The 239,664-nt window shown below is 41.0% G+C and overlaps 5 protein-coding genes and 2 long non-coding RNA genes across 8 annotated transcripts; 2 read left to right on the forward strand and 5 right to left on the reverse strand.

Annotated features, from left to right (window-relative positions):
* Positions 1–3,793: 3,793 nt before the first annotated feature.
* On the reverse strand, positions 3,794–32,845 carry LOC141765876 (uncharacterized). Its single transcript, XR_012593551.1, has 3 exons — positions 32,389–32,845; positions 20,980–21,035; positions 3,794–5,839 (listed from the first exon to the last, which is right to left on the reverse strand). It is a non-coding gene; the product is annotated as an uncharacterized LOC141765876 (long non-coding RNA).
* Positions 32,846–57,577: 24,732 nt separating this feature from the next.
* det1 (DET1 partner of COP1 E3 ubiquitin ligase) lies at positions 57,578–69,345 on the forward strand. Of its 2 annotated transcripts, none has more exons than XM_074632123.1 (9): positions 57,578–57,733; positions 59,254–59,610; positions 60,987–61,253; positions 61,368–61,580; positions 63,551–63,774; positions 65,040–65,169; positions 66,147–66,337; positions 67,299–67,490; positions 68,515–69,345. In XM_074632123.1, exons 2-9 carry the CDS (start codon positions 59,362–59,364, stop codon positions 68,702–68,704), a joined length of 1,656 nt encoding a protein of 551 aa, XP_074488224.1. In that variant the 5' UTR covers positions 57,578–57,733; positions 59,254–59,361; the 3' UTR covers positions 68,705–69,345. The 2 variants fall into 2 exon arrangements, with proteins under 2 accessions (XP_074488224.1, XP_074488225.1); XM_074632124.1 differs by lacking the exon at positions 57,578–57,733 and adding an exon at positions 57,800–57,900.
* Positions 69,346–82,408: 13,063 nt separating this feature from the next.
* Positions 82,409–92,416, forward strand: map1lc3b (microtubule-associated protein 1 light chain 3 beta). Its single transcript, XM_074632125.1, has 4 exons — positions 82,409–82,673; positions 87,559–87,614; positions 89,836–89,942; positions 90,610–92,416. The coding sequence occupies exons 1-4, from the start codon at positions 82,634–82,636 to the stop codon at positions 90,785–90,787; spliced, it is 381 nt and encodes a 126-aa protein (XP_074488226.1). The 5' UTR covers positions 82,409–82,633; the 3' UTR covers positions 90,788–92,416.
* A 2,829-nt stretch (positions 92,417–95,245) lies between these two features.
* Positions 95,246–134,533, reverse strand: zcchc14 (zinc finger, CCHC domain containing 14). The gene is made up of 14 exons (XM_074632127.1): positions 132,459–134,533; positions 128,865–129,092; positions 121,217–121,451; positions 114,731–114,801; positions 114,494–114,565; positions 114,087–114,154; positions 113,274–113,452; positions 107,634–107,670; positions 107,052–107,559; positions 106,777–106,886; positions 103,840–103,934; positions 103,448–103,600; positions 101,326–102,534; positions 95,246–99,396 (listed from the first exon to the last, which is right to left on the reverse strand). The coding sequence occupies exons 1-14, from the start codon at positions 132,951–132,953 to the stop codon at positions 99,341–99,343; spliced, it is 3,516 nt and encodes a 1,171-aa protein (XP_074488228.1). The 5' UTR covers positions 132,954–134,533; the 3' UTR covers positions 95,246–99,340.
* On the reverse strand, positions 128,510–128,857 carry LOC141765865 (uncharacterized). The gene is made up of 2 exons (XR_012593550.1): positions 128,664–128,857; positions 128,510–128,555 (listed from the first exon to the last, which is right to left on the reverse strand). It is a non-coding gene; the product is annotated as an uncharacterized LOC141765865 (long non-coding RNA).
* Positions 134,534–137,211: 2,678 nt separating the features above from the next.
* On the reverse strand, positions 137,212–199,637 carry jph3b (junctophilin 3b). The gene is made up of 6 exons (XM_074632130.1): positions 197,787–199,637; positions 178,361–178,847; positions 175,467–175,832; positions 159,180–159,304; positions 157,269–158,239; positions 137,212–142,451 (listed from the first exon to the last, which is right to left on the reverse strand). Exons 1-6 carry the CDS (start codon positions 198,166–198,168, stop codon positions 142,371–142,373), a joined length of 2,412 nt encoding a protein of 803 aa, XP_074488231.1. The 5' UTR covers positions 198,169–199,637; the 3' UTR covers positions 137,212–142,370.
* Positions 199,638–207,705: 8,068 nt separating this feature from the next.
* Positions 207,706–220,426, reverse strand: klhdc4 (kelch domain containing 4). The gene is made up of 13 exons (XM_074632128.1): positions 220,173–220,426; positions 218,874–218,965; positions 217,560–217,638; positions 216,438–216,536; positions 215,860–215,996; positions 215,415–215,507; positions 214,054–214,216; positions 213,064–213,142; positions 212,730–212,938; positions 211,580–211,811; positions 211,291–211,473; positions 210,935–211,087; positions 207,706–209,813 (listed from the first exon to the last, which is right to left on the reverse strand). The coding sequence occupies exons 1-13, from the start codon at positions 220,269–220,271 to the stop codon at positions 209,641–209,643; spliced, it is 1,791 nt and encodes a 596-aa protein (XP_074488229.1). The 5' UTR covers positions 220,272–220,426; the 3' UTR covers positions 207,706–209,640.
* Positions 220,427–239,664: the final 19,238 nt, after the last annotated feature.

The raw sequence follows: 239,664 nt of genomic DNA on the forward strand, positions 1-239,664 counted from the left end.
GGTAAATGGTTAACAGTACTTACCTTAACAAGAACGTGATGTCCAACTAAAAAAAAAAAAGGACTTTAATTTGAGGGTTCCACCTGCAAGGCCATGCACAAGTATTTTAGGGGTCAGGGGTCACGATTAAATTGGAAAGAGTGGTTGCACATTTTTGAGATTAACACAGTTTCTTTAAAGTTGTATTAGGGCTGTCAATCGATTAAAATATTTAACTTACGGCTGTCAAAGTTAACGCGATAATAACGGGTTAACACAAATTCATTTTAATGCCACTAATTTCTTTAACGCATTAACGCAATCGATCTTTCTGAGGTTGTAGCGGGCTCAGTTTTAAAGCTAGTGTGAAGATGCTGGTATCATGTGAAACTAGAAAACCTAATGAATCCATTGGCACCAACCATGTCATACTAGCTTGTCGTGAAGGAGGCTAAATAATGCTCCAAACCATTTTCAAAAGAGTCCCTTGACCTCTGACCTCAAGATATGTGAATGAAAATGGGTTCTATGTGTACCCATGAGTCTCCCCTTTACAGACATGCCCACTTTATGATAATCACATGAGGTAATAACTATGGACAGTCATGCAATTAATTGTGAATAAATATGTTAATCAATTGACAGCCCTAATTTAACTTAAACTCCATTTCTCTCATCATACAAGTACATACATGAAATTTGACCTCTGCATTTAACCCATCATAAGCATTGTAGGAGATCGAACCACCAACCTTGGGGTTAAAGGACGACCCGCTCTTTCTGTTCAAAATGTACCTTAAAGGGAGTCAAGCATTTAATACTCGTATCAGCTTTATGCAAATGTATGTATATATTTATTATTGGAAATCAATTAACAACACAAAACAATGACAAATATTGTCCAGAAACCCTCACAGGTACTGCATTTAGCATAGAAAAATATGCTCAAATCATAACATGGCAAACTCAAGCCCAACAGGCAACAACAGCTGTCAGTGTGTCAGTGTGCTGACTTGACTATGACTTGCCCCAAACTGCATGTGATTATCATAAAGTGGGCATGTCTGTAAAGGGGACACTTGTGGGTACTCATAGAACCCATTTTCATTCACATATCTTGAGGTCAGAGGTTAAGGGACCCCTTTGAAAATGGCCATGCCAGTTTTTCATATGTAGGTTTTTTTAGTTTCATATGATACCAGTATCTTCACTCCAGCTTTAAAACTGAGCCCGCCACAACCTAAAAATTACCAGTTTCGTTAATGCGTTAAAGAAAATTAGTGGCGTTAAAACTAATTTGTGTTAACGCGTTATTATCACGTTTACTTTGACAGCCCTAGTTGTAATCCTTAAGCTTTTCATCATATCAAACCCAGAATACTTTTGGCTGGCATTTATTCTGATATAGCCATTAAATGTATTTGGGTTCAGTCTGGGTTCTGTTTGCGAGCATATTAAGTTTCCAGCAGCAAGTGGAGATCCAGGGGAGCTGATTATAATCGTAAGCCGCAGCCATATGGACGCTGGAGGTCAAAAACACAGACACATACAAAGGGGAAGAGCTGAGGGTGGAGGAGAGGAGGGACGTGCGGGCGTGACTCACTGAGGTAGACTGTGACTTGTTGTCAAGAATGTGAATGTACAACAACAAAATCACTAGTCTTCCACAACGCGTTCACGCTGTTCTGACGGGCTCCAGAGTCAACGCGCTGCCTCCTGATTATCTGACAACAGCAGCCCTGTAAGTCAGAGGAGTTGTGACATCAATTATTGAGGATTCTCCTGATTAATAAAAGGTTTTGTCTGCTCTCTAGTGTGGGAATCAACAGGAAAGTGAGGAGTTGAAACTGCCTGTGAAAAGGTTTCATTTTCATTTTAGGTCATTTACACAACCCATCCCTCATGCAATTAGTCAGACACATGAACTAACAACAAACCCAACATGTTAACGCTCCATCATCTAACAGCACAATACATGAAAACCAACCAAAGATAAACATAAACCTTCAACAAATAACCCACAATGGAAAAACAACAAAAAGACAAACACACAAACACACGACACAATCCAAACCAGACTAAATCTATATCCATTAATGCCAAACACTGTATATTTGATCCAGTTCATAAACCAACAGTCTGCAATCCATATAAAACAGAGTCTGAGGAATTTTTTTCTATATGTTACTTTTCTCCTCCTGCCCCATACTTTATTAATAATATTGTCAAATGAAATGCAATAACTAGGGCTGTCAAAGATAACGTGATAATATCGCGGTAACGCAAATTTGTTTTAACACCACTAATTTCTTTAAGGCATTAACGGAACTTGCAATTCTTTGGTTTTCACGAAGGAGGTTAAATAATGCTTTTTTCAAAGGGGTCCCTTGACCTCTGACCTCAAGATATGTGAATGAAAATGGGTTCTATGGTTACGCACGAGCCTCCCCTTTACAGACATGCCCACTTTATGATAATTACATGCAGTTTAGGGCAAGTCAACTAGAGATTGATTAACTATGGACAATCATGCGATTAATTGCGATTAAATATTTTAATCGATTGACAGCCCTAATAAATATCAACCAAACATAAACATAACCCTTCCACAAATAACACACAATGGAAAAACAACAAATATACCAACACACAAACACAAGACACAAATCTACATTTACATCCATTAGTGCCAACACTTTATATTTGATCTAGTTCATAAATTGCTTTATAAATAATCAAAGTCAAATTAAATGTAATATCCTCATTAAACATCAAGGATCACATATCTAAAGAGAGGAAGTTATTAATACTTACTTAATGTACAGTTTAAATGTTTTTTAATCGTTTTTTTATTGCCAATGTGTGAACAGGTTGTAACCTAACCTAAAAAATGAGACCTTCAGCGACTTTATGGGTTTCCTCTATCAGCCTGTAGACTGCTTTTTGGTAAACTAACATTACTACCAAGGATGTGAAACATACAGTGATATTGTGGTTTTAGCTGGCTAATGTTGCTAACGTTAATCAACATGATGCCTGTCAATTACGTTCAGTCTCGTGTGTGTCGCCTCACTGTTTTGACCGATTCTCGCTCGCCTCTACGTAGCGCAAGCGCGAGCAACAGGACGCTGACTGTCGTTGACTTATCAGCCACAGGTGTCACTGGTGTAACAAGCAATTTCTGATTCTTACATAGAGCCCCTTTAAGGCTAATCATAGAACACAGTGTCACAACACACTCCATGCTGTATAATGACCGACCTAAACGTGTTTGTGAATCACTTTGGGCTTCATGACCTTATACATTCATCACACATGATGTAAACATTAAGGGACATTCGGGCACTTTGGGTTCCCATGTTGGTGCAAACAGATGTGTGAGGTAGCAACAAGTCTCATCGTGGTTATTTCGATGTGGATCCCTCTCTGCTTTAAGCTGGGCTGGAGCGTGGAGAGAGATCTCAGACACACACACACACACACACACACACACACACACACACACACCCAAAGCTGAGCAGAAAGTTGTGACAGAGCGGCTGCTTTAATAAGAGTAAAAGGACACTCGTTTAATCTCCTGGTATTGGCTCTCTAAAGCACTGCCAATAAAGTTGGATCTCTGCAGGATAAAGAAGAGGAGAGCTGAGGAGAGGACAGTGAAAAAGGTAAAGGAAGGTTAGGGAAAGGAGAGTTAAGGAAAAGAAGGGATAAGAATGGAAAGGAAAGGAAAAAGGAGTATAAAGGAAAGGAGAAAGGGCTAGGAACGAATAGGGAAAGGAAAGGAAAAAGGAGTAGGAAGGAAAGAAAAAAAAGGGCTAGGAATGAGGAGGTAAAGGAAAGGAAAAGGAGGAAAGAAGTGGAAAGACAGAAGAGGAGAGAAAAGGAAAACAAAGAAAAAGAAGAAGGGTTGAAAGGCAGAGAAAACCAAAACAAAAGGGGAAGGAAATAAGAGGAGAGGAGAGGAAGCAAAAGGGAAAAATGGGGTAAGGAAAGGACAGAAGAGGAGAGGAGAGAAAAGAAAAGAAAATGTAGAGGAAAAGAAATGAAAGAAAAAGATAAGAGGAAAAGAGAAAAAGGAAAGCAAAGTGCAAATGAGTGGGAATAAAGCAGCGGGGTAACTGTTTTCATGTTCCGGAGTTGTCTGTTATTCAAGTCAAACAGCACAACAGTATTTGTGGCTGCAGGTTGTGTTGTGAATGACAAATATCCTGTAAATGAATGATAATGGCTTGTTTAGCTGTAGCCCGCCTACAGCGCCTCTGCTCCATCCTATTTCCTGTTAATATCGCTGGCTTCAGCCTCGCTGACCTCTCCGCCGTTCTTCTATTTCTATTAATCTTTAATGGCGGGTAAACGGCCCCACGCCACACACTGACCGACGCGGCTTTCCCGTTTCATTATTGTCCCGGAGGAGAGACGGGAACAACAAAAATCACTTATTTGTCTGAAATGTATTGAGGATGTGGATTTTCTATGATGCTTATGATGTTTCTCCATCACCTGTTCTGTCTGCGCCGAGCTGTTTCAAGCCTCAATGAATTCTTCTTCTTTAATTACGGCCAAGATGGACAAGACGTGTGACTTCTTGTGTAACGGCGACCATCTTCCCCGGTCTGATGGTTTTACTGTGACAGAGAAGGTGCCGAGCTTTTGCTACTTAATAGTCCACATTGTTTTTAAACTTGGTATTTTTGTGCTCAGTTGCAGATAAAGATCAGGATACACTAATATTATAAGTATTATACTATTTGTAGAATAAGATTCTAGTGGTGGCTGCGTAAGATTGTTTCTGATTTGTGTGATCCAAACATTTCCAATAACCCCAGAGCGTTGTTGAGTTGAAAAGTCAAAATTAATTGAAAAAAGATAGATATAATCATTTCCAAAATTCACAATATGTTTTTATCTTACGAAATATTCTGTTTCAGTCCATATTTGTTGGCATTTAGCCTTTCAAAAACAACATTTTCACTGCGGTCAAAAACCTATTTGCTTTCCCGCTTGCACCATAAATTACATTTATTTAACCACAATATAAAATTTAAAAAAAATCTATTTTGGCTCTAACATTATTATAGTAAATTAATCAAGTTTTTACAAAAAAACGTCATATGTATCTGCATTCGCATGACGAATCCGTCAAGACGCCATCACTTTATTTATGTTGACAAAACTAACAAGATATGTTGAAAAACGTCGATTTAATGAAAAAGACTAACTCATTTAATACACTGAATCATCTCATTCAAATTGAAGATTTTATTCGAGGATTTGTTTTTTAAGGGTGATGTGTCAGAAAATATGGGACAGGGGCTCAGATTTTCTTAAATACAGGGGGGGGGCTTCAAGGAAAATAGGTTGGAAATCACTGGCTTACAGTGTACACACACACATACACACACACACACACACACACACACACACACACACACACACACACACTGGCACCCTGCTTGCTGATCTCAACAAAGGTCTGCGACACTCTGACATTTGGAAGTAGATGAAATGACCGGCAGGGTCGGGGGAGTGCTGCGCTCCGTGTTTTAATGCTTGGGGACAAGAGCTCTTAAGACCTGAAAAGAACACACACACACACACGCACACACACACACACGCACACACACACACACACACACACACACACACACACACACACACACACACACACACACACACACACACACACACACATCTCTTTGGGACCTCAATACCTGCTTCAATACCTTTCTATTCATATCCCTGCTCTCTGGGTGCTCTGCTCTGTGTAGCCTTTCAGGTCCTCGTTGGGGTTGAGGCGTTACAGGACCAAATCAAACCTCCGTCTGAAGACCATTAAGGAGCTGGACCCGGGGCCGTTGAGCTGTTAAATGCAGAATTCATATATCACTACCGCTGGAAAAAAAACGTCATATCTCAAAGAAGCACCTTTATTTTACACATTCTTATTTTACCCATGACAGGGATGATTGATGTCTGAAATCACAGAACAGGGTAAATGGATTTCACTGGTTTGCATATTAAAATATACTGTAGAGGATTGTGGGAGGTTTAGTATGACAAAAAAAAAAACACCCTAGCTGGTGTTTCACAAGCTTAAAAGCATGTGATTACTGTAAAATCACAGTTTTTCCCCAAGAAACAATACTGTTTCCTCAACACCAAAAAAGTGGTAAATCCTTTAGTTCTTTCTTTAACTGATTTTCGCATCCTGGGTGCTAACTAGCTGAGGCTTTGGTGTTTCCGCACCTCCACGGATCATTTATCAGCCGAAGAGCGGGTGTAGTACTGCTTTGCATTATGGGGTTTCTGCAAATAATGAACCTCCTCAGCTATATGAAGAAGTATCTAGTGCAAATTTAAACCATTACAAAAAAGCAGGAGTCTGGTTTGGGAGGGATGACACAAGACAGACCTGGGATTAGGATTCAGGATAGAAAGCTAATGTATAATATGGAGATCTATTTTGGGGGTGGGAGTCACCATTAGGGGGGAGGGGAGGTATTTATTATTATCATTATTAGTAATCAATTTATTATTTTATTTGATTTTTTAATTCATTTTTTTCAATTATTGTTTTGCTTTGAACTATGTATTTTTTTGTTCATAATTTCCAATGCATATCTTTAATACCAATAAAATCTGATCACAAAAAAGGATTCAGGGTAGAAATGACATGACAACTTTAGGTTTATAAATAAGTAATAAAAAGTGCTATTATAAGAAAAGACAAAAAAAAAAGATGAATTGGAAAAAAAAGTGAGAATACAAAAAAAAAAAAAAAATTATAAAACTAGAATTTTAATAATAAATAATTTTCTATTATCTAAAGTGCTGTTTCAGGCAACTTTATTTTCTTCCAGATAACAGATAAAAAAGAAAAAATATAAAATTGCAGTTTTTGTATGGGTAACCATCAGGTGAGTTACAAAAAGTACAAAAGTAAAAAAAAAAAATCTATAGATCTGGGTTTAAAACTGAAGCTAACTTTCTCTAAAAACATTGAATTTAGTCAAAGAATGAAGATGTGGCTCAGTGAAGCATTGAGTTGGACCAAGAAAAAAGGACGTGCAAGAAACTCTGTTCCCTTACAAACTTACAGTATGTATAGTGATCTCATGACTAATGTTACACACGTAACTAAATACTGATTGGGTTGAAATATCCAGCAAAAATATATATGTGTAAAAACTTTTATGGTGGTGTTTTCCCATACAAGAATCTAGATAAATCTGAATCCCAGGTATGTATTAAAAAACATATTTAGTCAAAACTTAAGAGAAAATAAACAAGATATTATGTGTCTCGTATCAGTTGGCAGCAGGTTGGGCGGCAGTAAAGTGGAGTTGCTTTGTTAAAACAAAAGGGTACCCCATTGATAATTGTGATGAAGATGAAACTATTGAACATTTACTTTTCAATTGCCAGAGATCTAGAGATGTATGGAACAAATAAGATTAATGTGAACTATAATGCAGTGATGCATGTTTTTTATTGGATGATTATATGTACGGTTGTATCAAAAATTTGGAAGACAAGGTGTGCAGTGGTCCTTCACCAAGTCACCATCTCTAGTGATGTGATGTTCAAACTGATTATAGCTGAACTGAACAGACAAAGAACACTAGACATCAGACAATGACATGCACACCTTGGCACTTGATCAAATTGTAGTATTTTGTATTTTGTGGGCACTGTCTTGTCATGAATTGATCCAACTAACACACCCTGATATATCTTATTTTGACTCAATCCCACATACGCCATCCTGCAGTAAATACTCACTAGAGCACCAAACATGTATTAATCCACGGCTGAAAATAGTCACCCCAAAAGACAGTATTTCCTTCTGTTTGAGAGACGTTTGCTAAAAGCTACAATGCCCAGCTGTTTTAGGAAATTACCAAGCCTTTTTCAAATTGAAAATGATAGAGTTGCGATCAGTTTTTAAAGATTTATGTCTTCAGTAAGAACAAATGGGCTTGTGGGGTTAGTGCCATAGACACGGTAGGGAAGTCAGAAAATACTGTGAGGCAAAATAACGCACAGTTGGTTTTGGTCTTTTGTCTCAGGTGTTTGATATTTGACTCCCGCTTTCATTGGTCGTTGCTGCCTGTGGCTTTAGATGATGTTGTTTCATATTGTGAATTTGATGCCTGATGAAGGTCCATGACTGAAACGTTGTCTAATGACAGCGTGCAGGAATTCAACTTTTCTTCTCCACGTCTGTCTACCAGCAGTGTATTAGACAACACTTTGAGAAGCAAATATAAAAGCTTTCATTAAGTAGCTGTTTTATTAATATCAAAATATATATAACACAGCAGAGCATCACTGACATTTACTTTTATGAGAATCTCACCGGTTGCTTCTTTAAATACATGATAGAGTCAATAAACTCATCCCGGTTTCTATAAAGAGACAAATAAGGGACTGTATGATAATTACTTATGTGGGGAGGGGAGGCTGAATCTCATGTTGCATTTTTTTGAAAAAGCAAGAATCCAGTGTTATTAATTGTTTTTGAACCTTTCCTTTGTCTTAAAAAAAACTGCAACACCCTTCCCCCCAATATCTGCAAATATTATTGAACAGCACAGAATTGGTACAACTTATTTAACCGTGCACTCCAATTTAGACCTCAATATCTTCATGGAACAATAATATAGCCATCAATGCACACATTAGAAGTGAAGCTGAAATTTGCCAAATGTATGACAAACATCTCGTGCTGAATATTCCATCCACTTTATATTTTTGAATAATAGTAAGTAGCTGGTTATTACTGCCACTGAGTGACCTGGGAAAAGACTCTGAAGGTACTGAGGGACTTGTACTGTCATATGTTTACCTCACCCCAGATTCCAAATTTTAACTATAAATAGCAATTAGATCGGATGACATTTTAACTCATGCATAAGTATGTCCAATTGTTGGTCATGTAACCAACCAGCCCAGTCGCACTGTCGCAGTTCGTGAAATAGTCACGAAATTGAATGTATTGATCCACGTAATTGTGAACTGGGAAGTATAGAGAGCAGCGAACGCCATAGATGGAGTATGTTGGGGTGGGTGGGTCAAAAAAAAAAAAGACTTTTGCCGAAGGAGACCGGTGTTCATGTCCCGTTTGAAAGTCAAAGTTAATTTATTTTTCATGTAACTTCCGTACTTAAGTTACAGCACTTGTGGAGTTATTTTAACCCAAAAAACGCAATCTTTTCCTAAATCTAACTAAGTAGTTTTGTTGCCTAAGCCTAACCAAGTCGATCTATTCCTAAACCTAACTAAGTAGTATTATTCTGAAAAGACCGGATCGGAAATTGACATTCGTAGGAAAGCGCACAAAAAATACGTTGTTGAAAGTCGTGCACAAAAAAACAACAATTGTAGATATTGATGTAATTATTAAGTATATCGAGGGCAGGCTAAAGGAAAATATAAATACGGAGAGAAACAATAAATAAATAAAAGACCACCACCTGCTCTCCCAGAAACCCCATCCCTTTAGCCCAAAGAAAACTTAAATAAATATAATACAATTAATAACCCTTCTCTGACCCCGCCTTCCCCCAAATAATTTGTGTACAGTCCCTAACTTGACTGTTGAAAGCTGCTGCAGCTTTAGATCTAAATCTTTATCATCTCGTGGTGAACTTGCACAGCCTCCACATTGCACCACGTCATGTCTGCAGTTTTCCTGCCGTTCTGCTGAGTTTCTCTCTTTACAATGCCCTCATCAGAGGCTGCTGTCAGAGCCAACAATACTCGGAGTGACAGCTGCCTTCGCTGGCCCGCACCGCCACCAAGTTTAAGTTACAGGAGCCATTGATTCTCTATGGGGTGCTGCCTGCCTGGGTTAGCACGCACAATGCCGGGGCAACAATGTGGCTGCATTGTCCAGGTCACGGCGCTGAGCAGGAGAGTGACAGCGTACAGCCAGCTATGAGTTCATTAGACCAGCACTGCTCTCCGTTCCCGGTACTCCTCTCTCTCTCTCCACCTGCCCTTCTCAGTACTCATTAACGTCCAGTATGAGCCACTGAGTTACAGGTATTAGCCGAGGAACATTGAAGACCGCCACATAAGGACATGCTGCCTGGTTAAACCCGTGAACCCCCCCCCCCACACTCACACACACAGAATGACACATTAGAAATTAGCTCCACGTCCAGTCTGCTTCTAATTCTCACATTAAAAAAGCATATTAAGAAATAATGGGCTCCCCATAGTTCACATAACTTACTGGCTCTAGTTATCTGTCTCTCTGTCTTTCTGGAGGACTTAGGTCACTGCTTGCACTCAGACTTGCGCAGAAGAAAAGCTCGGAGGGTGAGAGTTTTGGACTATTATTCTCCCAGCCCTGGTCCAACAATTATGGGCAGCCTGCTGAATAGTTCTATGTCATTAGAGCAGGCTAAATTGTGCTCTTCACTTTGGGATGAAGGTCCTTTCACTCAGATCCAAAGACGGAAATAACTGGGAGAAGACAGTAGCGTTCACAATGAGGCTGACAGAGTGTTCAGGGACAGCAGGCTTTCATTTCTCTTCTGGTAATGTTCTATATTAGACTAATGTTCAATTAGGTTGTCAAGGCCGGTTAGTGAAATGTAATTCTTATACAGGGGAGGGGAGTCGGGGGGGAGAATCCTTTTTATCATATTCCATCATATCCAACATGAATAATTCCCCTTTACATGTATGATAAGCTAATCAAATCATTAACCGTTCGTTCATGATGATGATTTCAAATAGGTTAATGCTGTGCAGAAAGAGAGCCTCTCGAGTCCATCTTAATCCATGCTGCCACTTCATATGGACAAGGCTCCTAATGGGGTGATGATGCAGGGGCCAAGCTTTTTAAATGAAGTTACACTATATGCAGATGACACGACAGCGTGTGGATAAAATAACAGGTGCGCCTTAAAACGGCAGTAGGAAGAATGTTTTTGGCATCATTGGGCAAAACTTCCATAATAACCTTTCAGCATATTGTAATTCAAGTGTTCTGAGAGAAAACTAGAATTCTGCACCTCCTCATGGCTCTGTTTTCAGGCTTTAAAAAATCTACCCCGTGACAGGAGGCTTTGGCCAATCACAGGTCATTTCAGAGAGAGAGAGTTCCTATTGGCTGTTCATTCAACGGAGGCAGCTGTAAATCACTCATGAACTCCGATCAAATGGTCAAACTAGGTAGCGCTGATCAAATATGAATCAATATTCTGTTACTGTAATGCCTGTTTTTGATTCATATTTGATCAGCACTGCCTAGTTTGACCGTTTGATTGGAGTTTGCGAGTGATCGACAGCTGCTCAGAGATGGCAGGCTCCAGCTCGGCTCTGATTGGTTGTTTTCCTCCGGTATGTGAAATCTTGCAGATGCCATTAGGAGAACCGGAGGACACAGAGGCACGTGATTTTTTTCAGATCACCTGTCTCGTGCACTACCGTCGGGGATATAGTGACCGTTTTATAAAAATATTTTTTTTTAAATCATATTTGCTCCCACTTTCCTACTTCAGCTTTAAAATATAAAGCAATCAAACTCCAGCACCACCACAGATGAAATGCTCACAGTTTGCACATCGTAAGCTTCACACTAGAGTACTGCAGGGATGCATTATGTTCTACAGGTGTTGCCGTTATTGGGCCGACACCCTGTGTGTTATATATGAAGGCTGATTTATCTGCCGGCTTACTCTCCTGCCTCCACCGGCTCCTCATGTGGCGCCCAAACATATAATCAATCACATTGCTTCTTGTGAATTATGTGAAATGCCCAACGTTTGAAGACATTCTCTGATAGAAAATGAACGGAAATAGCAGCATGTTGACCAAAACGTTTCATTTTGTTATCAGGGGTAAATCTGATGACAAGTCTTGGTGATTGCTAGGAAGTCTTATTTCAGAGATAAAGGATTTTTCCATGTGTTTTTGGTCATTTTCACATATAAAGATTCAACTGTATTTGAGGTATTACATTTTGTTGTCCGATTAAAAGGACAAAACTCGGCAGTGGCTGATAGTTTGCTGTTTTTCTGCTCTACTCTGATGGACTCTTGCATTAATACAGTACATTATGTCCAGTGCTCGAAGTGGGCCGGTACTCACCGGTACGCGGTACCGGCACTTCTAAATTTTACTCCTTGGTGTACCATGACTTTTTCTCACTTCTCACAATCACAATCTGCCGATACTCTTCTCTGTCCTCTTCACATCAGGTTCTCTGGGAGATTCATAATGGCGCGTCATAACGGCGCGACTCATGTATGAACGTGAAAACTTTGTGGAGAGAGCCGACGAGGGTGCAATGTTCACGTCCTTTTTGTAAAATATTTTAGTGAACTGTTCGTCATAACTTTTTTTATTTGGGAACAAATATAATTAATGAAACATTATTTAAAAGTTTTCTGAATCTGCTTTCCAGAAGAATTAAATTTTCAGACAAAAGCTGTGATAAATAATCAAAACCATTTAATTGGTAATAATAATGGTCCAAAAATAATGTAAAATTGCAGTTAGTTAGTTAGTTTGTAGTCAAAAAACCTTCACATTTTCTTGGGGGAGGACCCCCAAACACAATATCTCCTAGTATCATTTATTCACTGTAGAAATTCTGAATTTATCTCTTTATCCTGCTTTATAATATGTAGGAGCATCCTGACTGAGACACTGCTCCTATAACCTGAATGATACCCTACTACAGGCTACACATAACACAGGAAAGCACTTTAACTATTAACACTATATACGAACACACCACCTGAACCCTATAATGTTCCAGTTGGAATATAATTGGAGAATTATAGACCCTCTATAAAAGATGCATAGCCTAAGTATAATAATAATAGTAATAAAATGACCGCTGATTATGACTGACACATGTAACATGTTTAAAGAAATAATGTATAAATAGGAATAAGTAGCAAGAGATTGCTGATACCGACTGATAGTAGCTTATTTTTTTTCCACTTCAAGCACTGATCATGTCTGACTGGCGGAGCCTTGATGCTCGTTTTTATGTTATATCTGACGGGTGACCCCTAGCCTCCCGGGACTCGTAAACCCAAATGCCACGGGGGCAAAACGTGACCGACTGCGAGAACACAAGGGGTTGTTAAAGTGGTGCTGTGGCAGTAAAACAACACCGAATAGACCAAACATCAGAAAACATCTCTCTGATATGGAGCCTTTGTTGCACAAACCAAAGCTTCTCCAGGCTTGACTAAGGCTTCACTAATTCCTCAGCTTCTCTTCATCTAAAGCTTCCCGTGTCTTGTAGATTTAATTACAGAAATCAATGTGGAAAGTAGAATCTACTCTTTGAGAAGAGTCTCTAATTTTTTTAATAATCTTTAGCGTAACATCTTCTCCTCTTCTGTCCTTTCATTTCCCCGTTTACTATCCTTCCCTTTTGTGTCCTTTCCTTTCACTCTATCTTCTCTCCTCTCCTCTCTTTCCTCCTCCCCTCCCCCTCCTCTTCCCCCTCTCTCTCACCTCATCCACAGTTCCTGTCCTCCCACCTTTTGCTCCACCTGCTCCTATCGATTTTGTGTTAGTGAATTTGGAGCCGCGGGGAGCTCGGGGGAGGGATAATGACCACTGAGCGGAAGTGAGCAGAGCCGGACGTGGCTACTTCCTGCACAGCGTGGCGGTCATTTCATCACCTGGGTCATTTGTCTAACGCCCCCGCCCCCGCCCCCACCACCACCACCTCTACCCCCTCCACTCCTCCTCCTCCTCCTCCTCCCCCACCTCTTCGTCTTTGCTTTTTGCCTTTCTCTCATTTTCTCTCAAGCTTCAGGATCGCTCTAAATACCACGCAGGGCTGCAGACAGAGAGATGACAGACCATCAAGGGTCGCTGTGGGCTGATCATTAGCAGTGCCCTGTGGTTGACTTCAATTAGCCTGCAGAGACACTGTGCTGCAGCCGAGCGCAGTGAGAACATGCAGTCAGGTGGGCTCTCGCATTTACAGTTACACACAAAGCGGATGTAAATTAGACCGGAAGATTCAAACTTCCACTTTCATTTTGTTGCATTCAGTTTGTGACTCCTACTGGGATTTTGTTTTTGAAAGATTTGCTTTACAGAATGATACAAATATGATGATAACTAAATATAATAGCTGCATTAAAGCTGGGGTAGGCAATATGGAGCAAATATGAAAAAAAGTTATTTTTATAAAACGGTCACTATATCCTGAAAGTAGTGCATGAGACAGGTAATCTGAAAAACAATCATGTGCCTCTGTGATCTCCGGTTTCCTCCGGTGTTCTTCAGTGCTCCTAATGACATCTGCAAGATTTCACAGACCGGAGGAAAACAACCAATCAGAGCTGATCTGGAGCCTTGCCGTCTCTGAGCAGCTGTCAATCACTCGCGAACTTCGATCAAACGGTCCAACGAGGCAGTGCTGATCAAATATGAATCAATATTCTGTTATGTTTTCAGAAACATCTTGTAGTGTACTGTTTAGCTGTAAAATTAGAAAGTTTGTGACCCGGCCGCCATGTTGAGATCAGTTGAGGAAATAACAAGCACCGCCCACCAGCTGGAGCAAACTTTCTAATTTTACAGCTAAATAGTACACTACAAGATGTTTCTGAAAACATTTGAGGCGAGAAATGGGCGTTACAGTAACAGAATATTGATTCATATTTGATCAGCGCTGCCTAGTTTGATCGGAGTTCTCGAGTGATTGACAGCTGCTCAGAGACGGCAAGGCTCCAGATCAGCTCTGATTGGTTGTTTTCCTCCGGTCTGTGAAATCTTGCAGATGCCATTAGGAGCACCGGAGGAAACCGGAGGTCACAGAGGCAGATAATTGTTTTTCAGATTACCTGTCTCATGCACTGCCTCCGTTGAATGAACAGTCAATAGGAACGCTCTCTCTCTGAAATGACCTGTGATTGGTCAAAGTCTCCCGTCACCGGCTAGATTTTCTAAAGCCTGAAAACAGCCATGAGGAGGTGCAGAAGTCTAGTTTTCTCTCAGAACACTTGAATTACAATATGCTGAAAGGTTATTATGGAATTTTTGCCCAATGATGCCAAAAATATTCTTCCTACTACCACTTTAATATAAGCACTATAATAGTTGGTTAATTCAGCTTTTAAGAAGCAGTCAGTCAGTCATTGTCTTCCATTTGGATGTTGTGAAGCTGCAAATAATCCTGATTGACCCGACAGACTCTTTCTACATATTTTGACTGCTATTATTGAAAAAACGAAGTCAGTGAAAATGTGAGTGAGAGTGGTGGCAGTTGAGGAGGAGGAGGAGGAGGCGGAGGAGGGAAAATCTGTGGAGTGGGTAAAATGGCATGATGGGGGAAATGGAGACAAGAAATCGGGGGCGAGACAGAAAAATAAATATAAAAAAAAAAAACAAGGAGAGCGAGCGCGGAGAGCTGTAGAACTGAACAGACAACTCTGAGATTATCAACAACGGTGACAGGAGAAGATGATTGTTGGTAATGTATGTGTGCGTATGTATGTAGAGGGGTGGGGGGGCAATTATGTATAACTCCCCCTTCTCTCGCTACACCCCCCCGCCCCCTCTCTCTACCCCCTACGGCGGCCCTGATGGGACACAACCTTTCATTTGCTCATTGCGGTAATTGGTGTATGTGAGGGGGAGGTACATGTGTTCTGCTCCCCCTCTGCGTCTGTCAGAGAATTAGAAAATGAAATTCTCTGAAGAGCAGTGTGCGTCTGCCTTCCTCATCCAAGATGACACATTTTCATTATTCGCCCCGTGACAGAACAGATTTCTCTGTCCTCTGGCCACTGGCGCACATTATGATTTGCAATTCTGAAGATAATTTCTCTTATGATTAATTTTGCAAAAGTACGTTTAAACAAATGGATGTTAAATTAAAAGGTTCAGCAATTAAGTCTTTATTTTTTTTTTTATTGCTACAGGTCCTTCTCGGCTAAGCTGAAAATAATAAATGATAACATCTCTTTACAACTGAAAACTGTTCAAATTGCTTCACAAATTAATTAGAATGAACTAAAAAGGAAGCACATGTCTCCCTCAAGTATCATCAATTCATGCCACCTTTTCCCTGTTACATTAAAGCCCGTTTTAAACCAAATAGCATGGTGGGAATATTCATAATCAGCATTTGTAAGCTGTGTTTTAAGAATTCTTATTTTTCTTGTGCTAATTTTTAATGCAAAACATGCAGTATCACACCAATGTGAAGAAGTGTGCATTACCTGCTTTAAAATCGTCCTGTTGTGGCTCTATAACGCAATATGTAGTGATGAAATGATTATTTTATAAATCGATTACTTGACTATTATAGTGTCTTACAAATGAGCAATCACTACAGAAACATTGAAGTTAAGGAGGAAGTTTTTAGCCAAACTGTGTAACAGATAAATAAGATGTCAAATCTAAATTTGATGCCTTTCGTAGGCTGATTTTTCACAGGCCTTAGATAAAACCTAAAAGAGAAATGCAGGTAGCCTTCAGCTCTCTAGTTTTGGAAAATCTGAAGGGCACACAGAAAATGCAGTCATATTTTTCTGCGTACACTTTCATAAATGCAATTGCTTTTCTCTATTTGATACAATCATAAATTGAATAGTTAGTCACACTACAAAAATCTCACATGCATGTTGTTTGTTCTCTTCAGAGACACAAAGAGAGGGACATCCTTTTTGTGACGGCACCACATTCAGTGGAAAAAAGGTCTTAATTATGAGAAATAATAGCAGTAACAGTGCCACTGGTGTGCAATCATCACGTAGCCTTGTTTTGCTGTAATTATAAGGGTTCACAGTTAATGTGAAAAGCCTGTATTCATGTTTAAAAATGCTACAAATCCAGGGCTATAAATCCCCTCTGTGTCTCCAAAAGGGATCAAACGCAGAGCACAGAGTGCAGCTGTCTAAAATAATCGGAGGGTTAAAATGTATCTGTGCAACAATATTGGGCATATAAATATATATTTAACCCTTCGGCGGCCTGAGAGGGAATGAAAGAGTCTGTGATCTCCAGTCATGGTTGAAGAAGCGCTGAGGGGGAGAACAGAGAAAAACAGCCAGACCACTGACCTCTCGCAGAGGGAGCATCCTGTACACGGCGGCCTGAGACGAGGGCTCGCCGCAGGGGGAGAAGCAGCCAGAGACGTGGGGGCGGCGGTGGGTGGGGGGATGGTGTTGCTGGAAGAGCAGCAGGGAAGGTGAGGCGGAGAGGCGAGGGGTGCTCTCGAGAGCCGAGGTTATTGGGTTAGGGGAAGGAGCGCGAGTGGAAAGAACAGAGGAGCAGTGGTGCCGGGGGGAGGGGGGAGGGAAGTGGTGCAAGAGAGGTGCGAGGTAGAGGAGAGAAATGGGGGAGTGATATAGTGAGAGAAAGGAAAGGTGCTATGTAGGGATTAAAGCTGAAATGAGCGACATATGGAAAAGGTGAAAGGGAGGTGGAGAACACGGAGGAAGGAAGCGGGCATGACAGAGACATCTTTTATTAAAGAATTGCATTTTGTTCCACACTTCGCTTAAGACCCCTCTAATGCACCTGGCACCAGACTACAACCTCATTAAATCCTAATCAGATAGAAGAAAATCAGATCAACTGCAGGTGTAAAATGCACCCGGAGCACACTGGAGTTCAGACTGCATGTAGTAATTGTGTACGCAGAAATCAACTCACAAACAGGTGGAAGGCAGCTCAGGCTGCTGCAGCCCACTTGTCAATATGGATTCACGAGGATACTTTTAGGCTGACTGAACAAGCGCTTCCTGTCAATATTAATTATCCTGTAAATATTATTAGTGGGAGTGATGTGCGAAGCAAACTGAGGGAGACAAATGCATCCAGGAGATGTATTTTCAGATGTAGCTCTATTCTGAGTCATACGAGGCGTACGTTAATGCCTGGTGGAATGGAGGTTTAGGAGGTAATGGCAATTTTTTTGGGGGGGAGCTTATGTTTGTCCTTTCTGCTTTATTAGATAGGATATAGTGGAGGAGAAGTGGGGGGAGGAGCAGCTTTATCGAAATCCGAGTGCCTCGCTATAGGACCTGCGGTTAAAGGACGGAGAGATGGGCGAACAGGAGAACAGGTGCTGCGTGCAGAGGCCGAGGGAGGGTGGTGGAGAAGGATGGAGCTGTGGGGAACAGCGGGGTGCGAGGTGAAAGGAGGGTGGCAGCGCCGTCGACACAGTTGCAGGAGAGAAATGGATGGAGGAAGGGCGGGAGGAGCGGTGCTCTCGGCGGGGTCTGCAAGTCAAAGGACCCTCACTTGGTTCACAATTTGATACAATCCTTTCTTTTCTGGCTCTCAGGCCAGGCCTCGAGCACTTTCCTCCCTCAAATGTTGCCCGTCCTTTCATTTTATTTGATTTCCTTTCCTTTTTTTTCTCTCTTTCTATTGACTACATCCTTTCCCCTAACCCTGAACAAAATCTTAAAGCTGCACTAGGGAGTTTTACACATCTGCAGCTTCAGGAAGGATTTGAAATGTAAGGAGTATGAAGTAGGGGGCCGAGGTGGTAAAGAGCTATGTTGTTGCTCTGCAGGAGACAGTTTGTATATCACTCCTAAATGAGGATTTTCAGCTTCCTGACACAAGAAGTTTATCCAGAATCTCCAGTGTCTCAATTAGTGGTGCAGATATTTGCTGTTGTTGCTTCACAGTTAACCCTAAACCCAAATACATAACATTAACTGTTACCTTAGAGGCTATGAAACATATTTCAGTTTCTGATGTCTCACGTAAACACAAAATGTTTCGGGGCTGAAGAGCTCAGCTGGAAAAAGGTGATGTCATGCATTTCTGTGCACCGATCAGGATTTAGCAATATCTGAACCATTGATGACAGTTATGGGGTTGTTTGCAGGGGCAGAGCCCGATGTTTAAACATTCAGGGCTCAGCCCAAAACCTTGGGGGTTCCAGGGGAATCCCACCGGGGATATTTGTTTCCGAATTATGGCAGCTATATGATCTATTTTTCCAGCCATTTGATAATAGAACTCCTAAAAAGTTGTACATCGTTTGGGAAAAAACATGATAGTTGCCAAGGTAAAAAAAACATCCTGTAGAGTCCTATTTTGTATTCAATTGTTCTCCAACTGTCTTTTTCATTCTGAAACTATAACACAACAAATGTTGAGGGCGACTAATTTTCACTCCTGCCACCTAAAAAAAGGCACAAATTGTCTGATGTTACTATTTTGAATTTACATAACATTAGGGCTGGTGCAAATTAATTTTAACGACACTAATTTCTTTAACGCATTGACGTAACCTGCAATATTTTAGCGGGCTCAGTTTTAAAGCTAGAGTTTTCAGTTTTAAATATAGCGTGAAGATATTGGTATCATATGAATATCATCGGGAAATGCGAAATGGAAACTTGCGCTAAATTTTGGCGAGGAAAAACTGGCATGGTCATTTTCAAAGGGATTCCTTGACCCCTGACCTCAAGATATGTGAATGAAAATGGGTTCTATGGGTACCCACGAGTCTCCCCTTTACAGACATGTCCACTTTATGATAATCACATGCAGTTTGGGAAAGTCACAGTCAAGTCAGCACACTGACACACTGACAGCTGTTGTTGCCTGTTGGGCTGCAGTTTGCCATGTTATGATTTGAGCATATTTTTTATGCTTAATGCAGTACCTGTGAGGGTTTCTGGACAATATTTGTCATTGTTTTGTATTAATTGATTTCCAGTGATAAATATATACAATCATTTGCATAAAGCAAGCATATTTACCCACTCCCATATTGATAAGAGTATTAAATACTTGACAAATCTCTCTTTAAGGTACATTTTGAACAGATAAAAAATGTGTAAAAATCGTAAATCGCGATTAACTATTGACAATCATGCGATTTATTGCGATTACATTTTTTAATCAATTGACAGCTCTAATATATATATTTATATATACCGTAGGGGCTAATGAAATATGCTATTGAGTTGCATTATGCATTATGGGAATTGTAGGATCTGATGTTTTTGAAGCTTCACACTCATGTTAGGGAATTAAAACCTGGATATCTCAGCCTCTGCTGCAGTGATTTCTTTTCTGTCTCATGCAAGTCCTTAAATAGCGTACTCTTATGGAACTGCAATACTAAATTGCTGGAGTGCCCCTTTAATGTTATAGAGAAAACTATAAGGTTTAAACTTCAACCCCTATTCCCGTTCTAACCCCTAAACCAGCTCCAGGTCCTAAAGTAGACACTTGATGACCCACAAAATGACCTCTTTTTTTTTTTTTTTTTTTTACAAAGAACATCCTCTTTCAGAAGAACTAAATTACACTGTTTCTCACAAGGACAACAAGTACAAGAACACACACACACAAACACACACACACACACACACACACACCAGTTCAGACTGGGACATCAAGACAATGTTTTTGCGCTCCTGCTGGTTTTCACTGGCAGCAACAAACACCTGTGCATTGTGTGCAACAAAGGTTCCTAGCAACAGTCGTCAAAGAGAGACATCGTCAGGATGCACACCTGTTTGATCTGCCGGGACCCTCTGTGATAAGTGGCCCCGGTAACCATGGCGACCAGGATATGGGATGGATCCATGTGGTGCTATTGAATGGCCTTGGATTATAAACACACACACATATATACAAGGACACACACACACACACACACACACACACAAACTTAGGAAACACAAATCATGCTTGTAGACTGCACACACCTACACACACACACACACACACACATGCACTGTGAGAAACAGCAAACAAAGAACACAAAATCACACAAACCAACAGAAGCCGCACACATAACGAGGCAGTAGATGATCACCTCAGAGCGTGTGCGCTTTCACACCTGCATGCAGACTCGTAACAGACTTCACACGTGGAGGAACGTGCAAAAAAGGTCTTACATTCAGAGAAAAAAAATAAACAGCAACACACACACACACGTAGTGCAAATCAGAGAAACAACACAATGAAGCGCGTAGAGAGAAAACGAGGCGGCAGATGGCCGACGTGCTGACGGTTACTCACAGTGTGCAGGTGGATGAGGAAGCGCTTTGCCTCTCGCTCGAGAACTCTGCTTCGACCTTGGAGTGAAAAATGTGAATCGTTAACCGCAGTAGTCATTCACACAAAAATAGACGTACAAATCTGCACGAAGGAATACATAATTGTCTGTGCTGGTGCATTTTGTATAGACTGAAAGGCCTGATGGAGATGTGAGTGTGCAGTCAAACATGAACAATGCTGCGTGCTGCTCTGTGAGCTTTTCCTCCACGTCCCCGTCTGATACACAGGGATGTGAATAGTCACCAATTAAGACGTGTGAAACTGTGAGTGCTGTTCGGCTTCTCTATATGTACTCGCATGCAGTGTGCCAGCTCCGATGCATTGAAGTGTAAATGAAGCAACAATCTGTGTTGTTTGTATTCAAATAGATATAATACATCTGCACAGATTCACCTTTGCTGTTCTGAACAAACATTGTATGAAAGATGAACCAATGAATAGACCTTCTGCAGCTGAATTGTATTCACAATGCCAGATAATTAGCACATAAATGTTTCTTATAGGGGTGTCAATCGATTAAAATAGTTAATCACAATTCATCGCAAATTAATCACACAGTTTTTTTATCCGTTCAAAATGTACCTTAAAGGGAGATTTGTCAAGTATTTAATACTCTCATCAACATGGGAGTGGACAAATATGCTTCCTTTATGCAAACGTATGATCAATTAACAACACAAAACAATGACAAATATTGTCCAGAAACCCTCACAGGTACTGCATTTAGCAGAAAAAATATGCTCAAATCATAACATGGCAAACTGCAGCCCAACAGGCAACAACAGCTGTCAGTGTGTCAGTGTGCTGCCTTGACTGTGACTTGCCCCAAACTGCATGTGATTATCATAAAGTGGGCATGTCTGTAAAGGGGAGACTCGTGGGTACCCATAGAACCAATTTTCATTTTCATATCTTCAGGTCAGAGGTCAAGGGACCCCTTTGAAAATAGCCATGCCAGTTTTTCTTCGCCAAAATTAAGCGTAAGTTTGGAGCGTTATTTAGCCTCCTTCGCAACAAGCTAGTATGACATGGTTGGTACCAATGGATTCCTTAGGGTTTCATATGGTGCCAGTATCTCCACGCTATATTTAAAACTGAGCCACCTACAACCTAAAGATCGCAAGTTGCGTTAATGCGTTAAAGAAATCAGTGGTGCTAAAACAAATTTGTTGTGAACTCGTTATTATCGCTCACGTTGTCATCATGAAAGAACATGCTATCACGCTGGACATCTTTTTCAAATTAAATGTAATTTTAATCCTGCTGATCTGATTATATTTCTTCTCCGGAGAGATAAGAAAAGAAATCATTTAACAAAATAAATCAATAAAAAACATTTTTTTTTTAATATTAGGAGGCATGCCTTTTAGCAAAATTCATTCTCACATGCACATGCTGTACTTCTACAATCAGGGCTGGCTCTAGCCCTTTTGGTGCCCAAGGCGAAATTCGAATTTGGTTCAACCCCCCAGAACCCTAACCCCATAAACCGCAACACACGTCAGACATCACAATGATTTTAATACAAAAATTAAGATTTTTATTTTCATAAATAACTGTATAAATAAACAATTGGTCCCTGATATTGTTGGATTAAAAGTGTTTAGTCAGTTTCACTAGAATTTACACTTTTATTAACAAATAAGTGCAGCCGAGCAGATCAAAAAGTGTATTGCCTTCTTTATTCATTTGTTCATTTGTTACCTCAATGCAGAAAATGAGGAAGTGTGCCCACTAGCATTTTTTTTTAAAAATTATGTATGTATTTCTTTTTCTTTTTTAGAGGGCGATAAGCCTCCTCCTGAAGGTGGTGCCTTAGGCGACCGCCTATATGTCCTATGCCTTAAGCCAGCCCTTTACACAATAAACACATTGTGTTGTTTGTACCATAGTAACATACACAAGCACTCATGTGTATGATGCAGATCTTGTCTCTGACCTTCCACTTTTCTAGCATGATCCTTTATTTCCATTAATCTGTATTTTCCTTTATGCTGACAGTCCTTTGTGTCAGCGCTATTGAAATAAGTCCTTTCTTATCATTGTGCAGAGGGGCGAGTCTGACAGCTCAGATGTTATAGTCTGTCAGAGAACAGACAGACAGACAGACAGACAGACACATCCTTTATTCTACGAGCCAATCATGATTCACAACCCGCGTCACGAGGACCGAGCAGCTCGAGCTCAACGCCTTTAATGCACCTTTTTCCTGCTCCGTTTTAAACAACTCACCTTTCATAAGACTATTTTTTTCTCAGTACGGGGGAATAAAAACAATCGATTCTCAGCCGATCTGTCAGTCAACCGTCAATGTTCATTTGGTCCTGTGTTTCTAGTAGACAGGGAGGATAGCAGCAGAGGTGCCACAGCTGGTGATCAAATGTCAGACCAGATGAGGAGATCCTTCTGACTTATCAACCGGCCGCGGTTTGATCTCATCACACACTCACTGGGAACGGGTTATCACTTTACTGCTCGTTAGTCCGTTTTGATGCTCCACTCTGGTTTTTGCACAGTGTGCCTTTGTGTTCACTGCTGTTTTTTTTTCCTCCAACTAGTCATAATTAGCATATCCCACCATCTGTCAGTCCAGGATGTCGTTAATTTATTCACCTTTCAGATGAGTTCAGGAAATAATTTTTTTGTCAATCACCTGAAAATATAAACAGCCGGTTTTCACATTATAATTTCATAAAGCGTGCCAAAAAAATATCTTTTGGAGTTATAATAAATGAAACTAAAATTCTGTATTTGGTCTCGCTCTCTCACTGACACAATAATGTGACATGTAGCCACTTTATTAAAGCTTCTGCATTTATTTCTCATCTGTGCTAGAAGCTTTATTATTTGAACAAATCAACAGAAGTAAAGGTAGTTAACTTTAACAATGATAGCCTCCATTGATAAAAAAAACAAAAATACAAAACATTGCCAACTGAAATCACGAAAAAAAAACGTCAAAGTGATTTTTACATTTATGGTTAATAGTTTTATATAATCAAAAGGTGAAAAAAAATCATATTAATTAAATGAATTATTTAATAAATTTGTGGTAATAAAAACTAAGGGCTACACCAGCATCTAAATAGACTGGAATTACATTTACAGATGAAGAAGAGATATTTAAGATGTTAAAGATGTTTAAAGGGATAGTTTGGGTGTTTTGAAGTGGGTTTGTATGAGGTACTTATCGATAGTAGGTGTATTACTTACAGTAGATGACGTTCGGCACGCCCCCAGTATCGAGAAACAGACAGGAGCACTGACACCGAACTGTTTTTGTCATCTGAGCCTGCTGGCTTTGGAGAGAGCATGGATAAGTTTCACTTTCAGTTCAGTTCCCCGTTGGAAAGGAGAAGGAAAGGGCTGTCTGACAGCAAGATAAAGCTGTGAAAATATTCTAAATATAGCGTACACCTAAACGGATATCCATTTTTTTAGGTGAGCCTTTCTTTTAGGTGGCTAAAATAAATTTTTCTGCCGCCCCCGTCCACAGCAGTACATTGCTTTGCTCGGGTGTCAGTACTCCTGTCTGTTTCTCCAAGCTGGGGGCGTGCTGACCGCCATCTACTGTAGGTAATACACTGACTATGGACAAGTACCTCATACAACCCCACTTCAAAACACCCAAACTATCCCTTTATTGTGCTGTAGCTGACTCGCTTGGTGAACGTTTAGTCAGTGGCTCATTCAACAAGCTATATATGAAGGACGAGACATGTTTTAATGTCTGTAAGGTAAGATAAGAAGGAGACGAATTACAAGCATGAGAAAAAAGGAGACAATATCAGGAATGTTAATGTGGGTTGTTGTTCAATTTCAGTTAGCCAGTAACTGTGACCCTGGCCATTGTATTTGAGCGTCTGAATTCTGAACGTGAAATGTATTCACTATATAGAGTCATCAAATTGCCACAATGGAACAAAAGAGTAAAGAGAGTCTACATGTACTGCTTTCTGCCAACAATCCCATGATGCAATGAGTCACATTTTATACATGAGAAACGTATCATTGTGTGACTACACCTGTAAATGATTATAAATGTCCGAAATCTCAGTTTACCTCTCACTATGGAGTAAACAACTGAGTGTGTATAATATATGGAGTAGTGGATGACTGGTCTATGTCAAGACTATATCTACACTGATACAGTTTAAAATAAACTGGTTTAATAGGTTGTATGAAAACAAGTTCTCAGTCTTCATGGACGGAGAACTAACAGCATTCTGACTGCTAAATGCAAAGACAGAAAAATGTAAAATATTAATTTCTCCTTTCCGGGTGCTGTAAGTAGCACACACAGAATGGGATTCACAGAGCAGGTATATATACTGTACATGCTGCAGCAGGAAAAATACATGCAATTAAATTTTTCTTGGACATTAAACTTCAACAGGAAATCCAAATACAAAAGACGTCTTAGTGTTCCGTTTCAAACCTCACGGCAACAGGAAGTTGTCAATATTTTCGATTTAATATTTGACCTCCTCTTTTATTTATATATTCCTTGATTAAAACTGATCTCTAACTCCAAAAAAAGGAAACCTGAACCACAAACATTGACAAGCCTGTTGCTGCAGGACTCTTTCTCTTTTCTCTCCCATCCTCAAATGACACCCGCCCCGCACCCACTCCACCTCCACCTCCACCTCCCTCACCTCTCCACCCTGCCCCCTCTCCTCTCCTCTTCTCTGCCTTCCTCCCGCGAATGAAAAGGCCACATCAAACAATGGATTTAGCCTGCTCCCTAAGTAGATGAGGGGAAGGGAGACAACAGAGGAAGATGGAGAAAAGAGGCTGGGGTACCAGAGGGTGAGGAGTGGTGGTGGGGGTTGGGGTTGGGGTTGGGGGTGGGGGTGTGAGTGGGGGTGCAGCGTGGAGAAGAAGGTGGGAGAGTGGAGGAGGGGGACGCGAGGACCAGGTGTAGAAAAACAGAGTGGCTGAAGATGGAAGGAATGGGATTTTGACATAAACCTTCAGATCTTTTACACCAAACTCCATGGATAAAATGTGACATTTTAGATACATGGGTATTTCCCATATTCCCTGACATTCCCATTCACTTCTCTTTATATATACTAATAATCCCTTGCATTTTCATTTTGAATATATTCACACATTTGATTTCATTCTATGTTTTCATTAGTGCTGAATGTCATTTTGCACGTGCAGCACTAACTAGTTGTTATCTGGAATCAGCTGTGTTGCTTGTTTGAACTGATAACATGGATATTGTTGGGCTGAACATTTTTTATTACGTTTTGATTAATTTGTAATCTTTATCTCACTATGTTTGTTATGTTGCACGATATCTCGTAATATAAGGGTGTTTCTGTCACTTTTGACTCTCTATGTATTTTAATTTTAACCATCAGAAAAACTTTTTATTACTAAATGTCCTTACTGCAACATCACAATAATGTTAATTTATACATTTTGCTTTTTTAATTTCTATAATATTCTTAAGACATTTAAATTCATTTTCATCATCATTGTGCATCATTGTAAATATTAATATAAAATTTTAAAAATAGGGGGATTTCATGATTTTCTCTACACCTTGAAAAATGTAGACAGTAACCATAGATGTCAGTCTTCACACATAAAAAATATAACATATGTTGTGTTTTATGACAGGTATTGCAATTCTAATGTCTCATGTCCTTAACAGACATGTTGCAAAAATGACAATTTTGCTAATATTGCAGATAAATGGCAGTTAGGTCTGCTTCGTTCGCTTTGACTCTTAGTATCTTATATACATGAATTCAACAGAAATATTAAATCATTTTTTAAATGTAGTTAGAAATACACAATTACTAAGCTACATGAAAGAACAAACTAGATTTGTTCTGCTTTGAATAAAACTTTCACTATAGTATTTCTTCAGTGCGGCAGTAAGGACTCAGAAGTGTGGGACAGAAGCATTTAGATGAAAAAAAAATCCCATAAATGATTTGCAAACAAAAACATAATTTTATGTTGTTAGTAATGTAAAGTAATATGTACTGTATATGAAACAATAGCATTTGAAATAATGTCATAATATAATTGAATTAGCTCATTTTACATACAGTATCTCAACATTGACACCATAGTTGTGGGACATGAGTGGTGTGGTGTTTGGACCCATAAGATGCTTCATCAATTTTATTAAATCACATTATTTAGTAATTCTTTTTTATGTAAAGATGGGCAAATTTTAGCACATATACAAAATTTCATAGTAGTTGCAGAAACTACTGTCATAAGGAAAAGAGAGAGAGAGAAGGAAATGGAACAACATAAAAGCTATTAGCTAAATTTAAAACCACACACAACACCAGTGATAATGATACATGTAAAAGATAATTGTAGTGTTTTATACCATATTTGTCTCATATTCAGTCTCAAATGTGCTTTTCTGTATCCTATTTTTTGTTGCTGAAACCAATTTCCACACTGAGACTCATTGAAATGCAATCCATCACAGGTAGCCAAGCAGTAGTAGTACAGAGGGTGTTTTTCCAGCCAGTATTGAAGACGAGCTACACACAAGGCCACACCAGAGGAACAGGTACAAATTGTTTTCACGGCTTAACAAAGAGCCTTTTTTGAAGTTGGACTGAAAGACATCTGAAGCTATGATAACTTAAACCGGGAGAATCGATTCAGATTCTGCCTCAACTGCGGAGGTACTGGCGCAATATCGGTGCCTTTTTTTCTGATGGGAAAGTGAAAGGAGCAACAGGAGGAGAGGAGGCAGACAGGAAGTGAGGGGAGCAGAGGGTGCAGGAAGAAGAAGAGGAGGAAGAGGAGGAGGAGGAGGAGGAGGAGGAGGAGGAGGAGGAGGAGGAGCAGAAGGTGGGGGAGCAGAGAGTCTCCCACCAGCGCTGTCACAACCACACGCTCGGCTGCTGTTGCTGCTGATTGTGATTGCTGTTCAAACAAGGCCGACAGCTGCCACAAACATCTCCCGCTCTATACGACACACGTGTACGCTCACCTATGGACACACACACACACACACACACACACACACACACACACACACACACACACACACTGATATTGCTCAGATGTCACTCTTTATGGCACCCTGTTATCTGTCTTTCTTGCTCCGTGATAAGACGGCGGCCGCTGTGATTGCCCTCTGGTCTCGGTAAAGTACGACAGCTCAATCACTCATCAAATCAAGATGTTCCCTCGTTATGATGGAATACCGGAGTCCTCCATCACAGACTCCTCTCTTCTTGTCATTCTCTGGTTGCTTCAGGATTTTCATGTTTTTACCTCAACTAAAGAATGATGTCATTATAAAAACCTCCTTGGGATCTCAGAAATGTACATTAAAATCTGGACACTCTCGTTTTCTGTTCCTCCAAAGAGGAAGGGATGTGTTCCAACACAGTCTCAGGGCAATTTGTGAAATAGTCACGAAATTGTATCTATTTGATCCGTGAACATTGACATGAATTTCCCTTTTTTTTTCGTGACGCTCTGCCCGACTTTCAATGAACTATTTTTCGTGCTTTTTCATACGAACGTTCAGCAACACGTGACGCACGTGTCAATTTCTGCTCTAGTCTTTTCAAAATAAAACTACTTAGTTATGTTTAGGAACAGTTTGACTTGGTTAGGCTTAGGCAGCAAAACTATTTAGATTTAGGAAAAGATTGCGGTTTGGATTTAAATAACACCGGAAGTGCCGTAACTTAAATACGTAAATTACATGACAAAAAATACTTAGTTAGCTTTAAGAAAAGATCGTGGTTTGGGTTTAAATAACTCTGGAAGTGCCATAATTTTTGTGCAGAAGTTGCGTGACAAATAAATCAACTTTGACTTCTGGTTTCACATGAACACCGGTCTCCTGGGCGAAAGCCTTGTGTTTTCTGACCCACCCCGAACTCCTCCCTATGTGGCGTTTATCATTCTTTATACTTCCCAGTTCACAATTACGTAGATTACATATGAATTGATTTTGTGCTGACCATCACGAAAATGTTTTTAAATTGGTGTCTATGTACACGAATCAATACAATAAATTTTGTGAGGATTTCACGTACTGCTGTGCGACTGGAATGTATGTTCACTCAAACAATATGGCTCCAATGTAAGGCAACAGACGCCTCTGTCACTAATAGAGCTGCAACAATTAGTCGATAGACAGGAAATCAACTACTTTGTCCTTTAAGCACAAACAGTTGACAGTTCCAGCTTCTTAAATATGAGTATGTGCTGCTTTTCTCTGGTTCATATCAATGGGAAGTGGATATCTGTTTGTTTTGGACTGTTGGTCGGACAAAACGAGACGTTAGAGGATGTCTCCTCGGGCTCTGTGACCGAGAGAATAATCAGCAGATTAATCGATAATGAAAGTAATCGTTCACATTTTATTCACTCCACTTCCCCACAAAACGGTTTCACTTCACAGCCGAGGCCCAATCCAATCGGTATGCCGTGCATCTACACGCACAACAGAAAACCAGTTTATCTAAAACCCACCGATCACTCCACTGTACCGAGGGAGCCTGCCCGCTTTTTTATATTTGAAATCAAACACAGTTGTCTGCACCGGAGGGCAAAAAAAGCCTGCAGTTTCTAGACAATCTGCTAAAGCTGATAATGACTCTGGGCAAAGAGGGATTAGTTATGCATTCACAGCGCGTTCACTCAATAGTATATAATTCACACTGCTTTTTTCCCTTTTTTTTTCATCCTCCACAGGTAGCAACAATCGCGGCATCATCACAAATGCACTGAGGGCTCTCGGTCTCTCTCCTGTTGTTTTACCTCTATCTCTGTCCGTCTCTGCCATCCTCTCCATCACACACACACACACACACACACACACACACACACACACACACACACACACACACTCCTCCACAGCAGTTGTACATTATGGAGTGGTAACCAGGCAGCATCTAATTGCAATAATTGGAAGAATGTACCGAGCGGACTGTTTGAACACCTGTTAGCACTGAATTTCTCTCATGGCTACAGATTGTATGTGCTGTGTCACACCATTTGGTGCGCGCATGTGTGTGTGTGTGTGTGTGTACATGTGGGTGTATGTATGCATCCGTGTGCGAGCCTCAGATTGCGTTTCCCCCCCAGTACAAGCTCATGTTAGGGGGGTTTATGTAAATAGTGAATCCTGGCTGCGCTCCAGTTTCCATTTTGACACCTCAGACCCTGTCAGAAGGAGGCTGCCTGTCACTGACACATCCCAAGGCGATTCACCCAGAATAATTTGGGACTTTGACAAAAAAATGAATGATATGCATGATACATCTTGGCCTTCACACTTCTCATGCTGCCATCAGTAGTCTCCTTTAGTTTTTTTTGGAGCCAGTTTCAGCTCATTTTAATCAGTTGTAACAGGGCCGACTGAAGGCATAGGCCATATAGGGGCGGGTCGCCCTCTAAAATATATTTTTTTTAAACGACTAAACACTTTCAAGCCAACAATATCAGGGACCAATTGTTTATTTATGTTATAATTAGCGCTGTCAATCGATTAAAATATTTAATTGCGATATATCGCATGATTATCCATGATTAATCGTGATTAATCGTAAATTGGTCGCACATTATTTATCTGTTCAAAATTTACCTTAAAGGGAGATTTGTCAAGTATTTAATACTCTTATCAACATGGAAGTGGACAAATATGCTGCTTTATGCAAATGTATCTATATATTTATTATTGGAGATCAATTAACATCACAAAGCAATAAGAAATATTGTCCAGAAACCCTCACAGGTACTGCATTTAGCATTAAAAATATGCTCAAATCATAACATGGAAAACAACAGCTGTCTGTGTGTCAGTGTGCTGAAGACTCGTAGGTACCTATAAAACCCATTTTCATTCACATATCTTGAGAAAATGGCCATGCCAGTTTTTCCTCCCAAAGATTTAGCGTAAGTTTTAACCTCCTGCCCGACAAGCTAGCACAACACGGTTGGTTCCAATTCCAGTCTCATATGTTGCCAGTATTTTTCACTCTAGCTTTAAAACTGAGCCTGCTACAACCTAAAAGTTGCGTTAATGAAATTAAAAACGAATTTGTTTGCTTTATCATCGCGTTCACTTTGACAGCCCTAATTATAATAAAAACTGTTTATTTATGAAAATAAAAATCTTAATTTTTGTCTTAATACCATTGTGATGTCTGACGTGTATTGCGGTTTACGGGGCTATAGGGGTGGTGGGGGTGGCTCCAAATCTGAAGTCTGCCTATAGGGCACCAAAAGGGCTAGAGCCGGCCCTGATTGTATAACATAGTGAAATAACACATCTAGGGTTTAGTTAGACCAAGTGAGGAAACCTTTTTTTTTTTTTAGAAGAAGAAAAATAAATATAAAGTAATAAAATGTTCCTAAATTAACTATGTGAGAGCAGGCCTGTGTGTGTCCTAGGAGTGTATTTGAGATTCAACCGGTGTAACTAAAGACTCTGCTTCCTCTCGTGTCCTTGCTGGGGGGCATCTGGCCAGATGTGTGGAGCTGTCCGCCGCTCCAGGTGCTGAAAATCTCTATTTTGCCATGCATGGCTTTAACGCGCATTCGCTTCTCTCTCTTTTTTCCACACTATAATTTCACCACAGCTTTTAAGAAAAGAAAAGAAAAAATTCGAGGACACATTTCTCCACACGAGAAATAAACTATTAAAAGCGAAATCCTTTTGCGGCAACAGTCTGGTAAGGAGCTTTTTTTTTTAACTGCACAGCTTCTGAACACAGAGACCAATGGTAAATGGACTTGCATTTATATAGATGGACTTGCATTTATATAACGCTTTTCTAGTCTTCCGACCACTCAAAGCGCTTTACACTACTTGACAGTATTCACCCATTCATTCATACACTGATAGCAGAGGCTACTAAGGTGCCAAATTTGCCCATCAGGATCTAATGGACACATCGACATGTGACCTGGAGCAGCCGGGGATCGAACCAACGACCTTTAGATCGGTGGACAACCTGCTCTACCCTCTGAGCCACAGAGACCAACGAAGCTTCTGTGTGTGTTTCATGTGTCCAGACTACAGGGACACGAGCCAGCTATTGATTCAGTCGAAGGGTTTCAACATTGAGCTGTTTGTCATTTGACCCCAGGAAGCCCAAACAGGCTGGTAATCCATCAGCAGGTATACAGACACAGGTAGGGCTGCTCTGTCTGCAGGGGACCCAAAGAAAAAAAGCACCTTTTTCTTTCCAAATCTAATTACGCAGCCTGTTAATGATAATTGGGGCATCTTGAGGATCGATAACACTGACCAGACTTTTAAAAGAGATGTGTGGAGATGTGTGGCCACCTGTTCGTGTAGATTATGAGACACTCTGGTGCGTAAAGATGTGGTGGGTAAAGATCACATACCTGTTGATATGCTGCAGGTCAGTCGCTGCTGCTGCGTCCTCATCACCATCACCATCATCACATCTGAAGGGAGAAAACAAGAAGAGGATCAGGCAGACATCTAGTCATCTTTAATGTAAAAAGTGGTTAATCGGGGTTGTTTCTATCTCCCTATGCTCGCTGTTCATTATCTCTATTTTACCAAAAGACAGTGCGCTGCTCTCCTATACAACCTCCTCTGCTCCTCCTCACCTCCACTCTTTCTATAGGTTCATTTCTTTTACTAAAATACCGAGAATCTCAGTGCTCACCTGGCTGCTGCTGCTGCTGGAGGAGAGATGATGGAGAGATGGAGAAGCTCGGTGCGTCTGAAGCGGAGAACAGTCCTCCGGTGCGCTGCTGCCTGCTCCTTTAAAAAGCCTCCACTGATCCAATAGGAGGTCTGTCAGCCTGATGGGACCATGACGTCACCACCAACCCCCCCTAAACACACACACACACACACTCGATTTTGAACTATAGCAGAAATTATATCAGCATTATTTCCTAGACATAGAAGACAAAAAAACAACATTGAGACATTTTGTTTTGTAATGGATTATGTATGAATAATTGTGATGTGTTTTTTTTTTTGTCTGATGGGTCTTACTTGTCTGTCTGTCTGTCTATGGTAACAGGATGTCTATTGGATGTGCACTGTTAAGAATTTGCCAGTAAAATAACAGTAAAGAACTGGCAGCAGGGTTGCCTTTATGCTACTGTAAAAATTAACATTATTATACTGTCGCTGAAATTTACAGCTTTATACTGTTAATGAAAAATACTGTTTTTAAAAAAAAATTAATTTCACAGTATTTTACAGTTAATTTGCTGTTTAAAGATACATTATATAGCTGTTTTTCACCTTTCTTTTACATTATCTTACTGATTTATTTGAATGCACTATTTATGTTGTATTCTTTACATACATTTTAATAAACATTATTTTTTGCCTAGATGAATAGACTTAGCAGGTTACAGACATAGGAATAGTCCCACTAAATACAATTAAAGGCACTTGTTAGGAAAAAGGCTATAATAAACTTGTTGACACTTTTCCCAAAATATCTGTCTCTAGCTGGCTACAAGCACAGAATGCAAACCATAACAACATGTGAGTGAAGAACAATAAAGCTATTTCACTGATTTTACAATCATGTATAATGTAAAAGCCTCACATGTGCAGATCAGGTCCCAGAATTAAAACAATACTGCATGAAACTGTTACTGATGATACTTTAGACAGTTGATCAGCAGTAGAGTGCTGCTTTTTAAGAATGCATCATAGTTCAGTTAAAAAAACGGCATATGAGCGTAATTTAACAAGTTTTCTTTTGTATTAAGTGTAAAGCACTGTTTTTAGCAATAACAGGTTAATACTGTTGAAATCCTGCTGTAAATTAACAGCAATTGTTTACAGTGTAGAAGACAAAAAAACAACATTGAGACATTTTGTTTTGTAATGGATTATGTATGAATAGTTGTGATGTGTTTAGTTTTTTTGTCTGATGGGTCTTACTTGTCTGTCTGTCTGTCTATGGTAACAGTAATGTCTATTGGATGTGTACTTTTTCTCAAACTGAGCTGCCTATGGATGCAAAATGAATTTAATTGCAAACTGACAATAAAATTGTATCGTATCGTATCGTATTTAAGCTGTGTTGCGTTCCTCAGTGAGTTTGTTCATTTTTATTTTCCTGCTTTTATTTGCATTTAGATAAAGAGATAAAAAAAAAACAGCAGCTTCTTATGTGATTTTTCCACTTGAACATATACTGCAAAAAGATTGGAAGCAAGGCGAGCAGGAAAACACATTACTGCTGTGTGTGTCGACCCTTCATGTCTTCATGATGGTGAATCCAAACACATCTCCACTATTATCAATATTATAATCGCACAGACAAAGAGAAGCAGCAGGTGAGTTCCAAATGTAAGAGATGGTAATTGTGCAACAGGCTGCAGCTCATCATCTGAACATGTCCTTTATATTTTGTGTTTGACTTATATATTTTATATATTTCATAATGTTACTAAGGACATTTACTCAAGCATTGTAATTAAGTACATTTGGAGCTCAATCGTCCGATCAACAATAATCCTTAAAATTACAATTCAGCATATTTAAACAAAACCAACAACAACTACCAACAGCAATAGTCCTTACAACCTTAATGTGTTGTCACCGGTTAGATTGTCAAAATGAGAAAAATTAGCTTCAATCCCTGAGGAGTTATGTTAGCGTCTTAGCATTAGTGACGATTGAATACAGTTACCTAACGTAATGTTGCAAAATGACTTCATTACTCTACCACAAAAGATTCATCCCTTGACATGACTGTCCGAGTCCCACTCCACTCGACCATAAAATATGCAGTTTGTGCAACGAACCTGCAACTACTTGTTGTGAAGTGAATGCAGTGGAGAAGGGGAGGAGGACTGCGATATCTAATGGCTGAATGTTATCAATGTTACCAGTTGCACCTTTAACAATCAGCTTAACAACCAAACTTTGTTTTATTTATGTTTATGCGGACCTTTGGAATGGTTTCATGAGACCAGCATTGGTTAATTTACGTAACGCAGCCCACAGAGCCGGCAAACCTGCAACTGTAGCTACAGGATTGAATTAACGCTGGATTTACATGTTTTCCTTTATGACACCAGTGAAATGTCATCATTTTAACATGTAGACACATTTCGGGTGTCTGTCCTGAGCACCCACAGCAGCCCACTCTCTGCAAACCACACTTGAATCAAAAACAAGGGAAGCAAAGCACTTCCAATTCTTCCAGCTTTACCAGGTGTCATTAACATCCAAAGCTGCATCGTAGCGTGAGTGTCACAGCCTTGAGTGTCAATTATGAATGTATCCATCAACCTGTGTGTGATATAAACATGGATATCTAAATTACTATCTGCCATACCTTCTATTGATTATTGCTATTGAATGTTGGATATGTTGTAATGAGATCTGTGCTGTGAATTGGATGTTTTTCCCAGTAGGGAGCCCTTTTAAAACCCTTTTTTTCTTTATTGCAAAGATAGAGCAGTGAACCCAAGGCCGGCTTAAGGAATATATTAGGGTGGAACAGCTCACAAAATTCACGGTTCGGTTCATATCATGGTTTTGGGGTCACAGTTTTCAGTTCGGTTCAGTGCATTTATGGTACAGCAAGGAGGTCAATTTCTGATTTCAATGTGCTTTTCATTTATTTGGCAAAAATAAGTTAACAAATGTTTGCCTTAACAAAAGTCTGGCTTACATTAAGAACATAAACACTTCTTCATTGACAAATCTTAATTGAAAGAATAGGTCTTCTACAGTAATTAGTACAAATGCAAAATGCAGCTTTGTTATGTTCATATAAATATGATAAAATTATAGACTAAGGCCATTAATTGGCAGGACATAAATTTAAGCATAAGCTCAACCAGAACTATGCTAAAAAAAACAACCAAAAAACAGTATAACATACAGTATGTGTCTCAATTCCCTGATTATCAGCTCTTAATTGAAAGATTAGTTTTTCCACTCAAAAAGTGCAATATTTGGAAAGGAATACGGTTGGATTTCTGCACCACTGTGTTAATTAAAAATAATTAATGAATATAAAATCTATTACAGAGATTGTGCTGTTGCCCCTATAACAGTTTCCAATCTGTCACTGCTTGTGTCAGTGCTTCAGAGAGATGCTCAAAAAGTAGCTTTTTATCTCCCACTCATTCAACAGCGGCTCACTGGTCATAATTCTTACTATAACAGTTAAGGCACTCAAATACTGACATATTCTCAATAAGAAAAAATAAATTACAAAAATGAAATCACAAATGTCTGTAATGTAAATGTAATGTTCCATCTTAAGGTTGTTGGTAAATCCTCAACTGCTGCTTATGCTAGTTTATGCAGGGCAGGCCCAACAGACTAACATTCACACATGAAGGCTCACGCACTTTGACCATATGATTTAATTCTGTATTGTTTACGATGGAGTGTGGTCATATATGCAGCGATAAACACTCTTATAGCATTAGATGTTACTTTGGCACGGTGTGAATCTGCAGTGGGAGGCTGTCTGAACGCTGTGGGGGAACAGACTCTCTGTCCAGTCTGCTTTTGTTTCGCTCCGCTAATCGACACATTCGGGTGATGTTTAAATGTTTCATGTGTCCACATATAAACCCGACTTCAGTTGAACAGTGTCTGCGTACAGTTTGACACAAATCGTTGTCAGTTTAGCTCGACTATCATGAGCTACTGGACGCTACAGCGCTACTATCATTCCTGGTGCGCTACCAAAACATTCTGGGTAAAACTCACGCTCCAGAGTTTACTGTTCCGCGCATGTAAATAGTAGGCATAAACAGCTGTTTCGGTATCGGCGAACCGAAAGGATGTCGCGGACCGAACCGAACGTCCTGTACCGAACCGTTCGGGTCAAATACACGTACAGTTCCACCCCTAGCATAGGCCATAATGCTTTCGCCCAGGGCTCCACCTTCTAAGGAGCGCTGGTCGCCTTCTAAAAAAAAATGGGCACCCTTCTTTATTTTCTGCATTGACGTAACAAATAAATAAATACATAAAACAAATAAACAAATTAATAAATAGATTAACTTTTTACCCCTGTTACTCGTGTTGTAGTGAAACTGACTAAACACTCAAAATCCAAATTTTGCCTAGGGCACCAAAATGGCTATTGTACATATATTTAACATTGTGGTATAACATTTAAAATACTTAGAGTGATAAATAGGGGAAAAAATCATTAAATGCGTGTGCATTGTATCCCAATTGCATTAATCTAACGGTTAGGGTTTCCATAAGCCTGTACATACAATGTGATGTTTTGAAAAATGAATGCATGCATGTCAATATAAGAGCATCTTACTGTATGTGTATGTTTAATATTTACACCCGTCACTCCTGCCTGTCCCCTTGTTTCCTCCAGCTGGAAGCAGCAGCGCTTCAACAGTATTTAGAACCAATAAAGAAATTGAAAAACGATGTTACATTTCCCATGAACTCTACTCGCTCAGCAGATGACAGCTACGTATAATCTGTCACCGTGTGTCTCCCTGGCGGAGTGATGGCACAAACGCTAGAAAAGAGGTGTATTTTCTGACACAAATGAGCAATTTGTAAGGCCATTGTGTGCCGCGTGCATCATTGTACTTTCTAATTTCCCAGACTCAGAAACCATTGTGGCAAATGCAATTGTGTTGTTGAGTGCTTGTTTTTTTTGTTGTTTTCTGTGGGTTTTGTGTTTTTGTGCAGCTTTTGAAACGGGTCTGCACACACACACACGCACACACACACGTATAGACACACACACTCACACAGACACGTATAGACACACACTCACACAGACATTTGTTTTTTCAGTCTTTTTAGGGAACTTTAATGTAACCTGTGTTTGTCTGTGTTTCCTTTCACATACATCTAGGCCAAGTCCAAGCCCTTTCATGCGAGACTGTAGTAGTTTGACAAAAGCAGTGATGACAATGAACGGTGGGGGCGACAAGGTCGACGGTAGCACTCTGCCAGTTTACAGTGAACACAGCATACTGTACTCTAAGCTTATAAAGATTGGACATAAGGGGAAACAGTTAGCCTGGCTCTGTCCAACGATAACCAAATCTGCCCACCAGCACCTTTACAACTTATTAATTAACATGTTAGATCTCATTTGCTCACTCACTATTTCTTGGTACTACTACTACTACTACTACTACTACTCTGTTTACTGGAGTATTACAGCCATGCAAGTCTATAGCACCAACTTCTGACGAAACTATGCTGTAGTCGATTCCATTCGCTGATGAAAATTGCGCCTCCGTCACATTTCTTTTTTTGCGACATTTTAAAAGTTTGACAATTGAATGGAATCTGATATGGCGGTTACAGCTGGTAATGCCGTCCTGACCCACGCGTCATCGCGGAAACGTTGCACCCACTCTCGGGTTCCCCCAGTATTCACACTTTCAGCACTGTTGACGTTGTTTGCACCATTCGTGCTGTTTTCACCGTTAGCTTCTCGCTGCCGGCTCAGCCGTCGCCATGTTGAGAGCTGTGAGGACGCAATCCTTCAATCATAGATAGGCCTATGCTCTGAATTTGGAATGTAACAACTTTAATTAGTGAGCTTTAGAGGTGCTGGTATGCGGATTTTGTTACCCTTGGACAAAGCCAGGCTAGCGGTTCCCCCCTGTTTCCAGTCATTGTGCTAAGCTTACCTGGGTGCTTTCCAACTATTCCTTTAATAATAAAGTGAAAAAAGTGCACAACAAGACTCAGACATTACTAACACATGTGTTTTTGTTTAAAAATAATTCCAATAAAAATGACAATGAAAACCTATAAAACCAAGTTTTACATACAGACAAACATTACATACAGTATGAACACGCTTATATACCAATCAAACCAATCAAAGTCTAACTCTCTCTCATCATTGCATGTATTACAAGCAAACTGTCACAAATGCCAGATGTACAAACAAACACTTGTAATTTTAAATTTAATAGAATGTCCTCATACACACACACACACACTCACACACACTCACACACGCGCGCGCGCACACACACACACACACACGCACACACACGCACACGCACACACACACACATACACACAGAAAACAACATATGATTATTGCATGCACCAAATATCTACAACACACTCAGCCAAGGAATCTAAACACGATGTGACATTTGTTAGATGAAATAATAGGTTAATGGTCTCCCACGGGGGAATTTGGATAATGTTTCAGGGGTTTTTTTGTTTTGTTTTTTTCAGATGTTTTGGATGACCTGCTGTTATATTCAATTTTGATAAACAATGCAGTGTTCAGGCAACATGAAATATAATCAAAACTGTCATTCACTGGTTTTAGGTAGAGACACGCTGCAGAGCTGTGAGTAATAGCTGGCAGTTCTTCTGCTGTCCTTGGCCTGGTCAACTCCACCTTTACGTCTCGCATTGCATACATTTTTACATAACTGTACTAGATATATCATCATCCTTTTATCTTGATTAAAAATTAAAGGTTTTGCCCTGCAGCTGTGTGAGGAAGCCTTCTTCTATGTTGCACAAAACAGCATTGCTCCTACTTTTATTAGAAAATTAAGAATCCAGTCACAATGGAACCGATCTGAGAGAAGCCGATAAACAGCCCTTGTTTTTGGTTGGCTGACAATGCAGTTTGTTTTTTTAATGGGTTACGTTTCATGAGTCCATCGGGGCAACTCAGAGAGCAACACGCAATCATGTGAAGATGTCACACTTAGCAAAATCAGAACGTTTTACCATGACATTGCAGTATACAGTTTTGAATTAAAAACATTTTACGGTATATACAGAGTTGTGCTTTTGAACTATCAAACATACATAATGCATTTTTTCATTGTTAAACCTGCAGTAGGCAGAATGTTTTTGGCATCATTGGGCAAATATTCCATAATAACCTTTCAGCATATTTCCATTCAAGTGTTCTGAGAGAAAACTAGACCTCTGCACCTCCTCATGGCTCTGTTTTCAGGCTTAAGAAAATCTAGCTGGTGACGGGAGACTTTGGCCAATCACAGGTCATTTCAGAGAGAGAGCGATCCTATTGGCTGTTCATTAAACGGAGGCAGCTGTCAATCACTAGTGAACTCCTATCAAACGTTTCATCAGAGTTTGCGAGTGATTGACAGCTGCTCAGAGACGGCAAGGCTCCACCTCGGCTCTGATTGGTTGTTTTCTGTGAAATCTTGCAGATGCCATGAGGAGCACCGGAGGACACTGGAGGACACCGGAGGACACCGAAGGACACCGGAGGACACCGGAGGACACAGAGACACTCGATTTTTATTTTTTGATTACCTGTCTCATGCACTGCTGTGAGGATATAGTGACTGATTTAGAAAAATAACTTGTTTTAATCATATTTGCTCCAATCTGCCGACTGCAGCTTTAAAGTAAATGTGTTGGACCTGAGTCCTTCAGTTCAACATCTGTAAAACCACTAATAACACACTGAATGTAAAATCATAACATATAAGAAACATCTAGGAATGTCTATATTGCAAAAAATGGGCATGTTGTATACTCACAGCATAAAGTCATCATTTTGACAGACTGCTATATATTCATAGAGTTGAATATGACAGAGATTACAGTACAGTTTGACTGAAGTAGGTCCAAACATCATTACAGAGAAAGACCTTCAAAATCTATAATTCTGTCTCCACAGTTTATACAGAGGGTCCTGTAAGCATGGCAACCACTCCAAATATCACACGCGCACACACACACACACACACACACACACACACGCACACCATCAGGTACGTATGATACACCTATGCTCCCAGACACACAAACAGACATACACACGCACACACAAACAAAAATCAACATTGTGAAATCCTTCAGGAAATGTAAACCCTATAACTCAAACATAATTATGTTTTAGAACAGGATCTTAATTAACCCTTTGCGGGTAGGATCTTCAGTTTACGACTTAAATCAGTGTAATGAAAACATAAAGTATAAACAGCTGATTTCAGCTAAACGTGTCACTTACATTGGACAACACTTGGAATTAGTCAGAAATAATCCCTGTAAAAATCAAATTTTTAGAGAAAAATTTGCATTGGAGAACATTGCAGACCTTGATGTGATAGAACATGCTGTGTGTTACGTGTTATGAAGTATTGTCATTATGTAATAATTTTGATAACGGTAGCAGATTTACCTACAAAATGTCATAGGGATTTTTGTAACAATGGGTCAATGACTTGAAAAACAGGGAGGCAGAACAGGTTTCTCAATTCTAACCTGAAATTCTGTTGGCTGAAATGACAGATTTGATCAGCTATAGCGACAGTAGCTAGCTAATGTTAGCTCCATAAATTGGTTGAAAACTGTCACTGATCATGGCTGCAGGAAGTAGGGGGGGGCAAGGGCATATTGGGTATAAGGGTATTGCAACATGGTAAAAAAGACGTTTCCATCATTCCCGTCCACCTCGTGCATGTCCAGACTGGAGGGTGTCAGAAGTGTTTTTTACTCTACAGATACGCTCTCATTTTAATACGTGTAGCTGCACGACTCCGTCTCAGCTGTTTCTCACATAACTGCAACCTGCTGAACTGAAGCGGTTATTTACACCTAAAGTCTATTTTTTTTTTACTATATGTGCGTAAACGCGAGGTTGATGCCTAATAAAAAAATCACTGAATAATATATTTATCCACATTTTGCAATCGGCAGAGCAGCGTGTGCTGTGGATCTTTAATCTTATTACACGGCTTTGTTGAATACTCGATTCTGATTGGACAATCACAGCGTTCTATGGTCTGTTATTTCTTTATAACAGACGGTTGCTATGTATAACAGACCGTTGCTATGGGCGCAGTTCTGATGTCAGACTCTGGCGGACTTGACTTGTGACAAGTTATTGATTTCTTAAGTAAGTAGCTGTGTAATAACCGGGATAATGTACAGCTATAGGGCATCGCCCTGTCGGGGTTTCTTTCACAACAATGACCGGCTCACTGTACATTATCCCTTACATAATCAACCATTGGGTAGCATCCAGCCCACTACAGTTTCATATTGAACCGAAAATATTTTTGCACTTCTCAAGTGGTGGGCTGGCCCTCGCCGGGTGCATCGTCCGGCGCGCTGCGACCGATGTCTGCTTGGAAAGGCCCGATGGTGAGTTTTAGAGCACTGCTCGTCTGGACCTCGCTGCTGCCCGGGGCCGTGGCGTTCTCGCTGCGCAGTGCGCCTTCTCTCCCTGGGGGGAGGGACGGGATTCCCGGCGGGACTGTCAAACCGGGGCGGACTGTCCTCAGTGCTTGGGGTCTGCAGCGATGTCGTCACCCCGTCTCGTTTACCATGCTTATGCAGTGTGACTTTTTGCGATCAGCATTCATAACCATACAACCGTCATGATTAAATACTTTACTAGAGCAACACGTTCTTCATGGATCTAGCCTCGGAATTTTGCTCCCAAAGTGCTACAGATTTAACTTTAATATGTTCAAAATTTTCTTCCGGAGGAGCACCACACCACAGCATCCCAAAACCCTATGGGAAACACTGTATTACATCATCCAAAGCTGGCCCCCACTTCAAAACTCATTCTGGCGCCGCTGTCACTGACACATGATAATGATAAAACAGCATTGTTCTTGTATTGTAGTGTGGTGTGGTTACTGTAAACTACTCCCCTCGGCTCTATCGGGCTTTATAGTGAGTTTCAACAACAGTTGTTTAGCAACTGTACTGTTATGACTCACTCTCACCGCTCCCATAGTGTCAGTTTTCAGATGCAGCAGGGAGCTAACCTGACCTGCCAGATGGTTTGTTACACAGAACCCTCTGAGAAGCCGTCATTGGAAACTGTTTGGAAAAGGGCTGGCACTTATATAAATACTTGGCAGGTGATTGGAAGAACTATCTGTCAATAAAACTCTCTCTCTGAATATTGGACTTACATTCATCAGGTGCAAACAAATGAATGATAAAGTTGCTCTGTAACTGCTGGATGTGTAAATAAGCAACTGTTTGCTAACAAGATCAACCTAAAAGAAGATATGTCAATGTCCACAGTTTGTTTCTGTTTTCCCCAAGTGGCCAATATTTTTTCACATGTTTTAGCTACTATTATATAAATGATAAAGAAAAATATAAGATCAGACCATTACTTTGGTCTAACTGCTTCACTTATATACTTTTTAGTCTTTTCAACCAGTATGTTTTCACTGTCACCATTACAAGAGAAAAGGTGGGGGAGGGGTTTAGCCAACAGTCATTTATGTAGATACCGCCTGGTATAACATCGCAGTCAAAGTTGGAAATCGTATTGACGATAACCGTGATATTAAAAAAATTAAATATTGATATCATGTTGATAATACACATATGATAATATTGTGTAAATAACCCAGTTAAAGCTGCAGTAGGCAGTATATATTTTTGGCATCATTGGGCAAAAATTCCATAATAACCTTTCAGCATATTGTAATTCAAGTGTTCTGAGGGATAACTAGACTTCTGCTCCTCCTCATGGCTCTGTTTTCAGGCTTTAGAAAATCTAGCCTGTGACGGGAGACTTTGATTAATCACAGGTCATTTCATTGAGAGAGCGTTCGTATTGGCTGTGCTCCGGTCATGTGACCAGAACTTGGCGTTCCTTCATTAGATTTCACAATGGCGGCGGCGTCACAAACTTTCTCATTTTACAGCTAAACCGTGCTCTACAAGATGATTCTGAAAACATTTGAGGCAAGAAATAGGTATTAATGTAACATTATATTGATTCATATCTGATCAGCGCAGTTCGTGAGTGATTGACAGCCGGACAGCAGACCTCAGATCATCTTGTTTACCTGTGGTATGTGAAATCTTGCAGATGCCGTTAGGAGCACCGGAGGACACAGAGGCACATGATTTTTTTCAGGTTACCTGTTTCATGTACTACTGTCACGATATAGCGACTGTTTTATAAAAATAACTGTTTTTAATCATATTTGCTCCAATCTCGCATACTTCAGGTTTAAGTCACGGTTATATTTACACCACCTCCCTACACTCATATTTTTAATGTAATTCATTTGCCAAAACAATAGAAAAAAAACACTGAACAAAGGTAAAGATGCATTTGACTGATAGCATTATCATTAGGGCTGTCAGAGTTAATATGATCATAAAGTGTTAACGCAAATTTTTTTAACACCACTAATATCTTAAACGCATTAATACAACTTGCGATTTTTAATTAATCTCTTAAATATCTGATGGGCCCGGCCGCTATTCAATCTTTCATAGGTTGTAGCAGGCTGAGTTTTAAAGCTAGAGTGATACTGGCATCATATGAAACTAGAAAACCCAATGAATCCATTGGTACCAACCATGTCATACTAGCTTGTCGTGAAGGAGGCTGAATAACACTCCAAACTTAGACAACATTTTCAAAGGGGTCCCTTGACCTCTGACCTCAAGATATGTGAATGAAAATGGGTTCTATGGGTACCCACGAGTCTCCCCTTTACAGACATGCCCACTTTAATATAACCACACTGACAGCTGTTGTTGCCTGTTGGGCTGCAGTTTGCCATGTTATGATTTGAGCATATTGTTTATGCTAAATGCAGTACCTGTGAGGGTTTTCTGGACAATATGTGTCATTGTTTTGTGTTGTTAATTGATTTCCAGTAATAAATATATACATACATTTGCCTTAAGCAAGCACATTTGCCCACTCCCATGTTGATAAGAGTATTAAATACTTTTTGAACAAATAAAAAATTTGTGATTAATTTGCAGTTTATCGTGATTAACTATGGACAATCATGCAATTAATCACAATAATTTTTTTTAATCGATTGACAACCCTGATTATATGTATTGGGGTGTAACCGGTATTGACGATAACCGTGATATTTCAAAACTGAAATATTGATTGAAATCATGTTCATAATACATATATGATGATGTTGTGTCGATAACCCAGTTAAATCACACTTTTGTATGGTTATGGTTACAGACTCTCTCGCCACCTCCCTACACTCGTATTTTTAGTTTAATTCATTTGCCAAATAAAGAGACAAAAAGCACAATAAACAAAGTTAAAGATGTATTTTACTATTTCTTTTTTTTCAAATTTTCTATAGATATTTTGCGATGATATCGTTACCTTGAATTCTTTTGGCCGTGATAATTGTGTAGTGAAAATCTGACAGCCCTAATATGTACGCCTATATGGCAAAATGTTTTATATCATACCTTCTTACCTCTCGGATGTACCTTCTCTTTATTTTAGTCTCCTTTCACTCTGTGACTGTGTGGGTGGAAGTTACTACTTTTTTTTCTCCTAAAGTGGATAATATGAGAACGGTAAAAACTGTGCAGGCACACAATGCAAGTCAAATTGTGTTTTGAGTCACCCTCGTTTAACCTTACCCTTTACCACAGACCTAAACTTAACCCTAATTCATGCCTCAGCCCACACACGAACTCCTCACATTGTATTTTTTTACAAGCGTGGAGGTACACGGCCGCGTAAACAGGCGTGTACACACACGTACAAATCCACACAGACAATTGTAGAAGTCCTGATGTTTTTAATCAGCAGTGGGGCCCCACCCTGGCAGATAAGCGTCTGGTTACGTGTCTGTAAAGAGCAGTGGGGAAGGCAGAGTCACCTCGGCAGATGGCCCTATCAGTGTTGGGTAAACCAGCGGCCAGAGCGGCCGTGTTTGGCTTAACGGCCTATAAGTAATTCATTGTGTTCACTGAGAAGGAGCATCTGTCGACCCCTCAGCCCTGGAAACGCACGCATACACACACACACACACAGTTATGCATAGATGCATAGATAAACATACTTACATGAGCATTCGGTCACATGCACAAATGCAGGTACACACACACACACGCACGCACGCACACACATGCACACACATGGCTTTCAGGCTCATTTGTAGTGGGCAGTGCAGGTGGCTGGAGGAAAAGGAGAGGTCTTTGTTCCATGTGACCTGCTCTGATCAGATAACCACCACTGATCTTAGTTAATACTCACTAAGAACTCATTTACCTGCTAACACGAAGGCAGGTCTTAAAACAGACGAGGGAGATAGAGGGAAAGAGAGACGATGTAGAGAAAGACGTGCAGCTGCAGCTCAACAGGAGGTCTAAAACTCACAACAAAAAAAAAGTCCAAATACTGGATTTACATTTTTTACACTAATGGCCTAGTCAATTTATGTTGTCTCTCACTTATGGTCTTTATTGAATAAACTCTTGTTCAATCACACCTTCCCTCTCATATTATGTCTTCTCAGTCTGTAAACAATGTTACGCCTCAACAGCGAGCGCTATTATAATAATGACATGCAGAGGCTATTCCTTCCGACACAAACATCAACTTGTATTGCATTTCTTTATTCATAAGCATGGCTGATAACTGCTGAAACTTGGCAAGTCATCTTAAAAGGAGCGTTCTGGGGATGTGATAGTAATTTCAAAAATTGCTTTTAATTGGAGTTGGAAACTGAAGATTTCCACTTCTTTTCCACTTTTGTGTAGAAAACAGGAACAAAAGGTAAAAAAGCTAGAGACTTTTAAATGATGCCATTGATATAAACAGCTTAATGACACGATACAAAACTAAAATCTGTAAAGGGAGCCACTTGATGGTTGATTATAGGATAAATCTGGTGGTATTCTATATTTTTGTTATCGTCAACAAATCAAGACCAAAGCCAACAATGAATTCCTCATGAATTCAGGATTAGTAAATATATCTATATTCCTCTGTTTGAGCAACTATGACAAGTCAAAATGTATACTATGAAAATGCCCTATATGGTCACACCACGTGGAGATTAATTCTATATTAGCTATCTTTATTGTGTTACATATAGTATTTGTGGCAGTTTGTTTACAATTAAAACCAGGTACAAACAAGCAGTGTTAAGGCCTTTTCACAGCAGGGGCATGACAAATAAACAACACCGAAAATACGAAATACTTGCCTTATAATATTGTCTGTCTAGGGCTTTTATTGTGAACGGTAAGAACAGAAGGAGTGGATCTGGTCTGCGCTGCCTTTGTGCCCTTGTGGTTCCTACTGTCTGCATGTCGAAGTGTCCTTGATCGAGACACTGAACCCCAAGTTGCTCTCCGGGCGCCTTACAGCTTTTACAGCAGCCCACTGCTTCTAAGGGTGCAATGCAGAGGTCAAATTTCATGATGTACCTGCATGTCTATGCCTAATATCCATCCATCCATTATCTGTAACCGCTTATCCTATTCAGGGTCGTGGGGGGGCTGCGAATGTGGAGCGGGCTATAGAGTGAATGAAGAGAGGCAGCAGCGTTGAGAACAAAGCAGTGAATCACAGAAATAACGTTATTTATTCAATTTATTTTCTGATTGTTTCACGGCAGTTATGTTCTAAAGCACAAATAAACATAAAACTATCTATGCACAACCTTGCGGGAAGGAGCCATGTTGACGGATTTTGAATGAAGGCAGCTGAAGGGCAGCCTATTATTGGTTGGAGGTTACACCCTCATGTGGGGCCCACAGGCTCTTTGCTGACGCCCAGAAATGTCCCGAACACAGCAAAATAATAAGAAAAGGGAATACACACACAGGGGGTAGGGTCTCTGCAGATAAGACAAGATAAGATAAGATAAGATATACTTCAATTATTACACGGCTGTGTTGAATACTCGATTCTGATTGGTCAATCATGGCGTTCTGCGGTCTGTTATTTCTTTATAGCAGACCGTTGCTATGTATAGCAGACTGTTGCTATGGGTGGTGGGATGTTTTTTGTGTCAAATTATTGATTTCTTAAGTAAGTAGCCGTGTAATAAGCGGGATAATATACAGCTAGCGGGTCATTGTTGTGAAAGAAACCCCTTCAGGGCGATGAGAGACCACCGTGCAGCATCGCCCTGTCGGGTTTCTTTCACAACAATGACCGGCTCGCTGTACATTATCCCTTACTTAGTTACAAATACTAAAACCTGTAGTTCTTTAAATAATAAAAGGTAATAAAAGACAGTAGTTTCAAATACTAAAACCATGTAGAATCATACCAAATAATAATCACTTTACAATATATTAGTTCTCAATAAAATCCTATCATATAATACTAGACCTACTTGTTGCTGTATTTTGATGAAGAACGGAATGAATGAGTTTTTGTACCGATTTTAGTTGGCAAATTGTCATTCTGAATCGTCTACCTGAAGGCAACACCCCGAATTGTGGGTTCAGCATACGTGTTGGATCATTCAAAATCTTCTGTGCCTCCCTGAGCACCGATTTTTCATATAAAGGCTGAAGGTAGTGATGATCTTCATGGCCGTTTGAGTAAGACGTGCAAGTTCAGACTTTTACCGTACCACACTTGCATGCCACTAAAATCATTTGATAAAACAGAATCATGAGTTTACTACACCACAGAATCTAAGCCTTCTCAAAAAATACATCCTCTGCTGTTGCTTAGAACCAAGGTTTTCAATATGCACATGCCATGTGAGCGAGCTGTCCACGTGGACACCAAGATATTTATAGGAGGAAACCTGTTTTTTGGGTATGTTGTGAATGAATGCTGGACTATGGTCACCAATTGACTTTGGATCGAACATCATCTCCTCAGTCTTCTTCACATTTACAATAGGTGGTGAACATCAGACCGGTCCACAAACTGTTTGAAGATACAGACACCACCACACACTTCTACTGATGATTGAAAGGGATTATTTTTGTATAAGTCTATACATTGTTTTATGGGAAATTCCTGCATATTATACCTTTAATATTGGATTTTATGTAGATGTAACTGCCAGCGGTGGTGGCTTTGCAGCCATGTTTCCAGCAGTTTCTGCTGTTCTTGTCGCCAAGTGGGAGATATTGTAGCTGTCGGAAATTCCCGCTATCTCTTACTCTGGCTGATGAATAGGAGGCTGGCAGGGGAGGTTTTTCCCACTTGGCATGAGGCCTGCAGGCAGCTTGGCCTTCAAGGTTAATGTGCTGAATTTTCTATTAAAAGCTATTAATTATATGCAAATATGCACCCTACTGAACACTGAACACTGCTGCTAGCATGGCATGCACTTCTCAGCCAAAAGGAAAGTTTTGGCAACCTGCTGTTTGTCAGTCATGGATCTGAGTATTAAAACGCTTCTGCTGTGAAGCATTTAGGCAGCGGGTTAGGAGGCTACTGCCATACAGTGTAATGCAGGAAGCAAGGAGGACAGATGCAGGCTGAGATATTATATACTGTAACATGTGCAACCACACTTGCTTTTCAAAGTTAACGATACAACATGACAGAGTTACTTTTACAAATACCGTTTACTGCCAGCGGCTGATGGACATGTTCTTAAAGCATGGTTGTTTCCTTCAGCCAGCACTCTGCCAAAAGAATAATAACAGAAAAGTGGTCATCACTCTGCTTTTCAGCTCACACTCTCAAATGGCAGAAATTACAGGCCTGCTTCAGCTCTAGCTGTTGAGACTCGGCTGTAATGTGCAGAGAGGCTCAGTCCCCCACCAAGGCCATTCTCCTCTGACTGAATTGGGAACGTGAGAGGGTAGTGAGGCAAGTTCAGGTGACCTCTTTTTAAGCTCTTCCTTTTGAGCATGGTCTCTTTTTCTTTGGGGAAAATGGCAAAATAATTGTGTCCCTGACTTCTCATCTTGTGCTGGCAACCTGAGTGAGGAGAAAGTTTGACCCAGTGGAAAAAATTGTCCATGTCCTGTTCATGATCAATACTCTCCTAATGCCTGATGCTTGTTCTCTGCTCTACACCCAATACCTGATGCACGCACACACGCACACACGCACACACACCCCTTAAAACTCAGATGGCCCGCCAGCTGGCCCGCCGCTATACTGTCTTTCAGAGCTTGTGGCAGAGATACACATTAATGCAACTTGCGATTTTTAGTTTGTAGCGGGCTCAGTTTTAAAGCTAGAGTGATATGAAACTCGAAAACTGAAGGAATCCGTTGGTACCAAACTACCACCTACCATCATGCTATCTTGTCGGGAAGATCGATACATAAGGCTACGAAGTAGGAAAAACTGGCATGGCCATATTCAAAGTGTTCCCTTGACTTCTGACCTCAAGATATGTGAATCAAAACAGGTTCTATGGGTACCCACGAGTCTCCCCTTTACAGACATGCCCACTTTATGATAATCACATGCAGTTTTTTGATGCAGTATAAATGTATTATTTTCACGTACTCTAAAATGGTGTGTTCGAATATTTTTGCATACTGGGGTCCCTAAACAGTCTTGGAATCACATAAATTAGGTATGACTGTAAAGCTGAGACTCTTGTGGATCCAATGAGCCCAATTGTATTCATGTGTGATGATGATAGTCCCCATAGTAGCCATTTCATCGTAGTGAGACCATTTTTTTTTTTCAAATTTGACCTCACTGTATAAAATGACCTGTGGTGACCTCTAGGATAATCACAGCCTCATGAACCATTATAACCACAAACTAGAGACCTCGGGCATTCAGAGGATGGATGGTTTCCTAGGTCGATTGACAATAAGGAGGTTTCTGAGCAATATCCAGAACACAAGTGTTCGCCATCTAATCGCTGAAAAATCCAATTCTTGCAGAAATCTCCAAATGTCAAAAGTTGAGTGAAAAAGAAAAAAAATTGTAAAATTTTGCACCAAATTTGTGTAAATTGTATAAACCCAAAAATTGCTGCAACAATTTATGAGGCATGACAGAGCATGGGAATGGCCATCACAAACTTATAACATCATGTTCTACGCTCTTACACACTTTGACAATTTATTTTAATTGATTAATTAATTTGATTAATTTGTATTTCTTATTAATGACAAGAACAACTTGACACACAGTGCTGAGCTGCATCTCAAATTAATCTTCAGGTTCCTAGCTTTCAGATGATGTATACTGTTGACTATTCATCTATCCCTGAACATCCCCTGTCCCCTACCCCTACCGCTTAAAGCCTGGCGAATGAGAAATATAAGCCAAAAAACACAGAGCAAAAAACTGGGACAGGTGTGTGTGTGTTTTAAAATGCTGAATTATAACTAATTGTGAAATGGCAATTTTCTGTTGTTTACAATGATCAAGAGAAAGGAATGGATAATTGAAATTTTTCACATTACATAAGTATGTGCACACACATGCAAATGCAAAAACACACACAACAACCCCCACACATACACACGCACACTGACAAACAAGTGTACTGGCTGTTGCATTTCCACTATCCTTCCTTTCCCCCTGGTAACTCACATCTAAAATTATGCCTCACTTGAAGAAAATTGAAATTGAAAATGTGGAACATTTAGCAGGAGGGTTCCCTTATAACCAATTACACACGAGAACCAGAAAACGGCTTCCTGAGGCTGAGGAGTTATTTTCAGCTGAAATAAATAACAGGAGGTTGGAGATATATGATTAATAGCGTGTTTTTTTTAAATGTGAAAATTAGTTAAGCTTCACCAAAAAATGACACATGCACTTTCCACTGTTTTGTCGAGGAATTTTACATCTTCTCATGACTTTTAAGGCGAGATGTCTTGACCAAATGATTCATGTTGAGGTGACAAGCATGGAGACAAACAGTGTGTGTGGTGTCCTGTGCTGTGTATATATTTAACCCATGACCCTTTCTTGTTCGTGTCTAAATGAGCTGTGATTTGCGTGGGTGCACACTGGAAAGAAAAAAAAAGACAACATTTCCATAAAATATCCAACAGTTGTGTCTGTTATTCGTGCTCTTGTCACACTTGGCCCGTGCCTCCCCAGTTCACACACACTGTCTAAGGGGTAAATATATTCTAAGTGGTATCAAAGGTCTGAAACACAAACACATACATTTAAAATGCTGCCGTCTCAGATTCATGTTGGATGTCAATTAATGTGTCTTTTATCACATGCACTTAAATTTTATGCGCCTGCACCTTCGGCTGAGAGACCACGGGAGGATTATGAGACGTATTATCAGCGTGTACTCTAATTTATTTAATTGTGTCTTATTCATAGGTGTATAGGGACAGTGTGTGTATTAAATTGTATTCAATTTAACTATTTCTCATATAAGTCATGCTACTTTTACTTAAAGAGGACCTATTATGCTTTTGTGTTTTCCCCCTTTCCTTAAGTGTGTTATATAGTTATTTTGTGCATGTAAAAGGTCTGCAAAGTCACAAAGCCCAAAGTCCACTCCAAAGGGAGTCACTCTCCTCCACAGAAACACTGCTCCTGAACTGCCTGAAACGCCTTGATTGAAGTCCCGCCTTTTCTTCTGTAACGTGGTGTTGTCACCAAGTAACATATTTTGCCTAGCGGCTAGTTTTGACACGCCCTCAAACAAAGTTAGTTTGAGCGGAGCTGGAGCGGTGGTTGGTTCGGTTGACCAATCATAACAGTGGGCCAGCTGACCAATCAGAGCAGAATGGGTTTTTCGAGAGATGGGGGGGAGCTCAAACAGAGCGTTTCAGACAGAGGGTGAAAAGATGAGCTGCAGCACAGCTGTACGAGGAAGATAAAGCATTTTTTTTTTTTACATTAAAGCATGCAAACGTGTTCTAGTAGAAACCCAAAGTATGAACCTGAAAATAAGCAACACTGTCTCACGGCAGCTCGTGAAATTGTCACAAAATGTAATTTATTTGATTCTTGGTCATAGACACAAATTTCCCTTTTTTTTTCGTGACGCTCAGAACGACTTTCATCAACGTATTTTTCGTGCGTTTTCCTACGAATGTCCTGCAACCCCTGACGCGCGTGTCAATTTCCGCTCCAGTCTTTTCAAAATAGAACTACTTAGGTTTAGGAATAGACTGACTTGGTTAAGCTTAGGCAAAACAAAAATTAGTTAGGCTTAAGGAAAAGATTGCGGTTTCGATTAAAATAACTCAGGAAGTGCTGTAACTTAAGTACGGAAGTTAAGTGACAAATAAATCAACTTCTGGCTTCACACGAACACCGGTCTCCTGGGCGAAAGTCCTGTGCTTTTTGACCCACCCATCCACCCTGACCGCCTCCCTATGTGGCGTCACCTCTCTTTATACTTCCCAGTTCACAATTACGTGGATTACATACGAATTGATTTCGGGCTGATCATCACGAAAAAAAATTCGAAATTTGTGTCTATGTACACGAATCAACACTTTAAATTTCATTCATGAACTGATGTGTGACTGGGCTGAAATAAGCATAATAGGTCCCCTTTAAGTAAAGAATCTGAATCTGGCATTTTTTGTTGGGACAAATACATGCAGCCTTAAGAAATACTAACATTTGGGGCCCCCTGATCCTTTGGGCCCCTGGACCTGTACCCTGCAGGCCCGTTCATTAATCCCCCCATGCAGGAGGCAGAGAAAAGTGTATCCTACAGCTGCATCCTCCTCTTCACCGTCTCTCTCACCGTTCACCTCTCTCACAGTCCGGCAGTTCCCATTTTGCGGCAGCGGAGAAGACTGCAGCAGACTGGCCTGCCGTAATGCATTTGTGATCACTGTAATTTCTCAGGGAAAAAAAGCAGAAATCAGTCACTGCCACAAAAGACACGAAAAGTTCAGCTGCATAAGGATTGGAAAGTTACAATGCTAAAATGTCCTATTGTGCTCTGAAATTAGGCTGGATCGAAAAGTTAAAAGCTTTTGTTAAATGCCAAACACAACTGTCTGGGTAAGAAAAACGATGGAGGAAACGGTAAAACAATGTATTTCTATTTGCTCCCCGTGCTTTGAATAACCTTTTCTAAATGCCTTTTATAGAGAAGTTTGATCAAGTCAATGAATTTGCTCTATACTTTTCATCCAGATGTCCTTTAATGCAAATGCTCTTTTAGATATTTCTATTGGTTATAATGACAGCAATTGTAGACTTTGCACTTTGTTCGGCTCCATTATTTCCTGTTCCAAAACAGGGTGTTAGAGAGACTTTCGCTCTCTGTCTTTTTTTTCCTACATTTTTAAAGATTGTACATAAGGCCAGTTGTCACAGAAAGTCACTGCTTGCATTTCTTTACCACCCCTTATTCATCCTGACTGCTGAAATGGGGACAATTTGAAGTTTTCAAGTAACTCCGCCTTGGAGTGTAGGGTGATAGTGCCAAAAGCGTGTAGTTAAGAGCAACATTTCTGTGCTGTGCTGTTTCACCTGGAAAAAGAGAAGAGTGGCAAGAATAGACACTGTCCACTTTGGGCTGTAAAAAGCACAGAAGGATGAAAAAATGATCTTTAATAAGCACTGTGTCTTCTGGTAGTTAGGCTGAAAAAGGTGTATAAAAACAATCAGATGTCTCCATCGCTTCTGTACTTCATGGGCTGATGCTAAAAGCTGAGGCGAGGGTCCTGTGCTGTGAGTGCTTCAGTAGCTATTTCTTAGAAAATAGCAGAACAACCAGAGGATAGGTACATAGTTTTGAATTACTCCTGTGTGAGTTATTGTTGTAGCACACAAACACCTGTATGTGCACACATATATATGCGTGACAGGCGAACACGGGCACCTCTCAAACGCGCGCACTCATGCACACAAACATTACACAAAAGCACACACGCACACACACACAAATCTCCGTCTTGACGCACTGGTTTAATCAGGTGTAGTTGAAAAGGAAAATGCCATTAGATTTTAAAGTGGATAATTTCACATCCTTCCCTCCATTCATTTCTTAATTTTTCTTTTCAAACTGGCCTTTTATGCCCACTACATGTGCTTTTATGGAAAATTACAACATTCAAACGAGACTCTTTGGTCAGGGATAATTGCACAAAGAACCATTAGCAGTCTTCCAAGACCAATGCACTGTGAACATTTTTCTCTTTCTTTTTATAATGCGGTTCTCAATCCGTAAGAATATGCCTCATAAGAAAAAGGATAATCATAATTTAATTATCTGTCATTATGGGGAGCAAAGCGTGGGTCACCTTGGGTTCACTTATGCTACATGCTGTTATAAACAAATCAATTCAATGAAATAGGCTAAACAAACAAGACAGTTATATACACTGTAGGTACAGTGGCCGAAGGGCTGTTATATTTCTCTGCCAATTTAGTTAAAGCAATTATAGTCATGTTCAAAGTTAGCTGGAACACACACACGTGCTTCCCACCTACTGATCAGTAAATTGGCACTTCAGTGGAATCAGCAGGTGTATGTTTGACTCATGTGCAGCCACTATATGGTTACCTTCAAAGTGGCAGTAGGTAGAATGTTTTTGGCATCATTGGGCAAACATTCCATTATAACCTTTCAGCATATTGTAATTCAAGTGTTGTGAGAGAAAACTAGACTTCTGCACCTCGTCAGGGCTCTGTCTTCAGGCTTTAAAATATCCAGCCCGTGACGGGAGACTTTGACAAAGCACAGGTCATTTCAGAGAGAGAGCGTTCCTATTCGCGAGTGATTGATAGCCGTCTCTCATAGACAGCAGATGGACAACAGACCTCAGATCAGCTCTGACTGCTTGTTTTCCTCCGGTCTGTGAAATCTTGCAGATGCCATGATTTTTTTCAGGTTACCTGTTTCATGTACTACTGTCACGATATAGCGTTTTATAAAAATAATGTTTTTTAAACATATTTTCTCCAATCTCGCCTACTTCAGCTTTAAATGCAATTCACTGCACTTAAAATTGTATTCAGTAAAATATTACACTCGGATGCTCATAAATGTAATTATAGTATATTCGTTTCAGTTACGTTTGGGTTACTCACATGTATGATGGAATTCTCTGATTAGAAAACCATTTATAATAACTGTATTATATAACAAACATTTATTTCATTGAGGTTATTTCTTATGGAGGACAGAACCTGTGAAATTCAAAAAATATATATGAATAAATAAATATATGAAAATTCTATTCATGTATGTATTCCTTTTGTAAATTTATTTATTTTTGCATTTATTTCTTATTTATTTATGCATTTATTTTTTCTATTAATTTCCATTTTATATTTATTTTATCGATGTATGTATCTATTTTTGTACTTATGCATTTCTTTACTTATTTATTTATGCATGATTTTCCCTTTGCATTTCACCCCTTATTTATTTCCCCAAACATATTTAATTCTGATGCATTTCTTCCTCATTATGCAAATGCAAGGGCTGTCACTCAACAAGGTTTAGCTTGTTCAGAGCAAAAATAAATAAATAAAAATAAATGCAAAATAAATAAATAAAAATGCAAAATAAATTAATACATTTAAAAATGTAACACAGATATATGCATAAATAAATAAAAGGGGAAATTATACAGAAGATTAAATAAATAAGGGAATTAATACGAAGATAAATAAAGACGCAAATTAAAACGGAAATATCAATTTAGGTCACATTCAATCAATTAATTAATTGGTAGTTTTATTTTAGTATTATTTTTGCTATATTTAATGACATATTTATTAATTTATCGAGTCATTTGTTTATTTAATTCATAATTATTATTTTTTTGGCAGGTTCCATCCTCCAGAATTTCTTTCATCTTCAACCAATGTCAATACAATTAAAGTTTCATTTACCTTCTATACTCTATACTCATCTAACATAAGTTTTGTGTTGTACTGCACTGTAACCATTATATATAACAGTCCTTTACTTTGCACATCACTGTATGTGATTTTGGTTTCCTTTTCAGCTGCCTCTATCATAAATCCATTTGATTAGTTCAGGGGTCCGCAACCGGCGGCTCCGGAGCCACATGCGGCTCTTTGGCTCCTCTCCAGTGGCTGCCTGTGGATTTTGTTTAAAAAATTAGTGGAAATGAATAACTGTTTTTTTTATATACATTTGCATTTGTATTTATCATTGTTGTAGGTCTATGGTATGATGGTATGATGGTACGACGGTACGACGGTACGACGGTACGACGGTACGACGGTACGACGGTACGACGGTACGACGGTACGACGGAGTATTAGGGCCACATTAAGGAAAAAAATCTGAGATTTCGAGAATAAAGTAATAATATTATGAGAATAAAGTCATAATATTACTAGAATAAAGTCATACGTTTACGAGAAAAAAAACGTAGTATTATGAGAATAATGTCATAATATTATAAAGTAGTAATTTGACGTGTTATTTAATTTTTTTCTCGTAAAGTTATGACTTTATTCTCGTTATATTACGACTTTTTTACTCGTAAAGTTATGACTTTATTCTCGTAATATTACGACTTTTTTCTTGTAATATTATGACTTTATTCTGGAAATCTCTGATTTCTTTTCTCAATGTGGCCCTAATACTCCGTAGTACATTTGCACTTAGGCCCTCACTGCATTAGACTTATATACTACATACTTAGACTATAAACTGTGTTACCTTCATTCAAGATTCAAGATTCAAGATTCAAGATGTTTATTGTCTCGCCGGTTAAACAGGTACAAACGTGTGAAATACTTTTTGCTGGGACGCTCCATTAAAACAATAAGTTATATTACATTTACATTACAATAACATTTACATTATAAAAGGAAATACTTTGTACAAGGGCATATAAGAACATATATATCAAATGTTTTGCGGCTCCAGACAGACTTTTTTTTTTTTCCAAAAATTGCTCTTTTGATAGTAAAGGTTGCTGACCCCTGGGTTTGTTGATACAGTTGCTACAGGATGCAATGCCACTGTTCACCTGTGGAGGATGTGGTGGCGCTGTTACAGCAGCTCTGAGCTCTTTAGTCCAGCGCTGCTGTCTTCTTCTTCTTCTGCGCTTCCTGCTCGGCTCACTCACAACAAACACAGCGGCTCTCTGACTCTAAAGATAAAAGCTTCAGGAGAGGTAAAGTGATATGTTACAGTTACTTCAGCACTATGGGGGATAACTGAAGCTGGACATGAGGTAGAAGTCTGTGCTCAGTAGATAACAGTAGCTGTAACTTGATTAACTAACACAACCAGCTGAACTGAAGGACAGAAAGCCTCTCAGTGGGATGCTAAACACCTAAAGTGAGTAACTGCTTACTGTGTCAAATGTCTAGTGATGTAATTAACGGTAGCTGCTCTTCATTGTCGAGCTGGCTGAGCTAAGACCAGGGTCTCTTTTAGCCTTGCAGAGGACTCAGAGTCCAACCAGACGTGGACCCAGCAGAGGACAGTCCTCTCCTCATGCCTGCTGTGCTGCGACCATTCACATGTGTGTTTTGTGTTCCTCTATATCCACACATAGCTCATTAAAGGGCAATCCTCGCCCTGCAGATGAGCTTTATAAAGTCAGAAACCCTAGTGACGTCATCAGGGTTATATCAGTCTGGATTTACACATTTCTAACAGAAGGCCTGCATTGCATGCTGGGGGATGTGGAGTTTTAATGAAAGACTGCTGTTAACGTTGCATTATGGGAAACGTAGGATCTAATAGTTTTGGAACTTCACCAATACCAAGGCCTATGGAAAGGACTCGGAGTCCAACCAGATGTGGACCGAGCAGAAGACGGTCCTCTCATCCCTGCTGTGCTGCGACGATTCACATGTGTGTGTGTTTTGTTTCTGTGTTCCTTTATATCCACACATAGCTCATTAAAGGGCACTCCTCGCGCTGAAGATTAGTTGACTCGTATGTCATGTGGAGTAACCCTAATGATGTCATCAGTCTGGATTTACACATTTCTACGATATTTTAATGAAAAGCTGCTGTAACGTTGCATTGTGGGAAATGTAGGATCTAGTAGTTTTGGAACTTCACCAATACCGATAGAGAGATGAAGTCCCTCCCCTTCCGGTGAATCCCATGGGATCTTATTTCGGGCGAGGCCTATGGAAAGGAGGCTGGGTCACGCGTCATCAACGCGTCATATAGACAACACATGCGCAGTAAAATCTGGCCTGCATTCGCCGAAATTGAGCCAATCGCAACGCACGACCGCAGCTTCAGTTACACTGCGCATCTGTCATACCCCACACCCCAAGACCCGTGACCCAGCCTCCTTTCCGTAGGCCTTGCCAATAGAGAGACGAAGTCCCTCCCCTATGTAAAGGAAGCTGGATCACGCGTCATATCTTTTGGGGTAAAACACATGCGCTGTAAAATCTCGCCTTCATTCGTCGAAATTGAGCCAATCGCAACGCACAACTTTAATGTTTTCAGTGACGTGAAAAAAGCAAGTATCTCTTCACATTTGTGCAACTGGAAATAGCAAATACTTTGTAGTTTTACTCCGTCAGTTGCTTAAAATGGTGAATCCATTATTAAAATTTAAATGTATTACTGTGTTTTGATCCAGTAATTGATTTCTCAACTGATAATTTTAGCAATAAAACCTGTTTAACTCTAGAACTTCTTCTCCCCTCTCACTTTCTACAGACAAAACATGTAAGAGGACTGCACTTGTGATGTAGTCGTTTCACCGTACTGGCTGCCTTTCTAACTACCTTCTGAGGAGGGGTTTGAGGTCATTCTCTAATCACAGCGATGGATGACGACACCCCCACCCTGAAGCCCAGACGGATCCAGAATCAAAACGTGGTTCATCGTCTCGAGAGGCGCAGGATATGTTCAGGCCGACCCGGAGCTCATTGGTACAGAGTACGGTGCTTCCACCAGAACCTTTTCCCCAACTTCACTGTGGTCAACGTGGAGAAGCCGCCCTGCTTCCTTAGGAAGTTCTCACCAGATGGACGCTGTTTCATCGCCTTCTCTTCTGACCAGACTTCTCTGGAGGTAAGAACAGTTAACTAAGGGTATTTTTCCCCTCATATTTCTAGTTAAACTGTCTACATAGCAAATATTGTGATTTGTTTTTAATCTTTCAACTGTCTACTGCAACCTGCCCAGACTGGAACATACTTGTCCATCTCACTACTAGGAGTGTAAGACAATATTAATACACTTGAGTATCGCGATATTAAGTTTTGTGATACTGTATCGGTTCTCAAAAACACAGTATAGATTTTTAATAAGGCTGTCAATCGATTAAAATATTTAATTGTAATTAATCGCATGATTGTCCATAGTTAATCGCGATTAATCACAAATTAATCACACATTTTTTATCTGTTCAAAACATACCCTAAAGATACATTACATACATACATTACATATATATATATATATATATATATATATATATATATATATATATATATATAATATGCATTTAGAATTAAATATATGCTCAAATCATAACATGGCAAACTGCAGCCCAACAGGCAACAACAGCTGTCAGTGTGTCAGTGTGCTGACTTGACTATGACTTGCCCCAAACTGCATGTGATTATCATAAAGTGGGCATGTCTGTAAAGGGGAGACTCGTGGGTATCCTTAGAACCCATTTTCATTCACCTATGTTGAGGTCAGAGGTCATTAGATGTCTTTGAAAATGGCCATGCCAATTTTTCCTCGCCAAAATTTAACGCAAGTTTGGAGCGTTATTTAGCCTTCCTTAGGTTTTCTAGTTTCATATGATATATATGATACCAGTAGCTTCACTCTAGCTTTAAAACTGAGCCCGCTACAACCGAAAAAATTACAAGTAACATTAATGCGTTAAAGAAATTAGTGGAGTTAAAACTACTTTGCGTTAACGTGTCATCGCATTAACTTTGACAGCCTTCATTTTGAATCCATATTTAAGAACTATATACGGTATGTTTCACCGTCTTCTACATTTTTTTATTTACTTATTTTGTTTACCTATAGAATCCTGCAAGCAATTTTATCTTATTGTTTTTTTACCAATATACGATTGCAAATAAAGTAGTGCTCTGATGTTTTATGTTACATGGACTGTGATAAATGCAAAAGTGATCCCACTGTTCTGATTGCATAAAAAAAATTAACATTTTTTACTCAGAATTTCTGCATATGGTGGTGTTTTCTTTATACTATGACAGTTTTCCTAAAATTAGATTTAAAAAAAAAAAAAGAAATATAACGCTTTGCTTACAGTATCACAATATATCGCAATATATCGAATCGTAACACCTGTGTCGTGATACGTACTGATCGCCAGATTTTTGCCAATACACAAACTACCCAATTTACGCGAGACAAAGATGTGAGGATAAATAATTTCAATCCCACTCTTCCTCCTACAGATATATGAATATCAAGGCTGCCAGGCGGCTCAGGACCTGCTGAGAGGCCAAGAGGGAGAGACACTTCTGACGGCCAATGACCAGCGTTCTCTCAACATCCGAGGCCGCCTGTTTGAGCGCTTCTTCTCCTTGCTCCACGTCACCAATGTGGCCTCAAACGGAGAACACCTCAACCGGGAGTGCAGCCTCTTCACCGACGACTGCCGTTATGTCATCGTTGGGTCGGCTGTGTACGTCCCGGAGGAGCCACCGCCTTACTTCTTTGAGGTAACAACACCATCACACTTACTACAAATTAACTCAAAAATAATTAAAACTACAAATTGACTTCCATAGTTTGGCTCAGGCTGCCCCTTTCATCCATATTTCATCTCCTACCAGGTGTATCGGAACAACGAATCTGTGACTCCCAACCCTCGGTCACCTCTAGAAGACTACTCCCTCCACATCATCGACCTCCACACTGGCAGGCTGTGTGACACCAGGTCCTTTAAGTGTGACAAGATCATCTTGTCCCACAACCAGGGCCTCTACCTCTACAGGAACATCCTGGCTGTGCTGTCGGTCCAGCAGCAGACCATTCATGTGTTTCAGGTGAGCAGGTTTACTATTTAAAATGTAAATCTGCACTAAATCACTATCAGTGATTTAAAACTTTAAAGCATGTTCAATTCTGGCACGCCAGTGAGTGATGTTATAGGAGGTGTTTTGTTTTATTTAGTACGAAGATACATAACAGGTGAGGCAAGACAAGACAAAAAGACAGACATTGCATTGGGTAACATGACGGTAACAGTAACAGCAAAGTAATAATCTGGGATTGGTCCCTTGATTTGGGAGGTTTGTGTGTGTGGGTGAGAAGATGCACGTCTGTTTGTTATGTGATATACACTGTGTGTGTGAGCATGTGCAAAGGTGTGAGTGCAGAGGAGAAATTATTGTTCGTAATGGGGCAAGAGAGAAAAGAATAATAAATAAATAAAAATAATGTTTAAAAAAAAAAAAAAAGTTTAAATCTCGATCCGACTTCGGATTACCAGTATCTGGTAGTATCAAGCCAACGCGAAAACACAAATGGCCCTCTCTAGAGTTGTAGGTCATTTGGAGCAGAGCTAGTGCATGGAGTGTGTGTGTGTACGTGGGAAGTGAGTGGTGAAGCAAGAGAGAGAGAGAGTGGCGGCGATGGGAGTGAGTAACGGTATCGACTCCGGCCCAAGCAGGAAAAGTTAACAGAGTTGGGTTTGTCCGTTCTGGGCTTCTGTAGAAACATGGCGATGCAACATGGCGGGCTCCATGAAGAGAGGAACCGCTCCCTATGTAGATATAAACAGGTCATTCTAAGATAACGAAAACACAACAATTCTTATTATATATATACTTATCAATGTTATATTTCATTTCTGCCAATAGATCCCCGTAATTGGACTGGTCCTTTTAAAATAACATAAATAAGCAGTCTCATACTGCGTTTTGATGTCGTTTATGGCGTGGTGTTTCGCCTAAGCGGGGCTCAGCCCCTCCTCTTACACACACACGGAGCTCAGCGGAGTAGAGGAGCGACGGACAGCAGAGAGTTGGAGAGTTGACGACGGTTGCACTTGTTGTGTTGCTGTTAATGAAAGCTTCACGAGTAAAAACACCTGTGTGACAGCTGATGTAAAACGAAGGCTCGGATAGGACTCAATATAGCCAATACCGACCAGTTAAAAAATGCCTTAATCGGCCCTGATACCAATCTTTGAGATGGGATCGGGACATCCCTACTTAAAGCTATCAACCAGTAGATAGCAGGGCAGCAGTAGTCTTTCTGCCTTGTACAATTCAGTTTGGTTTTACTGTTCAAGAAGCAGATTTATGATCAGATGTGAGAGGTAATGTACCCGTTGCTTCCAGTTTGAAAAATTAAATTGATTCTGACGTATTTACAAAATAGTTTTCTAACAATTATCTACATAGAGTGCTGCAGGATTGAGTCCTATAACCCGGAAATGAGTTAGCATTTTAGCTCTTCCGGTTCCCTCGTCTGGAAGTCAATGGGTCTTTAGTTAGATGCCTGAAATCAGGTCTGTAGTTCACACAAGCTGAAGAGATTTTAACATTTTGTTCTACGATATAAAATAGGTCAGTAAATATCATATTCGTGGATTTTGAAGCTTTTATGCGTCTTAAAAAGGCGGTTGCTAACAAGTGGTTAAATGAGACTACTAAACGCCATCACGCCGGCTCGTCGGCCTTTACAGCCTCGTTGTTTATACTCATGCAACCGTGGTGTAGTTCGTTTATAGCCTAACGTTAGGGTTTTACTTGTGGCGATTTCATTTACACTTCAAAAATCTAAAAAGTGGTGTTCATTTGTGGAGATTATCTTGCTGAACAAAACGTGTTAAGTATCATAACGTTTTTTACCACAGAGTTTATTTTCTGCAATAATCCAAAACCCAATAGAATCATCCCAAAGGCCTTTTGTCGAGGCAACCCAGGGCGATGCTAACTTCCTGTTTGGCCTCCAAAAATACGTCGACTGCTTTGTTTTTTACTTCCTCTTTTTTCTCTCCCTCTCCCAGGTCACTCCAGAGGGAACATTTCTAGATGTAAGGACTATTGGGCGGTTCTGTTATGAGGACGACCTCCTGACTCTTTCAGCAGTTTACACGGAGGCGCAGGCTGAGAGTCAGCCGGGCTTCCCTCGCCTTTACACTGACAAAACCATCAACTCCCTGAAGCACAGGCTGCTGGTCTACCTCTGGCGGAGGGCTGAGCAGGACGGCAGCGCCACTGCCAAGAGGAGGTATACAGTGTTACTCTCCTGCTTTCAGTAGATAAAAAAAAAAAACTTACTTTAATCCATCTATTTTGTTTTGCCACTTACCCAGGTCCAAGTCACATGGTGTTCACTTAGTTGTTGATTCAGTGTTCCCTATTTCACCACAGTAGGAGCCATGGCTGTATTATTGAGATTTCATTTAGAAATCCTAGTCTCTTGTAAAGGTCCTTAAATGTTTTCTATTTGATTTCTAGAGCATTAATATAGCAGCAAACAACTATTGTCTATGTAAAGATATAGAGGAGTAATGTCTACCTGAGCAGAGAATGAAGCCGCTCCCCCTCTGTGTGTGTTGAAATCCCAGCTTCTCCGTGCTATGTTAACATAGCCGAGCCGGCCGTGCGTGCCTTTTAGTGCATGTTTGTGCATGTGAGGCCATTACAGCTGATAACGCCGTCCCGACCGACTGCGTTGTTGCGGAACCGTAGCGCCCACCCTCCGGTTAGCACTGTTGCAGTTATTTTCACTGATAGCGCTGTTTGCACCGTTAGCTACGAGCCGCCAGCTCAGCTGTCGCCTTGTTGAGAGCCGTGCAGAGGCAATAGAAATGCTTTAACCATCAACAAAAATATTTTTAAGTAGCAAAATGTTGCACTATAAAAGCTAAGTGGATGTAGTTGATAAATATTTTAGTTCATTAGCTATATTAGAAATATTCTAAAATGATTAAGTATGCTTGTCGAATACTAAATTCAATGCTTAATAATCGTAAAACCGTGATATTTCCTTCGACAATAATCGTGATATCAAAATGTCATATTGTGACACCCCTAGACTGAATAAAGTAACGCAACTGTCATATCATTAGGATACTTTAATCTAGAATCATCAAACGCCTAAAATTGTAGCAATGTATCACTTTAAGTGACAACAGTTGGTTATTACAATTGAATTGATGTTATATATGTGAACAGGATGATCTCTAATTCATCAATAAAGGGTTCTGTAGTGTAATTTAGGTTTGCAACTGATGACTAATTTCATAGAATCTGTCTTTTTCAGTTAATTAATAAATTCAAAATAGTGAATTGGTGAGTGTGTCTGAAAGATGTTCAGTTTACAAAGACATAAAAGTATTAACAATTTGGCATACCGCTGTGAAGGGGGATAATGCGTTAACTGCAAAAACTAGCTCTTCAGTCTATCAAGTACCATTTCCATATTGTGCTGATGTTGGATATTCATTTAGCGACCGGTTTAGTTCATGCAGCTCTCGGTTTTGCCGTCAGATTCTTCCAGTTTTTTGATCAGCTGAGGAGGTTGCGGATGTGGAAGATGCAGCTGCTGGATGAGCATCACCTCTTCATTAAATACACCAGCGAAGACGTGGTCACACTCCGAGTCACCGACCCCTCACAGGTAGAAACACACACACACACACACACACACACACACACACATACAAACACACGTATCTGAATTCCTCTCCGTGTTCTCCTCGTTACTCTCCCCCGCTTCTCCCGTGTCTTTTGTTGTTCATGCTGCATGACAGGTATTCCTCTTTCAGGTCTCCAAGGACACGTTTCTCTCTTCAGTGCTGTGACTCATTCATGGCGACAAACAAGATACTTAATTAAGGTGTTTTTATTTACGTGAAACCTCAGCTCTCTGGTTTCCTTGCCGATCGGCTATTTTTTTTTCTCACCAATGAAGAATAATCTCATATTCATTATAAACATATGTAGAAGCCAAAGCCTGAAATGCCTTGTTACACTATAATAAATACCTCACCATTCATGACTGTACTTGGTACAGTACCGATTGCAAAATTCTGTGCTGATATCGATGTTTCAAATAACAATTTGGCCAATAGCTGATACCGATGCCGATGTTTTTGTTTATTTTGTTTTTGCTGTTATTTATTCCCCTTTTATGCCTGGGAAACAAAGACCTCTTTATTATAAAACATAACTGAGCTGTCATTCAGCATGTCATTACACTGACTTTGAATGAGCACAAATTCAATCATACAAATTTATCAAAACAACCTTTAATATAACCTTCTTTCACATTAAAAACTGCTTCAAAAGCCTGTTCAGCTGCTATACAACTACCTACTCAATGAGAAGAATGTTTCAGTACTTACACAGCCCAACAAAAATATTTGTTTTGTGAAAACATAAATTAAATGACCGCAAATAACCAACACGATATTTAGCCGGCGCAAAACTGATGCAACACAACAGATAAACATCGGCCACTGCCATGATCGGCAAATCTCATCTTATTTGCCGATAGTCAACAAGGCGAATATCAGCCGATACCGATGTTCGGCTGATAAATCGGTTCATCCCTAACTTCTCCAAATCTCCCCCTCCCTTCCCTTTCTCCCACAGCCGTCCTTCTTCGTTGTGTACAACATGGTGTCCACAGAGGTGCTGGCTGTCTTTGAGAACACCTCCGACCAGCTGCTGGAGCTGTTTGAGAATTTCTGCGACCTGTTCAGAAACGCTACGCTGCACAGTCAGGCCGTCCAGTTCCCCTGCTCCGCTTCATCCAACAACTACGCCCGACAGGTCCAAAGAAGGTACTGAGGAGAGAAATGTCATAGATATTAGACCATTGAATTCAAATGCCAAATATGTTTTCTGCCAAAATTGAACGAATTTCAGTTTGAACATAATTGTGCTGGCAAGCTGCAGGGTCCACGGGTCTTTTCTGAATGAAAGGAAAAAAAGAACTGTACCTGATGGTGTGCTGCCAAATGTCAGGGAGGATTTGAAGAAGGTGGTTAGGAAGGGAAGCAGATCAGCAGCCATCGCCTGGAGGAGGAGGAAGAGAAAGGAGTTTTAGGACTTAATCTGGATATAGAAGAGAGACATTAAGACGGTCAGCATGGCTGGAGGAGCTGTGATTGAATTTGGCGGTTCGACTCGCCAGTGTAGGTGACAAAATCCTCTTTGGAAGGTAAAGAGGGAGGACCAGACAGAGGGGGAGGGAGGGGGGGGGATTGAGGAAGGAGAAAATAAAGGATAGTTTGAGCGAGGCAAAGGGCTTAGAATTGGATTTTAGAGTGGTGAAAATTGATGTCGGGAAGAAGGAGAGGAGAAATTGAAAGCTAGTGAGCACATTCAGCAAACCAGATTTGTACCACTTACAACTGGCTAGCATAAGCCCAGTTCACCGGGTATTAGACGGCCACAAACCAAGTATAGAGAGATCTGTAGGTCTGTGAGAATGGAGCACAAAACAAGGTGAGAGGAAAGACTGAAAGTAGGGATGGAAGATGGAAAGGGACACCACAGAGTCACTGCTGAGTATTGATAGTGTGTAGTGGGAGTCTGGACTATAATTTGCCAGGTTTGTTCGAAAGAAATTGCTTCTCTCACGAGGCTATTCACTCCTTTCTGAACTTCAAACCAAACTAAGAAGAGTACCACTTAAGGATCTTTTGTTTTCCATCTAGACCACAGTGCCAAAAGAGACTGTTTAGTCACTAATGAAGATTCCTGTTGCTGTTTAATGTTCTATGTTTGTCCGTGCCTCAGATTCAAGGACACCATAGTGAACGCCAAATACGGCGGGCACACTGAGGCGGTGCGTCGGCTGCTGGGTCAGCTGCCCATCAGCGCCCAGTCCTACAGCAGCAGTCCTTACCTCGACCTCTCCCTCTTCAGTTATGATGACAAGTGGGTGTCAGTGATGGAGAGGCCCAAGACCTGCGGAGATCATCCCATCAGGTAAGGACTCTATCGGGGTGAATGAGCATCGTATTCAATTATGTCACAGAATCACATTATCAATAGCAGGCCATGTTAACGTTGTTACTAACAATACATCCTTAAAAAGATTCATAGGCTGTAATGATTAGTTCAAGTACAAATTGGGGCTGTCAATTGATTAAAATATTTAATCGCGATTAATCGCAAATTAATCACACTTTTTTTTATCTGTTCAAAATGTACCTTAAAGGGAGATTTGTCAAGTATTTAATACTCTTATCAACATGGGAGTGAGCAAATATGCTTGCGTTATGCAAATGTATTTATATATTTATTATTGGAAATCAATAAACAACACAAAACTATAACAAATATTGTCCAGAAACCCTCACAGGTACTGCATTTAGCATAAAAAACATGCTCAGATCATAACATGGCAAACTGCAGCCCAACAGGCAACAACAGCTGTCAGTGTGTCAGTGTGCTGACTTGACTATGACTTGCCCCAAACTGCATGTGATTATCATAAAGTGGGCATGTCTGTAAAGGGGAGACTCGTGGGTACCCATAGAACCCATTTTCATTCACATATCTTGAGGTCAGAGGTCAAGGGACCCCTTTGAATATGGCCATGCCAGTTTTTTGTCGCCAAAATGTAGCGCAAGTTTGGAGTGTTTTTTAACCTCCTTCGCGACAAGCTTGTATAACATGGTACCAATGGATTCCTCAAGTTTTCTAGTTTCATATGATATCAGTACCTTCACTCTAGCTTTAAAACGGAGCCCTCTACAACCTAAAAATTCAAATGCGTTAAAGAAATTAGTGGCGTTAAAACAAATTTGCGTTAACGCGTTATTATCGCGTTAACTTTGACAGCCCTAATTCATTCATGTACCAGTTCAGACATGCACATTTGCTACTCACTTCTCTGGAAGGAGTGCAAAGCAGCATGGATCTTTGCCGTATTGGAGCAGAGGCCCTCAGAAAACAACAGACTGGAATAAAAGAAGAATTTAATGGTACTATTTTCTCTCTCCACAAGGTTTTATGCACGGGACTCGGGCCTGCTGAAGTTTAAGATCCAGGCAGGCCTGCTGGGACGGCCGGTAAATCACGCCGTGCGACGCCTGGTCGCCTTCACCTTCCACCCTTTCGAACCCTTCGCCATCTCCGTCCAGCGCACAAACGCCGAGTACGTGGTCAACTTCCACATGAGGCATGTCTGCGCGTGAGGAGCTTGTGCGTGTTTGTATGCAACAAACTAAACTCGCATGTGGAATTAAATCGCAGGACCGTTGGGCTTCTGTTAGCAGCTACTGGTGAATATACAACACAGTTTGTTCTGTTAGTCGCCCTCTCCTCCTCCGGAGAAATCGGCAGACCTCTCCCTGCATTCTCCTCCTGATGGAAGCCGCTGTTCCCCGCCTCTTTCCCCCCTCCATCACACAGTGGTCACTCCACTTCCGGCACTCCTCCCCCTCCGCGAGAAGGCAGCAATTCTTGCCTTTCCCTTTCGTCTGCGCCGCTTCGCCTCCTCTTTCCCCCTTCCTCCGCAAAACAAAGAGGGACCTGCAGGGAGGAGAGGCTGGAATAAGTGTAAATGGAGATGTGGAGAGATTGATTGATGTGCGACGGAGGTGGGAGCCGTAGGTAGCCGGACCTCTTAGAAGGAACCAAAGGTGTTTTCTTTTTCCTACCGTGCACTGAAAGCTGCACATTCGTATCAGAATTACTTATCCGGTTGGTCCATGACCAACTTTCTTTCTTCTCACATGGATGGGGAAAGAGGTAATTTTATATTATATTGTTTTTACACATTTTTACTTATTACCGCTTGTATATATTTTATGCCAATAAAATTGTCTAAATTTTGCTCTTTGTTCATTTTTTCCAAACTTTACAGAAAGTAGAGGGTTGAGGAGGGATAGAGATGTTTTTGCATTTTAGTGTTTGTATACAGTAGCTGTGGTTTGATTTGATTTTAAAGCTGCAGTAGACAGATTGGAGCAAATATGATTAAAAAACGATGTCACCATATCCTGACAGTAGTGCATGAGACAGGTAATAAGAAAAAAATCATGTGTCTCTGTTTCCTCCGGTGTGCTCCTAATGGCATCTGCAAGATTTCCCAGAAGGAAAACAACCAATCACAGCCGAGCTGGAGCCTTGCCGTCTCCTCGCGAACTCCGATCAAACAGTCAAACTAGGCAGCGCTGATCAAATATGAATCCATATTCTGTTACTGTAATGCCTATTTCTCGTATATAATGTTTTCAGAAACATCTCGTAGTGAACTGTTTGGCTGTAAAATGAGAAAGTTTGTGACCCGGCAGCCATGTTGAGATCAGTCGAGGAAATACCAAGCACCGCCCACCAGCCGGAGCAAACGTTCTCATTTTACAGCTAAACAGTACAATACAAGATGTTTCTTAAAACATTCTACACGAGAAATAAGCATTACAGTAACAGAATATTAATAATTATTGATCGGAGTTTGTGAGTGATTGACAGCTGCCTCTTTTGAATGAACAGCCAATAGGAACGCTCTCTCTCTGAAATGACCAGTGATTGGTCAAAGTCAATTTAGTAGATTTTTTAAAGCCTGAAAACGGAGCCATGAGGAGGAGTCTAGTTTTCTCTCAGAACACTTGAATTACAATATGCTGAAAGGTTATTAAGGAATTGTTGCCCAATGATGCCAAAAACATTCTGCCTACTGCCGCTTTAGGCTCTTATCTATATATGAGAGTACTTTAAGACTAGACAGAGAAAAGCTAGGTGTGGCAAGAAACCTGAAGTAGAATTGGTATTGTTTCTGCTTCACACATCTAAATATTGACCTGTGTATTTTCTCCTGTATACGTTTCTTCATATACTGTGTGTTTGTTTGTGTGTGTGAGCTTGTGCATGAGCAGGCATGGTCATTTTATGTTTTTTTTTCTTTTTATGCACGCTTGAGTGGGAAAGCATCAGAATAGAAAAACAATCAGTATCAGTGTTTAATCTGGATGAAATTGTGCTTTGTCGTACACCAGATTCTGTACTTTTCCTGTCATACTTGCCTGTAACTTATCTAATAATCGATTTATCAACTAGCTGTACAGACATCCCTGCATTATCTTAATAGAGCTTTATAATGAACCTGAAATGATGTTAGCACACAGCTGTAACACATACGGAGAGCAGACAAGGCACAGTGTAAGTGTCATCATATTTAATTTGAATACTGATCCCTGCAGTCTGTTCTCCTACAGTGTATAGGATCATAACGTCGCTATTTTAAATCAGGTCCATCTGTGTGGCAAACTAAAGCGCAGGACATCTGTTTGGCTCAAATGTGTTATTAAAAACACGTAAACAAATCTACAAATATGCAAATGGACTAACACCCCTTACTTCTGACATAAATGCACAGTAATATCACAAAGGCAAAAAAAAAAAAAAGCAGCACACACCCAAGCAGCTGCAAGAGGTCATGGTGGTATGGAGAGCAGGTGCTGAGGGATTAAGTGTTCCTCTAGCCTCTGGTTACACACTACAGTGGACCTGGAAGGTGTGTGTGTGTGAGCGAGACAGGGGTTTAAAGTAGAGGGAAGAAGGTCTTTACGGATGGAAAGATGATGGAGAGATGAAACAATCGGTGAGAGACGGGGGGCGGGGGGGACACAACAAGATGGAGGGAGGTAGAGATGTGAGGATCGATGCGGTGTGAGTGTAGTGGCTGTATTATGCAGCTGCTTAGTTTTTGCAAAGTAAATACTATCTTGATCAAGGCTTAGGGAGGCCAGGTTATGTCATTGTCATTATAGTGTGTTTGTGTAAACTGGTGTTTGACAACATGCTGCGATAATCAACTAATTGCAGGAAGCGCACACAGCAGGCAGAGACAGGCGTTCATATAAGAGGACACTGTGTTGTCCTCCTTTAACAGATTGCTTATAGAAAATTTGCAGGATTGTGTACGTTTGGCGAGAAGCGGAGATAGTGCTTCCTCTCATGCGTTCATGGTTTTGTATTTCATTGTTTTTACCCAAGTAAATGTAACTCCCCTTATATCTAAAGTAAGCAATCATCAGCTATTCAGTTTCCCCACCGATGTTTAAAAGCCACTAAGGAGGCAGGACACTGGAGTTAAAGTCACTGCTGGAGTCTTCAATGCAACACTACTGTATATTACTACATGAACCCAATGCCTCCTAGTACTTAGTACAATAACAAATATGTCGTATCTGTCTTATTCTTAAGAATCAGGTAAACCCAGCGCCTTCTCCCTGACCTTGGTTGCTACGGAAACATAACCACTCTCTGCTTGGTAACCAAGTCTTTTCTAATTGCTGTTGTCTTGGCAACAGCTCAACCAATGTAATCCAGAAAAGGCCACAATCCTAAGTGTTTCCTGTTGCAGCGCTCGCCTTCTCGGAGCAGTCTCTAAACACACACAGACACATTTAATCATTTAGACAACAAAATCTAAGAACTGTGCTTCACAGCGTGAGGTTTTGGCTCGGCAGATGGCGGGGTCGACACTGAAATACAGAGATATTATAGCGGCAGCACTTATGGATCTGCGACGTGAAACACTTATTTTATTTTAATATGAATTTTTAGTATGTTGTTCGGCATTGTGAGCTTGAAATGATTCACAGTGTGTCTCAAAAGGAACATTTGAGTTTCTATTCAGGGCTCGTTCTTTTGTTGGTTCATGGTCAAAGCATAACAGCTCAAGCTGTGTGTATTTTTAAAGAAAAAGAGCACTTGAAAACACACACATATGGAAGGAGGTCTGACAGTTACACACAGATTTCTGCAGCGTCACAAAATATATCACAAAATCAGCATTACTATAGTAAACCATCAGTTCCAGTTCTACTCTCCTTAGTGGTGTGTAGTGATTCCCAACCAGAGGTACTTGTATGCCCAAAGGGGCCAATATCATTCTTATACGAGAGCCTCTTAAGCTTAGAAAATCATTCAACTCAGAAAATCTAATCACATTGGGAGAAGGAGCTAGATATTGAGCTGACAGATGACTATTGGGAGGGAGCGTTAAATTGGGTCACCTCCTCCTCCTCCTCATCATGTGCTAACCTAGCTCTCATTCAATTTAAGGTTTTACATAGAATCACTCATTTACCCATGGCTTAGATCCACGGTGTGACTGTTGCTTTCACTCACTCAGATCTGACTCATATGTTTTGGTCATGCTCTGCTCTTCAAAATGATTGGCCTTTGGTTTTTTTACACCATTCCAGATGTCTTAGGGGCCCTATTAAACCAGGTCCACAAATTGCCATCTTTGGAGCACCAAGGGGTCTTTTTGTCATCTATTGTTCTGTCGGTTTTGTTTTTCCTGAAAATATGAAACATGGAGATATTTGTTACTTCTGGATACTGTATTTGTACGTACATCTCCAGTAATATAAAAAATACTTTGGGGGGGAAAAAAAATATATATATCCACATATTGAGTCAACTGTGACACCTTAAAGGGACTATTTGTAACTTTCAGAAATGCTGCTTAACAGCGACACCTGTGGCCTTGAAATCAACGAAAGTCAGCGTCGAGCTCGCGCTTGCCCGCTCTAAATAGACATGGACGAGCATCGCTCAAAACAGTGAGGCGACACACGTCAGCTAAAAGCACAATATCACTCTATATTTCAGCTGCTTGGCAGTAAGTTTAGCTGACCAAACGAAGGTCTCTCCATGAATCACTGCTGATCCTAGTGTTGGCTTTTCCTGCCTCAGCGCAGGCTCAGGCAGCGGGGCTACTCAACGAGTTACGTTATCGCCTCCCGACCGCAGCCGCCAGCCGCAGGGAGACACCGGCACCCAGTCGGTAACGAGACGACAACGTAACACGTGGAGGAGCCCCGTCACTTCACAAGACACGGAAAACCTCTGTTGGTCTGGAGGGGCTGCAGCATTTATTTCTGCACAAACGTCCCCTGTGCATTCACTAGATATTCTCAGAGCTAAACTAACTCTTCTGCAGTGTGTAGTGAGCGCGCGTTCACGTCTAGTAGAGGTGGAGCGAGTACGCGAGGACGTGCGCTCTGTCTGAGTGAAGGTAAGCAGGCAGCGGAGACGAGGCTCCGGCCACACGCGAGCGCACATATGCGAACGTGCATGTGTGGCGACCCGCTACATATATACGCTTAAAAAGTGACAAACAGTCCCTTTAACACTAGGCCTACATGTTGCAATAGAGAGGGAAAACTCGTTAACAAGAGAGCAAATTTCTCTTAACAGTTAGCTAAAAGTAGTGGATAACATTTCCAATAGTAGCTAAAAGTAATAGATAACAGTTATATAGATAAAAGTACTAGATAACAGTTCCAATAGTAAATTATATATTGTATATTACACAAACTAATGATAAAATAACATACATTATAGCATTACTAATAATTGGTAAACATTATTAATTATTATTTCTTTGTTTTTTTTAACATTAACAGTAAAATAACTATTAACTCAGTGTAATAACTATCAATTTACCAATTAATAAATGATGGTTAAGTGTTTTTTTGTTTTTTTTAAGTTTGTTTTGTTCATCCGCGACTAGCGAACTGCCCCATGAACACCTCTTTTGGTTCAGCTATAGTTAGTTAGATAGAATATTATAGATCCAAGACGAAACTGACAGAAGGATGGGACTTGGGACGGGAGAAAAAGTCGCAATTACTCCTCTGCCCCTACACTCTCTCTGCTACTTGGAGATGGAGAGGGGGTATGACAGGTTAACAAGGGGCATGCATTTTGGATTTTGCATTCCCCCCCTCAAATCGTCTAAATGTAAATGTTGTTACAGTGTGCCTGACTACCATCTCTTGCTAGGAGCCCACAATCCATAGAAGCTCCAATCACCAGAACAGAGATGCAGTACTTCCAAACACAAATACTTAGTCCTGTAGCTGACGTAGAATAAACATTTTTCCAAAAAGTTACCTCCTCAACAGGACTGCTGTTTAAAAATCACTGCATCCCCTACAGTCCACTCAGCTCTGATGGATTTAAGAGCTTCACGAGAGAGCAGTGAGCAGTGAGCAGTGAGCAGTGAGCATTGAGCAGTGAGCAGTGAGGGGGGCATGTGGTTCAAGTTTACGACTCAAACTGGTGAAAAATACAGGCGAGATGGTGAAGGAAGAACAGATAATCATATGGATACAAGGTAGTGGCTGCAAAAAGGTCAGAAAAGATTTACCAGGGGGGGGATTTCATTATCCCCTGACATATAAAAAGCAGCCCGAATGTCCTCTGATGACTGAAGGGCCACAGCTTTATTACTCTGAAGATGGCTGCCATATTTCTTCTCTCTGTATTTGCTGTCATTGTGTTTTGCTCCACTTTGTTGACAGTGTACCTCCCGTCTGTTTTGGTGGGTAAACTCACTCTGTAATTATATAGCCTACACATTTCACTGAGTCATATCGTTATATTGTATATGAATAGACTCAGTTTAAACATAGAGTAGTTCATTTCAAAATATACAGCGCAGAGCAGATTAACGTCTCCACTTCCTCCCGCTGTACAGAAGTGAAGCCAAAATATCCCGTAAATGGGAGCAGCCATCTTGAGATTTTGACGTCATTTGAAGCCAGAGTCGGTGTCATCGGGCGGTGGAGCTGCTGTATCGAGGTCACCTGACCGAACCAGAAATCGTCTTTGGAAAAAAAAATTTTTTACGTGTACTTTTACTTTTTAGTTTGGCCCATATCCCATCCGCTAACATGGAGGAGGCGAGCTTTATGAGCTATACTGCAGCCAGCCACCAGGGGGCAATCAAGAGGTTTTGGCTTCACTTAAGAGGAGCTGTCATGTCTTCCATCTTTATAAACAGTCTATGTTTTTGACACCTGTACATATAAGACATTCCCATAAGAAATGTCATCTAATTTACAAATATTTTTTTCTCAATGACCCTAACAAGATATCCAAGATAAATGCATCTCCTCTTATATGCATTGATGCAGACCCAGCAGGAACTATATCACACACTAGGAATACACACACAGTTGTGACACTCACACACACACACACATGCACACACACACACACACACACGTATAAGACCCAACCTCCACCTTTGCCCCCTTCATATCCCTCACCTGTTATTGTTATCGACCACACCAGTATTATTCCTCCTTGTTACATATAACACTATGGCAGTGTAAACATTTCATTTCACACGGATTACCCCTTCAGCCATCTGTACAGCTGATTGAGACCGGTTCTGCACTTGTGGAGCCTCCCGGTGAGAACCATCAAATCACAAACACCACCACCTAATGAGTGGAGGGAGCAGGCAGGATCCCATTGAGGAGGGAAGGAGAGGGTCTAAATATTGACAGCAAATATTTGATTGAAGGGTAGAGGTGTCCCCCGACTCATAGGTGTGTGTGCTCAGACACACACTCCGAAATCCCCAACCCACAGGTTCCATGTGTTATCAGTGTCTACAGCTGTCTTTGACTTGGAAAGAGAGGGGTGGATGCTTCTTATATGCACCTACACACACAGTCCTCGGGGCCTGCACCATGCTGAGACAAGCTTGACTGTGGTAGAAGATACTGTGTGTGTGAGTGTATTCGCCGCAGATTACTTCTAACTGACTTCATATTTGCCATAGACACACCCAGTTGGTTGCCGGCACGTCAAACACACAAACACTACTCTCTATGCAACCCTCCAACACACACTCACACACACCTGACTGAGCACCAGTCGGGGGGTTTCAGGTGGAAATCCGCAGGGAAGGCTTCGCAGCATGGCCGACCTAAAAATACAATGCACTGGGATGTCCTTTGTGAATAAACAATCGCACTGAAACATTAGCGAAGCAGAAAGAACTAGAAAAGAAAGGTAAAGAGACAAGCATCGGTGTTGCACAGAAAATTGCCATGTGTTCGGTGAATAAGAGAGGGAAACAAAGATCTCTTACATGTGTGTGTTCATGCCTGTGAAGGACATGGTTAGGCCCATGTTGTAAATTTGCATTTTGAAAACTAACATAGGCTGGACTCTTGCATTGTGTCTGTCTTGCAGCAGAAGCTTTCCTTATTACAGTAAAAGACAAACTGAGGTGAGCCTCAAACTGATTTAAAACCAGTTCTTCAATTTGTGCATGCAGTAGTGTGGTTAGGTAGACCCGGAGCAGTGCACCAGGCTTTGCCCTCCTGCTGGTTCCTGAGACCATGAAGCACTATTCAGGTGATCATTCAACAGGTGATCAGAGTTCTCCACCTGTTGGACAAAACATAGAACTGCATCTTCTTCTTGGCCTACTTTTCTTTGAACTACAACAACCCTGTGTGTCCCCGAGCAGAATTACCTAAATCCTGGATTTAATTACAGTTTAAAAGAGGACAGAACCTCCATAGAATAAATAAATGACCCGCTAAATAAATAAATATGTCATTAAATGTATCAAAAATAATATTAAAAATAAATGTAGCCATTAATGAATTGATAAAATGTGAGATAAATTGATATTTCTGTTTTAATTTGCTTATTTATTTATCTTAGTAATAATCCCCTTAATTATTCCCTCTTATGTTTAATTTTCCCTTTTATTTATTTATTTATTTATTAAGCAGCCCCCTCATTTGCATAATGAGGCAGAAATGCATAAATAAATGTAAAAACAAACGTATTAAAAACTGTATAAAGAAAAAAATACAGAAATCAATAAGTTTGAGGTAATAAATAAGGGGTGAAATGCAAAGGGAAAATCGTAAATAAATAAATAAAAGCATACATTTAAAATAAATAAATAAATGCAAAAATACGTGAATAATAAAAATAAATGCATTCATAAATAAATAATAAATACAAGAATTTATTAATTAATTTAAAAATTAATAAAAATAAATACACAAATAAATAAAAGGCAAAATTAAACAGAGGAGTAAATAAATAAAGGACTTAATACAAAGATAAATAAAAAAAAGAAGCAAATTAAAACATAAATATCAATGTCACATTTTATCAATTAATTAATGGCTATTATTGATTTTGGCAGGTGTCGTCCTCCATGCTACTCCACCACATGTAAGGAATACTGAACGTTTTATTCCGCCACATGAAGGCCTATCTGTACCTAAAGGTCATATTGATAACATTTTTATGTAGACAAATAATTAAAAAAAAAATAATATTACATCCACAGAGCATTTAGAGAGAAAAAATTATGGCTTTTCCTAAAAAAAATAATTATTATTGTGAATTAGTCATTTAAAAAAAACGGGTCCAAACTGAATGTTTTGTTTATCTCTGTGGAAGATATTTGATGTTCGGTTCCCATAGGGGGAATGCAATGGAACGGGGGTGGGAGAGTGTGACATCTAGTGGCTAAATGTTATCAATGTTATCAAAAGCACCTTTAAAGGAGCAATATGTAGCACTGAAAGCTAGCGTTTTAAAATGGGTACTGCAGTCTAAATTCAAATCATTAGAGCCGTGGACCGTCTGCTCATGTGCCGAGGCTTTTCAGGTCGGGTAGAACCTAACGTTAACGTTATCTCTGTTGATCCATTCGGTTTGCTTGCTTCCATGGCTGCAGAAGGCAGAAGGCCAATTTGTTTCATATGTGGCAGCGGGGTGTTGAAATGGGCAGTAGACGGGATCACACCGACCAAAACAAAAACAGACGTTCCGGACCGGATTGGAAATTTCAAAGGATACTGGAATGTGTTCCTCTCCAGATGTTGTTGCCATCTCTCCAGGAAGACGTAACCGAAATGATGTTCAAAGTATAAGACAACAGGAAAGTGGAACAGTTTTATGAGCAGTTTATTCATATTAAAACATTACACAAACATTTACTCACTTCTGTGACACTGGGATACATACTGAAGCATTTTGAGGACTATAACACCTTTTACCATAATTCATAATATTGTTGATCATCATGTAACCCTAACCCCTAACCCGCTGGTGGGCAGGTGGGTTTTAAGAGGTTAAAAAAAGACTGGTTGCTAAAAGTTTCCCAAACTGTGTCGTACACAGCTTTGCAAACTGCCATTTGAAGGCTATGTTGTGGTATAGAACAAAACGTACCAACATTTATCTTAAAGGTATAATATGCAAGAATGAACTAAAAAACATTTGACGGATGAGAACATGTTTTGTTATGTGCATGTATAAAAAACAGTCAGTATAGTATGTCAAAAATTACGCAAAAAAATCATAGTATAGTATGTCGAAATATGTCAGAAAAAAAATCATGACAGCACATCAATGTGCAAACACAGCAGCGAGATTTGTGAGTTGTTGTGACAAGAAGAGGACATCCAATTGATTAAAAACTATCAATCATCTGTGGATTCCTGCACTGACCATTTGCACTGTGATCTCTGTACATAGACATACTGTACATCCTGTTCATACATACAGAATACATAGGCCTACCTTTAAATACAACTCTTTAAATGTTGCAGTTTACATACTATAGCTCTCATTTCTATTTCTATCTTAAGTTAACTATACTGTATACATATATTTTATATATATATATGTATATATATATGTATAATTTATATAAAACTGCTAGGTTTTAAAGCTAAAGTGAAGATATTGGTATCATATAAAACTACAAAACCTAAGGAATCCATTGGTACCAAACATGTCATACTAGCTTGTCGCGAAGGAGGATAAATAACGCTCCAAACTTAGCCTACGCTAAATTTTGGCGAGGAAAAACTGCCATGCCAATTTTCAAAGGGGTCCCTTGACCTCTGACCTCAAGATATGTAAGTAAGTAGTAAGTAAAGCTTTATTTATATAGCAAAACACACCCTTACAAAGTACTTCACACACAAATGAAACATCAAACAATGATAAAAACAAGGAAAAGTTACAATATGATACACAGAAACAATGAGAAACAGATGAAACAAAAACAGACAAACACACATGTGGATGAGGCCTATAGAAAGGCTTGCCTATAGAGATGGGATTTAAGAAGCCACTTAAAACAGCCCAGAGATTTAGCAGCTGTGATAGATCGGGGGAGGTGATTCCAGAGAGTTGGGGCTAAGACAGAAAAGGCCCGATCACCTTTTGTTTTGCAGTTTGAGCGGGGGATGGATAAAAGGCCGAGATTAGAGGATCGAAGTGTTCGACAGGCCGAATACGGACCAAGGAGATCAGCAATGTAACTGGGGGCGAGGTCATGCAGTGCCTTATGTAGTTAGCAAGATCTTAAAGTTGATTCTGAATTTTACAGGGAGCCAATGGAGGGATGCAAAAACAGGGGTGATGTGAGACCGACTGCTAGTTCTGGTTAATAACCTGGCTGCACCAGAACCACCTGTAGGCGATTTAAAGCAGATTGACTGAGGCAGGTGTAGAGGGAATTACAATAGTCTAGACGGGAGAATATGAAAGTGTGAATTAATAGTTCAAGATCCGTGGAGGACAAGATGCATCTGATTTTTGCAATGTTTCTTAGCTGGAGAAAGCAGGTCTGGACAAGTTTAGTGACATGATGATCAAAAGTCATATTCCAGTCAAAGATGACACCAAGATTCTTAGCTGTTGGATAGAAGTGGGCCAATAAACTGATGAACTGCTAGAGCAAATTGTCTGGTCCTCTTAAAAGAATGTCTGTTTTATCAGGGTTTAAGTGGAGAAAGTTGAGAGACATACAGTCTTTGGTTGCTGCTAAGCAATCATGGAGGGCGGACAGTTGATTGAGGTTATTGGTTTTCGCTGAAAAATAGATCTGAGTGTCATCCGCATAACAATGATATGACACGTCATAAAAGCTGCTGAACAAATGACCCAGAGGAAGCATATACAGTGAGAAAAGGATCGGTCCGAGAACCGACCCCTGAGGGACTCCACACCGCAAAGGGGCTGATAGGAGACATGATTATTTATACAAACATGGAAATATCTGTTAGTTAAGTATGAAAGAATCCACTTTAAAGCTGTACCAGATATGCCAACCCAATTTTGCAACCTGTCAAGTAATATAGCATGATCGATGGTATCAAAGGCAGCAGTTAAATCCAGTAAAATGAGTATGAAGTGTTCACCTTTGTCTGCATGCATAAGGATGTCATTTGTTACTCTGAGTAACGCTGTTTCTGTACTATGTTTTTGGCGAAAGCCAGATTGGAATTTATCGAATATTTTGTGCCCCTCCGCCACTTTCAGAAGTTGGTCCGTAACTATTTTCTCTAGAATTGTTTATATAAATGGTAGTTTGGAGATTGGTCTGTAATTATCTAATTGAGCTGGTTTGAGAGAGGGTTTTTTAAGAAGCGGTTGAACACTGGCAGTTTTGAAATAGTCAGGAATAGTCCGGATGTGAGAGAGTGGTTGATGATTGAGAGCAGGCTGGGGCCTAAAACAGGAAGGACGGATTTTAGAAATTTTGTGGGAACCTTATCACAGTGACTGGAGGAAAGACGCATGTGAGCTACAGTGTTTAAAAGAGTTGGCAGAGAAACAGGACTGAATTCAGACAGTAAAATCGGATGGATGAAAGGGGCAGATGGTAAAACAGTTGGGGAAAATTTGGACCTCAGACCATCGATCTTTCTGATGAAATAGGTTACAAAGTTTTCACAGTCGTGAGGAGATGAGACGGGAATGGCAGGTACAGTGGGGTTTACAAGCTGGTTAATAGTGCTAAACAGAAGTCTTGGATTATTTTTATTGCTGTTAATTAAACTGTAAATTGTAAGCTTTGAATTAAATGTGAATGAAAATGGTTTCTATGGGTACCAACGAGTCTCCCCTTTACAGACATGCCCACTTTATGATAATCACATGCAGTTTGTAGTCTATATAAGTCTATATGAGCTTGCCATGTTGTGATTTGAGCATATTTTTAATGCTAAACGCAGTACCTGTGAGGGTTTCTGGACAATATTTGTCATTGTTTTGTGTTGTTAATTGATTTCCAGTACTAAATATATACATTGCATTTGCATAAAGCAAGCATATTTGTCCACTCCCATGTTGATAAGAGTATTAAACGCTTGACAAATCTCCCTTTAAGGTACATTTTGAGCAGATAAAAACTGTGCGATTAATTTGCGATAATCACGATTAACTATGGACAATCATATGATTAATCACAGACAATCAAATTCTTTATTCTAGAAGACGTTTAGTGAGCCTGAAACAGAGCTACACTTCCTCACCAAATGGGAGAAATATAAAAACATTAGGGAAATATATTTAAAAAAAGATAAACTAAGAACCAGAAGTTTTCTACAGCTCTCAGATGAAGAGAAATTATCAGTCCTACTGGGGGAGGACACTAGGAGCTGTGAGCTGGTAGCAGTCTATGTTGCTGCCTGCCATAATATGAGGGACAGTGACATAAACTGAGGGACAGGGACAGCTGTCTGCAACTTGTTGTTTGACGGTTTGTTAATTTGCTTTGTTTCCTATTGATATCGTTGTTCCAACAAATTTTGACTTGGAGAGCGTAATGAATTTTATTTAATTTAATTTTATTGATGTTAAAGGGACTGTTTGTAACTTCTTACACGTATAAGTCACCCGGGTCGGTTTCCCATGCGCGCTCGCATATGCGCGCTCGCGTTCGGGAGGCTGAAGCAGGAAAAGCCAACACTAGGATCAGCAGTGATTCATGGAGAGACCTTCGTCTGGTCAGCTAACATTACTGCCAGCAGGTGAAATATACAGTGATATTGTGGTTTTAACTGACGTGTGTCGTTTCACTGTTTTGAGCGATGCTTATTCATGTCGCTGTTAACAAACAGTCCCTTTAATGAAATGTAACTATTGTAAATTTTCATCTTTTATATACTCTCTGGCAATATGTACAGTGTTACGTCATGCCAATAAAGCCATCTAAATTTGAATTTAATCGAGAGAGAGAGACAGAGAGAGAGGGAGGTATATTAGAGGGAGGTCCATGACGTCAGAGGTCAGCTGACTGGTTTGTTTTGCCTGCTGGAGCTCGTCCTCATAACAACACAGCCAGAGGACGACGGAAGCAACGACATCAAAACCTCTCGAAACTAGTGTCGTTTACTTTCTATTTCACCGACAACCTACCAGCACCGACACCTACGGCTAGTTTTATAAAAAGCTTTTATATTATTGCTGTGATACAGCCACTACCTCCTGTTTATCTCATCTTACTGCCAGCTGGTTGACTTTGACGCAATAATATGCCTTCAGAGAAAACCTTCAAACAAAGAAGGACATTCGGTAAGTCTTCACAGCTTGTTTACCCATTTCACACAACAAATCCTCTGCTGTATGTCTTCTAAAGTACTGCTGTATGTGTGTAGCAGTCTTCTCTGAACTGTACAGGACTGAATTATATGGTGAATGTAGACAGGGACAGATAGTTGTTAGTTATTATCCCCAGTATTAGGCTTCATGTCGTCTTCAGTTTAGATGTGATTAACGCACAGGAGATGACGTCAGCCTGCTGGAGCTATAGTCTCTCCACAGATATTAACTATAAACGGAGGTCTGTTGTCGTGTCAACTTCTCTAAAAGACATTATAGTTATAATAAATGCTCTGTCACTCGTATTAGCCTACTTGCAGGTTTAAATATGGGCTATAATACAGGCTAATGGGGCTGTTTGCTGCAGGCCTCTCTCTCTCTCTCTCTGCCTGAGTGTGTTTATTTGCATCAGAGCTGTGGGAGAAAAACAAAGTGGTGTCGAAACGCAGGGCAGAGAGAAAGAGAGCTGCAGGATTGGGGGATGGGACAGTGTTTTTTTTTGGAGGAGGAGGAGGAGAGAGGAGTTTAGAAGAGGAAACAGATGCAAATGGCACCTAGAAATATAAGTTAACCTTTTGTTTCCTTTTGTTCCCGGGCTAGGCCACAGCCTCGATGCGGATTTAACTTTCACTTATGCTTTCCTAGTCTACAGACACAAAGACGAGGCCTGCTGGGCTTTTTTATGACTTATATACTTTGCTTTTCAGTAATTTAGTACATAAAAAGGTCTGCAGGACAGATAATAATGCATACAGTGCACTTTCATAGACTAAGCTACTAGAGTTACCCTGCACTATACTCATTTTTAACAGTCTCTTCTGCACTATATTCACTTTTAACAGTTTTCTTCATCTCCTTGTATTTTTATATCTGGTATATTTTGTTGTACTTTGCACTACTAACTTTTTTACTGCCTTTTTACTAACATGTTTTTGCACTATGGAACTGTGATGCGTGAAACTTGAATTTCCCTCATGATCAATAAAGTTACTATCTATCTATCTATCTATAACAGAATGTAGATCTGTAATTACTTCCGTATCACTCTATAAATGGTCCTTTAGTTTACTTTTCCTACGTGTTTCATGTCTTGAACAAACAAAGATGGAAACTGTTGCCTTTCAGTACTGGAAATATAATTCCCAGTATGACTAAAAGTAACCGACTTCCTGTTAAACGACACGCTATTGGTCCAAATGTGAACACAACCAGAGCACACGAGGACCAGGCAGCAGAGAGAAACATGGTGTCACGTGTGTTGAACTCTATTTGAAAACGTGCTAAAGTGAAGCTTTGAACTGCTAATTGTTAGTTATGGTTATATGTCACATGACTATATACTGGCCATATTTATTCAGTCTAGGAACAAACGTGTTGTGTGCTTTAGTGGTTGTTTACAGTGTTATAGTGTTCACCAGCTGAAAGTCATTATATAACATTTCAGTTTTTATTTGACCCCTGTGCCATGTCCCATGTTTGAGTAAATACTAGGGCTGTCAATGCGATCACACATTTTTTATCTGTTCAAAATGTACATTAAGGAGAGATTTGTAAAGTATTTAATACTCTTATCAACCTGGGAGTGGACAAATATGCTTGCTTTATGCGAATGCATGTATATATTTATTACTGGATATCAATTAACAACACAAAACAATGACAAATATTGTCCAGAAACCCTCACAGGTACTGCATTAAGAATTCAAAATATGATCAAATCATAACATGACAAATTGAAGCCTAACAGGCAACAACAGCTGTCAGTGTGTCAGTGTGCTGGCTTGACTATGACTTGCCCCAAACTGCATGTAATTACCATAAAGTGGGCATGTCTGTAAAGGGGAGACTCGTGGGTACCCATAGAACCCATTTTCATTCACATATCTTGAGCTCAGAGGTCAAGGGACCCCTTTTGAAAATGGCCATTCCCGTTTTTCCTTGCCAAAATTTAGCATAGGCTAAGTTTGGACTATTATTTATCCTCCTTTGTGACAAGCTAGTATGACATCGTTCGTATCAATGGATTCATTAGGTTTTTCTACTTTCATATGATGCCAGTATCTTCACTCCACCTTTAAAACTGAGCCCGCTACAACCTAAAAATCACACGTTGCATTAAAGAAATGAGTGGCGTTAAAACAAGCTTGCGTTAACGCGTTATTAATGTGGTAACTTTGACAGCAATAATATATATATATATATATATATATATATATATATATATATGTGTATTATATAAGTCAAGTTTACTTAAGATAAAAAAAATAGAAAAATGTAGACATTGCAGATAGAAAATATACAAATAAGTGACAGCTGTGTAAAACTGAGCCCGAAACAACCTCCGAAAGAATGAAGACCGGCCGGGTTAAAGTTGTGTTAATTTGTTAAAGAAATTAGTGGTGTTAAAACAAATTTGCTTTAATGCCTTATTATAGCATTAACTTGGACAGCCCTAGTAAATATACTTTTAATATTTCACAATGTTCATAATTGTAATGACATGACTCCATTTCTGAGTGTGAAACAGTTCACGTTGCATATCTGTATATTACATCATAAGATTACTCAGGAATCCACGGGGAATCTTCCAGATGTGCCAGGCAGTACTGACTAATTCCCCTAATATGACAGAACCGGAATTTATGAAAAAAACCCTCAGGCTTTTAGACCAACTGCTTCCCATTTCATTTCCTTTTTTTCCTCTTTTATTTGATTGTCAGCTGATGAGTTGGCTGTTTGTAGCTTGGTGTGGTCAATAGAGACCGATGACACACATACAGAGCTTCCTTGTTCCTGGGCGGTGAACTCATTGAAATGTAGTCATGGAACAACAATGTCCTACATTGCCTCAAGTTTAGCATGAAAATGGCAGCCTCAGGGAGGGAAACGTTTGTCAGTCAATTGAATCAGATATCCAAGCGCACAAATTGTCTTCTTAGCAAGCCTTTTTTTTCTAGAATGTCACAAGACTGGATACCAGTAACTCAAAGCAACAACTGTCTCTGACAGCCACCAGGGCCCAATGTGCTGCTGCCTTTGATTGGTTGGCTTGAGAAAAACAATGTTTAATTTCATTTTTACTATTTCTCCCAACGGTTTCATTGTAATTCAAAGTCCAAAAATATTGAGATATTTTTTCCCCCATGCTCAAGTTTATGGACTCATCTCCTTTTCACCATCAGATTGTTGTCAGTACAAAGTGCAGTAAGCCCAAGGTGTCATCTGGTGCCATTTATTTTGGCCCAGTTACAAATCACTTAAAACGGGGTTAAACCTCAGAAAGGAGGGGCCTGCTCTGCCCTAGGTCACCAGTGACTAAGTGATCCATCCAATCAGCAGCTGTGTTACTGACCTCTTGACCTATCATTGTTGAGAGACAACCTATTGTTGAAAAGGTCCATCTTCAACATGATTTTAAATGATGCTGCCTATACTTTATGGAGGACGAAACCTGCCATAATAAAAAATAAATGAATCAATAAATAAATGACTCGATAAAAAAATAAATATGTCATTAAATGCAACTAGAATAATATTAAAAATATATGTAGCTTTTAGTTAATTGATAAATTGTGACATAAATTGATATTTCTGTTTTAATTTGCTTTTTTATTTATTTATCTTTGTATTAACTTAATTATTTACTGTTGTTTAATTTTCCTTTTATTTATTTATCTTTGTATTAACTTATTTATTTATTTATATATTTATTTGTATGAATTTCTATATTTATTTAATTATTTATGGATTTATTTTGTATTTATTTTTGCATTTATTTTTTATTTATGTTTAAATGTGTTTATTTATTTCTGTATTTATGCATTTATTTATTTATGCACGACTTTTCCTTTGCATTTCACCCCTTATTTATTTCCCCAAACTTATTTATCTCTGTATTATTTTTTTTAACACATTTCTTTATGCATGAGGGGGCCGTCACTCAACATGTGTCATCATAGAGTAAATTACACAAATAAAAACATACATTTAAAACTATATATAAAATTAATAAATAATAAATATAAAAACATGTAAATACATTTTAAAATCAATAAAATATAAATACATTAATAAATGAAAGGCAAAGTTAAACAGGAGAGTAAATAAATAAGGGAATCTATACAATGATGAATAAATAAAGAAACAAATTAAAACAGAAATATCAATTTCTGTGAGGTGTGTGCTCAGCATGCCTGTCTGTTTGTAAGGGATACACACTGGAGTAATTGAGTAGAAAATGAGTGAATCATAATGTTTGTCTTATAATCTGCTAATCACTGTGGAACAATGTGGTTACACTATGAGTGGATTTTAGGAAAGCTCATTATGTTTTTCCACTGGAGCGCCTTAGTCCACTAAGCAGCCTGTTAAATTCACTTTCCAAGATATTTCTATTCTGCTTGATATTAAGCTTTGAGAATATAATCGCATTATGAGTTTTTTTTTAATGAATATTATGTTTCAAAGTAGATCTTGTAAAAAAAATAGTGTAAGACCAATTAGAGCTGTAACATTCTTTGGTTAAGATCTCAGTATGATATGTGACACATGCCCATAGCTGTTGAAACACATATTATAATAACAAACACCTCAACTGCTGCTCCTCACATGATCTTTAAATACGTTAATTCACACATAATTTATGCCTGGGTGGGGTGGCTGAAAGGTTCTGGTAAAACCTGCTTGTGGGTTTTGTTTTTGATGGCTTCTCTTTCTCTGTTCATGAGTTTGTATCTGTGTCTGCTTTGTTATTGACCTCAGTTGTGTTTTATCAGTCCTAGCTGACTCCCCCGACCTGCTAATCTCTATATGTGCTAGTACACTTCCATTAACCTGAGTCTGTTTTTCTGCCCTACAGAACAGAGAGTAGAAGATGTGAGACTGATCCGAGAGCAGCACCCCAACAAGATCCCAGTGAGTTCAGATATGCACATTCACTTGCAAAGCCAGTGAAATCCACTGAAGCAACACTATTCTCAAAACAATTATAGAAAAAAAAAATTTAAGGGCATCATATGATATGATATGATACGTTTATGAGCATGACGACGTGCTTAATGGCACGCAGGAAGACATGAGTAAGAACAAGACAAACATGCTGCAACGGAAAGTGTCACCACATGTTTCCTGGTAGTCCTCTGAACTTTCTGTGAGATGGTTTTAAATGTCATGTGTTGGCATCAGACACATTTCTGCGAGGGCTTTCTGCTTGTTGACCTCAGCAGTTGTTTCTATTTTTTTTCTGATGAGAAATGGTTGTAACTGCTCCTGCTAATGAGTCAGGTGCCGGGTGTCTCCCAGCAACCACAAATAAACAAAGGCACACCTCGTGTTTCACCTGCTGGTTTTATCATTTAGAGATTGAGTATCACCACAGCCTTCCATCTGCTGCCCCATGTAAGGCCTCTTATCGTCTTGAAAGCACCCCACTGTGTGTGTGTGTGTTTTTCCTGTGTACTCTCAGGGGGTTGTAAACTGCCTTGTCATGCAAAGTGTTGACAGCAGGGGCAGATGTGCTGTGTCACTGTAATGCAACTCCATCCAGCCTGTGGGGGGTGGGGGAGGAGTAGACAGATTGTAGCTCTCAGATCAGGCCCTGCCTCACTGAACAGTATGCCTACCAAACAGAGGTCAATGCATTTCTAAATCATTGCTCGGATTTCAGATCAGCAATTTAACTTTTCATTTTCATCATTGTTGTTAATTTAACATGGAATCCTGATTCTGATATACTTTATATACTTTATATGTATATATATTGTATATATAAACTGGGAAAAAAGGTTTGGAAACTTGTGTTTAACAAGAGTCAATACCAACAGGAGAATACACTGTTTACCATTGGCAGAGTATTTTGGCAAATTTTTCTTGGGCGCTACCCACATAATCAGCTGTGCTGCTCATCCCATAAATGCATGATCCTTACAAGTTGGACATCATTGTGAAGGTAAATAAACAGGCTTTCCAACAATGTAAAATACAATGCCAATTAGCATTGTAACAACAGAGAAATAATCCACCAAACGCAAGTTTCCAAACTTTTTTTTCCCAGTTTATATATATATCCACTGTATACGTTTGATTATTTTCAAACTTAATTTTGATTAAGTTTGTTTTTTTCACATTAGAGAAGATCTATCAATCAACTAGTCGATTAATTAACTAATCATTGCAGCTCTAATCTGAAATCTCTAAATGGGCACTCCACTGATTTTAAACATCATATCTGGAGGTCAGGATCTCTTCGACTCTGCTGCTGCAATTTTGACCATTCTTTTTTAAAAGTTCCCTAACTTTGTGGACGTGCTTTAAGGCTGCTTTACAGTAAAGTGATGGATTTCTCTGAACTTATTTGAGTGATCTAGCTCCGTAGAATGAACAGCGAATCATTCTACGTTATCATATTCATTTTGCTCATTTTTTTGAAAGTTGAGGTTCAAAGTGCCTTCGTTGGAAACGGTGCTTTAGAAAACGATCTCACCAGAAGGTCCATTTAGTAGCTGTTCTGGAGCTTTCGGGTCATCTTCATCAGCAGATATATATATATTGACATCCAGCTGTTTATTTTTAAATATCACAATATCTGAATTTGTCAATATTGCCCTGTCCTGATTACCATCTATTTGATCTGTAAACATTTTCTCCAATGAGTCTCCAGAAAATGTACTCATAATGTACCATGATATATTTGATCTGTCACACAGCTCCTCGTAGCTTACATTGAACGGAAGGTTATCTATAGTGTGCATAATATCCTATTAAGGTAGCATAAACACACACATCACTAGTCAAGACATTAGATGGCTCAGATAAGTGATTGAGAGGGTTTTCAATATCGATCGAGTCGATCAGAGATGCTCTGTGGCTGAATGAAAGGTTCAGAGCTCTAACTAATCAGTCGGTCCACTTAAGATTCACAAGGACAGTCCAGCAAGGCAGAGGGCTGTGGTCTTTTTTATTTACCCGATCATCTGATATGTGTGACTTCATCTCACTGTTGATCACGGACTCTGGACTCAGAACAGTTTCAGCTGTCGGGTATCGGGTTTAAAGCAACAGGAAGTACTGCCTTCATAAAGTTCCAGCAGAAGAGAAGGGGAGAGGTCAGTGACTGATGTGTGTTTGTCTCCTGTAGGTGATCATTGAGAGGTATAAAGGAGAGAAACAGCTTCCCATCCTGGACAAGACCAAGTTCCTGGTGCCAGACCACGTCAACATGAGTGAACTCATCAAGATTATCAGGTACACCTCACGTCCTCTCCTCTCATTTCTTATCCCCTCCTTTCTTTTCTTCTCCTCCCATTTCTTATCCGCTCCTTTCTTTTCTTCTCCTCATTCCTTTTCCCTTCCTTTCTTTTCCTCTCCTCCCATTTCTTATCCCTCCTTTCTTTTCCTCTCCTCCCATTTCTTATCCCCTCCTTTCTTTTCCTCTCCTCTCATTTCTTATCCCCTCCTTTCTTTTCTTCTCCTCCCATTTCTTATCCGCTCCTTTCTTTTCTTCTCCTCATTCCTTATCCCTTCCTTTCTTTTCCTCTCCTCTCATTTCTTTTCTTCTCCTTTCCTTTCCTCTCCTTTCATTTCCTGTCCTTTTGTATCTCCTTTCTTTTCCTCTCCTTTCTTTTCCTCTTCTCTCCTTTCCCATCTCCTCCTTTCTTTTCCACTCCTTTCCTATCCCCTGCTTACCTCTCCTCTCCTCTCCTCTCCTCCTCTCCTCTCCTCTCCTCTCCTCTCCTCTCCTCTCCTCTCCTCTCCTCTCCTCTCCTCTCCTCCACTCCTCTCCTCTCCTCTCCTCTCCTCTCCTCTCCTCTCCTCTCCTCTCCTATCCTCTCCTATCCCCTCCTTACCTATCTTCTCCTCTCCTCTCCTCTTCTCTCCTCCTCACTCTGCCATGTCCTTGTCTCGCCACCAGGAGGCGCCTCCAGCTGAACTCCAACCAGGCCTTCTTCCTGCTGGCTAACGGCCACAGCATGGTCTCGGTGTCGGCCGCCATCTCTGAGGTCTATGAACGTGAGCGGGACCAGGACGGCTTCCTCTACATGGTTTACGCCTCCCAGGAGACCTTCGGCGCCGCCACAACCGCCCAGTGAACAGCCTTCCTTCTTCTTCCACCCGGCAGGTGTTTTGGACAATTGTAGTTTTTAGCCCCCTCCATGTTTCTCGCCACACACCTTTAGTCTCGACTGTAAGAACTAAAACACAACCTGCTAAATCTAAACACAGCGTACGATAATTCCCCAGCTCGGTTGTGATCTCTATATTATGACTGCAATGAGCGGATAGCCTGTTCGTGTACCACCACACTCACCCAGTAGCATAGAGCCACACGGGTCGACCACAACAGCAGAGTTTAAGTAGAGAAATCCCAAATCTGACTCAGGCCGATAGAGTTAGTGTTTGTCTCTGCTTCTTTATTGTCCTCTCTGGTGAATCATGTCCGCCGTCATGGCAACGTACCGCCTGTTGACGGCAGTTATTTTCAGTGTTGTGGTTACGTGTCTCCTCGGCTGTATTTATGTTAATGTATATATACATTTCAGGTAGTTATATTACATAAAAGTGGTGAGGCTCCGCCACTTCTCTATATATACATTAGCCAATGAACAAAGCCAACCTTAATTTTAAGGTTTTTTGGAGACTAGAGAAAGTAAAGGCTGGGTTCACCTGTTTGTTTTTAACGGAGCATTTTATCGCAGTGAAAAGGTGAAACTGTGGAGTCTCGATCAGAGTACTTTTGCCGGAGAAAAAATGCTAAATGAAGTAGAGAAGATTAATCTACGCATCTCTGCTGCACGTCTCGTCACATCCTCTCAAAGGTCCTTCCTCAGTGTTTTTATCTCTCCCTGCCTTGTATCCTAAAGCATCTTCACTGTAACAAAAAATATGTTGGGGAAACTGCTTTTGCTCTCGAAATAGATGATTGTAGTTTGCAAAAAAAAATGCCTTGGTGTACAGATAATGTTGACTTTTACAGCTTTGAATATAAAAGGGGTTCCAATGAGAGTGTAACCAAGTTGAATTTGGACACACTACAGGAGCATGCATGTGTGAATGGAGGATGAGGGTGTTTCTGTAAATGCTGATGAGGGGAGGGGGTCGACATTTTCCTTTCCTTTCCTTTCTTATCTCCTTTGTCACAAGTATTTATGGAGGTGATCAAGGGATGAAGGAAACAAACAGGGTGATGAGCTTCATGTCTGACTGTCCATCTGCCTTTGACCCACGGGGCTGATATCCCACAGCTGTCACTGTTGTTCAGTTTCAGTTCACTGAAATTCAACAAGCACTTTCAGTGTGGGGGATCTGCCCGGTGGGTTTTTAAGGGCTGCACTCTGAAAGAAAGAAATAACTGAATCTCCTGTCTGTGCTCCTCCTCCCCATCCTCTTAACACATCGAGGTTTAGCTGCTTTTATATCGCAGTATTTTATCATTCGGGTTCTTTTTATTTTCTGTGATTTTTATTTCATTGTACAACATGTCTTTTCTCTTCGCTGTCTTCAGTATGTGAAGTAGGCCTACAAAGGTGACTCTTTTTTCCCCGACTAGTGAAAGCCACTGTGTGTTTGTTACAGAGGGGTGGAGCGTTTGTTTCAGTGGTCTTTTCTGCCTGCTCCTCTGTTTCACACACACATATCCACACACAGCAATATCATACAGCCTCCTCTTATGTATTTATGTTGGTATTTTGTAAACAATAAAAGGAGAAAAAAAAGATCAATCATGGGGTTCTTGTGTTTTTCTGCCCATGAATACATTTATCGCTTTTTGTGACGCCAGAGGGAGCTGCGTGAAATCTGATAAATTGCCCAAATGATGTCTCTTGAGTCAAGTGTTGGTTGGGGCTGAAGACCAAACAATCTGAGGGTTGTGGAGCTAGAAAGAAGTGAGCTTACCAGACCTCTGCTGCCCGCTCTCCAGCTCTGCTGCAGGCAGGCTACATTAGCCACTACTAGCATATGTAAAACGAATCTCCAAACAAACTGCCGGCGGTCACGTTGCATTGTGGGTAGTGTGAGTCAGATAATGTTACAGTGCCTCCGGGGTCTGAGAAGTGAAGCCATGCGGAAGTGCTTTAAACTTGCATTATTTCTAATAGCCAGCAGTATTAATACAGCATGATGTTCATTTAGTAAATGATGCTCCATTTAGAGTCAAATAGACCATAAAGCAGGGGATGCTCTAGGGGCGTGTCTACCTTGTGATTGACAGGTCGCTACTATGGCGTTGTCCGGTCTGGGAGTTGTCCAGGTTTTTGTCTTACAACTTTAGCCCTTTCACAGTGTGTTTTCAGTTCATGAAAGTTAATTATAACCTTTTTGGTCACATGAAAACGTCTTATTCAGCGTTCGTGTGTGCTAAGCTCCACCCTCTCGTGTCACTTCTGGTTGCAAAAAAACAAGATGGCGACAGCCAAAATGCCAAACTAGAGGCTTCAAAACGTCAGTCCATGAACCAATGGGTGACATCACGGTGACTGTATCCACTTCTTATATACAGTCTAGGGGTGTAAGTAAATATAGAACAAATTGAATATCATGTTTTGTGATACTGTAGCAATTCTCAAAAACACCGTATTGGTTTTTAATTAAGTTTACAGTTAAGTCAATACTTTATTTCATTTTCAAAGAGATGCACTCTGAAAGTTGCGCTATGATGTTGGTTTTTACAGGTCCCACTGTTCTGATTGCATAAAAAAGATTTTATGCTTATGGTGGTGTGTTCTTTATACAATGACAGAGTTCCTAAAATCAGATTAAAAAATCGCAATATATCTCCTTACTTACAGTATCGCAATATACCGCAACATATTGAATCGAAACCCGTTTCGTGATACGTATCGTATCGTCAGATCTTTGCCAATACACAACCCTAATACAGTCTATGTACTCCACCGAGTACTCAGCCTAATGAATTCAATGGAATAAGCCTCTCTCACAGCAGACAATTTGACTGAAATAATTTGACTTGAATAATAATAAAATATATAATTTATAATAAGATTAATGATGACTGAATTCAATTTAGCTGTGTGAGTTTCAGGGTCCTGGTGTTGTTCATGATTGCTCACTGTTATAGCTCACTGGGACACCATTGTTAATGTTATTAGTAACACTTGTGTTAAAACCTGATTTACATCAGTTATTTAGCATTTTTCTATCATATTAATATAGTGGGTTACTGCCAATTATTGTTAAGATGCATCACTCTTATTCTGTTAAGTTGAAATGTTTTGTGCATTTGTAATAAGACTTATCATTCAACTACATATAACTCTGTTTGGACAGTGGTTTAGTAATTTACAGTAGATGTACGTTTTCAAGATGTTTCAACAAGCAGGCTTGTTCAGTACTTTATTTATTTTAGGGAATTAATGACCTGGGAGGAGTATGATTACCTGTTGAACTCTGGGTAATCAAGAGGGAAAGAAATCACGTCCAGCAGAGAGTCACAGGTGTGAGGGTCGTGATTGACCAGAATTTCGTTGTGTTTTATACAGTATATAAGACTGTGAACTGTTTCGCTGACCAGCTCGCTCGGATGCGTGTGAGTTTGGGGACTGTAAATACTGTGAAAGTATCAAAACACTCAATCCATGAAAAAATACCCACAGCCCGTATTCAGAAAATGTGCGTTTGAAACAAGCCGTTAGGATTCCTGTCCATTTGTGATGTCACAAATATACACTATTTAGACCATTTCACAGTTTTTATCATAAACATTCTAAATGTGTCCCAGTTTATTTCCTGCTGCAGTGTATGTGAACAACATCAGCTGACAGGAAGTAAACATGGACCCAAGCTGTTGCCTAGCAACGCAATTCTTTTGAAATGCACTAAAATGGAGCGTTTCAGACAGAGTAAATACAGGTATATTCAGGCAGACTATATGAGAAAAATAGTTTTTTTTAAACATTACAGCATGTAAACATGTTCTATTAGAAACATAAAATACAAGTATGAACCTGAAAATGAGCATGATATGGGACCTTTAATGCAAGCTTGCTTAAAGAACAAACTAAAACAAAGAGTGCACTCAGGTTAACACGGACTAAAGACTAAATTCCTTGTGTCTTTGTTTTGTTTTCTATTCTATTTTTCATATTGTGTGGTCCTGTATTTTGATATGTGAAATACCTGCATTCAGTTAATACAAGGTTGAAACTGAGATACTGTGTTTGTGCTTGTTATAAGCTGCATGACTGAATACGTGAATTCATATATTTTTTCAGATGTTATTAAGAACAGGATTATTCCCGTAGCCTCTCATTAGTCATTAAAGAGAGTGAGAGTTATTGTTTTTTCACAAGTGTATATTTCTGCTAACTTCGTCAAGCTAAGTCTGTTGCTAGCTCTGAGCTCTCCTGTCAGTTCCGTTCTCTGTATACATCCATGGTCAGCTCCATCGGGGCCGTTTGAATGCATTCAACATAAATGTCAGTATATAGGTGCTCTGCAGTTGTAGCGTCGGCTGATTTGACCACGGAGATGTGAGTGTCGCTTATGGCTGATATTACCTTTAACTTATTAAATAAAGCATATACACTATGTGATGAGACAGAACATATTTTATTACTCAAGCATCCCTCAAAGTTCAGATAAAACAAGTTCTTAAACACAATAAGTAATAAAACATCTGACCTACAAATGAACTGTGTTCAAACAAATATTTCAAAAGCACATTTTTACTAAAGATGAACATGCATGCTGGAGCATCAGATTCTTACAGATTCAGATTCATGTTTGGCTTTAAGGAACCTGCAGAACTAAATAGTTCCATAAAACCCTACAAAAGTGGAACTATGTTACAAAAAAAACTAAAAAAGAAGACACTCTTTGGTATGATCTATGGAGGCAACTCTTTCTTGTACTGTGCAACCATTCACACATTTATGAAGTGCTTTAATGTTCATAAAGAGAGTATTTTAAAAGGGGAACTACGCCCATTTTAGACTTAGACCATAGGAATAACATGGATGAATTTTGAAAATGGGCGTAGTTTCCCTTTAAATGACCATTGAGCTGATCGATGGTTGGCTGGTTGATTCTGAGCCCCATATTTCTGTGAAAATGCGATACTCCAAAGACATTTATATTGCAATACAAAAGCATTATTTTAAACAACAGACAGAAGTTGTTATACATACTGAATATTCAGTATTTACTATTTTAAATAAACACCCCGTGTCCCGGTGCTGTGCCCTCCAGGGGCGCAGATAGAGTTTCATCTGAAGGACCAGCTGTCCTCGTGTCTGTAGAACTCTGGGTCCTGCCCAGCAACTTGCACTGTGAAACATTTTCTAACTTAGTTAGACTCCTTTCACTTTTAACAGTCCTGAATTGTCTTTTGCATAAAGATCGTACATATTAATTACAGATAGTCAGTTCCGCCTCTCCGAGAGTGAGGTTAGGATTAACGTCCGGGCCGCTCAACATTCATTCACTGACATCAACAACATGAAAAATGAAACATCACCAAACTGAACTGAAAACAAATTGGCACTTTTGAAATGTCCAACATTGGTGTGATCTGGAGATACAAAGACATTCTGTACCGACTGAAAATATTCAGTGTGATTGTCTTGGTATAGAGGAACAGTATTTGGCACTGGAGGCCATTTCACTCTCAGGTTGGCCCAGAGAGTAGGAAGGTAGAGAGGCTGCAGATCACCCAAAAGGGATGGATTAACCCCAGGCACTGGTGAAGGGACAAAAATGAATGAATGAATCCCTCTGTGATCCCTCAGCGGCTGAAGAGGGATTCCTTTTTCAAAGTGTGACCCGTGTCCCAGCACAGGGGTTAGATACTCCATGTCCATCAGGACATCCGCCACTTTGGCAGGCAGGGAAAATGCTAGTGATGGGAATAGAGAACCGTAGTTGTCCGATTCTTTGGCATCTCATGCCTCTGTGAGTATTGATTCCTCTTATTGATGCTTTCCGACCCGTACACATGCACAATGACGTAACGGCATACGCACGCTGTATCATTCAGTTTGTTTGGGAGCGGAGACATGGTGGAGAGAAAAAAACGCTCAAAAGCATGGGGCTACTAAACCTTAGGAGGCACACACTATTTTTCCCTGATAATGCAACACTGAACAAGAAATGTGTTAAAACCAACAGAATGAGCGTTAGTAACGTTACCTGTTAAATAATGGAGCTACTAACGTTAACGGAGGTGCCATTGAGTTACAATTATCAGGCATTCAAACTCTGCTCAGTAAAATGACATTGGGTGAAGGTAAATTACAACGTTATCATGATGTGTTCATGTAATCTCGTAAAATTAAGTTTTTGGCGAGAAACTTGAATAAAGGCATTTGATTGAAAATGTTTTCACAGCAAAATAAAATAGATACGAGAGAGAGAATTATGACCCGTTTAACTTCCTAACAACTTACCAAGATTTTTTTTAATCAAAGTAAATACTTAAATAATCATAATCATTTGAATTGTGTTTTTATGCAAATAACCACTATAACCCCCGGAAGCCACGGTGTAATTCAAACACTGTAATTTACCATGTATATAATGTTTATGTAAAATATATCGAACATTGAATGACATCAGATCGAAAATGTTATTCCTTCATTTAGCGCAGATTTCAAAAGTGGCAGATACATTTTCTGAGTGGCAGACAAAAACAAATACTTGTCTGCTACAGTGGCAGAAAGTGATTTCTTGTCAATGTAGTCATTAATTAATTGATAAAATGTGACATATCTATTTATTTATCATTGTATTGATTCCCTTATAGATAACGTGTCCTGTTTAATTTCCCCTTTTATTTATTTATGTATTATTTATATTTATTTTTGATTAATTTTTTAATTCATAATTTTTTTTATTATTTTTATTTAAAAATTGATAAAAATAAATAAACTGGAAAATTAAACAGAACAGTAAATAATTAAGGGAATTAATTCAAAATTAAATAAATAAAAAAGCAAATTAAAACAGAAATATCAATTTATGTCACGTTTTATCAATTAATTAATGGCTACATTTATTCTTAATATTATTTTTGCTACATTTAATGACATTTATTTATTTATTTTTTGATTATTTTTGATTTTGGCAGGTTCTGTCCTCCATACCTTCCAAGCATGTAGAACAACCTACAGTGGCCTTCAGGTAATGTAAAAACATGAAAGGCTCTCTCTAAAACTAGTGTTTGGTTTGTCCATTCAGGTTTACTGTAGATACATGGCGGTGCAATATGGCGGACTCCATGAAGAGGACCCGCTCCCTATGTAGATATGAAGAGCTCATACACTAATGAAAACATAGTTCTGAATATTATATTCCATTTCTGCTAATAGATTCTACTAAATCCTAAACACTGGACCTTTAAAATGTGCCATGTTGAGTTTTCTTGTAAACAAACAATAGTTAGGTTTACATTAAGTGTTTCTCACCATAATGCATTGTGTTTATCCTTACTCTGTAATCCTATGTTTTAAATCCTGCACCGTTTACATCCATGTTTACCACGGCACCGCTCATCAAACCATTACTCCATAGTGCTACAAGTGGTAAAAAATACCACAGGGTACCTTTTAAAGTGACTCTTTTTTGCTCCTCTTCAAGGAGGATGAGCAAGACACTCATTTTAAGCAAGTTCCGAGTATGTAGTGTGTTTGCAAAGTCGATATGTATACTACATTATTCCGCTTATTACACGGCTACTTACTTAAGAAATCAATATTTGGACACAAAAACAGTCCGCCTCTGTTATACATAGCAAGTATTCAACACAGCTGTGTAAAAAAGTGTTACCAAACACTAGAGTATGGAACTGGAAATTGTGGATGCAGGTTGTTAAAATTCTCTTTGTGAACTTTGATTGGGAGTTGCGTCCTAAAGTCGGCTTTTGATTGTCTTTGCTCAGCGCGTATTGAATTTCCTGATGTTATAAAACAAAGAAAGTTTGTTGATTTCTAGCTGTAAAAAAGTATGTATCATTAACTGGAACACCGCTCTTGTAACTGTACATCACATGCCATCTATGGACAGCAGTGAGCCGAACCTGATCACGACACATACTGTACTAAAGAACTGACATTTTAAAGTCTCAAGGCTTTGAATAGTATAAGAAGCGTTATACCAGCAGATTCAGTCAAAGGGAAGATAACACTTGTACCCACTTGACTTAGTGCCCAGGAGGTTATTAGGATACTGGAGAGTTGTGTCTTTGGTTTGGGAACCATCTACAAGACTATAAATGCTGAGTCATTAGCTGGGAAGCAGATTTTGAGTCTCTGTTTGTACTGCTGCACCATAGCTAAGTTCCAGCTACGTCTCTGAGATGAAGCAAGGCAGAGTTTACAGAACTCCAGCTTTTCATTTGTGGAGAACTGCAGAAGGATGAAAGCCAATTTGAAGACACAGACTGCGACAAGCGCTCCTCTCTTCTCACCAACCTGTTTCTGTTCCGTCCTCTCATCTCTCCGTAAGCTGCTGTAAAAGAACTACAAAAGATACGATGGGTTTGCGCTTTCAGATCAGCAGTCTTTGAACAGACTCCCGTTGCCTCGTTGTACCCAGAGGCAGGCTGTCTGTCTGTCTGTCTGCTGCTGCCGACTAGCTTCAGCAGGAACATGAGGTACAGCTGTGTTCAGATCCACTGGTGTATCTGCTGGTTAGTCCCCTGAGTCCTTACTGTCAGAGTGAGGAGTGTACTTCAGTCGAAATGTCCCTGTGAAACACAACAGAGAAACACAGTTGCTGTGTTGAAGCTTTGGCAATGCACAAATAATACATGCTTGAGCCAAAACAGTAGAATGATGAAATATCAGCCAATTCTTATGTATTTATGCAACGTATTCTCATGCAACGGTTCATATGATATCTTCTGAAAAGGTTATTCCTCCTTTTTTGTTCGTTTTCCTACCAATGTCCAGCAACACGTCAATTTCTGCTTGTTACATGCATACAGTCTTTTCAAAATAAATTTCTGTCTTTTTTTCCAACATACTATAATATGACTTTTTTGTGACTTTTTTCGACATACTGTACTATGAATTGTTTTACCACTTTTTTCCAACATACTATAATATGACTTTATCACTATTTTCGACCTACTATACTATGACTTTTAAATTACTTTTTTCGACATACTATAATATTACTCTTTTCGACAAACCATGTTATGGCTTTTTTCGACATTCTATACTATGACTTTTTAATCACTTATTTTGACATACTATGACATTTTTATCATTTTTCGACCTGCAATGCTGTGACTTTTTTCAACATACTAAACTATGACTTTTTTTTTACAACTTTTTTCCAACATACTATAATATGAATTTTTTTATCACTTTTTTCGACATACTATATTATAACATTTTTAGCACTTTTTGACATGCTGATACTATGACTTTTTTATCCCTTATTTCGACATACTATACTATGACATTTGTATCACTTTTTGACATGCTATAGTGTGACTTTTTTGACATACTATAACTTTTTATAATTGTTTTCGACATACTATACTGACTTTTTTCTACCTACTATACTATGACTTTGTTTTTACCAGTTTTTCCAACATAGTATAATATGACTTATCACTTTTTTTGACCTACTATACTATGACTTTTTTATTACTTTTTTCTACATACTATACTATGACTTTTTATCACTTTTTTTTCCCAGCATACTATACTATGACATTTTTTTACATGCTATACTATAGCTTTCTTATGATCACCTTACATATACCATGACCTAAAAATGTGTTCATTTATTTTCATGAACATTGGAGCTTTATTTAGCCTGACTTTGCAGTAGCTGTATACAGTATTGTTTACACTAAAACATTTTGATGCATTGTGGGCTCAATTTTTGATAATTAAAAAATCTAGCAAGATCATTGGTAGAGGACAGTCGGAAGATGCAGAGTAAGAAGTTTGTTGTCAATTGAGCAAAACATGTTGGAGGAGATGGGTTAAATTAGTTTTACAGTTTTTGAGAAAAACAGACTGATGGACTACATCATTTCTACCAGGTTGAAACATGTGACCATTTCTGCATTTGGGCCAACATTTTGGTGGAAGTTGCAAAGTTGTAGCACGTACAACTGATTTGTTATAATTTTCAAAGTTTTAAACTTTATACGGTTGCTGTAGCGCCACCATCAGGACTATTGGCCCATGTATCCAGATGAGGAAATTTAGCATAGGACTGGACCTATGTGCAAAGTGTGGTTTATTTTCATGCATGGGAATGCAGATTTCCTAGGTATAACAATAATATCCCGCAAAACAAGAGAGACCGGCAGCAGAGCAGCTGGCTGGCCCCTAATAACACATTCTTTGTTTTGCTCTAATAAAACAGAGAAGATTAACACTACCTAATTGAAAACATTACAGTCATAAAAATATCTACCCAATGAGTCTGCAGTGTGCCACCTAAGTTAAAGTGTTTAATTATAATCAATAAATAAACAATTAAGAGATTAATAAAATTAGCATTTAAAACGTGCATTCGAAAAAAAGATCATTAAATTTGCCAATTCAAAATTACAAATGAATAATCTATTTATAATGGAACTTTAGTTGATTAGTCTATCAGGAAATACTGAGCTTGGTTCATTAGTTCATTCCTTCACTCATTCACTCACCTTGCTGTGCTGAATCCATGGCCGGCTGTTTGCACTCCTCTGCTCTGTGTCCGTTGGCACCGCAGTTATAACACGACACATTCCCTGCTGCCCGCTTCTGGCTTACATTTCCCACAATGCCATGGGGCTGGTAGAAGGCAAAGGCTTGCTGCTGGTCATGTGACACGGGGCTGTGGCGGTAGAGGGGCGGTGGCACCATCATCGGGTAGGAGAAGGGCGTGGCCCCGGTGCCGGCAGGGCTGGACGAGGCTATAAGGGGGCTGAGGTGAAGCAGAGGTCCCAGGGTGAAGAGCGAGGGGCCGGCCGGGAACGGCTGCAGGTAACCGGCTGCTGCGTATCCAGGCAGCGCCCCGTAGGCGCCACAGTTGCCCCGACAACCGCAGGAGCTGCAGACACACATGGAGGGAGCATGACCTGAACTTTGATCCAACGAAGAGGCAGGAGAGGGGGAAGGAGAGGGGCTAGAAGGAGGCTGGGCCGGGTAGTAAGTGTTGCCGGGCACCGCAGCCACGGGAACACTGCTTGTGGTTGCCATGGGAACAAAGCCACCGCCGCTATTGGAGCTGCCAGACTTTGTGGAGGGACAGGAAGAGGAAAAAGAAGTAGGCGGGTAGGAGTAGTATCCAGACGGAGAAGGGGATGAAGAGGACGAGAGGTGGAAGTGCAGAGGTGGGTGGGAGACGTGGTGAAGGCTGTTGGAGGTGGAGGTCAGAGCAGAACTGGTTTCTACCATTAGACCCACAGCCCCTCCCGCCAGGCCACGGCAAACCAACGAGTCCTGGAGTGTGGAGGAGCCGTCCAAGTTCAGCCCGGGGAACAGGTTCTCTAGCCTCAACCCCATCCCCACAGTGAGACCCGCAGCGTAGCCGGCGCCAGCTACAGGCAGGCCCGAGCCCAGCGGCTTAGTCCTGTCCTCTGTGCACAGTGGAGGTGGCCGGGGCTTACGAGGGGAACTCAGGATGCGTGCTGGGTTTGAGACTGGGGAGAGCAGGGTCTGGGGGTAACTGGCCTGCGGGTGGTAAGGAGGCTGCGGGATGCCGAGGGGAAGGTGGGAGCAGGAGGGAGAGTGAGGAGGAGCTGGGTCAGTTTGGACAGGTAGGACCTGGGCTGTGGGGCGACTGGAGCCTGCGGGGCCGCTGGAATTCAGGATGAAGAGACAGGACCGGTCCTTCTCTGGACCCCCTCCTGCTGCATCTGAACCCGACACACCTGGAACACAGATACACGGTGGAGTGTTGAGAACTATGTGTGTATGTTGGGACTGAATGTCACTCATAAGTACATTCGGTATCAATAAAAAAGACACAATATCACAATATCAAGTATTTCATTTCCTCATTAATGATCTGGCTTATACAGGATGAATTACACCTACTGGTGATTCAATATTTCCAGTAACATGACTTCAGATGGTTTGGACATATCAAAAGGCACATTGAATGATAATCACATGCAGTTTGGGGTAAAAACCATGTAGTTTTTAGCATGCAGTATAAATGTGTTATTTTGGCCTATTCTAAAAATTATGTTTGAATATTTCTTAAATATTTTCTCACTGTATAAAATGACCTATGGTGACCTCTAGGATAATCACAGCCTCATGAAACTTTACAGCCACAAACTAAAGACCTAGAGCATTCAGAGGATGAGTGGCTTTCCTAGGTAGATTGACAATAAGGGGGTTAAGTATGGACAAGTGTGTAAAGAGGAGACTCGTGGGTACCCATAGAACCCATTTTCAATCACATATCTTGAGGTCAGAGGTCAAGGGACCCCTTTGAAAATGCAGTTCATGCCAGTTTTTCCTTGTCAAAATTTGGCGTCTGTTTGGAGCGTTAATTAACCTCCTTCTTGACAAGCTTGTATGATACAGTTGGTACCAAAGGATTCATTAGGTTTTTCTAGTTTCATATGATGCCAGTATATTCACTCTAGCTTTAAAACTGAGCCTACTACAACCTAAAAATCGCAAGTTGCGTTAATGCATTAAAGAAAATAAATAGGGGGAAATAACACAATGGGGGAATATGACTCAATTTCCACTAACACCACTTTCAAGCTGCTGCATTCAAGAATATGATTTGGCTTCTGTCCCTCTGTGATAATTCAATAGACAACTTACGCCTGTGAATGTCTCTGGTCCTGTCGAAGCTGGAGTCACAGCACAGCGGTGTTCGGGGGGAGCAGGAGGAGCTGGAGTAGCCCGAGGAGGAGCTGCTGTCTGTTGAGACGGGGTGATGGTGCGATACGGCGTCCACCTCCACTCGCAGCTCCCCTGAAATACACATCAATGCTTTAACCTTTTTTAATCCATTGCACTGAGCATTTTGGCTGTTTTAGCTGCCCAGTGCAACCACTGCCTCATACTGCTGGACACAAGAGTACCAAAGACACTTCACAGATTAATTATAAGTTACATTCAAATGAATCAACTCATTTTGGGTCACTGGCAGCAAACAGTTTGCCTGTTTTCATATCTAAACATTGTAAGACAAGCCAAACCAGCTGTGTTACCTGCAGTGGAGGTGGGATGTATTGAAGGTCCCATGTGACTGGAAGGCGTCACCCTGGCGATGCCGCTGCAGGGCCGCTTCTCCATCTTCATCTCCCTGCAGGGGGACAAGCACAGGCAGAGAGGTATGTATGACGCATCTTGTGGTTCATCCCGTTTTGTGTATCTTTAGAAGCTTATTTTGCTAGCATAAACACAATTGGGTAAATAACCTTATAGGATAGACTTTTACTGTTTTTAAAGGAATGTTCATGTGATGGATGGACCTTTTCTTCTACACTGGAACAGAACAAAACATCCCAAATACCATACATTTAAAATTTTAAAGTCTCCTTGAATTACAGCCCAAGTTATGTTGGAAGCCTGTTTTGTACAGTTCTCAGTTTATGCCCAAGAGAATGGCAGCTCATGTCAACCGGTCACCACCAGGGGGAGACATTATCCACTCAACGTGCTCCCCATCATCCCAACTGCTCTTCTACAAACACATCTGCAAACCTGTCAAACTCGTCGCATGGAAAACCACTGCTGCTACTTTCCATTTTCTGTGTCTTGTTTAAGCATGCGCACACACACATACACAGACACACACACACACAGACACACACACACACACACACAGACGTGTTGCCACAGGCCTAATGGAAACCTGTTGATACTAGGGATGGAAACATGATCAAGAGATGATAAGAGCAGGCTTGCATATGAAGAAGGTAGGTGTGTGTGTGTGTGTGTGTGTGTGTGTGTGTGTGTGTGTGTGTTTGTGTGTTTGGATATGTTTGTGTAAGTAGTAGTTAGAGCATGTGGACGCATTTGCTTGCAAGTCCATGTTTTTGTACTTTTGCATGCGTTTCTGCTCGTTATCTCCTCATAAGTATATCTAATCTCTCCGGCCCACTTACAGCTGGTTAACCATTGACACTGTATGGACCGTTACTGTTGTGCATTTGCTGTTGAAATCAGCGGCTGATCGGTCTGTCTGTTAATCGTTAATAGGACAAAGTGTCTGCTAATGCCACAAAGACCTGCACTGAAAAAGGAAAATTAACTCCGACGAGCCTCAAGTTGAGGTCAAACCGCACTGCATGAGAAAAGCAACAGCATCACTTGCCAGCGCCGCATCCACACTGAATTCAGCACCTCCACTATATGGGACTTTCCTATTGACCCAACTACACTGCTCAAAAAAAATGAAGGGAACACTTAATCATTACAGTATAACACCAAGTCAGTCAAACTTCAGGGATATCAATCTGTCCATTTAGGAAGCACAAGTGATTGTGAATCACTTTCACCTGCTTTGGTGCAAATGAAAGTGACAACAGGTGCAACGGAGAGTCAACAGCAAGACAACCCCAAAAAGGGAATGGTTTTACATGTGGTGGCCACAGACAATTGCTCTCTCCTTATCCTTCCTGACTGATTCTTCTCTAGTTTTGTGTTCTGCTAGTGTCCTTGTCACTGCTTATAGCATGAGGAGGTACCTGCAGCCCAATCAGGTTGCACAGGTAGTCCAGCTCCTCCAGGATGGCACATCTATACATGCGGTCGCAAGACGGTTTGCTGTGTCTCCCAGTACAGTCTCAAGAGCACGGAGGAGGTACCAGGAGACCAGCCGTTACACGAGGGGGGCTGGACAGGACCGTAGAAGGGCATCAACCCAGCAGCAGGACTGGTATCTGCTCCTGTGTGCGAGGAGGAACAGGAGGAGCACTGCCAGAGCCCTACAGAATGACCTCCAGCAGGCTACTGGTGTGCATGTTTCTGACCAAACTGTCAGAAACAGACTCCATGAGGGCCTGACGTCCTCTAGTGCTCACAGCCTGCACCGTGCAGCTCGATTTGCATTCCCCAGAGAACACCAGAATTGGCATGTCCACCATTCGCGCCCCGTTCTCTTCACAGATGAGAGCAGGTTCACACTGAGCACATGTGACAGGCGTGAAAGAGTCTGGAGACGCCGTGGTGAATGTTATGCTGCCTGTAACATCATCCAGCATGACCGGTTTGGCGGTGGGTCAGTGATGGTCTGGGGAGGCATATCCTTGGAGGGTCGCACAGACCTCCATGTCATAGTCAACAGTACCCTGACTGCTAATAGGTACAGGGATGAAATCCTCAGAGCGATTGTCAGACCTTACGCTGGTGCAGGGGGCCCTGGGTTCCTCCTGGTGCAGGACAATGCCCGGCCTCATGTGGCCGGAGTGTGTAGGCAGTTCCTAGATGACGAAGGCATTGATGCCATTGACTGGCCCTCACGTTCCCCTGACCTAAATCCAATTGCTCTCGTGATTTTCTCCAGATGTTCTGGCAGATTCTGAGCATGCGAGAACGTGAGAGGATGCATGTTAAGCCGCTCTTGGCCCAAAAGGATGGATGTTACTCAGAAAGCAGGGTCTAACTTCACTTCCACGGAGTTTACATACAAGGGATACAAACTGCCAAAACTGAGTGTGAGAGTGCGTGACTTTAAACAGAGAGCAAAGGGAATGTTGTACTATGCGTTTGAATCTATTCTTGCCTCTCAAATATTGACTCAGTGATTAATTACCCTAGCTTAAGGCTGTCAAAGTTAACACAACAATAACGCATTCTAATTAATTTGCATTAACACCACTCATTTCTTTAACCCATTAACACAACTTTCGATTTTTAGGTTGTAGTGGGCTCAGTTTTAGGATACAAAGTGCCTACCGCCATCTAATTTAAGTAATACATTCACTATGGATAAGTACCTCATACAACTTCAAAACACCCAAACTATGTCTTTAAGTTAGCTATGCTCTTTCTAAGTTTGACATTGTAGTTAATAGCTTATTAGCCTAGCCGGCTTATTATCCCTTATTTAATACCCCTTAATTACCACATAATAACTACAAATAAAGCAATGCTATGCTTTGGTATACCAATATTATTAGTGATTAGTGATATCTACTTACTTTTGTATCTCTAGTTGAGTTTTTTGTAGCTCTAGTTGAGTCTTGAGTTTCTTCTTTGCTCCTTGGGTCAGGTCGTACTTGTTCAGGTCTTCCTCTGTCAGCGCTAAAAACTGTAGGTAACAAAGGGAAAAAAACATGTTTAGGAAAAGCACACATACCGTTACACACGACTACAGCTTGAAATGCTGATTTCAGTGGGTGATTGAGCGTACTTGTTGTTTCCTGTAAGATATGTGAATAAATAAATGACAGGAGAGCATCTGAAGCTGACCCACCTCTTCCATGGTGAGCTGTTTGAAGACGGGGTAATACTTATGGAGCCGAAGCCTGCGCAGCCAGTCCAGGATGCCGTTCTGCTCTGCAGTGTTGGGCTGGGACTGGGATGGTACCTGTGTATGGGACTGGGAACGGGACAGGGAGTGGGACTGAGGGTATGAAAGCGACTGGCAATGTGAGTGGGACGTTGGCTGGGAATGGGACAGGTGCAGGGACTGAGGCTGTGAACCGCACTGACTGCCGGTTTGTGGATGAAGGTGGTGCTGCTGAGAGTATGAGTGTGACTGACTGGGATGTTGCTGGGAGGAGGGATCACCTCCACCAGCCAAGGGGCACTGGGTGGACAGGGCTGACACAGGGGAAGGGAGGGAGGACAGCTGGGGGGAGTGCTGGTGAGGAGGAATGGAGGGAGGAAGAGGGAGGGAGGATAGGTGAGGTGAGGGGCGAGTCATGACAGAGCTGTGGGTGCTGACGACGGGCTGGACGCTGGCCACTCTGTATACCGCCCTGAGAGAGGAAATACAGTCAGATGATGATGATGATGATAAACGCTAGAAAGACAAAGAGCGAAAAGATCTTACCTGTTACCTCCTCTGTACTGAACCATACAGCCAAGATCTGAGGGACAGAATGAAAACAAAAAGACTTTCATCATCAACTTAGTTTCAATGTTCAAAACTCTGAGCCTTGGCCTCAACATCTCACATAGCACACTAAATAAAAACCTCTATATCGAATGAGGCGATACATCACGCAGTGAGTTAATCAGTGCATCACAACAACTTTCAGGTGTTATGGAAATAAAGTGATAACGTCTAAGCCAGGTAGAACATTGGGGATAATGTGTATATGGCGTCTAACATGTTGGACCTTTAACCAGTCATAATCAACCATTGTGTAGCCTAATTCAAATGAAATCAAAGTGGTCTGACATCAAGCCCGCCACAGTTTTATAATGATCAGAAAATATTTTTCCACTTCTCAACGGGTGGGGTCCGCGCAGTTGGCTTGGAAAGGCCCGGGGTGAAGGTGGCCCGCAGCTCAGACTGGGGCTGCATCCCAAAACTCTTAATTGCATCCCTGTTTCCCTCACTTGCGTCTCATCCTTGCGTCTTAGTCCCTCCCACCAGGGAAGCATGGAGAGACGCAAGGAAACCATGCGAGGAGAGAGGAAACGAGGAAATACGATTTAAGCGACATGGGACGGTCGTTTCCTCTGAAGCGTCACGTGATGCGACGTCCGTTTCTGATGACAGCAGCAGCTGATCACAGCTGGATCAGCTGTCAGTTGGCTTTAACAGCTGTTTGTGTCTGAACTGTACTAATACTAATAAAGACAAGTGCAAGCTGCAGCCTGTATTTCTACTGTGGACTGCTTAGAGGCTCAGGAACCATCTCTACTGGATCAATAACTTTATATTATTTATTAATTATTAGCGTCTGTAGTTATTGATATTCTGATTGTGAGCTCATTATTTAATAACCCAGAATATGACTACGGTGTTTTTTTGAACACTGGACATTATTTATTAGGCTAAAGGGAAAATGTAAATGATAACTCATATCAAACCCGACGTTCAGGAATCATCAGCCTCATGTGACTGAATGGAAATGAGGATAAATGATGTAAAAGGTGTTTGTTGCTGACAGACAGACTCTCCTTTTCTCTCTTACTTTAATAGTTTCATTAATAAAAGTTAACGGGGGAAATAACAGATCATGAAAAGACAAATCATTCTAATAAATAAAGAAAGTTATTTTTAATCAGTTCATCAGGTCTTATAAACCCCTCTGACTGTCAGGCTGCTTCACTGACGGTGTGTGAAGGAGAGCTACTGCAGATCCTTCTGCTGCTGCTCAGAGCTTCAATTAACACAGATTATAACTAGATGGTGAATCAGAAGACAACTAAACTATAAAACGTTTAATCTGTGATCTGTCTTCACTCCGGTATAAAACTCCAGTGATGTTGAGAGGTAAAGTTATCAGATCAGTCTGATCGGCAGCAGCGTCCAATCAGTAACTGATATCCAATAAGGTCGGTCCAATAAATGCAGCCTAAGGGTGCGTCCCAAAGCTCTTAATTTTCGTTTCCTCGCTCCTCGATCCTCGCTTGAACCGGAAGTTGTTCTGGTGCGCCATTTTGAAGACCGTCCCAAAGCTCTTATTTGTGCATCGAAGAGCGAGGATCGAGGATCGAGGAGGCTTGCCGGAGGAGCTATGAGCGAGGATACACCAGTGTATCCTGCACGGAAGTCTTTTACCGACCGACACGCCCCCTTATTGGATATCAGTTACTGATTGGACGCTGCTGCCGATCAGACTGATCTGATAACTTTACCTCTCAACATCACTGAGTTTCATACCGGAGTGAAAACAGATCACAGAAGACAACTAAACTATAAAACGTTACTCTGATTCACCATCTAGTTCAAATCTGTGTTAATTGAAGCTCTGAGCAGCAGCAGAAGGACCTGCAGTAGCTCTGCTTCACACACCGTCAGTGAAGCAGCCTGACAGTCAGAGAGGTTTATAATACCTGACAAACTGACTTAAAATAACTTTCTGCATTTTTTAGAATGATTTGTCTTTTCATGATCTGTTATTTCCCCCGTTAACTTTTATTAATGATACTATTAAAGTAAGAGAGAAAAGGAGAGTCTGTCTGTCAGCAACAAACACCTTTTACATCATTTATCCTCATTTCCATTCAGTCACACGAGGCTGATCATTCCTGAACGTCGGGTTTGATATGAGTTATCATTTACATTTTCCCTTTAGCCTAATAAATAATGTCCAGTGTTCAAAAAACACCGTAGTCATATTCTGGGTTATGAAATAATTAACTCACAATCAGAATATCAATAACTACAGACGCTAATAATAAATAAATAATATAAAGTTATTGTGCCAGTAGAGATGGTTCCTGAGCCTCTAAGCAGTCCACAGTAGAAATACAGGCTGCAGCTTGCACTTGTCTTTATTAGTATTAGTACAGTTCAGACACAAACAGCTGTTAAAGTTGACTGACAGCTGATCCAGATGTGATCAGCTGCTGCTGTCATCAGAGACGGACGTCGCTTCACGTGACGCTTCAGAGGAAACGACCGTCTCATGTCGCTTAAATCGTATTTCCTCGTTTCCTCTCTCCTCGCATGGTTTCCTTGCGTCTCTCCATGCTTCCCTGGTGGGAGGGACTAAGACGCAAGGATGAGACGCAAGTGAGGGAAACAGGGATGCAATTAAGAGCTTTGGGATGCAGCCTATGAGTTTTACAGCACCCCTCGCCCGGACCTCTCCGCTTCCTGGGGTCGTGAAGTGCTCACTGTGCAGTGCAGCCTCTCTCCCTGTGGGGAGGGTCAAGGCTCCCGGTGTGTCTGTCAACCGGGGCAGACTGTCCTCAGTGTGTCTTGGATCTGCAGTGATGTCGGCAACCCACCCGACCTCTTAATTTTGCTCTCAAAGTGCACTAGATTGAGGCATTTAACCTTAAAATTTACAACATTTTCTTCCAGGGTAGCATGCCCCCGGGCCCCCCTAAAGGGTCAGAGGTCCACCCACCACAGTCTCACAAAATCCTGTAGGAAACCCTGTATTACGTCATCCAAAACTGGATATTCTCCCACTTCAAAACTCATTCCGGCGCCGCTGCCACAGTATACATCGTTTTTATCACATATGATTAAGGATGTTAATATTAACCGTTTAATCGTTAACCGACATTAAGCATTTTAACTGATTAATGCTATCGGTTAAAAGAAAAATTTATATCTAATTAAAAAACTGAGAAAAACTCATCACTTTAAGGAGAAAAGCTGGTCCACCTTAAGAGTCCACCTTAAGAGAGTCTGAGCCAGAGTTGCAGATGCAGAAAGTTGGCTCCGGTCTTGAGCGGAGCACAGAGCTGAGGAGTTGTAGCCTCATAGCATTTATTCACCGACAAATAAACTGTACCAATGCCACCAACAACCTCACACTCACCACCGCCACACACACACACACACACGGTCTGTTGGACACTCGCTAAAGTTACGCAGCGCTGACAGACCGTGTGTCTGTGACAATGGCTAGCACGAAGCCACCGGGGCACTGCTAGAGCTGCTAACGTTGCACAAACACACACACCGTTTGTTGGGAACTCGCTATCATTACGCCGGGCAGACAGAGTATCGTTACACAGCTGACAACCTTGGCCAGTGGTGGTGGCGGACTTTTACTGGGAAAGTGACTGCATGTCCGCGACACTACATGCAGCACCGTGGCTGCTAAAGTAGCTCTCCTGATGGTGAACTGGGGACTCAGTTGTCTGTTGTGCTCATACACTGCAGCAGACGCACCGCTGCATGCGGAGCACAAATTTTGTCGCTTAATGGTTAATAATCGGTTAACGAGAGACGGTTATCAGTTAAATTTTTTTCCTCCAAATTAGCATCCAGATTTATGATATGATATGATATATGATATATGATATATGAGATATGATATAATATAATATAATATAATATAATATAATATAATATAATATAATATAATATAATATAATATAATAGTGCAAACACAGTGCTACGGGAATTTTGCAACATTACATTCATTCACTGCTTTCATGCTTTACATAAGAATCTAACATGCTGTCTGGTGTCCATGCAAGGTTTATCAATATATTATTAAGAACCTGCAGACTCATTTTGTTTTTTTCTGAAAGCGGTGTCTGCTGTGTGTTTCGTGATATAAACCCATTACCCATGTGTTCAGTGCAATACATGTGATTACAGCCTCATATCCAGCTTATGAGGAATGGAATGTGATATATTGTAATGGGGGGGGGCAGAGCTCTGTGCTGTAATTTGCCTCCACAAACACACAGTCAGACATTTTCATATTAGCCTTGGCCACCCTGGGGTCTCCTGTGAGTCTGGCACGCACACACACACACACACACACACACACACACACACACACCTACACACACCTACACACACCTACACACAGAGGTAGAACCACATGCAAAAGTACACGCACACACAGATATACACTGCACTGAGGCTATAAATACTCTCCGGGATGAAGTCACACTCATAGAATCAAACACACACACCAACATGAGGTCACCACACTCTAGGCTCCCCAACACAAACATGCCACGCTGAATTCCCACACCAGACTAAAATAGACCCCGTCCGCTCCCTCCAACACCTCCAAAACACAAACTGAAAATCCTGCCTGGAGTCTCACCTCTCTCACCTCTTCACTGCCACCAACCAAGACCAACACTCACGGCCTTGTCCCTTCCATTACCCCTTCTTTCACTCCTCTCTCTCTGTCTCTCTCTTCTCCAACACCAAAACCTAGACATGAAATCGTTCATCTTGCTCGTCCCTCATTGGCACCTTCCCTTCACTGCGTCTAAGAATAGGGATCTCCTGTTTTATATCCCTGCTGCCCTGTTTAGAGACTCGCTGGTTTTATTCACAGCCACACATTCATGACATTTGGAGTTTAAACTGTAGACTGTATATAAAGATGGACGACGCGTCTCCACTTCAGCTCACTGTACAGAAGTGAAGCCAAAATATCCCGTATACCGGAGCAAAAGAACGTATATTGCCAAGAAGTGAAAGTCAATTGGTCTACGCTTATGCCATTTTGGACTGAAAGTGGCTACCAGACCGCCATTCAATAGTATAACATTCAATAGTTCTAGTATATATCTGTACTAGTGTTATATTCTACAGAAATAGCCTGGAGCCAGAGTCAGCGCAGTAGTGATTGGGGGGCTGGAGCCGAGGTATCGTGGTCAGATGTCAAATGTTAGATGTCAATCATGACGTCTTTTTATAGCATTAAATAACTAATCAAAAGCAAACTTATCAGAAAAGTTAACATTTGAACAAACATCAGCGTGAATACAACTACATAAAATGTAAGAAACTATCTTTGGGAAAAAATGTATTTGACGTGTACTTTGACTTTCTAGTTTGGCCCGTGTCCCATCCTCTAACATGGAGAAGGCAGGATTTTTGAGCTATACTGCAGCCAGCCACCAGGGGGCGATCTAGATGTTTTGGCTTCACCCTGGGGAGCCGTCATGTCTTTATGATGTCTGTGGTTTAAATCTGATGTTGTCTGCTACATGTGGTCTCCTATTTCGCTACATAAAAAAGGCAAAAGACCACAAAATTTAAGAAAAAAACATTGACAAAAAAAACAAAATAAAGACTTACTAGAGCTGGAGGTGAACGGGCAGGTCGGGGCTACAGGAGCAGTAGGAAGGGAGGAGGATAATGGAGGGAGGGGGGAGGGGAGGGAGGCAGGACAGTTGGGTGAGAGAGGTCTGGCGGAGGTGAAGAACAGCTGGATGCTGTGGTGCTGGAGGACATGGCAGGGCAGCGCTGTCAGACACCTGGGCGCAGGCAGAGAGATGGAACAGCAGGGGGACAGACAGGAAGTCAGACGGACACAGGGAGGCCAAGGAAGCCAACTGGGTTTAAAAACTAAAGAAGAGATGCTATATCACATCTAGCCGCACCATGGAGGTGCACTGAAGAATTTGCTTTGTGCATATTAACGAATATCAACATTTTAAAGAGGCCCTATTGTGCTTTTTCTATGCTATTTTTAGGTTCATACTTGTGTTTTGGGTTTTTACTAGAACATGTTTACATGCTGTAATGTTCAAAAAACGCTTTATTTTTCTCATACCGGTTCTGCTGTAGCAACTCTTTTCACCCTCTGTTCGTTGTTTACATTCATAATGATAATCTTGGGGGGAGGCCTGGATGGACGGACTGCCAGTGTTGATGACTTGGCGACTTTCTCGCTAGATTTAGCAACTTTTGCAAATCCTGCTAACTACTTTCATTGGAAAAGAGTTAGCAACACCGGGCTGGGTTTTCAGTTAGATCTATTCTAAAAATCTAGTGTACTCTTGCTCGTTTCCCTGCCTTTAAGTTAAATTCATTCTTTCTTTACATCATTGTTTTATTTGATGGCCTTTTCAAGGGCAAAAAATAAACAGGAAGTGATATGGGACTCACCTGGGGTCAAGCTCTATGGACTGAGGGAGGAATTTCTCCACTCCATCATCAGGAAATGCTTGAGACAGCTTAGAGAGAAAAAAAACATGTACTAAAATAAGTGCACTGTGTTACAGTATTACACTTCTATGCTGATGATACCGAGCTATTCATGACTATAAAACCTGACAGTTTAAACAGCTGAATACTTCACGTAATTAAGACCAAATATCTGTTGACCATAATTAGATCAGAAACATAGGGGAAAGAGACTAATTCATTCATAACTTGATAAGCTTTTCACATTTGTGACGGGTCAATCTGTAGAATAAACAGCCGTGAAGAACTTTTACTATTCTCTCAACCTGAGCGTAGTCTGAGATTATTATCATAAAACAGGGAAAGTGTGTTTCAGTGGTGGTACTGACCTGGGTCCGCAGCTCCGTCACCTCCTGCTGACTTCTGACAACGGATGACACAAAACCGTCTGACCAGCTGGCCTGGAGGAGGGAGTGGAGAGGAGGAAGGATGGGGAGAAGGGGAAGGTGGAGGTGATGGAGTAGAAGGAGTAGAAAACCAGGTGGAAGGAAAGGGTGAAAACATGAAGAGATGAACAGAGAACATTTGGAAGCGTGAGCAGGCGTCTGTGTTTACACTGGACCCACCTCGAACACATATTCACTAGTGTCTTCAGATGTGTGCGTCACTCCTCTCAGCACCACTTTCTCAATCACCACTGAAAGAAGCACAGATCGTTTCAGAGATGATTAAATACACTTCACAAGAAGAGACAGTTGCTTTATCACATCAGTCATTTAGAGTTGATAGATAATTTCTTACTTTCGAGAGGAGGCCAAGTTTAAATTCTCTGAGGACAAAACCAGCAAGTTACAAGTGAAGTAGTTTAATTATGTCATCAGGTGTAACTACACAGACTGCGATGTGAGCTCGCCAGTCGACTGCACTGCTGGTGCACTTAAGTTTGAGCACAAAATGACAGTAGTGTATATGGGTGTAAGAAAATATGAATACACGAGTATTGTGATATTATGTTGTGCGATACTGTATTGATTCTCCAAAACACTATTGATTTTTAATTTACCTCTATTTGCTCTTTCGGAGGTTCTAGCGGGCTAAAATCTAAGGAATCCTTTGGTACCAATCATGTCACACCAGCTTGTCGAGAAGGAGGTTAAATAACGCTCCAAAGTTACACAAAATTTTGGCGAGGAAAAACTTTTTCCATCTGGACAGAAGCTCTGTCTTGCCAAATCCCTTCCCACAGCTGCTACTGTACAAATCATTCAGGATGGTGTTCCCCACCTGGGATTCTATCTGTCTGGTCCCACCTGTACTCTGTCCACCAGCAGCCGACAGCTATTTGTATCATATTTATAACTCTGCTACTATCATCTGAGTAATAATCCAGCCGTCATATCAGGCACCAAATCTCTCCTTGTTCTGTGGTTCTGAAATGACATTTCTCCAGGCGAAATGATCACCTCACCCAAAATCATCCAGTGTAGCTTGAGAACACATAATATTTGTATTTTAAAGTTGATATGTTATGACTTTATAATGTGAAATTTGTAGGTTAAACTCAGTCTCCTGTCAAACAGCATATTGACCCTCTTTATTCGCGTGTAGCACTTGTTTACAATAAATATATGGATGCAAATCTGTCGCACATTATTTGAAGGGATAATTCAGATTTCTTGAAGTAGGGTTGTATGAGTTATTTATCCATAGTCAGTGTATTACCTATAGTTGATGGCAGTTGGCACGCCCCCGGTTTGGAGAAACAGACAGGAGTGCCAGCATGAAAGCAAAGCAATGTACTGTACTGCTTTGGACGGGGGCAGCAGCAAATGTATTTTAGCCTCCAAAAAGAAAGGCCCACCTAAAACAATCAATGTGTAATCATAGTTTATGCTATATTAAGAATATATCACTGCTTTGCCTTGCCTTCAGACAGCCCTTTCAGATGGAGAAATGAAACTGTTGTCTATGGTCTCTTCAAAACCACCAGACTTCATTGACAAAAACTAATTTTACCTCGCAGAACACAGGAGTTGCTGGTCTACCGCTGCATCAATTGGTTTGTTTATTTGTGTTCTTGTGTGACTTTGGTGATTTAAAAAGGGGTTAGTTCGGATTCACCAAAGTCACACAATAACACCAACGAACTAATGCTGGGCACATAAAACACAAGACTAAAGCCGATTTTGGGCCCGATTCCCCCCTTCCGACAGTTGTCAGCAAAGTCCAGATTTTTTGATGGTTCTAAAGATTATCTTTCAAGATTTTGTGTGAGGTATATTACATTTTTTTTACATCCCCCGGTCGATTCGGAAGTTCATCCTGGCTGCTCCGATTTTAAACATGTTCAATATTTCCGATGGGATATCTTCTTGTGTCTGGGGATCCCCGAGGACAACTGACGATGCAGTCACGTGGGAAAGAACGATAGCCAATTTACACTAAAGTCCTGTTTGATCGCGAGAGATTTTACGAGATTTCTATTATTTTTTTTAGTCGGAACTCTTGTTGTTCATGAATCTGTTAGTGTGTGGTGTGCCGTTTTGGCCAAATCGTTGCTCACCACACACTATAGGAGCAAAACTGTTAAATTTAACATAACATGTCGATATGTGTGGAGTCTCTCACATTTTCAAAATCTGCTTTTAGTGTGGGCCAGCCTTAACCGATCGAGGCATCGGTAGACCAGAAACCCCCATGTTCTGCAAGGTAAAATTACGTTTTTTGTCAATGGAGTCTGGTGGCTTTGAAGAGAGCATAGATGGATAACGGCTTCAGTTCCCCGTCATAAAGGGCTGTCTTATAAAGCTAAAGCTTTAAAAATAATCTAAATATAGTGTAAACTTAACAGATAGTTTTTTTTAGGTGGCTAAAATCTGTTTTGATGCTACCCCCGTCCACAGCAGTACATTGCTTTGCTCCGGTGCAGGTGCTCCTGTCTGTTTCTCCAAACTGGGGGCGTGCCGACTGCTATCTACTGTAGGTAATACACTGACTATGGATAAGTACCTCATACAACCCCACTTCAAAACACCCAAACTATCCCTTTAAGAGGGTTTGCATTCACATGTGTGCACACATCTTGGATTATTTGCGCATAATGTCTACTCCTATGTCTGGATGCATGCCTCAGGTGCAGAGGCAGGTTAGGGCTGCTCCACTGCCATTAGATCCATGTCATTAGATAGAAGGTGAGAATGAGTTGAAATGGTGGGAACGCTAAATGGATGGTGTGTGTGGGTGTTTGTAGGAGACCTCCGGGTATAGATTTAGACACATTAGACTCCAAAACTCTCCATCTGAAACCACATGAGGCGTGCAGGAACAAGCAGCAGGGGAAGGGAAGACATGAGTGGAGGAGACAAATACAGAGGGGGATAAAGGAGGAAGGAGAGGAGTCGCTCTCACCACACACATACATACATACACACACACACACATCCCTCAACACCTTGCTGTGTGTGCGTGTTGGGCAGCAGCTGTGGAAGGCTCTAAATGCTGCCTGCCTAATCTAGGCTGCTACACACACACACGCACACACACACACACTTTATGAAGTCCAGGAGTGACGTGATCAAAAGAAGAGTTTCAATTATCTCCTAAAGAGATGATACTGTGCATTGATAAATATCCCTCATGTTGCCTCTGTGTCTTTATTACTTTACAACTACAGTTTATGTGTGTGTGTGTGTGTGTGTGTGTGCCAAAAAAAACACACATCGTAAAACAAACACATGAGGTGTGGCTCATTCTGCCCGGCAGGTAGCAAAATCTGTAAACACACAGGGAAAATGGTAGGGCATAGCATATAAACTTAATTGTGTGTGCCTGTTAGTGTGTGTGTGTGTGTGTGTGTGTGCACGCTTCTCTGTGCTTTATGTGTTTGCACATGCTGAATACAACTGTGTGTTTGTGTGTGTGTGTGTGTGTGTGTGTGTGTGTGTGTGTGTGTGTGATTTATGCTGGTGACAGCTACATTATGTGGTGTGACCATGAGGTAGTGAGATAGTTGAGTATTGTGTTACAGACAGAGGTAGGGGGCCAAGACAATACCAGACTGGCCTGGAGAGGCTCGCCCCGACTAAAACCACATACTGTACACCCCGAGACACCAGCTGGTCACTGACTGATTGATTTCAAATGAATGATAATGGAAGGTATCCTAGGTGATCAAATGATCTCAGTGCAAGTGGGATTGTGACTTAGGCTGTGTCTGAAATCATTAATTCATTCACTACTCCCTACTCACTATCCAGGGACTTCTATGTAGAGGACTGTATAGAGCAGTGATTCTCAAAGAAGTCTCTGCAAAATCATTTTCTATAAATTATAACATTGTGCTGTATAATTAAGAAGTGCATATCCACAGATAGGGAGCATTTGCACCAATAAAACAAGCATGCTGTGTCTATTACTACCACCTACGTTAGCTTTGGGCCAATAGAAACTCTGATATGATTGTGACACATCACATCAATCTGTCATCAATCAGTAAATTCCCTCAAATGCAACGGAAATATTCCAATCAAATTATTTTTTGAAGTAATATGCTTAATTACTATGATGTGTTTGGCAACACTGTTATGATAACTTCTGTTATAATTTGTTCAGAGCTTTCTGACAATAATTTGAATAAGGAGCAATACGTGTTAAAGTTGAAGAACTTACTGAAAGTCAGCATTAAACTGGTCATTTTAAATGTCTGGATTTATTAGGACGTTGGTGTTAACATGATTCAAATTGAAATGTGTTTCTGTTTATCACTATGAAACAGGTCTGTTTTTAAGTATTTAGATTGAAAAGTTTTACAATACAAATAGTTTAAATGACCAAGAGTACAAATGGTAGTAAGCCTATGCTTACGATTGTCGATTCCGATTAATCGTTATGATAATGAGGGGTTCCTTGGAGAACTTTTCTACCCTGTAAGGGGTCCCTAGCCCCAAACAGTTTGAGAACCTCTGATATAGAGGACTATATAGTGAGCTAATCAGCAAAATGAAAAGAACACGGACACTACTCGGGTCATGTTATCTGCGCCGTTAATTACGTTTTTGCCAGATCAACGTCTGCTGGTAGACCGACCATAATAAATACTGGACACTGACATGTATTTTTGTGTGATAAATACATATTATAAGCTATTTTGTTGAGTTGTCTTTTAGCGAAATGCTAGGAGTGAATTTAATTTCTCCTTGGTAAGCAGTGATGCAGCGTATATGTCTAGGGCTTTTATTATGAAAGGTAAGAATTAACAGCCGTTGTGAATGTAGGGGGAATAAGCGTTTTTCCCCAAATAAATAAATACTAAGTACTTTGTGGCCGTTTGTGTTGTGATGCGCTGCTCTGCTCACATTAAATATATTATTTTTGCGCTGCAACGAGACAAGATTTGTCTCAATCGCGTTGCTCTCTTTCCTCTCGTCCGTCTGCCATTTTCTTTCAGCGCATTGCATGATGGTATACAGTGCTCGGTTAGATACCATCGTTTTACACTTGTAGACATTTTTTCTATGGAGTTGGTAGAGACCAAAACAGAGCAAAAAGGGGAGTGATTATTACACACACACCTAAGCCTTAGGGCAGCATTCTTAAGCCTAGTTGTAGTGTTCAGATGTGCCAGCATGCCACATCTTGTTCAACTGGGCTTAACTGGGTGTATAACATGACACGCACAGATGGAGGGTCGGAATGAGGCCATACACATACATAAACTTGGAAAAAAAAGTTTGGAAATTTGTGTTTGGTGGATTATTTCTCTGTTGTTCCGATGTCAATTGGCATTGTATTTTACATCGTTAGAAAGCCTGTTTATTTACCTTCACAATGATGTCCAACTTGTAAGGATCATGCATTTGTGGGATGAGCAGCACAGCCGATTATGTGGGTAGCGCCCAAGTTAAATTTGCCAAAATTCTCTGCCGATGCTAAACAGTGTATTCTCCTGTTGGTATTGACTCTTGTTGTGAGTTGTTTGGTGGATTGGATGATTAAACTCTTTATCAGTAACAAGGAACAAACAAGACATATTGGCAATTTTACACTTTATTCATTTAATACACCGTCAGGAGCCTCAGTAGCGGTGGAAGATCCATACGCAGCCACAACAGCCTGGCACCTCCTCCTCATGCTGGTTACCAACCCGGTCACACGTTGCTGTGGGATGGCGTTCCATTCCTCAACCAGGATGCAATTTGGTTTTGCGCAACACCAGCTTCAACTTGCCCTATCGCACGGGCCTTCTCCAGATTAGACAAACTTGGCATGCCGATGCTTGGAGCAGACACCAAATGATCACTTTAGTAAGGCGCAGCACCCAGCAGGCCCCATGCACATCAGCCACCTGATTGCCAGCACCTGGAGCTCAAAACAAGAGTCAATGCCAACAGGAGAATACACTGTTTAGCATTGGCAGAGAATTTTGGCAGATTTTACTTTTACTACGCCCGTGCAATAGGGCAAGTTGAAGCTGGTGTTCCGCAAAAACCAAGTTGCATCCTGGTTGAGGAATGGAGCGCCATCCCACAGCAACGTGTGACCAGGTTGGTGACCAGCATGAGGAGGAGGTGCCAGGCTGTTGTGGCTGCGTATGGATCTTCCACCGCTACTGAGGCTCCTGACGGTGTATTAAATGAATAAAGTGTAATATGTCTTTGTTTGTTCCTTGTTACTGATAGAGTTCAATCATCCAATCCACCAAACAACTCAAAACAAGAGTGAATACCAACAGCAGCTGTGCTGCCCATCTCATAAATGCGTGATCCTTAAAGTTGGGCATCATTGTGAAGGTAAATAAACAGGCTTTCCAACGATGTAAAATACAATGACAATTAGCATTGTAACAACAGAGAAATAATCCACCAAACACAAGTTTCCAAACCTTTTTTTCCGAGTTTACATACAGTAAGTCAGACAGAGAAACAATGAGATGAAGAAAAGTAGAAAGTAACAGAATAACAACAGCGTAGTAGAACATATTTCCATCACAGAGGCCCACATGTCCTGTAAATAGTACAGGATCACCTTAAGTGTTCTGCTGGGAGTGACGCAACCATTTAGAAATGTCGTAGGAATATAAAACAGCCTCTGTAATGACGGCTCCAGTAGCTCACCTTTTCCTGCTTTCCCCTGGTGGTTCTTGGTTGGTGCAGCTGCATCCTGGCCCTGCCCAGCAGGGAGAGGAGGAGGAAGATGAGGAGGTGGTGGTGGTGGTGGGGGAGTTTTAGGAGAAGGAGGAGGGAGGTCCGGGTGAGGAGGGGTAAGTTCCTGGCTGACCGCTTGGTCTCGTCTTCCCATGGTGACCCCTGAGCCCAGCCCTGAGAGTGTGCCGGCTTCTCTGGTCTGACTCTGGAAAGCAGAGGTGAGAGGTCATTCAGTAAAAGAGAGGTTAAAACCACGGCGCAGAGGTCAGGGATCACTAGTACAAGACAGTATTACCTCCTTAGCCTCAAGTACAGCTTGTTTGCACACTGGTACCTAGGGATGGGTAATGAAACCGGTATTAATCCAGCACCAGTGCTAAATCATTCAAGACCAGAGTATCGATTAGCTCCAACGTTACCGGTTCTTTTAAACGGTTTGGTGTAATTCATTATCACATCTCCTCTGGTATCTGTGTCAGTGCTGAGCTCCTCCACACACACAAACGTGTCAGCAAATAGAGCAGGGAGGCGGCGGGGGAGACAGTGAAGTAAACCAGGTGAAGTGAAGATAACTACAGCAACTACGCTTGTTACTGTAAGTGCAATAAAACCTTCGGGAGTAAATAGCCAATACTTTATCAATACACCTGTTCAACAAGCATAAACCTGTAAACATGTAAAAGCGATATTTCAATCTGCTCTGTCCGCCATATCTCATCCACCGCCATTATGTTTACACAAGCACAGCACGCTAGCTCGGCTAAAAGCAAATTGTTACAAACAAGCTTAAACAAAAGCAGTCTGTATGTAGTCTAACTCTTTAGTTTACAACGTGTCTTAAAATGTTTGTAAACTTATCTGCTGGCTGTTTGTGTTCTGCGTTCTTAATAAACTTCACTCAGGACTATTATCTATTTTATTGACATTTTAGAAAAGTTTCCAGTGAGATATTATTGAGGTTATACAATGACTTTGCTGTTGTAAAAAATACTGTTGCTGCTCTGGAAACATTCTAATCCTGTTCTGAATTTATTCTTTTTTTAAATAATATATTAAAAAGCAATTATTTAGTGATGAAAACAAACCGAGTATCGATAAATAACCAAACCGATCAGAGGAGTATCGTTAAGAGTAGTAGCATCGACAAAATCCATCCCTACTGGTACCGATATAACAGTGACCTCAAGGTGGTATGTCTTTGCTTACACATGGGTCAACTGCAAAAAAGTACATAGAGAACACTGCGTCTGCTCCCAGATGGAAACGGTCCCACACAGTTTCCCCCTCCTGTCAACTAGCTGCCTTCACAGTCCCACATGGACACAAAAACACACACAAGGCAACATTCAATAACCATCTTTATGAATGCAACGGTGAAGCTGTGCCGTCATTGCTTGAACAAACTCGAACACTAAGCGACGCTCTTTCCCGGGCTGGCACCGTGCTAAGACAAAGTGAGGAGAAAGATCTGGCAGCGCACACAAACCAATATTTAACCAGGCTTGTCGACTGAGAGGACGCTCTTATTTATAGCAACGCCCTCGGGGAGCAGTTGTAGGGAGAAAGAGTTGACATCCAACCGCAAACATGGAGCTGTTTTTTTACTGTTGGCTGGACTACTGCTCCGATTAGGATTGAGATTGATGTGCTTTGCTCAATTACACCTCAGAAACCCAGAACTCCAAAGATACTCCTGTTATCAAAACAATATTTCTGTGATGAGTAATTTACTTTCAGTTTGTGTTGGATGTACTTTCCCATAACTTCCCCTACAATTAGTAGTTTCCAAGGGTGCTTTCCCACCTGTAGTTCTGTTCATTTGTACCGGACAAGGAAAAAAACAAGGGATGCACCGATACCAGTATCGGGTCCAACACTGTGCTCATGTACTCGTACTCGCAAAACGGCTCCGATACAGCGGCACCGATACCAGGTTACGGCAGCGTGACGTTAATCTCTCATCACCATCTTTCGGGTCCTAACGCACGCGCTCATTCTCCACCTTCCCGACAGTGTGGGCGAGACGGGCCGGTAGTGCACCCAACCCTGCGGGGCCAGGATCCCACCTCAGCTGGCGCACGCCGGCCCTCACTTTCATTGCGCCACGGGGTTTTGCTTGCACCCTCTGACTTGCGAGTGCGTTAGACTCCTTGGTCCGTGTTTCAAGACGGGTCGGGTGGGTTGCAGACATCGCCGCAGACCCCTGGCGCCTTTTAAGTGGGCCGAGCCCCACCCTGGGGGCACGGCACGGTTGGAACGCACCGAGGACAGTCCGCCCCGGTTGACAGTCGCACCGGGAGCAGGGGGCCCCGTCTGTCCCCGGCGGGGAGAGAGGGCGCAGCCAGCACGTTGGCCACGGCCCCGGGAAGCACCTTCACCCCGAGCCTTTCCAAGCCAACCTAGAGCCCTTCGCGGTGCACCGCCTCGTATGCGGGACTCCCCAGCCTGCCCCGTGTCGCTCACACCCTCCAGCTGGCTGTTAACGAGGGTCTTTTGGCACAGAGAAATACTCGTATCGGTACTCGGTCTTGGCGAGTTTCCAAATGCAAGTACTTGTACTTGTACTCGGTCTGAAAAAAAGTGGTATCGGTGCAGCCCTAGAAAAAAATATTTATTGTTTAGTTTGAATTCTTAGGCTTATGTTCACACTGGCTTTTTACAAACAAACCAATAAGATGCAAGTCAACCAGAAGTTCATTCATTCCTATGGGAACCTCCGTGATTTCTGATGCGATTGCGAAACTCCTTCCGTTTTTCTTGGTCCGTAATTTGCCTCGAATATATTGAAATAATTTAACGTTTGCGGCAGATTATGGACAGACCGTATTCATTGTGTGCCACAGGAATTAGCAAATTAATAAACTGATTTATGAATGTAATGCATCTCTATTTATACGTTGTTGATGCTGATAATAATGATGACGAAAAAAAATCTGTTTCTATACACCCCGTGCGTTGCCTCTGTGCACTGCCTGTCGGCACCTGTGTCTGTTCGGACTTGAAGCTGCTGTTGGCACTTACTCACGTTGTTCCTTCCCATCTAGATCCTTGCTTGTGTTGTACGAACTCTCAGATGTACGTCGCTTTGGACAAAAGCGTCTGCTAAATTAAATTGGAGAATTGTGTGGAGAATTATAAGGTGATAATATGTTTTGTGTTTAAAGCTTGTTGTGCTGCCTCCAAGTTTAAAAAATAACAATTAAAGTAGGTTTAAGGGAAAGGGGCAAAAACAAAAGTTTGTATAATCACCACAGATTCTTATCACCCAGACTATTGTTCATGAATTGAAGGCTAATGCATGTTAAACCGAAAGCAAAACATTAACATGGCAATCCTGTACCACAAGCTGTCAGTCATTAAGACAAACAACACAGTTTGTGAATCATTGGAGCCCACAAGATTATGAAATACTACTCCAACTCAAAGCCAGTACTGTAAATGATTTGGCATAATAATGCACTGTTTATATGTTTAATTACAGATTATCTATGAGATGCAAACACAGAAGGAAATTCAAAGAAACTGAACTCATTTGAGCCGTAAAATATAGTATCTGTTCATCACTTAAATGAGATTTTTCTGTAAATAAGGGTAAAGGAGTAATCAATAATTTACTGAACCTTCCAATGTAATGGACAGTATGCTCTGTCTAATGTGGACTGATGTGGTCCAGTGAGCAGTTTAAGTTACTATACTTACTGGAATACATTGATATGTTTAAAACCAGTTTGTAGATGTTCTGTGTTTGTATCTACCCTTTTTTAAATAAAGGTTACTACTCACAGTTCAACAGGAAAACCCCTCGTAATGCTGATTCATGAAATTCAAAATAAAAAGATTACATTACAGTTAGAAGTATGCTGCTCTTAGTTTTCAGAGGGAAAACCCAACATGTGCTATTGCACGCACACACACACACACGCACGCGCACACACACACACACACACACACACACACGCACGCACGCCATGGGCCCGTAGATCTGAAAACAATTAAGAGTGCTACTGCCACATCCGCATGTTACTTGCCCGACCTGCCAACTCTCTGCTCTGTCTGCAGACTTTTAGAGAGGGGAAGGAGAGTCGGACTCTGTCACACTGTAGGTACATGAAGTAAAAACAGCACTGATGTAAACAACATGAATCAGCGGGAAGGATTACAAGGACGAAACAGAAAAACATGGTGTGTGAATGAATTTACAAAACGTGAAAACTATAAAACAGACTGTGTGCTGACAGCAACTCTTCCGCCCTCTCCTACAACAGCCAGCTCTGCTGTTAATTCTGACACGTTTTTATAGATATATAAAGCACTCATATAATAGGGTGATTATGTGGGTTTGTTCAGGCCCAACAGAGGTGGCCAGTGTACTCTATGTGTTGTTTATGCCGCTGCACTGTTGCAAGATCGAATTCAACTATTTTTCCACTGAAGTGACTCGGTATCCAGCTGCTTCGTGTTAAGATAAGCTCATGCAAGTTGACTTAAAATCCTGCAAGAGGAAACAGACTGCAGTGGCCGAGCTGTATTATGCATAAGACAGTTTGAGGTACTTGGACTTTAATGAGTATGTACTATATACATTTACTGAACTCTAGTTTTAGAGGAACATATTGTACTTTTTATTCTTCTACATGTATCTTAGAGCTGTAATGCTTTTTGGGTTCAGATCTTACATACAATATATAATCTATGATGAGTTTATAAAACATTATGCAATAACTTAGGGCTGTCAAAGTTACCACGATAATAACGCGTTAATGCAAATTTGTTTTAACACTGCTAATTTCTTTAACGCTTTAACACAATTTGCAATTTTTAGGTTGTAGCGGGCTCAGTTTTACTGGCATCATGTGAAACTAGAAAACCTGAGGACTCATTTGGTACCAGCTATGTCATACTAACTTGTCGCGAAGGAGGTTAAATAACGCTCCAAACTTGCACTACGTTTTGGCAAGGAAAAACTAGCATGACAATTTTCAAAGGGGTCCCTTGAAATCTGACCTCAAGATATGTAATATTGAAAATGGGTTCTATGGGTACCCACGAGTCTCCCCTTTACAGACATGCCCACTTTATGATACTCACATGCAGTTTGGGGCAAGTCATAGTCAAGTCAGCACACTGACACACTGACAGCTGTTGTTGCCTGTTGGGCTGCAGTTTGCCATGTTATGATTTGAGCATATTTTTTATGCTAAATGCAGTACCTGTGAGGGTTTCTGGACAATATTTGTCATTGTTTTGTGTTGTTAATTAATTTCCAATAATAAATATATACATACATTTGCATAAAGCAAGCATATTTACCCACTCCCATGTTGATAAGAGAATTAAATATTTGACAAATCTCCCTTTAAGGTACATTGATTTCCGATTAATCGCGATTAACTATGGACAATCATGCAATTAATCACGGTTGAATATTTTAATCGAATGACATCCCTAAATAAAATGCATTGGAGTGTGTGTAAGGTTTCTGTGCGTAACATTTTTTAATTGGATTAACGGATTAAAAAAAACACATACGAAAAAACTGACTTGGCATGCAAAGACCTTTAATGATAGAAGTTATGGACAAATATTTCCAAGGAAAAATCTGTCCTAAAACACAGATACACTTGACATTGTTGCCTGTCTCCATTTTGGCAAATGTAAACTGCTTACAGTAGAGATACACGCTGAGTGAAAGCTATTGTGTCACATATACTGTATATCTACAGTAGGTGACAGAAGGCCTGGCTAAAAGCTGCTCTACTGTAGATAATATACGCGACTGCTCTAGTTTACAATGAAACCCTGTCATACCCTTCAGAGCACTGAGGGAAGGAAAGAGAGCCACAGAGAGAGAGAGAGAGCGCATTTATAACTTCCTGGGGATTCACTGGAGACACACACACACATGCACACGCTCACAGACACACTCACACACACCACAGAGGGTTGATTTCAGCATAGAGAAATGTGCTGACCTGCACTAAGCAGGAGCCAAGGGCAACAAAACACTAAATACAAACGCTCCTCTCTGAGCTGGGTACTTTCCCTTCACTGCTCAAACATGTTTAAACAGTATTCCTGCCTGCTTCTGTGTGCAAGTCTACGTCTGTGTGAAAGAGAGGAACAAAATACCCAACGTTATGCTTCTTTAACTTTCTTTTCCCATCTCTCTTAATCTTGCCCGCGTTGATAGAGTCGGTTTATTTCTCTGAGTCCTGATTCGTGTCTAAATAATCCCTCGTCAGCTCTCTGCAATATGATCCCAGATGTTACTGTAACAGAGGGTTAATGAGCCACTCAGTTCCTGGGAAATCCCCACCTCTGAGAGGGACCACATGTAGCTGTAAACCACTACGGTCTTTTCCTTCCTGTCCTCTCTTGTCATCAATATTTGGACATTTTATGGTTGACCACTGATCTTGCTGCTAGAGAATTGCATTTACCTCAAAATAATAGTTTGTTGAGGTAGCCGAGCTGATGTGTTTTGGAGTACAGACAGAAAGGAAGCATGTGGAGTTTTATGGTTTTTTAGGCGCACAGACTATGTGGGCGTATATAAGTGCAGCTATTATTTTGGGTCATGAACTTGAGGGGGTGGTGATTAATAAATATGCTCTCAGCCAGTCACATCACTGGTCCCATCGCTCTGAAACAGCTGAGCCAATCACAGGGAAGCATGACAACAGTGACTTAAGACTCACCCCGTGTTATCTTTAACTCTTGAAGAAAACTTTGTTTTTTTGGCATGCCTCCACGGTAAAGGATTCTTCTCACGGGGTGTGTAATTGATAAACAAATAGTCATTTTGTGGGGGAAGTATTTCTTTAACAAATGGAAAGACGGAAGACGAAAAAGATGCTTCTTCAGGAAATCATATTGTTGTCTGGATGGTGCCGAGCGGCACAACGTGAACACACAGCACCACAAATCTGCAGCCAGAGGCAGATGGTGTGGGTTTTTATATCAATTGCACAATGCATCAATCCGACGCTATTGCAGTCATAATACTGTATCTCATAGATGATCATATCGTCATAAATGACCATAAAAAAGCACCGAAGAGAAAACATTAATCACCAATTTTGCTAAAAAGAAAGTGGAAAAGGAGGCGATGACAGACATGATTTGACTTATGTGTCTGAATTTTAATTTTGTGTTTTAATTGGTAGGATTCTTAACTGACAGTGTTTCACATGAATGCTTTCTACCTACATTTTGTTGAAAATGTTAATTTATTTTTTCACATTTGCATGAATTTATTATCCATTTTCTTTCTTTCTTTTAATGCAGTTTCAATCTTGATATGAAACTGCTAAAATTGCCATCATACATGAATAGAAATTCACATGGCAGCTCATTCACACCAAAGAAAGCTACACTTTCATACAGCATACAAAACTCTTTTACATGCCCTCCCTACCAGAATGCAAGACAACTGAAGATGTAAACTGACTTTTAGCCAGTATGAATAACGCATGATGAAACTACCAGAGCCACATATGACCAATCAAAATCAAGGAAATCCCTTCCATTACATATTTGTTATATTTTTGTGAAGATCTTAAACTTGCTCTATCATTAAGTGTACATGAACATAAACTCTGACTGTGTTGCTCCCTACCTTGTGCCAGCATGTGCAGTGTGTGTGGCAGGGCTGGCAGGCAGACAGAGGCAGGTAGGCAGCGCTGGCATCGGGCAGGGAGCAGGCAGCAGGGAACAATGAGGCCAGCGGCAGGGACACAGTCTGATGGTGATAGTGGTGATGTGGCCGAGAGTGACACGCGGCAGCTCGATCCCCGCCAGGGCCTGCTGCTTGAGCCTCTTCTCCTCCTCCTCCTCCCCGGCTCACCTGCAACAACCAACGAGTTCAGTAAGATCTAAATGGGAAACACAGCTAGAAAAAGGTAATTTTGCTGTCGTGTACGACCACTTGTTGAACTGGGAAATGTAGTGTAGTGACAAGTGACAGGAGCATGATTTCACAGATTGCTACTTAATCTTTAAAGAGTCCAAATTTGATGCTGAAAATCTAATTTGGGTACGTCCCAATCTGTTCACTTATTGAAGTTTAATCTTTAAAACACTGTCAGATGTTTTCAAGTCACATTTAATTATTATCTTGTATTTTTTTTCTGTCTTTGTAGACCATCACCGGGAGATAAGCCTTGGGCATTTCGTGCCTTTCTCAATGTTGGGGTGATTTTTTTATTTTTAGTTTCTCTGTATATTACATATACTTTTTTTCCTCAATACTGTGAACCTTTGCATATCCCCTCCACTTGATACGAAACCATTGTTACAAAACGTTGTGACCGAGTTTGTCCCAAAGCATTCCGCTGTATTTATACTCTACTTAAGAAAGGCCCTTATTTTGTGTTTATTTGTTAAAGGGGACCCTATTTTCCTTTTTTCTGACAACATTATGGAAAGGACCCTACCGAGAAATGAAACGTTTTTCTTTACCTTTCGCTTACTGTTTGTTATTATGTCATGTGACTTGTTGCTGGAAGAGACAAAGGCAGAAACGGGAGAGTTGGAAAAAGGAGTGCCGGTGATGTCAGAGTTTGTTGTTTGTTCAGAACGAGACTTCTCAGAGCGAGACACAATAACAAACAGATTGAATCAAGCAAACGGTCAGAAAAACATTTAATTTCTCTGCATGGTCCTTTCCATAATGTTGTCAGACACTTATAATAACCTGAGCCTGTCAGTGGCAAAAACAAGCACTTTTAGTGAACGCAACATTACAATTGACTTTGCAGCTCATTTTGCGGCTGCCGGTGAGAGCGTTCTCCCTCAATACTGATACAATTAAATGTTGTCCCCATTAGTCACTTACACACAAAAATATGGGAAAATAGGGTTGAAAAATACCAAAGTGACCCTTTAAGTATGTTTCTGAGCTGTTATAGAGGACCCAGGGTCCCAAACTTCAGTGGATACAAACTGGTTATTTTGACCAGGTTTGATTCTACATGATTTTTCATCACAAACTCCTGCTGGCTGTCAGCTTTCACCTGCAAACCTGTAATTTACTTTGTTCACCACTGACACATGACTGAGGTCTGTTGTGTAAACAGGAAGCCTGTCATTGACTGTGTCTCACCTGTAATTTTGGTGTGTAGGTAACATGTCAGAGTGCTGTACTCATCTGGAACATATTTCCTCTGCCAGGTCTCAGGAAAGCCTGAAATTAGTCCGGGCTTCACCTGCTGCAATGACTTTTCCTTTCCTCTGAAAACCTCACCTGTAGCCAGGGGCCTGATGGATGGGCGGACGTGGTGATAACTCAGCGCTGGTTAACAACGCCCAGTGCTCTGAATTTATGGGACTCTTATGTCCTGAAGCAGGCACCTCGTCAGAGAGATGAGGATTCATAGCAGAGTAACATCCTGCAGCGTGTCCACCATGCGGTCAACTCACCTGCTTTATGAGCTTCAGACGGTGGGTAACCACATGTTCTCAGTCAACCATCGAGTGGGACTTTCACTAGATATTGTTTTTTTTCTATGCCACTCAAACCCAAAAGATTATACAGTGCAGGTTTTGTAGCCGCTAAACGAATACACATCACATTGAACAGATGTGGTGGCATCTGAGTGGGAGAATTTAGACGTGTTAAATTGTATTTCTGTAAGACAAGATCTAAGTGTCGGATCATTTAAATGTTGAGAAAGTAGCATTTCTTCCCAAGAAATAAACTCCCATGGTACAGTATGCACTAGAACATGTTTCCTGACCTGCCCATCTACATAGAATCTGGCAAGTGATTACATTTCAGTCTGTGTTGTGTTTTGAATAGGGCTGTCAAAGTTAACACAAATTCATTTTAATGCCACTAATTTCTTTAACTCATTAACGCAACTTTCAGGGTTCAGTTTTAAGGCTAGAGTGAAAATACTGGTATCATGTGAAACTAGGAAAAACCTAATGAATCCATTGATACCAACCACGTCATAAAGCGCTCCAAATTTAAGCTAAATTTTGGGGAGAAAACTGACATGGCCATTTTCAAAGGGGTCCCTTGACCTCTGACCCCAAGATATGTGAATGAAAATGGGTTCTATGGCAAGTCATAGTCAAGTCATCACACTGACAGCTGTTGTTGCCTGTTGGGCTTGAGTTTGTTATGATTTGAGCATAGTTTTCATGCTAAATGCAGTACCTGTGAGGATTTCTGGACAATATTTGTCATTAGTTTGTAGCTCTCCACTCTCTAAGCATCCCTCTCTCACCTGCAGGATGTCCTGGATGTGTCCGAGCTGCTGCCTCAGCACCTGCCTCTGGTGGAAGCTGAAGGCCGGTGGGGAGAGGCCATGGTGAACAGCAACAGGCCTTTACTTTGTGTCTATTTGTTAAAGGGGACCCTATTTTCCTTTTTTCTGACAACATTATAGAAAGGACCCTACAGAGAAGTAAACGTTTTTCTTTACCTTTCGCTTACTGTTTGTTATTGTGTCATGTGACTTGTTGCTGGAAGAGACAAAGGCGGAGAATGGGGGGGTGGAAAGAGGAGTGCTGGTAATGTCAGAGTTTGTTGTGTTGGAGAACAGAAAGTGTAGCTTAGTGGTATCTAAAAGATGTTTAATGTCATGGCTGAATATTTAGCTTATTTTGAAAATGTGGATGTGACATGAGATTTCAGAACGAGACTTCTCAGAGCGAGACACACAATAACAAACAGATTGAATCAAGCAAAAGGTAAGAAAAACGTTTAATTTCTCTGCATGGTCCTTTCCATAATGTTGTCAGACACTTATAATAACAACCTGAGCCTGTCAGTGGCAAAAACAAGCACTTTTAGTGAACGCAACGTTACAATTGCAGCTCATTTTGCAGCTGCTGGTTAGAGCCTTCTCCCTCAATACTGAACCAATTAAAAAAATTGTTGTCCCCATTAATCACTTACACACAAAAACATGGGGAAATAGGGTTGAAAAATACCAAAGTGACCCTTTAAGTATGTTTCTGAGCTGTAATAGAGGACCCAGGGTCCCAAACTTCAGTGGCTACAAACTGGTTATTTTGACCAGGTTTGATTCTACATGATTTTTCATCACAAACTCCTGCTGGCTGTCAGCTTTCACCTGCAAACCTGTAATTTACTTTGTAAAAAACATGGGAAGATAGGGTTGAAAAATACTAAAGTTACTCTTTAAGTATGTTTCTGACATACATTTGTGGCTCTCCACTCTTTAAGCATCCCTCATCTCACCTGCAGGATGTCCTGGATGTGTCCGAGCTGCTGCCTCAGCACCTGCTTCTGGTGGAAGCTGAAGGCCGGGTGATGAGAGGCCATGGTGAACAGCAGCAGGAACTGCTCCTCGGTCCTCCCGTCGTTCAGCGCCAGCCCGTAGTTATTGATCACTGTGTCTATGTGAGTCAGGGTCCGGTACAGGACGCCCGCAGCCTCCCTGTTGTCCGAGCCGAGCAGGGCCAGAGACACCAGTAGCTTGCTGCGCACCACCTCGTCCGTGATGTTGGTGAGGCCCGACAGGTCGGCTGGGTTGTTGGCTCTGATCTCCGCATCCCGCAGCGAGTGGTAGTCCTTGCGGGCCAAGTCCTCCAGGCAGGAGCCGAGGAAGCGCAGCTCGATGGGGACGCAGAGGTCCAGGAGGCCGCAGAGGAACTCTGCTCTCTGGGCTGAAGCGAGGGACGAGAACCAGCGGTAGACCCCCTCTCTCTGGACACAGCTGCGGCTCTCCACCATCCTCACACATCCACCCAGACTGCACTACTCACAGTATACCTGGAGAGTAAACTTCACAACAGAAGGGTGTATGTGTTCTAATGTGTGAGCTAATTTGTCAACTTTCACTAATAATGTAAGATTAGATTTATTTTTGTAAAGACTTATTTTATACAGTATACATATTGTATTCTGCTCCTCAAGTTAGAGAAAAATAAGTCGTAATATTAGAAGAAAAAAGTCATAACTTTACGAGAAAAAAAAGAAAATAACACGTTAAATTACTACTTTATAATATTATGACTTTATTCTCATAAGACTTTTTTTTCTGGTAAACCCATCACTTTATTCTCGTAATATGACTTTATTCTTGAAATCTCAGATATTTTGTTTTTCCTCGATGTGGCCCTAATCTGCTCCTTAAATTAGATCTGGAACTATATAACCATCACTCACCTTTGCGTGCTTGTATAAGGTGATTGATGATTAAGATTGGCGGAGTGATATGAAGTTAGAAGTGATGTGCCACCTTTTTGGATAATGGGTGTTTAATTATCCTATAGGCTTGAGTTGAGTCATTAAAGTGGAGCCTGTTGCACAGACGACGCTCTTGCTTTACCCACAGCAGCCCTATAGTAGTTTAATTAAGTAACAAGTAAGTTTATATATAGTTAAGGCAGCGAGAAGCCTGCCTTACAATACTGACTCTCACTCTCTCAATGTTTGTTTCCACACTCTGCAGCAGTGAAATGAAAAAATAGTGACTGTCTCACTCTCTCAGTGTTTGTATCCACACACTGCGGTAGTGAAATGAAAAAAGCAGCTGGTATTTCCTTTGTTGGCGGCCCACAGCAGCAGGCCTTTCGGAACCATAGTCTCACCAGGTCGCCTCATATGGATCACCAAGCTGGTCTAGTCTGTGTTGCTCTGCAACCTGGAGTCCCTCCGCCGGGTCCCTCCCCACCGGTCGGACCGCTGCCTCCTGACGGCTACAGTAACACCTCCTGCAGGATGGATCAGACTGGATCAAAGCACCTCTGCTCCATTCAAGGAGACGCTTCAATCACACAGAGACTTCTCCTGCTTCTCCTGTTGCTTCCTGGAGAGCTGCTCCTCCGTCCTCATGGTTTTCCACAGCTTTGAGCTGAAGCCCCGCTAGCAGGACTGTGCTAGGTTCAAGTTTAACAACACAACTCGTGTGGCCTGAAGCTACTACTCCTGCTGCTGCAACTGGAAAATAACATGACATTACCTCCTCAAACTTCGCTCTTCTAGTAAAAACAAATGCTCCCCTACTTGTCCAGAGTGCGTGACTAACTTCAGTGCAACATGTTGTCCTCCGCCTCCCTGTTTTCTGCCATGAGTATGAGTCTTCAAATCAAGGGGAGAAAAAAACAGCTGTGTATAACATCAACCACGAAGACCCGCCCACCACACTGAAGTCTTCTCTGATTGGATGCGAGTCCCGTCTGTAGGCGAGGCCCTCGCTCCTGATTGGCTCAGAGGGGATATCCGCTGCCCTGTTGTTATTTCACATCTTTTTCTCATGCGCTCATACATATCTAGCTTTATTACTGGAGCTTTTAAAGAGCTAGATAGGCCTACACGTTTAAACTGATGCTATGTAATCTGTTTAGTGTGATAGTCTAACCCAGGGGTCTGCAACCTGCGGCTCCGGAGCCACATGTGGCTCTTTAGCTCCTCTCCAGTGGCTCCTTGTGGATTTATAAACATGGAAATGAATAACTGTTTTTTTGGTTTACATTTTCATTTTCATTTATCATTGTTGTAGGTCTATGGTACGACGGTACGACGGAGTATTAGGGCAACACTGAGGAAAAAAAAAAAAATCTGAGATTTTGAGAATAAAGTCATAATATTATGAGAATAAAGTCAGAAGTTTACGAGAAAAAAGTTGTAATATTATGAGAATAAAGTCAGAAGTTTACGAGAAAAAATAGTAGTAATATTATGAGAATAAAGTCAGAAGTGCACGAGAAAAAAAGTCGTAATATGAGAATAAAGTCATAGGTTTACGAGAAAAAAAGTCGTAATATTATGAGAATAAAGTCATAAGTTTACGAGAAAAAAGACGTAATATTATGAGAATAAAGTCAGAAGTTTACGAGAAAAAAAGTTGTAATATGAGAATAAAGTCAGAAGTTTACGAGAAAAAATAGTCATAATATTACGAGAATAAAGTCAGAAGTTTCCGAGAAAAAAAGTTGTAATATTATGAGAATAAAGTCAGAAGTTTACGAGAAAAAATAGTCATAATATTACGAGAATAAAGTCAGAAGTTTACGAGAAAAAAAGTTGTAATATTATGAGAATAAAGTCAGAAGTTTACGAGAAAAAAGTCGTAATATTATGAGAATAAAGTCATAGGTTTACGAGAAAAAAGTCGTAATATTATGAGAATAAAGTCAGAAGTTTACGAGAAAAAAAGTCATAATATTATGAGAATAAAGTCAGAAGTTTCGTAAAGTTATGACTTTATTCTGGAAATCTCAGATTTTTTTTCCCTCAAAGTGGCCCTAATACTCCATAGTACATTTGCACTTTGGCCCTCACTGCATTAGACATATATACTATATACTTAGACTATAAACTGTGTTACCTTCATCACAATGCTCAAATGTTTTGGGGCTCCTTTTTTTGTTGTTGCCTAAAATGGCTCTTTTGATAGAAAAGGTTGCTGACCCCTGGTCTAACCAATAACAAAACTGACTATTACAAATACAAACATTTAAAGACACAATATTTCAGGACTAGTGTCATTTCCAGAAATTAGAATGCTATAAATAAAAAAAAGTCAACCATAAAGTCACAGTGAAGAGTATCAAAGTGTAATAGGAGCTATATAAATGTAGTAGTTTGGCAAGGGATGGAAGATGTGGTTGTGAAATTTCTTGTCTGTCCAGCTGTTGATTTACTAAAGCCACTGTATAGATCAAAGCAGCAGTGGGTGGAAATGGAGCAAATATGATTAATAAAAGTTATTTTTTAGAAAACGGTCACTATATCCTGACAGTAGTGCATGAAACAGGTAATCTGAAAAGAATCATGTGCCTCTGTGTCCTCCGGCTCTCACTAATGGCGCAAGATTTCACAGACCAGAGGAAAAGAACCAATCAGAGCTGAGCTGGAGCCTTGCCGTCTCTGAGCAGCTGTCAATCACTCGCAAACTCCGATCAAATGGTCAAACTAGGCAGCGCTGCTCAAATATGAATCAATATTCTGTTACTGTAATGCCTATTTGTCACATAAAATGTTTTCAGAAACATCTTGTAGCTGTAAAATGAGAATGTTTTCTCCGGCTGGTGGGCGGTGCTTGGTATTTCCTCAACTGATCTCAACATGTTAGCCGGGTTACAAACTTTCTCATTTTACAGCTAAACAGTACACTACAAGATGTGTCTGAAAACATTTGATGTGAGAAATAAGCATTACAGTAACAGAATATTGATTCGTATTTGGTCAGCGCTGCCCAGTTTGACCGAGTGATTGACAGCTGCTCAGAAACTGCAAGGCTCCATCTCAGCTCTGATTGGTTGTTTTCCTCTGGTCTGTGAAATCTTGCAGATGCCATTAGGAGAACCAGAGGACACAGAGGAACATGATTTTTGTCAGATTACTTGTCTCATGCACTACTGTCAGGATATAGTGACCGATTTATAAAAATAACTTTTATTAAATCATATTTGCTCCAATCTTGCCTACTTCAGCTTTAAATGGTATCTTCATTGACTCCAAGTGAGCCCCCCCTGATGCTGTTATTATGTAGTTCATATCTAGGACCAGAAGATGGAGTCAGATGTCCATGCTGAAACCTGATGCAGCAGCACACTTGCTGATGGATGTGGTGTTGCATCCACCTGGCCATGCCTTGTCACAGATGATGAAAACATCACACACCAAAGACTATTTTAAAATGTTGATTAAACACAGATGTCCTTGAGATAATATCTATCACCTCTTCCTTCACCCGTCCTTAGTTATTCTCTTGTTTCTCCAACAACAATACAGCCTCCCCCCATCCTCATTCTCATTGAGAACATTGGTCTCTAGAGGTAAACCCCCGCCCCCGAACACAGGCCCCGCCTCTCCACTGACGGAGGAAAATTCAGTTAAGGTTGCTATAGTAACCATACCCCCCTCTTAACCAGGCCCTGCCACTCCCTCTCTGCATCAGGGATGCTGCCTGCCTGACACACACACACACACACACAAACACAACAAAGATTAAAAGCACAAGAGCCAAGAGTCATTTTCTTTCAAACACTTTCATTATTTTCTCCACATAACTCAAAAACAAAACAGAGTAATTCCCAGAAACATAAAGAAAGAAAGAAAGAAAGAAAGAAAGAAAGAAAGAAAGAGAAAGAAAGAAAGAAAGAAAGAGGAGAGTCAAACTATAGAGAGCTTGGCATGCTGTAGCATGCTGCGGACTAACAGGGTGACGCAGGGCATCGTCACCAGGCTGATGGCATACAGCACAGCTTCTTGAACCTTTTTCAGTCTGGGACCAAAATGAAATGAAAATACATTGTTCTGCCTCTCGGGGTGCAGGCACATCAGACTGTACTCTTGTAATAATGGGGAGGAGGGCAGGGGACACCAGAAATGAGCCTAGTTTGAGTTCCAGTCCGCAGTTTGGGAAACGCTGTGTCGGACAGAAAAAAACACCAGCGAACCTCCCTGCCCCCTGGAAGTTGTTACCGATGGCAACGGGCTCAGCATCCCATCCCATCACGTGGAAGGAGGGCGATGCACACACATGTTCACACGGTCCGATGAGCATTCATGTGCACACATGCAAACAAACACAGGCTGGTCTGCTGGATGGGTTTGAGAGATAAAGTGTCTTCACTCAACTATAAAAAAATAACAGACAAATTGTGACTGGTGTTTCTGTCTGTCATTGAGGGTCTTGGATGGTTGGAGGAGAAGCTGATGAATGGAGGCGCTAAATTGTGACCTCGACCCCGGCCACTGCTTGCTACTACACCACAACAGACTTGCATCATTTCATCAAAAATCCTTCCAAACAGTTAGTTCCTGTCAGGCTGCTCCCAGTAGCCCCACATAAAGGCTTCAATCGGTTTCATTTAAAGGAACAGTGTGTAACAATTAGGGGGAATCTATTAACTGAAATGGAATATAATAGTAATAAGTATGTTTTCTTTAGTCTGAAACTAAGAATCGTTATGTTTTTGTTACCTTAGAATGAGTCGTTTATGTACATACATAGCTGGTGGTAGTGTCTAGAAGGGAATCCGCAAGTTGGGGAAACTGGGTGCGGAGCTTTGCACCTCCCGCTGAAGCTCTGACTGCCAAGAAGCCGGATCTAGGTCTGTCCACGGCGGGCTAGTCGCTGCCAAAGGCTCCGCTGAAGTGAGCTGAAGGAGTTTCTAGCGAAACTGCATGATTTCGTCTGTTTACAATGTTAATACAACCATCTTCTCTTCCCTGCGAAGGGCTTCCGATCCCCGAGTCGCTCAGTTTACAACGAGAATGTGACGTCATATTTACACAAGACGGATCATTTCTAGCCATAACCATGGTTAAGCAATTGGTCGAGCAGCGATTCTCACAAGAGTTTTTGCAAATGTTTGCAGATCTCAGATCAGATATGGCAGTTTACGGGTTACCTTCTAGACACAACCATAGTTGGTCCTCTTCACGAAGCCGGCCACCATTTTTTTTACAGCAGCCCAGAACGGACAAACCAAACACTGGCTCTAGATAGGGCCATTCGCATTTCACATTTCTGCTTAGGCCACTGTAGGTCTCTTACACTACACACACGGGAGAAGTGGCAATCTGCAACCTTGCCACCAGATCCTACACACTGCACCTTTAACCCAGAAAAGATCAATAAAAGAGATTTTCACTTTGCGGTTTTATCTCAGCTTCATGATCAGAGACAAACAGGCTTCTCTCCAGACACTGCTCCTATCAAAACCTAACACGTCGCATGTGCTTCTGAAGCTTGTTTTGCTTTCAGATTCAATGCACGACTAAGATATTACAGTACATATGCATGCATTGTTGTACTTTTATCAATTTGTGCTACAAAAGCAAGGCAGGTGGCAACTATTTTTTTTTTCAGACATCTTGCAAGTATAGTATAAAAGATCTTCAAGTTATGTTTTGAGAGAAGCAGTGGGAGACACTGATTTATCAATATGATATTGTCTTTAATACCATAGCCATATTTCTGGTGTTACACACACACTTTGCTTCGGTGAATGCAGTATTTCCTCTAAATATCCCCGCTAGTATGGAGGACAGAACATGCCAAAATAAAAAAATATGAATGAATAAATGACTCAATAAATGAATAAATATGTCACTTAATTTGGCATTAGTCATTAGTTAATTGATAAAATGGGGCAAAAATTGATATTTCTGTTTTAGTTTGATTCTTTATTTATTTATATGTGTATTATTTATTTATTTACTCTTCTGTTTAATTTTCCCTTTAATTTATTTATGTAATTATTTGTATTCATTTATAATTTTTTTAATTTATTTTACATTTATTTTTAAATGTATGTATGTATGTATGCATGTATGTATGTATTTATACATTTCTTTCTTTCTTTATTTCGGAATGATTTTTTCCATTTGCATTTCACTACTTATTTATTTCCCCAAACTTATTTATTTTTTATTCTTTTCTTTACACATTTCTTTTTACATTTCTTTACTTATTTCTGCCTCATTATGCAAATGAGCGGGCTGTCACTCAGCGAGGTTTAGCTTGTTCAGAGCAAAAATAAATCAATCAATCAAAATAAATGCAAAATAAATAAATCAATTAAAAATGTAATAAAAACATATACATAAATAAATAAAAGGGAAAATTAAACGGAAGAGTAAATAAATAAGGGAATTAATACAAAGATAAACAAATAAAGATGCAAATTAAAACAATTATAAATTTATGTCAAATTCTATCAATTAATTAATGGCTACATTCATTATTGTTTTTGCTATATTTAATGACATATTTATTTATTTATTGAGTCATTTATTTATTTTTTATTTTGGCAGGTTCCGTCGTCCATACACCAGTGGTACAGTAGGTGCAGGACTTTGCCAAGGACTACCAGCGACTCAGAGGAAGCTCCATCCTCTGACTGGTGTGTGTGGAGGTGGGAGAGAGTGGGAGGGAGAGACGGAGAGAGCGCAGCTGTCAGCTGATGCTATAGGCTAGATGTGGATGAGCAGTGACTGTGTCCTCATGAGATGCTCTTGTAAAGTTCATGAAAAGCGTGAAAGGCCACTGAGCTACCACACACACACATATAACACATACACAGACACACATACATTGCTGTAAAAAGACATGCTTGCATGATACAGTTGCAAACACGCTTACATTCTGGACAAAAAACCTGTTTAACCCTCTCAGACCCGTGATCCCGACCGACTTTACTGTATCAATCATGTCATACTAGCTTATCGAGGAGGCGGATAAATAACCCTCCAAAGTTATTTGGCGAGGAAAAACTGACATGGCCATTTTCACAGGGGTCCCTTGACCTCTGACCTCAAGATATGTGAATGAAAATGTGCTCTATGGGTACCAAGAGTCTCCCCTTTACAGACATGCCCACTTTATGATAATTCCATACACTTTTGGGCAAAAACCAAGCAGTTTTTTTTAATGCAGTATAAATGTTTTATTTTCGCCTATTCTAAAATGATGTATTTGAATATTTCTGCATACTGAGGTTCATTAACAGTCTTGGAATTACATAAATTGGGTATCACTGTAAAGCTGAGACTCTTGTGGATCCAATGAACCCAATTGTATTCATGTGTGATTTTGTTAGTCCTCAAAGTAGCCATTTCAATGTACTGAGACCATTTTTTGAAACTTGATATCACTGTATAAAATGACCTGTGGTGACCTCTAGGATAATCACAGTCTTATGAAACTTTACAGCCACAAACTACAGACCTAGAGCATTCAGAGGATGGATGGCTTTCCTAGGTAGATTGGCAATAAGGGGGTTCTGTGCAGTTTCCAGAACAGAAATGCTTACTATCCAATCACCAAAAAATGCAATTCTTGCAGAAATCGTTTTTGATACCAAATCACAGCATGGCTTTTTCTATGGTGTTCCTCAAGGTGTCTTAATGTGGTATTTTGGAGGGATTATTGATCATCTTTATCAATTCTCGAGTGGTAAAAAATGGTAACATTTAGCCTCAAATCTGTGTAACAAATGGTATCAACCCAAAAATTACTGCAACAACTTATGAGACATAATAGAGCATGGGAATCGCCATCATATACTTCTATTATAATTTTCTAAACCCTTATACACTTTCACAATGTATCTTAACTAAATTATGAATTCATGTTTATTTCTGATTTATGACAAGAACTACTTGACACACAGTGCTGAGCTGCATCTCAAATTAATCCTCAGGTTCCCAGCTTCAACCACTTCTATGTGACATCTACTGTTGACCTGCTATCTCCCCCTTAAGACCCCCTGTACCAACCTAAAAATGACAACGTGTCTATGTGGGTCTCAGAGGGCTAAACACATGTACATTGCAAACATACATAAACAGTATGCAGAGATGCACATAAACACACACACACAAAAATTGTCACTCCCAGCATGAGATGAAGACAGAGAGGAGACAGACATCAGAGCGGGGACGGATGAATGAGAGGGACGGGGGTAAAAGCAATGAGCGCGTGTGTGGACAGGGAGTCATCAACCATGTATCGAGGCAGCACACACTCGCCAGCTCCTGAGTCTTACACACACACACACACACACAAACACACACGCACCCACGCACGTGAACACACACCTTGAACCATCAGTAACAACACCCGGGCAGACGGAGGAACCAAAAGGCAGGAGTTATATAAAGAGGGCTGGAGGGTTACAAAATAAAGAATATATCCATCAACATATTGTACATGAGAGAAAATGTTAATAAATAAATTATAAGTTACAAATCTGTTGAAAACTATGATTTGAAGATGAAAAAGTCTGTCTCGTCAGTCCTGTCTGCGGACAGTGGAAGCAGACATCTGGCTGTAATGCCAGCTGCAGCTCTCATGGCCTGGGGATCAGACCGGTTCAGCCCATTTGAGTCTATATGTGAGCTACTGCAGCTCACTTAAGTCCAGTTTCTGGACTACATTACCTCCCTGTAGTCCAGATAGCCAGACTGGTTCACTCCTCTTTCGTCCACTTCTTTGGGCTACGCACACACCAAGCTTAGCCGAGGTTGGCCCGGGTTAGCAACCTTTAGTTCAAATATTGGTGGAGTCCTCCTCGGCCGGTTGCAGTCCTCTCGCCAGGGACACGAAGGGGCAGCAGATTCGACGTAATACTAATATGAATTTATAGTTGTTGTAGCATAGATAGGCTGACTCTGAAAGCGGTGCTGTCTTTAAATAAAAAAGTGGATAAACAAAATAGCCACTCCAATGTTGAGCAGAATCACCATGACAACCAGGATAGAGCTGTAGGCCTGCGTGGGAGAGAGAGAGAAAGAAAATGGAGAGTGTCAATAATCGGGACACACACACTCAAAGCTCACACATCAGGCTGTTTTCATACAAACATTAATCTAACCTGCTAATACATACAAATGTACACAGTCTTTACATTCATCCATTTAGATTTTTAACCAAAGCAAGACATTTATTATTACCACAGCTGGTCATTAAAAAAGACTTATTATGCAGGCCGCTGTTGTTTCCGGTTTGAAACAGCGAGCAGAAAACCAGGGACCAATCAGGTGCAATCCATGAGAGGATTTGTCAAGTCCATATCAAGCGCGTCCTCTTGTCAAAGCGTATAGAAGCAAAGAGATGAATCTCAGCCTCTTTGAATTTGGACTGAAAACGCTTATTATATTTATAACATTTTATTGTTTGACACAGGCCATTACGGTAGAATATGTCAATAGGATAGAATTCATTTTGTTTTACTTTTGTACGGCACTTTTTAGGCAGACGTTTTAGTGGTGTCACTTTCAGTCCAAAATGCCGGAAGTGTTGCTTTGCCCTTGTGTCGTTACCGGACCTGGTGGACTTGTACTGCTGCATTTAACATTATAGACATGGCCACTGACTATTTGTGTAACATTTAGCCACAGATTCACAGACTGACCATATACGGTCCAGCCATATACTCGGTTTTGACCGAGTCATGTTTGTGCATGTAAAAGGTCTGCAAAGTTACAAAGCCCAAAATCCATGCCAAAGGGAGTTACTCTCCCCCACAGAAACACTGCTCTTTAACTGCCTGAAACACCTTGATTGAAGTCCCGCCTTTTCTTCAGTAACATGGTGATGTCACCAAGTAAAACATTTGCATAATACCTGCCTAGCGGCTAGTTTGGCGCGCCCTCAAACAAAGCTAGTTAGAGCAGAGCTGGAGCAGAGTCCGAAGAGTTGGTTCATCACAACAGTGGGCCAGTTGACCAATCAGAGCAGACTGGGCGAGAGCAGACTGGGCGAGAGCAGACTGGGCGAGATCAGACATGGGCGAGAGTTCAAACAGAACGTTTCAGACAGAGGGTGAAAAGAGGTGCTGCAGCACAGAAAAGTAAAGCGTTTTTTGAACATTAAAGCATGTAAACATGTTCTAGTAGAAACCCAAAATACAAGTATACACCTGAAAATGAGCATGATAGGTCCTCTTTAATATGACAATAAACCTGCTACGCAGTATAGGGGGATTCAGTGAAAAGAACGTAAAGGGAAACAAACCAATCAGTGGTTCAGTATAGGTGACAAGGAGCTTTGCCTTAACACAATTTAAAGGACCAAACAACAGTTTTTTTACATAAAGGTAGATGGCTCTATTCATATAAAATTGACGGTGATTGATTAAAGGGTTTTTTGTAGTGTTGAAATAATTTCACACTTTTAACATTGCGTTCATTGGACCTTGTATGACTGCATGCACATCAATCACCCCACTGAATTCTGGTAAGTGTCACTTCCAATGGAGGAGGCTCTTTTACTGGTTCATAAAACCCTACAGCCCTGGGGTTTATAAAACCCTAAAAATAAAAACAAAAAAAAACAAAAAACAGATGAACTCACAAAACATGGGTGTCAAGTTAAACACAATGCTCCCACATTTTGAAGATGCAAGGTTTTCACCTGACAGCAGCAATATTGTCCTGTATTAAATAAATGTTGATGCTGGCCTTAGTGCTGCTGTTTGATGCTAAAAGTTATTAATCTCGCCCATATTCCTTTAGAAATAGCATAAAAAAAACTTTATTTATACAGCACATTTGAAAACCAGGGTTACAAAGTGCATAAATAAAAAGCATTTGAATAAATATCTAAGTCAAAGACAAGCAAAAATAGTTTAAGAATAAGAACAAATCAGGGTAATCAAGCATCACCTGAGAGGCCTAATGAACCTACTATGGGATCAGCTACTTACTATTACAGTAATAGAATGGAGCCCAATTGTGTAACGCCTAATCTTTTGAATTCAATCCAAAATTTGACAGGAAGCTAGCACCAGGTTCATGTGGGAACGCTGTGGCGTCTTTGTTAATAATCACACAGCAGAATTTTGAACTAATTGTAGTATACTGTACATGCTACAGCTTCTTGGCTTAAAGCTAGTTTGAAAGATAAAGGGGAATAGCGTGGTAATATTTCTTAATGGGAAATAACACGACTGAATAACCAACATAACATGTTTCTCAAAGTTCGACTGGGAATCAAAAATGACCCCTTTGGAATTCCTTAGGCGTTCTAGTTTCATATGATATCAGTATCTTCACTATAGCTTGAAAACCCAGCCCACAACAACCTCTGAAATACAGGATAGTGGCCGGGCCGGGAGTGTTAAGGGGTTAAGGAGGACATCATCGTCACAGCAACGATGAGAGACGCTCATTGATAATGTGCACTAAAGGGAGCATGTAAAAGGAGAATAAGACAAGTTCCAGGATTGAGGAACTCCACAGATCAGAGAAACACAATTTGACATGTTGTCAAAGAAGTGTCATTTAGATAAATTGTGATAAAACCAGAGCTATACTAGATCATGGATGTATTAAGAAAACTGGATACAGCGTTGGAGGCGGGGCCCCGTTCATTCCTATGAAAGTTGCTCAGTGGTGCATGATGCCAAAATGGCTCGACTTCCGATTGGAAAAGTACCCGGACCTTCCGGCGATCGTCCGCATCCATTTGGCCTCCCAGACCTCGCTCCAGCCTCGGTCTGGGTCTCATTCACATGAACGGAGGAAGGGAAATAACTCTGGATTTAGCTATTAGTGCATTTTACAACTTTAAAAACGGAATTTTTAAAATAAGGGCTATTCAAGTGTTCGTACTGGGATGTTGATTCAACTAAAAAAAAATTATCCGCTGAGTTACAGACATCTCTTTCCCAATTTAAGTCTATGGCAAAAAGTATTTTTGGGCCCAATGGCATCACGTGACGGACATGGAAGTTGTAGTACCGCCGTTTGGCCACTACGAAAATTGGGATCAACGACCGGCGCTCTTCCTGGGGGCTTGTGCTAGACATGTCAACCCACTTCCTCAGACAATCTTATAAGATGTTATTACTAAATAAATTCACTTGTTATATGGTTTGCATTGTGTTGGTGGCTGGAAACATGACATAATACAAATGGTCACATCTAAATCAAATGCCACAAAAAAAAGGAACCAATTGTAATGCTGTTTAATATTTGCAGTGTCTTTGCAGTGCATTGAGAGAAGGCCCAGCAGCAATGGTGATACATGTTACGCAGTGCAATGATGAAGGAGCAATTTGCATCTTAAGATAAATAATACAATCCCGCGTTGATCCCACAGGGAGGCCGAGCGTCTCTGACAGAGCGAGGTCAGAGGGCGAACCCGGCTGCAGAACAGCAGCCTGGAGCTGGCAGGGAGTCAGTGTCTTGCTCAATGACACTTAAGCAGATGCTTGCTGACAACCTGGGTCATGTGGGTGAAGGCCAGTCTTTCTGACCACCTGTCTGCACTGGGTAAATATGTGAATGTGAATCTAGTATATTCACTGACATCATCATCAATGCAGCAGGCTTTTTTTTACCCCACACAGAATCCTTCAAACGTAGTCGCCTTTGCTTGAAAATGTAACATTTTATAAGTATTTCCATAGAGTGCATTTTGGTCTTATCAAAGGATTTACCAAAAGAGAAGACAGAACACCTTTGGTTCTGGTTGAATCTAATAATTTGAGTAGTAGTTGCAGTAGTAGAGGGAAAAAAGGAGTCTGAGAACACTGCGCACTGATATCAAGCAGCATTAGTGCAACATTGTTGTAAATTAATTTGTCCAGAGTGGCTGCTAACAAGGTTTCTGCTGATCAATCTGGTGATAGACTTATCACGCATCTGTGTCATAGATGATTACCAGACCAGGTGGATGAAACTCTCTGATCATTAGCCTTTTCTACCTCTATTTAGTAAGAAAACCTGTGCTTTTTTATGTATCCATGCACTGTAGTACAATTCCTGACTTCTAGATATTCATATCCATTTCCACTTTTAGTTGATTACTTAATAACTTGATTGTTTTTCAGTGTAATTATTTAATTTGTGCCGAAGGAACATAATCATCCACAATTAGTATTTTCAATGAGTAAGTCATGGAAACTCTCAGATTATAGAGACAGGTTCTTCTATTAAACCACTAGGTGAACATGTTGGAAAATAAACTGATCTGCTTTCTTGCTGAGAGTTAGAAGATTGATGCAACTCTAAATAGAGTGCTCCAGAGATGGCGTATTTCTGTAGGCCAACCAGGAAGTCAGCATCGCACTGGGTTCCCTCGACAAAAAGCCATTGCAGAAAATAAGCTCTGTGGTAAACAAACGTTTATGATACTTACACATTTTGTTCAGCAAGATAATCTCCACAAATGAACACCACTTCTATGATTTTTGAAGTGTGAATGCAATCACCAGAAGTAAAAAGCTAACGTTATAGGCTATAAACGAGTATACACAACAAGGTTGTAAAGACAGACGAGTCGGCGTGATGATGTTTGATTTAGCCATTTGTTAGCAACCGCCTTTTATAAGACACATAAAGACTTCAAAATTCGCGAGTGGAGTATTTATTTATGTATTTTATATCGTAGAACAAAACGTTAAAATCTCTTAAGCTTGTGTTAACCAGAGATTTTATTTCAGGCATCTAACTAAAAACCGATTAAAAAAAAAAACGGGGACTTCCAGACGAGGGAACTAAAAGTGCTAAACTCATTTCTGTGTTTTAGGACTCATTCCTGATTAGCTTAGCTTGCAACTTGTCGATTTCACTCTTCATTTTTTTGGTAGTGAAATTTACTGTTGTATTCAAACACATTTCAAAAGTACAAAATCATTTTCCCCACTTTTTTGAGGAAAAAGGTCAGTTAAAGGAGCAGTACGTAGGATTGGAGGATCTAGCGGTGTGGCTGCAGATTGCAACCAACTGAGTACCCCTCCGCTCCCTTTCAAAGACTGCAGTAACGAGCACCTTCACCTCGCCTACTTTAGGAGCAACAACAGTCAGAGGTCAGCTGGCATTACCACAGTTTTGCACTCTCACAAGCGTGTCGGAGAACTACGGTGGCCTTCAGATAACATAAAAGAGCAAAAGGCTCTCTCTAGAGACAGTGTTTGGTTTGTCCGTTCTGGGCTACTGCAGAAAACGGCGGAGCAACATGGCGGACTCTGTGAAGAGGACCCGCTCCCTATGTAGATATGGAGGACTCATTCTAAGCCATTTCTGCCAATAGATTCATCTAATTCCACACACTGGTCCTTTAAATCTGCCCTCAACATAAGGTAAAACAAGATAAGAAGTAAGTGAAATGGCATGTCCCTTTTCACATAAATTATTGCATGAATTCCGTCTTTTTTTTTTACTTCATTATTTTTTAAAGGAAATGGTGGTAGCAGTTTACAATAATGAATTTTAAGCAAATCTCCCATTGCCTTTTGTACATGTTATATTCATCAACAGTATGTTACTGTTTTACTACCATGTATTTTTAAATCAATCTATTCTACTCCTTAAGTGACTGGTACAACACTCTGAGCAGCATTTTCTATTATTATGTCTTCAAATCTATAAGTGAATGATGAACTCACCACCAATTTCTTTAATAACTACTACTTACTTTTCAAAAACAAAAAATGACAGAGCCATTTTATTCTTAATCCTCATGGTGTAAAATCATGAAAATGCACAGAGCAGTATTCTTCAGAGATAACAAAGATCAGGTTAAGTATAATCACGGTAAAAATAGTGTGAGCCCCAGATTGGCGTCCTTTTCCCTTTGCTCGGAACTTTGTCTGCCGTTAATAGAGAAATGCAATTTAATCTCCCCACCAGCTCCCTTGACCCTACAAAACACCATTAATAACAGAAAGCTTATTATCCTGAGGATGAAGTGCTGGCAAAGAACAAATCATTTTCCTGCTTACTGGCACGGAGAACTGCCACTGTGAAGCATCTGTTAAAGAAAAGTAACTTATGTCCTTAAGGCCAATTTCAAGCAATTATTGATTAAAATCATTGGAAACCTTTATTCACCTTGATGCCATTAATAACGAATAAAATGACTATGTGTAATGTGAAAATGTAGGGATGCACCGATTCCGATACTGGATCGGATATCAGGACGATACCGATTCAAATAACTGGATCGGATATGACAATGGGGCCAATGTATTAAATTCAATTTTATGTTTATATTGGGGCCGTCAATCGATTAAAATATTTAATCGCAATTAATCGCATGATTGTCCATAGTTAATCGCGATTAATCGCAAATAAATCACTAATTTTTGTATCTGTTCAAAATGTACCTTAAAGGGAGATTTGTCAAATATTGAACACTCTTATCAACATGGGAGTGGACAAATATGATTGCTTTATGCAAATGTATGATCAATTAAAAACGCAAAACAATGACAAATATTGTCCAGAAACCCTCACAGGTACTGCATTTAGCATTAAAAATATGCTCAAATCACAACATGGCAAACTCAAGCCCAACAGGCAACAACAGCTGTCTGTGTGTCAGTGTGCTGACTTGACTATGACTTGCCCCAAACTGCATGTGATTATCATAAAGTGGGCGTGTCTGTAAAGGGGAGACTCGTGGGTACCCATAGAACCCATTTTCAATCACATATCTTGAGGTCAGAGGTCAAGGGACCCCTTTTTCCAGTTTTTCCTCGCCAAAATTTAGCTTAAGTTTAGAGCGTTATTTAACGTCCTTCGCAAGAAGCTAATATGACATGGTTGGTACCAATTGAACCTCGGTCTCCTGCATGAAAATGGCACGCTACACCACCGCCCACCACACTATACTCTTTTATGTCACAAACTTTCCTACAACTGATCAGAGGAAGAAGTTTTAATAATTAGAGCACAAGCTCAGAGACATACGCTCTGCAGTGACTTCAAATCCTTGACACAAAACATCAAGCACCAAGCTAGTAACCTTGGTCTGCTTTTTGATCCTTATCTGAATTTTGATGCTGACATATAAAATATCACCAGCACTGCCTGTTATCATCTTAGGAAATAATGCAAAAGTACAGCCACATCTTTCCCACACAGATACCGACAGACATGCTTTTATCACTAGCAGGCTTGACTACAATACCGTAATGCTTTCTTTTGTGGCCCGCCAGACCAGAGTCAGCAGGAGAGGACATATTGTGTATACATACACCTTTTTTGAAGTCTCTTTGGTGGTAGATTCTTCAAGTTTGGAGTGCCATTTAGCCTCCTTCTCGACAAGCTAGTATGACATGGTTGGTACCAATGGATTCCTTAGGTTTTGTAGTTTCATATGATGCCAGTATCTTCACTCTAGCTTTTAAACTGAGCCCACTTAAAGAAATTAATGGCGTTAAAATGGATGTGTGTTAACGCGTTATTAATCATTAGCCATCTTGTTTTTTTGCAACCAGAAGTGACACGAGAGGGTGGAGCTAAGTACAACCTAATCCTGAATGAGACGTTTTCAGGCGACCAGAAAGGTTAAAATTAACTTTTATGAACACTGGTACCAATGGATTCCTTAGGTTTTTCTAGTTTTATATGATGCCAGTATCTTCTCTCTACCTTTAAAACTGAGCCCGCTACAACCTCTGAAATATTATTGCGTTAATGCGTTAAAGAAATATTATGAATATGCAAACCGGTCGTTGTTTTCTAAGGCTGGTTACGTAAGGCACACACGAGTATATGAGTGTGGATATATTTGAAACTGATAGAGAGGAAAGAGAGAAACCTGAGCAAATACTACTAATAAAAAAAGTAATAATAATGAATGTGAATGATGATGCTGATTCTGATGATGATGATGGTGATAATAATAATAATAATAATAATAATAATAAATATAGCTGCACGCAGCGATGAAAGGGCCCTCGCCCCTGCTCGCGGGTCGGGGTTGCTGGCGGGACGCCGACCGACGCGAAACCAAAACTCTGACGAGCGCCACGACGCCTGCCGCAAGGCTCTACGACAAGCGGTTCGCGAGTTATGAAGGGGGGCGTGGCTAATGTGTAGGGGGCGGGCATAACATTTACCAATGAAACAGGCACTCTCTGCTGAGTGATATGACACCTCCCGCAAGACTCTACGACAAACGGTTCATGAGTTATGAAAGGGGGCGGGGCTAATGTGTAGGGGGCGGGCATAACCTTCACCAATGAAACAGGAACTCTCTGCTGAGTGATATGACACCTCCCATAAGCCTGTACGACAAACGGTTCATGAGATATGAAAGGGGGCGGGGCTAACGTCTTGGGGCGGGGCTATGAGTATATTTTTTCATATACATGTCATCAGTACTGGAGCAACATCATACCTGAGAGATTTGGGGCAGATCGGACTATGTACAGTTGAGTTACAATAACTGGCGAATGGCTCAAAATGGCCGCCACGCCACGGTCCGCTCGTTAAGTGAACACTCACCATTTTAATAACTTTTCATCCTCAAGGTCTTGAGATGGTCCTGACCAAATATCAACTCGATATGATCAAATCTGTAGGAGGAGTTCGTTAAAGTACGCGGCCAATAAAACGCGAAAAATTGGGAAAATCGTACATAAAATCCAATATGGCCGACTTCTGGGTGGGCGGGGCTAATGAAACCCAATGAGGAATATGTTTCAAATGATAATTTGGGGCAGATCGAACTATGTACAGTTGAGTTAGGGTTAACCCACTCTCTGCTGAGTGATATGACACATCCCACAAGACTCTACTATAAACGGTTCATGAGATATGAAAGGGGGCGGGGCTAACGTCTTAGGGTGGGGCTATGAGTATAATTTTTCATATACATGCCATCAGTACTGGAGCACCATCATACCTGAGAAATCTGGGGCAGATCGAACTATGTACAGTTGAGTTAGGGTTAACCCACTCTCTGCTGAGTGATATGACACATCCCACAAGACTCTACTATAAACGGTTCATGAGATATGAAAGGGGGCGGGGCTAACGTCTTGGGGCGGGGCTATGAGTATATTTTTTCATATACATGTCATCAAGACTGTACCACCATCATACCTGAGAAATCTGGGGCAGATCGGACTATGTACAGTTGAGTTACAATAACTGGCGAATGGCTCAAAATGGCCGCCACGCCACGGTCCGCTCGTTAAGTGAACGCTCATCATTTTAATAACTTTTCATCCTCAAGGTCTTGAGATGGTCCTGACCAAATTTCAAATCGATCTGATCAAATCTGTAGGAGGAGTTCGTTAAAGTACGCGGCCAATAAAACGCAAAAATGACATAAAAATCCAATATGGCCGACTTCTGGGTGGGCGGGGCTAATGAAACCCAATGAGGAATATGTTTCAAATGATGAGTGGGATATGCATACCAAATTTCATGAATATCGGATCAACTTTGACAAAGTTAAAATTTCAACGCGTTAGGGGGCGCTATAGAGCCGAATAAAAACACACGGAGCCTAATGGCTATGCAGTTACATAAAGTTCACAGGTGTCTATCATTTTGCCAAATTTTATGAGATTCCGAGTACCTAAAAGTATGTTCAAAATCTGAAAGACATAAGGGGGCGCTAGAGAGCCAACATGCCACGCCCAAGCAAAATTTCACCACTAAAATTAAGTAATTACTAGTTTGGATGTGTGTGTAAAGTTTCATAAATTTTTGTGCATCCTAAAGTCTTCAAATATGCGTTCGTAAATTCTAAAATCACGCAGGAAGTCCAACATGGCTGACTTCCTGTTGGCCGAAGAAATCTCAAAATCATTTAATCCAGGTATGAGGGCGTGAGCAATGACATACTTGAATTTCGTGAAGATCGAAGAAACTTTCTCGGAAAAACTGCGTACGTTAGGGGGCGCTATGGAGCCCCCTGGAGAAACCCGAGCCCAGTCACTCCAGAACATTGAATTTCCCACCAGTTCTGACGCATACTCCACTTTTTGTGAGTTTTGGGGATGGCTAAGGTCGTCAAAAACGCGATCTAGTGGCAGAAAAATAATAATCTGCAGAAAAACAATAGGTTCCTTGCACTTCGTGCCAGGACACCGTTGGGTCCTGGCACTTTCGTGCTCGGGCCCTAATAATAATAATAGAAAAACACAAAAAATATATTTTGTATGCTCTCTTCAAAGCCACCAGATTCCATTTATAAAAACAGTCATTTTAACTTTACCTGTGAGGTAAAATGACTGTTTTTGTCAATGGAGTCAGATGGCTTTAAAGAGTGCATAGACGGATATAACGGCTTCAGTTCCCCTTTGGAAAGGGCCTTCTGATGGCAGTGAAAATATTCTAAATGTATTTTAGACTCAAACTGATATTGATTTTCTTAGTTGGCTAAAATACGCCTTGCTGCTGCCCCCGTCCACAGCAATACATTGTTTTGCTCCCGTGCCGGTACTCCTGTCTGTTTCTCCAAACTGGGGGCGTGCCGACCGCTATCAACTGTTGGTAATACACAGACTATGGATAAGTAACTCATACAACCCCACTTAAAAAAATCGGAACTATCCCTTTAAAGAGGTGTCCCTGCTAAATCTGCTCCTTCGCCTGGCACTGGCCTTTCAGTTGTGCCATGATCTACCACTAAGACCAATAGAGAAGCAGGTTCTAGTGTCAATCTGGAGCCGATGGCGTCACAATCTGTTGACATTTCCAAGCAAAATCATAAGATATTATTTTTAGCTCACGTTTATCTACTAACCTGTTCCTTAATTGTTAATGTCATTTTATTTCTGTACTTTTAAGATCTCTTTGTCATCATGTTAGTTTTTGTTATTGTGGGCCATGAAGGGCTCGGTCGTCTGGGGACGCATCTTACTGAGGTGTTGTTCCTGTAAATATGAGCCTTTGGGATGCACAGAGGTTCATTTCTGTGTTCCATGATGACGTCTGGTTGATGTCTTTGAGTGGACACAGAGGTGCAGTGCTATTTTTGTATTTTGGATGCTTCATACTGGATAGAGTAAAAGAGAAAGCATTTTTTTGTTTGTTTGTTTCTATGTAATGCACTTTTGTATTGCAATCTTGCACAAAAAGCACCATATCAATCAAGTTTGATTGATTGATTGATTGATGGATTGGTAAAAAGAGCTCCTTTGTGTGTCTGTGTGTCGGATCAGCCCCAGCGTTCCCATGGTGTTTGCAGCGCTCCCTGTGCGTATTTATCGGACTGTGATAGTATCTATGTGTGCTGCGAACCTGTCTTACACAAATCTCGCTTGCTTCTCTGCGGCTGCAAACACACATACACACACACACACACACACACACACACACCCCACCTCCACTCGCCCCCCCGCCGCCCTGTCACTGACACACGCCCACCGATTGGCCGCCGCTGAAGCAAGGCATAAGCTGTTCCCTAGCAACAGAGCGCTGGTTAACCAATAGGGGGCCTTCTGTGAGGAAGGGGCTAGTTTGCCAGTCTGCTGTTACTAAGGTGCAGAGAGGACCGCTGGGGTTCTCTCTCTGCCTGTATATCTGTGTGTGTGTGTGTGTGTGTGTGTGTGTGTGTGTGTGTGTGTGTGTGTGTGTGTGTGTGTGTGTGTGTGTGTGTGTGTGTGTTTTAGGCTTCATATTTTCACATAGCAGGTAGCAGCAGATAAACTACTAAATAACCGACTTCATCCACTGTGCCAGAGTCCTCACACTGCTGCAGACAAATTTGGATTACAGTGAGCAAGTTGTGCGAGGAGTGTGGAACTGCATTTAACAGTTTACACACAAGTGGAGTGTGTGTGTGTGTGTGTGAGAGAGAGCTTGTATTTCTAATGTGCTCAGTGCATGTCTGTATCGTACGATGTGTGGTTTTCCTGTTGGTTTCATTAGCTAATGCTGCGACCGTATTATCATCCAGGATTAGCGTGGTCAGGGCCGTCCACCAGCCTGAGTCAAGACGTAGCCAAAAAATTATATTAAAACGGCGTAATCCTCCCTGCTTGCTCATAGTACAAAAAAAAAATCTTTCTTTATTTCACAAGGTTAAACCTTGTGCCTCTCTCCCAGGATTATCTTAATATGTGGGATAACATTGTGTTATGTCACTGGGGATGGAATGTATCCTCATGACAGTGGGCAACAAATCCTTTTAGTCAAATCAATGTGTGGCAGTGACATGACAGATATGACAAATGCACCATACAGCTGCTGTTCTGGGTGATATTAAGGCCAAACGGAGCCATGCAGAGGTTCAAACCAGGCGCATAGCCAGTAATGGGCCTGGGCGGCACTGGCCCACCCAGCAAAGTTTGATCAAAATGCATTTTGTCACAGAAAATAGCAAACAATTATGTAAGAAAATAAATAAATATAAACTTGATTAATTGTTTACCTGTTGTGTGTGTTTAATTTGCCTTTGGATTAATGGTCTTTTCAGACCAAATGAGAATAATTTGTGCAAATTAGGGCTGTCAAAGGTAACGTGATAGTAACGCGTTATGCAAATTTGTTTTAACAAGATATGTGAATGAAAATGGGTTTTATTGGTACCCACGACCATCTAAAAGTGGTTTTGGATATTGTACTGTTTTGTGCCAAGCAGGACATCCCCCTACTTGGACACAGGGAAAATGCAGATGCTCTCAATAAAGCAGTGGTTCCCAACCTATTTTCCTTCAAGCCCCCCCCCCCTATTTGTGTCTAAGAGTTAGTCTTTTTTTATTACATCATCTTTCTGTAATGAATAGAACTCATTAGTTTCATCAACATAAATAAAGTGATGATGTCTTGATAGATTCGCCATGCGAGCGCTGATACATAGTATGATTTTTTTTTGTAACGACTTAATTCATTTATTATAATATTGTTAGTGCCGAAATAGATTTTTTGTTATTGTGGTTAAATAAATGTAATTTATGGTGTTGTTAGACTACTGCTTGACCGCCCTGTTAATATGGGTTCATCAACCAGGAGAGAAAATAGGCCTTTGACCGCAGTGAAAATGTTGTTTTTGAAAGGCTAAACGCCAATAAATATGGCTTGAAACTGAATATTCCGTTCAAAAAGTATGTTTTTTTAAATAGCTTTGTATACAGACTTTTGTAAAAACCATCCAATAAGTGTGTTATTATGATTTTAGTTATACATGAGCGAATCAAATGTTGACAACCTCAGAGCAGACAAATCCTGGTGCATCCCCCTAACAGTGGCCTGGACCCCGGGTTGGGAACCATTGCAATAAAGGAAACTTTATTGTTACTGTTCAAATTCCTGTGCAAATATGATCCACAGATTCAAAATCGTCTAGATCAGCTGCCCAGAAACAGAACTTTGATGAGTCCAGATGTTCAGAATGAGCTGCTGGAGTTGGCAGCCTCCTTGCTGCTGTTGTGCGTGATCAAAGCAGAAGTCTGTGAAACACCAGGCACCTATTATACCCTGATAGCATATAAGGATGAGTCAAAGCGTGAACTCGTAGCTGTTTGGGTGAGATATTTTCACGCAGGGAAAATAAAAGAATGAGCAATCGGGTTCATGGACACAAGTGACATGGGCGCAAGTGGTATTTCAGAGATGCTACTACGGGTGATTGAACCACTGCAACTCTCTGTGCGTTGGCTTCAGTTTCAACGAGGCCTCCGTTATATTAGGAAACAAGGTGTTTCTTGTGATTCTAAAACAAACTTTTCCTCAAGCCGTGTGTGTCCACTGTAATTCTCACAGACTGAATTTGTGACTCTGTGCAGCGCCAAAGGTGTCAGGGCACGTTAGCGCATTCTTTGATAAAGGAACAATATACACAGTTTCATGACAGGCAGCAGAAGACACACAAGGTTTGTGGAAGCTCAAAAACGGCTCCATCCAAATGCCCGTGCTTGGAATTTGTGGCGATCGATAGAGAGACACTGGAGCGCCAAATCCAGAGCAATGAGCAAAATACTGACGTTACTCGAAGTAATACTGGAAGTACTTGCTGGAGTTTACTGAAAGCAGTGAACACAGTCCCTCCAACAAATACAAAGAAGTTCATATTTTTACTCATCACATTAAATAACTTGCTCAGTTTTTTGCACAGAAGCAAAATTTCAACCAGATTTCATTGTATCTAACTACAAAGCGTCTGTCCAACACGTTCTCATCCCAACTCGTCACATACCACCGCTTTGTCTCGCCTCTTGGCGTCACTTTATTTAGGTGTTAGGTTAGGTTTGGGAAAGAACTATATGGTTGGGCTTAAAACTACTATGTTTGGACAGTGAAAATGACACTGAACATTGCGAACATGGGACACGAACGAACAGCTGATTGCAACGTGAAAGTGAAAATGAGTGCACGGGACACAAACAGCGTCTCCTGGATGAAGCCTTGTGTTTGTTTGACCCATCCACCTCCGTTCCCGCCCCTTAGTGTGTCTTTTCACTCTTTAAACTACGCCACCATACTTTCTGGGAGCGTTTACTGTTGCCGTGGATGGGTTTACATTATAGTTAATGGACTCTATAATGGCAGTGGTTACGTCAAGGCAAGCAACTAATACGCCTATTTGGAAATTACCTCCACTAACAGTATTTCACAGATGTTTCTGACTGCAAGTAACCACGACCTAGGTGTGTTAAGCTACGCATTTGGCCTTTTCTAAACAGGCATGTTTTGAAAGGGCATTTATCTCCTAAATTTCAACTCAAACTGCTTGTGCACCAGAAGGGTTTTCAGCCAGTGACCATACAAATCACCTGAAAGGAAAGTGCCGTGATGAGGATATCAGCAGTTTTGTGAAAATCTTGTGTAGCTGTAATCTCATCTTTGTATTTGCGTGTACCAGAGTCGTGTTAGTGTGCTCAGTATGAGACTTACCGAGCTGCCTTTGCTCAGCATGAGGCTGTGGTCCTGCTGATCCGGTGTGATGGGGGAGGACTTCAGAGGGGGGGAGAGGGTGAGGTCCCGACGTAGAGGCCGTGAATCCATCTTTTCCCCCGGTCTGTCCAGCTTGTGCGCTGAGTCTTTACCCCCCTCCCTCCCCTCACGGTTCTTATGCCTCTGTCGTTGCACAGTGTGCGAGCGCCCCTCTCCGTGAGATTGACTGTGCCCGGGCCTCTCCTCCCCGTGCCCATGGGGCTTGTGGGTAGTGGAGTCTCTGGGCTGTAAAGGCTTCATCTCCATCTCATAATTGCTCATTTTCTCCTCATCCTGCTCCAGTAGCCGGCCTCCCCTACCGTGCACACCCCTGTGCCCCGACGTCCAAGAGGCAGACGAGGACGACTCCGTCCACCTGTCTCCTCTGGTCTGTCTGTGATTGGATGATCCGTGCTCCCGGGACTTGTGATTGGAGGAGCTGTGTTTGTGTCCGTTGGTCCGGCTCGCTCCTCGTCCGCTGAGCCCAACTCCTCCTTTTGACAACACCCCTCTCCTCTTGTCCTCGCTCCAGCTGTTGGCCCGTGGGTACTCCCCCTTCCCTCCTCCTCCGCCGTCTTCACCTCCCCCGCTTCCTCCCTCCATCAACACCTGGATCTCCGTCTGCCCTCCTCCCCCACCTTTCTCACCCTTTTCTCCTCCGTCCTTCGTCTTGTCCCCGTGGTCCACGGCGCTCTGCCGGTGGAAGCGGGCACTTTTGGTGCGCTGGGACGGCCGGGCGGGGGGAGGCGGGGTGTGGGGCGGTGAGGAAGAAGGGGGGCTGAGGTCAGGGGTGGCGGCGTCGTTGGAGGGGTCGTCGGAGCCCGCGCTCTTTACATAGAGGTCGGGGCTGTCGGCGGTGCCGGCGCTACTCGACAACCCCTCACCCTCCACCTCGCTGGACACCTGGCGTTTGGGACGCTGCACCTCCATGCCTGCAAAACACAGATGACACCAAAAGATGACGAACATTTTGGGAAGCGGTGAGGTGGGGAGAGCTATGAAACAGGCTCCATGCTTGTTGGCATTACACGGCCATCGCTGCTTACTGCTTTAAAATTGTTTAAATGGCAGCCAAAAAAATCAGCACAGCCAACAATGACATGCATATTATCTCAGAACATGTTAAGGCCCTGACACACCAAGCCGACGGTCGGCCGTTGGACAGTTTGGGGCCGTCGGTGAGCGTTTGTTGGCCTAGTTTTTAGTTGGGACTCTTGTTGTTCATGAATGGAATCTGTTAGTGTGTGGTGTGCTGTTTTGGCCAAATCGTCTCTCTCCACACACTATAGGAACTAAACTGTTAATGTAACATAACATGTCGTTATGGGTTCTCTCACATTTTCAACATCTGTTAAGATTTGAAAAATCTTGTAGTGTGGGCCAGCGTTAAGGAACTCGATGTCCAGGACGTACGTATCAACACAAACATGTTGCAAAATATCAGCACTGATACTTGTTGACATAGATGTCCTGACAATAATAGAAACAGACGGCTGCTGAGAGCAGAATAGATGGCAAAAAGAACAATCACTGTCATCTCAGGTATCCGTGTGTGGGAGTGTACAGTACATGTCATAAAGTCAGTGTGTGTGTGTGTGTCACTGCACTGAGTAGCGCATGTTCTTGTGGGTTGGCTACCTGCAGCGCTGTACAAGTGTAAGTGACAGAGGCAGAAACACAAAGCTGGAGGGTGGCTTACACTGACCTTTATCACCATCCCACACACACATATGTATTTTGTTTGTTCACGCATGTGTAGGCACACGTGTTCTTACATATATAGTCTACTTGGCTGGGTTTGTGGACTATGGACATGTGCGGCATTTGAGTAAATATGTATGTTGTGATTTTGGTGAATGTGTGTGTGCCCACCGTTTCCTGGGTGCTGGAAGGAAGGGGAGAACTGCTTGGCGGTGACCCTCGCCATGCGACTCTCCTCCTGGGCTTTCTGAGCTGCTCCTACTGCTGCCTCTGCTTTACCCTGCGCATGAGCCGTCCTGACGCACAGAAGACAGGAAACAAAGTTAGAGGACAATAAATAAATCAAACTTTAACTTTAAACATTCAGAGTCATCCTCAGTGGTGTCCAAAAACTAAATCCTTTAAGAAAAAAGTACAGCCGGTTGGTAGGAGATATGGAATTCTAGTTCAGTAGAACAGAACAGAATAGAAAAACACTGTCCAAAAATACTATAAAAACCCCACAGTAACTGACCTTTGCAACAATACAAGTGCCAACAGTGCACCACAGTATTTCAGTGTTTCACTGATATAGGGGTATTTGAGGTTGAGCCCTGGTTTATTCAATACACACAAGACGCAACCAGTTCACCTCCATTAACTTTATATTGGATTCTGGTGTTTGTTGCCCAAGGGCTGATGGGATACATCGCAATGTGGAGCCAATCCTTTCATGGTTCAGGTAAATGTATGCAAATTGAAGAATCAGAACGAAGCAGACACCGTGAGAGCTAGCTAGCTAGCATATAGTCATGCACCCTGACCCCATGATGACACACGTTGAGTGACAACCCCCTTATTTGCATAAAGAGGCAGAAATGCATAAAGAAATGTGTAAAGAAATATATAAAGAAAATAATATAGAATAAATAAGTTTGGGGAAATAAATAAGAGGTGAAATGCAAAAGGAAAATCGTGCATTAATAAATAAAATAAATAAATGCATACATATATAAATGTACATACATTTAAAAATAAATATAAAATAAATTGTAATATGAATGCAAAAAAAAATACATAAATAAATTAAAGGAAACACTAAACAGAAAAAGTAAATAAAATAAAATAAATAAAAGGGAATTAATACAAAGATAAATAAATAAAGAAGTAAATTAAAACAGAAATACCAATTTATGTCACCTTTTATCAATTAAATAATGGCTACATTTATTTTTAATATAATCTTTGCTACATTTAATGACATATTTATTTATTTATTTATTGAGTTATTTATTTATTTATTCATTTATTATTTATTTTGGCAGGTTCCGTCCTCCATAGCTATCATGGTAGAGAAGTGAAAATTAGAGCCTGGTTTTAAAAATAAAGGAATTATCATGTAAGAAAGAACAGACTCGAGCAATGTTGCTGTTTTATTTATTTATTTATCCTTTATTTCAGAAGCAGAACTTATGATTTATGATTACCTTATTTAAGAGGTTTTTTTTTATTTGTTTTTCACTAAAAAAAGATGTGTCCTATCTGTGATGCAATAAATATATTAGTTTCTTGACAAAATGTACTGTAAGTTAAAGTGATGCCAGCCTGTTGTAGTGCCATTTTAAAAGTTTGAAGCATATTTTATTATTACACTACGATTATTGTGATAATATTGTGAATTACTCATCATCATCAATTTTGGCTGGGATAATCGTGACATGAAATTTTCATATCGTCCCATGCCTAGTTGGGACCCACGTAAAAACAAGTTGTTAACGTTTATTGTCCAACCCACAACCAGTTAACCCGACAGGGTAGACACGAGTTAGAGTGCGGGCTATAGACAACTTTTCTTTTTCTTGCCATTTTGACCACACTAACCCAACATTTTTCTCACCTGAAAAAAGGAGCTTTTTGAAATCATTATTTTATGCTCTTGACAGAACAGAAAACTATGTAAAGGAAAACAGCTACGTAAATTGTGAGTTCGGCTGTACCACACCTCACCAGATGTTAGCTATGATGCAGAGTTTTGTTGTTTGCCAACTTAAAGGTGCTAAAGGTGCAAATACAATATCCAGAGCATTAATATAGCCTCAAACAACTATTGTCTATGTAATGTATGACATAGCGGGCATTTTAGTGCATGTTCGTGCATGTGAGCGTGCCCCATTGGCTAGCTTACAGCCGCCACTCTGCACTGCTCTCATACAGTGGTTATAGCTGATAACGCCGTCTTGGCACTGTTGCAGAAGTGTTGCACACACCCTCCGGAGTTGTGCCTAGAAGGTAACCCACAAATTGCGAAAACTTGTAAAAACTCTTGTGAGACCTGCTGCACGACGACCTATCCCAACCATTAACCATTCTAACCTTAACTAACTCGAGGTAAATAACTAACCATAACCATCTTGCGAGAGTTTCGCAACTTGTGGGTTACCTTCAAAACACGACCACATACCGCTGATGCCTAAACCTAAAGAAGTTGTAGTTTTGTTGCTTAAACCTAAAGAAGTTGTAGTTTTGTTGCCTAAACCTAAAGAAATATTTTTGTTTGTGTTCAAAATGTGACGTTTCATTCAGTTTTACATGTTAGAACGTGCTGCTTTTAAGTTTCACTTTCACTTTTACAACGAACCACATCTATGGTGCTTATAGCGACTGATAACACCCATTTAATGGCCTGATAACAGTCGAATCAGGTGCGTTGAATATCAACATTTTCCTCAAACATATTATAAAATTACAAAGAAAAACAATATACAACTAAAATTACAATATATTAACTTCCATGGTCTCTGCCATTTCTGACAACATCAACAAACACGTCACAACTCGTGAACTCTGAGCTTTCACAAACTTTCCACGAGGTTGTGAATACCACAAGAGGGTTCATATGGACTGTTCTCATCATCACGGTAAACACGACCCCATTTGAAGGGACCAGTAGTTTTAATGTGAATATGTTAATTTAGGCTAATTTTAGCCACATGGTGTTTGTACAATTTCATTTTGTATTTACTGTTTGCAGGCCGTAGTAACACTAACTCATTTTTCTCCTGTGATTATGGAAACTTAAATAGTACATCTCCATGCAATCATATCCCCATAAATCATTTATTCCCAGGTATCATTATGAAAAGAACATGCAGTGTGCACCCCTTTATTCATATCTGAGTTATCTGTTGTTGTGGCTGATGAATCTCATTATAAAAGACACCTGAGCCAGAGGGTGAGAATAAACACACACACACAAACACACAAGACCATGAACAGCATAACATATTACATGACACCTCACACAGTAGCAATTATTACAGAGCTATAGTGTGATGAGGCACGTATTCATCTGTTTACAGGCTCTGTAATCATTTGCTTGAAAATGTGTTTGCTATCACAAAATAATTCATCTCACTGCTTCTGCCTGTCGGGCTCTTCACAGCTCCTTCATCTCTCTAACTGCTCCTTTACAGCCTCCTTTTCATATCTCACTCGCTCTTTCTTTTATTTCTTCCCATGTTCCTTTCTGTCTCTTCCTAATTGCTCCCTCCGTCTTTATCACAATCCCCTTTTCATCTGCCTCTTGTCCCACCCTGTCTCTCTCTCTCTCTGGTTATATCAAATAGATCTTTTCTCTCAATTACAACCCTCTTCTCACCTTCGTCTCTCTTTCCATTCGCCTATCTTTCTCAGTCTTTCGAAGGGCTCTCGACTCGTGTAAAATAACCTCTCCATCCCTCCCTCCCTTTTCTCTCTCTGGGCAGTAACAGTCTTGATGCAGTGTTGCATGTCGATGGCTATTGATTTTTTCCTCTCTGCTTCAATGTTTCTCTTTGCCCCTCTCTGCCAGCGCTGCTGTGCCAGGCCCACAGTATACTCAACACCACCATGTGTGTGAGTGCATGCCTGTTGGTTGTGGGGGAGGTGAGGTGTAAGGAGAGAGAAGAAGACTGTCTTACTGTTGCACATGACATAATCACATGTAGAAATTTTGACAGAAGTCCCGTTTTCACAAGGTTTAAGTGTCGTGAATAAACTGCTTCCCATGCAGACACTCTCTCGGCACAACCTGCTCTCACTTCGGTGCTCACCATAGACTGTATGTATCAAGTGGACGTAGTCACCGTGACGTCACACATTGGTTTGTGGACTGCCGTTTCGAAGCCTTGAGTTCGGCATTTTAGCCCTCGCCATCTTGTTTTTTTGCAACCAGAATGGACACAAGAGGGTGGAGCTACGTGCAACTGAATGCTGAATAAGACATTTTCAGTTGGCCAGAAAGGTTATAATTAACTTTCATGAACTGAAAACACACTGTGAAAGGGTTAAAGTTCTGAGACAAAAACACTGACAATACCCAGACCGGACAACGCCGTGGTAGCGACCTGTCAATCACAAGGTAGCCCCGTCCTAAAGCATACCCTGCTTTATGGTCTATTTTACTTTAAATTGGACCATAATTTACTAAATGAACATCATGCTGTATTGAGACCATAAAATGTTTACGATGTTTCCTGAGGTAATAAATCAAGTGAGAAGTAGGGTCATTTTCTCAATCAGACTTCTTTTTGCAACCAGAGGAGTCGCCCCCTGCTGGCTATTAGAAAGAATGCAAGTTTAAGGCCCAGCCCACTCTGCTCTGATTGGTCAGCTGGCCCACTCTGTTGGGATTGGTCAACCGAATCAAACTTTTCGGACTCAGCTCCAGCTCCACTCTAACTAGCTATGTTTGAGGGCGTACCAAACCGCTTGGCAGGTATTATGCAAATGTGTAACTTGGTGACATCACCATGTTACAGAAGAAAAGGCGGGACTTCAAGTGAGGAGTCTGATCCGTTTTATTATTCTATTCGTTGCGAAAATTCGCAATATGAGATAAAGCTGAATTAACTACGTGGGTGCAATGAATATTGCTAGTCCCAAACGGGGCAAATGAATGAATGACATTAGCAAGTAGCTAACGTTTAGCTGCCTAGAGCACAATCACTACTGTCTAATCTTTAGTAGCTTACATCCTTTGTTTTGTGATCAACTCCGATTCCAGTTTGTTCTGCCATCACCTGCCACAATCTATCTTTAATTAATTCCGCATCTATGTATTCTTTGATTTTTTTTTATCATAAAGCGATTTGTGCGGGGAGACAAAGTGAATGTTTATCAGATGCCATTTTGGATGATGGCGTTTGAACAGACGGTGGCTCTGAGTGGTCAAACAACCCTCCTTTGGCTTTAGACGGATGCAGAAAAATGCAGGAAATCAAACCTGTTCCAAAAACTTTAATGACGGACAAAAGTTTCGGAGTCGTTGTGTCAACGTTTGACACAACGTGAGGTCGTATTTATTTTTACAACAATTGCAACAATTTCTGACGAAAAATACGGACTTGGTGTGCAAAGGCCTTAACTCCCTTTGGCGTGGACTTTAGGCTAAAGACTAGAGGAAAGGGAACAGCACAAAATCACAATAGGTCCTCTTTAATCTCTCTCTCTCTCTCTCTCTCTCTCTCTCTCTCTCTCTCTCTCATCCTTTCCTCCACAATATCCTGTCCGACTCCTCTCTTCCCCGGGAACAACCTGTTTCAGGATGAATCAACTGCCTGCAGAGAATAAGATGCCTGTTCAATAGGGGCTTGATGATACAACACAACATCCTGTCCAAAAGAAAAAAGAGTTGCAGATGGAGGGCAAGAAGAGAGAAAGGAAAGAGCGATGAAGGGAGGTGATGAGGAGGAGGGAGGAGAGTGTGTGATAAAGGAGAGGTACAGAGGGTGTAATGGAGAATGGCATGGGGAGAGACTGAAAAGGAAGAAAGAAGATGGAGTTAAAAGGTGTTGTGAATCCCTACCAGATTCATTGTGAGACAGCGTGATTACAGCAGTGTCGAAAACTTGACAACCTCTACATCTCTACATTAAAGCAAGGCGGGGGGTGGGGGGATTCATGAGAAATATGGTTTTACTGTAAATTTGAGAGCCACAAACACTGGCATTAGACATGGCTGCCGTTGTGTCCACTGTCTGGTTTCACATCGGGCTGTTTAGCAGGCATACCATATTCACTATCTAATGGGCAAATTACAATGTTCACCTCATGGTGGCCTTAGAGACAATGAATGTCTGTATAACCTGTTCTCACTCCCAACTCGTCAAATACCGCCGTTTGGTAAGTGCCCCTCGGCATCAGAAAACGACGCACGGAGGCCCCCTTTAGCAACAACTAACTCAACTAACTGCAATGTAAACCCACCTGCGGCGTTATTCGGCTGTCAGAGCAAGTGACGTAGTATTAATAGCGTGAGAGTCCGTTAAGAGCGGGCGGGAGGGCTGGTGGATGGGTCAAACAAACACAACACTTTCAACTAGGAGACCGGTGTTCGTGTCCTGTGTGAAACTAAAAGTAACGTTGACATATTTTGTTGCGTCAGTCTTTAATCATGTGACTCGTCTGTATCGTCAGTCCTGTGAGTCAAGTGAGTCACTAGTCAGTGAAGTGGTTGTGTTGCCTAAACCTAACTTCCTGTGAAAAATTAAATTTCTTTTGAAAGGACACTGGGCATGTAACAAGTGTATATCAACACGCCACCTCCGGTCCGGTCCTGTTCATTTTCAAATAGTATGTTTCACCTTAGGAGGGGAAAAGTTGAACAGAAACAAGGTAAAACCAATGAGTTTCTTTAGTAATCTCTATAAATAGATTTTGCATTCATATGTTGGATATGGAGGCAACGAGTGCTAGCAGTATTGACCAATCATGTTCGAGCGGGCTTTGGTTGAATGCAGGTAAATAGTCTGCGTGGAGAGCAAAAAGAGACAGAACGCATTGGCCGAAATGCAATCTCAGAACCAACTAGCTATCGTCTGATGATGATTTAGCTTTTTATCGGTTAAAAATCTGCTTTTAATCTGGCTACTTGTGAAGCAATTCGGTTGTAAACGTCGTCTCTCAATTCCAACTCCATTCTCAAGTTCATAGGCGCCAGAATAGGGGGGTTAATGAGACTTTTTGTTGGACCTTTATCCAATCATATTCAACCATTGTGTAGCCTAATTCAAATAAACTGAAAGTGATCCGACATCCAGCTCGTCACAGTCTCATAATGAGCCGAAAATATATTTACACTTCTCAACTCAAATGATATCAACCCAAAAATTGCTGCAACAATTTATGAGCCATAATAGAGCATGGGAATGACCATCATATACTTCTATCACAATGTTCCAAGCCATTATACACTTTCACAATTTATTTAAATTAAATAATGAATTAATAAATTCATGTTTATTTCTGATTCATGACTAGAAAAACTTGACACACACAACTTGCTGATCTGCATCTCAAATTAATCTTCATGTACCCAACTTTCAGATGATGTACACCACTTCTATGTAACATATACTGCTGACCTGCTATCACCCCCTAAAGGCCCCTTGTACCACCCTAAAAAAGACCAAAACATGTCTATGTAGGTCTCAGAGGGTTAAGAAGCTAGACTGAATGAGCAGGGATACCAAGGCCAAAAGGACGAGGGAGATAAAGGAGGACAGCGAAGAACAGGAGAACCAAAGCAAACAGCAGATGGAAGAGATACACACAGATGAAGACAAACACAGGCACACTGAGGTGAGATGAGAGGAGAGACAGGGAGAGTTAGTCTAATCCAGGACTCATGCTAAGCTCCTCCATCATCTCCGTCATTACTCCGAACCAGCTGATGAGGATGATTCATACCTGAATATCTAACAGAGCTTTCCGGTTTGCATCACCGCTAATGGTGGATGTGGGATGTGTGTGTGTCTGCGTGTGTCCGTGTGTGTGCGTGTGTGTGTGTGCGCGTGAGAGTGTGTATTGGGCTTTAGGCTTGCTGATGAAACGAGGTCACAGGATTGCAGTGAATGGCTCCGTCCACAAAGCACAGTGAGTCACTGGTGTGTTTATCTGGTACCAACTAATCACAGGTAGCCTGATGCCACATCAGTTACATCAGCACATGTGACAACAGTGATCAGGGCACATCAGCCTAGTATCATACACACACACATACAAATCCGGGATTTACTGTAACATCAGGCACGTGGACAGCTGACACCGAATGTCTACCAGCTCTGGGATTTTGTTCTGAAGCTGAACCTGACCAGGTCAAAGGTCAGCTCTGCCTCCTGACATGGATCAACATTAAAGGGACTGTATGTAACTTTTCACACATATAAATGTTTTATTGCCAATGGGTGAACAGGTTGTAACCTAACCTAAAAAAATTAGACCTTCCACGACTTTCTATTTTCCTCTATCAGCTTGTAGACTGCTTTTAATGTGAAGACTGCGGGCCGTTTTTTCCGGAAAAATTTAACGGACGTGACGTCATGCGCGCGAGCGAATGCCTTTAATTTCAGTTATGCTTACAGGGCTAACAGTGTGCAACCATAGCTAATGTTCGGTTAGAAAAATGGAGTCCGCTAACGCCAACAAACGACCAGCCACCACCACAACTCAGAGTCCAACACAAACTCCACGGAGGCACAAAAAAACAAAGTTATATCTAGTGTTGTGGGAGTGTGTGTGCACGTGGGAAGTGAGTGCTGAAGCAAGAGAGCGAGAGCGGCGGCGAGTGTGAGAGAAAACAAGAGAGCAGCAGAACAGTAGTTATTTTAGCTTTGAGAATATGAAGTGAATGTACAGTGGAAGTTGCAGTTGGTGCAGAAATGTGTCTTGTTTCTCTGCTGTTGAGTGAAGTGACGGGGGTTAACTCCAGAGCAAGTAACGTTATCGACTCCGACCCAGGAGACCAAAACTACGGTGTCTCTCTTGTGCCTTCTGACCACGGTCAGGAGGCTGAAGCAGGAAAAGTTAACACTAGGATGAACATCAACCGGGCCTTTGATTCATTTGGTAAGCTAACATTACTGCAAAGCATATGAAATATATAGAGGATTATTGTGGTTTTTAGCTGCTAATGTTGCTAACGTTAATCAACATGATGCTTGTCAGTCACGTTCAGTCTCGTGTGTGTCGCCTCACTGTTTTGACCGATGCTCGCTCGCGTCTACCTAGTGCGAGAACAAGCGTGAGCAACAGGACGCTGACTGTCGTTGACTTAACGGCCACAGGTGTCACTGTTAACAAGCAATTTATGATTCTTACATCGAGTCCCTTTAAGAAGTTGGATAAATGTTCATAAACAGCCAACCTATTTAGAAACATGCGCACACTCCAGGAAAGTTGGACAAAGAGCTGCATCATCCTTGAACCAGATAGTGCTTTCATTTAGCTCCAAGAGCATCTGCAGCGAAAATCCTGTGACTGTGTTTCACCTCTCAGGGTTTCTCCTGGTGTTCCACAAGGAAATACCCTGCTGCTCTGTTCTGGGACACACAGAGAGAGGCTGTCCTGTCCTCGGCTATGCTGCTGTCGGAATCTGGGTTAGACATTTCTGTGTGTGTGTGTGCAAGCATGTGTGTACCACAAAGAAAGAGCTGGTTTAAAGACCAGGCTACAACTGTACTGTATGTACAGTTTGAATTATAACAGAGCATCAAGTTGGATTAATACAATTATCCTATAAAAGCAGCAACCTGCACCTGGACTGTCTGCACTGAACTTTCATCGGGTTTAGTTAAATGTGCACGTTAGCTCTTGCTCCTGCTGAGTAGATGCAGCAGTGTCCTGAGTACTTTATGCCTCGTTTGTTTCAAAGACCTCACCTCAGATGCTGAACGACGTTATGGTTTTTAAATTTAGTGTAAATTTAGGTTTTTGACTATACAACATCAATCTGGCTATATTATCTAATGCATAATAGAAAAGTTAAAGAGCGTTGTTTTTTTTTTTTGGGTTTACATCTCTTTATCAAGGTGTTGTTGACATCAGCTCTAAAATGATTGGCAAAACACAAAGATCCCTTGCATAGCTTAAAGCTAGGACTGGTAATGTTCTTCAAAAACATTTTTTGTTATATTTGTTGAAACTCTGACTACATCAGCAATCAATAAATCAAATGCTCTGACAAAAAAAAGAGAAATATCTGTGGCTGCAGCAGGACTGTAATAAACCCGTCCAATGGACGTGCTGCCTGTCTGCCCACCTGCCTGTCTGTCTACCTGTGCGCACTCTGCCTGTGCACTCTCTGTGCGTCCCCGGAGTCTTCCACAAGCTGCAAGCTTGACAGCTGTGACTACTAACAATAGCCATGTTCGTTGTTTACGTTCATAATGATCATTTTGGGGAGTGGCTTTGGAGGGAGGCCTGAAGGGACGGACTGTCAATGTTGCCGACTTGATGACTTTCTCGCTAGATTTAGGGACTTTTGGAGCTAGTGCTGCGAGCTACTATCATTGGAAAAGAGTTGGTCTGTGAAATCTTGCAGATGCCGTTAGGAGCACCGAAGGACACCGGAGGACACAGAGGCACTTGATTTTTTTCAGATTACCTGTCTCATGCACTACTGTCAGGATATAGTGACCATTTTATAAAAATAACTTTTTTTTTTAATCATATTTGCTCCATTTCTACCCTCTGCAGCTTTAATACTGAACAAGTTTTGTTAGTTACTCTACACGTCCTCTATGACTTTTTTAACCTGATGCCATCAGGAATGTGTTATAGATTATTTAAAACAAATAAAGGGAGTTTAGTTTGATCCCAGTGGTCATTAGACTTGTGAACAGCCGCAGTACAAGACGTGGTCAGTTGTATATAGATTCATAAATGCACTTGCACTTTGACACTTTTTGACATAAGGTGTCATCGTGGTGTTGGAAATTGTGAACCATTACTCCCTGTGTATCTCAATATGGTTTTATTTGCATTTTAGATTGTTTTATGTGTGTGAATGAATTGTTTATATGCATTTGGGTTTGCAAAGTCGCTTCAAATTGCCCCTTGAGGGACAAATAAAGAATGTTTTGAATTGAATTGAAAGTCACAAAAGAGTTTGTCGTGAGATTCTCATTTTCCTCTCCACCAGCAGGGCGACATTTTTGGCTTTTTCTGAAATATCTCAACAACTATGAGATGGATTGCCATGATTTTGGTACAGACATTAATGTTCCCCTCTAAATAAATTGTAATAAAATCTCTTAATTTTCCTCCACTGCCATCATCAGGTCAAACATTTTTATTTGTGCAATACTTCGTTTTATGACCAAATACCTGCAAATCTAATGACATTCCCATCACCCTGCTGTAGTTTGTGTTTAGTGATAATTAGCAAATGTTAGCATGCTAATACGCTAAATTAAGATGTGTTAGCATTTAGCTGAAAGCACCTCAGTGGTGCTTTGCCTCACAAAGCCACTAACATGGCTGTAGACTCTTAGTCTTGTCTCTCCTCTGCTACTCGGACTGCCCTCATGAAATAGGTTCAGTCAAGTACTTTTTGTATTGAGATCAGTGTTTATCTGCTTTAAGCATGCGAAAAGTGGCACCCTACTTAAAACAAGGACACGCTGTCCCTCCCCAAAAATAATTTAAGTCCCCCCTCCCCTGTGCATGAGCTCCTGCCCTCCAAATATCCAAGCACAATCCTCCTCAGCAGACATTAGTTAAGTTTGCATGATCCGACTGTTTAGCTTTACACCTTTCTTTTCTTTAATGTCTTAACCTTACCAGATCCACCTGGGTCCAAATTACAACTCATGAGATTCAGTCAAACGTGGTTCAAACCCACAGGCCTTTTGAGGTTAAATGATTTTCAAGGAAAAACTTCAGGGTAATATCAGGCAACCTAAAAATGACTTTACACAATCAATGTTTCATAAGTTGTAGCGGGCTCAGTTTTACAGCTAGAGTGAAAATACTGGCATCATATGAAACTAGAAAACCTAAGGAATCCGTTGTACCATGTACATGTATATAAATATGTATTGTGTTTGCATTAGGGCTGTCGAAGTTAACGCGATAATATAGCGAAAATTCATTTGAACGCCACTAATTTCTTTTCTTTTTTTTCTTTGATAAGAGTATTACATACTTTACAAATCTCCCTTTAGGGTTAATTTTGAACAGATAAAAAATTGTACGATTACTTTGCGTTTGATCACGATTAACTATGGACATCATTCATTAATCGCAATTAAATATTTGAATCGATTGACAGCCTTAATCCTAACAAACAGAGAGATTACCAGTCCTCCCAGTCAGCTAGACCACTTCTATTAGCATAAGGCTATACATGGGACAAAGTTTGAGCTTGAGGTCTCAGTGGTTTATGTGACAATCTGTTCATTACAGTTCTGTCACAACGTAAAAATCATACAAGAGCGGAGAGATCTAATCATCGTAATATAAAACAAGCCAGTGACTGATGTGAACTTTAAATTTGTCTACATTTCTTTCTTTCTCTTTCTGCGCGACTTATCAACAGTGTGAGATGAGTTAGGTGAGCAGCTGTGGCCGTACTGCCCTCAGCTGAAGACTGACATCAGGACTAATAGGACTGGATCTTTAGTGATTTGACTCATGTATCCTCTTGCTTGTGTGTGTTTGTGTGCCTCTAGTTCAGCGTCTCTGCTCTCTCTCGGGCTGTCTGCCATAATGCGGAAATCTCACTTTTACTTTTTTTTCTGTCTCACTTTCTTATTGTCTTTTTCTCTCTAACTCCCACTTTTACACTCTCGTTATCTCTCATTTCTTTGTCACACTCTTGTGTTTTCTCTCGCCCCTTAACAAGCTTGTCCATCTGAGTCTCGACAACATTTAATTGTGATTAATCGCATGATTGTCTATAGTTAATCGCGATTAATCGCAAATTAAACGCACAATTTTATATGTTCAAAATGTACCTTAAAGGGAGATTTGCCAAGTATTTAATACTCTTATCAACATGGGAGTGGGCAAATGTGCTTGCGATATGCAAATGTATGTATATATTTATTATTGGAAATCAATTAACAACACAAAACAATAACAAATATTGTCCAGAAACCCTCACAGGTACTGCATTTAGCATAAAAAATATGCTCAGATCATAACATGGCAAACTCAGGCCCAACAGACAACAACAGCTGTCAGTGTGTCAGTGTGCTGACTTGACTATGACTTGCTCCAAACTGCATGTGATTATCATAAAGTGGGCATGTCTGTAAAGGGGAGACTCGTGGGTAACCATAGAACCCATTTTCATTCACATATCTTGAGGTCAGAGGTCAAGGACTCCTTTGAAAATGGCCATGCCAGTTTTTCCTCGCTACCGGTGAATTCCTAAGGTTTTCTAGTTTCATACCAGTATCTTCACTCTATCTTTAAAACTGAGCCCGCTACAACCTAAAAATCGCACGTTAAAGAAATTAGTAGCGTTAAAACGCTAACTTTGACAGCCCTAATGCAAACACAAGGACATATACATGTACATACATGTAAGTTACAGTTATTGACCATGATGTCAGTGTGTTACATTATTGATCTGTTTCAAGGTCAACTGCTAATCAGATCCCCTTTTCGGACAACCGGTTCATTCACAAACTCATTGCCACTAACCCGGCCGTCTGAGGCTGTTTTCACTCTGCAGCCATTTATCCCAATTGTGGCTCATATATTTCCTTTGCAGGACAGGACATCTGTTGTACAACATAACCCAATAGAGGAAAACACGTGTGCTGGCACTGGGAGGCTAGGTGTCTTCTTGGATAATACTTAAGTTACAAGATCTGCTTCTCTTTTAAATTTAGTTAATAGTTATTTTACTGTTAACAAACAATTAAATGATAATTAAATTAATAATGTTTAATTATTAGTAATGCTATAACTTGTGTTATTTTATCATTCGATTGTGTAATATAAAATAATTAGTTTATAAATTATATATTGTATCATAGCTGATAGGAGACAATAACATTTACATTCTGATTACATTAGTAAACTATTTATTAACAGTTTATTATTGCACGCATTATAAAATTTTATATACTATATTGCGTATTTGTTAGTTGTAAACCTTTAAGATATTGTTTGTAAAACATCTATAAACATTACATAGATAGATGGACCAGAAACCAATTATTAACCAATGACAAAGTATTAACTATCTAAATAATGTTTATAGATACTTTACAAAGTATTTTTTAACCATTTAACAAAGTATTATAATCATCAGTTGTAATAGCATCCAAATAATGTTTATAGACGATTTATAAACCAATTATTAACCATTAACAAAGTGTTACAAATATCTAACTATGTAATGCTCATATATGTTTTACAAACAATTTCTTTAAAGTTTACAAATAATATTTTAATCATTAACAAATACTTATATACAGTATATAGTATATACAATGTTATAATATGTGCAACAATAAACTGTTGGAATAACATAAATTATAGCAGTACTAAGAATTAGTCACATTATTAATTGTCATTTCATTGTAAGTTAACAGTAAAATAACTATTAACTAAGTTTAATTAACTATCAATTTACAATTTATAAATTATGGTTATTATAAAGTGTTGACTATTAGGACTTTTTGCCATTATATTATGAGTCATAATCAACCCCTTAGTTTTAGAAATGCAACTCAGACGGTATAAGTAATTTTCTTGTTTTTGTCAAGTCCATGACAACAAACATCCAAAGTTTGTTGAATTTATGTTATGGCTGTAATCTGTATGGTACAACTGCCAATCCAGATAGCAATAAATGTTTGGCCCAGATGTGGCCCACATCTGTAGTTCTCTTATGGCCCACATTTGGCCTTGAATGACGGTGTTGACTCTGGCTTCCTCAACTCAGCCACAGGTCCAGCTCATATGGGCCAGATGTCAGGTATTTTTGTAGGTCAACCTGGAAGTTAGCATCACCCTGGTTCCCTCGACAAACAGTCAATGGGATTTTTCCATTGGGTTTTGGATTATTGCAGAAAATAAACTCTGTGGCAAACAAATGTTTATGATACTTACACGTTTTGTTCAGCAAGATAATCTTCATAAATGAACTTGATAAAGTTGAGTTTGAGAGTTGGCGTGATGACGTTAAGTAGTCTCATGTAGCCACTTGTTAGCAACCGCCTTCTTTAAGACACGGAAAGGCTTCAGAATTCCCAAGTGGGATATTTACTGACGTATTTTATATCGTAGAACAAAATGTTAAAATCTCTTCAGCTTGTGTTAACCACAGACCTTACTTCAGGCATCTAACTAAAAACCTATTGAAAAAACCCATTGACTTCCAGACGAGGGAACCGGAAGTGCTAAAATGCTAACTCATATCCGGATTTTAGGACTCTTTCCTGTCACACTCTATAAGCACAGTTCTCTAACCTTTAGGCCAGAACATATGTGTTAAATTACATCATATTAAGCTACTTTTCTCAGATTTTAAATACTCAAGGCTGTTGCTATGGTACCAGGGAAATACTGTTTAAATACCGATACAGCCATTGGGGAACTAAGATAGATGTTTTACTTGTGACCTTCTGTATTACTTTTCAGAGCTGGCTCAGGCAAACCATCTTATAGTGGATATAAATTGAACTGTGGAATGGGATTCTTCTGAAGCTTGCTGCCAAATTGCTGGCTCAGTTTGTATCCCTGGATTGAACTCATTATCCAAATGTTCACCTTGACGCTTGTTAAAGTTTCTATCCAAACCTCGCTGTACAATCTTCAAATTATGTTTTTAAAAAAAAAGAACAGCAAGTACTGCCACAGAACTACTGTATCCATGGCCCTATGGTTCCTTAAACAACAAGGTCTGGGACTAAATTGGGTCATAAGCCTACTTCTGATGGGTCCCCACATGACAAGAGTATCGATGTGTATCCATGACTACAGGTCCCAGGACAGCTAATTAATTTCTGAGCCCTGAGCTGAAAAACAAATATTGTTGCTTAATATTCTTGTCCAAAAGTTTCTAGCTGCTGTAAAGAAGGTCAGGGCACGCCCATTAACATCATAACCCCAACTGTGCTCATTGTTTTGGTTCAATGAGCAGAGTTATAATAAGAGCGGGCTCTCATTTCCATTCATCAGAGCAGCTTCATCAGAGTCTAAACAGCTCCTGATGGTCTCGCTTCACTTGCTATTTCACTTGTACAATAACCTTCTTAACCCTACTTTCTTCTTAACCTTAATCCTGTTCTTAGTCTGTCATTGATCTCAATTCAAAAGCTGAATCTGGCCATCCACAAGTGTTTACATGAAGAGACAACGCCCCCAATGATTCAGACCGGACGTCCCGAAAAATTCAGGACAGTCCCGAATTACGAGTAGTTGTCCCAAATCCTGTATTCTGTCCTGCTTGTCCCGGAAATTATACCAAACCCGAGTTTTGATTAGTTATAGCCTAATAAAACAAGGCATTGTTATGTCCGTTTTCAGGGACTTTAAAGGCCTTTGTCAATTCAGATTATACATTAGCCCTGACCTAGCCAGCATACACACAAACGTCTGGACTAGGTGGCCTGTTACTTCAACCAAAGTAATGGAGGGAAATGACAAACACAGGAAAGACAGACATACGGACTCATCCACAAACCATAAAGCCACTACCTGGACAGAGCGATCTCAGCCTTCTGCCGGGCGATGTCGGCTGCTTTCTGCGCTCCTTCCACGGCTCGGTCCACCTTCTCTCTGATCTTACTGGCCCGGAGGGGAATCAGGTTCTTCCTTTTGCCGCTCACCAGGATGTTCTGTTTGTACTTCCCTTCCTCTTTTGTGCCATCAGGAAACGTGGTGCAGCCGTAGCCGTGGCGTTTGTTGCTAAGCCACTCCCCCTCGTACTGTAGCCCGTCGGACCGCCGACTCACACCGAATCCCGTCCGCTTGTCGTTCTTCCACTCCCCGCAGTAGGTCTCCGTTGCCGTGGCGTCCACATCGTCGTCAGCGACGGCCAACTCTGCGTCTGCATCTCCGAGACTGGAAAGGTGAAAGGTTGCATTGGTTTGGCTGGTGTGTTCCATCAATATGCCTACATCCTACAGGTAAGCTATGAGAGCTCTACCATAATGTGACAGAAAGACTAATGCACCAATGGCAATGAGTCTGTGCATTAAATATAAAGCTGGAGTCAGGAAGTGGTTAGCTTAGCTTAGCATAAAAACTGGAAGCCGGGGGAAACAGCTAGCCTGACTCTGTCCAAAGTTGAAAAACATGCCTACCGTACCACCATCTCTAAAGTTCAACACTTCTGTGCAGCCTCACCGGCTACAGCATGTGTTGCCAGGTATGGTCGGTGAGCACAGGTTTTTCTTTACAGGCATGATGGTACCAAAGCTGGCAACCACAGTGTGACCCCCTTGACATCTGGCATTAAAATGTGTCTCATATCTAGATTGTATCTAGATATGATTTAACCTGATTATATTTACACCTGGTATTAAGGTGTCTCGGTGTCCACATTGAGATCGGATTGAGATCCGATCGCTCTGTCTGAAAGGGCTGAAAGGAAGCCTGTATTACGCAGGGCTTGCAGTCGGGCACTGCTGGAGAGGCGGTGTGTAATGCACAGAGAAATCAGCCTCAAAACGGAGCCGTTTAAGGGGAGAAGGCCCGCAAGTCTACACTCGCACACACACAGAGGGATTAGGAAAGGAGAAGCTGAGCCCAGACAGAGCGGTGGTGTCAATCTCTCTGGTCCAGCGACCGGAGGAGCGCTGGAAGCGTGCAGCAGGTTGAACCCTGTCCGCCCCACCTCCATCTCCGGCCCCCCCTAACACACCTGGCCAAAGCTTTGAATGTTCACTGTTGATTAATGCCGAAGCTCCGGAGCCCAACAAATTGTACTCAGGACAGCCGTAGCATTACGTATTTCCGCCCACGTAGTTGTTATGTGGATTGAAAACGCAATTGCATTTGTGTTCAATGTGGCCACAATGCGTCCCTGAGCACTCCACATTCGTCACTTGGAAAGAAAATAAAGGCATTTCCCAAAAATGTTGAACTGTTCATAATAACTTTAGTTGCAGTTATAATAAGTGTCTCGCTCAACCAGTATTCACATAGGCTTGTTTTCATCTTGCCTCCTCTGACCCATTAATTAGATCTGTACTGTCGTTTAGTATGTTTTCACTGGCCCGGCATAAGATGTATCACTATAATATGTTCAAATGATAGGAATATCTAACACATCAGTAAATAATTGATTAATAGCAATACATTACATAAAAATGTTGTAGGCTATTTGATCTTACATTCATACATAAGCCCTCAGTGGCTTTTTCTGTTCATGCTTACAGCAGTAGAATGGAAAAAACCTAGAGGTTTCTCTCCTTATCAGCCTTGCCAATAACTAATCAGACCTGATAAGATGCTGTCAGCCACTTTGCCAACAAACAGGGTAAAGAGCTGCTGACTCGTGTCGCCTAGTAATTGGTGCCTTTAAAAATAAACCACCTCAATCCAGCGTACTTGGAATTTTACACTAAGTCCTTCCGGTAGTACACATTTGATTCACCACATTCATGTCAGAGGCGCTGCTGTTTACAAGATGAATGAAGCGGGGTTTAATTTTTCATTTGTAAATCAGAGTAGCCAGCAGCATGTCCACTCTATGACGGACTCTGAGCTGGTGTGTCCAATATGATTGATCAGAAAATGTTAAAAGACAAACAGAGTGGACAACAGCGGAGCAGAGAGACAAAGATAACAAGCTTATCACTGGATGACACAATGTAAACTTTTTATCAAGCCAGCTGACCAGTAAATTGACCTTTTGACCTATAGGCCACTTTGGATCGCGTGCCAATCCATTTTGAAGACACTTAAATAGGACAGGTGCTTGTTGTTGCCTTGATGTCCTTCAGATGAAGGACGGCTCTTTTCAGTACGTCATCCCTCCTTGTCCTCTCACTCCACCCTTCTCCCCACTCTCATTCATTCAATTACCTCATGACAGAGTTGATATAACACACATAACTCTCCAATTATTCAACTGTTGCTTGTTTTTTTAGGACTTCTCATTTTTCAAAGGGAGAGTTATTGGAATGCAGTCAGCCAGTACAGTATGTAGGATTTAATCTTCCCATTAAATGGCATTGAAACTGCTTTGACATGTTTCTGCATGAAAGCACCCGATTCAACTGTTATTAGGCCATTAAATAGGCGTTATCGGTCGCTATAACCACCACAGATTTGGGTCATTAAGGGCAAAGAGTATAGAAGCAAAGAGAAACTCTGGTGCTTTTTTGACACCAGCTGCTAGATGGCGCTGCCATGGAATCCATATATTCGGCATATCCGGTTCTGTCAGCTTCCTGCTAGCTGTATGCGGCTGTAATAATGGATATACTGGCTGTAAGTCATCACTTTTATTATCTTATTATACACCCATGGGCTTTTCTTCTTCAGTTTGGAGACAACCTCACTAACTAGTAGACCATACCTCTACCTGACTTGCATTAGAGCTTGCCCACCCCACCCCCTCCATCATCTACTCCTGTTATTACCTGATAGTTGAGTTGATATCAGATGCAGCAGAGGACACAGTACTCATCCCAGCCTCGCTCCTGAACGAGCTCTGTTTAGACCTCTGGGAGGCCAGGGAGCTCCTGGACTCGGACTTCCTCAGCTTGAGCCCAGACAGGATGGACCTCCGGAACAGCCCGCCTTTCCTCTTCCCCTTCAGCAGCTCAGCCTCGCTGTGTGCCGTCAGCACGAAGCCTCCACGAGACACAGCGGGGCTGCTGCCGCTGCTGCCCGTGCTGCACATGGAGACGCTGGTGGTCAAAGTGCCAGGAACCGCAGGAGGACCAGGAACCACCGCCCCGGTCCGGTCCAGCAGAGCTGTACCATTGCTGTGCTCCGAACCGGAGCGGAGAGAGTTTATGGAGGTACGGAGCGGGGAGCGGATGACGGCCGCCATGCCGTATGGGACACTCTGGCGAACTCCATAGCCGTGCCGCATCCCGCCAACCCACTGGCCTTGAAATGTTCCTAAAGAAAGAGGAGAAAGAGAGGGTGGGGTTAAGACACTGCAGACCACTGATTGGATGGATCGCAGAGAATCACCACTAGAATCGTTATTTGTGCAAAAGGGACATCCTGCACAAACCCGCCATTGTTAAATGGGTCGTGTCTAGAAGGTAACCCACAATTTGGGAAACTCTTGCGAGATGGTTAAGGTTAGGCATTGACCACGAATAGTTAAGGTTAGGTACTGACCACAGGGAAGTTTTCGTTGATAATTATTATGCCATATGGTGGACTAAAATGATACCACTATGTATCCTAAAGTGTAGTGTCCAATCAGTGGTCAATAACTCAAGAGCTATAACTACCCTTATGTATTGCACAGATGGGAAACAAACAATCAACAGTTGCTGGATACAAAACTTGACTACCAACCGCGCAAAATGAGGAACTGCCGCGGGGCCCCCAGACATTCAATGGCACCAAAACCCCAGGTTCACGGTGTATACAGTATAATATTTTTGGTTTTCAATATCAGCTAAGCATTATGACTTCATGTAGGGGCCCTTTCTCATTGTAGCCCGATAATCATACTGAATTGCAATTTCATTAGACTAGTAGTAGTATTAATAGTAGTAGTAGTAGTATTAGTGGTAGTATTTTATTCAGTCATCACACATAATACAATAAGTATAAACAGTACAGTGGCAACAATATTAACAAAGTCAACAGTCTTTGTATTAAGTAGTGACTGAACAGGCACAGTCAGAATCAAAATGCTTATATATGCCCAACCTATATTCTTATCAAATTAAGCTACCGTCCAGAAATAAAAAATCATTCACACTTGTAACCCTAAAAAATTGCTTTGTAAACCAAATGTGAATTACACATTCTTACATTTATATTAGCATTGTTCCATAATTTGACCCCAACAATAGAAATACATCTCCGTTTAATACCTGTTTTAGCTTTTTGTACAATAAACTTACAAATACCTCTCAGATCATGTTTGCTCTCCCGTAGTGAAATAAACTTAATAAATGTAATATTATTCACATTGATAACATTAGAGTTGTTATTGCTGTAAGGCATCTTACAACAACCTGTACAGCTGTGTCAGTCTCATCCACACTAGTCACTATTCTTTATGTAGCTAGATGGATAACCCAGTTGGGAGACAATCCCATGCCGTTGACTGGTGGAAACAGCTGTCGATGGGCACAACACTGGACCTATTTGAAACGTGGTTAAAAACTATGGAGGACGAAACCTGCCAAAATAAAAAATAAATAAATAAATGACTCAATAAATTTATAAATGTCATTAAATGTAGCAAAAATAATGTTAGAAATAAATGCAGCCATTAATTAATTGATAAAATGTGACATAAATTGATAATTCTGTTTTAATTTGCTTCTTAATTTATTTATTTTTGCATTAATTCCTTTCGAGAAATATCAATTTATGTCACATTTTATTTATTCTGTCCATGGCATGAAAGGTACAGTGTGATCTGAGTCGCGTCCTTCCCTTTATTATGTATGGTGATAAAGTGATTCTTACTGTCAAAAGATTATGGTTTCTGACCTGAATAAAACTTTGAGAAATATCCCAATACTGCATTAATTTAACAGCAGTCTCAGAGTAGTTCACTTCCTCTCTGTTATGTGTATAGTCCTATTTTTGATCAAATAACTTGAAAAAGTAATAAGTTTCTGTCCATCCATTGTCAATCATTCACACCATGTCTCTGCACTACCCTCACTCACTGCTGCATAATAGTCCTTACATCCCCATGTTGCTGAAAAGTAGGCCATCTGAGTATGTGTGTTTCTGTCATTCCTCTCTCTCTCACACACACACACACTCAAACGGAAGTGTGTGTTCCAATAGGAGTGCAAGTGATCCATCCCGCCTGCCCGTACCTCTGATGTAACAGCACTCTGATTCATTCTGTAGCAAACGCACTCGCTCTAACCAAACTACATGACCATATAAGGACTGCAACCACGTTCTCCGTCTCGATCGCAAACACACACACACAAACATTTCCCTTGTGGGCTCAAGTGTCAGTGAAGTGGGAAGTGCTGAATGGAGCCAACGCTACGAGCCAATCGTATTCTTGCTTACGTTCTAAGATGCACTCACGTGGGCACAACAAGCGCATCCACAGCGCTGTTAAAAAAGTGAGAAGTGGTGTTGTTTCTGGACCTGCCCTTGTCATTAGGACAATATGCTGCCTCTCATCCCTCACACACACAAACAAAAACAGAGCCTGTGTCATAGACAGCTGGTCAGCACATCTGGCCAGGCCTTTGTAATCATGTCAGCACACAGCTGTACGGCCATATGACAGACGGATCAAAGAACACACACACACTCACACACAAACACCCGTGCAACAGCGTGATAAGATTACCATTTCATTAAATGGCCGCCAGCATGCTTGAGCAGGAGAGAGACAGAGGGCAATGAAGAAGAGAGAGAGTATCCAGAGACAGAAAATATCCTGTGTTTCTGTGTGACAGTGTTTCTGCTGAAGGTGCAGAAAGAGGTAGACTCAGACTCAGACAGAGAGAAACATTTTTTTCCTGACTGCTACAGGTCACATTTGTGGTCATAAGAATAGAAGAAAAGTTGATGTTTAAAATGAGAAAACCCCGAAATACAAATCAGTGAGCTTTAGAGGTGCGGATTTTGTTGCCTTTGTACAGAGCCAGGTTACCGTTTCCCCAACACATTCTCACTCCCAACTCGTCGAATACCGCCGCTTGGTCAGTTCCCCTCGGCATCGGAGACCAATGCACGGGGTACCCCTCTTGCGTTACTTTTGGACGGACCAGGGACGGCGTGTCAATATGCGCTCGTTACATGCATAGTGTCCTTTCAAAAGAAACTTCCGTTTTCACAGGAAGTTGGGTTTAGGTAACAGTTAGGAAACAGTCATGGTTGGCGTTAACCTCACTGACTAGCGACTCACGTGACTACTGAGTCACGTGACTGACGATACTAACGAGTCACATGACTAACGACTCACAGGACTCACGGGACTGACGATATCAAAGAGTCACGAGACTAAAGACTGAAGTGACAAATAATCAACTTTTAGTTTCACACGGGACACGAACACCGGTCTCTGAGCTGAAAATATTGGGTTTGTTGGACCCATCCACCAGCCCTTTCGCCCGTCCATAACGGACTCTCACGCTATTAATACTATGTCACGAATAACGCAACGGGAGGGTTTACATTGGAATTAGTTGAAAGCCCGGTCACCCCGTCTCATACTGTCGCTAAAGGGTGCCTCGGTATGTCGGTTTCTGATGCCGAGGGGCGCTTACCAAACGCTGGTATTGGATGAGTTGGGAGTGAGAACGGGTTGGTTTCCCCTTGCTTTGAGTCTGTTAGCTAAGCCAACAGGCTGATGGCTGTAGCTCCATATTCACCATACAGACATGAGAGTGGTATAAATCCTTTCATCTAACTCTCAGAGAGAAATCTAATAAGCACATTATAAAAATGAGGACCTGTTCGATCAATTTGATTGACGTCCGACAGCACAATTGTTCATTTCCTTTTACTATAAAACTGTCAAGTATCTTGATTTCTCGTATATTAACTGCAGAAAAGAGTCCTGTGGGGTAATGCGGGAATATTAGCTGTGTCTATATTCTCAGCATGAAGTTAAATATGTTTTCCAGTGGGTGTTTGACTTCCTTGCAGTATGTTCTCATACACCGTTCATAGCTGTACCTACGAAAAGTGAATGCACTCTAATTTGTGTAATGAGAAAGTTTGTGACCCGGCCGCCATGTTGAGATCAGTTGAGGAAATACCAAGCACCGCCCACCAGCCGGAGCAAACTTTCTAATTTTACAGCTAAACAGTACACTACAAGATGTTTCTGAAAACATTTGAGAAATAGACATTACAGTAACAGAATATTGATTCATATTTGATCAGCGCTGCCCAGTTTGACCATTTCATCAGAGTTTGCGAGTGATTGACAGCTGCCTCCAAACAGCCAATAGGAACGCTCTCTCTCTGAAATGACCTGTGATTGGCCAAAGTCTCCTGTCACAGGCTAGATTTTTTAAAGCCTGAAAACAGAGCCATGAGGAGGAGCAGAAGTCTAGTTTTTTCTCAGTACACTTTGCCCAATGATGCCAAAAACATTCTGCCTACTGCAGGTTTAAACAGTTTCAGCAAAAACTGAACTATAACCTCAATGACGGTAGGATTCATCTCAGGGCTGTTGTTTCAGACTGCATTACTTTTAGCCCAGTGCAACTATGAAACTGCAACTTAGTGCGTGCGTGAGTGAATAAATATATGTGGATCAGTGTGTGGGTTTTTGCTTTTTCATGATTCCTTGGAAGCATATACCACCCTGGATCAGTAATGCCTGAGTGAATCAAATATTCAGTGGGGCACTAGGCTGCTTTTCCAATGTGGGCCTGTCGCTCTCCATGGTGCTGAAAGATACAGTCCGAGAGGCAGGCTGCTACTCGGGATACTCCTTCTAAATCAAACCCATTTACAGTTTCCATGTGATATAAGTGAATTACACAGAAACACTAGAAAACATGAGCATCTGCCAGACTGAGGTACACACTTTGAGCAGTCAGAAAAAAACTGTACATTTTGTACTTTTTAACATTTTACCTGCTTTGTGACAAGAGACATGCCACAGCAGATTAGTTTCGATATGAACCTGTCACAGTTGTATTGAAAAAAAAAAAAATTGACCTCTGTATATGTAAAGGCCGCAACCCCGGGCATACAGTTGTGAGGAGAATCTGCTTCACAACTCGCATGCCAAAACGATTTCAGTGATTCTGCCTGGAGGCCAAACAGGAAGCACTCTCAAATCATATGGGCCTATAACCCAGGCCGAGGCGACCGCGGGCACGAGGCAGCCGCACAGAAAGAGTTAACACAGAGAGATCAAAGCTGCAGAAACATCACAGAGGCACAGCGATTTGATCACGCGCCAACCCCCGGGCTGAATTCATAATTGTCTCTTTAACAAATGCGCACGTCTGTTCTCTATTTCTAGGTTAAAACCATCTGTCTGGTAAGGTCTGCATTTCATTCGAAGGACACAGCAGTAGAAGACACTTGTCAAAATTTGTTTGAACTGCAACTCACATCTTTTCACTGGTTACAGAGGATTCAAAGTAGTTCATGTGTACGTCTATATCATTGCACAGTAGCCTCTGTTACTACTTTACACCTCGGGATATTGATTCGTGAAGCGCAGCGGTAAGAAAGAGAAAGCATGGAGCAAGACGTGACTGAGACTGTGAGGGAGTTGAAATTGGTTATTTTATGAATTAATAATGCGTTGTTTCACCATGTCAGCACTTGCATGTTGGAGGAGTGTCTGTATTCGTGTATGTGAGAATGGGGAGGAAGAGTACGATTACACAACACAAGGTCAAGTCTCTCACACAGTTTACTTTCTGTCTCAGATTGTTTGTGCTGGTGGGGGTTTCAGTGGCAGCAATTTGAATTCTTCAGTTCTCATCCAATGCTCCATTAACACAGCGGAGAAATGTATAATTACTACAACAACAACAACAACAACAACAATAATAATAATGGATTTTGCATCTGGGTGAAAAAAGTCACACGGCAGCTATCGGCTATCTACACCCGACCAAGTTAGTATGCTACTTAATTTAATAATAGTTAGTTAGCCAAAGGGTTTTCTGCCAGAAAGCCCTTTCTAGCAGAAAGATTTATTAGTAGTAGTAGTAGTAATCCTAGTATTAATATAAAAAGTGACAATGTATGTGCAGGGAGTAGGTTGTGGTGGCCGAACGGGTCAAACTCAGAACTTTCACCCAGAGAGGCCAGGGTTTGAGTCCCATGAGGTGTCCATTTTTACACTTAGATGACTTATTATTTTCAGTTTTTCTTTTCAAATAATTATTTTCAGTTTTCAGTCACAGTTTGGTTAGGTTTAGGCAACAGAACCACTTGGTCAGGTTTAGGCAACAGACATACTTGGTTAGGTTTAGGCAACAGACATACTTGGTTAGGTTTAGGCAACAGAACTACTTGGTTAGGTTTGGCAACAAAACTACTTGGTTAGGTTTAGACAACAAAACTACTTGGTTAGGTTTAGGCAACATAACTACTTGGTTAGGTTTAGGCAACAAAAACTACTTGTTTAGATTTAGACAACAAAACTACTTGGTTAGGTTTAGACAACAAAACTACTTGGTTAAGTTTAGGCAACAGAACTACTTGGTTAAGTTTATGCAACAGAACTACTTGGTTAGGTTTAGGCAACAGAACTACTTGGTTAGGTTTAGGCAACATAACTACTTGGTTAGGTTTAGGCAACAGAACTACTTGGTTAGGTTTAGGCAACAGAACTACTTGGTTAGGTTTAGGCAACAGAACTACTTGGTTAAGTTTACGCAACAGAACTACTTGGTTAGGTTTAGGCAACAGACCTACTTGGTTAGGTTTAGGCAATAGACATACTTGGTTAGGTTTAGGAAACAGAACTACTTGGTTAGGTTTAGGCAACAGACCTACTTGGTTAGGTTTAGGCAATAGACATACTTGGTTAGGTTTAGGAAACAGAACTACTTGGTTAGGTTTAGGCAACAGAACTACTTGGTTAGGTTTAGGCAACAGAACTACTTGGTAATGTTTTACGAAAAATATACATACAGTATCTAATGTGTGCCGGGGTCAGTTGCAAATAGCATTGTTGGCTACAGACACCTGGGTGCTTGGCCAACAAAAATATGTCATCCCTGGAGCACTCTATATCTCAAAACAATTTAACAGTACAGTTACAGCAATTCACCATAAATAACTAAAAGAGGCAAATCATTAACAAATTTAAGATGGTGCACCCTATAACTTATGTTTATGGAATAATAATTTCCATTTTTTGACAATTAATCTGCAACGGGAACATGAAATAAAATATAAAACTGGTGAGAGAAAAAATTAAAAGACCCTCCCATGCTCTCACAAAAAAAAACTGTGACTAACTTCAGCGAAAAGCTCTTTTCTTACCCTCATCCTCTGTTATACATTTTCATACAGTTCCTAATAATTGAGTTTTAGAGAAGTTGCAGCACCATGCCATCCCAAGTGCTTCCAGGGCAAACTCCCTCATTAGTATGTCCAGTTAGTAATGTATCAACAGTGGTGCGGGGCAGACGTCCAAGATAGATATTTAGAGTTTTCATGTTTCAGACAGCATTGCTAATCCTCACTACAACCATCAAACCACTCCCATTACATAAGCTAAAGCCTGCAGAGGGGTTGTTGTGGCAGTAGATGAGGTACGTATTAGCAATGGCCCTGAAGAAAAGAAAAAAACACACTTCTGAATACTTTTCTTCACTGTATAATTGAAGCGCATCTGTGGGAAATCCAAAAAGCAATGTACAAATGCTGAGGAGGTGGATTTTTTTGGACTCGGATACAATGTGCACTGCTTTTAGGAGAAAGAATTGAGTCTGGTGCATTGCATGTGTAAGTGTGTGTCCTTGAATGTGAGTGGATTTATATTTTGTACTGTAGTGTTAGAAATACCAAAGACAGAAAAAGAGACAGAAGCCAAGGGATAACCCATAAGATCAGATAAACCCGACACATCAGCTGAGGAGAAAAGCAACAATTGCTCAGGCAAAAGGAAAGACAGATGGTAACTGACAGACAACAGGTCATACAGACCGGCAGGATCAACAGACACATAGCAGACAGACCAGCTAAACCACGGTCAAATCACTGAACACTGAAAGCAAGGGAAGTCAGTTCAAAGCTAAACCTCTGCCTGTGTAAATCACTGTGTGGGACCATTATCCGTTTAAGAGATTTCGCTTAGGCCCTTTTTCTGTCTGAGTCTTTCAGATTCCCATTTGAGGATTATTTATCTGCTAAAAAATGTCATGAAAAAGACCCATGATAACATGGCAGTGTGCCGTTGCCCTGAACATTTGAAAATGTCCAACCTTGTTTGTTGTTTTGTAACCGATTTTGTTTTGATGACCTTGATGTATGTTATAGTTCAGCATTATTTGTAAATATAATTTTGTACATTAATACAAATAGGTTGTCTTCACTTATACCTTTTTGACTCTCCAAATCAATCATACGTATATACAGTATACAGGTTGGAAACATAGACTGTATGTAAGAAGTGGACATAGTCACCGTGACGTCACCCACTGGTTTGTGCACTGACGTTTTGAAGCCTTGACTTCAGCATTTTGTCCCTTTGCCATCTTGTTTTTTTGCAACCAGAAGTGAAATGAGAGGGTGGAGCTAAGTACAACCAAACGCTGAATAAGACGTTTTCAGTTGACCAAAAAGGGTATACTTAAATGTGCTATTGATAACATTGATAACATTCAGTCACTAGATGACGCATTCTCCCTCCCCTGTGTCATTGCATTTCCTTCTTTTTTTGACGACGACTCAGAGATACCATGTGATACTAATGTCGGCTCACATGCCTTGTTAGAAGTGGTAACCAAACGTTAGACACCTTCCAAAGAGATAAAGAAAACATTTGTTTTGACCCGCCAACATTTTTAAAAAGATTAATTCACAATCATAATATTTTTTTGTCAGGAAAAGTCAAACTTTTATTCGGCACCTTTCTAAAGGCTCTCTGGATGTTTTTTCTTTTTTTAAATATTCATCTTTAACTCATGAACTGAAAACACACTGTGAAAGGGTTAATGTTCTAAGACGAAAAAACGGACAACTCCCAGACTGGACAACGCTCTATTAACCACTTCAGCAACACACCATCCTACATCTCCTCCAGCATCGATGCGCAACAAAGAGGTATGTGTGCGTAAGTACCGTAGACTGTATATAAGAAGTGGACGCAGTTCGCAATGACGTCACCCACTGGTTTGTGGACTGACGTTTTGAAGCCTTCACTTCAGCATTTTGTCCCTTTGCCATCTTGTTTTTTTGCAACCAGAAGTGAAATGAGAGGGTGGATCTAAATACAACCGAATGCTGAATAAGACATTTTTAGGTGATCAAAATGTTACAATTAACTTTCATGAACTGAAGACACACTGTGAAAGGGTTAAAGTTCAAAGACAAAAACACAGACAACTCCCAGACCGGACAACGGTAGCGATCTGTCAATCACAAGGTAGCCCCACCCTAAATCATACCCTGCTTTATGGTCTATTTGTCTCTAAATGGGACCATAATTTACTAAATGAACATCATGCTGTATTGAAGAAGACCTGAAACTAGCAATTGAGACCATAAACTCATGTTTACAATGTTTACTGAGGTAATAAATCAAGTGAGAAGTAGCCTCATTTTCTCATAGACTTCTGTACAATCAGACTTCTTTTTGCAACCAGAGAAGTCGCCCACTGCTGGCTGTTAGAAAAAATGCAATCGCGTTGGCTTCATTTTTCAGACCCGGAGGTTGCCCACTGGTTGGAAAACAACCTAAAAAATGCACCTTAGACATGAAGTAGCTTTCAAGAACACCGACAGTCCCCTCCATAGCGAATGGGGGGCTGAATCTATGAGATGTTTGCCTTCTGAGACCACAAAATCTTTCAGATGATGTAGTCAGAGAGTATTGAAAAGTAACAGGTTTGAATACTGCACTAGCTAATGTGTTCACCAATGTCCACGCACTCTGCTGGACCATCCTTGACCAAGACATAGTAAAAGAAAGGTCATACTGTATCTACTTAGAACCAGGATGGATTTAAAGGCACCCTGTGGATATCTGGAAAGGCAGCAGGACCTGCCAACATCCCTTCTTTAACAACATGGTGGAGATGCTCTACCCTCTATACAGGGCAACCTCAAGCAACTGTGCAAACCACGGAGGGATCACACTCCTACTCATACCAGGCAAAGTGCTTAACAGGATCATCTTGAACAGAATAAAGGAATTAGTCAGCACTCAGCTACAGGAGCGGCACACTGGATTTCACAGAGACAGATCCTGTACTGACCAAATTATTGAGCAATGACGGATATCTTAGAGCTTTCCGCTCTATATCCATGTAATTAAGGAGTATTTGATAGCATGGATAGGAAGACTCTTTGGAATATTCTTCAACGTCGTGGTTTATCAGTCACGTTTTTCAAAATGTTCAAAAACACATGAGGCAATGACTTCATAATTAACTCACAAATGCTTTTGAAGTAAGGACTGGGGTCAAAGATGCAGAGGTGGGACCAGGTCATTGTTTTGCAAGTCACAAGTAAGTCTTAGGTCTTTGCACTAATGTCCCAAGTCAAGACAGACAAGTCTCAACCCGAGGCAGATGGCCGCCCACCTAGAGCTGAGTTCTGCCCAAGGTTTCTACCCGTTAAAACTGAGCTTTTTCTTGCCATTGTCGCATATGAATGCATGCTCATGGGGGATCTCTTGTTGGGTTAGGGTCTATATACCTGCTCTATATGAAAAGCATCTTGAGATATCTTCTGTTAGGATTTGACGCTATATAAAAATTTGTTGAAATTGAAATTGAAATTCCAGTCCCAAGTCCTACACTTTGACTTTTGAGTCTCAAACAAGTCATATTGCGCTCTCCACCAATGTAATGCCATTTTAACAACAGAGTAACGTTGGTTGTTCATGGTTTTCTTCTGCAACTTGATTGGAAGCTGTCGGATTGGTTAAAACAAAGTCGATCTGGGGAACTAAGTGTAATGTAATCAAATGCAAGTCCCAATAATATTCACCAAAATTAAAGAGTCTAGACTTCAACAAAAAAAACACCACTTTTCGAGAATCTAGCAATAAACAACAAAAGATAGAAATTGAGTTTGTTCAGTTCAGTTAATTTTTTCCCCCCACGAGTAAATCATCTTCCAAAACAAATCAATAAAGGATCCTTCAAAAAGTAAATAAACTCAACATCTCTGACGCTGTCTGAGTTACCTCCGGTACCGGGCCGTTGATCGTCTTCGTGCACACACTTTTTAAATAACATACTTTTTAATCTTTGGGCTTGGGGGAAAGTATCAAGTATTTCCAGGGTAAAAGGCTCCAAGTGAAGTCATGGGTCACTGGTGTTGAAGTCCAAGTCGAGTTCCAGGTCTTTTTTGATTTTGTCAAGGCAAATCTAAAGTCTTGAGTCCAAGTCATGTGATTCAAGTCCACATCTCAGCAAGGTTTCCTACTGTCATCTTTTCTATTTTTGTTGGGAACTGACAACAATCAAAGACAATGCATGAGAAGACCAGTAGGCTACAAGCTCACTCTTATCCAGGATAAACTGGACTCAACAACCACAGAGGAAAGACCAAGAACCTCAAAGTAAATACAATCAACACCAGTGCAGTTACAAAGGAAGGCGGAGGTTTCATACGCAGTATTGTAAAAACGTGAGCAGCACAGATGCTGCAGGATGAGTTAGAGTTTGCAAAGCAAAAGCAGTGTTCCTGCAGTTGAAACTACCCAGGATTAAAACCAATACCAATCAGTCGTACTTTATGGAGACATAGAGGGTCACCATGACAGCCAACAATAAAGTGCATTACTCAGTACATGTCTGAAAAGAAGGCTATAGCTAATAATAAACCTGTAGAAGACGCAAACAGGCCAGGGATAGGCTGGTATCCTCAGCAAGAGCCCACGAAGGTAAGACGAAAAGAGGATGGCCAATTTAGAAATGGCCCTCAATCTGAACCCTTCCAATCTGAACATAACCCATCTACATGCATGGCTGAGTGGTCCAGAAAAACACATCTTGTTTTCGCAAGCCAACAATTAGTCTGTTTTAATCGAACTCTAGTGTGGTTCATTTGGGCAGTTGTGAACATAGTAATCATACTCTGGTGCGAACCAAAACACCCGGTCCAAGACAGCTTGCGAGAGGTGGTCTCGGACCGTTTCTAAATGAAGTCTAAATGAAGTCCACAAAAATAGTGATGTTTATGAATTCATGCGAGATAAACTGGAGGAGAAGGGATTTATGTGCACAATAGATCAGCGCTGAGTTATAATAACGTGTTAACGCAAATTAATTTTAACACCACTAATTTTCTTTAACGCATTAATGCAATTTGGGATTTTTATGTTGTAGCGGGCTCAGTTTTAAGAGTGAAGATACTTGTGTATCATAAAATTAGAAAAACCTGAGGAATCCATTGGTGCCAATCATGTCATACTAGCTTGTCACAAAGGAGGCTAAACAACGCTCCAAACGTACGCAAAATTTTGGTGAGGAAAAACTGGAATGGCCATTTTTCAAAGGGGTCCCTTGACCTCTGACCTCAAGATATGTGAATGAAAATGTGTTCTATGGATACCCAAGAGTCTCCCTTTTACAGACATGACCCCTTTATGATAATCACATGCAGTTTGGGGCGAGTCATAATCAAGTCAGCACAAACAAAAAGTATCAATTTCACTCTGATTCGGACTAGCCAATGGCTTGTGAAAGCGCCCTGAGTTACAGGATGATAGAAAACACAGTGGCTCTGTTAGCTGAAGAGCTTCCTCCCACACACTCAAATAGGCTGCAAACATATCCTCTCAAATACAGCCTTTTACATGCACCATAACGTTCACATCTAACCATTACATGACCCAAAGGAAGCAGGTTTTTGACTCCATTGGGCCCACCTATCATGCCTCAGTGTAGATAATAATTTATGTAGTTGCTGGGCGTATTTATACATGACAAGTGAATTTATTATGTCAGTTTACATAACGTGGTCAGAGCTGGAATAATTACTGCACTGTTGGCGGCCCTTTAGCAAGCCAGCAAGATATGTTAATGTTGGACAATTATAATGTTGTTGTGGCGTATTTGCCAACAGCTGGGGGACAGGAGGGAGGTTCCAGGATGCTGCTGAGCTGTCACAACGAGCATCGTTTAATGAAGCATCTGTGATTGGATGTGCCTCCATATAAGTGCTCTTTTCTTTTCTTGTCGGTGTTCGGTGAAGTCTTCATGGAAGGATGGTTGAATGAGTTTCTGTGCGTTTGACACTGTGTGGTGTATCAGCTAGTCAAGTACAACAACCACTACTGCTGTAATCTCTAGCTGTTACCACTGTTGTACACAGTGACAGTTGTAATCTCTGCCTCTCCCTTTGTGACTCACTTCATTTCTCACTAAAATGATTACTGAAGCTGTCTTTTCATTTTTCTACTTCACTCCCTCTCTCTTTCTGCGTGTGTGGTTGGTAATCAGTCAGCTTAGCTCTTCATCTCAGTAAACACCATTAGCCCGGAAGGCCAAGCCAGCCAATCAGAGCCCGGTAAAGCCGGCCGGGTGGCCAATAGCAGCGGGGAACACTCAGTCCCTCGTGACACGCTGACCTGCTGCATGTCGGTGAGCGTTGCTATGGAAACCCTACTGTACAGAGCGGCTCCGTTGGAAATGCAGTGGAGCGAGGGAGGAAAGAGAGAGGTGGGAGGAGAGGAGAGAGGAATGTTGGCAAACGTAGGAGAAGAACGAAAAGCCAAACAGCAGAGATAAGATAGAGGAGGAGTGTTTCAGAGAAATGTGGCATCAGGTGTAGTTGGAGGGGAGAGTGGGACCGGCAGTGAGCTCAGAGACATGACTGTGGGAAATGTAGCTGGCTCTCAAGTGCACAGCGTGTTCCAAAAGTATGTAGGCAGCAGAGCATCTTTCAGTGTCTTGGCTCCTGACTCTTCTTGCTTTGGACATGAAAGAGGCCTGAGGTTTCAAAGATGGACTGTCAGCTTTGGGGCACGGTCACACACGAGGGAATGCAGGCGATTGACCATCGCCTGCCGACGCAATATTTGTGGTGAATGTGGGCAGTGCCAAGTGGGGTCAATGGTTGGCCGGCGTCTTTATGATAGTAAAGACGTGTGTGACACACGTCTTTACTATCGTTTGAGGCTGTGTATTTGCCGGTCAAAGTTCACCAAAGTTGAACTCCACACAATGCGAAGATGCAAATGTTTTATTCACCCCTGAAAATGAACGGGAGGTGAATATTCGCCAATGTTAATTCTGCGCATGTGTGACTGTGCCCTTAATCTGAGAGTAATGCCGGGTACACTCTACATGAGAATCAAGCCGGTTTTGGGCCCGAACACCCCTCCCTAGCATAGCAAATAATTGTGTGCTGCTATATTAATGGTCTGAATATCGTATATATGTAAAGCACCTTTAAACTGACATTTGTCAGGTGGCCAACACACAACACAACCGATTCAAATGAACGCTAATGTTGCTTTGTGTCTGCTGAATGTGTAAAAGGTAGGCAATGGTTTGCTGGCACGTTAGCCATAATAACTTTATGAGGTGAAAAAAAGTCAGGGCAGTGTGTCTGTCAGATTGCTTCGGGGTTACTCTGCCTCCATAGTGGGCAGAAATCAATAACTAGAGCTTTAAGTCCACAAATTGCTCTTTCGAATCAAGCTAACACCAAGCTACAACCCTGTCGAGTCTGAAATGTTCTCTTCCTCATTAGTGTAGTAATTTAACAGATATGTTTCCAGACAGGGGCGTCCTGCAAGCAATCCTGGGGGGGGGCAAAGTTAAAGCAGGGGGCATGCGGCTCCTTCCCCAGAAAAATATTCAAAAACTGTGGGGGGATTATTTCAACTTCACAAAATCTTTTTTTTTTTAAGCACAGTAATCTCCCGCTTGAGACGGTTTATAGTGATCACAATTACATTGATCAACCTCTTATATGGATCAAAAGCTTGAATCAGAATCATTCCTATACAGATGCTGTTTAAATACTGTAATTCGCTTATAGAAATCAAGTTCAAGTCGTCCGCTTACAGTGTTCATTTTGGGTCTAGTCATACACAACATATGGAAAATCATTTTAAAACTATTACAATTTTTAGTTGTTTTTCTTAAGTCCCTTGATAATTCGTCTCGCGGACCGTCTGCCTACCAGCTTGATACCTGTGCTGCGTGCACATTGATATCATAACGGGAAAAAGAAAGTCATTTTCTCTGAATGGAAAACGAAATGTGCACGGGGAAAGGCACCTGTGGTTGAAGTGGATTGATAATGTGACAGTGAAACTCTTCATTTCCCTGGAGTCAACACAAGCTGATAGCCAACTGGAAGATAATCTCCACAAATGAATATAATTTTTATGATTTTTGTGGTAAAAAGTTACCGTTAGGCTATAAACGAACTACACCACGGTCGCATGAGCGCGAGTAAACACAACGAGGCTGTAACGGTGGACGTGATGAAGTTCAGTAATCTAATTTAGCCCCTTGTTAGCAACCGCCTTTTTAAGACACATAAAAGCTGCAAAATTAACGAGTGGGATATTTACTGGCGTTTTCTATTGTTGAATAAAACGTTAAGCTTGGCATCTAACCAAAAACCCATTGACTTCCAGACGAGGGAACAGGAAGTGATAAATTATCTCATTTCTGTTTTTTAGGACTCCTTCTTGCACCACTCTATTAGCCTCTTGACATATATAATCTTTCTCTTTACCTCATCTGCGTGAACAGCTGAGAGACAAATCTCGTTGTGTAGTGTCCACTGCCAAGACCAGGACCTGGTTTCACACAAGCATTGCTCTGCAGACCTGGATCAGAGTAATCAGCCATGACTTTTGCAGAACACAAAATCAAGCTAAATGATGCAATGTAAAGATAACCAAGGGAGGCATATACTGTATGTGCCATGTGAAAGTCATGTTAGTAAGTCATAGCCTGGTAACATTTATCCTGGCAATACATGAAATGGATTATCATTGCAATACATCCCCTCTTTTTAAACTGGAGTATTTATCATTTTGAGATTATTTCTTATCTCTCTGTTAAATTATGTGGGGTTGTGCTCCGGCTTGATCAACTCTCTCTATTAAAACCATTTTATTCTACCTCATAAATTTATCTAAAGGACAAATGCATGCTGTTATAATAAGGACACTGTGTACTGTTGGAGCAAGATAAACACTCATAACTAGGCCAATCTCTGCTGCATTTACAGTATGTGGGTTCAAACACTTCACAGAGCTACAGTGTCTCTCCAACACGTTCCTCTCTGGGAGGTTTTCCTATCACTTTCTTTTTTGCAGTCCATTTTTGTCTTTCCCTTTCTTTCTGTAATGATCTCACTCTTCCTTTGATTAGAGCGTATCTCTCATCGTAATCATGATAATCATCCATCCATCCAACCAGCTATCTTCCCATTATCTGTTTATCATTTGACTGATCCATTCGTCCATCAATCTGTACATCTGTCGATCCATCTATCCCTCCCTCACTCCGCCCGCCCGCCCGCCCGCCCGTCCATCCATCCATCCGTCCGTCCGTCCGTCCGTCCGTCCGTCCGTCCGTCCCGTCTGTCTGGTTCTGTCAAGCCGCCTTCGTCTCCTTTGTCCTGATTCAACCCCTCTAACCAGTCTGGTCTGCGGATTTTATCAGGCTGCTCAGGACTGTGTGTGTGTGTGTGTGTGTGTGTGTGTGTGTGTGTGATCCAGGCCGGCGTTGTAAAACGGCCTGCTAGTTGTAGAGTTATGTAACAAAGCTTTAACTGCATGTATGCTACTGTCAGCTTTGTTGCTCAACTCACACCAGATTTCATGTGTGTGCATCTTTGCACGCACAATGTGTATGCGTCTATTTTTAAGCTGGAATCCATTTGGTGTGTGGTGTCTCATTAACAGTGACTGACCTGAGCCGCGGTTTAAGAGACTCAAAGTGCATTGATGTCATTGATTTCAATGTGATGCATCTAAAGATATTCTAAAAATTAAAGGTCCTTTGAAATATGTTTACATATTTAAATTGTGAATCATAAATGAAAAAGAATTGTACCTTTAGCTTTTTACTGCAGTCATATGAAAAAAAAATAACATCGTCACGGATATATTACATGCATTGAAGTTGCCAACACTTAATTTGGCAAAACTGTCAGATTCATGGATATTACAAGTGTCACAATAGTATTGGAATTTGATTTTTCTGGCCATGTCCACCAGAAGATACTAGAATTGTTTTGGCTGTATTTTCAACACATTCTCATTCCCAACTCGGCAAATACCGCAGCTTGATCGGTGCCCGTCAGAACGCTTGTTACATGCATGGTGTCCTTTCAAAATAAACTTCCGTTTTCACGGTTTAAGCAACACAACAACTTAGTTAGGGTTAGGAAACGGTCGTGGTTGACGTTAACTTCACTGACTAGTAACTCACGTGACTCACGGGTCTGACGATACAAATGAGTAACGTGACTAACAACACACATGACAAAATAAGTCAATGTTACTTTTAGATTTCACACTGGACACGAGCACTGGTCCCTGGTTGAAAGTCTTGTGTTTGTTTGATCCATCCACCAGCCCACCTGAATGGACTCTAATGCTATTAATACTACGTCACTTGCTCCGACTGTTGAATAATGCCGCGGGTGGGTTTTCATTGGAGTTAGTTGAAAGCCCGGTTCGTCACATACTGTTGATAAAGGGTAAATGGTAAATGGTAAATGGACTTGCATGTATATTTATATAGGAATTGATGCTACACGCTTGCAAAACCTTGTAACTCATTATCCATGTTGAACTTTACCACTGGTGGTTGAGGCTGATGTTGTTTGTTTTCTTCTGGAAAAGGTTCACGTAATGGGGCATGACGAATCAGGGAAGAACACGTCATGACTGATAAGACCCAATCAAGAAGCGAACGTGGGTGTATGTGTCATCGTTTTGAAAGGTCTCCGTTTCTGTCCATCCAGACTAAAGGAACTAGCGGCGATGAAGGCCGCCTGTTGCGTCGCCTCACGTCGCCTTTGTTTTGGCCGATAAGTTGGACTCAAACACACCGCAAAGACTACAGTCGACGGCCAGTTAGCGCGGACGTTCTGCGCCTGTATGAGATGAAATTCGTCATTCAAAAAGGGAAACAAGAAGACCGAGGACGGCATATATACAAGCTGTTGTTATGATATGTACATGAAATAAAGCTGCGTTTGCCGACCATTTTCACACCACTCTAACACACCGCTTAGCTTCATTCCAGATGGCCATGTCGCTGTGGAAATATCTGTGTATTGGAATGATCAGATGAGATGAAGATAAAAAAATTTTTTAAGAGCCTTCTGTGTGTGCCCTCTTGATTTTACCCGTTGTCTTGCTTTCCTCACGTCCGTTTCTCTGCTCCGCCGCCGATTCAACATGCTGAAGCAGCCGAAAAGCCTTCGACACTGGCAGTCTAGAGCCAAACACCTCTGTTTTAGGGGCTCAAAAACGCCGTGATGTGGATGTTAAGCATAAACGTAGCAAAAAGTATTCATTTTAAAACGTATTAGTGCGGATGTAGCCTTAGCATCCTACACTGGCAGTGTAATCTTTTGTTCTGTGGTGTATTTAATGAGATATTCTACAGAGTACAGGAGTAATTAAACTGGCATGGTACATGTAAGCGGGGAAATCAAGGGTGAAGACATGGATTTTATGTTTCTACCATCTCTGTTAGATGATTACAACATCTGTTTTCTAAAACACTTTGTTTTCTTGGTACTTGCTGTCCTCTGTTCCTCCAACCTTTTATTCATCCCTTAAGACTGCATGGCCTCAATTGAAGGCCTGCAAATACACAGTGTGTCCTTATGCAGCTGAAGTGAGGGGTGAGGGTTGGGAGGAGAAAGGAAGAGTCCGAGGTAAGGAAATTGAGAATCTTCCTCACAGCCTGTCCTGACGCAACCCCCTGCCTCTGCCTGAATGTGTGTGTGTGTGTGTGTGTGTCGACGAGGCACGGCAGAAGAAAGGATGACCCGAGAAGACCTCTGGACAAACGCCTCCTATTGTACATCTGTCACCTCTGTAACCGTCATCGGCCTGTCAATCATTCTACAGTAAGAAGTCGTTTTCACAGATGACAGGTGTCAGTCAATATCAAATATCGCTCCTTGACAGGCACTGTTTGGTTCACACATCCTCACATACACATACTCAAACCCACCCCCAAAACACCCACAATGCATCTGGCTTTGTGTCTCTCCTCCCCCTCTTACCTCCATCGGAGTACGTCTCGGTTCCGTATCCGTCCTGCAGCCCGTTGTTCCAAGTCCCCTCGTACTTCCCGCTCGTCCCCGTGCTCTCCCGCAAGCCGTAGCGTCCCTTAAAGCCGTGCGTCCACTCCCCCTTGTACACCCAGCGGCCCTTATTCTCGACACCCACGCCGTGTCTCTTGCCCTGTGCCCAGGTGCCCTGGTAGGTGTTCCCGCTGGGCCAAGTGTAGACGCCCAGCAGCTCGAAGCCGTGGGCCCAGGAACCGCAGTACTCGCCCTGGCCCTTGGGTCCCGTGCAGATCCCGTGGCCGTGCGCCTTGCCCTCCTCCCACCCTCCGCAGTATGACCCCCCATCGTCAAAGTTGAACCTGCCGCCAGTGGACATGCATGAAACAGGTCTTGGCAATTCCCCTGAAGCCTCGACAAAAAGAAAAAGAAAAGAAAAAGAAAACGAAGGGAGGAAAAAGAAGGACAGGTTGGTGCTAGAACCAGTCCATGGATCAGAGTCTGGAGGTTGGTGAGGTCAGGGGTGAGGAGGAAGAGGAGGAGGAGAGAGTGGGAGGGAGAGGGAGAGAACTCCCACACGAATCAAGCAACGCCACCCCTTGTTTCCAGCTGGTTTGGAGAAGAGGAAGGATAAACGAGGTGAAGAACTAAACTTGGCCCCTCACAGGGGTGTCACAGGGGCGTTGTGGGAAAGGGTGACGCTATTCACACCATCCTCTTGGTGGGCTCGCTATAGCGTCGGCTAGCACTTCCCAGCTTCTCTGTGGCAGATGCAGGTGAGAGAGGAGGAGAGCGGGCCCAGAGCTGCCATTATCCTCTCTCAGCAGGAGTTTAAACCATCGGGCAGCTCCACCGGCCAGCCATCGGCCTGCCTACAGTCTACGACACACAACTCTTCCTCCTACTCCTCTCCTGCTTTCCGCTCAGACGCCCGCGTTCAGCCGCCTCCTACCTGATGATGCCTCCACCTCTCTGGGGCGTAGAGCTGAAAAGTCTCCCCGGTGGCAGCCCTTCAAACCCCCAAGCCTCCAGCATAGAAGCCACCCGCACCCTTAGGCTCTCTGATCAGCACCCTAACTGGAGCTGTGACATGTTGTGTGATGAAGAAAGAAAGAGAGTTTTTTTCTTCAAGCCTGGTCCTGATGATCAGACAAAAAAGACCATGTAAAGTCTGACTCTAGCTTACTTCAGGCTTCACCATCCTCTTCTTATCGCCAGCATTCACACACACACACAAACACACCTTGTGCCTGGTTGCACAGCGAAGGAACACACACATGCATAGAGAGAGGGAGAGACAGAAAAATGGGGAGAAGACATAAGGTAATCTGCTTGGCTGCCTTCTTTTTCTGTCTGTCCTGTGGTGCTGGAGAGCAGCAATGCAGTCTCCTGCCTTATGCACGCACACACTGTACGCAGGCACACACACAATCTCTCTGACAGCAAGTGCGCACACACAGACAATGAAAATAAACAACTGAATTGATTAATTCCTCCTCCTCTATTCCCCTTCTCCCTCTCTCTCAGGCTGTCTGTAGGTCTTTAATCCACTGCGTCCATAAGTGGTCTCTCCTCTGCGTGGGTTGCCTTCAGGTTGCCTTCAGGTTTGATGAAATAACATCCATCTATATGATCCTGTTATGGTGTGTTCTGTCCTCTTCAGCATCTCCTGCTTGTCTCCATGTTTCCCCTACGGAGCGCCGGCTGACGCACAGCCTGCCTTCCTGCCTGCTGTCTTGGTCTTACAATCTCTTCTCCTACTGCTGGATCTCTGTATCTCTCTCTCTCTCTCCTGATCTGTGTGTGTGTCTGTGTATGTCTCTCTCTCTCAGAAAATCGGCTCATTAAAGAGGACTGTTCCACTGCAGCCAACCAACCCCCCCTCCTGCTGCTCGATAGCACACTCCAGCTCTTAAAGAGACACACACGCTTCTCGCTGCCTCCCTCACCTGTAGCTGCTTATACCCTTTGTCTTTATTTCTGCATCTTGCCTCACTTGGTTCTCAGATGGTTGGCTCGATCTGAGAGTCTAAAGACGACTACAATTCTACAATTTCATTTAGCAGACACCTTTGTCCAAAGCGACGAACATGAGAATTCGTACAACACGAGCAAGGATCTAGATAGGAGGGAACAACGTGAGTAAGTGCCAACAACAGCTTCAAGTCCCAATGTCCCAATGTCAACAACGTCATCAGTGTCATCATCATTATCATGAATATCCTAATCAACGTCAACAACATCCTCAATATCATCATCATCAATATCATCGTCATCAACATCATCAATGTCTTTAGGTGCGGAGGTGTTCATGAAAGACCTGGCTCTTTAGCTTTTTCTTAAAGGTGGAAAGGCTCTTTGCGGATCAAATGGAGTTTGGTCACTCATTCCACCACCGGGGGACTACAGACAAGAACAGACTAGCCAGCAACTTATGGTCCTGTTGTGATGGGAGAACCAGGCGCCTTTCATTGGCCGAGCGCAGTGGGCGGGAGGGAGTGTAGACCTGGATGAGGGAGTTTGGGTAGGCGGGAGCCGTTTTTGTTGATATTTTGGAAGCGAACAACGGTGTTTTGATTTTGATGCGAGCGGCAACTGGGAGCCAGTGAAGGGATATGAACAGCGGAGTGACATGTGCTGTTTTGGGTTGGTTGAAGACCAGTCGCACTGCTGCGTTCTGGATCATCTGCAGAGGTTTGAATGTGCAAGGCAGGGAGGCCTACCAGTAGGGAGTTGCAGTAGTCAATGCGTGATATTACAAGAGCCTGTACCAGGAGTTGTGTTGCATGCTCTGACAGGTAGGGTCTGATCTTCCTGATGTTGTACAGGGCAAATCGACACGACCGAGCAATTGAGGCTACGTGAACCTTAAAGGTTAACTGGTCATCAATCATGACACCCAGAATGAGTTTGGTTGGTCCAAGCTGGATATTGATCTGTGGTTGTATAGATAGACTGGCTGGGTTGACAAGGAGCTCAGTCTTAGATAGGTTGAGCTGACGGTGGCGTTCTTTCATCCATTTAGCGATATCGGCTAAATCTTCGCAAGTAAAAAGCCAAGACTTTATCGATACACCTGCTCAACAAGCATAAACACGATGCAAACATGTAGAAAAGTGATATTTCAATCTTCAGTTCCCGCAGTCTTTCATCCACCGCTGCTATGTTTACACAAGCACAGCGCGCTAGGTCGGCTAATAATGAATCGTTACAAACAAGCTGAAACAAAAGCTGTCTGTATGTAGTCTCACTGTTTAGCTTAGTTTGCCACGTATCTTAAAATTATTGTAAATTGATGAGCTGGCTGAGACAAAGCAGCCCCTCTTCTCTCTACCAGCAGTAATGTTACCTGCAGGGAGTGAATCATATCAGCGCACATCTTTCTTTTTTAAATAATATATTAAAAAGCAATTATTTAGTAATGAAAAAGAGCCAATAAGAGTATCGATAAAGAACCGAACCGATAAGGAGTATCTAAAAGAGTAGTAGTATCCATAAAACAATACCCATCTAGTGATACATATTTCCAATCAGCAGACAGGTGAACCTTAAAGGAAGAGCTCAACATTTTGCCAAATATGCCTATTCACTTCCTGGCTGACAGTTAGATTATTGATACCACTCTCATGTCTGTATGGTAAATATGAAGCTACAGTCAGCTGCTGGTTAACTTAGCTTGGAACACAGTGTTAACTAGTGAGATTTAGACGTGCTGGTGGAAACCCGGCTTTTGTCAACATGATAGCATCGCAGCCTTGCAAGATGCAGGCACAAAACTATACAGGCATGTAGTAGAGATCAAAATGAAGGTTGAGTCTGAAGATCGATATGGTCAGGAGTCTGCTGCATCTACAATAATGTTAGCTAGCACTTTAAGCAGGAAATTTGTTTTAAAAATGCCAAGAAGTATAGCACTAAACCTCTTGGTTATCATAGGAGATGGAGACACACGTTGACTCACTGGTCACTGCTTTCAGTATAAGATAAAAGATGCTTCTGGTTGTAGCCACTAGTGCCGTCTGGGCAGACTGTATTGATTAAAACCAAAGCACATCTGTGCTGTAAGACGGATGACTGAAGAACGCAGCTGAAACATGTCTGGTGTAGACAGAGGGTATGTAGTCATACTAATAGTTTTGGTTTGATGTGCTGAGGTTTTTTTATGCTAAAAGCACTGAAAAATAACATTTACAAATCTTCTACAGCAACATTTCTTTAAAGAAACTGTGTCCCTATTACACTACATTATCCAGAGCTCATTGTGTTTATAGGGGGGGAAAGAAATCAGTAGGAATAAGTAGTTCCACTTCCTAAAATATATTTCATTAGCATGGAAGAGGGATATTTGAGTAAATCAGGTTGTTAATGATGGTTTGTATGCAGCGGTCACTCTGAGGGAGAAACAGCACGAAGTCCTCCTTATTGACTAGTTGATATGATACTAACAGAAATATAAGTAAGTACAGCTACCTGTACATTATCCCTTATCACACGGCTACTTACTTAAGAAATCAACAATTTGGCACAAAAACGGTCCTTCAGAGTCCGACATCAGAACTGCGCCCGTAGCAACGGTCTGTTATACATAGCAATGGTCTGCTATAAAGAAATAACAGACCGTGGAACGCCGTAATTGACCAATCAGAATCAAGTGTTCAACACAGCCGTGTTATAATGCTTTAGAGAAACCCAAACTTAAGTGTGAAATAGATTTAATTTACATACAGCACATGGTTTCGAGGGTAAGAAATCAGTTTTGGTCTTAAAAATGATTGACTAAGTTTTAAATTTACACCATAATAGTTAACCAGTACAGCCACTGCATTAGTGGTGCCCACTGAGGAGCTTTGCCTTCACAGTTGAGGGTTAAAGCTGGGGTAGGCAATATTGGAGAAACCAGCTAGAGTAAACTAGATTTTGAAAGTATCCAACCAAAAGAACCAAGCCCAGTGTTGTCAACTTTTTTCCAATGAAGGTCTCTAGCAGCACTAGCTCCAAATGACGCTAAATCTAGCTAGAAAGTGGCCAAGTCAACAACACTGACAATCCAATCCTTCAGGCCTATCTCCCCCAAAATTATCATTATGAATGTAAACACGAACATGGCTATTGTTAGTACACCTTCTATGGGAGCATTTACAGTTAAAACACATCACAAACTGCAAGTAAAAGCTTCAGTGGGCTACCTCAAGGTCTGTGAGGTGAAGCCAATGTGGAAGTGCCTTAAACCTGCATTCTTTCTAACAGCCAGCAGGGGGCGACTCCTCTGGTTGCAAAAAGAAGTCTGATTGTATAGAAATCTATGAGAAAATGACCTTACTTCTCACTTGATTTATTACCTTATTAACATTGTAAACATGAGTTTATGGTCTCAATCACTAGTTTCAAGTCTTCTTCAATACAGCATGATGTTCATTTAGTAAATTATGGTCCAATTTAGAGTCAAATAGACCATAAAGCAGGGGATGCTTTAGGGGGAAAGTTTATTATAACCTTTTTGGTCGCCTGAAAATGTCTTATTCAGCATTACACCCTCGTGTCACTTCTGGTTGCAAAAAAACAACATGGCTACGGCCAAAAACCCAGATGGTGACGGGAAAAAATGCCGAACTCGAGGCTTCAAAACGGCAGTCGACAAACCAATGGGTGACATCACGGTGACCAAATCCACTTCTAATACACAGTCTATGAAAAGCGCTCAACCGTTACTTTTCATTTCAGTTGAAAGCCATTTAAAGTTGACACTGACTTGCAGTTTGTGCTGCATTTCAGCTGCAAATGTCCGCACAAACGGGCTTGCATGTATTAAGAAAACTGGACACTGTTCTCAGATGACGCCCGCCCCATTAGTTCCAAAGCAAGGTGCTAACTGGGTGTATAAGCTGGAAAGGGTTGTTCAGGGTCCCTCAGGCTTCTGTATTTTGGGCCAATAGAGCATGCCTTCCTGCATGAATGAATGAATGAATGAATGAATGGCGTACAAATAATTTACTGACTTGTGAAATGTGCATTTATTTGACTGTGTTCTTCACTTCTGTTGGTACACATTTTTTAGTTTACTTGCCTCATTTTTGAGTTTTGTGCCAATGTGGTGTGATGTTTAGATATCAGTGTGGGCAGAAAGGAAACACCAGATGATACTCACATTATTTTAGATAAACTTCTCTAAACCACTCTGTTTGTCTGCCTCCTCCTACCTCTCCCTGACTGTCCTCTCTTACACTTCTTCCCATGTCCTCCTTTTCCCGTTCAGCTCCTCCCTGCAGCTGTCCCGTTGCCGTTGTTATCCTTGTCCTTCTGTCTGCCAGTGTCTGGGAGAGCTAAGCCAATTCCAGCCCAGATTACAGTAATAAAATCACTGTGAGGCTGGGGATTAGGGTTTAGGCCTCTAAACACACTGGTAGTAGAGAGAGAGAGAGAGAGAGGAGGAGGGTAGTGGGGGAGGATGAGAGAGAAGGTGAGCAGGTGATTGAGAGGGCAGGCGGGGCGATGCACAGTTAGTGTGATTTCCTGACCACAACAGAGGGATTAGGATTTAGAGAAGTTAGTAACACAAGTGTGGGCGCTCACAAATCCATGACATCATCTGAACAGAATGAATAAACTAAAAAGGCACAGACACTAACATGGATAACAGCTACTGGGTAACACAGAGTAAAAAACAGAACATGAGTGAAATTACATATAGGGGTCATATAGGTCTTAGAGGTATAATATGTAACAATATGTAACAGTCTGTGTACAGCCACCGACAGTCGTCGGTGGCTGTACACAGAATTCAAAGTTGGCCACTCCTCCAAGGCACAACGTGCAAGTGAGGGAGAGAGAGAGAGAGAAGTGATGGGCGAGGGAGGTATAGAGTGAATGAAGAGAGGGAGCGGCGTTAGTGAGAACAAAGCAGTGAATCAGAGAAACCCAAGTTAAAAAAAACAAAAACAAAAACGCTGAAACGCTCTGTAGATCTGAGGACAACTGCAGAGTCGGGTGATAATTCTCTGTGGGTTCATCACTACCATCAACACGGTTCACATTATATGTAATCATTTGATCCATTGTTAATATGAAAATATTGATATTATTATATTGAGTGTGGCTTTAAAGACATTTTATTTAGCAATTTTTTTATTATCTCAATTTAAATAAAAAAATTCTTTTGCAATCAAAGAATAAATGTTTAAGATTTTCAGAAGTTATATCTACTTTCAGTCTGTGGCTTAAATTAGACGTATATCTGTGTATAAAAATCCAACCCGGTCTCTTGAGAAGGAGTATAAATAGCCATGTAATTTGTACGGCACGCAACAAAACCACGGTATCATCTGCAGTTAGGTTGAGGCAACAAAACCACTTAGTTAGGTTTAGGAAAAAGGTCATGGTTGTGCTTAAAATAACTAAGTAGTAAATAAATACATATAGAAATAACGTAACGTAAGTACGGAAAACACGTCACAAATGTTAATAAAAAAAACACGTGACAAATGTCACTAACGTTACAAAACAAAACACTGGTCTTGTACGCCGGCCTCTTGGTTAAAAGTCATGTGTTCGTTCTCGCTTTTTATTCTACATCACTAGCTCGGAGTATGGCATATTTACGTGGATGCGTTTACACTGCAGTCCGTACAGACTACATGGCGTACAAATGATACACCACAAGCAAGAAAGGCGTTCTTATTGCACACTAAATGCCGTGCGTATCATGGTGTCATTCATACGCCTTTTCGTGCGAACGGGCTGGGAAATTACAGCGTCAATTATGGCCAATCTGGCAACACATAAACTCCAGGGTAGAAAAAGTAGTTAAAAGTTTTCCGACCGGTGCCTCCATGTTGGATCAGACAACGACTGTAAGCAAATGTAAAGCCACTGCTAAATCTTAGTTTAAGTGTTCTTTTTCTCTCCTCAGTTAGGCAGCCTTATCCAGCAGCTCACTGTGTTTGCTCACCATCTGGTCTGTCTGTATAATATGTGACATCTCCAAGCAATCAATAAGGGAGCTCCTCTGGGGGGTCAATAATTACGTATGTATGTGTGCCTTGGAATTGTGTCCCTTAGCATCAAAAGACTGAACCACCAACCAGACTTTGTGTAAAAATAATGAAAGATCTGCTTAAAGGTCTAAATAGCATGTGGTGGTTTGTTTGTTGGGTTGCTAGTTTTGGCCACTTTGACATCCTCATCCTTGAAATCCTGGCATCGAAAAGTGATTCAGTTCTTCTATATATAGACTGAATTCACATCATACCAAGTCTGACAATCTATTCTTGCAATATAAGGTACACCAAGTTAAGAAGAAGCTAGAAATATCCCCCTTCCTTGACCTGGCATACCCGTGTTCTACAAGTTTCTCTCTTTCTCACACACACATTCACGACTGACGTGTCTCTGACGATTACACGCTACGTGCCACCACGTCAGCAGTGCACCCAAAAAAATCTCGTCTTTAGTTATTTATAAAATCTTTTCTTGTCCCAGAGTTAAAATAAAAAAGGGGGTCGCTGGGAAAAAAAAGGGAGAAGAGGGGCTGGGAAGGAGGGAGAAGAGAACAAGAGGAAGGCAGCCTCATTCTCATCCATCTCTCCCTCTCCTCTATTATTCATCAGCCTCTTCTCATCCCTCGTTCAACATGCTGATGGAGGATAAAATAGGTCAGAGGGATAGGCTGGTGCTCGCACAGTGACTGATGTCTTCCCTGACACGTCGTGCACTCGTCCCCTCCTCCTTCCCCGCATCCCTTGCTCCTCCTCTCCCTTCTCTTCCCCGCTGTAGCCGCCACTGTCTCGTCGTCCCATCTTTCTCACCCGCACTGCTTCCCCTGCTCTCCATCCCCTCATATCCCTCTCATCATCTGATGATTGCTCAATACCGTCGCTCCTCTGCTTAGCTCACGTTCCTCGCTTCCTATTCTCCCCCTCGCTTGTTATAGAGGTGTGAAACTCAAGACAAAGGACATGTGTTGCTGCTAGCCATCTACAGGGGGCACACCAAACCCTTATATCGATGAAGCCGTTATCTACAGCAATATGGAGATAAAGAAGGGCCCAGTAAGCAGAAGTGGTGAGGAAAGAAGCAACTTAGCGAGGCTTTCCGGGAAAGTTAAATCCAGTGTTATTTGATCCGCCCATCCACCCCGACCTCATCCCTATGTGGCGTTAGCCGCTATTTATACTTGTTTACAATTAAGTGGATTACATACAAATTGATTTCGTGGAATATGTACCAATTACAGTGCATTTACTTTTTGAAGGTATAGCTACGAACGGTGTATCCCCATAGACCCCCATGTTAAAGTGACAAACTTCACATCAGAAATAAACCTGCTTACAGCCTGGTACAAAAAAACAGTTTGGTCCCTTCAGCTAATTTCCCCGTTCATGACAACTGTACGGGGGGACTTTTTATATGACTTACCCATTTAAGTTAAGCATAATTGAGGGCGTGGCCGCTTTCAGTGACAGGTGGGTGCTGTCTCAGGTCACTTGCCGCAAGCCGTCTCCTCTGCTGCATCACCCGGGCCCGCCTCAGCTCCACCACCGCTCCACCTCTTTGCCCATTTTTGGATTAGCCAGGAGTTTGGCTGTGTCGTCGCTGGAGCAGCCCACTTTGAGCTTCACAATGGCTCTTCAGAAATCTATGGGTGATGTCACGGAGACTACATAAATATTTCATACAGTCTATGGGCACAACTCAATCTGTTATTTGTTGATGCCTTTATTCGCGGTGCGAAAGATCAGAAAAATCAACCGGGAAAAAGTACATCGCTATTCGCGTTCTGTGTGAAATGTTTCATGACAAAAACAACAGTCTGCACAACAAAAACATGGTCTTTAAAAGGCACTAAATATTGCCTTTTTCAAACATATTTGGGAATTTATCAGTGTTGAAAATCTGATTTAAAAAATAAAATTTGCAAACACATGCTGTAGTCATTTATTTTTCTTTTACTAAAGAAAATGTACTCCCATTACTCTGATGCATAATCAGACGTGCATTGTCTTTCCAATTTTGTCCTCACTTTGTATTACCACCTTTAGAAGCTCACCACAATAGGATCATGTTTATTGTAAACTGTGAAAAAGCGTCCTCTTGCAGCAGGAAACACAACAACTTTTGGATGCATTAAAACATTAGCAAAAGATAATGACGTGTTTAATCACCAATGGCTGCACTAATCAATATTATCATACTAACAATGCATCACATGACTATGTGTAAACAAACTCAAAGACAATTATCACCCAACTACAGTTCCCCTCAGCTCTACTGAACTTTTTAGTGTCTTTCAGCTCATTGTTTTGGCTTTAGGGCCTGCAACTTTAATGTTTTGGTTCACTCTCACTAGAGCTGAACAATTAATCAATTTTATCGAAATCGCAATAATGGCCTACTGCAATTTTGAAATCGCAATGAAATAACCGATTAAATATTGCAGTGCTGCAGAGCTGTCCTGGCCTACACATCATATTCTACAGACGTAAGAAAATATCTTTGTTTGGTACAGATCCCCACAAAAATCACACCATAATCATTTTAATATGTTTTCATGAAAATGAGAATAATGATGTAAAAATTTGCATTTCCTCTAATATCGCAAATTATATCGCAGTTGCAATATCAGTCAAAATAATCGCAGTTAGATATTTTTTGAAAATCGTTCAGCCCAAACTCTCACCGCTCTTATCAACCTTGTTTTCAGTAAAAAAACTGTACGCTTCCTGCTTAGCACTAAATTTCAACCAACTAGTTGGGGAACCTAGAAACAGATATAAAAGGAGAGTGAACATTGGACTTACATTTGTCAGGTGTCCAGAAACACAACTCCAAATGAGTGGTAATGTTGCTCAGTATCTGCTTGGTGTGTGATTAAGAAGCCGTTTGCCAATATCAACTTTACACGATGGTAATACGTCAATGTTGTGTTTACAGCTTGTTCTGCTGCCCCCATCTAAAGCAGGTTTAAGTGGAGACAAGTTGTAGCTCTGGCACTTCTGGTGGTTTGCTACACAGCTCTCTGTTCTCCAGTACAGTACAACACCCACAGTAACATCACTGACGGGATGGTAAACAGTAAAGGAGGAAAGCTACAGAAACGTTTGATGGATTTTAGAACACGTGTAAACAAAGAACCATGTCATCGAGAAGCTGTTCAACTTAGCAGTATGTACAACCCCTCAGTCCTCACAAACCAAAACCACATGCAATTTAATTTCAATGCTAAACTATACTAAGATATGGCTCCAGGTATTTAAACACTAATGTGTGCTTTACTTTGCTTCACCACACACACTGGTCTCAAAATTGACATCAGCATTTTGGCAAATTTTTCTTGTGCGCTACCCACATAATCAGCTGTGCTGCTCATCCCACAAATGCATGATCCTTACAAGTTGGACATCATTGCGAAGGTAAATAAACAGGCTTTCCAACGATGTAAAATACAATGCCAATTAGCATTGTAACAACAGAGAAATAATTCACCAAACACAAATTTCCGAACTTTTTTTTCCCAGTTTAGTTAAAAAATGTCAACGTTGAATATTATCTAGTGAAGTTACAGAAAAGCGTTACTAAAAGCATAACATAATCTACCATCTGATGTAATGGTATATTCATAAACGGAAAATAGTCCATATATTCAAATTTAATTTGAGTGGGAGAAAATAAAGGGCTTTTGTTTTCTGTCTTAAACATGAATGAAATTCAGTTTGTATTACTGAATTATTTGCAGTACTGTTCAAATGATATGTTTTATAAAAGGTAATTACAAAAACATATTTCACACACACACACACACACACCCCCCCCACACACACACACACACACACAGACACAAACAGTTTGGCGTATCCCACTATTGGTCTTCAAAGAAGACTTTAGCCATGGCGAGGGCAACCTTAGCAACCTTTTTGTCCTTGGCGTCGGCGCCCATGTTGGCACGTGCCAGTCCCATCCAGTACTGCTCTGTTCGGGTTTGGTAATCCGTCACTGTCTCTCCCTCCTGCACTGCGGGATGCTCCTCTTCATCTAGAAACACAAACACACAGGTAGAGAGGTTAAAGTTGCTGGTAACATTTTTAAAAGATCATGGTCAGATCTACTGAGAACAGCTTCTAGCTGGTTTCCTGCCAAATCAAACATCACTTTAAAAGGAGCTGGTACTCCTGTCTGCTTCTCCAAGCTGGGGGCGTACTGACCGCCATCTACTGTAAGTAAAACACCAACTGTGGATAAATACCTCATACAACCCCACTTCAAAACCCCCGAACTATTACTTTAAGGTTAATGCTAAATTTGAACAGAAATCCTACGTTGCAAACCGTGGGCATGGAGGTAGACATGGAGGTGGACTTTTACCAGGCAAAAACCTAAAACTAGAAAACCTAAGGAATCCATTGGTACCAACCATGTCATACTAGCTTGTCGCAAAAGTTAAATAACGCTCCAAACTTGCGCTACATTTTGGCAAGGAAAAACTGGCATGACCATTTTCAAAGGGGTCCCTTGACCTCTGACCTCAAGATATGTGAATGAAAACGGGTTCTCTGGGTACCGACGAGTCTCCCCTTTACAGACATGCCCACTTTATGATAATCACATGCAGTTTGGGGCAAGTCATAGTCAAGTCAGCACACTGACACACTGACAGCTGTTGTTGCCTGTTGGGATTGAGTTTGCCATGTTATGATTTGAGCATATTTTTATGCTAAACGCAGTACCTGTGAGGGTTTCTGGACAATATGTGTCATTATTTTGTGTTGTTAATTGATTTCCAATAATAAATATATCCATACATTTGCATAAAGCAGCATATTTGTCCACTACCAAGCTGATAAGAGTATTAAATACTTGACAAATCTCCCTTTAAGGTACATTTTGAACCGATAAAAAATGTGTGATTAATTTGCGATTAATCGCGATTAACTATAGACAATCATGCAATTAATTGTGATTAAATATTTTAATCGATCGACAGCCCTAATTTTCACATTTGTTTGGAAGATTGGTATACGTTATATCTGTTTAATGTCAAGAATATCCTGATCTACATAATGTGCTTGTTGCTCATTAGAAATTGCATGAAAGGGTAAAGTGGAAAAGAAAGACAGTCAATTAGGAGACAGTGAAGAGGCAGAATAATCCCTTGCCTTCCTCATCCTCGCTTTCCTCTTCAGACTCCTCTTCCTCCCCTTCTGCTCCTTTCGCCTTCTCCTCTTCCTCCCCTTCTGCTCCTTTCGCCGCCTCCTCCTCCTCCTCCTCATCTTCCTCTGACTCAGACTCCTCCAGCCACTCCTGTGTCTCTGTGGAGAAAAACATCATAAATCGAAATGAAACCTCACGCAGTTCTGTCCCATCATATCATCCTCCAACTCCTCTCCTGCATCACAACATATTCAGACTGGCTGCTTCAGAACCACCTGCTGAGCTGACACGGAGTACATTTCATATCATTTTTTGTCTACGTGCGTTACTTCGCTTTTGCATTCTTGACATGTCCACTCACTTGGGTCCATTTCCACCAGAACCTCCCACTGTTCCATCTTGTTGAGGTCCAGAGAGTAGAAGTCGTTCAGGGTGAACTGGCGGTCGCCAACCTCGAACATCCCTCCGTACAGGAAGAGCTTGCCCTGACGCGCCGTTGCCATGGCACTGGACCTCGCGCAGGGCTCCACCAGGGGGGCCGAGGCTGAACCGGAGGAGATTGAAAAAAAAGAAAACGTGATTTTCAAACCAATCTATATTTTCGCTCTGTTTTTTCACATCTTAAATTTGTTTAGTGTGTGTAATCTTGCCATCGTCCTCCTCATCCTCCTCCTCCTCCTCTTCCTCCTCCTCCTCCTGAGCTCCAGGGATCACTTCCTTGATGGTCATCACTGTACCGTCCTCAGTGACAATCTCCTTGATGACCTCAGTGGGTCCTTGAAGTGCCCCCTCCTCCTCCTCCCCCTCCTTCCTCTCTGCTCCCTCCCCCTCTGCTCCAGCCTTCTTCCCCCTTCTTCGTTTCTTCTTCTCAGACTTATTTCCCTGGACAGACAGAAATAAAACGATTAATAATCGCAGACATCGGTCGAGGCATCGGTCTATCCAGGCTGCAGCCCTCTTATTCATTTGAATGAAGCCAGTCAAGCAGCGTCCAGCAAAAAAGTTCAACCAGGCTCAACTTTTGCTGCAACGCAACGTTATCCGGCAAGGCCCTGCGTTGGCCAATCACAAACATGCAAGCGCACATTCCTGGCAGATTACTCTGTAACTTGAATAGCGTTTCTACTGTTTACCTTGTAATTGTCGCAAATAAAGATAAAACAGTAGCTGCCGTGAAAATTGATTTCCTATTGAATTATTGAGGCTACATAAACGTTATCTTGCACCTTTGATCTCACAAACTCTGTTTCTAATTTGTAATAAGATTAAAACATTCGTCAATGATGCATTTTCCAATCAAAACATCTAGCCAAAGTGCATCAGGTACAGGTGGACAAATGCACCGTTTTTCGACAGACTAGCTCGTAGTTCATCCCTCGCTGCCCCACCCATCATCACATTACAGTTTATAATAGTGGTTTGTTCAAAACATGACCGTTTCGTATACTATAAATAATGGTTTATTTGATCTATTTTACATTTTAATTATAATATAAGTGATTTGTTCAAAACAATGCTGTTGCAGTTGCTACTCAAATGTTAATTTATATACAGTACATATGACAAAATAAAGCAATGTTAGTCTGTTATTAATTTGTTTAATTTTTTCTCTTAAAAAAAACAACAAAAAGAACCATCAAGACTACCGTTAAAGTATCGGATTGATAAGCAGTATCTTTAACAGTAGTAGTGCTGTTAAAATCTTTACAATATACGCAGAACAGAGTCTGGAGCCAAAACACATCCTCTCATCCAAACAAACATTCATTCATTCAGCAGCTTCATGGCCGTGTAGCTTACCCTGAGCACTCCGGGGAACCAGCGGTTCTTCACTGTGTCATACAGGTAGAGGTCGTTGTAGAAGTCGCCCTCCAGTGTCTCCTCCTCTTCCTCATCACAAACCCCACCAAACAGCACCGCCCGCCCGGCTGGGCCCACCGCCAGAGAAAAACCAGAGCGAGGAGGGGGCTTGTTCCCAGAGGGGCTCACCCTGGACCACGACCACTTCTCTGGAGGTCAGAGAAACAGTCACGACGAGTCACAAAAAATAAGAAACAAGGACGGTAGCAGGTCGATTTCTATTAATGTTCATCATTTGTGTTGTCTTCAATAATATACTGTAAGTTCTTTGTACCTTGGCCATCTTTACCCTCTCGCTTGAGAAGGAACATGTCAGAGTGGATGGTGCCCTTCTCTACATCCTTCTTGACTCTCTAGATAAACACACATACACAATTAGGCAGACCACATCACAAAAAGTTATGTATTATCAATATTTGCATGCCCGTCGGAAACGGGTCGATTGCTTGGCCCCTAACCGTGGTATGGCTGCTTGAAGTTGATTGGATGAATGATTCTCGAGATATGCGAAGGGCAGTCATACATACATACATACACAGACAGACAGAGATTCCTTCGTTTGTAATTAGATGATGCTGCTACAGCGCCACCTATTGGCCAAATGTCACCAAATTTGTCATGGTCACTCAAACATTATATCTTCACATGTCCACCAAATGTGGTGGCAATAACACAACGCATCCAGGAGATATGTCATTTTTTGCAATATAAGCCCTGCCCACAGCTTTTGAGCTAACTTTGAGGGCCAGCTATAGTAAAACTGTATGGGACATCAAAAATCCCAAAAAGCAACTATTACAGGCTTGGTCCAGAGATGTACTGTACCAAATTTGGTGATGATTGCTCAAAATTGGCAGGAGTAGTAGCAAAAAATCTGATTTGGACAAAATTCAAAATTGCGGAAAATCAATCTAGATGTAAATGGGCGTGGCTTATGTGGATAGATTCAGACCCACAAAATCCAGGAAATAAGAATTTTGTTTCTGAGACTTAGGGTTCAAAAGTTACAGGCCAAAACGTTAAGTGCATTGTTATAGCGCCACCGTCTGGCCAAATTGCACCACATTCGTCACTGCACTCCATGGAGTCCTGAGCAATACACCCGCCAAGTGTGAAGCTGATCGGATGAGCGGTTCTCGAGATATGCGAAGGACAGACAGACAGACAGACAGACAGACAGACAGACAGACAGACAGACAGAGAGAGATTTCTTTGCTTTATAGTTAGATGGGAGTGGCACACATGCACACACACACACACTCACCACTTTCGAGTATCCCCCGTAGATGATGACACCCATGCCGTCGGGCGTGGAGGTCATCTGACAGGCAGAGCGTGGGGCGGGGGCGGTGCCCGACGTAGTAAGGCGTGACCAGGAGAAGGTGTCCAGGGAAAAGGAGTAGATGTCATTGTAGTAGATAAAATCCCTACAGGGGGAGGAGAGGGGAAGCAGGAGAGGAGAGGAGAGGAGAGGAAAGGCTGAAACTGAATCACAAATTGAAACAGAAGGATTTGATACATTAAAGAGCCTGAGGAGTGTCAACTCTATGACCTATTGTAAGGAGATGAGACGGGTCTGATTGCAGGCACGGGGAAGGGGAAGGGGGGGGCGTTCCTGTCATGCTCTACACTACTTTGATTGGTTTGTGCGGTACAGGAACGCCCACTTATATTCCACATATATGGAAAGTATAAAAACATGTTACATGTCCCTTAGAAATTAAAAAGTAAATACCACTAATTTGTGAGGGAAATGTCTTTATTCTTTGATTTTTGGGTTGCTGGAGAAGAATTAATAAATAATGCCTGACAACTACTGATATATTTGACTTCAGGACATCTCTGACTACATAAATGCTGAAAATCAAACATTTTCTGTATTCATTTAGATATTTTCCAAACTAAAAGTCCCTAGAAGTGCGCGATTCAACTTTTCCCCCTGGTCTAGTGTTAAAAAGGTAAATAAAAATCACAATAAATTGTAATATTGAAGCACAATACTTAATGACTCATAATACATATTGAATCGGCACCCAAGTATCGTGATAGTATCAAATTAGAAGATAGGCGTATCATCCCAGCCCTGGCAAAAAGGGCAGCCATACCCGAGATTTGTCACAAGTAATCCGAGGCACCTCCTTCCTTTGAAAATCGTGCTATGTAGCTAAAATAGAGAATTAACATTTCACTACCAGCATCATTACATAATTAGCAATAACTGGATGTTGAATTGCTAGAGGCTAGCTTTGTTAAGATGGAATTGGTACAAATTACCTATATTAATGTAACACTAAGCAATTACTGTAGTTAGCTACAGGTTGCCCCACTTGTTTCATCAAAGTCACAAATAATTAAATGATTTAAGAATTTGACAAAATGTGAGTTAAATCGTACTGAATGCAGAGCCACTGATTTGAATAATACGAACATATCTTTTTTTTTTCTATACTTATACAGCGAGCCAAGTGTGTCCTATGAATGAATTCAACTTATTACATTTGATGTATTGACTAGAAGAGATGAAACTCCCTTCACCCATTACGGGTATGAAAGAAGTACCTGTCCACCATCCACTCCATTACAGACATATTGTCCTTGTTTATTATTCAGCAGCCTTCTGCCTACCTGGTGCTCTCATGGAAACCTCCAAACACCAGCAGCTGTTTCTTGCTGAGGACCATTCGGTGGCCGCTGCGACCTGGTGGACCACCGGGCGCCCTGGAACAACACAAAATATGAAATCATTTCAGAACCCTGATGTCTGTAATGTGATCATTATAAATACAAAGTAAATACCCACAACACCGTGCGTCTATGGGACATGTTAAATCAAGCAGTGATTTTATGGAGCTATAATATTTTATTGCCTAAGCAATCAACTTATCTACTGATAAGGCTTACATTACAGGACATTATGAACTAATTAAGATCTCCTCATAAATTACTTTGATGTGAAATAATATTTCTGGCCACTCTCATCGTTAAAGCGTTCACTCTGCTGATCATTACTTCCATTTATGATGCCTTTCGTTCATCATTGCATCTATTTTTATGAACATTTTGCACATACTTGATGTTCTCCCACGTGTGTGTAGCCAGGTGCAGCACCCAAAGGTCCTTGTAGTGGTAGAACTGTTCCCCGTTTGGAGAGGCAAACTCTCCCCCAAACACCCAGAGCTGACCCCCGCCCTGGGGAACTACCACCGCCTACGGGGGGAGGAAGGGAGGGAGGGAGGAGTGAGACAGAAAGGAGGGGAGCATAAACAGAACGAGATAAGATAAGGACGTTTGATGTCCTCAGATTTGACTGGTTTTCTTGCAACAGGCCATCAGCCGGGATGACGTTGCTGATAAGTTCCAAAGTTTCCTATGAATTGTGCTACAGCGGTCTGCCCCCTTGTGGTGTAAATGGAGAATCACATAATCAATCAGGGACTTCAAAATGATGTTCCAGTAGAGCAAATATAGAACTACCAGGGTCTATTAAACACAGTATTTTCATTAATATTAGTCACCTGCTTACTTGGAAGTGGTGCTGTGTAACTTAAACTATTGCTGGGAATCAGATAACACAATAAAGCTGAGGACTTACAAAGGGACAGAGTGAGTGCACCAAAAGAGGCTTAAGGATCCTCTATGTGGGCGTACCTGGTGAGCGCAGCGTGGGGGAGGAGGGTTGGGGATGTCTGACTTCACCCAGCTGTTCTTCTTGATGTTGTAGAAAAACAGATCGTTGTACAGGTACGTCTGCAAAAAAAGGCAACGAGGGGTTTTTAAATGAAGGATTTGTTCAGTGGAAACCAGGAAAAGAGGAGAACACATCAAACTAAGGCTGTCAAAGTTAACGTGATAATGAAGCATTAAAAACGTTTTTGTTTTAACGCCACTAATTTCTTTAACGTATTAACGCAACTTGCATTTTTTAGGTTGTAGGGGACTCAATTTTAAACCTAAAGAATCCAGTGGTATCCATGTCATACTAGCTTTTCAAGAAGGAGGTTAAATAACGCTCCAAACTTAAGCTAAATTTTGGCGAGGAAAAACTGACATGGCCATTTTCAAAGGGGTCCCTTGACCCCTGACCTCAATATGTGTGAATGAAAATGGGTTCTATGGGTACCCAGGAGTCTCCCCTTTACAGACATGCCCACTTTATGATAATCACATGTAGTTTGGGGCAAGTCATAGTCAAGTCAGCACACTGACACACTGACAGCTGTTGTTGCCTGTTGGGCTGCAGTTTGCCATGTTATGATTGGAGCATATTTTCTATGCTAAATGCAGTACCTGTGAGGGTTTCTGGACAATATCTGTCATTGTTTTGTGTTGTTAATTGATTTCCAATAATAAATATATACATACATTTCCATAAAGCAAGCATATTTGTCCACTCCCATGTTGAAAAGAGTATTAAATACTTGACAAATCTACCTTTAAGGTACATTTTGAACAGATAAAAAATATGCGATTAATTTGCGATTAATCACGATTAACTATAGACAATCATGCGATTAATCACAATAAAATATTTGAATCGCTTGACAGCCCTACATCAAAGCACAAAAGCTTCATAACAGTTTGTACAATGTGTTCGTCTGTGATACAGTGTTGAATAAACTAAATCTCAGTTGACCAACTGTTTGAATAAAGACGGCTTCCGCTTTAAAGAAGTTGCTAAAAAGTCTGTAGCTGGTGGACACGGATTAAATGTCACCATGTTGAATCATCTAATCACCTACTCATTCAGTCATTCAGAGGATTTTCTACTACCTTCCTGCCATTGAAGAATTCTCCTCCAAACAGGATGAGTTCATCTTTCTCAGGATGGGCAGAGAGAGACGCACTCAATCTGAAAAACATGAAAAGACATCAGAGACTGAGATACGTACGTCTTCCTACCGTGGCTGACGGGCATGATTCATGCATATTGGTGCCATCTCCCCCTGACACAGACATTAACGGCTCCCAGAGAATGTACCCGGACTTCTGCGAAATCTCTCAACGACTGCTGGAGAGATTGGGACAACATGTTCTACATTCACCTTTCTCTCGGAGGATGAATCTTACTGACTTTGATGATGTCCTGACTTTTGCACTAGCACCACCATTAGGATACATTTGTGGTTTTGAGTCAAATATCTCAACAGCTATTAGATGGATTGCCATGAAATTTGGTAAATACATGCATGTCCCCCTCAGGATGAGATTTGTAATCTTTCTGTGATCCCTTGAACCTTCAACTCGTGCCATCATCTAGACTAGCACCAACAGACTGTTTGCCCAATTAAAGGCTGCGTGTCCATCAGTGTGCTCCACTCCCTTTTCCCCCCTTGAATGATAAACACTATACCTGCTAAGCATGAGCCTTTTAGCATAATGACACCACAGAAATCTGTGAAACAGCCCATCGGCGACTGCAACTTCCTTTTTAAAGCTAGAACAGATTGGACTGTATGGAAAACTCATGATACTCTTCTACATCTCTATGGTAGAGTCCGTCATTACATTTACTATTATTACTCGGTTTAGCTTGGTTGGAACATGGGCTCATCCCTATATGTTCCCAGGGCATGTGTGTCTCTTGATATAAACTAACATTGTTAGTGATTGGTAAGGGCTGTCTTTGCTGTACAAATTCCAAAAGAACGAAGGGAGATCGGGGTTTCAAATGCAGATTGAATGGTAAGAATCTGTTCAGCCAATGTGGAGATATCAATGTCAAAAATCAAGAAAACGGTCTTGTCCGCAAATTTGAGGGCATATTCAACATATTGAACCAGGGAAACATACATTGAACCTATGGAAACCGAGGGAAAAACATCGCTGAGAACATGAAAAAGTTTGAAAGGTCTCCTTAATGTGTCATATTAAGAGGATATTAAGCTGAGGAACATAGATACGCTCCCCTTTAATCACTGATGATTAGGCTAGTTGATGATGGCAGGATGTACTCAAGATCTGATGATTGATATATTGAGCTAGTGTTGCGTGTGTTTTTTGTATTTTATTATGTTCTATGGTCAAGTCTATAAATGCAAGACAAATTTCCCAATAGGGACAAAAAAAGTTGAAATTGTCTTTCACCTTGCTGATGGAGGTGGACATGTTGTTTCTACAACTTGGGTCTTCTTCGCATCCAGATTCTGAAACTCTGCAATCAGAGCCTCCAAATCCTCCTGGAGACAGAGAAGGAAGGAAGGAAGGAAGGAAGAAAGGAAGGAAGGAAGGAAGGAAGGAAGGAAGGAAGGAAGGAAGGAAGGAAGAACAAAACCAGAAGGATGTAAATGTTTTTTTTAAATATTAGTGAATGTTTTGGGTCCTAGTAATATTGCTGATGTTAAAGGTGCTACTGATAAAACTGCTAACATTCAGCGACTAGATGTCACATTCTCCTTCCTCTGATTCATTGCATTTACTTTGTAACTTCACAACAAGTCGTTGCCAGGCACTTACCATCAATCTCAGCCATTTATCCTTTTTTTCCACACTAACCGACGACCCAGAGACACCACGTGATACTAACGTTGTTTCATTATTGGTGCTCAAGCCTTGTTGGCTTTTGCTGTCAGGGCTCCCAAACTCTGGACTGCACTTCCTATAGAGATACGATCATCTAACTCTGTATCCACTTTTAAAAAACTTTTGAAACCACATTTTTTAGGATAGCATTCCTATAAGTAGAAGACTGGGTATAAATATATGTATGTATACATCCGTTTCTGGACGCATGTGTACATTTATACACATTTATGTATATATACTGTATATTTGTTTTATCAACTTGTCCTACCATTTTACCACTTCTATTATTATTGATATGTTCTGTGATGTTCTGTTTTAGCAGTTACCATATTTCTTTTACTCTATTTATCGGCTTTTATTGTCTTGTGAAGCACTTTGTAACATCTGTTTTGAGAAGTGCTATATAAATAAATGTATTATTAATATTATTATTGTTAGAAGTGGGAACCAAATGTTGGATATCTTCCACAGAGATTAAATAAAACATTACATTTGGACCTGCCAAACTTTTCAGGAAAAGTTATATTTTTATTTGGCACCTTTCTAAAGGCTCTGTGGATGTATTATTTAAAAAATAATTAAATTGTCTACATAAAAAAATTTAACAGTAAGACCTTAGTTACCAGTAATAATAATAATAATAATAATAATACTGCTAGTCCTAATAATAGACAGTTTTGTTAATTACATTACATTATTAGATTAAACTAATTTAGTTTGAGAGTTTAATTTTAATTAGGATTTGTAGTACAGACCAATATCTAATACTTTTAGCAACATATAAACAACATACCATATAACAGTGATTAGTGCCATATGAGCGGTACAGATGTTAACATCTGGGGTTAATGCAGTAGTTACCTCCTCTCTCTTGGACCTCTTTGAGACCTTCTTCTCCATCTTAGCAGCAGTCTTCTCTGCTCCCTTCACCTTCTTCTCCTTCTTGCCTTTCTTGCCCATGATGACTGCTGTGATGTTCTGACAGATACCGTTCAATTACCGGGGTGTTATCTGTTATTTTAAACCAAGTCGGTGTCACATGGGAAACCAAACAAACTCGCATGCCGGAATGAAACCTCTTTCCTGAGTGGCAAAGAGAGATTTACTTCCTGCAACAAACTTGACGCAAGCACCGTGTTGACGTGTAACAGCGTCCTCTGGCGTGAAGGAGGACACACAGACGGTAGTAGAGCTGACACTGACACTGAACTCTGATCTTTGGCCGTCTGGGGCAACCTTTACTATCAAAAGAGCCATTTTAGGGAAAAACAAAAATCTGTCTGGAGCCGCAAAACATTTGATCATTGTGATGAAGGTAACACAGTTTATAGTCTAAGTATATAGTATATAAGTCTAATGCAGTGAGGGCCAAAGAGCAAATGTACTACAGAGTATTAGGGCCACATTGAGGGAAAAAACATCAGAGATTTCCAGAATAAAGTCATAACTTTACAAAAAAAAGTCATAATATTACGAGAATAAAGTCATAACTTAACGAGAAAAAAGTTGTAATATTACAAGAATAAAGTCATAACTTTACGAGAAAAAAGTAACAATATTAAGAGAATAAAGTCATAACTTTACAAGAAAAAAGTCATATTACGAGAATAAAGTCATAACTTTACGAGAAAAAGAAAATAACACATAAAATTACCACTTTATAATATTATGACTTTATTTTCGAAATCTCCGATTTTTTCTCAATGTGGCCTTAATACTCCGTCGTACCGTCGTACCATAAACCTACAACAATGATGAATAAGAATGAAAATGTAAACAAAAAACAGTTATTCATTTCCATTTTTATAAAACCACAGGGAGCCACTGGAGAGGAGCTAAAGAGCCGCATGTGGCTCCGGAGCCGCAGGTTGCAGACCCCTGGTTTAGGGTGACCTTCAAGTACATACAGTAAAACATGATACTCGGGCAGTGGTTCGCAACCAGGGTGTCCCCAGAAAAATTAAGAATAGTTTATTTTCACTATTTAATTCTCTGTAGAAGACAGCCCCATATGATTAAGAGTCATAAGAACGATATTCTGATTATAGGGTGCCCTTCCAGTTGAGAAAACATGATAAAGTGCCCTCTAGGGTCAAGTCAAGTCAAGTCAGTTTATTTGTACAGTCCAAAATCACAAATTTGCCTCAGGATACGACACCCTCTGTCCTTTACATTGCGACCCTCTCATTGGATAAGGAAAAACTACCCCCCAAATAAACCTTTTAACAGGGAAAAAAAAGAAAAATCAAAGAAACGGGTGCCCTTCCAATAGAGAAAACATGATAAAGGGCCCTCTATGTACCAGTAGAGAAAACATGATAAAGGGCCCTCTATGTACCAGTAGAGAAAACATGATAAAGTGCCCTCTAAGGTGCCCACAGCATGCAGGTGCCCTTGTTTTTCACCTCCGCTCCTCAGACAGCCTGAGTCTACCACTGTATATGAATATATCTTTATCTACAGTCAGCTTGCCAGTGGTTACTTTCATGGTTGAATGTTATTTATTCTGATTAAAGTGTGGCCAGAAAACACAGGGCGACAGAAGAAAATTTTGAAATTTGGTCTCAAGTGGTGGGAAAAGGTTTTAATATTCCCTTGATGTCAGATGTGTTTCACCTATTACAGGATATCTTTTACACAAGCATGTGAATATGCATGAATATATATGTATAGGGACAGATTAATGCACTAGGGGGCCCCAAGACAAGAAAGAGCTGGCGGCCACTATTGACCCAAATTATAAAGTAAGTAACTGACACAGAGACAACCCGAAGTTTTCAGGGTTTGGGGCTCTGGGGCAGTTTTTCACTTTGGCCATTTTATATATCGTAAAGCTAAGCTAAGTATCATACAATTGCTTAAAGCTTTAAGCCAGTTCAGCAGTTCAGAAACCAACAGCTTAACTATGTAAAACAATTGTTGGAGGGAGCAAAGCTGATGATGATGATGAGGATGATGATGGCGATGAGGATGATTATGATTAGTACTGAGTGGTAGTGTGGGCATTCACACACTCTGTGTTCCCATGTGCTTTCATTGTTTGCATGTTTGAATACACGTGTCCATTTATCTTCAGTGTGTGTGGAATGTCACAGAGAGAACCGACAGGTGCTATAATGAGCCGGACAGCGTCTTGACACCCTGATACGGCATTTGTTTGCTACTAACACCCGTCTTGACAAGCCCTGAATTACAATCACAGCACTTATCCATCCTGATAACTAAAGTTTCAACAGTAACATTTGTCAATTTTCAGCTAAAATAAGATGCTTTGATGCTGAAAGTCGGGTAACCTTTTTCTCAAAGGTGATTTGAACACCTTGGAGATATGGCAAATTCAAAATGGTTGACAGTATGTATTATAACCAGAAGAGGGCAGTCGTGTGTTGCTTTGGAACCAGTCAAGAAACCTTCACAGTTGACTTGAACCACGGCATTACAATAGCACGGCAACTTCAGGGTGCATTGTGTTAATCTCCTTTGATAATGAGAGGTTGAGTGATATTTTAGTGCCTGACACTCAAAGAGATAAAACGTCCAACTAAAGCGACGTCTGGATATTGAGTCATGACGTCTGCTTTGTGGAGGGACGCTATTTTTACAGATATATATTGCCAACTGCAGAATTCAATTTGGCAGTCAAAAAGATTACTTTATATTGCTTTCACAATCTCAGTGACTCATCTACGCCCTCTGCTCCTTTGAATGGGTCGCCCCTCTCCGGTTAAATGGAAGTCCTCCTTCGTCTCCGTCACTTCTAATTATTTCATATCTGTTCACAGTGATTAAAAATGGAGGAGACCATGTTTAGAATTGACCCATTAATTCATCAAGGCCGCTTTCTGCTGTGGGTATCAGCTCTTTCCAACCATCTGTCAGCATATTGTGATATTCATTTTCCTTCCCAGCATCTACAAACACTGACAAAAGCTCAGACACACGTGTGTACACACACGTCAGCTGACTACACACACGCAAACAGCACATGACTGTTAAGGCCACCACTCACTGCTGACTGCTAACCTTTGGTGCTTTTCTGAGGCGCCCCAGGGGTGTGTGTGTGTGCGAGTGTGTGTGTGTGTGTGTGTGTGTGTGTGTGTGTGTGTGTGTGTGTCTTTCATTGATTGTCCATGCGTGAGGGACATTTAGATCAAATGACAGCCCCCATTTCTATAAATGAGAGGCATTGTCGAAGATAACTTTACACTGAACTGTGAAACGTGAGAGGTTTTAGATTTACATTTATACAAATTTCAAGTAGCCTGCACAGGCTTTAACCAATAATGTGAATGGTGTCTGATTCAATTTGTCACATTAACTAGTTGCTCCTCTCATTTTCTACACTTAAAAAATTAGGAGTTAACTGACTTCACCTGGTTTGAGTTTGTTTGATTTTAAAGGGACTATTTGTAACTTTCAGAATTGCTTGTTAACAGCGACACCTGTGGCCGTGAAATCAACGAAAGTCAGCGTCGGGCTCGCGCTTGCTCTCTCTAAATATACCTGAACGAGCGTCGCTCAAAACAGTGAGGCGACGCACGTCAGCTAAAACCACAATATCACTCTATATTTCAGCTGCTTGGCAGTAATGTTAGCTGACCAGACGAAGGTCTCTCCACGAACGTGATTTAGATCGGATCCTAGTGTTGGCTTTTCCTGCCTAAGTGCAGGCTGAGGCAGCGGGGCTCTGCAGAGAGTCTCCCTGCTCTCTCCGCCCGCAGCCGGAGAGAGCAGAGGAGACGCCGGCACCCGGTCGGTAACGAGAAGACAACGTAACTCTCTGAAGAGCTCCGTCACTTCACAAGACACGGGAAAGCCTCTGTTGGTCTGGAGGAACTGCAGCATTTATTTCTGCACAAACATCCCCTGTGCATTCACTAGATATTCTCAGAGCTAAACTAACTCTTCTGCAGTGTGTAGTGAGCGCGCGTTCACGTCTAGAGGTGGAGGACGTGCTCGCTGTCTGAGTGAAGGAGAGCAGGCAGCGGAGACGAGGCTCCGGCCACACGCGAGCGCGCATATGCGAACGCGCATGTGTGCCGACCGGCTACATTTATACGCTTAAAAAGTTACAAACAGTCCCTTTAAGTGGCTTGACTTGACTTGACTTGAGTTTTCAATTTCAATTCAAACTTTATTTCAGACACACAGGAGGGTCCATAGCAATAAAAGAAAAGAAAAAGAAACAAAAAACATACAAGATAAGACCACAGCAGTTCATTATTCAATTCATATGTATAGGCTATCTCGCCAGTGTTTTCTGAGCCTGCATGAGTACCGAGTGCAGCTCTTGCTCGGGCTGATTAATGCCTCTATGATGCTGTTCTCTGACTCATCCAAGCAACAAATAAAATTATAAATCAATTATCTTAAAAGTGCCTCACATGAGGACACAAACAGTTGACTGGCACTATGCCATCTGGGAACCCAAAGCAACAACCTCATTGCATCATTGTAAGCCACTATGAGCCTTCGCATACTACTTTTCTTGTAACTAAACCAAAGATGAGCTGTATACAAAGGCGTGCAGAAAGCTCTAAATAATGAACGTTTTACATTTACAGAATTATTCTCTGTTGTTACAATGCTAATTGGCATTGTATTTTACATGGTTGGAAAGCCTGTTTATTTACCTTCACAAGGATGTCCAACTTCCTGGTTGAGGAATGAAATGCCATCCCACAGCAACGTGTGACCAGGTTGGTGACCAGCATGAGGAGGAGGTGCCAGGCTGTTGTGGCTGCGTATGGATCTTCCACCGCTACTGAGGCTCCTGACGGTGTATTAAATGAATAAAGTGTAAAATTGCCAATATGTCTTGTTTGTTCCTTGTTACTGATAGAGAGTTCAATCATCCAATCCACCAAACAACTCAAAACAAGAGTCAATACCAACAGGAGAATACACTGTTTACCATTGGCAGAGCATTTTGGCAAATTTTTCCTGGGCGCTACCCACATAATCAGCTGTGCTGCTCATCCCACAAATGCATGATCCTTACAAGTTGGACATCATTGCGAAGGTAAATAAACAGGCTTTCCAACGATGTAAAATACAATGCATTGTAACAACAGAGAAATAATTGTCCAAACACAAATTTCCAAACTTATTTTTCCGAGTTTAGTTTACAGCACTGTCGATAGATATCTCTGTCATCATTCCAATCATCAGTGAGAAAATGGCCAAGGTATTTTATTTCCTTGCATGTCGTGAGAGGAATATCGCACAAATTAAGTTGACTTGACTCGACTTGAATTGACTTAAATTTACTTAATTTAAATTGACTTTACTTGACTTAAATTGAATTGATTTGACTTGATTTGACTTTACTTGGTTTGAGTTTGTTTGATTGATTTAACTGACCTGACTCGACAAAACTTGGTTTCAGTAATTGATTTTACTTGTCTTGTCTTGTCTTGACTTGATTTGGTTGATTTTGTGGTTCTTCAGTTTGACTAGACATCACTACTCTTGTAGTAATGTCTGAATTGACATGACATGGGTTGACTAGATTTGATTTGAAATAACCTGGCTTTGCTTGGCATGGCCTTGTTTGGCTCGACTTGATCTGATTCAAGTTAATTCAAGACCATTTAACTGGACTTGACAACACAGGTACTTTTCAGGCCCAGGTCAGTGAGCCAAAAGGGAACATGGACATCTTCTCTGAACAAATGTTGTTTACGCTGATGAAGACAGGAGAACAGATGGCTGGCTTGCACCTGTGTCCCTCTGCATGAATACACACACACAAACACACAATCACACACACACAACCACACAATCACACACGTACAAATGCTTTTGTGACTCAGCATCCCTGCGTCAATACCGCCCTCAGCATCGTGCCGTCTGCCTGTTAGCCTGAACGTCTGGTCGTGACTGACGCTGGGTGGAAAGAATAAAGGACAGAGGTAATGAAATGAGCAGAGATGTTGACACCTGAAATGATTACAATTACCCAGGCTGTGATTACCAAGGTTTTTCAAATAGACGCTGTTGTTACACACACACGAACGAGGAAGCAGGAATACACGCTCAGCTGTGGACCAACATGGAAAACGGATATCATGCTTCTGTTGTTCGGCTTCATGCTCAACTGTACTTTATTAAATTTCAGCAAACACATATACAATATATATATTTCTATCATTGTTTTTGTGAGAACCTTGCATTTACAGTACAATATTAATTTACCCTAACATCGATCTAATTCCAAACCACCTGTTCCTGTTGTTTCATTATTGTGAGATTTTCACCTGCATGTGTCTTAGATTTGCTTTAAAGGACCATTGTGTAACAATTAGGGGGATCTATTTGCATTATGGCTTATTGATTTAACCTGTCCACACTTAGCTGGCACACACATTACTGGCTTTTAGGCACAAATTAATGAAGCAATAACTGACACGGGAACTTCCCACTTGCTTCCCTTTTTCTTGTTCTCCCTTGAGCCTCACCCATTCTCTCATGTCCTTTTTACACTTTTCCCTCACAATGTTTGCTTTCATTTTGCCTGTTTCCTCCTCTACTAATCTGACTTCTTTGTCCCTTTCAAACCTCTTGAACAGATTCTTACATTCTCTACCTATTTTTTGTGCATATACCGGTAAGTGCATATAAGTGCAACGTGACAGCAATAAAAGAGATGATCAAATTGTTTGGAAGTCAACATTTTTCAATGAATGCAAGTATGAAAATGCTAGAATATACTTGTAAAAATCATGTGTGTGGAATATGTACTGACTGTGAAAACAAATCTTAATCATGATTTCCCAAAGTTTTGTCAAAATCCAATCAGCAGCAAGGCAAATACACAAGAAATGCAGAGGTGCTGTGTGAGTGTGTCTCACGTCTTCTTCCTCTGTGCTCCTTTAAACCTCACAAACAATAGAAAGACAAGTAAACAGTGACTGATTGATCCCAGTGCACCACCCAGTGTGTGTCTGTGTATTTGTGTGAGCCTCCATGCACACGTGTGCTCATTATGTTCCAGGGAGCATGTAAATACCGCTACGTGTGGATGTTTCAGTATGTGTGTGTGTGTGTGTTTATGTAGGGAAATGAAAGTCAGAGCTCACACCTGTCTGTGTTCCCAGTAGTGTTGATATAGACTGTTTGTTGTACTGCAGTCAGATTTCCTCTCACAGCCTTTATCTGCAGCAGCAAAGTGTGGGAAAAAGAGGAAATAGTTGAGAAAACAGGTGGTTGTGATTTGGTCTATCTTTTATGTAGCTGTCAGAAATGACACATATTATCCTTTGGACATGACAAAAGAAGCAAACTAGTTCAAAAACAATAGTAGAATAATGTAATTTATTGTCTGAACAAGTTCAAGTAAAACAGTCACCTCAGTAAATTAGCATAAAAAGTAGGGCTGTCAAAGTTAACGCGATAATAACGCTTTCGCGCAAATTCGTTTTAACGCCACTAATTTCTTTAACACATTAACGCAAGGCCTCTGACCTCAAGATATGTGAATGAAAATGGTTTCTATGGGTACCCACGAGTCTCCTCTTTACAGACATGCCCACTTTATGATAATCACATGCAGTTTGGGGCAAGTCATAGTCAAGTCAGCACACTGACACACTGACAGCTGTTGTTGCCTGTTGGGCTGCAGTTTGCCATGTTATGATTTGAGTATATTTTTTATGCTAAATGCAGTACCTGTGAGGGTTTCTGGACAATATTTGTCGTTGTTTTATGTTGTTAATTGATTTCCAATAATAAATATATACATACATTTTTGAATTACCCACTCCCATGAGTAAATACTTGACAAATCTGCCTTTAAGGAACTTTTTGAACAGATGTGTGTGTTAATTTGCGATTAATCGTGATTAAATATTTTTATCAATTGACAGCCCTAATAAAAGTACATTTCTATTTTGTGTGTGTCCATCCTGTTGCTTTGCCACATGAGAACTCTGTCAATATCAGTGTTGTGGGTTAAACTTGTTAGTAAAATGCTAGTAGAACCTATGGAAGCATGATTAGCATGATCCTCCTCTAAGGTTACCGCAGCTTGTTGTTAAATGTGCCTGTTGCTAATAGTTTATGTAGGCTACAGTAGAGTGCAGACTTGTAGATTTTATGGTCAGCAATAAACCTTTCTCATCTTTAGAATCATAAAAGACAGTTATATCGTTGTTGGCAAACAGGGAAGTAGCGTAGCCTACATAACACATAGCTACTGTAAAATGGCAGTACATTACTGCTCTGTAGCAACCATGAACACACATCAGGAATTGACTGTAAGTGATTTACAGTAAATGTCTTTCTGTATCAAGACAATCAGCCAAGATGGGCTCCTTGATTCATGTAGGTTTAAGAAAATACTAGGCTACTTGATAAACCGAAATTATACTTTCTGCAGACGAATACGCATGATTCCGCGTGAATTTTCTCATCAGAGGGTGTACATGTAGCAAAGAGTATCGAAGCAAAGGGGCGAAACTCCTGTGCTTTTTGACAACAGCTTCTAAATGGCGCTGTGGTAGTGCTGTGGTAGCGCTGCCGCCATTTTGGACTGAAAATGGCAGTGAGCCTGTGGCCATGGATGTATAAAGAGACCTTTGTAAATCAGAACAATACGAACAATCCATGAGTTATTTTCCTATTTAATAATAATTTAATTTTACTTTTGTACGGCACTTTTGAAGCGGACATTTTACTGGCGTAACTTTGCTGCTGGGCGCTGACGTTGCAATGGAACGAACAATTGACTTTCACTTCTTAGCAATACATGTTCTTTGTGTGTAGGCTCTGTGCGGACATCTGCGCACCTCCAATTTTTTTGTGACCGTGCAAACTTATCCTTAGCTACCTGCATCTCTACAGCTCATTTTTTTAAAACAATATAAAGACAATCAAATGTGCAACAACTCGTGGAGGGAAATTGAATATGAATAGAAAAAGAAGAAAGTGTGTGTGGGCAGAAGAGGAAATATTCAAGAGACCGATTTGTGAAGGCAATGAAGGAGCTGAAGGGAGGGAGCGGTGCAGCAGGCAGGAACGTTTCTGTTCTTGACTCCAGTATAAACAGAACTACTGTCTGCGTCCGCTTGGGAGTATATCAGGTCCTTTACTATACCAATGTCACAACATCAAATTTAATCAACTGCTGAAGTAGCTGTAATACAGTTGTCATTTCTGCTTTGCTTGAGACAGATGTGTGTGGTACAGTCTGTGTGAAGTCAGATAGATACCAAGACCCATATGGGTCCCCTGCTGGGCTCTGAGGAATGACTCAATGTTTACGCATTTCATACAAAGGTATCTGACATTTACAGACTCTGGTTTATCTCATCTGGTTTAAAGGACACAGTTTGTTTAAGGGTGAGCTTGTAAATGTGTTTGGTTTTGGTTGTTTTATTCTGATAATAGAGAAGAGGGAAGTCCATTTGTCAGTGTAATTTGCTATAAGGCCAAATATCTGTGTTTAATAAAAATTAGGTATTGTTATGTTTGTGTCAAATCTGCCGTAGTCTACTGAGGATGAAGATTAAAGTATATTGAATACAAGAAATAATGCCTTCTGGCAGCTTTTACTTTTGTATAAATATAAAGTGGTGGGTCAACAGACTTGGGGCATGTGCTTGCCTTCATCTAATTTAAGACTGGACAGATTGTTAGGTTGCACAATAGAGAATTATTAATGTACTCACCCTGAAGGAGAGATCGTTCTTTAAGTGACCCCACTGGCAGTGTTTCTATGTTTATAGCAGGCACATGATGCTCACATGCAACGCCTCAAAAAGGGTATTGCCCTCCAAGGCACCACCAGCCTTTAGACATCACGCTCTGTTCTTAAAGCTGCAGTTGGTAACTTTGAGCAAATATGATAAAAAAAAAGTTATTTTTTGTAAAACTGTCACTATATATACAGTATGTAGTTCATGAGACAGATAATTTGTGAAAGAATTTGTGTCCTCCTACTGCTCCTAATGGCATTTGCAAGATCACCGCACTCGAAGGAAAACAACCAATCAGAGCTGAGCTGTCTCTGGGCAGCTGTCAATCACTCGCAAACTCCAATCAAACTGTCAAACTAGGCAGCGCTGATCAAATGTGAATCAAGATTCTGTTACTGTAACACATTTTAGTGTATTGTTTAGTAGCACCGTTAGCTGCAAGCCGCCGGCTCAGCTGTCGCCATGTTGAGAGCCGTGTGGAGGCAACAGAAATGCTTCCATCACATTTAGCACCTTTAATCATTTTGTCTTCACTGCACTTATATGTCTGAACTATACCTTTTTTATCTGATCGCTGATTATTTTTTTTTTGCTTCATGTCATGATTAATGACATGAAGCACCAGAAGCTAATAAAAAAAGTGCGGTGCATTTATTTTACCTGTAGTCTCTACACCACAAATTCCTACACCTCAGTCAGGGTGTAGGAATGACACTGACAACAGAGAGGTGACAGTGGAGGAGGTTCAGAGGGTTCTGCACCCTGCGTTAAAAGCTATGAACACCCTCACAGGTGTTTTCAGTTTATTTGGCTGATTACACCGGGGCCACACAGCGCGCATCATGCTCGCGTGACGGCAGCGTCACGTCGTGGCCGCGTCATGCCCACCTAGGGTGTTCACACTAGACACGAGTTACCCACGTCTCGGGAGCGTCCCGGAGCTACCTGTCAGCTGTGTTTTTGCTGTTGCTGACAGCCCTTTCTTTCTACATAGAGTTTGCCTTTTAATGGCCATTTAACTTCATAATAAATGTGATTTATATTTATTTAAGACAAAAAAGGGTAAGAACTGTGTGGTAATTTGTAAATATTATTAAAAACAAGCAAATAAATTCATACATAAATATTAATATATAGCCCATATAAATCCCTCTTTTCTGTCAGTGAAGAGGGATTTATATATATATAAATCCCTCTTCACTGACAATGAGGAGGGATTTCTATGGGCTATATATATATATATATATATATATATATATATAAATCCCTCTTCATTGACAGTGAAGAGGGATTTCTGTGGGCTATATATTAATACAAAAAAATAAATAAATACATTAGTAGTAAGAGAGAGCCTACAGCAATCCCTCTTCACTTTGACTGGCACAGTTTTAAACAACATTTCCAGGGGGTTTCGGGTTCCTGTTCTACAGCATTCCAGGTTGCGGCTTTTATCGAAAACGACTTAATTTACATCTGGGGCGGTACAGCAATTTACATTATAAATGCTGATGTTCCGACATCTCAGGCAACTTGGAGCTTTTCACCACCTTGTTGCTGAACTGCGCCTTGATGGAGAAAAACACCTGAAGTATTTCAGAATGATAAATATAAGTAAAGTGTTTTTTTTTTATTATTATAAAACAAAGCAAAATAAACAGTTTCGTTATTTGTTAACCTTTAGAAAACGAAAATTATTATTAAATATCTTTAAAAAAATTAAATAACACCTCTAAAAGAAAGAACAATAAAGTTACGTGGTGTTTGTTGAGAGAGAGAGAGAGAGAGATAGAGAGAGAGAGAGAGAGAGAGAGAGAGAGAGAGAGCGCATCGGAAAAATACTGCCAACTATCACCTGATGTTCTTATAACCTATTAACCCAGTCTATTATATGTATAGCATATGCAGGGTTTCTGCTATGACTACTACAGTGTTTACATAATTAAAAGCCTGTACTATATTAACTTGATGGAAACCTGCAAGTAGACAACTGCTTTATTTAGAGTATTTCAGAATAAAAGCATTGTGTTAATGAATGAATGATTCTGTGCACTAAAAACGCTAGAGGACTTTTATTTTGAAATCTAGATAGGAAGTGTAAAATATTGATGGTCAGTGACATATTCTACAGATGTCTAGACATGGAAACTGTAGTAATCTTGCTCATATACTGTCAATAGATCACCTTCACTGTCTGTTGCTGCTGGGAGACGCAGCCGAGAGGTAAGCGGCAAGCGTGAAAAATAGGCGAACCTTCTATTCTATAAAATAGACGCACGTCTGACGCGCGTCTGACGTGCGTCTCATGCGGGCAGTGTGTCCACTCTAACCTGTTAACATGGACGCCGAAATAAAAAACAACACGCGACGTTGCCGTCACGCGAGCATGAAGCGCGCTGTGTGGCCCGGCTTTAGATCTCTGCTCACTGTAATTTCTTGACATCTTCCTGAGTCTCCTGTCAGCCTTCATTGCACCTGTTTGGGCATTCTTATCATTCTTGTTGGTAGATGGAGATTTGTGATCTCATGAATTCCACCTTCAGCCTGAGCAGAGGTCTAATCAGCCAGAATAACTGGAAACACCTGTGTGGGTGTTCAGAGGACAAACAGGTTCAGCTCAAACAGAGTTTGAACAAAGTGTTCAGATGTACAACAAAAAACAACAAATGATTAAAGATCTTCCAGTGCCTAGAAGTGCCTTTTAAGGATGCCCCACAGGTTCTCAACAGGTCATTTACAGTGCCACGCGCTCCACGCAGAAAATACCCTCTAACTGTTGCGTGCAGTGTCCGACTTTCATGGAAATGCACGGCAGCGGGTACCCCCGACGTGCGCAAAGGGGCGAGGGCCCGTTCAACGCTGCTTGCAGTTTTAACTATTATTATTATTATTATTTGTGAATTGTTAATGCAGTTCATCCGTGTTCAAACACCTATCAAACATGTCTGATTAGCTTGTTACAAATAATTCAGTTGGACTCCAGCCTGCCTGACTGTAAACATAAGGCAGGTGTGTGGTAACATCAGGGAGCTGTCAGGAGTTAATTTGTTTATACACGGCAGTTTGTTGACTCACGCCCACTTGCTTTCACCTCCCTGCAACACACCTTCAGGTTAATTATACATAAATATGAGAGCGGGAAAGATAGAGTGTGTAATTATTGGGGTGGTAATCATGAGTTGAGCCCTGGTTTCCAATGAAAAACCAGATGCTCTAATAGTTTCCATCAGACATGCCAAACAAGCCAACACAGACCATTAGTCACATGTTCTGTACGTTGCAGTTCAGCTGAGTTAAAGGGTTCAGATACGTCACAAAAGTATGGACAACAGGGACCATTTTATTAACTACTGGTCAAAGGTGATCACAGGATCATTTGTATAGATCCCCACAGCTAAGGATGTCTTGGAAACGTCTGCAGCACAAGTTTATTCAAGTTCCTCAGCATGTTTTCTGTGATTTAGTCTTTCTAATTGAAGGGTAGGCATTCCTCTTTCATCACACCATTGTAAGGCAGATTTACAGACTTCTCTACACTGATCAAAGAAGCAATAAAACAGCAGGCCTATGTCTACAGATGCAACTCAATCCAAGATTGGATGAGAAAAAGAAAAACACTCAAAGTTCAACCAGATGAACTTCAGATGGATCCATAAAAAAAATCCAGTAAATTCTCAAAGTGTTGGATTATAGCCAGAGGACTATGCACCCCTATACCTACACAAACAAACACATGCACACAATGGTATTCCTCCAATAACAGTCTCATGATCAGCTCTCCCACATGCATCTCTCAGGCTGTCTGAAGAAAACCCTGTCAGCTGCTCTCTGTCAGACAGTAGCTGAGGCCTCTCTGTGAAATGTTGCAGCAACCTGCAGCAACCTCCACTACATTGCAATTTCCTAAAACACTCTTTCAGAGTAAGTTTGTGGCTGTTATGTAGTTTCAAGTCCCCATTAGGCTCTGCTGGTATGTGGTACAGGGATTTCATGGTCGTTTGATGACATCATCTCTACGTTTTTAACTTTTATGAGTGGTAGCCTTCCCTCGTAAATGCAGTGGAGCATGCGTCACCATCACCCCATTCTACAGAGAATGTATAAAGACACAGGAACATCAGAAACAAGAACAGTTTGTGTGTTTAATCCTGTCTTGTTGTTGCCTCTTTACATATCCAGCAGACAGCAAGCTTTCTATTAGAGTTGTGTTTCTGTCCACCTGGCAAATGTAGGTCCAATATTCACTCTGTTAGCTCTATATCTCACATATGTCGAAAATGTGAGAGATCCCACACATAACGACATCTTATGATAAATTAATTTTGTTTCTGTAGTGTGTGGTGAGCAACGATTTGGCCAAAACAGCACACCACACGCTAAGAGATTCCATTCATGAACAACAAGAGTACTGACTAAAAAAAAAATTAAATCTCGTGAAATCTCTAGTGATCGAACGGGACTATAGGGTAAACAAACACGTCGGAATTAGCGATGTCAGTTTTTGCACTATTTTGTACTGAAAATTCACAAAAGATGAATAGAAGAAGTCATGGAGACACATTAAATAAACACTCGCGTTGTTGCCACAAATTAACAGGTTGGTCCTCCATTTCTGAGTCCATCTTATTACTACTTTAGGCTTCCTGTTTCGCATTAGCTCATGTATTAGCTGCGGTTGTTGTCCTTCCTTCTCCAGTCAGCATGGTTCCCAATTGGCTATCGTTCTTTCCTATGTGACTGCGTCATCGGCTGTCCTCGGGGTTCCTCACACACAACACGATATCCGGTCATAAATATGAACATGTTTAATATTTACAATTTGAAATCGGTGTGGCCAGGATGGACTTCTGAGCCGATTGGGGATGTGAAAAACACTCGTAGCATACCTCACACCACAGGAATATCTGGAAAGATAATATTTAGAACCATCAAAAAAATGAGGCCCCAAGTCAATTCCCAAATCAAGACAGACAAGTCCCAAGTCCCAAGTCAAGTCCCAAGTCAAGACAGACAAGTCCAGAGTCAAGTCCAAAGTCCTCAACTTTGAGTTTCGAGTCCTAAACAAGTCACAATATGCTCTTCATCAAATGTAATGCCATTCTAACAACAGAGTAATAATATATTCAATTTGCAAAACTTGTGAATGCTTTATAACATTTTTACTTATTTGTTAAAATAAGTGTGACTGAACCTAATAATTAAAAAAAAAAATTGAGGAATTAAGTGTTGACTTGCTGGTAATGAATAAACGTTAGTTGATTCAAGAAATGAAGGGAAATTAATTGATTCGTGGCACACTTTTTTAAATAACTCACTTTTTCATCTTTTGGGCTCAAGTACAAGTGAAGTCACAAATCATTGGTGTTAAAGTCAAGTTGCGAGTCATTTTTTGATTTTGTCTCGTCAAAGGTCATCTCAAAACTGGCCAACTTCATCTGATGACGAAGATCACATGATATAATCGAAAGCTCCAGAAGAGCTACTAAATGGACTTGAGATGGTGAGATGGTCAAATAGAAAGAACGGGATCAACAATCTTGAGTTTAAAACATGGATCACTGTTGAAACTATTAACTTTGTCCAAGTCAAAGTCCAAAACCTTGTCCAAGACCTTGTTAATCCATGCTGAAGTTGCTTCTTTGTGTTGTTCAGGATTCCTGTTCTCATAACTTGACCTTAACTTTAACATGAGACTGTAAAACTGACCTTGGATCAGTCTTCAACTTCAGCCCTGGCTGCTCTGGATGCTTTGAATACTTGAGAGGATTAGTTTGTTTGGTTCTATGAACATTCATCAGCTGTGTGTCATGTTTACCTCAGCAACCAACCTTACAAAGTCCTGCTCACTGATGTGTTAAAAAATCTTTCTAAATGTGCAGTGGGTATCTATCAATGTATTTACTTTAAATACATATTAAGAAAGAGTTCGGTTTTATTTCAGTATGTCTTGATATTTATTTTCCAGGATAAAAAAAACAAGAAAGAGGAAAGAAAGATAAAAGCAGCAGGGCAAGGACAGATAGGTTGGTTGCTGACATATTTTTTACGATAATATGAATTATCGTTAGCTAGGAAAAATCAACGCTATCGCACACTTTGTTTATATTAGGTCTATCTCTACGTTAACTTTTGGAGTTATTTATTTGGATATACATGACATCGAGCATCCCAATGGGAAAAGGTGCCTGAGTAAAAGTTACCATGTTTCTTGTCAAGCTTGTCCGACCTAGTAACAGTAACTAAGGGGGGCGGGGCTTTGAGTCAACGTTACTTTTTGTTTAACTGAAACTACAAAAAGCAGCCATTGCACAAGTCGAACGTTACTTTTACAGGTTATCACAATTGTTATATTGTACCACAAAATTCATATTAGATCCAAAACCGGCAGTGTTTGCAATGATCTCCTCAGAAGAAACTACTGTGCCTTATGGTTACAGGAAAATGTCACTGCTACAATGGCTACATCCGCACAGTAGGCTACAAGTTCTGAGGACAAGGCGACTCAGAGGCTTTGGCATTCCACATCCATTCAGTTGCAACCCACAAGTGGGAACAGGAATTTCCGACTGCCCGCGAGTCTTTGATGGATACTGAAGTACCCAGCATCAGCACTTTCCTATCGAACGAGGAGGAGGAGTGTGAGAACAGCATGTGAAGGCAGAACAGAAAAGCACTTAGCAGAGTACAGCAGGGAGATATTCTGACAATGTAACCCTTTGCTTCCTCTCTCTACTTCACCCTGAGAGATTAAAAAGATAAGTCAGACACACATCCTTCCTGTGTGTGCTGCAGAGACTACAAAACTGGATGAGAGGCAGTTTAACACAGGTACAAAGGTCACATAGTTACAGCTGTACACCTGTATACGCAGGCACAGAGCAGACTGATGGTCATGGTGTAAAACCTGGACACTGCAAAAGAGAAATTAAAACTTTATCTTTTCAGGTATTAATACAAAAATGTAGAATTCCATTATTGAGAAAAAAAACAAGAATTACCGCCTTGCGGTTGTATGCCTCCGCCAACCAGACAAGTTGCAGTTTACATCCATGTCTGTCCAAAATGTCATCACTTCATCATTTTATCCTGTTAGACATTTCTGTGAAATTGTCATAATTAGCATATGAATTCTTGAGTTATGGCCAAAAACTTGTTTAGTGAGGTCACAGTGAACTTTGACCACCAAATTCTAATCGGTTAGTCCTTGAGTCCGAGTGCATGTTTGTGCCAAATTTGAAGAATTTCGCTCAAGGTGTTCCCGAGATATCATGAGAATGGCACGGACATGAGGTCATAGTGACCTTGACCGTTGACCTTTGACCACCAAATTCTAATCAGTTTGTCCTCGAGTCCAGGTGGACGTTTGTGCCAATTCTGAGATATCACACTCACGACAGACAACCCCTAAACATTATGCCTCTGTGACTGCAGCCGCCTCCGCGACTGCGGCATCCGGCGCGGAGGCATAATAATTTAAAACTATAAATAAACAATAAAACCAAAGTTCATTAATCATGCTTTTAAAAATAAAGCTCAGTATATACTATTCTGTAAACAAGAGAAGTAGGTCATATTTTATGATCATGGACCAGAAAGCACAGCCAAAAGAGCCTTATATTACAACTAGACCATACTGTTATTGGGTGAAGGCATCCAAGTCTGAAACCTCTGGCTTCCTCTTGATCTCACTTACTTTTTAACACTTTTAATGCAGTAGTCACTCTAGTGCTGCCAATGTCAAATAAAATAAAAAAGACCAACACTGATGGACGATTAAGTGAAGGACAACATGAAACAGTTTCTCCAGAAGCCAACAGCTGACTGCTGTTTGGCACAAGTTCAGGGTTGAAGGACTAACAATGTTACTAACAAGTGACATTGTCGGTCTAGTTAATGTTTTAGTACAGCGTGTTTGTTTTGGCACAGCTCAAGAGGAAATTCTGTTAAAAAGAGAGCAAGTACAGGACCTATTGTTTCTACTCCCTTTTCCTGTGGTGCAGCTTTTGACATCAATTAGACTTTAAATACTTCAGGAGACAATCTCCAGATAACTGGGTTCAAATTGTAGTTCATTTCATAGCATGCTTTATACACATGACTATATTGTGCAGGGTGTGTCTTGTCTGCCTTTGTCTACTGAAGAAACTCCAGTGGTGATTTGATATACAACAATAAATCCTGCATGTGGAATATAATGTACACCGGAGGTACAAATTATTAAATTACAATATTTCTGTACACACTGAGGCTGTGAAATCAAGGACAAGTTGGAAACTATTGGAAGATGCTCACCCTCATCTTCCTCAAACCTGTGTTCATTCTTTCTGGCCACTTGGGGGCAGTGCAACCAGCTGCAAACAAAACATCAACATATGTATAATCAGCTTGTAAAAAACCTACATTTGTGCCAGCTACTGAAATTCTTTGGTGGAAGTGTGTGATTTTGCAATAAACTCCATTTTATTTCAGGACAAATCAGTAGTCCCATGTGCCCAAATACTAGATAGAGTATGATAAGAAAATGTCTGTATCTCAGAAATTACAAGGAGCACAATCAAGTATTTGATATCTATGAACTCATAACAAGTTGAATATCAAAGATATGCACACATATGCAGTGTAAAAGAAATATTCCATATGGAAAACATCTAATAAACACAATGTTAGTATTTTTCATGTGATCTAAAAATGTCAAAGTTGTACTATTTGATAGGCTACTTACCCAAAGTATGGCCGTACCAGATTTTAAGACCTTTGACTAATCAGAACAAATGTTGTGGTATTTTTCCTTATCATGCTAAGTATAGTCTTTGGGCACAAATGGGTTAAGCATACAGCAGACATAACATTAGCATTGATTAGGAGTCGTTTCTGGCAACCTGATATTCTATTCTACTTTTAGTTCTGTTTTGTTTCTTTGCTTTCGCTAGTCTCCAGCTTCACCAGTATGCTGTTTGGTGCTGGTCATCAAACATACAGTGGGTTTATATGAGCTTTTTCACTGAAAACAAGGATGACGTGAGCCGCGAGACTGAATTTAAACAGCAAATTTGCAGGCCATGAAACCAAAACAATGAGCTGAAAGATGCTAAAACTCTCTGTAGAGTTGAAGGGAACTGAAGCTGTGTTGCTCAATTTCTATTATTACACACTCATTTCATCCATCGTTTATATTAAAATATTCATTAGAGTAACTTTAACTAAACATAAACCAAAGTCAAAACCTTCACCATTTAGTGTATTTTTTGGTATTTGCTCATGTTGCTGTGTTTTAGTTGGTATTTCACCACATTTGAAACAATTTAATAAAAATAAGAAATAAAGGAGAACCAATTAGGGATGCACCAATACAGATACCAGATCAGATATCGGGCCAATACTGACTCAGATAGCTGGATCGGGTATCGGGGGGCCAGTCTATTAAATTAAATTCTATATGTATAGACTATTTACATTATATAGTGGGATTTTGATTCCTGTTTAAGTTTTGACCAATTTGTTGCTGCATTAAAGAAGTTTACACTTGAATTGTAATTGTAAAGATTTTTCATCAACTTGCTGGTGTACGATTTATTATTTTAATAATAAATAACAATTTAGTAAATTTTATCTGTGTATTTATTTGTTAGGAAAGTCAAGCCTGATGTCGCCTTACATAT

The sequence above is a fragment of the Sebastes fasciatus genome, chromosome 4 (assembly GCF_043250625.1).
Source record: "Sebastes fasciatus isolate fSebFas1 chromosome 4, fSebFas1.pri, whole genome shotgun sequence".
Lineage (NCBI taxonomy): Eukaryota > Metazoa > Chordata > Actinopteri > Perciformes > Sebastidae > Sebastes > Sebastes fasciatus.

Coding starts and splice junctions, on each gene's coding strand:
- det1 (XM_074632123.1), top strand. CDS start 59,362: ATGGATGACGACACCCCCACCCTGAAGCCCAGACGGATCCAGAATCAA. Junction 66,338..67,298: donor GCCCGACAGGTCCAAAGAAG/GTACTGAGGAGA, acceptor TCCGTGCCTCAG/ATTCAAGGACACCATAGTGA. Junction 67,491..68,514: donor TGCGGAGATCATCCCATCAG/GTAAGGACTCTA, acceptor TCTCTCCACAAG/GTTTTATGCACGGGACTCGG.
- map1lc3b (XM_074632125.1), top strand. CDS start 82,634: ATGCCTTCAGAGAAAACCTTCAAACAAAGAAGGACATTCG. Junction 82,674..87,558: donor CAAACAAAGAAGGACATTCG/GTAAGTCTTCAC, acceptor TCTGCCCTACAG/AACAGAGAGTAGAAGATGTG. Junction 89,943..90,609: donor GAACTCATCAAGATTATCAG/GTACACCTCACG, acceptor TCTCGCCACCAG/GAGGCGCCTCCAGCTGAACT.
- zcchc14 (XM_074632127.1), bottom strand. CDS start 132,953: ATGGTGGAGAGCCGCAGCTGTGTCCAGAGAGAGGGGGTCTACCGCTGG. Junction 114,155..114,493: donor TGACGGAGCTGCGGACCCAG/GTCAGTACCACC, acceptor TTTCTCTCTAAG/CTGTCTCAAGCATTTCCTGA. Junction 106,887..107,051: donor AACAGCTCACCATGGAAGAG/GTGGGTCAGCTT, acceptor TGTTACCTACAG/TTTTTAGCGCTGACAGAGGA.
- jph3b (XM_074632130.1), bottom strand. CDS start 198,168: ATGTCCACTGGCGGCAGGTTCAACTTTGACGATGGGGGGTCATACTGC. Junction 175,833..178,360: donor GATATCAACTCAACTATCAG/GTAATAACAGGA, acceptor TCACCTTTCCAG/TCTCGGAGATGCAGACGCAG. Junction 158,240..159,179: donor CTTCCAGCACCCAGGAAACG/GTGGGCACACAC, acceptor TGTGTTTTGCAG/GCATGGAGGTGCAGCGTCCC.
- klhdc4 (XM_074632128.1), bottom strand. CDS start 220,271: ATGGGCAAGAAAGGCAAGAAGGAGAAGAAGGTGAAGGGAGCAGAGAAG. Junction 215,997..216,437: donor CCCCACGCTGCGCTCACCAG/GTACGCCCACAT, acceptor CTCCCCCCGTAG/GCGGTGGTAGTTCCCCAGGG. Junction 211,812..212,729: donor GGTTCCCCGGAGTGCTCAGG/GTAAGCTACACG, acceptor CTGTCTGTCCAG/GGAAATAAGTCTGAGAAGAA.